Source organism: Tympanuchus pallidicinctus, unplaced genomic scaffold (assembly GCF_026119805.1).
Source record: "Tympanuchus pallidicinctus isolate F22 unplaced genomic scaffold, pur_lepc_1.0 scaffold16, whole genome shotgun sequence".
NCBI lineage: Eukaryota > Metazoa > Chordata > Aves > Galliformes > Phasianidae > Tympanuchus > Tympanuchus pallidicinctus.
In genome coordinates, this window is record NW_026294679.1 from 12,736,237 (window position 1) to 12,944,090 (window position 207,854).

Consider the following 207,854-nt stretch of genomic DNA (forward strand, 5'->3'; position numbering starts at 1 on the left):
TCCCCAAGGCAACCAGCACCTTGGCAATCCTCTCCTGTTCTACAAGATCCCAAATGCCATCTGACATCAGCCTGCACAACCTCTCCCTCCTGGTACCACTCTCCTCACCGCACACCAGCCGCTCCCCCAGCCCAGCTCGGCAGGAGAGCTTGTTAAAAATGATCTACGGGCTCTTATCTGTCCCAGGGAGCAAGCAGGACCAAGGCCCGGCAGATAAATCAGATCCGATGCAGTCCAAGCACCCAGCTGCTGCCGCTGCACAAGTAGCTGGGAGGTTTGGGCAGAAGAAAGGAGCTCAGCCCCAGGACCTGGTGTAGGACGGCAGGCGAGATGGAGAAATGGAGCGGGGAGCGCCGCTCGCCTCTCTGGAAGCAGACACGGTTTCCTGCCTGGAAGGGTCCGCAGAGCCCGCGCACCCGAGGACACCTACGAGGTCCCGCACACCCCTGCCGCGTTTCGCGGGGCTCCATCCCGCACGAAGCAGCCACAGCTCCATTCACCCCGTTCCGCCCTCCCGCGCCGCCGGCACGGAGCTGCCCGGATCCCATCCCCGCTGCAGGGCACGGCCGCCGCGCTGCCCGCCTGCCACCTAGCGGCCCCTAAGAAGCGACCCGGAGCCCTTCCCCGCCTCCTGGGCCCCGCTCACCGACGCAGATCCCCCCCCCCCCCCCCCACTTTCCCCGTGCCTCGATTTCGCTGCAGGGATCGGCAACATCTCCGAGCACGGGAGGAACGTGCCAGCCACCACACCAAACCCGCACCTTTATTTCAGTGTGTAAAAACCGTCCTACAAAGCAGAGTGACCCAGAACCTCCCCCAAATCACAGCAGACATCAGCTCCCAGCACACCATCCTGGAAGGGAGGATGCTGCCTCCTGCTGCTGCCTCTACATCCAGCTGCTACTGGGGAAGGGACACGCTGGGCACCGCAGAGCCAGCAGGGCTGTGCACACTGCAGAGGTCCAGGGCAGCAAAAAGGCACAGGGTGAGGACCGCCATCCCGGACACCCAGAAAGGGACTGAGGGACATGATCACCTCCCATGGATGTGGGAAAGGAGACCCCCCTCCCCCCCCCAGTGCTGGGAGCAGCCCCTGCCCACCACCCCCAAAAGGTACAACAGTAAATTAAAAAAATGCAGCAAAAGTTGAGGTCCTGGTGAGAGGTGTCTGAGGTAACAGCTGTCTGTAAGAAGTTCCAGCGAGCACCTGGAGGAAGAAGCAGACTGAGACCAGCACCCCACAGCACCCCACTCAGCACCAGCACCCAATGGCAGGGCAGCACCCACCACCCCAGAGCTGCCCAGCACCTCACCTTGCTGGGATACAAGTCACTGCTTCCTTCTCTCCTTCTTGGCAGGCATGATGGGTGCTATCTCCTCCTCAGACATGTCACCATCCTCATCCTCCCCCTCGAAGGAAGCATCATCCCTGTGCACTGAGACACACAGACAGGCGGGTCATTGACCAGGAGAGGGCTCTGGGGAACCAGCACTGAGCACAGGTGCTGGAAGCACCAGGTGTGGCTCCCATGGGCTCCCTGGCTGGCACACACACTGGAGCATGCCTCTTCCTCCTCCCAAGCCATTCCAAAGACGTGAACCCTTACAGATCTGGTGCCAGCCGGTGAGATGCACGGGCCCAGAGCCTGCTGCCAGGCGGAACGTCACTGGAGGCTGCAGCTTGAAGTTGTCCAGGCTCAGCTGCAAAGAGATGGAGCCGAGTTAGCAGTGGAAGGACACAGGGCTCCCCACACACCCAGACCGGCACTTGGCCCAGCTGACCACATCCCTCCCACCTCACCTCCACCCACTGTACCTTGTTTTTCCAGCCCCCTGGATCAGCCCCCACCATATGATTATTATTCACAGAAATCACACAGCTCTGTGCCACGCACGTTCTTTTGCACAAGTACAGAGCTGTGTCCCCACCACCAAATGCCAGCTGAAGCTCTCACCAAGGGCTGACACGACAACTTCAGGTTTGCCACCGGCACAGTGATCTCCTGGTTCTTGTGGTTTCGCCCAACAACCTCCACCACGTTGCACTCATCCTTGGCGCCATCTGTGAGGCACACCTGGGGAGAACAGGAATTTCTGATGAGCACAAGCTGGCTGTCAGCTCCTGGGGGAGAGCACAGAGACCCTCCTTAGCATAGAGCCCTCCCAGGTGGGACAGCTGTTCCTGCAGCTGCTTCAAGAGATGGCACCTGGGCTGCATTTTCTGCTGACCAGACCCTTGCTGGCAGCTCCTGTGACAGAAGGCAGTCCCCAGTGAGAGCCAAATACCTGAGCTTGGAGAGCAATTGGCCGGGGACCCAGCTGATGGGGGATCCCAACAAGGTCAAGTACAAGGAAAAATATTCTCCTCTGCCCTACAGCTGGGGTGTTCTAGAGGCTGCCTCCCGATACCACTTGCTCCAGCAGCTCCATACAATGACTGACAGCAGCAGGCCCCATCTGAGCAGCCAGGGCTGACAGCTCAGCCCAGGGCACCCCATGGTGCAGCTGAGCCAGGGGGGGGAAGAGCGAGCCTGCAAGGGGAGGGTTGAAGCTGTAGGTCTCCACGGGAGAGGGCAAGCATAGTTTGTTTTCCTCTATCTTACCACAGACAGGGCCAAAACATGGTCAGAGTCATCATCTTCATCCACCTGAAACGTGTAGGACTTGGTGCTGGCCGTCAGCTCGCAGCCTGCAAGCAAAAGCAAAAAAAAGCTGGAGTTACACAGCCCTGAAATGCCACAGGGTCCTCAGGGCAGACAAGCCCGCAGCATCCCTGAGACACACAGCTTCCCTGCTGACTCCAAGACCGCATCCCCAAGAGCTGCAGGCCCAGCCCAACGCTCTATAGGGACAGACCTCAGCGTCCCCAAACCGTGCTGCCACAAAACAGCGCCACAGGGCTGGAGGCCCTGAGAACAGGAGTGGGGAGGATGGAGGAGGCAGGGCTGGGCAATGGGGGCTGGCAGCAGTCCTCCAAACAGTCCTGAGATGTTTTGCATTGCGTGTCTCTGAGCTGTTATGAGAGCAAAATTATTCAATGGACCGTGGCAAAAAGGCAAGGCAGAGAGCCCAGGGCGTGTTTGCTTACTGCGGGATGATTCACCCGTGTGAAGCAGACGGGAAAAGCATGGACCTGAGCCCCGCGCGCCACACACGGGTTTCTCAATGGAGGTGGAGGCATCAGCCTCAGCGAATACAGCTCGGGGCAAGGCCCCGGCCCAAAGCCCGGTCCGCATTCGGCTCAGCAGGACAAGGAATGAAAGCCAGGTGCCTGGAAAGCCGCGGGGCTGCTCCGCTTTGCAGGACCACGCCGTGATTGGCGGCTTTAGGCTGGGGACGGCCCCGAGCACGTGTGCGCCGGGAGAGCGGCCCGGCCACGTGTGGGACTCGGCCGGCTCTCGGGGAGGGGGAGGGAATGGGAGGAGGCAGGTTAGGGCCGCCCGGCCCCGGCACAGGAAGAGCAGCCGGGATGAGCCGGCAGCGCACGTGGGAATGCCGGCACATCTCCCCCCGAGCCCCTCGGCTGCCGTACACGTGTTTCCGTGCCCCGGCCGCGCACGCGGTTCACACCAGCGTCCCTGCAGCCACCCTGCCAGTGCCATTGTGTCACTCGCGTGTTCACGCCCCCCCCCCCCCCCGTCCGTCTGCTGCCCACAGGCCCCCTTACGCGCCCCTACCGCACCCTGTGCCGACCCCTCCGTTCCCCCAAGCCTCCCCAACCCCCAGCCCATCTGGAACCTTTCCCCACGCACTCCCCACGTCTTACCCGCACCTCCTGCCCCCAACACATTTCCCATACGTTCTCCCTCCTCCGGCCCCATTTTAAGGCCCCCCGCTGCCGCTCACCGAAAAGGACGCTGCCGGGGCCGTGCGGCTCCATGAGTCCGTAGCGCGGGGCGGGCGGTTCCGTGCCGAGAGGAGCCGCGCAGAGCCGTGCCGGGCCGCCCCGCACCGCCCCCGGCTCCGCCCGCCCCAGCGGGGCTGCGCCACTCAGCGGCCGCCGGTAGCTGAGGACGGGCCCGGGGCAGCTCTGCTGCACGGCGGGGGGGAGGTTGGGGGAGCGAAGCCGCGGCCCGAAGGTTATGGGGCTCTGGTGGAAGGGCTCGGCCCGCGGAGCAGCTGTGCAGAGAGGGGAAGACTTGGTGAAATGGCATATTTATGGCGTTTTATTCCCACGCAATAACAGGCGAAGGGATGTTAACCCCGGTGGGAGCCTAATGGATTTTCCTGGCAACTCGCGGCTTCCGGCTGAAGGTTTTTCTGGGGGGGTGGGCAGAAAATCCGAAGTTGCGAGGGTGGTGAGCAGCCCCAAAAGGCACCTTGGGAACGGAAACGCTGACGGCGGGGTAACAGAGACTGAGGTGCAGCGGGAGGGACCAACCCATCTCTACTCCTTTGGGTGCAGGCACGAGAGCAGCTCGATCTCTGGCCATACACGTTTGAACACAGCAGATGGGAAGGCAATATGCTGCTCCAGCATGCAGCACGGGGCTCGAGTAGATCTCCGAGCAGGAGAGGAAGTGATGCGGTGCACCTCTCGGGGAAGAAGAAGCTGCATTGAAACAGCTCACTTCAGTAGTGAGCTCACTCCGCAGCCCTGGCCTGAAGCTGGCTCTGCTCCCACTGCAGAGAAGCCACCAGCCCGCCTGCCACGTGTGCTGCTCGATTCAACGAAAACACACTGAAGAGGGCTGGGGAGCTGCCCCAGGTCCCAGAAAACAAGCGCTCACCCGCTGCCGTTGCACAAGCACACACACCCAGGCTGCCTGTGGACTCACGTGCTCCTGCAGCAGCTGCTCCCTGAGCCACGCGGCTGCCTGCACAGTGCAGGGACAGGCACTGCCTGCAGCACGACCCCAGGGCAGGGAAGGCAAGGACGTTCCTGCACTGCGTTTCCCTACGGGAACAACTCCCAGCGCAACAGCACGATCTGAACCACTGCCCAGGCCAAGGAGACCTGCAAGGGATGCAGTTTTCCTTTCCCCCAGCTCACCTGCTGTGCCCAGAACGCATCGAGGAGCAAGGCAAGCACGACTCCCTATGAGAGATGCATCATTCTTCCAGTCAGAATCCTACACGCTGAGATATACACAAAGGAACATTATCCCCACCCCCCAGAATAAAAAGTCCCAGGACCGAAGCCTTAAGGACTCAGCCCCCCCTTAAGCTGCGTTACACAACCACGCGATTGCCTCAGCCAGTAGGAGCGCAGCCAGACAAATCCCTGCAGGCTGAGGTCCGGCAGGCAGAGCAGCTTTGGGGACAGCACCTCCCACATGCAAACAAGATGCACAAGTGGGGCCCGATCCCGTGCATTTCCCGCAGTGCCAACTGAACACCTGCGAGCCCCAGGCCCTGGTAGCAAAAGCCTGACCTGCTCCGGACTGCAGGGCCGCAGGCAGCACAAGAGAGCAATCCAGTGCATCCTGTTTTCTTTGACAGCTGATCCTGAGGGCTTCCAGCACACGTGGCGTGGCACAATACTCACTGCTGACCCACTTCTGGTTCACAAACCTCATACACGAAACACACATTTCTTATTTACATTCACTTCTCAATTTTTATTCTATTTCTTGCATGGTCTTCAAATACAGTTTTACAGGTCTTTTTTTTTTTTCCCCTTTCCTGCTACAGATACTGTTGATCTAAAAACAGATTAACGAAAGTGGCATTCCAACCTTAATGAAAACTCTTAACCATGAAAGATATGTGAACATATCACTTTACAATCCTAGAATGATGGCATTGGCCTGACATTCCCATAGGCTTATACAATTAACTTTTATAATAATAACAAAGTCATAGGAAGAGAAAATGTGGCAGCTCCTTAAAAGCCAGAAATAAGGCCACAAGCATCCTATGCTGTAATGCTATGAATCCAGATAAAATAAGTTGACTCCGGTATCCATGAAGAAACAAAACAAAAAAACCTCTCCCATCTGACAAACCAAGGTATCAGCTACTCAACATGCATTCAAAGCTGTATAAAAACTAGTGGCATTCAGCTCTGACTTACATGAAATCCCACAGAGCCACCCCGTACCTCTCTCTAAAACTGAAATGAACTTATTTAGACTTAAATATTTTCGCTAACGCATTGAAACAATGGTTCACATTCTGCAAAGGAAAACAAATAATCCTGCACGTGACTGCAGCAGAAGGCTGAGCACAGCATCTCCTTACAGGCTGCAGGCAACATCACTGCAGTCTTAATGCCGTTCATTATAGGCTGTGGAACTTCAGTGCAGCCAGAAGCTCGTGCAAGGAACCGAGCTTCCTTTGTGCACCGCCGAAATAACCCAGGGAATCGAAGAAGGAAGATTAAGACTGCAGGTGACAGAAACATGGTACTGCAACGTTGGCCAACCCCTCCCCTGTGCCACCAGGACTTCTGTGACGTACCAGTGTCACAAATGATGCGACTGGCTCGCTACCACATCCCACAACGTGCTGGTTCCATCTCGCAGCCAAGGCGTCACACCTGGGCACGAGCGCTGAGCTCTTGGGACATTTAAAAATAGGTAACCATTGAAATGAAGAGTAAAAATGTGCTCACTGTGGCATTTCTTATAGAAAAGTTATTTGATACAAATGTGCAGGACTTGAAGACCCTGATTTAATCAAACTAGAACGAAAGGGCTTTGAAACATGGTGACTGTCCCAAGGATAAATCCCCGCTGTGGGCCAGCTCTTTCCCTCTGTCTTCCACCCAGTTCTGTATTAACGCCACCAACAGTCTCAGCTTCAGCAGCCCACCCTGTGAATTGCTGCTTCTGTCCCAGGAGGATGATGGCACAGCCTTGCGCTGTGGGAGCTCGGCAGGAAACCAACAGGCATCTGAAGGAAGGATCCTTGGGATCAGCACTCCTTACCCAATGTGCTCAGTTTCTATAGCCCTGGACATGAGGCACAGTTTAAAAAAAAAAAAAAAAAAGTCAGTGCTGTGGACAGATTTGCTCTCCATCGTGGTTTTATGTTATTCAAAAGTGCCTTCTTGGACCTATATCCTTTCAGTTTTTAAAAGAAAAAGTTACAAAAACTGGTAAACAAAAAGTTAGTCAGCATACAGCTAAGTTTATATACACCGAAATTTACAGGTTTGTCATTAAGTGACTTCTGCCACAGACCACTGCACATTTGTCCCTAACAGCACAAAGCTCCAACCAATGGTCGTTAGAAGTGACAATGGGTCATCGCTTAATCAACAAGCATAAAGATAGTCAAAAATAGAACTATAACTACTTATCTTTACATCTGCTGATTGACATAAGTAATCCCTCCCACTCCTGCAACTCCCAGTTGCACATCCTGCTCTACGACACCGAAACAAAACCGCGTCCTCACAGATTCTTCCTTACAGCAGCCGCTTTTCTGCTGATGCTCAAACACACAACTGCTGTCAACCACAACGCTGACTGAGGACAATTCCTCCAGGCAGCTACATTGTCCATGCAAGATTCCTTGGCACTTCACACGAGACCAGGAGAGGACAGAGATTCTCTTGCTAAAACGGTGTGTTCAGCAGCATTATCCTCCTCCAGCAAATCAGTCTGAATGTGTGATGGGCGATTTTCGCATAGTCCCCTCTCCCAGGCTGGCTTATTGCTGGCTGTGTTCAGCTAGACCATATGAAGATCCCCACCACTACCCGCCCGGATGTTAAGGGACTGCAGCACTGGAACAGTTTGCTGTTGAGCACTTCAAAGGCTTCTTCCAAGGATAACAACATCCTTTGGAAATCCTTCCATTTTAGCAATTTCGAAACAGCCCAGCTTGCTGTAGAATTCCAGAATTCTTTTATCATCTGGCCTCACTTCACAAAAGGCCCCACGGGAGCCTGGAGAGGAAAAAGAGGGACAAAAACAGTGAGAGAAATACTGTAAGAGGGCAGTCGAGTACGAGAGTCCCCATCTATTTCAGCATCTCATCAAATCACCGATTCAATTCTACAAGCAGCACGGTACCCAAAAGAGACCAGATTTATGGCAACACAGCCAACCATTCCCTAAAGGAGCCACACATTGCAGAGATCTCGTCAGCATGAACAAACCACGTCCCTCTGAAGACCTCTTATTTCACAAAAAAGCATCCTGAAACCCTGAATGTTGGCTCAGAAAAAAAGGCACTACAGGAAGGTACCAAACTGTGCAAAGACCTGCGAACCTCAGACGTGCAGTAAGGCAGATGGCCAGGTACTTCCCATACTGAGGGTTTGGTAACTGCTCACCAGTGCACACTTCCACATGTAACAAAAAGCAGCACTGTCACTGCCAGCAGGGAACATACAGCATCGACACGCTGTTCACGATGGACAGGAAAGCACACATTTTTTGTGAACTGCTCCCTCAGCTCCTCCTGGTTTCTAACTTCAGGGTAACAGCTGAAGCTAAAAGCTACCTTTAATGAAGACAGCAGCAAACGTTAATTATAAAAGACTTCCGGATGGCTGTTTACCTCAATCTAACACCAACTATGGCAGACCCAAGACGTAATTAGGACACAAAGCATTCTGAGTGCAGTAAGCTTACCATTAGCCTTTAGAGAAGAGAGCAGGCAGGCCATCATGCTTTTGGCCACGCTTGGATCCGTCACTTTTTTGTGGATATCAATCTTTATCAATGATGGGAAGTTGGCAAGGAATGATTCTGGCAATACTTCTTGTTCTTCATGGAAGCTTAGCATTATTTTCTGAAAAGAACATGAGAACCAGATATTCGGTCACTGTTAGCCTTTCATTTTCATTCATTTCCAAGGGAAGTTGCTTTGCTCACAGAACACACCTCTCAAAACTTTTCAACTGCACCTGACTGCCATGGGTGGCTGTAGCTGTAAGCTTCCTATCCTCCCTATCCTTCAGCTCACAGCAGCCTGAGAAACCCGTACTGCTTATGCAGCTATCCAGACCATTTGCCCCAAAGCCAAATCTGAAGTACCCTCATCATACAGCTGCTGGCTGCAGAACTTTGAAGCCATTACAGAGCACCACCGGCTCACGTAAACAAGCTGCCTAACTTTGTGTAACTGAAGGCTGCCACTGTAACAACCAGAACTGGGGCTTCCTCACACAAGGAACCTTAGCATATCAGGGTTTTTTCAGGTCAAGCTTAGACACCTTACTGTCAAATCTATAATCTGCTATCTCCCACACTCCTGCAGTGACAGACCAAGTCTCAGTCTGCTACTTCAGACTGGTTGAACCACTTCAGATACAGAACCAGGCCTGGCCCTCTGGACTTCATCACAGCTATACATGCACAGTCCCACAGCACACATTCAGAGCCAGCCATGTGGTAGCGAGTACCAAGGAAACGTTACAACACAGCACTCAAAAGGCTGGATCTTTCCTCTGTGAAACAAAACATCCCATTGGGTTTGGGTCTCAAGAAGCAGTTAAGTAAACTAAGAAACAACTGAATCGTAAGAGATGTCAGCAATTTGAATCAAATGCTCTAGAAAGTTTGGAACAGGAGCTTTTCAGACTAAAGTGGAGACAGATTAGTAAGAGATAAGAGGTCTGTAAAGGAACTCTTTATTCTTTGGGAAAAAAAAAAAAAACAAACTTTTCCCTACTGATGTTTAATGGCAACAGCTTCTAAACAACTTACTGATGTTCTCTCCTTTATGGTGTCAAAAGGCTAAATTGAGAAAAACCCACAGCATCCATCTCAATAGCAAGTACAAAAAACCTTCTCTGCTCTCCAGGGATCATCCTTCAATACCCATAGGCTTCAGAAGCAGACTTTCTCTGAAGTATTGTACTAGAAGCAGGAATCCTGGGTTAACATACCAACAGCTAAAAACATTCATAGACCTCTGAATGACAAAGCCAGTTTAATAGCATAAGGTACCTCCTGCTTTCTCTTCCCCTGAAGTTTGGCTTTAAACATCTGGAAATCAAAGCTTCTCCTTTTTGGACCTACTAGAGCTTTGCTCTGCTTTGTTACCAGTGTCTTCATACACATGGGAGCTCTCCTATGCAGTTAAGAGCAAAAACTGCACAAATCTAGAAAAACAAAGTCAAAAGACCTACAGACTGCAGACTTAACTTGAGCTCCACTTCAATAACAGAAGTGAGCTGTAAGGTCACATTCCCTAGCTGCACCCAATGCAGAACACACACATTTGGAAAGAACAACGTTTGCTGCAAGGCTGTTTTTTTAAACCCCTTCTATGCAAACAACACAACTGGCCAGAGGCCACAGACTGAATTACCATCAGGAACTGGTGAGCAGGACACCATTCTGCACCACTTACACTCATCACATCACACAAATGGCTCAAAGATTTTAAGTGGAAAAGCAACCCAGCTCTTGATGTGGTTTTCCATACTACAACTGGTGCATCTGTCAGACCTGAACCTCCTGTGCACAAGGACACCAACGTCTCATTTTGCAGAACAGAAACAGTGCTTCACTTTCATCAAAATGTAGTTCTCTTTAAATTAATGTTTGCTCTTGGTTTGAAAGCTCCTGCCACTTAGCAGTTCCAAAAACCTGTGTACTTACTGCATCAATTACTACTAAGTACACCTGGAAGGTGCCTCATAACACAGCTGCATCTGACACACAGAGAGCACTTTCAGTATCAGCACCTAAGATGTCAGATACTATGTTCAAAGATAACAGAAAGGTATGAAAAATAAATTACAAAAGCTTTAAATCCAAAGAAATACAAAGGACTGCCTTTGAGAGAAAGGAGAACGCAGCTCAGCGTTAAGTCCCAGCCTCACAGGTTGTACCAACCTCTGCCTCAGACAGCTCCTTGTCGCTGTTTGGTTTAGTATATTTCTCTTGCATGAAAGGGATCCAAGACATTTTGCATTTCTTAATGAAAGGAGTCACATCAACTGTTCCCAAAGCGTAGCCACATATGCCATCCTCATCTTCCAAGACAAAGCAGTAATCCAGGCTGAGGGTGAGCAGACCTCCTACTAACCTGCAGAAGGAAGCAACCACATTCAGCCAAAAGCAGGTCCTATTGAACAGGCACGCTCTGTGTGTTCTGCATGAAGCTGAGGTCACCCAGAGAAGTGACAGAGCTCTCCAGCAGTGCAAATAAATTCTTACAATGCATCAATTAACAGACTGATCAGCTGTCAAAACTCAGTGATGAGCACCAATAGTTCAGGATCCTCACAGTTTAATTCTGTACAGCCTCGGGTCTGATTCAGCACACAAACCTTCTTCACCTGCTGCTCTCAATATTCCTGCTGCCATTACCTTCCTGTTCATTGTTTTAACAGCAGTTACACATCCTTTCTTAACTACCTTCCTGCTTCTCACAGAGAAGCTTCTTTACAAAGTTCTACCTAAAATACACACCCAAGACACAGCAAAATAGTTCCTCACCCTACAGCTCAAGATTTAATACTTTTTTTTTTTTTAAACTTTCATCTTACTTATTGTCATTGCTTTACAATGTTGATGCAGGTAGACTACAATATGCATTTCACAACTAATAAATAAAAATCACTGCAGTTGCCTGGCATGCTAGTCCCCAGAAAGTCTTTCAATTACCTGAAGAATCATACTAGGTTTAAAAAAAAAACCCACCAGAATGTCACCACAGATACCCATGATGTACTTTCACAACTGAAGTGGTGCTATGATGCATGAGTTTCTTAATATAGACATTTCAGCTCAATCTTTTTTTCTAACAGCTCACCACACGTGACCAGAGCATTAACTGAGACACAGGTGTTAACAGTATCTTTTAGAAGTCAGTTTCAATTTCTTAATGATCACAGATGGCTTTTTTGCTTATTTAAGTCAGAAGTTGTGCATCCTGCACACACACTTAAAAAAACCCTCAAATTAAATACAGTGTCACAACATCATCCTTCATAACCACTTCTGTCAGTTCACTCATTTCTAAGACATACTTGTCTCCAATTAAGTCTGGCAGACTGTGGAAAGGTTGATCAGCTCCATCAGCGTACATTTCTCTGCAGATCTTATACACAGACGCCTAGGAAGAGGAGAGATCTCAAGTCATGAAACTCAGAAGTGAACTCCTTTGTTTTAGAGAGATTTCATTAACAGCTCCACTGCTCCACCGTAAGCTAGTACTGACAGGACTTCACTTACACCAAACAGGAGCACACATCTCTAAGAAAGGATCAGTTCTCTCCCTCTCCTCCCCCCCTCAACTACTACTATCTCACAGTTGCCTGTCCAAAATACTGGTTACGTTCAATGGAAGGAAAAGAAAAATTAAAGGTCAACTTTCTGCATGTTTCTACAACTGGAGATTAATCCTGAAGGCTAATTACTAAACTTTCACTGGAAAGAAAGCCACACAGACTATTTCTAAGAAGTCAGCTTTAGACCTGCATCACAGCATTGAAAGGGGCTCCTCTTCCACACTAGGAATTCCCAGAATAAATTACTGGGTGAGCAGGCACACACACCCACCTCTACAGTCACAGCGCTGCCTGTGCTCCCACTGCACGAATTCCACTATCAGCAGGGAATCATTTTAACCCACTGCTGAGAAACATGGAAGGCATCACACACACAAAAAAAAGGGGGATGGAAGACTGCAGTCATGCTGTGGGTGTAACTGTACTGCAGCACAGCGGGCTGTTAAATCATAGGCAAATCACTTATCCTCCATTCTCATGTAACCTGCATTTGTTTTTTGCAAGATACTGGGTTTCGTTAGGATGGAGGGACTCCAAAGGAACCAGTGTTGCCACAAAAGGAAAAACATCAACAAGGACAACAAAAGGCAGCAGCAGTTACCTCATCCTTGGGGAAGTAGGGCCTTATGGTGTACACCTTGGAAGTGGGCGTTAATGGAGGCGGTTGAAAAAAGAGGTCATTTGCCCCATCAATAGGCAGCAAACGCTGTGAAAACAAAATACTTGATGTGAGCGCACGTACAAGGTGCCAAGACTCTCGGGCGTGCACTGCAGACTGCCAAATTTACATTTGCTACTTGCAGGCACCCCAGAAGAAGGTGGGGTTGGTAGGCTTTACAAATGCAAAGACCTTACTCGAATAGAAAATATCCAATTGGTGTTTTGGAATATGCAATCGAAAAAGCACATTAAAAGCCTGCTTATCCTATCTACTTTAAAATGCTTTTACCAATCGTATCTACACTGTCTCTATAAGAACACAGAATGTCAGGAGGAAAGGTTTGGTCTGAAGAGGGTTAACTGGCCAGAGGAGACGCTTTATCCCAAAAGCAAAGCGCTGACTCTATTTGCTGCGCGCAGAGCACCTGTGAGGGGGGAAAAGTACAGCACCTGAAAAATCCATGAACAAATTCGAGTTGGTGCAAGCAGACTCGAGAACAGGTTTTAGAGTATTGGCCAATTGAATCTTCCCAAGAAAACACACTGCTGCTTTATTTAGCGACACGCACTGGGGTCGCTCCCTCTCTTTGCTCATGGAATTCCCATTGGTGGACAAGCATGCGCGCGTGGCGCGACTGCGGGCGCAGATAAAAATGCTGTGCGACCTGCAAAGAAACAAGGTGAAATGTACAACTAAAGCCGCTGCGCTTCGCGGGCGCGTGGGACAGGCAGCATCTCCTTGAGAAACTACTGTAGAAATGGGAGGAAAATTATTTTAAACCAAGCTGTAAGGCTAATGGGCTTTGGACCAGAAAGCCTTCGGCAGACCAATCCTTCCAGACCTCTGATGTGCAACAAAAGGTTTCTCATAAAACAAAGAAAACGTCATTCAGTTGTGAAGTCATATTGATACCTGGAACTCTCCTGCTAGACCACCTCTAAAGGCCCAGGGTTCTTGGTCTCCACTTAAGAACTGTGCTGAAGATTGACTACGACACCCTGTTGAGATCAGATCCAAGCGGAGAACGTTACGAGAAGGGGGATTTCCTGGGTGTCTTACATGTCCAAAAAGCTAACACACACTTGTGGAAAAAGCTCTCTAACTGAGCTATAATCCAGGGCTTTGGTAGAGGCTGCAATAATATATGATTGATAAAGATTTTGTATGATTGATAAAGATTTTGTGCTCGTGCACCAACTGCGGTATTTCAAGTTTACAGTCTCAAGTAACAGGTCAGTTTAAGAACACGTGAGGTGACTGAGACAGCACACCTCATTCCAGAACAGACACAAGAATGCTGCCATTCAGAATTACAGAAGCCTGATAGGCTTTCTGCACATTCTTCTGTTTGTCCACTTGTGGCAGAAGCATCTGGTTCATCTACAAAAGGAGGACATCTTGGATGCTGCTGGACTCAATAGCCACTACTGCAAACATAAGCAGTTGAAGAACGAAAATTCCATTATCACAGCCTCTTGAAAAAAACTGGACCTTTCTGAAGTCACATTTTATTAATTAACATTTCTACTCTTGTCAGAAAACTAGGACTGGCAGTATGTGCAAACAGTTTGGAACAGTTAAGATAGCCAGGAGAGCTGTACAAAACAGCATTCTTGCAAGAGACTAAGTAGATTTATATAATCCAGGCCATACCTTCACAGTGCCACTGGTACGTGAGTTAATTCTAACTCACACTAACTAGTACACCCTGTCTGTCACAGGTAATACTAGCTCTGCTTCTGCAGCATCTCAGTTTTTCCTCTTCAAGCATATCAGAGGCAACAGGGTTCCTACTGATCAGTCACAGGAGACCCATCAATGTTCTTAGCTTTAGGGTTAAAAAAAAAAAAAGCTTCCATTTGACTTTTTACATTGTTCCACTAGCAAGACAACACGGCCTTCAATAACCAACATAACAGCTGGCAGGAGGAAAATGAAAGTGCCGGATCTGGAATGGAGATCACCTGCCTAGTTTTCTGACAAGATGAGCAGCGCAAATATTCTTTTCCTTTTGTAGACAGCAGTCTAACTCCTGTTCAAGTAACAGTCCCAGATCAGTACAGACAAGTGTGTTGTGCTAGTCAGAGAGTCCCAAAGTGTGCCAAGTTTGACATTGATTGGAATTTGGGAACACGTGTTCAGTGTAAACTACCCTAAGCACCGTCAGTATCAGAAATGATCCAAGCATCAGAATTTGGATGTGGCCAGCTCCCACACGTTAGCATTCTCACAAAAATATACTCTTCACATGGAAATTTAGTCAATAACTTGGAAGACGGGTTGTCTCTCCTTTGAGACTACAACTTAACTAGCACTTCCAATTATTACAGTACAGAGCTGTGTGAACGAAGAGCTGTATGAACAAAAAACATAGTTAATGCCTTCATCGCTGCGCAAATGTGACTTCAGTTCATGCCTATCACACATCTAATCTATCTGAGCTGCCTCACAGACAAAACCTGTCCATTTTAATTAATTAATGACGACGCGCTGTGAACATCTGGCGCTGTCCATCCAATAGCAGTAGAAACTTGTGCTGAAGATTCTCCCATCTGTACACAATGGGGAAGAAGACAATAAAAGTCATTAGTAATCCATAGTACTGTACAGCCACAGTAATTTAAGGGACTGAATGCTAGCTGGACTTGGGAGGAGAGGTGAAAATGAACATTCAGCGGACCATTGAGCACACCATCATGAGAACTAGTGTGTTTGGATTTGGCCATACCTGGCTTTACATATGTTTACACTTGGGATAAAACATAAGCTGAGGACAAAAATATCTCCTCTCACGGAAGCATTATTAGTTTAAGACTACTCAACTGTAAACACCCAACTTCTACAGTGAATTTTTCAACTCTCTAATGCCAGTCATGATACCGGAAAAAACAAAGCTGAAGTCAGAGTCATCTATAAACATCTCATTTCTGAAAGCAATTCTGAAGTATCTGATGCATGTAAAGACTTGAAACCAAACTTAGAGGGACCTAGGAAAACTAGAAACAATTTCATCTGAAGTAAGGGAATGCAACAAGTAGCTAATAAAGTTGTAATGCAAGCTGGGCCCTCGATGTTCTGAGGTCACAAGAAACTGTGTTCTCTTTAGAGAATGGGTCTAGAGTTTTAAACAGACCAAGTTATCAGAAAGAGAGAATTCTTTCTAGTTAAACGTCAACGTACAGCAAGGATAGTAAAGCTGGGGGAGTGGTGTAACACTTGTCTTAAAACCACACACACTACAGCTTTTCTGCAGCATTAGGCAGAGATGTTCATACAGTACGATTCTGCCAAGCTCTCCTCTGTACTTGACATAAGGCAGTCCTAAAAGCTCATCTTCGTTATTCACATACACATAAGGATCACTTATTTAACAAGCACATCCACAGGAAGCTTTTCAGTAAGGCCTGACTTGATGTGTTCACAAGTCTGTGTCTCAACCCAAAACTGTCAGTATTTAAAACTACAATTTAACAATCCAAACACTTGCATTTGACCAAGGTTGTGCAATGGTTAACCACTGTGAGGACTGTAGGATTGTGACAGCTACAAAACGTGTGACAAGAGACCATCGGCTTTGCTGCCTGCTGTGTACGTCAAGCAAGTCCACAGCATATTCCTTACAGCTGGACTGAAACCTGAAAGTGAAATGAGGTCACTGGAATTACCCAGGCCATGCTGGTGCTATCTGCCAACTTTGGATCCCTCAAAAATCTTTCAGGAAAAAAAAAAAAAAGAAAAAGCAAAACCACAACAACAAGCATTTCCAGACCAGCTTACATCTCAGATTAGATCAGTCTAGAAAGCTCCACAATTTCCACCCACTGTCAGAAAATAATCAAAAAACAACAACAAAAAAGCAATTTGGAAGGTGTTTCAAGAAAATAATTTTGCACCAGAATAGCCTTATGCTAAAGCTCGCATGCGCACAGGGCTGGGAGGATCAGCTTCCTCTTGGCCAGGCCCATTTAAAGGTCACTGCTGGAATTGTTCTGTTGAAGACAGCAACAGTGTTATCAAAACACAGCAAGCAGCAGGTGGCTGATGTGGTCACATTTCATAGTGTCATTTCCAATCATGTACCAGGGTACCCAAGGAGTTATGGGGCGCAGTCCAGTGTGCATTCAGTCAAGAATAAGTTAAAGTCAACACTTACGTGTCAGATGAGATTCAAGTTTCATTAGCCCAAGAAGAAAAAAAATCAAGGTCTCCAATCTTAAACATCCAGTAGACTTCACTTTAATCCCAAAGCAAATTCACAGCAGGCATTGATTCAATAGTGAGATAAGAAAACCTTTAAAACCGGGTCAAAACAGACCCTGTGTCCAAGAAAACATACTTGCATAATGTTTTGTTTTCCCCGTGGGCTAATTCAAAACACAAAAGAAGATACTCTCTCTGGGATTATAATGGCTCCCAATGCACCTACCTAACCATTGCACAAAAGATTTCACCATTGACATAATACTCTTGATATCCCAGACGTAGGAGTACATATCATAAAGGATTGTTCTGTTGGCACAATTGGAGAGGCGAGTGAACATTCCCATCACCAAGCTGCACATCTCTTCAAACTTAGCTGCTCGGTTACGCCACTCTTCTATCTACGGATGGAGGGAAAAGATCCACAAGATCAAATACTGCCTTCTAGGGAGGACAAGCACTCTAAATAGGAAGGATGACCACGCAATTCCATGCTTTGAACCACTACATCACACGTGACTCACAAGCCTTCACTGTTCTTAGAAGCGAAGCCAGTACAGGAAGCACTGTTCAAATATGCAGACACTACAGAGCTTAAAACAGTAAATTCCACTGGATGAGCAAAAGTTATTGTCATCTGTGGTTATGTTTCATGCTACCTACCCTTCAGCTTCTAGAAAATGCAACACCTATCTCTACTTCAGAAAACAGTCAACGTTGCTCAGGATTTTGATTTAAAAGGAGAGAAACGAGCTTAAGTTACACTCACTTTTTCAGCATCCTTTCCTTTGCAGTTAACACTGACAACACTGCTATTTGCTCTAAGCCACTGGAATTCTCTCAGCATCTGTGCGCCTTTGGGCCCGTGTTCATATGGGAGATAAAACAAGTCAGCAAGAAGCTGCAAGTCCTCTAAAGTCACTGGTTCTACTGCGTAGAGCGGTTTTTCATTTGGCCCAGGCACAAACTGTTCTTTGTTAATTTGTTCATCAGTCTGCATAGGGGCAATATCACTACCAGAGTCCTCCTGCATAGACATCTCCGGGGACTTAGATTCAGCTATGCTCTCCTTATCGGTATCCATTGGCTTCAACTCCTCTGTCATCTTCGCCTCAGTGATATCTGTCAGTATCTGGTTAGCATTCTTGTCCGCATCATCTTGTTTTTCTACCACCATGTCCATCGGCTCCTCATCAGACTGCTTCTTCTCTTCCTCCTTTACCAAGGCTGGTGGCTCGCTGCTCAGTGCTGCGCCTTGACTCATGATGGGTTCCTGGTAGACTGTGGTGACCACAGTTGCTGCATTTAAAGACGACGGTGCCACCAGAGGCCCTACGTCCCCTACAGCAGTTTTAGCTCCGCTGTGGGCCACTTGCCTACCTGAGCATAAGAAGAAACAAGTTTAAAGTTGTCAGTACCAGCCAACAAACATTCAAAAGCAGCAACTTCTACAAATCATGGACGATTCTGTTGTCATGGCAGCCAGTTATGCAGCTTCCTTCTGGCACTTTGCCTGCTCATGTCTGTCACTGTAATTCTAACTACAGAATTCATATTTTGGCAAGTCTCCCCTTCAGATAACCACCAAGCAAAGATAGGGAGTTCATAAGATGAGTTCACATGCACTGCCAGCGATATTTCTGATTATAATATCAGTACAAAAATCTTTTCAAGTTAACGTTTTCCCTTTGCATCAACTGACTTTTATTCCTATTCAGTGTAGATTAAAATAAAAGAACAGATGCTCAAATACTTCAACCGCAAAAACATGATTGGGGAAAACTGAGATATTCAAGATCCAAATGGAAAAGGTTTTAGGCAATTTGTTCTAGCCAGCCCTGCTTGACAGAGGACTTGGTTGAGGTGATCTTACGAGGTCCCTTCCAACCCAAACGATTCTGTGAAAGCAGAGGAAAGTGACACTACCACTCCTCATCCAATGCTTCTGCCACAGCTGAGTTTTAGAGAGATCTGAAATGTTACAGTAGTTCAAAAGGAGAACTGCAAAGAGCAGAGCTAGGAGTCAGGAGAAGAGATTCTTCTACTCCACCAACAGCTATAAGGCCACTCTGACTACCCAAAACCCATGTTTGAGAGAAACAGATTTTACCTCGAATCTCAAGCTCCCAGTGCTACAAGAGGAAAGGTGTACAATGCTGGAAGGAACCCAACTGGTTTCTGTAGACAGAAACTCAGAAAAACAAAACCAGCTGAAAACAACTGGAAAAACATGGACTGTTCAAGGGCAGTATCATTTTTCGCAGTAATCTAACACCCCCTCACAAAAAATTCTTCCTACTCTCTCAGGTCCCACAGAAATCTAGTAATAACTGCTGGGACTGACAAGATTCAGACGCTTTCCTGTCTTAGATCAGAAATGCCAGAGGATCATCCTGCTTCAAGGGTGCTCCTGCTGATCAGCTGGGTCACTAAAGGCACACTGCAGAATATCAAGCACTCTTTTTTCTTTACTAGGGTTTCCCCAAGAAGTAAGGCAGCGAGTACTTCCACAGACTGCCGAGATCCGTAAAATAGTTTGAATCTAAGTGCAAGTGCTGAACATGTAATCACATTTTCCTACCAACCCCAAAGTGATACCAAACCAAGCTCACTGCTGTATTGTTGAGGTACTCCGAACTCCTGAAGCCATTCAGTTAAGGCCAACTTCAGGGCCATTTGTGGGCTGTAGAGAACATCTGTTTCAATGTCTTCATCGCTGCCCTCATTTTCCAGTTTAATCTGGATAGAAACGGTACTGTCTTCAGTATCAGCTACAGAGAGAAGTTCATAAAAAAAAACTCACATAAGTTTCAACTAAAATAGAAAGAGATGATGTTAGACAAGGCACTCAAGATCTCTCAGTCTTACTTCACAAAGAAGGACAAAGAATTGAAACCTAATTGGACAAAGCAGAAAGCTATGGTCACTATCAACTGTCAGCACACAAACGGTACGCAGAAGTTACGTGTAACGACACTCAGAGCTGATCTGATCTGCTTCTACCCCAGTGTAATCAAACCCACGGACACTTGCGTCAAATACAAACCACACAACTGCTTTTATTGATTTCCTGAGATGTATCTGCAGCACGTGCCATTAGACTTGAGATGCATCTGTGATTGCGTAAAAAGTACTTTCAGTAAATAATCTGGATGCTTGTTATTTTTCAGGTGTCCTTTACTTCCAGGACAGAAAATGCTAGGCTATCTTAAAAATAAACTGCAAGGAAAGTCTAGAATAATTAAAACAAAACAGTGTAAATTACACAGTTCAACACATGCCCCAGCAAACAGGTACTCATACTTACTCATCACCACATCTTTTCTCACTCCATTCATGTTAGACTTGTACCAGGTTGCAAGTGTGTGAATAGCAACATAATTGGCTTCAAATTCACAGTTTGGATTGGTCAGAACTCCCTTTAGTCGAGGGATGAGCTCAGTTGACCGACCTTTGTAAGGTCCAAGAAAAAGCCTCTTTTGATCATAATCATTAGCATGAATGTTGTCCCAAATAACTGGTGCTCTCCTGATGATCTTAGAAACTTCTTCAATGGACTCTACTGGAATGTCTTTGGATACAACTTTCGGACCTAAGAGAGAAAGGAGACCATGAGAGTGCTCTGCGTACGCACGAGGATTCACATTCCTCACATCAAACAGTTGGACGTGTGTGTTTTTGTTTTGTTTTCTTATGAAATACTTCTGATAAATCACTTGGAACACCAGCACTGAATTAAAAAAAGAAAAAAAAAGCTACTTCACCTGTCCATAACACATCGATGCCAGGAAGCAGTTTTTCTCCTACAGTTCGTAAATATGGAGACTGAGCAACATTTGGGTAACAGAAAGTTCCACAGTATTCTGCAAAGGAAAAAAGAATGTTGCTTATTAGAAAGATGCAGAAATATGACAACATACTTCCACTGGAGAAGAGAATCCTGAAAGTTAACCTCTAAATCCCCAATAGTCTAAATTAGGAGGGCATTACATATGCTGCTTAGCAAAACATCAGACAGCAAGACTACAGCATTTATTTTAAATTGTTCAAATGTCAAAAATTTGGAAGAAAACAGAAGTCCAGGTTACTGTACACAATATTGAAGAGAACTAGAAAGCATTAGGCTAATTATAAAATGACCAAAAATCTTAAAAAAACACAGCATATGATTTGTTAAAAGAAGTCTGCAACAGAACCAGAACTATGGCAGCCAAGGAGATAAACACAGTAATTCACAATGGTAACATTGCTACCAAATGAAGGTTTCAATCTAACAACCCTCACCAAACACAGTGATACTGTCTCCATTACGATGAAATATTCTTACAAGTGATAGGTGATGCTTAGAATTAAAAAAAAACAAAACACAAAGCAATGATGGACCTTGAGAGTCATCTGATATTTCAGATTAAGAAAAAAAAAGGCAACTCAACAACGAATAAAAGTGAGTGATCTTACTAAAACCAGCTACCACTGGAAGAAGCGAGCATGGGAAGTGCAGTGTCTCTATTTTAAGAAACCTCTGGGAAACGAATAGCTAGCCCAGACTTTGGTACAAGTCAAACAGAAGTCCTCATTTAATCCAACTTTTAGTTCTTGAACCATTCCATCAAGATGCTGCTTTGCTCAGCAATAAACTTCTGATGCGTAGGTTTGGCAAAACCTCTACATACAAATTCCTTGAAGCTTTCTTTATTCTTCAAATGACTCCCAAAATACTGCCTACAGTGACAGTGAGATATTAAACCAACTTCTCAAACAATAGCATAATGGGTCCTATTGTTTAAGGCTGAACTAAAGGATTCATCTTGTTTTACCTGTAGGACAGAAAAGGAATGTGTCTGGTTCTCCTAGATATTGGTAAATCTCATTTGTTATGGATACTTGAGCATGAGCAAAGGAACTAAACACTTCTTTGTCTGCTGCACACATGTTGTGGTCAATATCATCAAACAGCAGGGCAAAAGATCTGCAGCCAAACTGGGAAACCTGAAACAAGAAACAAGAGTGAAACTTTTTTTTTTTTTTAAATTAAAATAAATTCTGTAATTTTCAAGATTTAAAATATCTTTACAGCAGGATAAAACATTTAAAAGAATTAGGAAAAAGTACTTCAGGAATTACTCTTCAGCTTATAAACCTGTAAGAAGGAAAAGCTATGAGAACAGAAGGGAGAAAGTTGGTAAGACAAGACAGGCCTGTTAGCTATCACTGTAAAACAAAGAGCATTTGTCTCTGATCCACCACCCTGCCTTCCTCAAAGCTGCTTCTGAAGACCTTCAATCTGTTCCAGTTCCTACAAGGTTGATTTCACTGGTCAGACAGCTGGGAAGGAGTTAACTAACATGTAGCAGCATTTGGACAGGGGAGAGCAGTTAATTACGGGAACAAAACAGAGGGATACACGTCAGACCTACCACCAAAAGACTTATTGTGGATAAGGGCTCTTGTGTTGGAAACACATCTTAACTTCAAGGTTCTAAAATATCCTCAGGACAACATTCCAAGAACAGCCTTCAAAATCTGACAGCAGATTTTATTTTATTTTTTTTAAAATCTAATGATCAGTGGTCACTTCTGCGAGGCAACCTGAACACATCCATTCAAACTGTCCACTGAGGCAGCCCAGTAAAATAACATGGTACTGAAGTTTCTCAAGTTAAGTAGGACTACAGCTGCAGGAAGCTCAGATCACATTTACCTGGTCCAGCTTGCGCTTCAGTGTGGATACTTCTTTGGGATTTGAGAAAGTGATGTCAAGCCCAGGTGAGATTGCATAGATGAACTCTATTTCATGTTCACGTGCAGCCGATATCAGAGTCATTAGCTGCTCTGGAAATCAAATTCAAATATTTCAGAAGGATTCAACAAGAAACAGCTTCCAAACTATATGTCAGTAACGAACTCCAGGTGCCTGTGCTACCATAACAATAAAATATTAAATCAAGGGATTTGCTCAAATTCTGGAAAAAAAAAAAAGGGTTCTTTTTAAATATCACAGGGCAGAAGTAGTTGCTTTGAGAAACAAACTTCAAATTTAATCTTACATACAATGAAGAAAATTAGTTCTAGAACATCTAATGGTATTTGTTGTTATTTGAAGTTCCCTTGCAGTACCTTCTAAATTATACTTCTGCCGTGATTCAGTGACATCCAACAGGGATTATTTAATTTCAAGTAGGTATCACTTTTCCCCTCACTCAAGGAAAACAATAATCCCAAAAGCCAGTAAGACACTGCAGAATCTGCAGAAGCCAGAGGTGGATAAAAAGCCTTGCATCACCTTTTACACAGACCTTTCATGCCCTGACTAGCCATAAGCTGCTTTTCTAACCTGTGCTCACATAAAAAGCCATACATTTTTTTCTCCTCCTTTTATTTACTTATTTTTTTTAATGAAGCAAATCATTCTGCTCCACCATATGGCTCAGGGGATCAAGAGCCAGAGGAAGGAGCACTTCTAAACAACCTTTCCCAGAGACGGGAGGGGGCAGAAGTAATTTTCATAAGACAAAGCCTTAAAAGCAATTTTAGAAATTATCCACAGAATTATAGTTAAAAGAAGCAAATCCATGCTTGTACCAAAGCTCCCTTAAACAGGGCTGCAGGGTATTAAGAACAGGTCTCAACGCATATTTGAAACTGGCTGCTGTGATTACACACACAAGTGTACAGAGCAATGACCGATTCACTGAAACAAATCAGAGTGGCCTGGTTGAAAAGGACCACAATGTCTGGTTTCAACCCCCTGCCATGCACAGGGTCACCAACCACCAGCCCAGGCTGCCCAGAGCCACATCAGCGTGGCCTTGAATGCCTGCAGGGATGGGGCATCCACAGCCTCCTTGGGCAACCTGTTCCAGTGCCTCAGCACACCCTCTGTGTGAAAAACTTCTTCCTAAGATCTCCTAAATCTCCTCCTCGGAAGCAGAGCAGAAATAGAAGTGATTACCTGCTTCTTCCACAGAGTACATTTCCCGCCAGAACATCCTGTGCTTGTAGTCGTCCTTTGGAGCATACAGGTATGTATTCAGTCCCCACTTCTGAAGCCTATGAGCACAGGATGAAAGCCTTAATTGCAAGAGCAAGCTACAGATCCAGAAATTCTATGTTTTATTTGGCTCGTGTTTTTTTTCTACACCCCTTCATTGAAGATTGTGTTATACTATCAAGTACACACTTGATATGGGACAAATTTGGTTTAAGAGAGACAGGACTGTGCATATGCATCTCCAGAATACAGACAGTATGCAAAACGTTGCTCTAGGTTAAGCCTGAAAAGAATTTCTGTTCTAAGTGGAAGATCATGATTACATTACACTGGAATGTGCTGCAGAGAGAGGAAGCATGACTTGCCTTCTAAAAAGTTCTTTCCTCTGCTCCATAACCCAAGGTCTTCCATAAAAGCCTACAGGAAACAAGACCAAAGTTATCCAGTTAGATGTTAAATAGTGCCCGTTCCATGAAACAAAGTATTACAACCAACCCTTCTCTCATTTTCTTCCTCTACCAATAAACTGATTCTACTACATTCATCATGAAGTTTCCCAAAGCAGAATGGAGAAAAAAAACCAGCTAGACAGCATTACAAAAATGTAATAAACCAATCAGATCTACATTTAAAATGCAATTATAGCTTCGTTAATTTTTGATGATCCAAAGCCTGATAAAATTTGGCCATGAAAGCAATTCATTTTCAGAACCCAAACTGAATTCCTGAGCACATGCCCTTCACAAGCCAAGTCAGCACTATGGTAAGGGCAGACTGAAGAGTCGTAACCTAACTGGACTATTGCTTCAGACACCTGGAAAACACCTTCAGCTGTAACACGAATACTGGAAATGCCTGATACTATTTAGCAGCATTAAAACGCTTAACTCCAGATACAGATTAGAAACCTAAATACATACACATAGTATACAAATACACACTGAGGAGAACAATAGGTAAGTATGAAATCTTGAGCATTTTGTTGAATCAATCACCCCAATTAACGGGTTTCATGTCACAATTAACTCAGTTGATCTCCCACACGACAAGTGCCTACCTCTCCAAAAGCCAAGATAGTCTTTGAATAATCATATAAAAACACTAAGAGATTTTACAACGGTGTATCTTCGAGGTCACTTACTTCTGCATGAATTCTAACACATTCTGAGTTCAATTCTACTCCCCCCATTCCAAAAACATAATGCTTAAATAAAAATAGAGTGCTTTTTGAAGTGAATTCACTTAGACCTCTGTGCAAACAGCTCAACCACTGGCACGTCGAAACAAACCTTCAGCCTGGCAGTCTGTGCAAGACATCAGTTCAAAATGTGAGCAACATCTCCATTTTCAGAGCTATTCACCGTTGTAAATCTGTTCTTAAAGAAGCCAGAGAATGCGCTCCTACAGCCTGTCAAAGCTAATGCAATTTCTACACGTTCACAACCATTTCATTCGCCCATTAAGAGATCAAAGATCATCTTAAGAAGTTTAAAGCAGGCTCAAGTTTTCAGAATTAGTCTCCCAGAGAAGTGACCTCAGACTAACTGGCACCACAACGTGGAAAAGCTGAGTAACTACTGCTTCTCACTGAACTGCGAGGTGACGAATTGAGGATGGTGTAACAGAGGAACAAATGAGAGAACAGCTGCAACGCCTCTGAGACTGCTTCACCCAGAAAAAACTCCTCATTTTCACTAGTGACTTCACGCTGACTAATGCCAGTCCGAGGAAGCTCAACAACTCACAAACAGAACAAGTAACTGTAGCACCCAGTCAATACCACCCACATCTCATAACTTGTTCAGAACATTTCTACTTCAACAATGTTGCTGCTTCAGACCTAGCAGCCTGGAGCAGAGCAGGGGGCTACTGCAAAAAAAAACAAAAAACAAAACACAACATGAAGAACAAGACGAGCAGTTTGAACAGAACACTGAAGAGAACATGCTAGTCAGAACTGATACAGTACTCTTCCATCTGTCAGCACATTTCTTATATTACTGATGTCATCAGCTGATGGCTATCCTTGGATCTCTATCTAACTAAAACTGACCCGGTTTTCTATTACTCCCTCAAGACTGCATGTCAGGTTCACACAAAGTCACGAGATCATGCCAAGTATTCATATCCCAGCTGCCACACTCACCACCACTAAAAGCCAGGCTGGCTGTCCTGGAGGATGAGCACCATCTCTGTGCATTCCAGAGCTTACATTTTATGACTCTCAAAACGGTGCACTCAGTGGACTGTAAGTTCCTCACATTCTTTGAGTGCATTCCCAGTATAATTGCCTGCTATTTTACTAATTTTTACCTCCTCTTCCTGCAAAACATCTGGACTCTGCTGTTCACCGCTTTAATTACATGGTATCTCTAGGCTGTGTTAGCTGCTGCACTATGTGTTTACCTTTGCTTCTGCAGTTAATCTGTTCTTCTCTTAACCTGATAAGCCTCACGTTACTACAGAGACCGGCATTTCCTTCTGCTCCCACTTGCCTCAGCCAACACAACTGCTGCTTTGTTTTTACACTCCCTCATTCCTAGTCTTCTGTACACACACAGGGCTACACAGATAACTCCCAGCTAACATTAGACTGCTTCACTGGGCAGGAGCCATTTTCTTGCTTCATTTTACTATGTAGTCATGAACACCTATATTTATAGCAGCTGCTGCTAAGTACATGCAAATGAGATCTACAATGTAATTAAAACACCCCAAAAAACGGCCACGGTGCACACACAGTGGTTTGACACACTCTGTGATGCTCAAGGTGCATTGTTCAGGAGTGTGAGAAATCACACAGTTACACTCTTTATTTCTGCCCACTACTACCTGTCTCCAAAGGACATTTCTCCACAGAGAATGGTTTAATAACCAGCCCATCTCTCTCCACATTGGCTATATTTAAGCCCCAGCAATACCACAAAGGAAAGGCACGAACCAGGCCTAGTGCACATCACACAGCAATGTACGCTGGAGCCAAATGCTCTATTTAAGATATGAACAAAAGACGTTCTGCAAGCAGTGCAGATATTGACTTTGATAAACTGCCCATTCAGCTTCTCATCTGTTAACGCTTTTGTTCTCCTCCTGGAGAGTCATTATAGATACCAAAATAACAGCAGTCTACAGGAATTTAAAGGTATTCCAAGCCAGCTAATTAAGTAGAGAAGAAAACATCTTTCTCGCTGGCTTTCAACCATCTACCTTAACCAAGACGGCAAAAACGCACGTCAGTTCGGTAGTTACTGACAAATGGAAAACGAGCCCTTCTCTTCTGAAGCTTCTGGAACAACTTAAACCTTTGAATAGAGCCTCTATAACAAACTGAGTGAAAGAAACATCCTATAGCGCTGTTAAAACGTTAAGCCATAACACCGCAGGGCAGAGGGAGCATCTGACATTAATCGCAGAACAGATGTCTCTGCGATCACCTACTCCTTACCCTAGAAACCCAACCCGAGCCGCGCGTACAGCCGGGCTAATCGCAGCGGAGCGCTCCCCTCCCTCCTCCCCCTTCCCACACGTACAGCACTCGAGCCGCCCGGCCTCCCGCAGGAATCCTCGGCCCGCCGCGTTAGCCAAGGCCCGCCAGCCAGCGGCTCCCGGCACGAGCCGCCCCGCCCGGCACCCGCGGCTGCCCCGCCCCCAGCCCGCACCGCCCGAGCCCCGCGACCCCCCCGGCACACGGCGCCGGGATCTCGGCCTCCCCTCCCCGCCAGCTCTCACCTTCCACCACGCCGCAGAGGAAGCGGCGGGAACCCAGCGCCGTCTCCGTCTCCGTGTCGGTTTCCTCGCCCCCCGGGACGGCTCCTGCGGCGGCGCCCGGCGGTTCCAGAGGAGCTCCGGACGCTCCGGCCGGGTTGGGGCTGCCCTGGGGCTCCTCCAAGGCCGCCTGCCCCTCCTTCTGCACCATCCTGCCGCCGGCCGCCAGGACCCCCGCTCTCCGGGCCGAGCCCCCGCTCCCCACCCCCCTTCTCCCCTTTGTCTCCGCCGCCCCGGGACGCCGCCGCCGCTTCCTGTTTACGGGGCCCTGCGCCTGCGCGCCGAACCGGCCCCGACCGGTCCTCACCGCTCCGCCCGCGGCTCGGAGAGGCGCGGAAACGCCGCCGCGGGGCCGAGGGAAGCCGGGAACCGGGCGGGAGATCGCGGCCGAACGCCTCTCCCCGTCGCGCCGCCGGGAGCGCGCGGCTCGAGCGGGAACGGCGGGCCGAAGAGAGCGAGCCGCCGCGGGGAACGGGCGGGCGGAGGGGAGAGCCCGCCTACGGCGCGTGCGCAAAAGGCGGAAAAGAGCGCGGCGCGCGTGCGCGAAGGGCGGGCGGGGGGGAGGGGCGAGGCCGCGGCGGCTCACGGCGCCTGCGCAGGCGGCCGGATCGTGCTTAATGCGCGTGCGCGAGAGGCCCCGGGGAAGGGGAGAGGCGGCAGCTCGGCAGCGCGCAGGCGCGCGGCGACAGAAGGCGCTTGCGCAGTCGGCTTTGTGTAGGGAAGCGGCGCGGATGGGGAAGGGGTGGGAATTAAGTGTTTACTTCTGCGCTGCGCGTGCGCGCCGCGGACGCCCCTTGGGTGTGCGCGTGCGCGTTTGCATTTGCGTTCGCTGCGGTGCCGGCGGTGCCGCTGTTGCGCGAGTTCCCCTGGGCGCTGACCTGATTTGCTGCGGCGCGCTGAGCCGGGCCGGCGGGGAGGCTCAGAGGTTTTGGGGTTCGGGGACTGCAGAGAAAGCCGTGGGCCGGCCTCCGTGCTCCCTGTTTCCCCAGCTCCCCCCTCCAAACGTCCGACAAAGGCAGAGGGGAATACCAGCAGTGTGCATAGCGATCGTGGTTAGATTTTATTGTCTTTTTCTTTTTTCCTCCCCACCCCTCCCCCCATTTTTTTTTTTTTAACCCATCTTATCGTTATAATACAAAATATACAGACTGGAGATGCCAAGCGGGTTGTGGTTTACCATGCCCTGGGGCGGGGGTCACGCCATGCGACTGCAGCGTGAGGGAGGGAGGGATGGGGGAATGGAGAGATGGAGGGCCTCTGCACCCAGCAGGACAGGAGGTGCTGGGGTTGGGGTTACCTGCCCTCCCACCCAGGAACAGGGCTGTGAGATGAACATTGTGGTGGACGGAGCTAAAAAACATCACGTCTGCGCAAGCCAAGCCTGGAGCAGTGGGGGCTGCTCCACAGCTGAGGCTCAGGGCCCTGTGAGGGGGTCCGAACGGCTCTGATACCAGGGCTCAGCCTGGTGTGGTGCACAGCCTTGCTCACCCATTCCCCGTTGACCCCAGCCGCTGCTGCCCCTCTGGACACAGTGTTGGGAGAAGCTGGGCCAGGCTGTGGACTAGGACCTGAAGCCGGTGGGGCTGAGCAGGAGTTTGATGTGGAGACAATAGCCCCCAAACAGTACTTGGAGGGATATGTGGGTGGGACAGGAGTGCACACCCAGCTCCAGGCAGCTGTTAGCGACGAACAGGGAGCCCGGCACCCTGAGTGAGCGAGGAGGGGGACAAGTGGTTCATGTCCCATGTAGGGGACGTGTCCCTAACATCAGGGCACAGGAGGAAGCTGAGGCGCTGATGCCTGCTGCGAGATTCTTAGTTCCTAGAAGTGTTGCTGGAGGGTCTAGGCTGGAGCCGGTGCTGGGGCTGCTGGGGGGGTCATGATGTGGGGGCACAGGGAAGGCCCTATGGCAGCCCAAGGCTGCGGCTTTCCCTCTAGGATCGGGTGCAAGAAGCCCACCTAGGCCGGATGCCCCATGCCAGCTGTGCCCACGCTTTGGTGGCACTTTTGTGTGGGGCCCCCAAGGAAAGCGGGGCTGGCCTTGGGGGAAGGATACATCCAGGTGCTGACCATGTCTCTGTGTGGCAGCTGGCAGCAGGAAGGGCTGGAAGGAGAAGTTGAGAGAGGAGTGGGGTCTGAGCCCGATGTCAGAAGAGCTCAACTGGAGACAGCTAAATGACGTTGTCGAAGAGCTGCATGGACCTCATGATGTTCTCATCCTGCAGGGAGGAGGAGGGTTTGGGCACAGAGCAGCTCTCTGGGCTGCTCCCCCAAAGCGGGTGTCACCCCATGGATCATGTCCAGCTGCTTTGACACACAGGACAGGAGCTCTGGGGCTTACATGGGCCGTGCTGGGATGCACTGTTCCCCACCCACACAGGGATGATGGCATGAACATGGCTCCTAGTGCAGAGCCCCAGCAATGCTGCACTGAGCCCTGTGGCCTTACCTTCTGGCAAGACTCCAGGAACTCCTCGATTGTCACCACACCATCTTTGTTTCGGTCCATTTTCTAGAGACAAGCACAGCATGGAGGGCAGTGCAGGGATGGGGACAGTCCAGCACCCCCAGCCCAGGTTCCATGGTGGCTGGATGCAAAGCAGAGCACCCACTGCCAAAACCTTTACAGAGAGCACTTCGGGCTTGAAAACCTCCCTGTCCCAGGCAAGCTGCTCACTGGAACCCTGCTTTGTCCCCAGCATAGGGTGTTTTCTGCATGCAGGGTCCCAACTGATGTGCCCAGCTCACCTGGAAGAAATTCTCCACATGCTCCCGGGGTGCTTCCTCCCGCATGGCCGGGTAGGTGTACTTGCCCATCATGTCGTAGATGGATTTCATGATGTCCAGCATTTCCTGGAGAGAAGGCAGTGTTGCAATGTGGAGAAGCTCTGCCTCCATCTGGTTGTCATTGCAAATGTTCATTATGCCCCCAAAGGACCCATTAAATTCTCAAGGAAATGCCCTGAGCCCTGCCCTCATCCCCACTGGGTGCAGAGCTGCTTCAGTCTGGACCCCTCTCTCACCTCTTTGGTAATGCAGCCGTCTTTGTTCAGGTCATAGAGATTGAAGGCCCAGTTCAGGCGGTCATCAATGGTACCTCGCAGGATGATGGACAGCCCAGACACAAAGTCCTGCAAAGCAGGTGGTCACCCTTTGGAATGACAGCCCCACAGAGATGCCACGAGTCTTTTCCCTCAACCAGAAACTACAGAACTCTTTCTGTTGTTGCTTTGTACTGTTTTTCCCACTAACAAAGTCCTTCAGTAGCTGCCCATGGCAGTCCCAGCCCACGGCACACAAACAGAGAGCCCCTGGCAAAGCCTGGCCCCCTCCTTGGCTCACCTCAAAGCTGACAGAGCCATCGTGGTCAGTGTCGAAGGCATTGAAAAGGAAGGTGGCATACGTGCTGGAGTCTGGAGGAGGCAAACAGTGAGAGAGAAGACAGCCCCACATGGGACACCAGGGATGGGGACCCACACTCACCTCCTTGTGGGAAGAACTGCGAGTAGATCTGCTTGAAGTTTTCTTCATTAACGATGCCACTTGGGCACTCCTGCCAGGGCAAATGGAAGCGTCACACCATCAGCATGGGGAATGGTGTGATGCTCAGGGCTCTCTGCCCCTAAATCCCAGGATTGGGGCACCCCCCAAAGCTTCAGGGGAAACCACATCCCCTCTGCTGCCATCTGTAGCCATTCAGAGCGTGACAACAGGACGCAAAAGTATCCCCAAGGGGTGCATGGCTGCAGAGAAGGAGTGAGGGCTACTCACGTTCTTGAAGCCCCGGTACAGGACCTGCAGCTCTTTGCGGGTGAACTTGGTCTGCTCCTGGAGCTGCTCCAGCCCCTCGGGGCGGTGGCAGACGGTGGAGAGCTCAAACTCATCCTCGACACTGTCTGCAAGGAAGTTGGGGGAGGAGAGGGCAGTTGAAGCCATGCTGTCCTGCCCAGCCCTGCAGTGCTAGGGGCAGGAGGTGTACTTCACACTGCACACTTCCACTCAGGACAGCAGGCTTCTGGGGTGTCCCGCTCAGCTGCAGCCAGGTGTATGCCAGGAGGGAACGCAGGCCTGCCTGCTCTTCCCTAGCATGATCATCTGCCCCATAGAGCCGAGACCCTGGATGCCTGAAGATCTGTGCTGCGCTGAGGCTTGTGTCTAGCAGATCTCCCCCCCCCTCTCTGCCCCCAACTCCAAACATCCCCTCCTGCCTTGTCTAGCTCCCGTCCTGTCTGCTGTGCCCCATCTTCAGCTATGGTTTCTTCCCATTCCTACAGTGACCAGAGCCCCCACTACAACCCTGAGAGGCCCTGGATCCCCAGACTCTGCCCCCTCATACTCACCTCTTCTCTTGGGGGGACTCAGCTTATGCCGTGGAACAGGGAACATTCCCATTCAGGGTCTCCCAAAGGGCCAAGCATGACCCAGGACAGGCTGGGGGGCTCTGTCTCTACTCATCCCTCTCCCTCCCCTTCACATCTCAGACACAAAGCTTCCAGCAGCATCCTCCAGCCAGGGTGTGGTTCTACTGCCCCCAGCCAGGTCCAGCCACACCATGCATCCCATCAGAGCCTCTCCAATGTGCTGGAGGGGGTAAAACAGACCGGGAGCAGGCGAGGAGGGAGGTGGGTGCAGAGCCCATTGGATCGGACCCTCAGGGGCAGGACTGATCCTGACCCCCCCCACGCTGCAGGGCAGGGGGGACGGCAGCCAGCAGCACTGCTGTGGACACACACACACAAAGGCAAGAAGAAGCACTTGCTTTCGCTGAGCGAGGGGATGGATTTGGGCCGGCAGCAGGGCAGCAGTTTGAGGAATCGCTGCTTCAGCGCTTTTTTAGTTTGGCCCGGCGGGTTGCCTGGAAGAAAGAAGGAGTCACCAAGCAGAAGAAGAGTTAACAGAGCAGCGGGCCCCGGATGCAGGGTGTCCGGCATGGGGTGAGTGGGACCAGTGCATGCAGATGGGGATGGAGCAGGGAGGCAACGCCCAGCCCAAATCTTTCAGCCTTTCTGCTCCATCCCAGGACAAACCCGGCCCAGTTGCTTCCCTCATTGAAAGGGAGTGATAGAAAGGTGGCCCTGACCCATGGCCAGCATGTCTGGACACCCATCAGAGCACAGCAGTGTGCGGTGGAGCCCGGCAGCCAAGGAGATGGCAGGGCTTTGCCCTTTAGCCCCAAAGCCAAATGCCTGCTCCATGGGGAACTCCCTCCAAGTGGGGCTGTACGGGATGAAGTCCAGGATGGGACTGCATCCCCCAGGGCACTACGTCCTACCCAGGGGCACGGGGCCGGGTTTAATCCTGCTGGCCCATAGAGCTGAACACGAAGCATGCCCCCAGCTCAGCCATGCAGCCCCTCTGCTGCATGCATCCCCACCCCAGTGCAGCCAAGCCCAGGGCCCTGGGTGGGGACAGCCAGGAAGGAATGGAGTGCAGGGCCTTTGCCTCTTCCAGGAGTCATCCCCTGCTTCAACCTGGTCGCTGCCATTGCTTCCAGGTCCCCCTGCTCTTCACCCCCTTCCCCAATCCTTAGACTTTATCCCACTGTTGGCCATGACCCATCTCTCCTAACCTAGTGCTGCTCCTTGGCCACATACCTGCTCCCCCCTTTCCCAGGGCCTCACAGACTGCCCCAAGCTGGCAAGCAGCACAGGGTGAGCAGCATAGGTGGGCAGGAGGAAGAGGAGGAGAGGAATGCCATGCTGGGCTCCAGCCCCCAAAGGCAGGCAGGCAATAGGACAAAAGGTGCAAAGTCCCTTTGAATACACACCAGTGGGTGGCTCTATTGCTTTCAGGTAGTGGAAAATAGTTCTAAGAGGTCGGTGGCCCCCAATGGGATGTCACACAAAGCCACTCAGAGAAGGCAAGTGTGTGCCTAGGGAGACGCATCCTCAGCAGGGATGCTGCAAGCATGGTTTTACCCAGCTATTTTACGGGGCTGCTATTTGCATCGGGACATGGCACCTTCCAGCCTGCCCAGATTCCTGCATCCAGCCCCATCCCCAACAGCATCACACTGTGGGACCAGCCCTAGGAGCAGGAGCAGTCCTGGGGACAGGGCAGGCAGTGACACAGCACTGGCGGTGAGACCACGGGAGGGATGGGGCAGGGGGAACCACCAAGCCAGAGAGATGCAACAGAGAAAAAAACGTGGTTGGACTCACAGGGGCAGCAGGTATAGGCACGTGCAGTAGGTCAGGTCGGGTGCAAGTTACACTTTAGTTTGTTATAAAGAAGGAAAAAGAAAAAAAAAAATAACACAGGCGTTTTCTTAAGGAGGAAACCGAATAGGGCGCGATTCTGGGGGACCCAGTTTGGGAGGGAGAGGGTTCAGCACATGCAGTTTAACAACAGGAGAGGGAGACTGGGGCTGGCGCTTTGCTGTCCTGGCTTTGGCACACCCAAGGGCTCTGCTGGGGATGGCACAGTGTCCCCTTGTCTCCAGCATCCACCCTGGATGTGATAGGGTCAAAAAACAGCTCAAGGGCATCCTCACGCACAAGCAGCCCCTGGGCACAGTTCCCTGCTCTCTGCCACCGATTGCCTCACTGTTATCTGCATGCCCTCCATCACACTCCTCATCCTGCCCAGTGGAATGAGACCTGCAACCTCTTCATCTCACAGCATCCTCAATGATGGCTATGATGGGTACAGTGGGAAATTCACAAACTCAAAGCACACTGAATAGAGTCTGCCAACAACCTTCACCCCAGGCGGAACTGCTGGTAGCACGGATCAAGATGGCAGCCAAAAGGAACAAGCAGCAACACTGTGCCTCTCTGCACTCCAACATCTCCAGGCACAAGCAACAGGTCCTGCATCCCCTGCCCCAGCTTATTTTGGGTCCAGACCCAGCTATTCTCCCCACCCTAATGCTCCCAGCCATCCCAACTTTCAGTAATGCAGCACCACAACACCCCACATCCCAATGACTCAAGTATCCCCCATTCCAGCATCCCTGATACCCCTACATCCCAATGCCTCTCCCCACTCTGGTATTGTAACAATCCCCAATAACTCACATGCCACCACCCAAATCCCTCACTTTCTGAGCTTCTTACATCCTGGTGCCCTCAGACACCCGCATACCCTCCCCATGCCCCAAAACACATTCTCCTCAGCACCCTGAGAGCACCCTGCAGCTCCTGCATACTGCACACACTGCCCTGACACAGGAAGCGGGGACCAACTTTTACACTACACCCCTACCCCGTTGTAAATCCACTTCATCGCATCCCCACCCCACTGCAACCCCATCACAGTTTTGGTTCCACCTCCTCCAGTCAGGTGGATAATGCCCAAGACATGGAGCAGCTTGAAGCTGAAGCAGAGCAGCAGGATAATGCCTACTGTTTTCAGCTCCTGCAGATCCCAGAGTGCAGCAGGGAATGACATCCCTCAGCTGCAATGCCTGACCCAGCAAGGCAGGAGAGAGGAGAGCGTGGGATGCAGCAGTTTGGGGTCCCCTCATTGGGCACATCAGTGACAGGAGGCAAGAGCCCAGCCAGAGGGAGTTGGGAGGGGAGCAGTGTGAGAAGTGATTAATGTGAAGCCAGAGGGAGAAGAGATTCAACAAGCTAATTATGTCTGGCTGGGCTGAGCGGGATATGACGCTATGCCAAGTCATAGGGGTGCACACCACGGTCCTCAGGGCTGCTCAGTGCTGGGAGTTAGAGGCAATGGGGTCAGGATGCAAGGCCAGGTCCTGCCCTCTGCCTCCTCCTCACCCCGCAGGGATGCTCACCCCACTGGGAGGTGCCTCCCAGCCCCACATCCCAGGCAGCACCCACCCACCACACCCTAGGAGCTCACCAAGATGATCCCTTCCACCCACCCCACAGATGGGACATGGCACTCACTATCCCATCACTCAGAGTCTGCAGCTCCATCTCATATTCATCCACTCTGTTACATGGGCGGCTCTCCTGGCTCTCTGTCTGCCTGCCCAGCCCTGCTCCCAGCCGGAGCCAATTTCTCCTCAATTAATTATTGATACTGCACTTCAGCAGCCAAAAACAACAGTTTTTTTCTTCTCCTGTCCCCTCCCGAGGACTTGGCCACGTCAGGCTCTTGGCAGGGGTTGGTGATGGGCACAGGTCAGGCGGTGGCACAGGGCACAGCGGGGTGACAGCACTTGGCAGTGATTAACTGGCTGGAAAATGACACCAGGTGTAGAGTCACCCCTGAGATGACACTGGCATGGCCACACGGATGGGACAGGGGGGACTGGCTGTGGCTTCAGCACCGTGTGTGGGGGAAGTGCAGCCGCCTTGGTTGCTCTGGAGTGCCGTCCATTAGCGGACCCAAACCATTAGTGTATGGTTTCAGGCTCTTTGCAGTCCATGGGCTGTCATTGCATGCAGCTGGTAAACAACAGGCAGGCAGGGCACTAGACACTTCCCCATCCTCAACACCACCTGGGGCCGTTCTCAATAGGCAAAGCATCCTATCTGCCACCTCCAGAGCCCAGGGGGTGACAAAGCCTCTGAGAGACACAGGCAGCACTCAGGGCATGGTACCAGGACCCAGCCTCTCCAGCCAGGCGTTTCCCTCTCCTCCACTCACCCCTGTGGGGATGGGAGCTGATGCAGGGCACCTGGTCCCACTCCTGTCTCTAGAGCTGGGGCAAATCCCTATGCTTCTCAGTGTCCCTAGCCAAGGGGACATGCAGGTCCCAGTGTGGTGACATGGATAGAGAGGGGCAGCCCATCCAAACTTCATGGTGGTGATACCATGAGATTAAGGACTACACGGACTACTACTGTTGTCCTTCTGAATGTGTGGGCACAGGACCTCCATCCCCACTGCTACAGACTCTCTTGCTGGGGACAAGAGCTGTGCCCCTGGGGACAGGGCTCAGCCAAGGGCTGGTTCTTGCCGTGCGCTGTGCCTCCCAGTAGGGTTGGCATCGACTGGCTCCCCTCTGCTTCCCCCTCCCCACTGCAGCTTGGAGCCAGCACACCACAGTGCCACTGATTTCGGTACAGGGCTTAGGGCAACAAAAGCAGGGGGACAGGGGTAGCCAGAGTCTGCATCAGCCCTAGGACGCACTGGAACTGTGGTCCAGGCAAAGTGCCCATCGCGTCCTGATGGTGTACCCACAGCATCCTTCGGGTGGGTGGGCTGCATGCTGCCATTCCCTGCCCCCAGAGCACCCCAGAGCCCCCAGCACACCCCAATCTCACACAGACACCCCATTATCCCTGTGCCACACTGGGGTCCCACCTTCTCCCCCACATCCCTGGCCACCAGAACTCTACATGGAGCAGGCAGGACACCCTATCCCCATGTTCACCCCTACCAGCTGCAGACACCACGTCCCAGAACCCTAAAAGCATCCGTGGGGGCAGCTCTGGGGCTCCCTACACAGCCGTGACCCTGGTGAGGTGGGAACCCACCAGATGGTGCCCTCCCACTCCAGTTACCTTCCAAGGACACGGGCTCGAAGAGGCCGAACTGCTCCAGTACCTTGACGAAGAGAACCAAGACCACCAGCACTGCAACCATCTCCAGGCCTTCCAGGTTCATGATGGGGGTGTCTCATGGCCCCCTAATCACCTTGAGCCTTCTCACCCCAACGCCACAGCTGCTGGGCTATGCAGCCCCAAGGACCCCTGATGTCCCCGAGGATGTCAGCTGTCCCTCTGCTATTTGGGGCCACGTGAGAGTGAGGGGTGAGCATGGGGCTGTCACAGGAGCCAGTAGCCAACAGCTCTGGCAAAGAAGGGCTGTGCCTGTGAGTAAGAGCAGAGCAAGGCCACGCGGGGGGGGGGGGGGGGGGAAGGGGGGGGGTGGCAGGGCATGGGGGAGGCAGGAGGCATGCACTCCCATTCCAATGACACCACTGCCATCGATTTGCTTAATGCAGTTGCTAAGGAAACAGGCCGCAGATTATTGAAAGGCACTTGGCTCCCAGGGGGGGACACGACAGGGACAGGACACTGGGCACTGGCAACACATCCTGGACTTGGATGACTCAGACTTGTCCTCTGCACCCCATATACATACCCACCCCACAGGGACCCACCTGGCTCAGAACACCAAGGGGTGCCTAAAGGTCCCCATAGCCCAGTGGGTACAGTCTGGGGTCATGACTGGGTGTCACCAGGGCCATGGAGCAGGTCCAGCTGCTGAACTGTGGGACCAGCATCCTTAAAGCACGGGGTGGTGGGGGTGTACCCCAAACAGGGAGCCCTGGGGACCCAGCCAAGGTCAGGCAGAAGCAGGCATGCGGGCACCTCCAGCAAGCAGCCTGCGCAGCCGCCAGGGCTATATTTGGCTCCATGCATTTTTTACAGCATCCCAGCCCTTGCTCCAAGGGTGTCCCGGTCCCACGTGGGGGGGACTGAGCGAGAGCACTACCAGCATCAGTGCAGGGAATGGGGCTGCCCCCATGCTGCAGGGCCAGGTGGGGTGGCAATGCTCAGGCTACAAAGCAGCCCCTGCCTAACTGTTGGGTCCCTGCTGATGGGCCAGGGCACAAAGCCCATGGGGGAAACACATCACTGGAGGAAGGCACATCACACTGTGTGGGACCTGCTGGAGGAAAGGGCTGGTGAAGGTGCTGATGGCTCCCAGCTGGGCCACCCCACACCAAACCCGCAGGCCCCATTCCCAGCTGCAGGTTACTCCCCAGCAGGTGGCCTAGTGCCTGCTGGCAGCACGGCAGGCCCAGCATCTTCTCCAGCCAAAAGATGCTAGCAAGGCATCAGGAGAGGCTCCGGGAGAGTGATGGAAGCCCTCCCTGGGGAAACATCCATTGGGCTGGAAGTTTGCAGGGCTGTTTCCTTTTCTTGGAAAGCAGCGAGTTTCTAGGCACTGAGGCTGGAAGCAATGGGGCTGGCCCTCAATCTTGCTCCTGCCCTGAGTGACTCCTTTGGGGACAAGGTGACACCAGCCTGTTACACACTGAAAGTAAGTTTCCCCCAAAGCCAACTGCTCTTGCTGAGCCTATCCTCTCCCCAGCCTGAATGCTCCCACAGCTGAGGGCTGTCCCTGTGCTACCAGACAATTTCAGCAACCTAATTCTGTCCAAAAACAGCCCAAGCACCCCCAGAGGGGCCCCTCCAGATAAAACATGTCCCAGCAAGAAGGGCTGGCTCTCTGCAATGCTCCTTCAGCTGCAGCTGCCCTGAGAATGGAAGGGATGCATGGGATGACCCAGAGTTAGACCTGCAGCCTGCAAGAGGAAGGTCCAGATCCCACACACATCACCAGAAGTGGGGCAGAGCCCACTGAGAAGCATCACTGCCAGCATATGACTGCATCACAGGAAGAGCCCACAGGCCCTGTACAGGCAGAGGTTGCACGGGTGGATGGAGAAACACATGCCCTGGGGTCTGCATGGCCCTGGACACAGTGATCATCGGAGCTGCTCCAAGGTGCTGGAGGGAGTAAAACAGCTCGGGAGGGACCAAAAAGCTGTCTCCACTGGGGCACCCCACCAGTTACTCCAGAGACAGAATAGGAAATGCTGGGAATGTTCTTGCTTCTGAAGCGGGCACTGCTGCGGCTGTCACCACTTTCCCGGCACAGCAGCACCAGGGGGGACAGAAGGGAGACCTGAGGTGAACGAGGTGCCCAGAGAGATGCCCTCAGGCACCCAGTGCCTAGGTCACCCCACCAAATGGCCTGCAGAGAGGGTGGCATCGCTCCGTCCCCCCACATCCCCAGCCCCATACCTTCAATGCCGCTGATGATTTTGAAGCAACGGGTGGTGAACCAATAGGAGATGAGGAGGAGGATGGCAATCAGGGAGGCATAGAGCAGGCTGTCGTTGTGCAGGGATGTCCTCTCCATGGCTCCATCCCCAAACCAACCCCACCGCTATCTGGGGCAGCCCTGCTCCAGCAGCCCCACCACAGAGCCGGCCACAGCGGGCAGGGAGGTGGGAGGCGGGCAGGTAATTGGGAGCGGCGTGTGAGAGCCAGGCTCCCAAACCAATTACCTTAATTGTGCTCAGGCAGCACATGGCAAACAGTTAAAAATAACCCTGCTGGCCCCGGGGGGATCCTGGAACCATCAGGCAGAACACAAAGCAGGGGGCTGAGCATGGGTATGGCTTGCTACACGTGTGGCATCACCTTCAGGCTGCTCTGAGTCTGCCAGCTCCCAGTGAGCCCAGCACCATAGGCCAAGGCAGGGCTCAGGTCCTGGGCAAGGGGACGTGGCCATCCAGAGCAGAGCAAGAAGCACAGGGTGAGGGGGTGCAGCAGGCTCTGGCTGTCCCCTAGGATACACCATGGGACCAGTTGGGAGCACAGCTGATGACATCTGCCCAGGGTGCTGCTGAGTGCCCTGGGGGCCCAGCCTGATGGATAGGAGCCTCTCTTTTTTTTTATTATTTTTTTTTTTTTGGTTCTCGGGGCCATCATCCATTAGGGAGTGTTAAATTTAGGTTACAGCCGATCCCTTATTACCTCGCTGCTAATCAGAGCGCGAGCAGATTATTAATAAGCACATTAAAATATTGGCGAAATGCTATTTTTGGGGAGGTGAAGTCACAGTTTTAATCTGGTTAATTGATTGAGTCATTTCTCTTTTCCTTCCATTGGTGACCTGTCCTTGGTGAGCTCCCCAGGGCACCCACCCCAGAGGGTGCCCACTCAGGGATCTCTGTGCCCAGGCACATGATGCTCCCCACATTCCTTAACTGTGCCGAGGGGCTCATTCCACAAAAAGGGGCCGATGGGGGCACAGAAGCTGCAGGACACAGCATCCATATGCCACATGGACCAAAGTGGTAGCTGGGGAGGAGAGAATGACACAAGGGGCAGAAGGCTGTGCCAACTCTGTATCCCAGCCCCAAGTCTTCAGGAGGCAGAGACACGCCCAGCTCTGTGTTTCCCATCACTTTGGCTGTTTCCCAGCACGGGATTCCAAATATCACAGCCACTCTGCATGGCCAAACAAACCTGGGGTTGCTTGGCATCATGTGGGTGGGACACCCACTATAGACCAGCCCAGCAGGGCAGCAGAATGAGGACCTGGAGGACATCCTTGCAGGCTGTGGGACTATGAGATCTGCTCCCTATCCTGCCCCACCACCTGCAGCTCTGCCCTTATACCCCAATCAGCTGACTCACCCCCACTCATCCTCCACCCTGTGGAGCTGATGGAGATATGGACATGCCCAGTGGTGCCCAAGAGTCCCAAGGGCGACAAAGGGCCCATGCCCTTTTGCCATGGTGGCCCGTGGGGCTGGGAAGTGTTGGGGAACGCTTCCCTCATCGTGAGTCATGGGGCCACGTGGACAAGGGGTGGCACAGTTGCAGGGAACACATTTCTTCCGTGTCCCCACAGCCATGCCACTGGCCCCAAGGCTGCACAGAAGGTACCCCCACATTCCCTGTGCCCCACATGAGGAGGCAACAGAGCCAATATGGTTTTCCAGGCAGGCTGGGTCCCCATGAAGGCGGCGCTTTGCCAGCTCGCAGTGAGTGCCAGCCCCACTGCAAGCAGTGACGTGGCTGTGCTGGCCCAGCAAGGCTTCCCCACAGTCCCAGCGTGGCACGTTCCTCCCCACGCTTCCTGGCTCCCCAGCATGGGTCTCAGTGCCATGCTGGGGATTTGCCACCACCCCATGGCCCCAGCACATGGTGACATCCCTGTGATGCACCTGCAGCAGTCAGGAGGTGGCCGCTGGCCCCCATCCAGGTGTGGGGTGGGAAGTGGGTCTCTGCCCTATGAGCATCTTCAGCCCTTCATACACAACCCTTCTTCCCGGGGCTGGATCTGTAAGCACTACTTAACATCCCTGCCCCAAATAACTCCGCAGACCACTTCACGGAGACCCCCCCACCCAGCACAGCCCCACAACCCCAGGGCAGCACCTACCTTGCGAGAGGGTCCCAGTGACAAACTGGTAGAAGAAGCGGATCACCCGGCCCAGCTGCCTCTTGCAGCGCTGCTGGCAGTGGCTCATGGCTCTGGCTCACAGCACCGGGGAGGGACCCAGGCACAAAGCCGGCACAAAGCCCCCAGCTCCCCTGTGCGTTGCCCAGGACAGGACAGAGCCTTCGTCTCCTGCAACGAGCCTGCGGGCATCGGCGGCAGAAAAAGCCCTATGGGGAGGGCAGTGCAGCACGGCAGCCTCCGGGCCCGGCTTGCAGGCAGGCAGGCAGGCAGACAGGCGGGAAGTTTGGCGCTGGGATGATCCCGGGAGGAGCGGCTGTGAGCCGAGCTGCCACCTCTCTCCAGGCTCAGGGGGACCGAAGCTCACCACTCGCTGCAGGTCACTCAGTGAGATGCCCAGGTGAGCCCCCCGTGCCGTGCCAACCCGCTGCCCGCTCCGTGCAGCGAAGCACAGAGTGCTGCCGAGGGGTGCCGGGGGTCAGGGAGCCCAGCGGTGCCAGCCAGCTCACCAGGACAGCTGGGTGGATGCAGAGCCCTGGGTTGCCCCTGGCTGCCGGTCCGCCCCTTGGCACCAGCTCGACCCGGCACTTCACGCCCCGGCTGGCTGGGAACCAGAGGCAGGTTGGTATGGCAACCCGCAGACTCCACAGGTCCCACTGACCAATGAGGCACTGCTGCATGCCAGAGCTGCCTCTCTCCAGGAGCAAGGAAGCTCCTTTCTGAAGGGAGCTGATGCGAAAAGCACTGTGCATCCTCCAGTCCTGCTATCCAGTGCTGGGAGCATCCTGCGTCTCCCAGCGTCAACCAGCCGGTGCTATGAGCATCCTGTATCCCCAGGTACCAGCTGTCTGACACCACGAGCATCCTGCATCTCCCAGCATCCATTACCCAGCACCATGAGCATCCTGCATCCCAAGTACCAGCTGATCAGTGCTGTGAGCATCCTGCATCCCCGGTACCAGCAGTCCGATACCATGAGCATCCTTCATCCCTGGGTACCATCCGTCCAGTGCTGTGAGCATCCTTCATCCCTGGGTACCGCCTCCATACAGGGGAGGAGATGAGGCTGGGTGTAAGGATGGGAAGAAGAGGAGCTGTGCTCCCGGACCGCCCGGACTCAGAGCTGCTCGCTCAGCTCATCCTGGCAGTGCGCCGCTGATGTGTCAGAGCCAGGAAAAGTCAGGCGTGTGGCGGCAGTGGGATTTCCCAGCTCCCAGAGCCAGAGATGCAGACTGGCAATCACCTCCCTTTCTGAGTCCCATTTTCCCAGCTGCAGTTCCTTCTTCACATCACATCTACCTCACACACCGGCAGGATCTCAGCTCTACATCCATCCAGGCTCTATTATCTCTTAAGCTTCATCTCTTATTAATGGGGAAGGAAGTGAAGAAAAAGGGACCTGATGGAAATGATGGCTCTGGCTCCCCTGGGGATGGGAAAGGATATGTGGGTGTGCTCCAGCCAGGCACAGTCAGACCGCCCAGTGCCCTCAAATGTCCACGCTGGGAGTCCCGGGAGAAGGAGTTGAGTTCCCCAGGTACTGATACTGGGTAACATCACCCCTGCTCCCCAAAATTAGGGCTACACCCTTTGAACCAAGCCCTCCTGCCTGTTAATGCCAGCGATGCCCCTGACAGGGGGGCAGCCCCAGCGGAGCCCCTTCCACATCATCCATCCGCACTGCTCAGTTCTCCTGGGTATCCCATCCCTGTGATACCGTGGCCAGCACAGCCATCAGCACGGGCCAGAAAGCAGCACTCAGAAACCGCCCGGCACCACAACGCCATCGGTGTGACGCCCCGGGGGGGCTCCAGGGAATGTCACACCATGCAGCGAGGAGACAGCTGCAGGGACTGAATGCAACACACCGATAGAACCTACCCCTATGGACCTGAGAGCTGCCAGCTCCCCTCCCACCACCACTGCACAGGGACAGATCGGGGGGTACCTGGGAGCCGCATTCCCGACACGGGCGCAAAGCGCAGCAACGGAGCTTGTGGGACGGCAGAGAGGCGACAAACAGCCACAGGAGGGTGCCAGAGCCTACACGACAGCAGCGAGATTGGCAGAGCCAACCCCACATCAGCACCCCACTGCTGAGAGTAAGTCTCCACCTGGCCCCAAAGCTGCCCCACCGCAGGGCTGGCCAGAGATGCCAGCACCACACCGCTGCGGCCCTGGCCAGGCAAGCAGCGTCCCGCAGAAAGAGAAACACAGCCAGAATATGGGGACTCTCATCCCCTCCTGACAGGTTTTTCTGCTGGACATTTATCACCGGGGTCCTGACACCGGGGACACCTGCACATTGCCGAGCCCTGCACAGTGCCAAGTGCCGAGCTGTGTCACCGTGCCACTGCTGCTGCCTGCCGCTAAGAGGAGCCCCCGTGCAGCTCAGCAGCGGCACAGCCACGGGGAGGTGAGCTGGGGACATGGCTCACTGAGAGGGCTGGTGGCACAGGGGACTGCGGGGGACACGTAGAGGTCTGTTGGAGCATGAACGTGGGCAAGGCAGTAGGTGCAAGGATGCGTGGGGATGGTGAAAGCCTCTGGTGGCCATCACGCTCCTCTGCCTGAAGGGTCGGGGGCAGCACTGGAGGTGAGGGGACAGCAAGGTTCACTCCAAAAAGGGGACGAGGGACAAGGAGGTGATGATCTGGGCCCTGCGAGCCCCTGATCCCCAACAGCATCACACTGCCATCAGTGTGCCCAGCTCTGCTGCCAGCCTGGGCACCCACAGCCTCCAGGGCCCAGAGAAATGCCAATAAGATGATGCTGGAGAAAATAAATAAGGCAGCTAATGAGGTAATTTGCATAGCTATTAGCAGGCAGGATTCGTGGCGGATCTGACATGGGATGCACTGTCACAGTGAAGCCCTGAGGGCTCTGTGGGTTCTCAGAGAGAAAAGAGCACAGCCCAACCACTGCGTGGGGCACCAATAGCACCCAGTGCCACCTGCCCGCCTTGGGCTGGGGGTGCCATGGGCCAGGAGGAAGGCTCACAGTGGGGCAGGCACCCCAGTGCCCACAGGACACAGGTGCAACGTGCCACATCCCCAGGTCCCTGGCAGCTGAGCTGCCTCCGCCCTGGCCTTCCAGCCTCCAGGTTACACCAAGGCACCAACTCCTCCCAGGCTGTGTTTTTAAGTCAGTTCTGCTAAATATTTCAGGGATTTACACAGAAAAGCTCTCTGTGCTCGGCAGCACGTCAGCCCCGTTGGCACCACACGGGTGTGAATAATGCATGGCACTGGAGAGGAAGGGATGGGGTGGGCACACTCTGGGGGGATGCACCCTGAGACCCTCCGAGAAGCACAGCTGTGTGTGAGCACGGCTCACAGGGGGCCATCTCCTCTCCCTAGATTACAGCAGTGGGGTCAGCAGCCTTTTGCTCCTCAGATGCTCACAAGCTGCATGCCGTGAGGAAGGGCCGCTGGGAAAGACATCAGCACTACCAGCAAGGCCACCAGGAGGGCCACCAGCAAGGCCACATGCTTGGCTGTTGTCTCAAGCCCCACGGAGGCCCCCAACACCTGCCTTTGTAAAGTGACATTTTGGGGACATGAAAGCTATTTTGGACTGTTTCAGGAGCTGTGCTACCATGTCTTTATCTGTTCCACTGGAGAAGGAGGCTGCTCTCCAGGGGCCCCTTGGAGACCCATTTCTGACCTGGGAGGGTGAGTCAGGAGCTCACCAACCCACAGAGCAGACCCCAATAGGAAAAGAATGCACATGCAGTTACTCAAAATAAATACAAAATAATCAGAAATAATTGAGAATAATCAAATATCACCCCTGCACCTGAGCTCATGGGAGGACTTTCGGATCTAATTAGCAGCAGACTTGTACCACCACTGTCTGGGCTCCAGGGATGGCTCATCAGGGTTCCCATGGAGTGGGAGGTGGGCAATAATTAACCAGGTTCACCCACAAACCCTGTGCTGTGCCACTGGAGGAGCACCGGTGAGCCCAAACGAGATGCCCCCAGGCTTTGATGTGCCTCCCAGCACTACCCAGCCCCTCACTAATAGCCCCTCACTTCCCCACAGTTATTTAATTAAGCAGTGATAAAAGAGAAGTGGTATTACCAGAGCACAGCAGCGGGCTGTAATTACGGCAGGGTGGGCTGGGAAAGCAAGCAGCACCGAGGGAAAGGAGCTGCAGCTCAAGGTCCCCACGCCCCCTGGGCAGCTCCCCTCGGGGTCTGCATGGGCTGCTCTTGGTATGAAGCACCATCACCCCCCTGTTCCATCCCTGTAGGGCTCAACATGGGGTACCACCACTTCCACTGATGGCACTTGCTGGGAAACCATGGGATGTTGCCATGTTCTGTGCAGCCCCCAGCCTCGGCCGCGTCCCTTCCCATCGCTAAATCCTGCCCAATGCTCTTAGGTTTCCCCTGTCTGATTGCAGCATCTTTACACCACTGCCCGGCCGAGTGTTGGGACAGGAGGATGGCGGTGCCAGGCAGTGGCTGTGGGAGCAGTGAGGGCCGGACCCCATAGCCCGTGCCTCAGCCCACACAGGGATGTTGTAGGCCCGCAACCCCACACAGCCCTTTCTGGAGCAGCAGACCTGAGGTTGTGAGAGTCCCTTCCATCACACCCTGCTGAGCTCCAAGAGATGGGGAGAACCTGTTGGGGATGGAGGGCATCGCTGCTGGAGCCCCTCCAGACCCCAGAGTGCCGGCGTCACCCCGAGAGCAGCGCTCACCTTCGTCCTCCGAGTTACACAACAAATGATTCCTCGCGCATTAATGACTTTGCGGCAAAGGGGGAAGTGACAGGAAGGATTCCCAGAGCCGGGAGTGAATCAGGGCCGGGGAGGTGCTCAGGTCACCTGTGCCGCTGAGCCAGGAGGGAGATGGAGGCTGGGGGGAAAGGAGACCTTGAGGGATACGTCGGCACCAGCAGGAGGAAGGCAGGGCTGGGGGATTACCGCCTCTAAACCCATCTGGGGGCTGTCTGTAAACAATGCCGTTTTTTAAAACCCAATCTAGGAAGAAGCAATTATCCAGACGGGCCGGGATTGCGGTCCCTCCCCTCGCTCATCCTCCCCATCCTGCTACAGAGGGGAGGGATTCCCACCCCGCCCCACGGCGGCCCCCCACAGCTGGGGTGCTGGGGCAGCAGCTCACCCACGGCGCCCCGCACAGCGGAGATCCGCCCCGCTGGGAGCTCATTCATCTGCACAGCGATTATTGCCCGGGGCCGGGATCCACGCCGGCGGCGGGAGAGCGATTTGCCGGCAGATGGATTTGTCATCTCCCGAGCACAGCAATTTGGCTTAAATGAAACCAAACCACTTCTCCTAATGAAAACACCACTAATGAGCCGAGCCAGCAAGGGAGGGGCAGCTCCGTTAGTGGGGCCTTGGGGCTCCTGGGCTCCTGGTGCTCGACCCGAGGGCAAAGGCTGTACCCCACACGGACCCGGCGCAGTCTCATCATCCCAAACCAGAGATGCGATGCCCCAGGAGCGAACTTCCCACACATGCATCCCCAGCCACGTGCAGCGGGATCTGTGCACCTTGGCCAAAGTTGTGCCCAGCCATCAATTATGCACTGGTGCCTGCAGAAATCCGACGGAGCAAACCGACTCCATGCCCAGCCATCCCACGCCGCCATTCTCACGGCCCCGACCTGCAAATCCCAGCCCGCAGCGCACCCCCTCCCCCACCCCGGCATCGCAGCCCCATCGCTTGGCCCTACAGAGCCGCAAACAAGCCAGGACAGCAAAGGGCCGAGGCGAGGAGCAAACAGAAGGAGGGAGGCAGCAGACAGACGAGGCAGTCAGGCAACACTCCCATCCATCGCCCCGCGAAGGTGCAGCATCCGCCGAGGGTGGGCGCGTTGGCACAGTGGGGCCCCCCGGGATCCCCTGTCCCCGTGAGAGCATTTCCACACCACTCCCCACCCCAAGGGGCGATTTCCCATGGGGGAGCTGGGACAGCCCGGCTTCCAGCCCCGCCTCACGGCCGGGCAGAGCGAGAGGAGCAGAGTGGGCATAAGGGGTGGCAGCAGCGGTGGGGGAAGCAGAGGGTGGGCAGAGGGCTGGGACCTCTGGACAGGGCGCTGGGGGGAGGGCTGTGAGCCTCAGGGTGTCTGCGTGCTGGCATGTGGCAGGCAGGGAGCTGTGCACAGCAGGGCTGTCACTGTCCCTATCCCTGTGACGCACCCCAGAGCACAGCATGCAGCTCTGTCCTGCAGCTGTGTGGCCCTACACACTCACTGCTATTGGGGATCTCATCTCGTGGGGTGCTGCAAGAAGAGCTGTGGGGTCCCCAACTCCCCACTGGGGGAAGCAGAAGGACCCCAAAGCTCTGCTGATGATCTCTATAGCAGTTGTTCACCCCCTGCTAACACTGCGGCTGCCTTTGGGGTGGAGCAAAGAATTCACTCGGGGCCCTGCAATGAAACGGGAGGGAGAAAGCAGGGGGAAAACACTGCCCTAAAAGCAAATCCTCACCCCCAAAGGCAAATCTCTCACCCTACAAACAGCAGCCAGAGAGTCTGACCCACTGCAGGCAGCCCTATATTGGCCCCATGCCTGCACCTGCTGGTCCCATTGGTGACGTGGGGCCAATGTCCCTGCTTCCCCAGGAACCCCTGTGCTGTGGGGCCCCGTACCTCCATTCCTGAGGGCAGAGCGGCACTCGGGTCCTGCTTCTCCCACGCTGAGGGCCATGTCCCTGGACATGGGCTGCACTCACACTAATCACCCGTGTCATTAGAGGGCCAGAGGAATCATGTAATTTATGGACGGCTTTTATTTCTCACTAGCGTCATCTCCCTGTCCCCAAAATGGACCCTTTTAATTTCCTGGTGGCATTTCTTCCCTCTGCCCGCTGCTGCCCACGTCACACCCGCAGCCACGTGCAGCCCCTTCTTCTCTCAGGGGCTGCTCGCAGCCTTCCTGTGCTCACAGATCGTGTCCTGGCCTCCCTCCTCCTGTTTTTGGCAGGGGAGGGATGGTGGAGACCAACCAAGGGACGATCACTGGGGACGTGCCATCGCCTGACATCAGACAACCTCAGGTCACATCTCACACTGTGGATGTCCCCAGGCCATGCTGCAGCAGGATGCTTATCCCCAAATGAGCTACGGAACGTGGGGTGAGGGTCCCCTCGATGGGTCAGGGGACACGAAGGCCACTCTGCCAGCAGGCTTTGCTACAGCCCTGCATTCCTGGGGGATCCAGCAGGCGGAGGCCATGCTGGGATGTGGGCCGGCTGCTGCAGGGGCTCCCAGAGACCCCGTCCCCGGGTCTGTGCTGCGTGCTGTGCTTGGATTCAAAGCCCGACCCTGAAAGGTCTCAGCCTGGGAGAACCTGGCATTTATTTTTAACCTTGCTTTGATTTAAATCCATATGGACGTGTTAAAGTTACCGGAGAAACCAAAAGTTGTGTGTGGGTTCCAAGTTCCTACACAGCTCAAAAATATCTCCCTGCAGCACGGTGGTGCAGGCAGCCGGCAGGGCATCCCTGCGTGGGGCTGCTTATGGGATGAGGGTCCTGTCCTGCCCAGACACCCCCTTGGAGCTCCTGAAATCCCTTCTGGAACACGTCTGTAGGAGCATCACGGGGCTGGGGGCTGCCTGGTGTCCCATTGCATGGAATCCGGAGTGGCTCAGCTTTATCACAGCCCTAGAAGGTGGGAGCCCCACTGCCCAGCTGCTGACATCCTGCGAGGGGATAGGATCTGGCCAGATCCACGGAGAACAAGTGAGGAAGGAGCAGAGCACGAGATGTGATGGGGGGAAAACGGATTGGGACTGGGAAGACCGGCAATTCCCTGCTGGGGGTGAGGATGGAGCGAGATGGCACCGGGTTGCAGATGGGATATATGTGGCTTCTCTGCACTATAGCCGTCCCAACGCTGGGGTAGGGCTGCTGCGTCCCAGGGGGCACTCAAGAGGGGAGGAGATCCGGAGCTTCGGGTGCCGCTGGGTGGCCCGGCTCCCGGGGGACCCCGCTGCCGGGGGGCTGCTGCGAAACCCCGCTGTCCTGAGCGGCGATGCGGGAGGCGGGCTGAGGGGCGGCCGGCAGGGACTCAAACGCCCCAGCGCCCGCTGGGAGTATGAGGGTTGTTTCCCCACTGGGCTGCCAACCTCCCCGGGGAGCGGTGCCCCCCTGGGGCCGGAGCTGCCGCTCCGCTCCGGCGCTCCGCGGGCGAAGCGGGGCGGCGGGGGCCGGGGCCGGGGCTGGAAGCGGGCCGGGGCCGGGGCCGGGGGGGCGGCGATCCCGAGCGGCTGCTGCACCTTCCGCGGGGGCGGCACTCACCAGTCAGCTGGTCGTAGGAGCCGTCCAGGTCGCGGGAGTCGGACAGGCTCTCCTTCCTGCCTTTGCTCCGCATCTTCTCCGCGGCGGGGGGGGGGGGGAACCGCGACGGGGCGCACGGGCTCCGCCGCCGGGCAGGGGGGGCCCGCGGCCGCCGCCTCCCCCCGCCCCGCGCGGCTGCGGGAAGGGGGCAGCGGTGCCGGAGCTCGGCTCGGCTCTTCTCGCAGGAGCGCGCCGCCGCTGCTACCGCCGCCGCCGCCGGGGCTGGGCACGGCCGCCCCCTCCCTCCCGTCCTTCCCCGCCTCCTCTCCCCGGAGCCGCCGGCCCGGCCCCGCCGTCGCGGGGAAACTGAGGCAGGGGAAGGGAGGGCTGCGGGAGGAGCCGCTGCGCTGAGGGTATTCGGGAGACCCCGGGGTAGGGGTCTGCACGGGGATGGGGATGGAGCGGCTGGGGAGCGCAGAGCCCTGCACGCCGCTGTGAGCACTCCCGGCCCCCTCCTTGGGACCTCCGGTAGGGAAGGTGGAGCACTGGGGGATGCACTGTCTGGTGGAGAAGCCGGACCGCAACTGGGCAGCGGGACTGTGCGCGGCCAACGCTCTGCAAGGGCACGGTGAGGGCGGCCCGAGCCCATCGGGATCTCCGTCATCCCCATCCCCGACACGGTCTGTCTCAAGATCGCTTCTCCTCCCCCTTCCCCCCCCCCCCCACCGCAACCCCACAGATGGAGAAAAGCAGCAGCACGGGGACAGGTGGCCCTCAGGGGCACAGGGAAGAGCGTCCCACAGCCACACGGCCGCACTCGGTTCTGCTGTCGGCCCCGGTTATCCGCTGCCATCCGTGTCCGAATCAGTTCTAGGGAGCTGAGAGAGCTGCAAAGATTCCACGGCACAGCGGTGCCCCGTGCCTCCACCGCGGCCTGGGTGCATCCAGCATGTGCCACCCCTCGGCTCCCGCTCCCTGCAGGAAGATGGAGGGCAGAGCATCCCGCCCCCCGCACCCATCGCAGCCCGTGGGGACCGCTCGGCAGAGAGGGAAAACGGAGCAGCGCGGATGGAGGGCCGAGCTCACGCGGCAGCGTGTTGTCAGCGTGCTTTGGTGTCAAGCCACGAAAGCAGCCGCCTTAGCGAGGCAGCGATGCTTAGCAACTGCCTGCATCTAAAAATAAGAGCCATTTAGCGAAGAAAACGCGGCGGAGAAACGCTCAGAGAGCTGCTGGGGAAACACGCTCCCTCCCTGCGGCCGCAGAGCTGGAGAGGAACCCCCGGGACGCCTCCAGCCCCCCCCACCTGCGGGTCCTGCACCGCTGCGCTCGGCCACCGCATCGCGTCCCCACCCCGCGCACCCGGCAGGCCCGGGGAGCGGCTGCACACTCGGGGTGCCACGAAGGGAGCGCTGCCAGCTGCGCCCCACGGGCTCCAGCTGCCCGGGATCAGCGCCGCGGGCACGGCCGGCCCAGCGGCGCTGCGCGGGGAAGCGGATCGACTTCTGCTCAGCCCCGGTCCTTCGGGAGGTGAACGCGGCTATTTTTATCCCCGCTCAGCGCTCCTGCAGCACAGCCAGAGATGCCGTGCCAGGCTGAGAAAGGCGGGGGGCTTGTTGGGGGGCAGAGGTGCCGTGGGGCAGCCCCATGGACGGCCCGCTGCCCCGCGGCGTAGAAATGGGGACAGCCCCCTCGCTGGGCACGTCTCCCGCGACCGGCCCCGGGAGCCAGCTGTACCCTTGCCTGCCCCATCCATCCCTGCTCAGTTCTGCAGGGCGCTAGGGGTGTTGTACCCCCGGTGCCACCCGTGTGCACTCACAGGGCTGAACATCAGCCGATGGCATCGAACCCGGCACGAGGTGCATTTCCCAGGTGGCCCATCAGTCACCTGTCAGCACCGCTTAGATAAAGGATAGCAGCACTGCCGCTCCGTGGGGACGGAGCACAGCTTTCTCTGGTGTGGAGGAGAGGGGATGAGTACAGGGCTGGGAGCAGCTGCTGGCAGCATCCGTTCCTGCAGACCCCACCAAAAATCCCAGGCTCAGCACCAAGCCCTCATCCTGAGTCGCTCCCACGTGCACGGCGCAAAAAGCCCGGCACAGCAGGACAGCAAACCCGGGCGGAAGGCCACGGGAGCTCTCACCCCGGTAGCCCGCTGGGATCAGCCCATCACACCGCTGTGGGGCACGGGGAGGGAAGAAGGCGTAGTTTAACACTTCATTAGGTAACCGCGAGGCATCGATCTGCCCTCCCAGCCTTCGCCTTGTCTAATTGTATATCTCCATCCCCATTAATTCTATCGGAAAAGCAGAGAGGAGGGCTTAGAGTCTGAGCCTATCTTTAGGAAAATTCAGAGATGTAATTGCCGAGTGCTCTAAATCACGAGGCTTTATCCACTGTTAGCAGTATTTTAAAGCCACGGTCATCAATAGCCCCTCTCAGCACGTGCCATTAATCCCACTTTGGAGATGGTGCCCAGCACTGCTGGCTCCAGAGCGCAGTGGGGCTGCAGGTCACGGCGAGGGCTGAAGGCTCTCCTGCCTCAGCAGCAGCAGGCAGAGCACAGCCCAGAGCTGCCAACAGCCTCCCCGTCCCATCATGGGACTCCAAGAGCTCCTGGATCCAGCGGCGGGCTGGTGGGACACAGCGAGCGAGCGAGCGGCAAACCCAGCTCATTTGATCTATTCAATTGGATTCAATTCCAGCCCCGTGATTCAATTAGCCCTGGAGGGACGGCACAGGAGGGCAGGGGCCGCCGAGCAGAGCCCAGCATGAGCTTCATCAGCCGCAGAGCCCGGCAAAGTCCTGCAGCACAGGTTGGCAGCAGGCGATGTAAGCCCGCCCTATGATTCCTACTCACTGCATGGTCCAGACGAAGGCCCGCTGCACACTGCCCCCGCCGGCTGCCTGAAGCTCCCCAACGTTACCGCTTCCCTTGCAGCTTCCTGAAAGGCCACTGAGCAGGACGAGGAGGGTCCCCCCCCCTTCCGAGAGCCACCTCTCCCTCAGCTTGGCTTGAAAAATGGGACCTGTACGAGCCATGAGGCTGATAGCAAAAATCACAGCAGCACTTGCAAATCAATTTTTAATAACTCTCTCCAAAGTTTAGCTCAAACTCCATTTTTCTCCTACAGAATTCGGTCATTATTTTGTAAATTATTTGTTTCCCTGCAGCGGCAGCCTAATTTAAAGGCAGGAATCTGATTTCTCCCCACACTCGCCAAGCCTCAGAAACAGCTCTTCCAGTAATAGACTGGGTTATGAATTAGGTGTAATAAAATACACTCAAGGGTGCGGATGGGACACAGGAAAGCCTGGGGTCACAACCAGCCTTGGGCAGGACGTTGGAGCTCCATGGCTTTCTGCTCAGCTCAGGTTGCCAACACAGCACGTGCTGGGCACAGGGCCACCCCCGGCTGTCCCCGTGGTGACAAACAGTGCACACACCACACAGGCAGGGCTCTGCTATTTATTGAGCTCTAGGTACGTATGTACACCAATTTACAGTGCTTGGGGTGGTGACACTATGACAAGGGGACGTGCATGGCAGTCTTCCCCAGCTCAGCCTCTGGTGGGGAAAACCTCAGGAGCTGCTCCCACCCACGGCCCAGGTTCATGGCAGCAAGGGGACAGCACGAGGGAGACAGCGATCATTCCCACCCCTTTGCCAGTGGAGAAATGAGCACCTTCCACATGCCCCAGCCTGCTCTCGAGCTGAGTGGCTTCCTGCAGCCCATTTGCTGGCCCAGCAGCATCCTGCTGACACGCACCCACACGGCACAGCAGCAGGTAAGGATCTGGCTCAGCTGACAGAAGCCAGCCAGCTCCGTGCTGCAGCAAGCAGCCTCTGCGGGGAGAAGCTGATGCTCCCAAGGAGGACACAGCACCTAGCAGGCTCTGCAGCCAAGGACGCAGCTTTAGGTTTCCCATCCTCGCGGCAGGTAAAGATGAAACATGAAAGTAATTGGTACGTGTTGACATGAATAAACATTGCCTAAAACTGGCAGAGAATAAGCACTCCAACCTGTGAGGCTAAGGGCAGGGCCAGGCACTTGTTTTTTCCTTCTCATTTTCTAGAAGAAAAAAAAAAAAGATCTGGGATGCAAACAACTTCTTTAGTTCAACCTACGGAGCCAGGTCCTAACATCACTGGTGGGAGCTGAAAATGCACAACAGGGAGAAGGTGTTTATGCTGCATATCCCTGAGTTGGCAGCCCGACACGGCACTCAGCACAGGTTCTGCCCTCCCTGGGCTCCTCCACACACTGAGCAGAAAGGTCTCCCTGTGCCCCTAAGCACCATCCTGGAGCTCTTCTCTTGGAACGTTTGCTGCAGGCTGCTTAGGGAAAACAGAAGGACAAGCTAGAAAGTGATTAACTACTTCTGCATCTGTGTTTTAACTGCAGTAGCTGCAAGCTACACACAAGGAAAAACTGGGGATTCGTCAGCTCAGGAAGCTCACCATGCACTTGCAAACAGAGGCAAGACAGACGTTCCTGTGAGGAAGAGGATTGTCACAATGCAGTCTCTGATGGGCAGCAAGGGGAGTGGGGAGGGACACGGCCCTCCTCTGCCCCATGAAGTGGAATATCTAAAAATTTCCCTCAAACCTATAAACAGCAGAGATGTGCCGGGCTGCTGGAAGCAGCAGTGACCCCAACCGGAGCTGGCCTCCAGTTACACAGCACTCACTTTGGTGGCCAATATCCCTCACGCTGGCTCAACCAGACCTCGGAGGCAAAATTTCTCCTTCTTCAGTAATTTGATGGTTTGGTTCAAGCAACACGGTCTGACGTGAAACCAGCAGCGACTGGAGCCTACTCTCGTGGGAACTGATCTTACATCCCCCCAGATTTCCCAGCAGGACGGCAGTGGATTTGACCTATGGTGCAGGAGGGACGGTTGATCCAGAGAGCTTTTAGGGCTTGGAGAACTTTCCCACAGAACAGACGAGCGACTTCCACCCAGCACTGCCTCACACAGCTGGAGTGAGTTTATTCTTTTGGTTGTGAGCTCTCCTCACCTCTGCTACGAAGGCTTCCAGTTCATCCTCCCTGAGGCTGCAGAGGGAATCTCCCATTGCTGCTTCACAGAAACAGCTGCCCACCCCCCTGGCACCGTACAGAATTGCTTCCTCCTCCTCCATAGGCCGACCACCTCTCCTCAGCCACAGTCCCATTGAAACACACGCCTTTGGGATCAAACACACAGCAGCAAGGCTCTCCCCTGGAAGAAGTGCAGTCCATTCTGCAGGTGGAAGGCTGCAGATGGGTGTCCCTGTCCAGCCAGGCCCATCTCTAGTCAGCCCTGTGCAGCGGCTGCGTCTCTGCTTCAAGAGATGGTGGAGAATTCCTTCAGCAGGAGCTCCTGGCTCAGCGTGTTGAAAGCAAGATTCTTCCTCACGTTGATGCTGATGGACCGAACCTGATGGAGGGAGAGCAAGATGTTTTAGCCAAAGGATGCTTTTTGGTTCTCGGGAGGCACAGCGGCTTCGACACAGCTCAGCATGAAACTGTGATAGCTCTAGAGGACTTGCTGCAGCCAGTTTTCTGCATATTCTGTGCTGAGTGCCCTGAACTTGATGCTGCACGGCCAGCTGTCTCCGAGGAGCATCTTCCCCCCTTAATGATGCCTGACTCGCAGCCACCCCCGCAGCCTGCAGGAAGAGGTGGGCAGCCCCGTGGCACAGCAGCTCCCATCCCTGAGTGCCTGCCCCACTCTGGGCTCCATCTCAGCTGCAGTCGGCAACGAGAAAACAGAGTCAAACATCATCTGTGTCAGCGCCTGTGCAGCAGCGACAGAAAGCAAAAGTGACACGAGCTCATCCAAACAACGGGATTACAGTTCCCAGAGACTCGGAGCCTGTGATAATAAGGCTGTTGCTGACCTGGTTAGTGCTCTGTGCTTTTTAAAAGCACTGAGGGATGAAATAAATAGAAGCAAAATAAGGGATCTGATACCGGGGGCTGAAGGAGGAGTTTACACTGGTGAGGCCCCTCCTGCAGCCCTGGGGGATGGGATGGGGGAAGAGGAAGGGCAGAAAGATGCTGCAAGTAGTGTAAGCCAGCATCCCTGTTCAGTCCAGGAGCATTTCTGTGGGTCCCAACAACGGAAGGAACAAGCAGAAACGAGCCCCTGGCTTCAGGAACTGCTGCTGGGGCCAGGCATCAGCCGTAGGAGGCACTGAATTCATACACATATACAGGTTTGTAAGGACGGTGAGGCAGCAGAGAAGCTGAACTGACAAATACTGAGAGCACAAGGCTTAGCAGAAATTGTAGCTGTGGGGCAGAGCAGAAGAAATTAAGCCTATTTAGTCTGCAAAGAGAAGGTTTAGGAGGAACAGAGCAAACACTCTCCAATATGTAAAATGAGGTCAGGAAGAGAACAGTGAGTAATAATACCTCCCCGGCTCCCCAGGGATGGGGCAAGAAATATTTAGCTTAATTTAAGACAAAAGATTTACATTGGAAAAGAGGAAATACTTTTAACCCTGCAGGTTGTGAAGCAAGGGAATGGATAGCTGAGGTTTTCACTTCAAGATAGATCCAGGTTTCAAGAACAGCTTACTCCAACGTAGGCCAAAAGTAGTGGAGACAGACCTGGATCTGCCTTAGCACAAATGTGGGAGAGGAGCAGGCGGGATAATGGCACACAAAAGGACCCTGACATCTCTGCAGATCTCTGCCCAGCATTTCTTCTGCTCCAACATAACAAGCAGTTCTGAGTCGACCGGCTCTAAAGGTAAGAATAGCTCAAATTAAAGCTAAATTGAATCATCTCCAGCACCAAGGCTCAGCACAGGGAGCTGGAGCTCATTCCTCTTTTGGGGTTGGAAGAGCAGCCAGCAGCCAGGTGTCCGCCTGCAGCAAGGAGGAACTTGAGGAGCTTCCTGCAGGCTGGCCGAGCTGCTCCAGCCACAAGGATACTCCCAGGAGCACTTCTGGAGCAGCAGCAGGCTGCTGGCGTGGGAGCTGCCAGATCTCTTCAGGAAGGCAGATACAAGCCCCAGAAAGTAAGCTCAGAGCTGTAACATTCGTTCTGCAAGGAAATAAAGCAGTGTGTGTCCTCTCCTGCTTCTGTACAGAGCACGCTGAAGAGCTTTTAGAATTGTTTGCTCTCTATTAGTAGCTTGGATCTCATTTAGCTCACAGACTTTGGAGAAATGGGAAATGCATGAAATGCATCACATGGAGAACAAAGAGCAGAGGGAAGGATGAAAGAATGGGAGGCATTGACCATGAGAGGAAAACATTATTCAGTTCTAGTTTGGGTCATTATAGCTGGATTTGTGCAACACTGCACTGTTACTCCTATCTTGTAGCAAGTTCCATCAATTAAACCTGTTTCCAATCAACAAGCAGCTCTTAAGAGATTTGTACAATGGGAGGAAGGTTTACGCTGACTGCTATATCTAATTAAAAGTCAAATTAGTGTAATTTCCCCTGCAGAAATCAATCCCTAATCAGACTATTTTGAGACTCCACTGAAACCCATCCAGCTGCAGACAGTGAGCCCTTTGGAAAGATGCTGGGTGTCTGTGTATTGCTGCAGCTGCAACATGAGGGTCCAGAAGCCTACATCCATACTGCTCACTCTATCAAAGCAGCACGGACCTCAAATGTCATCCCCAGTGTTTCAAAGAAAAAGAAGAAAAAAAAGTTAGAAAACCTCCTAACTTCCTTTTTCTGGGTCCCCAAAGGTGGCACAACAGGCCAGAAAACCCAGCTGATACAAACACTCTGCACATCACCTTCCACCACAATGTCACAAAGCCTTTGAAAACTTCTTTGAACAGGGAATGGGAGAAGAAAGCAGATTTTTCTTTGGGATTAGCAAGAAAGAGCAGCACAGAGGCAAAGCCAGAGCACTGCAGCAGTGCATTAGCAAAGCATGTCAAAGGAGTGAGAACAAGATTTCTAAGCATAAAGGAGCCAAGAGAATGGCCCGGGGAAGTTTCTGCTCACCCACTTAATGGGAGCAAAGGGAGATGAAAAGAAGGCTGGAGAGGAAAATGGCTCCTGCATGTCATTCCCCACCGAGCAGGGTTTGCTTTATCCCACAGTTAGAGATAGGGACAAGAAAGCCAGGCAGAACCTGGAAAGAGTTATTTGCAAAACAAACCTTGTTTAGGAAGACAGGATGATACCAGGGTGAGCTTGGAAACTGCACTGGAAACCAGCAGCTCCCCAGCAGCCCTGCTCTTTCAGTAGGAGGGCCCACAAAACAAATCCACTTCACCTTTCCCCCTCCACAAAATCCTGCAATCTCAACAGCTAAGCACAGAGCACCAGGTATGGGGAGGTTACCCAGCACCACACCAGCAACAACCATAGCTGAAGTAAAATGAAGCCAGCTCTCCAGTCTGAAGGGGATTTGGGGAGAACAGGGCAGGGCCTTTTCGATGAGCTGTGAGAACAATTAATAAAGCCATCCGTTTCTGTGCACCTGGAGGAAAAACAGCGTGGATGACAGGAGAGCCAGGTTTGCCGAAGACAAATCATAACCTATCACGTTGATTTCCTGCTGTGCTGAGGGAACAGCTTAATGGAAAGCAGGGGATTTTCTGTAGCTGTGAGTAAAAAACCTTTAATAGGGTCCCAATTCTCAGGGCATCGAGAGAAGTGTGGATTAAACTGTTTCACAACTGGGTCAATCAGCCTGTTTAGACAGTAATTATTCAGGCATCACTTGCTCTTGAGGAGAAGGTCCCAGGGGTGGCTGGTGGTAATTTTCAGAGGGGGGCCTGGATTACGTTAAACAGATTCTTAAATGATGCAGAATTTGGAGGAATCACGCATACACAAAAAAGGGGCTACAAGATAAAAAAAAAAAACAGCCAAACTGTTTTGTAGCTGTGATGATCTTAGAGCTAAGAATGCCATTTTAATCAATCAGCCAGAGCTCCTGCCAGGCCAAATGGAAAGCAGGGCACACAGGAAGCACGTGGCCGAGAGGCTGGGGAAGGAGAAGCTGGCTGAGGAGGGCAGGAACCCCTGGGACAGAGCAGATGACAGCAGAAACATGGATGTGTTCTATTACCAGGCTACAGAAGCCTGTTACAAGGAGGCTACCTCGCGTGCATTCTGGATATGGTATCAAACAGCAAGGCAGGAAAAAGAACAGGCACAAAGCAGCAAAGAAAAACATAAAAGTGGTCAGAAATGGCTTTTGCCCATATCCTAACTCGGTGGTTAGTACTGAAACGACCTAAAAAACATTAAAAGGTTAAACAGTATGCTGCATAAGGGATCAAAAGCAACTCAGGCGTGCCTGCTCTGGAGCACATTAGACAGAAGGAGGCGTAACAGTCCCAGACTCATGCAGGCTCGTGATGGAGTGGGCTGGCCTCAGTTACTCATCAATCAGCGGACAGAGCTGCAAGAGACAATCGCTGCTCAAACTGGTGGAAAGAGCTGCCAGCCAGAGAATGCTCCTCTCGCTCAAGTCGAAACGGTTTTAAAGCGAGGAAAAACCAGGCTTTCCTTCAGGGCTACTACAAAAACACCAGCTCTGTTGGATGGGAAATGCCCTGACCCAACAACCGAAACGCAGCTCCCTGCAGCAGGGCGAGCAAATTGGGCTGCTGAAGAACACCGGCCCAGATTATATGGACGCTGCTTTGTCTTCAGTGAATTGCTTTTTGTTATGCTTCCTACCATTTGCTCTCTAAGGAAGGGACTTTGCTAGAGAATGGAGAATGCCGTTGCTTTCTTTCCCTGGGAACCTGATTTTGGGAGCGATGGAGGAAGGTCTGTGCAGGCAGGTGTGTGACCAGCACCACAAGCTGCTCAGCCCCACAGTGTGCAGCCTCACTAACAACACCAAAAAGACTCGTGCTCTGTGCAATAAAATCAAGAAGTCAGCTCTTCCAACATACACACTCATCACCACAAAGCACGTTAGATCCCCACACAAAGAAGGAACAGAGACTATCTGATGGCCTCAACAGCCTGGTGGTTCCTCCTTAGCCATAGGCTGCAGGGAAGGGAGCTACAGGGTTTCAGATCAGCCAACACACAGCATGTGTGTGGATTCAACTCCTTGCCCCACCTTTGGGTGCAGCCCTCAACAAATTGGGCTGCTCAACTATACCCCAAATGCCTCCACTCAGATCCTAAGCAAAAGCTTCAGAACAGAGCCATTGATTCTGCAGCTTACCAGCTCTTTGAAGAAGGCAGCCTCCTTATGCTGCTCGGAGTAACGCTCGTACTGATCCAGGCCATCCTGCAGCTTCAGGGTCAGCGTGTCATAGTTGGAGCGTACCACTTCCAAAACCTGCCAAAGACAGTCAAATGCAGCAGAAGAATCAGTTGCAGGTGCCTTTGCACAGCCTTACAATAAGGCTGGGGTAGATCACATCTCTGGCACCTGTTTTTGCAACATAAATGGCTTTAACAGTCAATATTTGGTACATGACTAATAAAATGGAGGTGGGCACGAAAATATTCTTAATGCCAGTAAGGAAGTCCTCAAATCTACAGAGTTTCTGCTTTCACAAGAATAGTGGATGAGCCTCTAACTATGGCAGCAGCAGTTCCCAAATGCAATTACATCACAGGAGATGTAAATGTGATCTCACTAAGTGAAGCAGCTAATCACCACGTGCACACACCCAAACGTAACACAGTAGGCACTATGCAAACACAGGCTTGCCTGACCCCCAGCTCCTCACGATGCTGGTTTGTCAGCACACCACTTGCTTGCTAATTACAATTCACAATCTGCTTAAATGTTGGCTTCTACAGTGGCTCAGTTCAGCCTCCGTACTGAGCACTGCACTTCTCTGCCGATGGGAGCAAACTTGATAGACACCAAGGTAAAACCAAGTCTGTAATGAATTCTGGCATTAGAAACAAGTGGAGCTGCACATCCAGGTTTTCCTGCCCAGGAGATACCTTTTTGTTGCCTACAGTCGCTGCAGCCAAATCACTCTGCTTATGCTGCTGCCTTGCTCTGCTCCCAGCACTGCAAATTCATAGCTATACGTCTCTGCCCTAATGAACTATCTGCTCTCCTATCTCGGGGACAGCAAGAGGCACTCCCACAATACTTTTTAGCTTCAAAGCACTGCTTGGACAAATCCATTCCTCAAAGCACTTGTGAGACGGCAAGTGGCAATAATCTTCCTACCAGGAACCATATAGCTCAGCACTCCTGGGTAAAACGTATGCTTGAAACAGTTCTCTTAAACACAGGAATTTCCTTCCTAGGCTGTTACCACTTGGTCTCAGAGCTTAACAGAAGCACAGATATCAACAATATCAGCATCTGAAGTTTGCATTACAGAAGCTTACATGCAGCCATGAGCATGACATAGGGTGCAAAGTGGAAAAGAAGAGCACCCTGCCCTATGCAGGCTAAGTGCAAGGTTCCCACTATGGCAGAACTCAAAGGACATCACCCAAATGAGGGCTGGCCATAAAAAAGGGACTCAGAAGTGGCTGCTTGGTGAGATGGCCCCATGGCACTCTTTTCACAGCTCGACTGCCCTCCAGCGCTGCAGAGACAAGTCAGAGAAGCGAATACTGAGGTTATGTTATAATTTGTGAGGTTATTTCAGAACAGCCTGTCAGTGTCCTGCTGCTGCAGGAGCATGCAGTCACCTCTCCAGGAAGACTCATTTCCTAATTCTGTTTGTCAGCTCCACTGGCAAAGGAAGAACTCTTTGCAGTAACAGCCAACTCCAAATTCACTCTGGCCCTCTTACTGCTGTGTGCAGAAGTTGGGAGAAAAAATACAGAGCCAAGAGCAATGATGGAAGACAGAACACTAGGTACAGGAATGATTTAGTTTAGGGTACAACTATCCACTAGGGACAGAGATCAGAAGTGTAATGCACCTGCTGAGCAAGGGAGCATCCAGCAGCTGGCATGAATCAGAGGGCTGTCCTCCTGTCACTCGGAGGAAGCCAAACTGACCAAGATTAGTAAGACACGGGGGAGCAGCCCTGTCTGACAGGTGAGGAGTAGTTCACCGGAGGCAGCAGTGAGCCTTGTAAACAGCACCCCATAAATCAGCCATCCTGTGCCACCTCTGAAAGGCAGCTCACCACTCTGTGCTGCTCCAGCAGGACAGGGAAGGAGCGAGAGACCCCAAGCCCTGCCGTGTTACTCATTCCTTATCACGATCTCCGCAGTGAACTTGAGATCAGCTTATCCCTTTAGCTGTGAACAGTCATTGGTTTCCATGTCTTATCTTTTTTTAATTATGAAATAGAACTTAAAAAGAAAGGGTAAGTTAAAAATAAACAGCTTTTCTTCACTGCCTGATAATTTCCCTTCCTTGCTGCCGCGGAGAAAAAATGCTACGTGGGATCTGAGATAAACCCACTCACAGATCATTTCACTTATACTCTGTAATGGATAGGAACTGTTACTGAGATTAGGACCTGCCATCCTCGAGACAATTCCATCTGCTCTTTAAGATGCAGCTGCTAGACAGAAGAGAGGTTAAAGACTGCAGCAGAAGGTATTAAGAACTTCTAACATGAAGGTTTGAAAGGCATCAGCATTCTGTACAGATGACAAACACTCACATCCTCCATGTGACAACATCCTGAGCTGGTATCCTTTGCCTTTTTTACACTTGCTTTGACTTCTGCTCAGGAAAGCGACTGCAAGGGTGTCCTTGTGAGTTAAATGCACAATACCTTCATCTGTGCTTTTCTCCAGTACAAAAGACCTAGGAGAATTTAACTTCAAGAGTGACGCATTTCTCTTTCAACATCCTGCCCAACCCATTTTCCCTAGAAGTCTCCATGGAAGAGCAGAAAACATCAGAACTGAGATCACAGTCATAGAATCATCAAGGTTGGAAAAGACCCCTAAGATCCTCCAGTCAACCCATCCTCACCATGCCCATAACCACATCCACAGGAAAGATGCTAAAAGAGACGTTAAGGTTTCCTATTCCATTAAAAGCCTGATGTGCATTTTATACTGGAGTCCTTCAATTGGTTTCTTTCCTCCAGATTTAGTACAAACCTTTCCCCCGCGCTAAGCTGCACGCACAACTCGCTGTCCCCAAGCATTTCTCTATAGTGAATCCAACTGAACAGCAACATTCCTCACTGTAATGAAAAGGCTGCTGTCACCTGGGCTACAAAGAGGCCATTGCCTCTCCATACAAAGTGCTAGATAATTGACACAAATTTTACAATAGTATCTTCTAATTACTATGGAAAATGATTTCTTTTTTTCCAAATGGCACTTCTCACAGAGCAACTTAAAAGTTGCTGATGCAGGATGGAGTCTATGCTAGAATTAATCCCCAGAAGTGCCAAAGATAAAGCAGATAACGAAATAATTAGAAGTTAAATAAAAACAAGCACACAGCTGCCACATTTCCAAACAGACTCTGCCCAGACCCCTGCTGCACTCAACTCCTTCTCCCCTTCTGCCTGAGCCAAGCTCAGAGAGGATCCACTCAGGCTGTCAGCACTACCCAGCTGTGCAGGAAGCAGCTCCCATTCACCCACCCTGGGACAGGCAGCAGCATGAAGCCTTCTCTGCCCAGCACCACCTTACCTTTGCAGCTCTTCTGGAGCTAAATGCAGTGCTGGTGCTCCAACATCACCCTTCACCCCCAAACTAATCAAGCCATGAGTCTTAATCCCATGTTCCTGAATGCTAAGAGGAAGAGGATGTTGCTATGACAGTCACAATTCAGATTCCTGTGTACAGCACACATCCACAGATGCAAAGTAGGCCTGATGAACACAGCGGGAAAGGAAGATCTGGGCGTGAGATGCAAGCTGTCACACCACGCATGTACAAAATACACAACACCTTGCCATTCCTACTCCCATGCCCCACATCCCCTGCACCAAGCACCTGCTGCCTGCCCTGCACGCACACGAAGGACCTCCAGCCCTCTCCTGCTGCTGGCTGAGAGCGAGCCTGGGGCTGCACAGAGGTGGAACACAGCCCCCAGCAGTGCACGCAGCCCTCACTCTCAGAGGAGAGAGCAACAGCCTTGTCTAACCCGAGGGCAGGAAAAATCCCTGGAAAGAGTAAAAAAAGATCACTAACCCAAACGATTAAGTGACAGCAATTACAGGCAAATGTCTCCTCTGAAGCATGAGAGAGGGCTGCACCAATGCAGGACTAAGACACGAGATCTGCTCAGATTGCTGGAGAGGGAAAGGTCTACAGAGTGTACTCAGCTGCCCAAAAGGACACTCGGTGTCGAGGAGCCTGGAGTTACACCTCTGTGTGTCAGATTTGATCCTTCATTGCTGATGATCACTCCTGGCCATTGCTGGTAGTTGTGCTGTGTGCTGCACCACACTGGGCCCAGCCAAACACAACTCCCCACGGCCCAGAACCTTCCTGAGAGCTGCTTTCATCCATTTGAACTTGCAGTACTGAAATCCAGGCCTTGCCACTTCCCTACACAAGACAAAAGGTTTTGATAGTAGGTAAGAGATTATTTTTATTTTACCCAGCAACATCAAGGAAGGACACTTCACATCCCCTTTTGCTCATATCTCAGCACTCAGCCATTCATGTTGGGCTCAGACTTTCTGCAGCTCAGACGTTTGTTCGATGATCATACAAAGATCTGTGATCTTTAAAGGCACAAACCTAAAAAGTTGACAGTTTCCATCCATGAAGCGGGAGCGTTCGGTGGCATTCTTTCCTCCTCTGCCCACCAGGTGCTTCTTTGAAGGATAAATAATTGATGCACTGACTCAGAAACAACTGCTGTTCTCCCAGTGCTGCTAGCAGAAATTGCATCCTGCTTTTGGACAAGAGTTATCTGCTCCACAAAGGTTTCCAAATCACCATCTACCAGAAGCCAGAAGGCATTCAACTTTACTGGGATATTTTTTGAAAGCTGTGTCATTTCCAGACTGATTGGGTCACTACTAAATAGTGTCAGATAAAATCTATGGAGGATCTGACTTCACGAAGACCCAAATCCGAACCATCATCCAGCACCACCAGGAAGTCTCCACGCCAAGCTCCTGTGGGACAGATCAAGACGAAACCCAGGAGGCAATTGTGTCATTCAAGGGAAGAAAATGGGTATGGTGCATTTCTGCCATGAGAACGACCATCCATGCACTGCACAACGCTGGCGTTTCCAAATTCCAGGCAGAGGAAAAGAGCAAAATATCACGACACCAACCAACTATCTTTAAAATCATCTGTTAATAAACCCCCTCCAAAGTAGACCTTCATACCTAGAGGGAGATCTGCCAGGAAATGGAGGAAGGGGAGCCCACGAACTTCCCTGCTGTTAGAAGCTTAGTGAGGAAGGCAGGCAGCAGACGGGACGATGGCAGGAGCATAAAACCCCGAGATAGATCGATCTGCTATTCTGGAGTTACAGCCCATTCTGAAGTTGTGAACCCTTCTCTCCAGCTGGTGGCATTTATGAAAACACTCCTCACTGCTACATATGTGAGAGCACTTGCAATTCTGCCAAGGTTCCAAATGCACTGCAGATAGCTATGGACTGGACCGTTAATTTTTTTATTTCCCCACTGAGCTCACAATTAACTTAAGTGCTGAAAAGTGACAGGCTGTTCCAAGAGAAGCTTTTATCCACCAGCTGCATTCTAGCACAGCAGTAAATCAACTGCTGTCACCAAAACAAGAAGAGCATCCTTGTGCTCACTGTGCACACTACCTGTTCACAGTTCAGCCTACCTGGCCAGCCAGCATTCTGCAAATGAATGCTGTGATTTGTGTACGTTCACTCGTGCTATCTTCTTTTAGAGGAAGATTTTGTTTCCCTGAACATAGAGAGAAAACAGTCAGCAGCAGCTTTCCAACATACCAGTTAACTGACCAGTTAAGGTCAGTAACCCTGCTGCCAAAAACAAGATAGAAGTTTAAAACTAAAGATGTAAGCTGTGGGCTCCTGCTGCAACTGACCTGAGAAGCCAGGACACAAACAGCTGTTACAGAAATCAAAGACAGCTACAGGAACCTAAAAAACAGCAGCTGAAGATTTTAAGAAAAGGTCAGAAATCAAACCTTTCTAGGCATGGCAGGCAGAAAGCATCCTGGCAAATTCTGAAATGGAAATACACAACTCTGGGTTCAAATTGTCTTGATGAGGTGATAACAGCACGCCTGGTGTGCACCAGGAGAAAAGAGGAAGATAAGGAAGTTTGTTTCTAGTAAAGAAATTAAGATGTCCCCTAAGTCAACCATCTTCTGGGAAAAGCTGTGCAAAAAAACCACCCTTACCATTCAATTTAACCTGAAAGACAGAAGCAAGTGGACTTGGGTTGAAAGCTGACTACAAATGGTAAATGGACAAGTTCATTTTGAGATGGGGAAAACCACAACTTTTAAAAGCAAGTAAGAAATGTGGACAACCAAGACATGAGATGAGCACATATTTACCTCAACCCACAAGTTCTATTTTGTTTCCAGTTCTCTCCCTCATCCCATGCAGGGGGCAGTGAGCAAACAGCTGTGTGGTGCTGTGCTGGGTTGTAGCACTATGGTATTTGGACTATTTTGCAGTTCTACACCATCTTTTCTGAAATACGGGAGCTTGAATCAATGTTCAACATTTAGAACATGGGTTATCAAAGCCTTACAAAGTGGCAACACAGTACTGCTTTATTTTGATTATTTTTCTCTAATACTTTCTAATCCCCTGCTTGCCTTCCTGATGACTGTGGAGCCTTCAGCCAATGCTGTCAGACTTAGAGGAATGATTCCCAGAGTCCTTCCCTGCATGGCAGCATCCAGCAGACTTTCCTACAGCTTCAAGAGTCTAAGAGCCTTATAACCTCAATCTGAAAAAATTCCCACTAAAGATATGGCCCAAAAGAAACAGAACTGTAGTCAGTTGTTAGCTACAAATAGCAGCTTTGCCCCTAGGGACAAAAACTGCTGTAGCAGGATGCTAGGGAAGCTAGCTAATAGGGAAAGGTGGCAGTGCTCTGAAGTTGGTGTGACTCAATCCATATGAAAGTTTTAACTATGGATGTCTTTGCAGGTCTGGAATTGGAACAGACAGCTGTAAAACTGCAGGATGATCCACATAAACAGAAAATCCTGTCGTTGCCAAACGTGCTCTAAGTCTGCAGTTCCACAACTGGTTTAAGTTGATCTAAGTGCAATATAGAGCCCATAATTCTTCCTTCAAACTCATTTCCAAATTAAGGCATCCTAATACACAACTTAAAAGTGGATTTGGGACAGAAGCACTGAAGGAGCTGAACAACGGGGTGCACTGATGATACCAGGAGTAGCTGAGAAGGGCTGAGGAAGAACAGACCACGTGGCTGCTCCCTAGGAACTGAGATTGCAACTGTGCAAGTTTTTAAGAATTATGAGAGCAGTGAGATTCCCACAAAGGAGACAGGATCAAATCAGTCCCAACTGACTCCTCGTCCCTGGATCCTACTCTAATCTCCACTGTGCAGCTAGGAAAAAAAGAAAGAACATCTCTGATGACAACAGAAATAAGAGAACCAAATCATTTCTGATATGACACGCTGAAAGAGAAAAGCTTGTTGACGTTTTAATTTGCTAAGTTATCCCTTTTTGTGCTGTTGGAATGTGCAATCCATCTCAAACTCCATCTGGGCAATGACCAGAGCTGAAAGAGAATGAGATTGTTTATGCACTCATGGCCACCAGAAAAAAGGTCTTTCGCCTGTAGAAAAAATATAATTAAAAAAAATCACAGAGCTGCTTAAAGTTGATTACTAAGTTAATTTGGAAAGAGCATTTGAAAGGCTAGTGAGAAAAGAGGCCGCTATTCAAGAGGATCACTTGCAAGGGCAGCCTTGTGAGATGCTGAACTTAGAGGGCTGAGACACTTGATTGAAATGGAGATGTGGAGGACAGCTATCAGCAAACTGAATTTGAGGGGGAGCAGAGATTTGGGCATGGACCACGCACAGAAAGCAGGTCAGATTTTTCAAAAAAGAAACATCTGCTGCCTGTCACTGTCCTTCTCAGGGAAAGAAACCTGCGTGCGTTCTTTGAAACAACACAAAGGCACTTAAAGTTGCTGACTCCCTGTTATTTCTAGTCATTTCTCCTTATACCTAACAGAAGCGACCAAGGGCAATAGCTATGTCTCTAGAAGGATTCCTGCCATGGTAAAGTGGCATCTTGCAATCCAAAGATACTTGGAGGACCAGAAGGGCTCTCGTGCCAGGGAACATCGCATTTATCCCTGCAATGTTTGTTCTTACAATCATCCAACCCATCAGTGCTCCAGCACCAGCTCTGTCACAATTCAGGTGCTCCCAGCAGCCACCCCAAGACATCAAACAGGACAAATGCCTTCAGAAGGTGTGGCTGAGCAGAGGCTGAAATGAGGCATCTCACCTCCATGAGTGACCGTGCTACCTCTGCAGGGGTTTGGCTGCTGGGTGGACAGAAAGAACACACGACAAAGGGAACGTTAATTGCTAGTAAGCCAGATAAGATGACTGTGCTGGCTCAATGCCCACCTTTGATGCTGAAGGCAAAGGTGACTTGTGCTGGCACTGAAGCCGTTCTCTCCCAAGGATGAGGAGGACAAAGCATGTGCTTCTCCTGCAAAGCATCTCTGGCTGTAGAATCCTCAAGCTGAGCTGTTTAGCACAGAGTGGCAACCTGCAGAACTGCCTGTTCTCTGAATCAAAAAGCACGAAGACGGGATGTATTTGTACAGCACTACTGAAGGCTTAGCCAGGAGTGATGCTACTCTCACCTGGGGACAAGGGGTCGATCACCAAGGCTTCTCTCTCAGTTTCTCCTTCACCATATATCTGGATACGTATCTCCAGGATCAGTAATGGAAATACCAGCTCCACAGTAATTCCTGCAGCACTCGGAGGACATCATTGTTCTATGGCCTAAAAATCCCTTTGTGAGGATTTAGCGCTCCCAAGCGCCTCTTGGACATCAAACATTTTCAAAGCTATTAGCTCTGATGGGTTTTTGAATAAGGCTCAGGGAAGCCACTCACTCAGTATTTCTCATAAGGAAAAGGAGCTCTGACCTGGCAGGATAAAAATTGCTGAGGAGGAGGAGGAAGAAAGCCCACACAGCCCACGTTCTCTGCAAGCAAGGAAATGAGATTTGATTTACTCCGTGATTCTGAAAGGTGTGTTCAATTTCAGCTTGAATATCTACTGCATAATATTCAGCTTGGCTGAGCAACATCCCCATTAGAGGCTGTCCAAAGCAATACATGGCAACGCTCACAATGATCTTTGAAACTGAAGGTTCAAAGCCTCAGTGAATTATTTTTAAGCACTTTTTTGCATATGCAACCCACAAACCTGTGTCTTCCAATAAGTTGGAAGATGACACAAAAAATAAAAAGCAATTAGATACAGTGCATACACAGCTCCTTTCCGTTGCCAATTAATCAATTTCTTTTGCTCACTGGTTAATTTCCTCTTACTACATGGCAGAGAACAACCCTGGGACTGCTTTCCACGTTCCAAAAGGATTAGACGACAAGCAGAAGTCACTCGCTGAAAGGACTTAGGGGCTTCAGTTCAAGGATTAATAACTCAGCTGCTTTTTCTCCAGGTTTTAAAACTGCTAATTTGTACTGCATCAGCTCGTGGTTTTATTTGCACAACTATTTTTGTTTTAATGGGAATCTTAAATCCTGCTCCTCCCAAATTGCTGCCGCATTGCCCTCTTGATATTATTCTTGCATATGAAGTTTTGACTCTATTTAGAAAGGATTTCATGCTTGCTTTGCAAATTTCTTAAGAAATTGTACCTTATGCTAATACAAGTGTGAGTTTTCCTGCATAACCAGGCACGTCTGATGAGCAGCCCACTGAGGAGCTCAGCATCACCAGGGCAGCTCGTATGGAAGCTTTGGAGCAGACCCCTTTGTATCTCCATCTTGAATGTCAGAAAAGTTCTGCAAGAGCTGAGTCTGCATCTCTAAGGCGAGACAAAGCACATGGGTCTATTATCACCTTGGGTTAACAAAGAAGACAGTGGTGCCATGTTTATCCTGCTGAGAACCAAGGGACAGAAGCCAAAGGGGTGCACACCTCTGCATTTAATGGGCTCCTGACCTCACAGTTCTGAGCACCACTCACAACAGCAAGTTTCACTGAAATGTGCTATAATTTAACTCCAATGCTTCTGTCCCCTTGAGCTGTATGGGAAAAACAAACAAACAGAAGAAAGAAAACACGCAAGCAAGCTGTCCAGCTGAAAAATTCAGGTGCTAGAGAGTGCTGGATTTTGTTGTAAACGTACAGTGGTCTGACTCTGGCAGTACCCAGTTCCTCCCATATGCCTTTTAAGGACTGACTGGTGGCTGTGCCCAGAGCTTCTGTTTGGTGTATGTTTATAAATGGTAATAAGCGGAGCCGTTCACTTGGTTTACTGCTTCGAGACGACAACTGCCAGCTACAATCAGCTCAGTCTGAACAGGAGGGCAGGCCTGGCAGCAGCCACAGCACGCATCACAGCAGCCAGCGACGGCTGTGTGTTGGGAAAGCTGTCACTGCTCTTCCTTCTCATCTCTCAAAAACACGTCAAGGGCACTAATTAGCAGGGTAGTCGAGAGGTATGGTGAGGATAAGAAGAAAGAGGGTCTAGTGGTCTGCTAAGGCCCAATCCAAAGATGACTACTGAGATTTCAGGGGACCACTGAGCTCTCCCTGTCACGTAAGTCTCCAGAACTGTCTGACACTCAGAAAGAATTCAAAGATCACAAGAGCTGCAGAACTGAGAAAAACAGAAAGGAAAGAAAGCGACCTACTTTATATTCTACCATCTCATGTTCAAGAAGTGAGGACTGTAAAATGCTGGAAGAGGCACATGTAAAGGAATCCTGACAAATGTGTGTGCTGTCAGCACCATGACGGGTAGCAGTCCCACACGGAAGAAACAAGGGGAGAGGAAAATCCAGGCCAAACAGTGCAGCACAACAGTAATTCCATGCCCAGAGAGAAGAAAACAAAGCTGTGCAGAGTATGAGAAGACTGCAAGGTGAAACACCACTCACCACTACCCCAGGAGGCACTAAAGCCTCTGCCAGAGTGGCACTCAGCATCAGAACAGTCTGATCACCTCTTCCATGAGCCAGCAACAGAGGATGGGTGTGATCTCAAACATGTTGTAGACCATTTCTGCAGCATCTGTTGCCATCTATAACCAGAGAGGGGGCAGAAGAAGTTGCAGCAGGCCACGAGCAGCTCGGCACAGCTGTGTAAGAACACTGGAAATGAGGTGAGCACACCTCAGCCTGGGTTTGTTTTGTAAGCCGCAGCCCTCCTGAGAGCTGGAATGTAAGGCTTTCTGTGAGAGTACAGGCATGTGGTTTTCCTCCCATTTTTAAAGAGGAATGCCATCAAAATAAAAATCTTCCTACTCCCCAAACAGATTTGACTTGTGAAATTCTTGCATCGTTCACTTGTTAAACAAAGAGCAGGAATGAAACAACCAGTCGTTTTCCTTCAAGCATCTCAACTTGACCTTTTCCAAAAAAGCTCTCCCTGACATTTGTAAGCTGAGGCCACACTGAGTTATGAGTTTATGTACAAAGAGCACGGTACTTCAATCCAAGTCTCCCAAGAGAACCATTACCTACACCTTCAAACTATACTTCACTCAGGTGAAAGGCTTCTGGGTAAGGATGAAGGACCAGGCGATGCCTCTGGCCAGCAAAGCAGCTGAATCAAGATCACAGGCTGCCAGCTTGACTTCATGGAGCTCCTGATGAGCAACTGGGGCAGGGTCAGCAGCCCCTGTTATAACGACTGACTTCTTTACGTTTGCTACGACATGAAACTGCCCAGCCCCAGCATCACTGAGTCCTATTTCTAAAACATCAACTTACTAAATAGTGACAGACACACCTCAAGCAGTCCTGGAATATTATCCCTCTGGGCACTACTGAGAGTGGAAAGCTCAGCAAGAACTGGATGATGTGAAGCTGTCATTAGCTGAAGGAATTAAGTTCACATCATGTTAATATTCTCTCCTGCAAGAAGTGTGTCATAAGCTCAGGTGTCTGCAAAGAAGGCTGAGATGAAGCATCACGGCAGCTTTCTTTTTATTCCAAAAAGGGGAGTTTTAGCCCAGCGACAGCCCTGTTTTCTTTCCATGCCTACAAAGCAGCTTGTAGGTGGTACTGTAATTAAATAGGTCCATCACTTAAAATAGAAAAGCACATCGTTGTAAATGAGGAAAGAATTGAGAGTCTGTAGTGAGATGTTTCCATCAAATCCTTGGCTTTCAGAAGCACTAGCTATTGGTGCAAGAATTTCCAGAAAAGAAAGCCTGGAAATAAAAATCTAAAAAAGAGAAAGATTGGTGTCTTGGTTGTAGCCAGAAGAATGGTTTGGTTACCTTGAGTACTTTTACTTCCCAGATGCTGCTAAAGAAATACAACCAGTGGGGAGCTGATAGCACTGTCCAAAGGGACAGATTCTTGCAGTAGCATCACAATGGTATTACTTCTGGCCCTTCACTGTGTTAAACACACTCACAGGGCTCCAAGACAGCTCAGAACGTGGGCAGAAAGGCTCATTTTGGTCTGCAAAAGATTGCGGAGATGTTCCCAAGGCTAAAGCTCCCCCCAAAACAGCCAGCTAACCATACCACACCAGCAGCTTGACCTGCTCCCACTGCTAAATCACACTGAAAGAAATATGTCATGTCCTTTGCTGACATCAGATGTCGCTGCATGGAGCAGTCATCATCTCAGTGCCTTAAGCTCAGATTTTCCTTAGTGGGTTCTGCACACAGCTAGGCTTAGCAGCAAAGTTTCTAAGCAGCAGGCTAGAGAGTGGCAGGGGCTACAGGAAACAATGTTCTTGGATGTCATTCTGCAAGAAACTACCCTGCACTCCAAATGTTAAGGATGTAACAGCAGAATTTCCATGCTTCTCCTACTGCCAGAAGTCATTCTAACTAAGCCCTGCTTTCACGCAAGATAAAAGCTTCCTACATTACAACTAACACCGATGCAACTGTGACAACAGTTAACAATGCAAGTGCTAATTGCTGCTGAGTTGCATCAGCTTATTCCAGAAATCCGTGTTATTTTCAGACAATGGTCCATACCTGCTTTATCAGCTTCTTGCCTGAGAGGCTGGAAAATACTCTCCTTTTAGCAATTCTGCTGTCAAGCAATGGATGGAGACCTTGGACCACGGGTTGAAAAAGTGAAAGAAGAATTCCTATGAAAAACTGCCCCAGTGAATGCAAACACAAGGCTAAGAATTAATATCTTCCCACAGGCCTGCTCTCATGCCAGCAGAGAGGCAGATGCTGCTGCTGAAACAGCATGTGCTGCTAGCAATACTTAGCTCCCCAGGAGCTTATTTGTGCCTTAACTGAGCCATGGGGGAATCCAAGCGCCCTGTGACTAAGGCAGCGGAATTGATTTATAGCCTCCGGCAGATGCAGAACCATCTTTCCCATCTCCATCTCTAGGACATCCATCCTTACTCTCTTGTTGTCTTTGAATGACGTATCTCAGCTCCTTGAGCAATCCCACAGCTTGCCTCATATCTCCCATGAAGGCTGAAACAGTGACACACATCAGAGATGCCTCTTTCTCCTCTATTAAAAGATCTGCCTCTCAGCATCCTACTGCGGACAAGGAGTCTGAACTTGCCATCTTAGCATTCAAATGCCAAGTGTTAGAGAGCCAAGGGAACAAATCTTCCAGCTGAGCGAGCTCTGCTCAGGTGCAGCACCATTTGGCTCAGCAGCGTTTACTCTCCTGCTCTAGGAGGCACGGAGACTGCAAAGCTCTATTTGCTTTCCACTTAGAAATCATAGCAATGACCCAATTTGTCACTTTAGGGAAACAGCTGCAGCTCCAGCTAGATGATCCAGAGGAAGAAGGCAGAAAAACATCATCTGTTACAGCAGGATACTACCGGATAGAAGGGATGCTGGCAATCTCGGAAGGCAGGGCTTTATCCTAAAGAAGCCCCGGAGTGTGGCACGCAGTCACTGCAAAGCTTGTCTGCTTTTGGAAGAGGGCAATTTGAATCCAGCAAAGGGCAGAGGGTGCTGAGGCTGTAATTGGCACAGCAGGCTACAGCCTGCCTCCGTTAGGGCTCTCAAGCAGAGGTGATTGAGTGTAAGGAAGCTTAGGGTGGAGCCCGGGACTGGAGTAACAAAGTACAGTGCTACAAACCCAGCTTTGCCAAGAGCGATGAAACAGAAGTTTGCATGGTAACTTACGCATTATGCACCTGGCAACAGCCAGTGCCTATTGTTCCTGATTTCACAAGGGATTAAAAACTCTCCTCAATCTGAAGTTTTACAAAATGCAAATTGAATTGCACATTCTTGCAAGCCAGCCACTGACAGCTCCTCCTTTAATCGCAATGTGGAAAGTTGTAATTTAATCTTTATAAATGCAGACTGTTTTGATCATTCGTTTGCAATCCTCTGTGGAGCTCTCCCTGCCCCACACAGGCGCTCAGCAGTGACAGCAATCCCTAACGTCACCTTGCACCTTAGCACAGCATAACATGAATGCTGCCTGGCTCCCCCTAGGCTGCCCTTCCATGCAGGAAGAGATGGACTCAAGGTTTGCTCTAGGCAGCATAAGCAGCCAAGAAGCAATTCAGGCCATAGCCTGCAGCCCTATCCTCTAACTAAGTCAGGAAAAGGGGCTGTGGGTAAGTACCTGTAAGACCAACCTAGCAGACACGCAGGACTGCTTGAAGAGCTGCTCAGGAAGAAGAACAAGCCCCCAGCATGTAGCAGTCACCTGGCTACAGCAGCTTCCAGGCCCTTATCAGTCCAGGTGGTTCTAATGAAAGGCAGGCAAGGATGTGAAAACAGCCATGAGAATTGAAGGAGAGCCTTGCTTCAAAGTTCAATGAGGTTATTTATTTATTTTACCAGTCTGTACTCTGATGCAGTTCCTAATCTGCCCAAGAGGACAGCTCAAAAATCAAGGAAGCAAGACAAGCTGTAGTGTTGGCAGTGCACGGAGGACAGAAAGACAGCTCTGGGAGCAGCCGAGGTAAGGCAGGGTCATGCATGCTGGCACGTGCAGCCAGGATGCTGGAGCAGTCTATGTGAGCCTGCAGAAGAAAACTGGAGGGCTTGTCCCATTTCTTAGTTCAGATTCACGAGCCTGAGTTAGGAATACTTCAACAGCAGCTGTTTTCTTAAAAAATAAAGCCCTTCTTTAGTCCCTCTTACAACCCACCACGCACACCCCCCACTCGGGTGACACACATTTTACTGCATTCTGCATGTTAATAGAAGGCACTGCACAGCACAAAGTCACTGCTCCAAGGCTCACCTCCAGCTTCAAATCTTGTAGCAAAGCTATCAGTCCTTGAAGCCCCCTCAGAGCCACACACTGCACAAAACAATCTGAGGCATTAGCAAATCGCGCAGTTATTTCCCTGGTAATGCAAGGAGAAAAATACCTAAAGCAAATAGCCCTCATCAGCCAGGCAAGCTGGTGATTTGCCAACTCCAGAAGAGATCCTATACAGAACCCTTCAAAAATAGCTGGGATTCAAATTTCACCTGGTACAGCTCAGATCTTTCTATTTAAACAATAAAACCTGCTTCGAGCCACTAATCTTAAGTAGGTGTCTGTAAAAGACCATGAAGGCCAGCATCCCTGCCTGACTGGCAAAGATGTGAAGACCTTAAATGAAGGCTTTGTCTCGGTGACCCTTCCGCTGGAATTCACATGCCTGCTGCTGAGCACAACACAGCACTAGCAAGCTGCATACTTTCGACACCAAAGCTCACTGCATTTCAGAACTAAAGTAGCATTATGTCCAAATCATTCTGAAGTATTTATGGAGCCCTCACAACATGCTGTATTAACGTAAGAGATTAGGAGGAATTACTGTAGTAGTACTTTGCACTGACGGTACTCAGCATTTTAACAATATCAAGCACACACATGCCCAAAGGTTTTAACTCTTAACCCCACTGCCAGCAGCGCTAGGAAAGAACAAAGCATTTTGTATCAGGTAGTGCTTTTACTGCTAGTTACGGAAAACAGAGCAAGTTGAACAAACCGTGACGTCAATGGCTCTGAGTGAGAATACCTTGGGGCACCTAAAACCAATTGTGCTGTTCTGTGGCTTTCTGTGCAAGGCACTGACGCGGCCGAGGCTGCCTGAGCTGTGCTTTGGATCAGTGCCTTGCAGCCCCACCTGGGAACTAAAAGTCATGTGGAGTGGGGGGCATGGAAGGGGAAGAAGGCAGAGAGACCACCCAACACTGGAGCACGACCTCAAAAACAAAGCGCATCTTTCTTTGAGGTTGTCTAATCAAAGCAGACTGCAGCTACCTGAGTTATAAATGCATTACAGTACGGAATGACCCAACTGTTACACTCATTTGTCACAATTTCAAAACCAATGCAGTCGTTCTGTTCTTCCACTGCAATCTGTTCTGGCTCCCAGCACTTTCCATCTGCAGTTACTACACGAATATACACAGTACAGGTGTTCACAACAGCCTTTCACACTGAACTTGATGCTGCCTCCAACTCCGAGGTACTTCGTGCCCCTGCTGCAGCTGTAAAGAGAGAGGATCTTCAGACAGAAAAAGCACAGACAGGCTTCTAACTAGCAAGTATCAGCAGTCCCATATACCTGCACTCTCAAACGTAGGACCCTTATAGTGGAAATCACAGTGAGAACAAGTGCCAAGGAGAAAATGAGACCTCAGTGAGCAATTTCACTACCTCATTCTCCAGTTCATTGGCACAAGACCTGCTCGGCATGCAAGGCACCACAAAACATTCCTGCTCTGAGAAGACTTGACCAAAAGATAAAATAGCACTGGGTCTCTTTCACTTCAGTCTCTCTAGAATAACTGTTAGACATCCAGAAAAGGCAGATGTGAGACCCAAATTCAGGCCCTTCATGTTCCTTCATGTGTCCTCAGCCTGCTTGTCTGCACTTGTTCTTACAGAACAACTCTTTATTGTGTTGCTGTTTTCTCTCCACACTATCCTGCTTCTCTTCAACTACTCCTGTTGGAAAACGTTAGGACCTTTTCAAATCAGATGCAGCATGGAGAAAACTCTACCACCTTTCGCATGCTAAGTACAAGGCAGCCCAGTCATCTGGAGCGCACAGATAAGCCCATGAGTTCACTGCACAGAGGCTTACTCTGCCCTTTGACTTGAGAAGGGGCCTAAATGTCTTTGAAGACCTAGGAATAATCACTTACATGGAAGAGCTAAAACTACATAGGATAACATAGGATACATAACTGCCAGCCTTTTTGACTGTGCAGCATTCTAGCATCCTTCATCTCCTTAAAGGAGAAGCACGCAGGAATCAGAAGTGCTGAGGGAGAATGCCTCATGAACAAGAAATTAACACTGGAGTCAGGTTTAACAAATCAGCAAGCAAAAGGAAGAGGATGATGACTTTGCCTTGGTGATCAGACTCTGCACAGCGGCACCACTAGCAAGGCCGACATATTGTATAAATATATATATATACAATACAGCTTGAGGTGGCTCATCACCAAAAGCCTGCCATGGGCTCACTCCTTGGAATCTCTTACCAGTACTTCCAATGCAACTGCTGAATAAAGCACATACCAGTCAGTAAAGCAGTGCTATGAGATCTTGTCAATCTACTTGTCTACAGCACAGACCAGTGTGTTCAAATCATGATTCCTGGAGATCTACAGGACTGAAAACGTACAGCAGTAGGGGCTCATAAGCAATCTGTCCTTAGAATAGCCTCATGCCCCTCTTTTTCAAGGGTCTGTGAATCCCCACAGCATGTAATAACGTTAACATTAATGCTTACAAATAAAAAAGGAGAAAGCACTTAAATGACAGACTGAGAACAGTAATAAATGGACATTAGTGATTAATAAGGTAATAAAACCTTCAATAGGATTAGGAAAAGAACAAGATAGAACAAAACCTCTTTCAGCTGATTACTTAGCTACTCTTAAGGACATTAAAAACAAAATAAAATTAAGAAGTTAATCTAACACATGAACAGTGTGCCAGACACTGCACACAGAACAGCACAGCAAGCTTCGTACAGGTTCAAGCACAGATCTGCAATTTGTGAAGTTTCCAGTAAACTGGAAGCAACTCAGAAAATCCCTCTCAGACAGATGACATGCCTTCCTGATTAATAGGAGATTCTCAGATTCTACAAAGGAATAGGAGCAGCCATATGAAAATCTGCCAAAGGTTAGCTTCTGGGAGGGAAAACGTCATTAAAATAAGAGTATGGTTCTTGTAACCATAAAAACAAGTGTCTTCAGAGAAAGAAGTATCAATCTCCTGAAACTACACAAACAACACAGAAAGCCAGCATTCCCAAACACTGTACCTGCGTGTGGATACACAAGTTACCAATTACATTTTAAATGCCACCACTAGATGCTTCTGTGCTGTACACTTCAGAAAACAGGACTGGGGAGAAGGATCAATTCCGTGTAGAAAATATTTATGCAGAGAAGAGGGAAGGAGAATTAAGTGAATACAGAGGTACAGCTGGAAGGAAAAAAAGGGACTGCAGTAGCCAAAAGGGGAACTTGATGTCCCCACCCCATGCTGAACCAACACTAACACTTCCTGAAAACAACAAATTCAGTTGTCCCACAGCAAGCCAGACTCTGGCCTTGACCTCAAGCATCTACCACCACCTTCCACATTCTCAGCATACGGGATCACAGAATCACAGAATCACAAGGTTGGAAATGACCTGCAAGATCATCCAGTCCAACCACCCTCCCATTCCTATCAGTACCACAAGCTACTAAACCATCTCTCGTAGCTCCTCATCCAGGCGCCTCTTGAACACTGCCAGGGACGGCGACTCCACCACCTCCCTGGGCAGCCATTCCAGTACCTGACCACCCTTTGAGAGAAAAAGTTTCTCCTAATATCCAACCTAAACCTCCTCTGGTATAACTTCTTGCCATTTCCTGGGGTCCTACTATTTGCCTGGGAGAAGAGCCAGACCCTTTTGCACCACAACCTCCCTTCAGGAAGTTGTAGAGTGCAATGAGGTCTCCCCTGATCCTCCTCTTCTCCAGGCTGAACAATCCCAGCTCCCTCAGCCGCTCCTCATAAGGTTTGTGCTCCAGACCCCTCACCAGTTTCGTTGCCCTTCTCTGGACACGCTCCAGGGCCTCAATGTCTTTCTTGTAGTGAGGGGCCCAAAACTGAACACAGCACTCGAGGTGCAACCTCACCAGTGCTGAGTACAGGGGGATGATCACCTCCCTGCTCCTGCTGGCCACACCATTTCTGATGCAGGCCAGGATGCTGTTGGCCCTCTTGGCCACCTGGGCACACTGTCGGCTCATGTTCAGCCGAGCATCAACCAACACCCCCAGGTCACTTTCCTCTTCCCAGTCATCCAACCACTCATCCCCAAGCCTGTAACGCTGCATGGGGTTGTTGTGGCCAAAGTGCAGAACCCGACACTTGGCCTTGTTAAACCTCATCCCATTCATCTCAGCCCAGTGATCCAGCTTATCTAGATCCCTCTGCAGGGCCTCCCTGCCCTCAGGCAGATCGACACCACCTCCCAACTTGGTGTCATCTGCAAACTTACTCAGGGTACACTCAATCCCTTCATCTAAGTTGTCAATGAAGACATTAAACAGGATGGGCCCCAGTACCGACCCCTGGGAGACACCACTTGAAACAGGTCTCCAGCTGGACTCCACTCCATTGACCACCACCCCGTTGAGCACGGCCCTCCAGCCAGTTCCTTATCCAACGGAGGGTAAAACTGACCAAGTCATGGGCAGCCAGTTTCCGCAGAAGGATACTGTGTGAGACCCTAGGATGAAACTCATCTGGTCCCATGGACTTGTGACTGTCCAGATGGAGGAGGAGCTCTCTAACTGTCTCCACCTCGATCTCCGGGGAGATACGCTGCATGTCAGCCCAGATATCCAGATCAGGGCACAAAGTGCCCTGAAGATAGCTGGTCTGACTATTAAAGGCAGATGTAAAGAAGGCGTTGAGGACCTCAGCCTTCTCCTTGTCATCTGTGGTCACATTCTCTGCCGCATCAATTAAAGGACAGAGATTATCCTTGGGTTTTCTCTTGCCATTGATATATTTGTAAAAGGATTTCTTATTCTGCTTTACTGCAGTGGCCAATCTAAGTTCAAGATGGGCTTTTGCCTTCCGAACTTCCTCCCTGCATACCTTAGCAACTTCCTTGTAATCTCCCCTAGTAGCCTGTCCCTTCTTCCACAGGACATAGACTCTCTTTTTCTTCCTGAGTCTTGACAGTAATTCCCGGCTCATCCACACCAGTCTTCTCCCCCCACGGCTCGCAACGGGATGGCTACTGATGGAGGGGAACCCACACTCCAAAGCACAGAGCTGAGCTCACTGGCTCATAAGAAGTAGAGGTGAGTCCTCTGCAGCAAACTGTGGAGAGCTGACTAAACACCCTTGCTCAGACCACACAGCCCTGCTACACTGACATCTCCGTTATTCCTCTGCAGTTCACAGGGGCCTCTTACAGTTCTGATTTGTTTGATGTTCTCCCGACGCCGAGAGAGACTACGAAGGGAGAGAAAAGGAGAAATATGCCTTTCAATTTCCTAATCATCTTCCTCAAAATGCTCCATGCATCAGCGCTGATTTCATTATCTGCCTGCTGCTACAGATTTTATTTAAAGACTAACACAGGGAAGAAAGGATTTAACTTGACCTCCCTGAACTGCTGGAGGATGAAAACTATGCAGAGCTGACAGTGAAAAGCTCGTTTTCTTTCTCAGTCTAACCTAAACACTATGCAAAATTCCCTTCTATCCAAGCCTCTTTTAAATTGGGCTATCAAAGGCTTTTCTTTTTTTGGAGGCCTGGCCTGATCCAATCAGTAGATCATCAATGAATGAGCATTTCTAACACAAGCCCTCATAAAGCATAGCTGGGGGTACAGTGACTAAAAAGGGCAGAACAATACAGAAAATTGGAGTAAATTAAAACCAATGTTCTTCTAGCCAGCTATATTAAGAAGAGAATAAAAAGCAGAAGGGTCTATTCTTTTTTTCCCCACTGCATTAGCACAGCATTCAGTGCGAGACTTTGGAGTGTTACGTATTACAGATCAAATGGGACAATAAATGGAAAGGCTAGCAGGAAGCATGGGAGGATACCATCAAGTAAGGATGAAAAGTATTCTGGACAGGGAGCGAGGAATGAGAGAGGGAAAAAACGAGTTGTAGAGCAAGATGCAGTCAGGACCTTTAACAAACACAAGCACAGGACCCTACACACACTTCAGTGGAAGCAGCAATCCAAGGTGACTCAAATGAGGTCTGTTCTGGACTGCTTCTGCTCCAGGAGGTCCTGAGCTCCCAACACAGCTGTCTCTGGATGGTTCCCCCCAGTTTGATGGCAGCTCTTTTTATTTTGTCTACCACAAGCTCCTGAAGTCACTCACTTCTCCAAGAGTGATTAACATATAATCCAAATACTTTATTTTGGGAAATAGGCCATCTCTTCCCTTTGTGAGACCCTGCACAGCAGCCTGTTTTCAAGAAGCCACATTTACACGTTTATGCAATACAAGCAGGACATGAAGAGTAGAGAGCAGGCCAAATTAAGGAAGGGAAACCTAACTGTATCACTTTTTACTATTATTTAAACCTGTTTTTTTTCCTTCCAAAAATCCATCTAAAAGAACTGTTCATGACATGGAATTCAATTACCCTAGAAAATTTCCACCAACTGTTGCCTTAGTTATAAATGCCTGATATCACAGAAGATATCCAACAGCTCTCTAACATGCAAATTCACTGCCAAAAGCTTCCTGTCCCTTTTATAAACACCAGGATTCTCAGTCCCTAACCACACTTGCTGACAGTGCAGCTCATTTTTATCATTCTTACCCTTTCTTCTGTATTTACAGGACCAAGATGTCTGCATGCAATAGTAAATTAGGCTAAGGCCTTGTTTGTCCTTCTCTCATCCACATCCGAATAAGGAATAAGAAAGCCCCCCCTTTGCCCTCATACTGCTGCACATCATCAGCTGCAGTGAGCACAGGGCACTCCACAATACCTGTATTCCAGAGAGCAGAATGAAGAGATGCTCACACGCCTGGCTTACCTGATCCTCAGAGAGCTGAGATATGTGATTCACCGCAGCGTAAGACTCTATCTTCGGGTTGAAGTGATTGATGATGGCTCTGAAACAAAGAAGGGAAATTGTCACAGGTCTCTGGAGCAGCTCAGAGATGCAGCATAAACTCCCTGCCAGCCTGAGTCAGTGCACAAGGAGCCATAGCTCTTCCAAGAAGAGCTTCTCCCTCAATGCTCTATACCACTTGCATTGCTGCAGGCTGAGAGCCCTATGCTGATCGAGTCACGCTCACTGGAAAATGCAATCACAGGCACACGTGGGTCCATTTGTTCCACAAGGTTCAGGACTGCGTGTGTGGAAATGGCAGAGGAGTCGCTGCCCTGCTGGGAACAGGCTGCAAACTGTTCTGTTCCAGCACGAACAGCAACACTGGAGAGTGCTGCCCCATCCCGCTCCGGAACTGTACCACCTGATCCTGTCCAAAACCAGCGCTGCCTGACATTTTGCTTTATGCAACTTCACTGCCTGATAAGTTGAAGTTAGTGGCTTTTTGCAGTAGATGTCCATCCTGGTCTGAAAAACGGCAGTCAGCTCTTCCCTGTGGTCATCCATCACTGCAGCCACTCCTTTGACAACTGCAATGACTTCAGTTCTCAGTCTCAATTTACATCACTAGCAATAACATATGCCAACACTCCAAACACAGCAACAGGAACAGCACTCCTCTGCTTTGTGTCTCTGACCGCAACAACGTATCTCCCTCCCTTCCAGGTGGATCTACAGACAGGTGAAAAATTGGGAAAAAAAAAACCCAAAAAACTGCAGCTGGAATATTTCCTCTATTGTGCTTTCCAGGTGCAACTGAGCAGACAAATGGCCAGACAGTAAGGGCTCCCCATGCTGCTGTATGCAACTGGCCTGGCTCCCACTGGTGAGATCCACTGCCGAGGTCTGGGCTCAGGATGGGAGCAGTCCACACCAGTGCTGGCACAGATGTGTGCTGACAGTGCCTGGAAAACACTTGCCAGCCCAAATTACCACCACAGCAGCCGTCAGGGCTTTTGCTCTCACGTTCATCAGCACAAAAACTCACTGCAGCTCCCTTTGTTGCGCTCTAATGTGTTCCTCCTCCCCACTCCTCCCCCTGCCAGAAAGGCTTTCAGCCACTCTCCCAAGACTTCATCACTGCTAAGAGCTGGTGACTGAGTTCAGGAATAAGTGATGTTCTATGGATAATCAGAACTGGTGGAAAGAAAACCAGCTTGGAAGCATCCTTACCTCTTCAAGGGGATGAGAAGAGAGAGAAAAGAAAACAAAAACAAAAACAGAACCTGCAGATTCATTGCACCGTTCCTAGCCTGTGCAAGGGGCAGACATCTCCCTTGGCTACTCCTACCCATCAGTACATACTCAGCACAGGGGCTCTGCAGTCTCACACAACCCTGCAGCTACATCAGCAAAGCAAGCTCAGGAGGCTCCTGCCAGGCTGCTGCACACCCTCTCCCTCCAGAACAGAGGGAATACACAGGCAGAGATGTGCCCAGCCTCTTCCCATTGCAACCCAACAAGAGAACAGCTCCTGTGAGTCATGATCACACTCTCCATTACCCAGCCTCCTGAACACCAGGGCTTTCAAGCTGCATGTTTCATGCCTGGCTGGAGTCGTATTTACACTCCTACAGGACACACTACAAGCTATTGAAAAAAAAAATGGGAACGCACACTTGCAACAACTTAACTTCTGGCTTGACAGAAGGTTTGGCAGCTCAGCAGGGTTCAGTGCACTCATAGGGTTCCAACATTTACCAGGGAACAGATTTAGCATTCATTTGTATCCAAGTGCTGTGAAGCACTTCAGCATGGGCCGCCTGCTCACACATCCCTGCCTGGATCTGAGCTAGTGGAGCAGCACCTGCAAGCACAGCTGGGATTCACCCAGGGAGAGCCAGCCCAGCAACCAGCTGCTGCTGCAGTGAGGAACAACAACCATTGAAGAGGAGAAAGAATTCAAGCCTCCCTCCTCCTTTCCCTAGAGGCATATGGACAACTCTTCAGCAATTAGAAGCAGTTGAGCCATTTAATTTGGTTCAAAGAACTCTCTCAGTACCAAGAATTCCTTCCCGACCTGAGCTGTTTCCCTAAGCCCGCAGGCTGCCTGGGAAGGAGCAGCATGAAGGGTTTGTTTTGAGCACCAGCTCTGTGCAGCCAGGTTCTCACAGCTGAGCACACACCGTGGAGGCCAGGCTCTGTATGTGGCACAGCTCCTTCTCACACCTGTAATGAGAAATTCCACCTGCACCCAGCAGTAATGGAGCCCTTCTGCATCAACTGCTCCAGATACACCCCTGCTACTCCTCCATCTCCTGAAAGCTGTGCTGTCCCTGCAGTGTGCTTCTAGGTAACTGGCCTCCTGGGCTGCTGCAAACAGCTGGAATTTCACTTTGCACAGCTGCCACTCCAGGCACGTGCTCATGGAGACAACAGGGGAGCACAGCTTTCAGGCACAGTCTCCCCCTTATGGACAATAGAACAGCAGCTAAGCCATCATTAGTTTGCACACCAGAGCCAAATAGCTGAGCTTTAGCAGTGTTTTATTTTTACACTGTGATTGCCTTGATTGTTGGGCTATCAGCCAGTACATTCAGGGAGGGAAAAGGAGTGGTTAAAGCTCTTATAAAGGACTTCTGATAGGTTGTGCTCTCAGACTTTTCTATCAGTGATGGGGGAAAAAGAAAGGAAACCTTTGGTATTCAGAAAACACTACCATCTTCAGCACAGCAAGGAAATGGTCAAACGTCATTTGGGAGACAGAACACTGCAGTGCCCCACAGGCTCTGCTGGTGAACACACTTATTTGCACAGCCCAGCTCCCAGTGGGTCTGCCTGCCATTTGTCAGATAAACTGCAGAATGCTTTCGGGACACAGATCCACAGGGGGCAGAAAGCTCAGCAGCTCCAGAGGGATGCCACTCCAACAGCACTGCCTCCTCTGACAGTCACACTTCAGTTACCAGCAAGAGAAGAGACCATCACTGGATGAGGATGCAAGTTTAACAGGCAGAAGAGGGGAAAAGTGGCACAACAGCCCTGCCTGTGCTCTCAGCAAAACACATGCTCTCCTCACTCCATGCAGCTCTCAGGGAGCAAGCTACCTGAATGCCATGGAGCCAGAAGGCATGAAAAGAGGCACATGAACTTATATTTTTTTTCAGGACACTTGCATTTATTTATGCATATATTGCATGCTTACTCTCTGCATATATTTCTTAGGGAAGAAGGGAATCACTGCAGGAAAAAACCTGAAGCGTTCCATCCTGATTGAGGAACCCGGGCACCAAAGAAGCATATATTTGTATTAGCCGTATTAATCGTGTTATTAGACAGTGAAAGCGGGTCCCACTGAGACCTGTGCTGTACAAACAGTGGTAGGAAGCCTCTGCCCCAGGAGAGCTGATGGTCTCAAATACAAGAGAACAGAGAAAGCTCAGAAACTGGGGGAAAAAAAAAAATGCAGTGGCAAAGAAAACATAATGGTGCTGTATTTACTCTGGTCATTAAAGATCTTAGCTAGAAATAAACCGAGGATTAAAAAAGAAAAATCAAAACAAAGCACTGAATGAAGCAGAGAGTCAAGGAAAAGGAGACAGAGGCAGGATCAAAGAAAACCAGAGGTGAAGAGTGCAGCACACAGACGATCAGAGCAGTATCAGCTGATCACAGGGCAGCCTGTCTTCTGCAAACTGCAACGCTCTGACAGCCAAAGGTTTCTGTGTTGTCTGCCTGAGGTGACTACAGCTGGGCAGCCTTCAGCTGACTGCTGCTGGCCTTTTGTCTCAAAAATGGATGGGCTGGAAGGTGAGATGTGGGGAAATCACCACATAGGTCAGACTGCCCAGAGCCACTTGAAAAACAGAACAGTGCTGCCCTTTGGAAAAGCTGAGGGTGAAACATTAAGAGACGATTTCTGATGATGCAGTGTGCAGACACAATAGGGCTCCTGTGAAAACTGATGTGGCATGCATGGAAGAGATTTAACTGATTCTTCAGTTTGATTTGCCACTAGTTGTAAGAACATCTTCCAGCCCACGTGCACCCACAGCAGTAAGCTATGCACCCTGCCTGCCCTAACCTCGTGCTCTGGGTCCAGTGTGCAGGGAAAGCAAAGTCACCCTGCTCAGACAGGCAGCACTCCTGCTCATTCTCTCCGACCTCCAAAGTCTCCCCATCACGCTGTTGCAGATGTGCTAATACCCACTCCTGCTCGATGGCAGCTACATTTCCAGCGTCCTAGAAGACCACACCATCCTCTTGTCCTGAGAAGTGAAATTAAGCACTCAGAAGTAGTACTGAAAGTAGGCTAAGGGAAGAACGGAAGAGTTGCAAACCTCATTAAGGAGAACGGAATGCTGAGCTATCACTCACTGCAAGAAGCTGGTCTTTGCACCTGCTCTGCTGGCCCAGCATGAAGAGCCTGATATAAAGCATGTGTACCCAAACACTTCCTGTACAACCAGGACAGCACAAAAGCTCATTTCTTCCTACATCCTGCTAGGGTGGAACACAGAAGGTAATACCTGGCCGATATCCACCTCTTCACATCTTAGCTTCTCTCTTTACAAAATGGGAGTCAGAACAATTGCCTCTACAGTGTTTTCAAGCAACAAAATGAAGCAGGCTCGGTGTTGTACTGTGCAGTATGTTGCAAACCACTCAAGCATAAGGCAGCAAGTAAATTACACCCAGGGACCAAAATGAACAAACCGCCTATCTTCTTCCCTGTCACATTCCTGGTTGCTGAGACCTGTGCAAAAGCTCCCAGCCAGCAGCCTGCCTTCCTGCAGGAAGCTGTGTCTCAGCAAGCTTTTGTTTGGGGCAAGAATCCTGCTGGCATTGCTCTTTCATGCACACCCAGCACTGGAGGCTGTAAAACCCCATCTGTTCGGTGCCTGCAACAATTAGATTGAGTTACTCTGTATGTACAGCTCCACCTGGCAGGAGGTGAGAGGGTTTGGATTATTTTATCACATGTCCATGAGGCATTGCTGTAAAGCATACTTACCTGCCATACCTAAGCTATGAGTGCCAATTAAACCCAAGCAAACTCCCTGGAACGTTTCCCTAAATTCTTCCTTCTGCTGCGGTTTAACCTTAGTCTGTTAAATTTCTCCTGTTCCTACACTTTAATGAGTACTGACATTAGGCTGAAAGACCACAACTCACAGGAGGAGGCACCTTCCAGACACAATAAAAAAACTGCAGGGAAGAATGCAAGACAAAAGGGTATTTGAGTCCAAAGCACTTGCTTTACAGCTTACAGAAAGCATCTGAGTCAGCACTTCTGTAATTTCACAGAAGAAATGAGTCTGCTACACCTGCTCAGTTCTGCCACACCGAAACCTATTGATCGCGACGACAGGCGGCACGGCAGAGGGAGATTCGTGGTCTATTTATTTAATAAGGAGGGACAAAAGCTTTCAGCAATTGCCTGCGCTGTTTTACCAAGCTCCATTCAGCAAGAAGCAGAGGATGTGATTTGTGACCCCACACACAGCTCTGCAGTGTACCTTTCCACTGCTTGCTGGGTACTAGGCTGATATCTTCCTAGCAGGACGTGCTGATCTTCTCAGAGCTCACATCCATACATTTAAGCCAAGCAAGTCAAATACCTCCATCCCCACACTTAAACCACTTCAACTTTGGCTTCTTTTCTAAGGAAGTCTTCATGGGTGAACTGTGGCATCCCATCAATTCACATTTTCACACAGCCAAAGCAACACTGGAATCACTCTTGTGAGACTCTCCCAGGTGTATTCATTACTCAGTCATAGCCTGGATGCATTTCTGTTCCCTTATCACAATTAGTAGGCATCGAAATTCTAATTATACATAACCAACAGCACTGCTAGTTTAACTAACAGGAATGACAAAGTAGAAAATTTTGCCTGTGCATTGGGAACAGAAGTTATCTGTTGAAGCACAGAGTGCAAACTGGGTCTCTTCTCATTCATCTACTGGTCTGATGGACTGCTCTTCTACAATGAAGCTATGACTTGATAAGGAATAAATTTCTTGTCTCAATCTATAGTTTATAAGAGAAATCAAGAAAAAGTGTTTTAAAGTGGTTTATCAGACAGAGCCACCTCCTCTGTGAGGACCAGAAGTAAAGAACTTTTGGCAAACATTTATTCTCAGCAGCCCCTCTAAATGGGTCAGCATCTTCCCACTGTTTTATCATTCACGTTACAGACTTCCATCCAAGCCTCCTGAGGCACAAGGCACTACAAAACCTTAAACACAATCAAAAACTGCAACATTTTAAATTAGTTTTATGCCCATTAGTAACTTAATTAGTATTTTATCACAGGATGCTTAACTTTAAGGAAAGGAGAAGATCTGGCTTATGGGATGCCATGCTCAGTGCAGAATACCACGTGCAGTGCAGGCACCAGCTTCCAAACATATCTAAGTGTGAAATTTAAGTTTATAAATCACCCCACCAGGACCTTTTAAAGTTCTCTGAGAAAGGTGACAAGGATGGCTACCAGTCTGGTTAACATCAACACGTGCCATCAGCCCCACGTTATCTACAAACGTGGAAATGACTCTTACTCCCCTCATCTCATCTGATGGGAGCCTGCAGGTATTGCATGTGGCCCCGAGCATCCTAATTGAGCGCTATGGCAGCAAATCTCTTTAGATAACCAACTATAGCCTTATTCTCCTGGCTCCCCACAAATCCTCTGCCTGTGACAGAAGTCCCAGTGGGAAAGGAAGGCACTGTTTGTCTGAAGTGACTGAATGAAGAACAACATAATTGAGCTGTGAAGCAATGCGGATATCACATCACACTGAGAGAAAGAGAGGAAGGAACACTGCCTAAGCAAGAATCAACTGCAGTCAAACCTACTTCAGGAAGGAAATGAAGTTGAGTCCCACAATGATATTTAATTAACTTAATTACAGTAAGTGTCAGCTATAGCTGCACCTGCACAGCCATGTAATCATCTAAACAGAATTCACAACCTTAACTGCTCAGACACTACCTGCTACCACATAGAACAAAACCTGTTATTTACAGTCCAATCCTCCGAAAATACAAGATGCTGTAAAGCTCACAGTATTTCCTCATCAGACAGGTGCAAATGAGAATCACCTCTGCTGGGAAACGCTCGATGGAAGCCACCACAGAAATGTTTTTCTCCTTGTCTGTGCCAAACCCAGGACCAAGACCAAAAGATGACTGATGACAACCCCTGCCAGCCCCAGAGAGGATGCCACGTCCTCAGTAAGATGCCACATACATCAGCTGGGTAAGGTGGCTTTCAGTGCCAAGGTAAGCTATTCAGCCAAACACCGCTGCAGCTGAATGCACGATGTTCTTGTGATGCTATTTATTTCCTCTTTGAAAGCCTGGCACATCTGCAGTTGGTTAGGAATCTGTTTTCTTAAGGCAGGGTATCTGGTTTATGGACCAGTGGAGAGTTTCATCTCATCGCAGGTATGTAACTACAGTGCTGGACCTCAAGTGGACCTCAAGTGTTTAGTTCTCTTAACTAGAACTGCTGCCCTCCTTTCCCCAGCTCCCTCCAGCCAGACCTCAGCAGATCTCACAAATCTGAGTATTTACGAGGTGATGATGAGAAGCACGACTGATTGTGACTGAACAAGTTATCAGTTCAGTTATCATTACCTACTGACACCAGGCAGCTGTGGGTATTAAATCCGTTGTGACTGCAGAGAGTAATGCCAAACTCTGAGCTAACCAGCTCACCTATGTTCATAGTTCATTTTGCAACAGTGAGGACAAGAAGAGAAGCGGGGCTCAATTAATCACAGCCTAGCCAGTAAGCGACAACTTGTTAAGACACCAACCTACAGCAAGGGTTTTCAGAGCCATGGAATGTGCTCTAGGATTGTTTTGATTTTGGAGGTTTCTTTTTTATTTGTGGGTTTGGGTTTTTTGCACATCTTTATTCTGCCCCAAGCGTCAGTCAGATGTTGAGAACAACCATTCAGCTGAACTGGCAGCCAAAGGACAAAACTGTGCTTTGGGAGCACATTTTCCTGTGCTACATGAAGGATGAGAGAATTCTTTTCTTGTCAAATTCCCATCCTCACCCACACTCATACCTGACATAGATACCTATGCTTGCTGCTCCCTCAAAGCTTTGGGTTTGTAACTTACACCTACATTTACTTTTTCAGCTCTGTTCTTTTTATGGGTGCTACTGCAGGCGAGGCCAGTGGAGTGCATTTTGTGTTTACAAATGGGTTCTCCGATCTAAGAAGCAATGGAGCATCACGTGTTTCAGAGTTAATTGCTGATGTTTTCTCACCAAATAAGACAAAGCCCAAACTACAGCACTCTACTACTGATGTCTTTTTATGCTTTGAAAGTTTTATCATGTTCAAGGCTGGAAAAAAAGCCATGTTTTTTCATCAGTTACATGTGATATCAAAGAGGTGTCAGAGGATCTGCAAGCAGTCATGAGGCCTGGGCCTGCATTCACTGAGTATATGCAAAACTAGCAATGAGGGATTCATGCTGTGAAACTTCTGACACCCTAACCCAGGTCAGACACTGCTCTAAGCGATGAGCACTGCCGGGGGAAAGAGCAGTACCAGCTGAAGTAGTGCTAACAGGCCTGCTGCAGCATCAAACAGTCACGCTGCCCATTATTCATCTACCAAACTGTGCTTCCCCTTCACCCTGTTGCACTCGCTTAAGTCACCACTTTCCTGACCGTGTTTAGAAAGTATTCCTCACCATCAGCTTTCTATGTAAGTTAGCTTGCATGGCAAAATTTCCCTGTCTGTAGCAAGACTCCTTCTGGAATTAAGCCACGCAAGCCATTAGAGAACTCTGATCATTATTTGAAATACCAGGTCAGATGGTTACAGAACCCATTTGGTATCAAAGGGATTAATTGCTGCTTTAACAGCTAACATGCGCTAGCTGAGGGACGCAGTAAAAGTGATACGGGCTGTGGCATTCGATGCTAATGAGCAGTGGCACTGATCAGTTTAAGAGAGCCAGTGCCTGACACCATACTTACTGTATCAACATTTCCCAAAAAACAAAACAAGACCAAAACAAACAAACAAACAAACACAACAAACCACAAAAAGAAAACAACCACTAAGGAAACTGGAATGCTTTCTAAAGGGCAGATCTATATTTGGCTTTGCAGACAAGACACACTGCAACACTCAACAAGCAAGATGATTAAAATTAGAGCAGAGTTGAAGTTTTCTTATGAAGGATTTCAAAATTCAAAAATCTGGCTTTATTTCAAATTCCAAGTGACGCTCTGCGATCTTAAACCTCCATGAAAATTGCACATTTCTCTAATTCGATCAAACACTTCATCTGGACAAAACTCAAGATTTCAAGCCCAGCTTGAAATGCATACAAGAATTCAGGAGGAACAACTGTAACAAATCACATGTTCATACTTCCTTTTGGTAAAAAATGAGATATTTCAAAATAAAAACTGGCAAATATTGCCAAGTATTTTGATTGCAGACTGCCACTGGAAAACGATCCTATCCAAGCTCTTCCCAGATTGTCTTTACTATGAACACATCGAAGCTCTTGCCTGAGCAAAAGCAGCCCAGGAGAGCAGGAGTAAACACGGTGCTTAACCTGACCTGAACAGCAAACCTGAGTGTCAACAAACATTAATGACTTACTGCATCCAAAACACCTCTGCCATTATTCAACAGGCAGAATTAAGAGTCAGCGTGAAAAGAGCAAAGACTGAAACTGAAGCTCCTATAGATTCTCTGCTCTTATGTGTTGGGGCAGCTGCTATGAGCTCCAGAATCAGCTGTGCTTTTTCAGACCCTTCCCCAAACCAGCTCTTCCTGACCCAGTAATAGAGCCACATCAAGTATTGACAGCTTTCCTAGTTTCATTAAAAGGCTTTCAATGCATCATCAATCATACCACTGCATGGTAATGGATTTCAGTCATTTCATGGAAATGGAAGTTAGCTGTTCAAGGTCATGTTCTCTTCCAGCTTGAAGGAGGAGCTGTGGTTCTGCACAGCCATTCCATAGGGCACAGTCCTGCTCCTTTGAAGGGTTCCCCCTCGAGGTGACCCTAAGAGTCAGTTCATGTCCCACCTTCACATGCAAAGTGCTGCTATGTTCAAATTGCAGGTGCCAGACTCTGGAAGCAGGTAAGCAGACCTCTAACATCAAAGCGTGCCTTGATGTCTTGACCTAAAGACCTCAGCATCCCCAAAGCCAGCATATAAGAACACCAGCACCACAATATTACTTCCTTGAGCTGTTATGTATTTGATGTTAGTTACCAAAATAGAGACTGCTGAAATAAATAGCATATTTAATCTTTCTCTAAGTTTGAGGCCATCTCCCAGCATGGATTTTGTGCTCCCATCCGTCAGCTCCACAGCTAAGCATGGAGGCTGAGCAAAAGAAATTCAGGAAAAAGCTATTTTTTAAGCAAGGAATAGGACTGAAAAAAAACTCCACCTCTCTTGAAGGCACTCAAGCTTTTCTTTGCCATTGCAACTTACAATAAAACCATTGCAGTTCTGAAACACAACAGAGAAAATCCCTGCTTCTGTGTGGAAACTGAAGCACATATGGGTGAAGATATGAACGACAAATGTAACACTCTGAGCAGCAGTCCAAGCTCAGCAGCAATTTGCCCACTCTCTCTTGCAGCAGAATTCCTCGGCTCCGGCCCACATTCATGGCGCACAGTCATGACTGTGATCGCAGAAAGATGAAAAGCTTGCAGCCCATCACCATCACCTCGAATCTCTCCTCTGCTCCCTGCTCTCAAGAGCAGCAACAACTCAGAATAGGTCTCAGGGCAGTCCTGTTTAATTGCTGCACTGATAAATTTCAGTAGAATGTACAGAGGTAATTCTCTCAATGCAAAAAAACAAGCCTGAAGCACAGAGATCAGGAATTAATTTGCTGAGTTTCAAATGCAAAATGAGACCTTTGATCAAGCCTTTAGCCGATCCGTGTAACTACAAGTCACTAGATCAGCTTATCTGAACTCCCACATATCGCAGGCTGTTGTGTTTCACAGCACTACCCTCGCACTGCATATTCCCAAAGCAGCAGCCAGTTAGAGCATCTTTCATAAAGGCATCCTATTTGGATATGAAGAAAGAACCAAACAATTCAATAGCTTACCACAACGGTTAATTATCTGTCAAAAATCAGTACCTAATGTACAGCTGCCGTTTGGTTTGAGTGTCTAGCCTCCAGTTCTGTTTGGGCATTTTGTCCTCTCAAAGATGCTTGAGCACCCTGAACACAATATCCCAGCTTTAGCTTTAAGGAGCATAAGATGGTGAAATCTCAGTAGCATTTCTATGAACCTCTCTGACAACTGAGTCTTCTCTGTGCTTTTTCTGTTTGTTTTAAATACACTTTCTGAAAGTCACCAGATAAAACTGCAAAAACTAAGTGACTTCTAAAAGTCACTCTCCTGATTCTGCTAATGTTTCAGGAGTCAAATTAATCTCTTTAGCTGAACATTTCATGAGAAACCGAGAGTAAAGCTGTCAGTCAATGCTTCTTATATCACTACTTTGCAAGACACAGCCCATCTTTGACAGGCCAGCGTTGTCTGATACATTAAAAAGCAATTCAGACCACTCTGCCTCATCCCCTCCCTTGATTTAACCTTCTGCCAGCCTTCCACTATCTGTAAAATTTATCACAAATTTGTATGCCCTTCCTAATGACCAGAAAATACACCACATAGCACTACGCTCACACCCATCACCTAAGAAAGCCCATGCAAGATGCCTTTGCCTTCTGATGATGCTCCACCATAAGTGCTTTGTCACTTATTCTCAAGTGAATGTTAGCCTATGATTCCAAACTCCCCAAAAGTGCCTGCCAAAAGACAGCCTGGTTCATACAGTTTGTCTGCTGTAGCCAAGACAAAGCACCTCATGCTAATACAATTTGAAGAACTAGAGAGTTCCAAAATTGGCTTGTAGCTCTAGCCTGCAGTGTGCCATTTGATCATATCAGCAGGTTTGGCATTATCAAGTCCAGAACAGTGACAGGAAGACAAGTCTCAGCTCTGAAAATAGGATGCATCCACATTTCCTCAATTAACAATGCCCGTACCACACAAACACATTCTTCATTTTGCAGCTGTGGTAACTAATATTAAGTAACTGCCAGGGAAACATTGATCAGAATGAATTTATATGCACACAAATACATTCTCTCTCCTCTACAGGAACCACTGTCCATCAGTACAGAGGAGAACCCAAGTTCCCATGACCACAGGACATTTTGAAGTGAAATCATCCTCCTTCCACAGCCACAACACACTGGGTATTTCTAATAGCACAAGGAAAAAATCCTCACTCTAACACAAATACCCCATGCCTCTACCTATTTGCTTTCTTTACACATAGCAGCAAAATAGAGCAAAAATCCAATTAAATTTCCATAAACAGGTCATCTCTAAAACTGCCATATACTTTCCAGAAGACTGCCAAGAAGTTCAATTTGGACCTCGTCCAACCCAAAATACATTTTGGTGCCCTTAAGCCCGTGGAATCTCAAAGGAACAAATTATTCATCAACACCCCCTACTAAAATGTACTCTGCAATGTTGCTAGAACAAAATGGCAGTTTGCTATGAGTGAGCAAAATGATTTATTTAGTATATATATGTACAGGCCCAGACAAACTGCAGTCCTTCTGACAAAGGGGCATACAAATGTGGGGATTATGCAGACAAATCACAGGCGCAGAGCTGGATTTCACTATACTTACCCTGCATGTTTATATGTGATTTACAATGAGTTTCAGATCAAGTTTTATAATATTTTAACATTAAAAGATGGTGTTTTATAAAGTTGATTACCACTTTCAAATACTTATCTTCCCACCTCTGCGTGTTGACTAATACATTAAAATAGAATAAGACAATATACTTTCTGCTTTGCAGCTATGAGAAACTCCTAACCATGATTAAATCAGCTTAGTTCAACCCAGACCAAAATGATATCTGGGATGTTCCTACAGCACATTCTATCTAGTATGCATGCATTATTTATGGCATTTACACAAGGAGAATTGAAGGCTTTTATAAACTAAGACACAAATCAATACAAGCTCTTAGCAGATGGGGTCTTAGTAGGGTTCCACAGCAGCACCACTCCCTCCTGAGCAAACTCTTTCAACTGAATAGCTGACAGTGCAGAAGCAAAGGTTTGCTTAGAAAGATGTGAACCAGAGGCACCCTTGGCACCCAGCATGGCAACAAACATTGCACTTGCCTCCTTTATAGGCTAAACAGTGAGGGCTGCTTCCATGCCACAGGTCACCTAAACTGCTCCAAAAACATCGGACTGCAAGCAAGCCTATCGCTCTGCTTTATTTCACTCCCCAAGCCACGATGAAGCGGCAGCAACACAGATGGCTTTCTCTGTCAGAGGCACCATGGATTAGTGAGGAAATGGATGGGAGGTAAATTCAGCCTGGCACTTAGTCCAGCAGCGTACCACAAAGCAGGCACTTGCAGTCTCTGCTGTGTGATGCCTGCAGCAGGCAATGCAGAGAGGGGCAGAACTAGCCTGGCGAGACCAACACTGAGCAGAAAAATCAGCTGGAGCCACAGAGCCTTAGGTCCTCACCTCCACGCGGACGCAGCCAGTGCCCACAGCTGGGCCAACAAGGGCTAGCAGATGACAGTATGATGAGCTGCCTCACATCTGCCTCTTTCCAGATAATGCACTTTTAATCCACTGTGGCTGGTCTTCATAGATAAATGCTCTTCACAAAGTACAGATCATTATTTGAGGCACTCACAGCAGAGGTCTCACCCTGATCCATTTGTTTTCCTAACCCATCTAACTTGTGCGCTGAATGAGAACTGATGATTTTGGATTTCGTGAAATTGAGGTTTGTCTTCAGAGATTTCTATTTATAGAGCAGTGCAGGAGGATCTGCAGTATTCAAAAAGAAAAATGAATGAGTGATAAATTATCCATCATGTACTTCCTTTAAACAGCAACCTGCAACAGAAAAACTAGATTATGTCCCTGCTCAATTCATCACTCTGCAAAGGCTCGAGTGAAAACATTTGTCCCCTAACCAAAACAAAACACTAAGGGCCTTTATCTTCTTATTTTTAAAATCTAAAGGTCTCAACAACTCATCCTTTTTTAGCTGACAAACTACAGGATACCGAACTGGTGAAGACCTTTCTTCTCAGCAGCTGTATTTGAATCGCGTTTAGCAAGAAAGAAAAAAGGCAGAAAGTCCTGTTAGTCTTAATTAAAATCATGCCTTGCTAAGCTGGCATGGTTTTCACTTCCATGAGACTTATGAGTTCATGATTCTGACAGCTCCTCCTGAGCTCTTTCTGGAAGGAGGAAAAAAAAAAAAAAAAAAAGGAAAAAATGAGGATAATTATTGAAATTCTGAAGTAAAACCACAAGGGAAGAAAACTCTTCCAAGGTTCACCATTCCACTTGCCTCTCCACCAGCGCTCCAACACTGACACACTTCTCTGCCATTCCCAGAACACTGCCAATGGCTGCTGCACTGGAGACCAGCTCAAAGGGAAGCACAGTCATCCTAGGCACCCCTCCTCTAAATAAATTACCAAGGACAACCACATACAAGCAGCAGCAGAAAGCCACAGAAAGGTTTGGAGGCCCTCTTTTCCCTATGCGAAGCTGATGTGGGTCAAAATAACAGCAAATGACTCCTTGCCATAACAATGAACCCCACAGACATCTTGCATGGGATTTCAGCCTCCTCAACACCAAGGTAGCAACAGAACCTAACAAACCGTACGCATACCTCTGACAGGTGACTGCAAGCGAAGTGTTCATCCTGAAAGGAGTGGGACAGGGCTGCTGGCACACTGCCATGCCCTTGGTAAAGGCTGTGAAGTAAATAGCTGATGCCTGAGAAGTTGCTGACAGATAAAATTTACATAAACATTAAAATTTGCCACAGTGAGCCAGGTAGCAAAGGCCAGCTCACTTGCCTCAGTCTGAAAGAAACTGAAGGAACAGTGTAAAAACAAGACAAGAATGAAGTGCTGCTGCCTCAAAACAAACTCTGGCTTCCAGTCCCAAGCAGCTCAAGGTGATACCTGAGGCAGAGTGATATCTGTATGATCAGTAAAGAGTGATGGAATTTTTTTCCATTAGCTTATATAATCACTGCCTCAAATTCACACAACCTCTTAGCTATTTCCCAGCTTAACTAAGTCTTACATAAAACAGGATCTGCTTGGTTTTTAACTCACTTGATCTTCTGATGCACCCTCCTCTCGCAGCTGCTCTTCTCTATGATATTTACTGCCTCATAAAGTCTTTTATTCTCTGCCATCTCTCTTCCAGATTGAAGCACTGTCATGTACACAAACACTCTTCATAACACATTTGGTTCCATTCCTTCAGCCACTCTTCATCGTCCCTTCCTGAAACTTTCCTAGTTCTGCTACACCTTTTTTTGAATTTTCTCAGCTCTGAATATACAGCAAATAAAAAACCAGATTAATTGATACAAAAATTTGCCTCTGGGGAGCAATCTCCACTGAAGATAACACACTGCTTTCTTGGGAACAGCGTGCGTTGGGAAGCAGCAGCACATACGGAGTGGTATATGAAGTTGAGAGAAAACCAAAAATTGTAGCTGGTAAGAGAGAATCCCTCACTTTAGATCGAGAGACATGAATGACTTTAAAAACAGAAAAAAAAAAAAAAAACCCAAGGAAAAAAAGAGAAAACATCACAGTGGGAACACTTAGTTACATGCAAATGCCAAAAGCTTAGTGCTGTAAAAGTACAGAAGTTACTTTGTGCATGCATATGGGGGTAGTTGCATGTGTAGTCCAGGAACAGACTAATATCTCAGAGACCTGTGTAAGTCTACACAGAGAGCTCAAAATGGCTTTTTCTGAAGTTTCCTCAAATCATTTCCTGTTTGCCTCCATAGTTTTGTTTCAGATATTCTTCGTTTAGACATTTCAGATACCTTCATTCAGATATTCTTCATTTCTTCATGGTCTAGGGAGCCTGCTTTGCAGGGGGTTGGACGATATGATCATAGAGATCCCTTCCAACCCCTACATTTCTGTGATTTCTCGCCCTAGATTGCTGCACAGTGAAGCCGTGCAAGGTTAATACCATTCCCGTGTAGCACAGGAAAGAAAACAGAAAAATCCCAGCACGCATTTTCTTACAGCGTGATACCTCTGCAAAGGAATCTGAGGCTGGTTCTGAAAAAGGGGGTGAAGGATTCTAAAACAGTGGGCAAAAGGAAAACACCACTTTCCTGAGGCTAGGTGAAAGCATGCTGTGCTGAACAATTTAATAGTTAAATAGAAGTAGAAAATACCATTGTAATTAACATACAAAGAACCAGCATGGCTTAGCTAATCTCATCATGAAGAGATCGAGTAAAGTAGTGTGCGTTTTATGGAGCAATTTAATCTGGCAAGCAATTAATCGTAAGAGCACTAAGTCAAACGAATAGATTTCCCTTTAAGGAGATCACATTCATCATCTGTAATGCATTCTGAACTGCAGTTTGTTAACCGGCCCCTGAATTTTACAGAAGACATGCACTGCCTTCCTTTAGTGGAGAAGTGATCCCTGACTGACGGGAAGGAGTTGCATCAGTCTTTCCGAAGCAGCTGGCCTATTAGCACTAATAGGCTCTGAATTACCGACGCAGGAAGAAAATAACTTACAGAAAGATGCGACGAGTTTCTACAACCATTCTACTTTAGAAAAATCTACAATGCTATTTACTTGGCTGTTTGAACCGTGTTGTCATTCACTGTCCAGCCATTCAGTAATGTCCTGGGGCTGACACGGTTAGTAAGGCGGGTGGTGGGAGCCCTGCCCACTGAGAACCTCAGCATGCTTCTCCTACCTGGGTGCCCTGGCACATAGCCGGGATGCTCTGCCTCTCTGACCTCTCCTATCCTCAGTACAAGATTATCCTTTCCTGACTGATTCTAATTGGATCTGCTTAGATGGCATCACTCTAACCGAACACAAGACCACACCAGATACTCAGTGCTCTCACTGTTAGAAATCCTTTGACTTTCAACTTTTATTTATTCATGACACTCCATGTCCACGTGACAAACTTCATTCTAGCTTCAGAAGCTGCTCCACTTGCTTGTTTCCCACTACATTAGTAAGCATTCATTTTCATTTTGCTGGTCTGTGCAAAGCACACCTTAAGTGCCCTTTCGAAGGGAACGATGATGGCTCCTCTTGCTCGTGTCTGTGCCTGTACTCATCCAAGTTCAACTCAGAACATGATTTTGAAGATCTCTTCCCGGGAAAGGATCTCTTCTGCTCATTCTCCTGTCTCCCTGTGTAGCAGTATCACTGATCTCAAGCGAGCAGTTTGGATACTCAAGATAAGCCATCTTACAGACTGCTAAACTCTACCAAAAGACATATGGCAGCATTTCACATGATCTGAAAACCTCACAGCGTTCACTCAACTCAGCCATAACTAAAGAGTGTACGTGAAAAAGACTGCTAGAGGTTTGCAGCTTCTGCCCCACTGCCACCCCGAGTCCATTCAGAAGATGGATTTCCTCTTTCTGGAGTTGTGCTGCCAGCAGCAGACTAATGATGAGAAGAGACCTATGCCTGGCTGCCTTCAGCCCCCTTCCATCCTGCTAATTTCCTTCATGCCCAGCTCAGGTTGCAGGCATGAATGTAAAGTAGCTCCATGCCAAATCAAAGCTAAATAAAGAGTAGTGGAGATAAAGCACAGTGGAGAAAAAGATAAAAAAAGAAACCCATGAGTTGTTTTCTGATTGAGACTAGATCATTTGGCCTGAAACACAACTCAAAACTCATATTAAACTGATTATGAGTAAATATTGCTTTACCACATTGTCAGGAAGGTTTGGGGAAGGACTTATTAATACAAAATTATTCAAAATACAAATTTGGTTACTCTAGATTATTAAAAAAAAAAAGACACAGCAAAAGATGGCTACACTTACAAAAAAAAAAAAAAAAAAAGAGAGAACAAAAACCCCCAAAATACTTCCTTATGGCCAAGCCTTTAAACTCTTCTGGCCTGAAGACAAATGCATAGAATTGTTTCCTGATGCCTTCCTGCTATATAACATCATACTTATAATTAGACTGATACCACATTAAAATGACAGCAAGCACAGGCACAATTCATTTAACAATTAATCTACCCTAGCTATCATTTTCACTTGTCATTAACTGCCTCTCAAAATGCCCTCAATTTCATATAACCATAGGCTTTTCCTTTAAGCACACACACAGGGGAATATGCCATTATAGGCATTATTCAAAGAAGTGCTTTCTGTCCTCATCATCAACCACAGCATTAATCATACTGGAATAGTTTCTTCTCACAAATGACTGAGTTGCATAGTCAGACCTCACCAGCAGGGCCCAGTTGGCTGACAAGCTCACAGCCAGCAGACAACACTGGGCATCTGCAGCAACACACACTGCGAGTCCTCTGGCTTTTACCCCTTACAGAGAAAGAAAGATGCTGAGCACCCCAAGCTCCTCTTGATTTAAAGAACTGCTCTATTCAGCATTTTTAACTGCTGGATCCAGAGTAAATACATAGCACTGAGAAGCCAAACAAAATTAGCTTTCTTCCTTCTCTCACATCTGTCCAGGCAGGAAAGAGGCTGCTCTCTGCAGAACCACAGAATGGACAGGTTGGAAGGGACCTCTGGATGTTATCTGGTCCAACACCAGGCTGCTCATAGCTTCATCCACACAAGGTATGAATAACTCCAAAGATGGTGATTGCTTTGCTCAAACTCTTCCACTTACGGATCACTTATTTTGTGAAAAGTTGGGGAAGCACCTCCAAGACCACACTATTTTATTTTATGGTCAAACTTAAGATCTTGGAGCTGTCTGGCTTTTTGGCTCCAAATTCCAAAGCAAGGAGCATTGAAAAATTATAAGGAAAGCATTAAATATTTTCTTTTAAAAAGTAAAGGCAATTAGGCTTTGAGTATTTCTACAACCTGCTCAAAACACCCCATGAAGGGCACTGTGGAAGTTGCATGTATTCACACCTCCTCTGCCAGCAGCAAGAGTTCTACGTTAATTAGCACAACACAACCTTTGGGAAAAAGGATCCAGTTTAAAGTTTCTCATCCAAAGTCTTGGCAACATCACGAGTTTCTTTAGAATAAAAGGCATTTCTCCTGCCCTCAGAGCACATCCCAGCTACATCTTCTATAGAAGTGTTTTTTTTCACAGTGCCCAAGGACACCTGAAATTCAGTGTTCTAAAGTTTGAAAATTATCGCTCACTTGGGCACAAAAGGTTGCATTGCTTTCCACTCCATAATCCATAAGATGAGAAGAAAAATGTCACTGTAATTAATACAAAATGATGACCTAATTAATCATTAACGCAGCAAGACGACAAAGCTTTTGGGCTCCCAAAGTCTTCCAGCAAAGTCAGACAAAAGAACTGCCAGGGAGTTTTTCAGGTCGCTCCATATTTGACCATCCTCAAAATAAGGCACACACAAAACAAATTGTTTTTATGCCTTATCAAACCGAAATCCAACGTGACAAGGTCCCCTACAACACATCAGTGGCCTTCTGCTTGACACACACTGCCAAGTCTCAAGCCCAGCACTTCAACTGAAACTCTAGGCAGAGCCTACTCAACACAGCTTGCAATAATTGCTAGCAGCAATGAATGGCAGGTGAGCCCTCCTGTTCAGCCACGTGATCAGTACATACCAGCATTCCACGGATCACAGAACACAGTTGGACAAAGCACACCATGGCAGTTTTTGCCCCCAGAGTAACATCCTTCAACTAAAGCCTCATTAGTCTGAGATATCAAAATTCTGATGCCCGTCACAGGTGATTCTCATTGGACCATCATTATCTTCATCTGTTTGGCTTTGACAGCTGAGGAACTGTCAGGCACGTGGGCACTGTGACTGCCAAACCTTCCCAGCTAGTTGCCCCTGAGATAGACAATGGGAAGAGCTTCCCTCAAGTCCTGCCTCAAAGCTGAGGGAGACACGGCTCCCTCAGAAGCAGTGCCCCATCATTTTCTGAATTACATGTCCAGCTACAAGAGTTAGGGGAAAAAAAGTAATAAAAAATAGAAATAGCAATACCTTGCACTCCCCAACAGGGGCTTTCTCCCAATTATCCTGACTCCAGCCAGTGGAATTTAGACAACCTGAACCCTGGATGTTTCTTACAGTCTCTGACTGGATGTACACGAATCTGAGCCCAAAATACTTTTACATTTTGGAGGAAAGAAATCACAACTCAGTCAAGCTTTCCCTTTTTCCCCACTCCAGCTGGCATTGCACTTTTACCTTGCTATAGGCATAGCCCCAACAACACCAACTGGTATTTACTGATGGCTGCAAAGCTCCCGTGCTGCTAAGGTGACACAGTGCTCCCTGCCTTCAGTAGGAAGAGCTCCTAAATCAGCATTTTAACTTTGAATGCTAGGATGTATGTTTCTCTTAATGAACAAAGACTTCTAAATAAGGTGCCCTCCTCTCACAGTTCCCTGGGAATGGAGCTCCAGATTCTGGTGCAGTCCTCAAACAGACTGCAGCTCTGCAGTCATGCCAACAGCGTATTATCCTTGCATTTAGCTGAAGGTAGTTACAGCCTTTGCCTAACAAACAGGTGTACTGCATAAGCAGGTACTTTGTCAATTTAGTCCTAAAGGAAGAATTAAGAGAATAGGACGTTTACATTTCTAGAGGAAAAAAACCAACAAATTTGAGGCCCCCCACTAGTAGAAGATAACAAGAAATACATGTTACTGGATTTTTAAAAGCTTTTCTTCTAAACACACATCCCACAGCCCAGATTTGCAAAGGGAATAATAATTCTGGCTGCTGCTGTGAGCAACAGATTTCTTTTAAACAGAAAGAGTAAAGTAGCATTATTCTACATCATTTTCCGAGGGATAGAGGTGTTATTTAAGCTCACAATGATTTTACATTGTTTGGGTTATGAAGAAAGCTGCTTAATATTCTCTTTCCATTAAAGCAAATCTAGAAAGCTAGACTTGAGACCAGTGGAGATCAGCGTCCCTTATATTTACCCAAAGAATAAGAACAGCATGGGTGAAATTCTGACAAACTACAAGCAGCTGTTTCAAACTGTGCTTCAGTCATGCTCCAGTAGGGCCAATTTTGGGGGCCAAGAGAAGGTGGTTGCTAAAGCTTTTCTTTTCTTGCTTCTTGGCTGCAAGAGGGCTACCAACAAAGATGTCAAGCTGAAATCTGTCAGTTGGATTTGAACTCAGGCCAGCTACAATACCAGAGAAATAATAAAGGCTGTTTTTATAAGCAGAATGAAACAATACAACCATTTAAAGAGAGAAACCTGCAGATCCTTTCAGATTTTGTACTGCAGCAAAAAAAAAATAAAAAAAAATAATTATATACATACATAAAAATAAATATGCATAAATAAATAAATAAATAAATGTGTGTGTATATATATATATATATATGCTTACAAAAATGCATCCTAACTTCACAGCATATGCTTTAATGTATTATTGAGGGCGCACAAAATGTGCCTCTACTCAGCAAGGGAATTCAAGACCAAGGTATCTGCAAACAAATGAGGCAAGAAATAACTTCTGACCAACATTATGTCCACCTCCAAGATAAATCAGCAGCACTGCCAGTGCTAATGTGTGCTTCCCAGTATTTTTATGTTTCTTCAGTGAAACGTATTTGGTAAACAAAAGACAACAGAACTCTTGTGTGGTGCCACACTGCTTCACACCACAGTGCAAATTAACTCACCTTAATCAAACAGGAGATCACAACTGCACTGGTAAGTGCCTTTCACGTCTTCCCTCTCGTGACTGCTCTCACCAAGCTCCAGACCCCGAATTCACTAGCACAAAAGCTGCAAACGTATTTCCAAAGCTGAATATTCTTAATACTAAGCCATCAAGAAAAACCTGCTAGTAGTTTAACAAACTCCATCTTACAAGTTTGCACTCCACACACGTGAATCCAGCAAAGAGGATCTGCAGACAAATTTCCCCTATTCACAGGGCAGTTGCATTTGATACAAAGCAGATGAAATCTTGGAAGCAATACCTCAGTAACAGAGATAACATTTCCCAGTAAACTCAGCTAAGGAGCCTACAGAAAGATGAAAGTTTACAGGTGAGTAAACTTTGCAGAGAAATGCTCGCCTTAGGAGATCAGTACCAACTAAGATATTTGCTGAACTTCAGAAGAGTTAGAAGAGACTGCCACACAGCAGCTGTGTACAGGAGGGTTTCCTTTCTGCCCAAGAAACAGCCCTCCATTGCACAGACACAGCTATAGGCAGTCCTTGCACAGTAGCTGAAGTACAGAAGCAGACCTTTTGCATGTTCCCTCTCAGAAGGGTAAGCTATTGACTAACCCTGAAGAATGGTGATGAAAGCAGCCAACATGTAAGACTGAAAAAGCCAGGGAAGCAAGGCTGCACCCTGGGAACCATCTCCACTTGGTGTTTACCCCATGCTGCAGCATAGGTTTCAAGTGTGTTGAAGAAATCAATTGAAGCAATACAAACAGATCTGCTCAAATGTGCATCAGCTCTAGAAACCTTCAGGTACCACAAAGAGAAGAGTTAATCCTGCCGAAAATCCACTGGAGAAAAACGTGTATTAAGCCAAGAGAAAACAGACCTGACACTAAGAGTCACCTCTCAAACTGCAATGGAAGTTATTGGCAAAAAGGGGGAAGGTGACCTGGGATGCACCTGACTCACAGAGCCGTGCTGCCATGCTGTGGAATTGGTCCATACAATGTCACTCCGTGCACAGATTTGCTCTCTGGATTTGGACCAGTGGCAGAGACAACATTTAATTAAGCCACTGCATGAATGAGAAAGAACGAAGGAAAATTATAGCAGAATGAAATTGGCTAGAGCTCTGTCAGCAAAGCACACCGAGATGAATCAGCGAGTAAATAAAGAGCAATAGCTTAAAGCTAACACCACTGCCTTGACAAGAAATCAGTTATTGCAAAGCCAATGAAACATTCAAGTTACACAATTGGAGAAAAACCCTTAAAGTTAATGAAAATACTGGCAGCATGGGTAGAGTGCTAAGCAAAGATGAAACAATGCACCCTGGGACAGCAACGCTTCTTTTTTTGTTCTCCCATTAGTGCACTGCTGGTCACACTGGCCTTCCAACGAGGTCTTTGCCTTTGAAACAACTCCTGTTCTTTGTCAAGATGCCAGCTAATGCCATAACCTGTCCACATCAAAATCTGTTGCTCCCAGATCAAACTTCCAGAAACTGCAAGGTCAGGTGAAAAACAAGCAGCAGCTGAATCCTGAGCAACCAACACTCCTCCACAGCTGCCGTGCTATCCCAGGAACCACTCTGCTGTGCCAGCATCCCTGTGCAGGAAAAAAAAAAAAAGCATGCAAAGCAAACCTGGGAAACAACAAGAAGGAACATTGCTCCTTCAATTAGGAGTGATTACAAATCACTAAAAAATAAAAACCAAAAAACAAAAACATCTAAAATCAATCCAGAATCCTTATTTAGGATCATTTCTTCAGACCATCACTTGAAAAACGTGACAAATTAATTCTTCAATTAAGTGCAAGTATCTTGAAATTTCTCTTACAGAATTTTTAGTAAGAATTTGATCCTTAACCTCAGCAAGATTATATTTGGATTTAAAGTACCAATAAAATATGTTTATGAGTTTCTCTTTGGCTTTCACTGCCTTTTTTTCCTCACTTTCCTCCTTTGTTAACTGTCTTGTACCAGCCCCTGATCTGAGCTCAGCCCGACTGATTAGCAGCGACAGCATGTCAGAGGTCATTACCATTAAGCACACCTCAGTGAACAATTTAATGGAGCTGTTATTCCACCAGTGGCAGCTCCCACAGTGGCGTTTAAGCAAAGCTCCAGATGAGGCCAAGCTAACCTGGAGGAAGGAGCACCCTCTGCTGTCAGCACCGCAGGCTCCGAGCCCAGCAGTCCTGCCGTCTGCCTTCCAGGTGCTCAGGCAGCAGCACGGTGCCACCAGCAAATTCTGCTGAAGGGAAGAACAACTGAGCACCTCGAGCAAAGCTGGTGCTGTACCTCAGAGAAATGCACGGTTGTGAGAGAGAAAGAAGGGCAGGGAGAAGGGGGTACATCTTAAAACACACCCTCAGCAGACTGTAATCCATAGGCCTCTGCTGTGTACAGAAGCGCACTCCTGTTCACGCAGCCTCATAAGCGCTACGGCCACCCACTCTGTGGCTGGGTCAGCAGCACTTAGCTCTCTGTCTCCCCATAAATCCCTTGCCGCAAAGCAGGCCAATGCTGTAGGGATGATACCTGCCTGCTGCTGCTCAGTCTTTAATGGATCTCTGAATGGAGCTGCCTCCTCTATCAGGTTTTCAGTAAGTGCAGATCTACAGAGTGCAGGTAATTTAACAAGAGGTACAGCACTGCAGCAGGGATTCCAGGTAACTTACAACAAATGAGCACAGCCCAATTTGGCCTTCTTTCACACAACTATAATTGTAAATGCTCTTTCAGAGTTCTTCTGCAGCAAGCATAACCATTTCATATACATTCATGCAATGCTTTAAGTGCTCCTCAAAATCCCCAGCCTCTCCTTTATGACCCTGAAAGCAGTCATGGGAAAAGAGCCCCTCCTGTGCAAAGGGAACATCACACCGGGTGGCTCATGTGGAACAGAAGAAGCTGCAAGATGGGAAAGTGAATGAAAGCAGCCAAGCGAGGATTGCAGGGGATGCTACAACAGCACGTATAAAAAATGCTTGAGGAAAAAAAGAAATCTATTACCTACTCCATACTGCAAAGGTAATCTCTGGTTGTTAAAAGTTTTTGAGAGAGAAAAGAGAAAAATACAGCTGCTTTAAAAATGACAACAGGACCCAATTTCCAACAATGGGGAATTCAGTCTATTAACCACCAAGTCAATCTATTTATTCACTTTGAAAAAATTATGGATCAGGAGAAAGTCTATTAAAAGTATACGAGGCTTCAGCTGCCACCTTCCTCACTGAGTAAGCAGTCAGAAGGTGCCCCTTTGAACTTTGCATTAATAACATTCTCATTAAATGCAAACCTGCACAATATTATCTTAAAGAGGCTCATTAGCTTCAAAAAAATTACTCATATCAAAAGTTGCTTACTTCCTCAGAGGTGAGAAGGTGAGTTTCCAGAGCCCTAATTGCCAGAGCTTCTCATTTCAGCTCCCTCTGTGCTGCAGCCATATCTTGCAGTCCATCATATCTCAATTATTTATGTAAAGCAGAAACAGATAGAAGATTAAGCACAATTATGGTATAAGAGAGCAACACAGATCACTAATTCCAGTGTGGTATGCAAGATTTCAGCCAAACGAGGTTATTACTCTGTCTTCTTCACATTTCCATTTTCTTCAAGTTGCACAGCAATCATGAAGCACACCCAGAAAGACATGGAGATAACAGGAATACCGCCCGCCCCTCTCAATAAGCAGAACATCGATGATTGCTCTTCTTACTGGAGTGAGGACCAGAAAAATCAGGTAAGCGAACCAAAGCGTGACTTTGCACTGCGCTGGTGCAGCAAACAACAGGCAATCAGTGCTTATAAAAACCTTCCAGAGCAACGGAACGTGCTGAGGAGAAGAAATCCAATGTGAGAAGGATTCATCTAAAGTCAGCCTTTGTGGTGAAGGCATCAAGTAAGAAACTGTATGCTAATCCCACCCTAGGAGGAAACCAAAGGGGCATAACCAAGAGGCCATTCAGTGAGAAGCTACATCACGTTCAAACCTGCATGCCCTTAACGATGCATAAATAAATCTACGATAATATTGTCATGCATTAACATGCTCTGTTTCTCCAATAAATCCACGTGCCTGACAGCCTTGTAGGGTTCATTTTTCTCAAGCATCCTCACTCCCTGTTTCTCTTGGCTGATTTGGGCTTGCAGCATCTTGGTGTGCAACACGGAGCCCTAAATGTGTGTGTGTGCACAGGGCTCCAGTGTGTGCTCCTGGCCCAGCTGCAGCAGAAGCACACAGCCTGGGTACAAAGTCTGCCTAAGGACACTGCTGCAGCCAACAGGCCAGGACAAAATGTTTTTCCCAGCAGGGTGCAGAAAGCTTCAGACCTTGAAAGGCTTTAGGCATTCCTGGAGGAATTGTCTTCTCTTTTTCTGCTGCATGATCTGCAACTTTCAAACACCTGAATTCAGTCTTCAAGCGAAAAAGAAACATTGCATCATCACAAGCCCCTGATTTCATACATATTTTTCTTTTTTTTGTCCCCACACAAGTAGAGCACCTCTGAATTCCTTCATCTTCCAAGAACTGGCTGCTCTAAAATACACTCATTTAAAGAACCCTTTACATTTTTAATTATTTAACATGAGAAGTGAAAAATCAAGCAGTACTTTATTTTATTTTTTTTTCCTTAAGGGGTAGAGAGGCAGGAAAGGAGATAAGTCAAACAGGCTAACTTCTCTAAAGCCTAATTCCTCTCCAGGTCTCGAGTTATCTCTAATGAAGACCTTGCCTAATCTCCCTGACAAAATTAGTCACTTATGAAAGCATCAAAGGCAAGTGAAAGACCAGATGAAATTTTAATATCCATAAGTAGTGAGGCAGAGCAAAGGAGTCTACAAGAGAAAGATGTTAGAGGCTCCGCTGGTTCCAGGCAGCACCATGCACTGAGCATGTCTAAGGCAAGGTGGCCAGGGAGGGCTGCCACAACGCCAGTTTTTTGGGCTGTAACCCTCCTCAGTTACATGATGATCCTTACCAAACCAGCTGTGAAGCTGACAGTAAATGAGCAATCTTAAAATCTTAGCTGCACAAAGCAGAGGTGAGTGCAAACCTTCCACGATCACTTGCTGGGCTGTTTTTTGTTGTTCTTATCGTTTTATTTTTTAAATCTCTTCCCAGTTTAGACTTCTCTCCCCGTGTACGCAGAGAATTCCCATGGCAGATACTGTGTCACATTAAATGACATTACTTTGCCAACAGCTATCTGTTCTGCTGCTTCATTCAGGGTGCATTATCTGCCCACAAGCGCTCATTTACGTCTGGTTACAAAAAAATAAAAATAAAGACTGGAAAAAAATAAATCACCCGGAAACACATGTGATGTTATTAAGCTTACAGACTTACTAGGGGAACCTTTAAGGTGGTTTATAGATGCTGACTGACTTGAAAGACGCCCTCAGAGAGCCTGCACTACACAACCTCTCTTGGAGTGAGGAAAACGACAAGCATTAACAATACAGCAGTGCTAAGCTCCCTGGTGTTACACAGAAAGGCTGCACACCTCATGGAAAGATCATCTAGGAGATGAGAAGGCAGCGATGGGCAGATGCTTTCTGGTATAAATACTCATTTCTTTTCTGCTTTGTTTACAAGCCAGACACAAAAAGTACATTTTTTCTCTTTCCTCCATTTTCCAATCAATCAGATCTATGAGCCATTTGTCCCAGCACCCCACGCCCCAGCTTTATCACTACAAGTGGCTTCAGAAGATGCAAAATTAATGCTGCCACAGAGGAAAAGAGCACAAGAACACCTCAGATATTCCCTAGCCTTACAAGTAGAGCATAACTTCCACTTCTGAACGAAAAGGAGTTTTAAATAAATACAAGATGTCTCTGAGTGATCAGCTTTAAACATGCACAAAAATCCTGTAATTTTAAGAGAGGCTTAGAATCTGCTCATTACAGCTGCCTCATAGTCCCCTCTTCATACCTTCATGGAATTGCAATAGAATCACACAACAGAAATCCATTAGGACCACAATTGTCCTGACAGCGTAGCATTGTTCCCTACTGCATAACTTCTCCCAGGGATGCTGTGAGGATTAATTCATTATAGCTTGCGTTATGCTCTAAAGGCATTCAGTCTACAGAAGAGAATCATTAGGAAAAGGACAGTCAAAGTCTGGTGACCCTCTTTTATCCCAGTGGGCCCTGCTCAGAGCAGCAATTTTGCCCAACAAAGCAAACAAATTCAAAACCAGGTTCAATACAACAAATGTCATTATAAGAATGCAGTCACACAAGCCCAAAATCTCTAAAATGGTTATTAACTTCTACTCCTTACCTAATATTGACTAATGCATGGGTCACCTTGCTTGCAGGCTCTTTCCACTGACCAGCATTGGTAGAAATCCTGAGAACTGAAAGGAAAAGACAGTTAGCAATATTGGCCATTTTCTACTCCAAAACACCTAAAATCTGCTTTGGTGAGATGGCAACCTACAAATCGTATCAGAACAAAGGTCATCCTTGTGACCATCTGTACAGCAAAGCAGAAGTTTCCTTTAAAGCCTATTTAAGAAAATTAAGGAACACAGAAGAAGCGTACAGCACACCAGGACACCTGGGAGGCAGGAAGCAGGGGGAACAGAGACTCCACCTTCCTGATTTATTTCATCACCACATTAAAGTTGCTCTCACTCAGAAATAGGACAGCATCCCAAGCCTGTGATACCTTTTATTTCACACACTGCTATTCTCCAACTCCTACTTATGCAAGGTTCCACTTGAGCTACACCCTTTAATTTAAACCTAACCAAAGAGCAATGGGTTCTTTACTTCCATGCTTATCTTGAATCATAGAGAAAAATTACACACTAGCCTAGGGAAAAAAACTCTATAGGAATGAATGTGTTGCTCAGTTGCACAGATGGTCTCTGACAGACTTGGGAGCAGATCTGAAAACATTCTGCAGGAGGAAGAACTTCAAGGGAATCAATTTTTTTTTTACTGCCAGAACACCCAAAATATTTACTTAGGTCAGAGCCTGTAGTGTTTCTATGGTGGCAGTTACCTGCACATCTTTTGTTAAGCACCAAAACAGTAAAACAGTAGCAAGTGTGGATCATTTTTCTGTTTACCTGAATAGAAATGAATTCACTATGAATTTATATACAAAGTCTTCTAGGGTTAGAAGTGACAGAATAGCACTTCATTCAAATATGGGATCATCTAGAAACACCAATGCAAGAAGTGAATCTGAAAGCACAGTGGCTGCACACTCATGCATATTATTGCATAAGAGGAGCTCTCAGTCTCTGCACATCTGGATACAGTTCAGATTCACGAAGAGAAAAATAAATTTTATATATAAATAAAAGCATTTCCCAATGTACAAAATTTCAACTACTTTCACAAAAAAAAAAAAAAAAAAAAAAACAAACAACACCCTGAAGGATAGAGCTGATCTGTGCTAACAAATGTCCAAAGACTAAGGGATAGAAGGTTGGCTGTAGTCCCACTAAGAGGGTTAACAAAGCTAAGGGAAGCTGTTAGGCACCTGACTAAACAGTGGCTTTCACCAGCTTAGACAGTGCTGTCTTCTCACTTTCCTCTGCTACAATTTCATGCCATGTGCAGAAAAAAGAAAAAAAAACAACAACAAGATGTCAGCTCTAAATACTGATTTTGTCAAACAGAAGGTGCTGCACTTCAGTATCTGAAGTAATGCCTGAATGGAAACTCTGCATCCATCTCGGATGTTAATTCAAAGGAGTTCTGTGTGTCAGGATGGAAAGTAGCCACATGATATGTGAAATGTCCACACGGGTCAGCTGTGCCTCTACAGCCCCACTGTATTTGAGGGCATTATTCTTCCATTTCGCTTTCCTTCAGCTTCCACAGGGGACTGGTTTGAAAATGCCACTGGCTGGTGAAATCACCTCATCTTACTGGCTGCAATTTTGTGAGCAGGAAATCAGCTAGCAAAAAATCTTTTGTGCTCAAAGAACAGAAATGGCCGCCTGATCCCTTCTATAAAGGATGAAAATTGTAGGAAGTTTATACAAAAAGGCAGTTCATTTTGCTGGAAATTGCAGGGAGTATGTGGCCCCTTTTATTTTGGTGTGGACAACTGCCAAGCCAGAAGAATGCTGCAGCTAACTACCTCTGTGCCACTGCCCTTCGACTTCCCTTACATGCTTATAGTAACTCTTGTTGCTGGATGGGTGATCACAGTGAGAAAGGAGTAGAGACAGCATGGAAGAAAAATCCTTCTAGAACAAAGCAAGCAAAAGAACACAGCTTTTTCTTCACAGCTTCAAGCATGCAGGCACTACATCAGCCTTGCTGCAGCCACCTCTGGTTACAGGCTCCTCTGTACACACACTGCCTGGTTTTGTCTCCAGGAACTCCTTGCTATCCTTTGTTCCTCTTTTCCCTGCTGGATTTCACTTGGTGGCATTCCAGCATGTCTCTCTCCTTCTGAAGGATGGCAGCCTCTCCCTGTTAAGCTAGCAAGCACATTCCTCAGTCCAGTGATTTACTTGCAAGCAGGTTTATGAGGGCTGTATTTTTGGTTTATGTTGGCAATGACAGCAGTAGATGTGATTTGCCTAGCACAGCAAGCATCCTGTTAGAAGTTCCTCAAATTCTTTTCCAAATTCTTGCTTGCATTGTATACTCGTCTATGCTGGCTGTTTCTGCAGCATGTACTGACCTTCTTGAAGCTAACAGATGTGGCAGATGCATACTATAAATCAATCCAACCACACAAAAATGCATGAAACACCTAATGCCATATATAAATTTGTTGGTTCAATTGGCACTCTTGAATCACAGTAAGCAGATGCTACAAAGGTAATGGGGCTGCATCTATTTTTTTTTTTCTGGCTAAAAATATTTATCCCTCTAACAAATTTATCCTCTCATTTCTGAATTTACCAAACACACCAATAGATAAATTATATCCATTCAAGGAGAGAGGCATCAGCAGCAGGTGGACAGAAAACACCAGACAAACAACCCCCTCAATCACTCTCATTTCAACTCAGTAATATTCCCAACCATCCAGGAGGTACTCACCCATAGAATAAAGGTTGTCAAAATTCTGATGCATCCGAATGATTTCATAATACAGCTCATCATAGCTGCTGGGAGTGGGGAGGAAGGTGTCCCCGTAGGTGATGAACATGTTGAACAGGTTCACAACCTATACAAAGGAATGAAAAGAGGTTACAACAGGAATGTTTCCACAGAAGCTACACTGCTATAGGAATAAACAATGCAGGCTATCTTCAAAACCTTTAAAGAAACAGCTCTTGGTTCCATTAGCCAGCATTACATTAGTTTGCTGCTCTATTATCTTCCTTACAGTACAGAAGAAACACACAGGCAACTTTAACACTGTCATATTGATGGCCAGGAGAAGGGGTCTCTGGTGTCTTGTATACAAAGTGCAGGAAGAAAAAAAAGAAACATTAGCAGATCTGGAGAATTACACTCCTTCCTCACACAGGTTTGTTGATTTCAGTGACGAGAGCCCACAGTGACTCCAAGCACTGCCCTTTCTGGATACCTGGCAAAACCAACCAGTGATACTCCTCAGCTTTGTTGCCTTGTTCCAGTATCTCCTTCCCATGCTAGAAATCTCAAATTCTTTCCTAACATCCATTCAAAATTAAGTTATTTAAAAGAAGGGGATTTGCTTTGTCTGCACTCACCATAAGAGCAAGGGTGAAGATGTTGTGTTTGGCCAGCAACACGGTTTCATTAGACATGAGGAACTTCAACAAGTTGATCAAAGCTAGGAAGAAATATGTATTTTTTGAATAAAATTAAAAGCAAATCAATTCTCAGCAAGTCACTCAAATACAGATGCATTTTCATTATCCAGTACCAACTCACCTAAATGCAAGCTGCTCACTTTTCCTAAATTTAACAGCCTACACATGGAGTTGGTTGGGTATTTTCTTGCTAAAATTCTGGGCTGGGCAGGTAAGTGACAGCTATTTTAGTTGTCCCCACATTTATTTTCCTTCATTGACTTCCTAATCAAATTCGCTCAGGCTCAAGGTAAGTCACTTGTTAGCTCAGTCCACTTTTTGTTTTTTCTACCTGCCACATCTTCAAGTGAGCCTTAGAGCTGGAGAATCCGACCGTCTCCTTTCTGCTTCACACATCACCAACAAGATGTATGCAGTCAGCCTCAAACTGTCACTCCTGTTGACACACGCGATTTTAAAACGACAAAAAAATAACAAAAAGAACCCACAGCACTGCTTTTCTGTAGCTGCTGCAGCAGTACAAGGACGGATACAGCACTTTATTGTGTCAGCTATCTAGGGCTGTGCCGGGAAGCCTACAGATCTGGTTCGCACTTGTCTTGAGAAGGAAAACAAAGGCTCCTGCTGTAACCACCCAGTATCAGTTAGTGATAGCGGGAATTAACAAAAAGGTTGGCTAAAAAGAGCTTTAATCACACAGACTTCACAATGAGCAACTGTGCTCCATACACTGGAGTGAAATGGAAATTTCTTCATCTTGTTGCTTCCTGTTCTTTAAAATTTCAAAAAGGAAAGCTACTCTCTTCTCCACGATATCTGCTCAGCACTGAAAGATGATTGTTAATGTATTCTCTGCTCCGCAGTCAACAGGTTTCTAGACCTGAGGTACCTGAATTAGATGACCTGCAAAGTCAAGCTGGAACGCTAAGGAGACTTCTTCATCTTGATTACCTACGAATTGGGGCAGCATCTACTGATTTCCTACAGTTAAAAGAGATTTTGTTAACCTTTGCCTTTTCCAGTTTGTGGCAGCACTTCTATAAAACATTCTGCTGCTCATGGCTTGCAGCAGCCACGAAAGAACATCAAAACACAAAATACAAAAAGTTCAGCAGCCCCAGGAAGAGCTTGGGACATCTAGATATCTAGAGTCTATCTTCAGCCATCAAACAAACAGAATCAATAGGACTCACAGAATTCACTATGGTTTGTGAGACTCAAGAAAGACACAAGCGATAGAAAGCACATCCTGCAAAGTTTGGATGCTGAAAGAGAAAGCTGACAGGTCAGTGAGACACAGCAAGGAGCAGATTTGAGATACACCATTTGAGCTGGCAAAAGAAACTGACCACAGATTTATGAAGTTTAAACATCACTTCCAATTTCTAGTCAATATAGATTTGAAGATGGTAGTGACTACACCATCATTGTTCACCCAACTACTACACAATAGTGACTAGCCTGCAAGAAAACCAACCATAGCTTGGGGGAATCTGCTGCAGATAAGAGAGCAGAGCCCTCAACTCAGCCCAAAGGTAAAGGCTATGGAACAGTAGTTGGTGACAAGAATAGGTAACAAGAATACTGGTAACTTTTGAGCCCCAGCACAGACTGCACAATGCCATCATCACCCCATCATTGGACACCTGCGACCAAAGGCAGAGCCTGGATCCCACAGCAACCCGGAGCTGGAGCCGCTCCTGTCAGGTACTGTGCTGCAAAACAACCATTTGAAAACACGGAAGAAGCAGGTAAAGACAGGCTCTCTGCTGGAGCGGAGATCCAGCTCAAAACGGGTTTCCAAGGTAACCAAAGCCTCCACAGCAAAAAGTGCAGCCTCCCGCAGTCGGTGCTTTGGGCTGCAGACAGCTGCCCTGCCTCTCTGGCACAGCACCTTGCGGGCCATTTCTCTCTTTAGTACCTATAAGCATGATTTTACCTCTTTCCCAGCCATATGACTCCATGCAACCACCTCTCCTGGCCCTGCGGGGCCATGCTTACAGCTGGGGTGCCTGGAAGCAGAGCAGCACAACTCTGGATTTTCCATAACAAGCAGCACAAAGCTTTGGATTTTTGTGCTATGCCTCTCATGCTTTCTCCAGAATGCTGCAGAAAGGCCTCTGGCAGCAGGTGGCCACACAGCAGGAAGGGAAACCACTGTACATCGAATGCAGGGAACATGAAAGCTGCTCATGGTGAGGAGACACTACTTCTAAAAGAAAGCGTAACCATCACTGTCTGGAGCAGAATGCACTGAGAAACAGGGAACACATCTGCTGCAATAACTTTGTTCACATTTTCTCTTCCTGCTTCAGTTTGAAAGACGAGATATCACTGCTGCTTGAAATCAATCCTGGCACCTGAATTGCACCACATCGTAGCCCACTCACTGCTCCTTCCCTAAGGACAAGGCAGGGACTCTGTATGTGGAGAAGAACTCAATGCTAGGCTGAGCACTGATCAGATCCTCTAGGTCCACAGTCACTGTGGGCACTGCACAGGTAAATACCCAACAGTTTGGGACCCTCACATTCCTAGAGAAGTTGTAGGGCTCTTAATGACATCGGTGCTCAAAGAACAACCAGTCTTCTGTGTCTGCACATTCTGCACCAGTGTCTCTCTGTTCAAGCTGCTCAAAGAAAGGAACAAGAACGCTGTGAACAGGAGTCCTTAAATCCATGACTACCTCTACAGTCTCTGTAATGTGCTTGTTAAGGCAGACCCTGCACTGAAAACAAGGACAGCTGCACCCTGGAGTTTTCAGGATTAACAACCCTCAGATCCTGCTTCAGATGCCCAGAGCCCTTCAGAGACAATTACACACACCAAATAAACCCTTAGAGCAAAGGTCCAACTGGCCAAACTTCCCTCCATCCCTCAGCTCCAGCAGAGCACCAGCAGTGCTGCTCCTGAGCAAGCTGAAGCCAAACCAGATGTGTCACTTCTCCCCCGCCGCAATAAGCTGCGTGTCCAATCTGCAGGCTGCCCTCTCACGCTAGCCAGGAAATTATCCATGTTTGTTCCCAATGGAGCAGCAGTTCAGTTTCTCAGCTGTGCAGACAGACAGAACTGCAGCCCTTGCCTCAGCTCAGCCACATTATCCAAATTTGTGTTCTAGGATTTAAACAGTGATGGATTTGAGCACGAGATCTATTTCAACATGAACCGGAGAACAGATTTATATATTTATTTTGCAATGCTCTGAAGTATCTTTATCTAAAGAAACCTGCCTTTAGCATCCCCTGCCAGGACACAATACACTAATTCTCAAAATCCCTAATTTTACATTGTAACAGTGCCACCGGAACTTCTTCAGCAACAAAAGCTGCAGCAGGCTGTAGCTACACCAACCTAGCAGCAGCTAGTATTTGCATGCAAACTTGTGACCTCTTCTGAGGACACTGGCTATGCTTCCCAGATCAGTCAGCAGAGAACAGAACCTTGAACACCTACATACACAGCCTCAAAAGGAAGTAGCTAGGCACACAGAGTGGACACTTAAATTGGGCATGAAGCCATATGATTGGCTGAACAACACAGCGGTGTAACTCACCCACATCGTGTTTTAAGCAATTTTCCCTCCCAAGGATTATTATAGCCAAAGGATGAAAAATGAGATCACCAGCTTTTACAGATACCCTCCCAGCTTTTTAAACTGAAACGACTGCAGTGTAAAAGGTTCTTAGCTCCTCTGCCAGGCAGCTGAGTACTGACATTTTTCCTTATCAGCTCTTGCGGCCAGTCTGTCTGCTGGGCAGCGAGTGCTCAGTCATTTGCTGCCCTTCTGCAAGCCAATCCTCTGTAAGGAGGCTCCAGGGCAAATGGCTTCTCTTCTTCCCTACTAGGAAGAAGGCAATTCTAGTTCTGGACAGGTGCACTTCAGTCTCTCCTTCCCCTATTCCTCCTCCCACAGCAGACTAACCTGTTTTGCCCCGTAAGCCCCATTTCAAACAGAAACAAATTCAGCTTTGGCATACCATAGGATTACCACAACGTTTTTGTTCTCCTCAGTGTCTCTGCAGATCATGTGTAACGCAACAGGAGCACGGGGACAGGCTAAGCAGAGAAAAGAGGAAGAAGTAGCATCGTCCCCTGAGAAAGTCAGAATGTAGCACAGACTGCCAGGAGCAGCAGAAGGCTCTGATGTGCCACCGCACAACAGAGCAGAACAGAATAGTGCTGAGAAACACATCAATGAGATCTTAGATGGGTTGAGCACAGTACTGAAGCCTCTATTGCTGTGCTCCCAGGTCAAAAACCTTCTAATGGTGCACATAACGGCCCTCAACAAAGGAACAAAGGAAGAAAAAGAAGCTGTGAGAGCCCCCCACAAGCTGCAGTGCAACATCAATTAATAGGTATCCTGTAACTCCACTAATATCCTCTAATTTCCTACCTTCAAAATCTTGGGGCACAGTAGGAAGAGCAGTGATTTTCCCATTCTCTCTGGAACTTACCATCGTATTATCAGCATATCTGATGTCCTGCTTTTAGCATTTCCACTCAGGTTCCCCTTAGGGTGATCCACATCCACATGGCACTGCAGGGGAGCTAATAATGACAACTGGCCAGAGGTTCCCTGCTACAGATCTGCCCCTTTGCATCTAAGTGGCTTGAAATCATTGAGCCATCACAAGCCCCAGCTGCTCCAGGGCAGAGCAAAGGCTTAGTGTTCTGCCCCAAACAGTAGCCAACACCAAACGCCTGCTGAAGAGAAGGAAGCCAATCAATGCTTTCTCAGCATATTTTTTCAGATTCCAAAAATCAGCTCGACTCCCTTCATTCACATCTTTGGGCAACTACAGCATAAAGTATGGAAACAGACTCGCACAGCATGACAATACCACAATCGTGAATGGATCCAGTCTCCTATTCTAGACTGGAAATCATTAGAGCTAAGCCTGGATAATCACACGTTCAAAATTGTTTTCTCTGTGCTGTTACAAGGAACAAAAGAGACCACAGGACAGAGTAATCACCTGTAATAAATGCCATATCTGATGAGAAATTCAGAAGGAAAAGCCTCAAATTTGAAATATAGAGATGACCTGAGCATTAAAAGGGAGGAGATCTGGCCACATTCAGCATGAGCAAACAATCAGTGAACAGTGATCAAAACAAACTCAGCAGGAGATGAATATCTACAGACAGGGTTTGACAGAAAAGAACTAGAGGTAGTTTCCAAATAGAGCAGTAGGAAGAGGAAATGTGTCCAAGAAACAGCGACATCATTATTACAAACTAATGCAGCAGAATCCCTGCAGGCACAAACTACCCCAGCATCCCTGGACAAGTTAACCAATTACTCAGGGACAGCAGTTGCAGCTCCCTGTCAATCAGGCAAAGCACTAGGAACAAGATCGTTTCCTGATGCTGCTCCCAGGAGAGCAGGGGAAGAGATACCTGCTCCATCAGCACTGCTATGTAACATGCTTCAGCTCCTCTCCTTTGCTCTGATAATGAGGGAGCAACCTGCTCTGGGTTGAAACAATTTGCCTGGCTGGCTGGCTCCTCTCCCTGCTGCCACGACAGGCACTGCCAAATTCATGCGCCCAGCTGCCAAAGCTCTGTGGCAGTCAGCAGCCTGCTACTGGCATGTCCCCATCCTCCCATCACCAGCATCTCTACAGCTGTTCCTCTTCTTCCTCTAACTGTCAAGGTACAGCAGAAGAGCAGCCTTAACGAGAAACAGCAGCATGCCAGAGGGTTGAAGCACATGCTGGCATAACCTAACAGCTCCCAGGATCAGGTGAGCAGGCCAATTCATTTCCAATCCTTTACTTTATATAGTTCCCATCCCTGGTACATGCTGTTCCCATCTAACTGTAGCCAATGGTGTAAAAATCTCAAGCTTAATGGAAATGCTGATTGCCGATGCCAGAAACAAGTTTTCTAGATTCATCTAAACTTTACCTTCACCTATTGTTACTGAGGTGAACAATATGCCTTCTTCTTAAAAAGGTAATTTGTTCTTTTTTTTTTTTTAAAGTAAGATATAATTAAAAATACACTCACAACTTTCATTCCTCCTTAGAGGAGAGGGAAGCCTGTGCTTAACTCTATCCTGACCGATAGCGTAGGTTCACCCTTCATTCAAAAGCAGTCTTGAGAGGGAAGATTGTACACCTTCCCGAAGGACCAAAAACCAGAGCCAATTCAGAAAGGATAAGCATGAGGAAAAAGCAGAAACGTGAGTATGGACATGGAAAGACAGCAAGATAAGTGGCCCAGGAGGGCTGCTTCTTGAAAACAAGAAGTTAGGAGGGTAAACAGGCTCAGAATAGTGCATTCTGAGCACTGCAGCTCCTCAGAGCAGAAGAAATGGCTGCAAACAGCTCTGGCTGTTCTATCATCAATACCATGATAATCTCATGGGAAACTATCCTCTCTCTTACTAGGTCACCATGATCTGCAAGCTCTGAGGGATTCACAAGCAAATTCTTCAGTGTTAGCAACATGTAAAAAATAAAAATAGTTTTTTAAAAAAGAGTATTTTACAGCACAGAACAACACACACTGATGAGATCTGTCAAGTATGACTTAAAGGTGTTAGATGAAGAATTCCCATCCTGATCCCCCCCAGGCAATCAGTGATAGCTACGTATCTGTGGCCATCAGCAACTGAAATCAAAACTCATCACTGATTATGTTGAAGTGTATTAAAACAAAGCAATGGCCATTACAGTTAAGTAATAGTAAACTAAGAAATAAGCAAGCAAAAGGAGATGCTTCCTAGAAATATCCAACACAGGAAATTTTCAATATTCTCTTTAAAAGAAAGCCACTCCACTTTTGCATTTCTCACACTATCTGCTTTAGGGGATTTACACTACTGTTTTTCATCAAACACATCTATGCTCTTACCACAGAAGAGTTTTAGTTTGGGCTGAAAAAGGTGATGTGGAAAGGTTAGTAAGAAAGTGGCCAACCAGCAGGGAGTGACAGCACTTATAGTCTTTCTTACGAACTTCATGCATCAGCTGCTTGTAAGCTTTGTAAGGGTGGGACTCGTGTCTCCTTCGGGGCAATGCAGAGAGCTACCAGAAGTAAAAATTAAAGTAATCATTTAATAAGCCAATTAATATCAACATAGCCAAAGGCAAGACTTCTTTTATAAAACAACCTTTCAACTTCCATCCTTTCCTAATTTCATTGAAGCAGCAAACAGGACTAATAGTTGCACCCCTGTACCAGGGTTGAGCCAACACCGTACTACATGTCCAAGCAAGCGTGAGAAAGGGCAACTCCACTGCCTCATCCACAGCACATAACAGTTACTGCCTTAGTTAGTCTGAGCAGTTCTGTTCTTCCACTGCTCCCGTGTTACTGTGTCATCTTTTCAGAAACCTTCCTAGAATCAACAAGCACAAGTGCCTGTGAACCTGTCCTACTATAGTTGGTATTACGAATTTTCTTTTAATTTCAGAGATAAGAAAGTAAAAAGAAGCATGCCAGTTACCTTTCTAAGGTAAGAGTGAAGTGAGCTGCAACAAGCAAGAACAGGGCACTGTATATAAAGGAAGTTAATCACAATTCTATTACTGATTTACTGACTCATTAAGAAACATGCTAAGTCCAAAAACCTCCACTTAACCACTCCATTCATCTGAATGCTAAAGGACATCACTCAGCAACACTTCCAATCACATAAATACTAGTAAGATCAATTAATAGCAGAGAGGGAAATAACATTCCACTTCTATAACTATACAAGCTCATTTGTACAAACCACAAATTCATCAGCTCAGGTGCATAAAACTGCTGCCATATCCAGCATGTAGCAGCAGCCAGCAACTGCTGGTTTTACAGTCCCACAGCAAAGAATCTCAGCCTTTGGGACATTAACATAAGAGCTATGAAATCCTGCCCATGTCCTTTTTGGCAAAGACAGAAGTCACAAAATGACGTTTTGCCTGTTGCAGCCATGCTGCTAAGGAAATGTCCTCTCTTATTTTAAGCATGCAATAAGCATGCAAACTACGAAGCGCTGGAAAAAAAAGCTGCCCAGGATACACACCTTAGCTAGGACAGTAGCTTTCATTCTTCAAGTTCCCCCACATCAAAGCAAGGTCCCAAGAAGACATCCAAATAAGAGAATAAGAAAATTTAAAGTTAAAAATGATGAATAGTTCTCTCTTTAGATCATCAGGTTAGGTGATTTCTCATCTGAAGTTTCTATCCAGTGACACCTCCTAGCCTCCCCAGTCCTCCTGAGAAAACAATAGAGACCTTTCATTCCTCCTACTATAGCAGCTTCCCACTCTGACCCAGTTCTACCCATTCTCTCCAGCTTCCCATGCTCAGGGCCCTCGATCAGTTCACAGCTCTCATTCCTGTTGCAGCTGCTCAGCAGTTCTCCCTTACCCTGCCTGGACTTTCTTCTTGCCTCTTCCTCTCCGTTCCTGATGCTCCCACTGAACTACTGCTGTTTTCAGCAGTTCCATCTTTGGGAACTACAGGAAGAAGCCCATTCCTCCCACTTTGAGCCTCACTCCATGGGGTGGCACTCTCCTTAGAAACTCTGCATCATCTTATACTCCTGAGTGAGTTGAGGGATCCCAAACCTCCAGCAGAGAATACGCGCCTGGAGCTGCGTCACATGGAGGAGGTGCAGCTTCAAAAGGTTGCACTGGCTTCCCACAGCCAAAAGGCATGGAGAAATGACTTGGTAAAGCATGCACTAGGTAGTGTATGTTAATATACTAAGGTGACAGAACTCTAACATTTGTTCTACAGTTCTCTTCAGAGTTTACAAGCAGTAGAGTTAAGTCTGAAAGCGTTTTTGCTGGAAGGTATTTGAAAGGTGAAGTCTCACATAATAATTTTTCATTCCAAAACAGTACAGCTCACTTAGAACCATTTAACAAATAGGCCTTCTTTCACTCACTGTAATTTCCTGTTATGAACGCATTTTACACTCAACACACAAACTCCTGTTCCTTTTGCCCTATCCCTACAGTTACCTTTATCAGCTACTTTTGAATACGTTTTAATTATTTCTTTATTTTTTCCAAAGTCTTCAAGCCATTTTCTAACTGTCCAAACAGCCCTGTACCCTTTCATACTCTCACAGCAACTAGTGATCGGACATTTCACCAGTGAACTCAACTGTCTGGTACACCAGTACACGAATCCTGTCTCCACAAAAGTTGCAAGACAACAAGCTTTCCTTGCCAGGCAGCTGCTGCAGAATGACAGCAGGACTCGAGATGAAGGGCAGATGCAACATCATCTGATTTCCAGCGTGTTCAGCAGCACAGATCAGAGTGCTGAGGCAGACTTTATCAATAGCTGGAAAACCAGAAATGCCATTGTTAACAAACACTGTAGTAATAAGTATTTAGTATTTCTGTTGCTGAAATACATTCCACAGAAGAACATTTCACTTCTTTAGTATTCACCTCCTAAAAATTTGAGAATATTATCTCCACCTTATAAATAGAGAAACTGACAAAAAGTTCCAAGCAGTCCACACAAAGAATAAAAGCACATTTTGTTCAGCAGCACTGCAAAAGTTTACTCTGATAATCCCCAAATAAAAGTGGATAAATACCAACTGCTTGATGAAGGCATTTGAAGCATCTTCATTTTAACAGTACATTCAGCATCTGTCAAAAATAGCCAATCTATAAGATAAGAAACCATAGCCTGTACATCACAATGATTTGGGAACCGAATTTCAGTGCTTTCTATTACGTCAAAACTCATTTATAATCCAACTTTGTGTTTAATTGCCCTAATAACTAGCTATTTCAGCATTATTCACTATTATACATATATTCATGTGACATACTCTTGCCATTTTAAGTCTATATTAGAACTGGTTTTCAGTTTCTTTAAAAATGACTTCTACCTAAAGCACACCATAGCAACTGCAAGGAATTTACCTGTACCCTCTAAGCTCAGAGCAAATTGCTCAAGCGTTACTAATTTTGAGGTGGGAGAAGTTGAAGAAATGAGGTATTTTTATATAAAAAGCTTAAATGACTCATGAAAATTCTTTTGGCACAGCTTATATGTGCTTGACAACAAAAACATATATAGCACCTTCCATCACCCAAGTGCTGTACAAACTGGCTAGGAAAGAGTTCAACAACTAAAACTCAACTTCAACTCTATAACCAGCAAAATCAAACTCTCCCATGACTTAAGCAGAGCTCAAGAAAAACACTGGACATAACATGGTATTTCTGGAAGTAGGGAACAGGTTGTTACCAAGTGAAGTTTTCTCGTAAGCACTATGAAGTATCTTACACATGACATCCAGTGAATTAGTTGTTCCTTAAGTATCAGTTATTTGGCATAACAGCCCTGCATATTGCCCCCCATACCCACGTGGGAATAAGGAAACAGTCATATCCATGTACGTTTTCTGACCTTAGCCAAAATTTCATGCTAGTCACCAGAAAGAGTATACAGTCACAGCAGAAAAATCTGAAAAAGCTCAAAAGGAAGAGCCATGTACCAAACAGGGATGACTGAGTTGAAAATAATAAACTGCTAAAATGTTAAGTAGGAGCTAAGATCAGGAGTATTGCAGACATCACAAGCAGTTGGGTATGTGTCTTGAGCGAAGCCAAGCATGTGGCTCCACTGCTTTTCTCTGCACTCCTTGCCACATAAATCAAAAAAAGAAAGGCAGAAACTTTCTCCAAGTTCTGCTGGAATTCCATACTGAAGATAGAGCACCCATAAAGGAAGAGCATCTATCTAGCACATGACATGAGTGGCTTTCCTTAATCAGGGAATAGCTAACGTTAGAACCAGCAGTTGAGCAGAAGGCTCTATACATTGCTACTGCTTCCACCTACAAACTCTCAGTTCCTCCACACTCCAGACTACCACCTCATCCCAAAGTATTCCCTTTGTCTTTTTCTCCCACTCAGTTTTTACTTGAAACAACTCTCTTCACATGCCAAATTCCCATGTAAAATCCCTTGCCTTCTTTTCAAGACTTCCATACACCCATTCCCTTCTCCTCCTCTGTTCCATCCAGGTATGCAGGGAACTTCCATATTGCAGTCACTCACACTACACAACAAGGGCTATGCTCCACCTGTCACAAACTTGCCATTCAAGAAGATGAGCGTGGGCTTGAAGAACTGTAAAACATGTCTGAGATCTCAGGTGCTCCATCAGGCCTTACAGTGAGTGCACAGATGTTCCCTTTCAGCTGTTCATCCCGCAGTGACAACAAATCCATCAGTACAAAGCAAAAGCCTCAAGGTGAGTATGCTCACCTTGCATAGAAATGAATGCATAAGTCTCTGTACTCTGTTTTGGCACTGTCTGACAGATTGATCAAGACTAGAAAAATATCCATTCTTCCACATCAAAGGCAGCAATGTCCTGGGCAGTCAGTGATCAGCCTTGACAGATCTGAGTAGGGATAAGAGTTAATTATGAAATATCTCTCAAGACAGAGCAGGCAATTAGCATTTAGTCAGCCTCATGCAGCACTAGAAACACACACCTGTGGCAGGCAGGATGCGCCCTTGTACAGGGGCACATACCACTTAACACAACACAGAGAGGCTTTCCAGCCTCTCTGAACCACCTAGCAGCTGCTGAAGAATGTCAGTTCACTTCAACACCTTATAGGAAAGGAATTTGAAACACTGTAAGTTATTCTGTAGGAGAGGATCTCTCAAAACAACCAGAAACCTGCACTAAGTGTGGAGCTCTTCAGCTACACCAGCTGTGCAGACGTTCTTGGTCTTTCACAGAAACTTGACCAGCCAGAACTTCCCATATGACTGCTTTGCTTTCCAAGCATGTGCAGTACCTAACATTTCTGAGGCACTTCACATTTCCCAAGCACTATGCAAACACCTACAGCTAATTAGAGACCGTGAACAAGAACATCCCTGAATTTCAGTGTTTTGCGAGGATTTTTCTTTTTCTCCCTAAAATAGGGAAATTCAAGGATTGAAAGATGCCAAAAAATGTACTCTCTGAACTCTGGAACAGTACCTTCAAGGAGAAAGCCTTATTTTGGGATACCTACAATACCAGTGTGTATGAAAGAGCCAGTTCACTCTGGCCCAATAGGACTGGATCCAGTTTGTTGGTAACAGCTCAGCTCAGAAGATGCTGCGCACGCTGCTAGATGCAATTTCTATTCACAGCATCCATCTACATTGTACATGCTCTTCCCCTGAACTAGTACTATGCTTCAGCCATGCCTCTAGGGGCTCTGTTCTAAAGAAAGCTACAGAAAAGAAATCACTAATCCCTTAATTAGGAGCACCCACTTCACCTTCTACAGGAATAATTCAGGAAGCCTGAATAGGCCACATGTCACGTAAGGCAAAAATTTAATAACTGAACCTGATTCAGATTGTTGGTTTATTTCTCTGTACCTACACTCAGCTGCGCAAAGCTACCGAAGGGAAGTACTTAGTGTTAATTAAGAGCAGCTTCAGAAGCCACTCATCACCACCTTTTCAAAAGCCATCCTCGCTCAAACTTCTGATAGGAGCTGCATTACACCAGCAAGTCGCTGATCCTAAATCTCACACACAGCTCCAGGAAAACACAATTAGGCTCACGTTCCCTTCAATTTTCCTAAATCTCTTGTTTAAGCCACAGCAGCTTGGAGATTAACTGTACTTTCCTTGCTGAGCTACTTCAGTGCTCATAAGGTTAGAAGAGGAGCACACACCATAACCACTAAAGAGTCTGTTACATCTAAGGATCCATTCTGCCATCGTCTTCCACAGACTTCCCCCACAATGACTGCATCATAAAACAGTCCTACAACACAATGCCCACCAAATTAGAAGAATAAACTCAAACCTCTTTAGACTCTCTTAAGGGACACCAGTGGCATAAACCACACTGTTATCGATGCAAAGGTTAGAGTTGAACACCTCTCTTCCTTCCTACTGACATTTCCAGGTTGCTCTCATCAGCAGGAGTCACACATAATTCCATGTGCATCCACTTCCTACAGTGGAAAGGAAAAGTAGTGCCCACCACCATCTTACCTAAGAGCTTGCCTCCTTTCTACTCTCAAAGAACTGAGGAACACTACTGCATAAAACATTACTTCATCTCTCCAATCAGGTGAAGAGGGACTCAAGTAATGAAGAATAAAGACACTCAGATACCATGGTGATCATGGCCAGACAAGAAAGTAAATTAGCTACCATTATGATAATGACCTGGCTTTCTAGAAGAAGTAATTTGCATGTAGCAACTAAGCAGTAAAATAAAGATGATTTAACAGAATTGATGCTTGCTGCCTAACCTTACAGCCATAGAATAAGCAGCCATGGCCACCAAAAAGACAGGCTTTTTATATTTGACTGTCTCTGCAGATGCAGGTGCAAAGTACCTGACCAGAGCTCCCTCCAGGTGTAATGAAGCCTCACTCTGCATTTCTTCTGGTAACACAACAGCTTGTGCACAATCTGAATACACCGTCTGGAAAAGAAGAGGGCAAAGGATTACCTGCATTGTATTTCCCTGCAATTTCACATCAAACCTGGAAACATCGCAGAAATCAGCAGCAGCAGGGAAGTAGACAAACAAAAACCCCAACAAAGGAGGATGGGGCTCATGGGTTTGGGCTCCAGAAGGAAAGCAACATCCATAAGAATGAAGCAGATTAGACCAGAGGAAGAGGCCTGTACACCAGTCCAAGCTCAACATGCTTAGGCTGACTACAGATGCAAGATTGCCATTTGTATTTAAATAATACTTTCTTTGTTGACCTTACCTGAGGACCTCTCCAGGAATTATCCAACTTGCAGGCTTCCTATGTATGAGGTACTGCTACCAGATTTTGGAAAATCCAGCTCATGATGGAGCTTTTTTAGCTTCTTTGGCCCAGCTGACAAGGCTGAAGGAACTTACACAGTGAAACTAAAACTGCAAGACTTTCAGCTCACTTCAGGCTTAAGTATGAACTTAGGAATGAGCAAGCAACACACCTACAAGGTCTGAAATGTTTCAACATAAAGCTACATACTTGTGAAGTCTCCAAATCCTACAGGCTCCATAGAATAGAGTATATAAGCTCATAGGTACACAATCATACTCCAAAACCAAAAGAGAATTAAATATACAATATAGCAATTAAAATTGCTAGCACTTGCCACCAGAACAAGATAGAAAATATATTCAAATTTGAGTTTGTTAGACCAACCTATTTTAGTTACTGACATTTAGAAAAAGAGAAGGAAGAGTTCAAATGAGAAAATTTCCTCTTTTTTCCCTTAAATTCTTATTTCTCAAAAACATCTCACTAACACAAACATCTCTCTGAAAAGAGACTGCAGAGACACCGAACGTCAGACAAACAGAGAAATCAAATCAAAAGTTTTTGCATAGTAGTTGTTCACAATGAGGTGAAGAGTTCAAAACAAAGCTTTAAAAAGCCTCAATAATATACAAATGGTATTTGTTCATCTTTTCAGACTATTAGATCCCAAAATTATGATGATGGGTTAAGGACTAAAACTGCTAACCTCAGAGGAATAAAGGTAAAATCATTCATGATAGCTGAGCATCACATTAAATGCTGTATTAGAAATTGGATTCTTGTAAATTCAACCAAGAGAAGAAAGTAAAAACACTATGATAGCACAGACAGCTATCTTGAACAGCAACAGCTCCACAGAGACAGCTACTTCGGATGTTACTGGCTTTCCACTTATGTACCTGCCTGGCTTTAAGACTAGAGCTGGCCTCTTCAAAAGAACCATTGAAGGCAACAGACTGTCAGGAACTGGGCAAACGCTGAAACATTTAATAGTAATTACAACAGTGCTACTGCAAAATACTCTGCAGACGTATTTCAGCACTGATACCTACTGGCTGTACACAGTGGCACATAGATTTCTGGGTGAAAGCAAGCCATGGAAGAAGAAAAAGATGAGGAAGGGCATAGCAGCCCTAGCATTCCTGCCTAAAGGGCCAGAGCACCAGCTAAAGCTCTACAGATTCCCAAACCACAATACTTCAGTGTGGAAGTTGCATCCATTCTGGTAGGATGCCCTTGTTTATTCAGTTTTACACTAAGAATTCATAATATATGTGTCAGATAAAATAACACCTTTAGTCAAAGGAACCTGGATTTATCTTTTAAATATTAATATGTTCTTCATTGAGCAGCTTCATATTCACCTTTAAAGTGTAATGCAGACAAATATGACACTATTTGTGCATTCAGAACACCCACTTTCTCTGCAATAACAGTGTCTGGTATGGGATGGTTTCAGACAGAAATGTACTGTAAGGACTGCACAAATATGCCAAAAGGAATGGATACAGATGTCTACTGATGGTTGCTACAGCTCATTATACTCACTCTCAAAGGGTTTCTAGATGTGACCTCACCTTTGAGCCCAAACATTTCACAGCTTCCTTGTGAAATCTCTATGCACTATCTACAATTAACTCTGTTATTGTCATTACGAATACATTTCTCACAAATTGAGAACTTGTGTATTTGTGTAATTGAACTACAGTGTAATTGAACTGTATAACCCTTGCAAAGGCAATGCAGTTCTGAGGTTATCTGAACAAAATTGGAACATGCTGAGGAGCCACTTTCAGGGATAACAGCCCAACTACCTGTATCTCTTCCACAGTATACAGTGTTGCTCAAGTCTAAGGGAAATTCAGTACTCTAAGAACAGCCAGAACAAAGCCAATGATCTGCCTAAATCCTACTTCTGCCCTTCAGGCCAAATCAGAACAAAGCATTCTAAGAGCCAAATGGGACACAGCAAGTGCCCTGTCCTCCTCTCCTTTTCCCCCACTGTTAAGTTTTACCCTGACAAACTAGCAAGCTACTTCAGGCTTAAACCTCTTTTCCACTCTCCACATTGCCTGCCAGACTTCTCATCAATCATCCTTCTTTTTTTCTTTTTTTTCCCCCTCCCAAAACTGTCTTTTCAGTTTCTAGACCAAAACTCAGCTTCTGAGAAGCAGGGATTCTTGCAATGAATGCGCATTATGAAGCTTCTTTCAGATTGAAAAGCTCTTTGTATTTGATCAAGTAGATTAGGAAATCAGCCTGAAAGGTGGAAATTCATTTTGCTTTCAATTTTCCTGGCACACAGAGCATTTCAGAAGTAGAAAAAATTGCTGGAAGAGTTCATGAAAAGCCATCCTGCTCTCCACCACCCACAAAATGTTATTTCAGCCAGAAGACTGTTACATGACTAGAATTCCATCCAAATTCAACCTTCAAATGAAACCAGGAGACATCCTATAGACACTTACATGTAGAGATCCATAGGAAATTCTTTCATCATGTGTGTCACGATGAACTCCACCATCAAATCTGATGGAATAGAAAATGATAAAGTAAGTAATGAGCTAGCCACAGATAAACTCTAGTAGACAGTGAGGAAATCAAACTAATCCCTGTCACCCTTCCTACCAGCCAATAGTTCTACTTAGAAGAAACACATCTTATTTTTTCTTTTGATGAAGGAGAACTAGACATCCTCTGGAATTAAAAAGCACACTGAAAACTCAGGGCATGTTTTCCACCAGTACTAGTCAAATGAATAACACATCATGAGTCCTGATGCTTGGAATTGCTCCTGTATTTCAAGCCCTGTCACTGGAGGAAAAGTCCTTTGAGAAGTACATTTTAGAAAATAATTCTCATCAGAAATAACACAACAAAGAGGTTTACCGTCAGAGAAGATGTTACAGAGAATACCTATTTATCACCCAAATAAATTCTGAAGCAAGTACATCTAGGCTGCTCTTAACACAGACTGCAGTTCTGCCCAAGACTCCTTCAGCAAATAAACAAAAAATGTCTCTTGTTATCCCACTGTGAGTAAAGAACTCAAAAATGCAATTGAAAAAGAGAAGTTACTACAGTTCAGCCAATAAAACACTACTCAAAGATGTGTGTGTTCTCACTTCAGCATAAAACGCGTAAGCTGTGCCACTGGTGACAACTGGGAGACATAACCTCAAAGGGTGCTAATAGCCCAGAAATACGACTGAATAGTGACAAAAAATAAGTCCAGGGCAGAAGTACATGGTATCTGGGAAGTCTAGAATGATTCATACCCTATTTGTTCCACTGTGCCTTCAACAAACATGAAAATGCTTTTGAAAATGCTGGACTCCAAGACTGCTTCCATTTCATCAGGCTTAAAAGCCAGCCTCCATCTATCTCTGTATCCATTTATACTTTTGGCCTCCGTGGCAATGAGTCTCATAATTTCATCATTCACTGTGTGAAAAGCTTTCAGCTGTGCCTCCATCCACAAGCAAAAACAATCCTTGATACTGACAAACCCATGGTGGTTTTTTTTTCCCCTCAGAAAAGGCTACATGGCCAGCAAGACTTTCTCAACAAGCATTTGTCTTCTCCATAGGTTTGTTCTCATTTCATCATCTAGATGGTACTTGTGACCAGCTGTCACTACCATCACTTAAAACTCTGAATTTATTAATCATCTGCCCTCCCTACTGTTACATATTCAGGGCCAATAGGCTTCTGCAAAACTTACTGCAAATGTACACAGGATTTCTTGCTACACAGCAGCAATCTTGGACTGAACTTTTCTGTGAGGCAGCCAAGTAGAGAGATGGACCATCCATTGCTGGAAATCTCCTTACTTAATTGCTTTATTTTTAAGCCCATCCACCCCTTCTCTTAATCTACACATCTATTTCTGCTGCAGAACAAACAGATTCTTCAGGGCTCTCTACAGTACTCACCAAGCACTGCACACACCAGCGGGCGACAGGGCAAGTTCTTGTCTGCTGCTTTCTTCCTGTGCCTCATTGGCTTGAAACACACAAAGATGAAAAGAAGTCAGAATAAGCCTGAAGTGACATTCTGTGTATTACTGCATTTCTCATGCAAATGCCACTATCAGCACAGATTCCCTCTGTCTTTTTCTCCAACTGCTATCTCATTTATATTAGTTCTGAAGGCCACAGCTGAACTAAAATAATTTTGCTTGCTTTTCAGCACGCTGACCACCAGGTTTTTGTTATTCTAGGTGTGTAACTACAGGGCACTGTTGTATCACAGAACAAAAAACATCACATAGTAATTTCTTTCCCTTGGAAACCTATCGATTTGCTCCTGACTCAGAAGTCTGATCTGCATTCTTAATAGCACATGCAGTATCAAATGGCTTTGACTGCAGTAAACCAGAAAGGCTAACTGGGCAACAAATTTGCTGTTAAGTGGGGAAGAGTAGCACCCTCACACTATGCTTATTTCTATCTGGGATCAGTAACACTCCCAAACACTGCTCCAGTGTCAGATGAGGTGGCAATCACCAGCACCATAAAAACAGAGTGCATCAAGGCAGGAGAAACACTCAGTTACCCCTAACTACAAAGCTCCATGAGCTAGGTAAGGACACTTCCTCCACAGATACCTACAGGAAAAACATACACCGAAAACGTAGTGTCCTCTTTGAAGCTGAATCCTCCACCCTCAGGAGAAAGTATAATCCAAAATCAGAGAACTCAATGCAACTCCAACTGGCTATTAATATATCACATGAGGACTAATGCATGCTGAAGGTTAAGGCAGAACATTCTCCCTGTCACAGATTTCCTCAGAGATCTCATAGTACACAGCTCTTCTCCAGCTACATAGGTCTCTGAATTCACACCAGTACAACCAGCTCTTTATCCTTTGAAGGAGTGAGACATTCTGGGAGTGATTTTAAAATCGTGCTCCAACTGCTGCAATTCTGACAGCACTTCCACATGCCTTAGCAATCTAGGTTAGATATGTGACAGTTTTTCAGCATGCAGAGACTTGAATCCCATGTTCTCATCCCAAAGAGAAAAAGCAAAGCATCCACAGGAAAAACTCACCATCCTGTGCAGGTTTACTCGAAAATTCATGTTGTCATCATGGAGAAAAGCATTAGCATATTGATCCTATGAAAAAGAAGGAAGAAAAAAAAAAAAGAAAAAGAGTGATGAATAAAAAACTACCTGCCCACTAACTTCCACTTGCCTCTCAAACCACATGTTTCAGGTGCAGAGCTCCCAGTAAGTAGCTGTAACGCTGAAAACACCCTCAAAACCTCCTCTTATTCCCAGGCATGTTTTCAGTCCCACAAAGGCAAAATCTTCCTGATCTGAATTCCATGTCACAGTCTGCACTATTTGCTGTTTTCTTCAAGGTCTATTTTCTGTTTTATTTCTTTGCTCATCAGAACTGTAGACTGCACATGCTGCAGCATCAAGATTTTAACAAGTGCTATATAATGCACACAAGTCCCTGTACCTTTATCCACCATGGTTTCTATCAGTTTTTTGATGGAGCCATCATGCCAGAAGTTCCTGCACACATGTGCTAGCAAGTAGGTTGATCAGCTGTCCCACACCTCAGGCAAAACTCGTTTCAAGTCCAGCTACAAATCCAACTATTACTCCAGGCAATGCACAGTCAGGTTGGGTATTATGTACACTCTCTGATATCAAAGCTGAAGCATGCCCTGATACGTAGAAATAATATAAGAATTAAGCATTTCTTGTATTACCTATGTGCCCACCTGAAGAAGGCACTTGAGTGCCAAAATCAATTATAAATATCAGAAATGCATATGCTGCACCCTGAAGAAACACTACTTCAGAATTCTCAAGCTGTCCATCAATATTGTTGCTTTTTATTCTCTGCTAAGAATGAAAGGTCTTTACTTGCAAGCAAGTAAAATGCAAATGCCCAGCAGACTCCATCACCACTCAGGACAAGCCATTAGCCAGGCCATTATTATCTGTTTCCCAGAAGACTGGAGCACCTTCACCAGGACTGCTGACACTGCTGGTCTTCTCATCCTACTGCCAGCTTTCCTACCATTCTGTAACTGCAATACTCTTCCTGACTTATAAAACCCTTCTCTGACAGATAAGATACAGCACTGTCCATGATTATCACAAGCACCACACAGATGAAAGACACTCACATATTACTCATCTAAAAGCACTTAATAGCTAAGTGAGACAGGCTTAGGTTCACTATTTTCTCTCTTTGTCTCTGTGAGTTGGCTAAATCAAATAAAATGATCCAATTTTTAAGAATATTTTAACAGTACTGCATCAGGTTTATCAGCAAAACATTATGTGCCTGAGGGTCTCATAACTAACAGCTACTGCAGATCTTCAGCTCCCGGTGAACAGGAGGCAGGGGATGTGCATGCAGATAGGGCCCTGAAACACACCATCTGCTGAAGAGTCTCACAAGAAACCTACCTCTGCTATGCATGTCAGGATAATCAGGCACAGCTTGCCACTGTGTAGCCGGTGCTCATCTGCAAAGAAGCAAAAACAATTCCTGCATGAGCCATACAAGCTTGGCAATGCTGAAAAGTGAGAAAGCTCTTGCAATAGGAGAGTTCTAATACTTCTTCCTCCACAATAGCTAATAGTGTAGGTACTCTCCACTGGGCACTCACCCTCCAGCCTGGACACTAAACTCCATGAAGACTTCCCCGCTGGTTCTGTGAACAGCCAAGTTTCTGATTTGAATCTCCATCACTGCTGTAAATATCAATGAGGCTTCTTTCTCATTCAGTTTTACTTTCACAGATATTCCATATAATCACTCCCTGCCTGCCACAGTGGATGTGTACTTTTTATGTATATGTACTCTCTAAGGTAAGATGGGGAAACATCAGTTTTGCAGTAGGTTATGAAACAAGCCAAGTTTTGGTAGAGGCACAGCACAGCAGAACAGGCATGTCGAGAGTTCATGCCCTGAGCTTTAACCCCACTGCTGAGAGACATGACCTCATTTGCCCTATGTAAAGCCATGAATGAAATGAAGTCTGCAAAGACTAAGCACTTTAGGCCAGAGGAGTCCCACCTTGGTCATGTCCTGCAACCAGCAATTGAACTATGCTGATTTCGTCTTGCTATGCTGCGTAAAAGAAGAGGAATTTTGAAATGAGAGTGTTAAAAATGTCTCTTTATCTCAGCTTAAATGCTTAAGTGAAAAGTTTTCTACCCCAGCAAAGCAGGAAAAATGGCTTCAAAGAGCTGTGATACACTGGAGCCTTATTATTTTCCTATTGTAAGGCCCCACTGTATATTTCTGTAGGTGCTGCTAAGATTCTCTCTGGGGACCATGCTGTAAAGGCTCCTGTTCCACACTAAGTACTCTGCCTTCAGCCAACACGTTGTGAAGATCATGCCATTTTCAGCAGTTATGGGGCGACCACGCAGGCAGTTACTCGCACAGAAGCTCTGTACCTTCACAGCACTCTTCATTAAAGGAACAAAGCAGACCACTTCCCACAGGGAGATGTAGCAGTATGAACCCTATTTTACAGATGGGGAAAAAAAAATAACACAGAGCTTTTGTTTCTCCCAGTGCCGCTGCCTCTGACTGGCACAGGAGAGAAACAGAGAGGAGGATCTAGCAGAATGCTGTCTATTAAATTATGCTCTCTGGGATAGAACTGGAACAGCTGCCTAGTCCTGGAAGTAGAACAAACCAGTCTCCTCTTTGTGTTTCCACCTGTCTCAAGACAGAGAGAAAATAAGATTCTCCTTTTCCCCCCTTGCTACTATACTCTTGTCAAATGCTTTCTTCTACACAAGAAAAAAAAGTTAGGCAGAACCCAATATATCCTTACTGGAATTAATAGGCACACTTTGTATGATTAATCAGTAGAACTACTGATACAAAATGCCATCTGTCACAGAGGCAAGGACATTGTCTATCAGCCACACAACCTTCAGATGCTTTACATACTAGCACCAAGGCAGAGAAAGAAGCATTGTGCCCTGTCACATAACAGAATAAACTCATTCTTAGTTGGCTTGTTAAGTACAGAACTTCTATCAGATCTCATTCCATCTGAAACTAATCTAGTTTGGCAGTTCCTGAGGACCAATGCGTATTTCCCATACTACAGTGACTAGTAAGTGCAACAGTTAAATTTAAAAACATAAAATTGCTCCATACACTTGGATCAGCAAGAGGAGCCCTGAAATAAGCAAATGAGAATAATTAGAGAGCTGGTACACCTCCTCATGTGTACAATCTATAGAAAATGACTGAACAAAGATTGAGGTTGTTTAGTTTAAAGACAAAAGAAAGAGGAAACATGAAAGCAGACTTCAAATATTTAACGGCTGTCACAAAGAAGAAAGAAATTATCCATTCTCAATATCCGTCTCGGGGAAGATAAGCAGTAATTAATTTATATCACACTAAAGAACTTAGGATGCACATGAAGCTTTTTCACAATAAGGGTAGTTAAACATTTGAATAAATACTTTAAAAACGATGCTCCTCTATCAGCATCTTATTCAACCTGCTAGAAACAACTCTCAGAAAAAACAGAGGTAGACCTGATTCTGCCTTGGTTTTAAAGCACCTGCTGGATACTGCCACGAAGTACTTTTTAGTCCAAATTTCGATTATTCACCTTTTCCTCAACTAGCTTGCATACTGAACAAGAGCAAGACTGCCAGAAACAACTTCCTGCAAGTTTGTGCACGAGAAAACTCTCCTATACAGCACGTTTTACAAGCATTTGTCATGGTCAATAATCAACTCATCATAGCTCTACGGAAGTCTTCCTACTTTTCTTCAGCTATTATGTTTAACTTAAAGCAGTATAAGTTGGCAATGGGCTGAAATACAGCAAAAAAGATCACTTATGTTCAGGCTGTGGCCCTGCCCTACAATCGCTGAGCACAAGAGGATCCTCAGGTACCTGAGCGTGACCAAGCTTCAACTCCAGCAACACAAAATGAGCCCCATTCCAAAGTGATCAGAAGAAACAAAAGGCACAGCATGGGAATGTATCTCAACAAGCAAATGATTATCAGTACAGTGAAAATCACTGCTGCCACATTTATAATTAAAGATGTCTGTTTGACCTGCAAGTACCAAAGGACAAAGACAATATTTCCTTCCAATGCTGAGCTTTGCCTCATGTGTCAGACTAAACATTCTTTAAAATAGATATCCAGTGCACAATTTCCCCTCTCTGAGCAACGGTTTGAAATCGGATATGCTGACAACTCCTGCACAGGGAAAGGCTTGGTTGTTACGTACTGTTACTATTACTACATTCTTCCCATAGTTGATTTCTCTTCTGTTTGCATTCATTCTCTCCTACTCTTACATAACTGTTACCTCACAATAAGAAATCATTTCGTTTTCTCAGAAGGTGGAACCTTCAGTCATCCAAAAGGCCTGCATCCAGCTTCTATTTTTGGAGATGTGTTCCTATGCCCTCCCCATTTCAAGAAATACTGCTTGCTACATCAACAGAATTTATTTACCTTTTGTGTCCTGCATCACAATGGAGCTGTACTTCAAGAAGGTTATCAGCAAGTTGCTAGTTTGCACATCAGCATCCAAAGGTAGCTCTGCAGAGCTTATAACTGGAACAAAACAGATAAGACACACTTATCCTCCACAAACACAAAACAGAAGCATGCAGAGAACAAAGTCACAGACCCATAAGTCTGGGACAGAATCAACTTATCCATAGGGTCACCTGAGTTCTTCATCCTGCTATATGATCATCCAGCAAAGATTTTGTTTTGAAGATTGGTACCACCCCAGAAATCTTTTCTGCTGCCCTAAGGGTAGGATGGGATGCTCTGCAGTGCTATCCTTCTCTGTCCGGCTCAATCCACTTCAGGGGAGACAAACTTGCTATTTTAGCACTTATCAATTTTCCTAACCTAGGGAGCTCAAGACATTCTCACCAATACCTACTTAGGTCCCATATGTTATTCTACCTAAGAGAAAGAGGTTTGATTTAACAGTGTATTTTACAAGATTTATACCTCGTAACCCTGGAATGACGTAAATAAGGTTAGTTAGCCCTGGAACCAAAGGATATGCAGGCACAGGAAAATGCAGGGGATGAACCAAGAGTAAAATGCAGGATTCTTAGAACTGAGCACTGAGGGACCCACTGCACAGTAAATAAAGGTTCTCATGAAGCTCAGGATTGTGTAATCCTTGAATACAAAATCGTAGCCCTTGGAAACAACAGGCCAAACAGATCAATGTAACCTAGCTGTTCAAATCACATCAAAGAAATGATAATGGGGCTTTTAGCTTCTGAGGGCTGCACATCCCCAAGCTGTTTTAGTCCATTCAATCCCGAAACTGCAGCACAGCTAACAGGTTGCCAGCATGGCCAGTTTGTTGGCAAAGTCCAAGCAATGACACTGAAAACTCTTTAACACCCAGTGCTATGAATAGCTCAAGGAATCAACTAAAAAAACTGGAAAAAACATATTTATATCTCCAGCATGTCCTTCCAAAGCTGTTACAATGAACACAGTGAATGAATATTTAACAACAGTAAGCAAAGTGACATTTAGGTAAGTATGGTGACAGGCACACTTGATTTACATATTATGGATTAACACTTACAAGAAAAAGTCTCATTTAAAGAAAAGAGGAAATTGCTCTGAAGATCACATCACTGCCTAGCCTGGTTCATGGCACAGACACTGCATTTTTTACCCAAGCACTCCGAAACTTTAAAAGGCTTTAATTCACATTAAAGGCTAACAACCATAGAAATTTCAAACCAGAATATGAACCCATTTTTAATTCCAGTCAGCATTAAAAAATGCCTGAGAATCACAGATGAATTTCTACACGTTGTTGAAACTTGGAAATAATTCAACCAAGCTTTTATTCTTTCAAATGCATGAAAAAGAAGAAAGCAATCTTTTCATTCCGAAGTAAAAATGCCTCTTACTAACTCTCAGCCACAGGCAAGTTTTAAAGCTGAGTTGCAAGACATGAGAAAATGAGGAAAATTCTGACATGCCTTTAAAATAACAGCAGTACTGAAGAAGTACCACTGAAATATAACTAAGCTGAGGTCAACAAAAACCAAAAATAATAAGGATCACAGTGCAGAGATCATCAAGGTGACAGCTAATACAAATAAAGCATACTTCCCAGTGTAATTCCTGCACGCTAGGATCAACTCCAGTCCTTAAACTCAGTAGCCTTGCATGCAGAAGGAAGCCTCAAGCTCCTTAACATCACTGCCTCTGCTGAAAGCAGGATGGAGTTTTTGCTTTGCTTTTGTTTTTTAGTAAATAAATTAAAAAAAGAAAAAAAAGAAAAAAGAAAGGAATATGAGCAAGCTGTAGATGTGGTTAAGCATCAGTTCTTTCAGTTGTATAATACAGCGTGGGCATGGATACATTTGCAATGTACGTGTAGAACACAAGCCCACAAAATGCCCGTCCCTCTACATTTTACGCTGCACAAAACGTGTAGCACACAAGCACAGGGAGACCTGAGACACAGGGAGCTTTTAACTGAAGCTTTTGATATCCATGGTAACCAGACAGAACTCATCCACAAGGAGGATCGTCTTTAACCAGGATATCAAATGACCTGAATGGCTGATATAACTAAGTAACCCGGGCTGCTTGGTCCCTTAAACATTACCAAATTATTTTGGCTCTATTCAAAGTGACTCTATTCTTCCTCTGAATCCTTTCTTCAGATCTGTGCCATTAGAGTAGGTGGCCATTTGATTTCTTCTCTTAAACTGGACTGCAACTATCCATAATAAACAAGAAGGGTTTTATTCTCAATTATTTTGAAGTACATTTATTTGAGCACATAACATCTCATTTAGATCTCAGCACAAGCAGTCATTCACAAACCCTGAGAGATGAAAGACAACGAGAGGGAGGAATATCTCAACTCCTGGGTTGGACTCAAGTCCCAGTTAATTCAAAGCTGGGGACAAGTGCATTAATGGCAAACTGCGACCGTCTGTAAATCTGCTCCAATGGCAAATAACCCCAGGCAGAGAACCTGACACTAGAAATACTCAAAAGCAAAAGCCTATGTAGGATAACTAACAGTTTGGGTGTGCCTTCGTCCAGATACGGGGACAACACTGTTTCCAGAAGGAACACCAACACAACCTCACTAAGAAACACACAAGGCAAAATAGAAACTACGCTAAACATCTTTCAAACAATTTAAATCATGCCAAATAATATTTGTTGCTTGTGTTCCTGGGGCAGATCTCCCCGGGAAGAGAACACCAGGTTACATCTGCACCAGACAGACCTCATTAGTTGCTATCTTGAGGAAGAGCTTTGCCAGCTATTGTTAATTGTCCATCCCCAGGATATCATTACATTTCTTACCATCCGAAGAAGGTGGGGTGGTTCCAAGTGGAGTGACAGGCGTTGTTGGAATTGGACTTGTTGGCGTTGTCATCAGCCCCATTTCAGGATGGCTCTAACAGAAAACAAATCCCAAACATACACAGGTTAATAGCTTCCCTGTGGCTAAGTCACATGGATCACTGCTTGTACTGTTCCACACTCACACAACAGACACATCTTCAGTGAAATCTCAGGAAACTTCAAACTCTCCTCAGACGAGGAAAGCTGCACTTTACAACCTTGGATATCTACAATTGAACAGTAAATCAATTAATTTACTCAGCAAAACACACAAATAAATCACAAAGCAGTAGCTGTCCCTGACAGACAGACAACATGCCTTTCTCCAGCACAGAAGGGGAAAAGGCAAGCAGAAGCCTACACTGTTTACAGCTTCTCATCACGCCAAAGCCAACCCAAGGGTGTGCATTTGAAGTCTTCCTCTACAATCCTTTTATTTCCCTTCCTAAAAGCAAATTCTTCTACCTCGTTGCCCTCCACCTGCTCATATTCAAAGATGATGACAATTTATTTCTTTGTTTCTCCCTGTAAAGCTCAGACACCGGAGGAAAAGAGTGCGTAACATAAAGAACACTGCCATTATTGATCCTCTCTGCTTCCATCAGTCAGTTACTCAGTCCATTTCATCTTTGCTAATAGTTGCCTGCCTAATTACTGCTTTGACTTTACTCTTTGTAAGCTCCCAGATCCATCCAAAGATGGCAATCTGCCACGCTATTTTAAGTCTGCCTGCCAAGCAGAGCGTCCATTTCATAGGGCAAGTTTTACATAAATGTATCATCTGCCTTAATACATCATCACGATTTCAAAAAGGAAAGGGATATAGAACTACTGGTTTGACATTAGTTCTTTCTTCACAAGTGGACAGCCTTCACACTGCCCTTGAATATCTCATTTTATGAGCTACCATAAATACACGTATTTTATGGGAAGCACAGACATATACTACACCAGTTAAAGGCAATTGTAAATTACATGTACTAATTGAAAATTTAAGATCCAGCTTATCATTGAAAATCTTACATAAAACATGCTTGCTTTCATATGTTTTGCTATGGTGTTTACCTTCCCTTTCCCAAAAATTAACTGTCAGTTAAGAGATAATAGTGCCACCTAGCAGCAAAAACTGAGGACCAACAAGCTGGTAAACACAAGAGCAATTAACACTTCAGGCATCATCACAGCTATACCTCAGCTCTTCCTATGAGCTTTTATAGGAGCAGGGAGTCATTCACACAGTCCCTCTTTCAGCAGTGGATGCAAACGAGCTCATCACTCATCAGCTTCCAGAAGTTTCTCAAAAGTCAGTATGCCCTACCTTGACCTCTCTTAAAAGAGGGATTACTGGCATTTCACCCAAGAACAACATTAGAACCAAACTTCAGTCAGGTCCACTGAACAGTGGCTGCTTCAGCTACCACTTTCACAAATAACTAGCTTATTTTTTCCACTATTAATGCAAGAGCTTTTATGCCAGCTGCTCTTTTCCCATTCTCCTCTTATCCTTCTTCTCCCTCAGGGATATCCTGGCCACGTACAGGCCTGAATTGGTATTACACAACTAGAAGCAGAAGTCTCTCGGAGGCAGCTGGAATGAACAACCTGCAAAAAGCAAACAACTTGAGCGAATTAACCAGCCCCACAACAGAAGCTTTCTAAAGAGTTCATAGTTCTGCCTATCAGTCTTCTGCCATCAACACCACTGCCAGGAGCTCCCCAGAGGCCCACTCCCTCCTTTGTGCCACGTGTCTAGCTAGTAGTGTATTACACAGAGTGACAGAATCACAGGAGGTGGAAGACACTCGAAGAATCGAGTCCAAGCCCCTGTTACAGCAGGTTCCCTACAATTGGCCACACAGGCAGGCGCCCAGATGGGGCTTGAATATCTCTACAGAAGGAGACTCTACAGCTTCTCCAGGCAGTCTGTTCCAGTGTTCCATCAGCCTTACTTTAAAGTTCCTCTGCATGTATTGCTGCACTCTGATGAGCTGAAGTAGCTGGGGAAAGGCCTTAACTTTTTTTCCCCCTCACAGATTACTAGTAGTACTCGAAAAAAAACAAAATTACTATACTAAACTGTAATGCCTTCTCAGATTCATCAAGCCATTCCTACAGCCAGCCACAACACCATCATCAGATCAGACAGACTCAGTATTTCTCCCTCATGGTGACTGTCTTTGCAAATTCATATACCAATTAAAAAAAGCATCCAGAGGTCTGTGTTCAGAGGTACAGGGCAGCCCCCACTGCTTCTCAGAACACTGCTATAGCTCTGCATCCTCACCACGAAAAGCACAAGGAGAAGTGCTCTGTTGTGACAGCAGTCATTGATGACTTCCTCAGTGAAGGATACCTACACAAACAACAACTTGTGGTATGTGCACATCCAGACAGAAAAATTAATCCAGCTTGGAGCTGGACCAGCTTCTTCCCCTCATCTCTAATTTATCATGTGTATGAACTGCTCCAATAGCAGCACTCTTACTGCCACAGTCAACTCACTGCATCCTCCTGATGGCAGTATTACAAACTCTACACAGTCCTTCCATTCAGTGGGAAAAATGGCTCCTAGCACAAGCTGTGCCCTCAACACTTGAAGCATTTTCTGGCAAGGCAGGAAGCATCTCCTAGAAATAAATCCAGTCCCTGGTTTGTTTTTCATCTTTTGCGCCCATCTGCATCTGTGGAAGAACCCAGAGGGGGAAAACAAAACAAAAACGCAACCAAAACTTCTCTTTTCACCAATTCAATTACTGACTTCTTAATTTCAAAAGACATCTAATAGAAAGAAAAAGGCAAACATAGTACTGAAACTCACTTGTGCCAGAACTGTAATGAAGTTCCGGTTTAAGTGGACGGCTTCATAGAGGGCCAGAAGGATTGCTTCATTAGTTCTGTGGAAAGGACACCGACAAGAGCACAGTTAATTAAGGGCTAACTCCAGATGAGAATCCTGAGAGCAAGGCTTCTGAAAGAATATTTTTTTCCCAATCATTTTAAACTCTGCCCCAGCAATCCACTATTTTTCATTATTAGCAGTACTGAGCAGTGCACAAATACATCTATTTTTAGATTTCAACTACAGTCACTGCTTTTCTCCTGCAGAACAGCTTCCTTGTTACTCACTCTCAAGCAATGTTTTCGTCTTTAAAGCCCTTTCTTTTCAGGGTAGAGGTCTGCACAGACACAACACACCCTGGTATTTACCACTTGCCCCTTTTATTTGTTTTGTTCCATGATGAGGAAGATCACGTTGATCAGAGCAGTGAATTGTCACTCATTGTGCAAATAACATCTGTACACTTACTGCACTGATATCTTCTCATCAGCATCTGCTATGAACATGCTGCCCACCTATGGAGAGAAAAAGTATAGCAGAGGAGGAATTTTTGAAAGCTACTGAACAGCACAAGGGAAGACACAGATTTAACTAAGCTGGAATGCCCTGTGAGATATGTTCTTATCCACAGCACAAATGCAGCTTACATTACAAAACCAGTGAAATAGAAACTGGGAAAGTTCCACAAAGGACAGAACAGGGTGATCATACACATTGTTTGTTCTTCTCTTGCTGCCCAGTGCTTAATCTGTCAAGTCACAGAAAAAACTGTGTATTCTAAATCCCAACCTTGATTAGCCTGTGGTTCTATGAGAGGACAACAGATCACTTCCTGCCAGTGCGCCCCAAAGCATAGCAGTTCTACCCACATCACTCCTGACAGATAGCTGTCATCACTGAACTACCCTTATTTTTGAAAGCACTTTCTCATCCAGACAGCAATATGCTCCTCAGGATACAGTTACCTCAGCTGTATTTGGTTTAGATCATATCAGTGCATCCTTCCTACAGAAGAACATTCCAAGCTGAGTTTTTGGAAACTCTCACCCACCTGCTGAACTTCCAGGAAGTCCCTATTTTAAGAACAGAACAACACTGCATCCTTGCTTACCATATTAGTTAGGGCTGAGAAGAAACCACTCTGGTGCTCCTCTTCTTTGTCTTTGTATTGCCTGAACAAAGAAATCAGGATGAAGCTTCAAGCTTAGAAAAGTAACTACAGTTTTCTTCTTTAAATCCCCACATCACAACTTTATCTGATCAGGATGCAGGTGGGAGAAAGTTCCAACATACAAAACTCCTTTTTAAGAAGCCAGTAAAAGAGGAGGAGAGGATATGAAAATATCTGCAAACTGTTTAAAGTGAGGGTGCTGAAAGATACGACTCTGAACTGCTACACAGGATATATCCAGTCTGGTCTAACACTAGGGGCGTATCAAGTGACTTCACAAATTCTGTCTTGAACTAACCACACAGTAAACCACAGCCTGTAACTACAGGGTACTTTCCTTTCAATTATCAGCAGCTAGAGTAAACCACACTTTATCAACACAGCCAGGAGAGCCCATGAAGACCATTAGACCGGTTCACGGCCCAAACCCTGTTGGATCCTGTATTCATCTCCCAAAAGACAACAGGTTGAAAGGTGGTTCAAATGAACCGTTCTGCTGACAGCTGTCTGTTCCCACCTGCCTTACTTCCAGGGCACATTAGAAAGCACAAGGATGTTCCTGAGCAGTCTAGTAAACATGACAACATAAGCAAGCGTCAGACCATGCACACAGACGTGGTCCAGAAACATGACAGCAGCCACCACCCATGGCAGGAGGCCCTTGACTAGGACTGACTTTGGAACAAGAAGCCAACAAACAGGTTGGACATCTCAAATTTAAGCTCTTTGCTTCAGGTGACATTGAAATGGGCTAGCAGAGCTCACGTGGCCATTTGTTCTGTCTTTCATAAAGGAATCCAATTACACATTCTGCATCATGCAAAGAAAACAATTCTAAAATTCCACAAAGGGGAAAGAAAGATGAGCAAACAAACCACAGCGCAAGACAACATGTCAGAATAAAAGAAGGTGAGTGAATGTAAAACAAAAGATGTTTAATATATTTTTAATATATGTTTAATATGTTTAATATATTTACGTGATTTGTTCACTTGCATCATCTTGTGGGTATATCTGTAACAGTGTACATTCAAATGGAATTAAAACAACTTCCTGATACTTTTAGAATTCTTCTGCCCCCAAAAAAACTTAGGGTTACTCAGGTAAAACTGCTATGTGTTGCAATTTTCTGAAGATATTTTTTCTTAGGAAAACTTTGGATTGGATACTTTGTATTGTTACTTATTAAAGCGACTTTGGGAACGTGCCATCCCTCCTGCTGGCTTCCTGGCTCTTTTCTCAGAAGGAATTCCTGCTGCCCAGTGTTTGCAAGAGTAAACATTACCTCTGATCTGGCACGTGAACAGCCCTGGATAGATCTGCATGTAGAGCAGTTCTCAGTTAAACAAGAGAAGTCCCCAGCAAATGATCTATCTTTTGTCCTGGGCCATAAGATTTTACACAAAGTTCATAGAGGTAAAATCCATGACAGGAAAAATATACAATAGAAATCTTCCCCTTCAGCAAGATCTGTCCTGAAGCATATCAGCACAGCTGGTACAGATGTATTTATACTTGCAATGACAACAACTGAGCACAAGTACCTCAAAGCATGAAACTACTCCCTGCCTCTGCAGCCGCACCAGGACTGGTAAGGGACTGATAAGTTTACTCATAAAAGTATGTTGAAATGGAATGCAATTCACATGCATTTGAAAACAAGAGATGTTAATGTTTTACCTGTTGTACTCTGATAAAGCCTGGGCAATTACAAGTCCCATTCCCTGCAAAAAGAGTTTAAAAAAGTTTATATTACAAATTGTAATGCAGGAAAACTAACACTGAACACACATTAGCACCCCTGCCCCCAAAGATACCATAGTATGATGCTAAGAATTCCCCCTGCAGCTGCTTGAATTAATAAGATACACTTATACAACAAAAGCACAGCCTAAAAAAAAAAAAAAAAAAGGCACCAAAATTTAAAGTTTGTTATCTATTTATCTAAGTCCAGAAGAGAAAGTTTATTCTCCTTGGGCCACCAGGCACACCTTACTCAAGAAAACTCAGTGTGGCAACAACTCCAGAATGAAGTGTGTGTTAGGGAAAAGATACCCAAAGGTTCAAAACAAAGGCCATAAGCACTAATGACCTTGTCATTTCTTGTCAACAGCCTCCACCACTCCACAGTTACTGGTCCTCCTTCTCTGACAAGCTAATTAAATCAACTCAAAATAGTTGCTCTCATCCTTCAGTTGCACAGAGTTCACTTTTACTTCATGCCTAAAGAAAGTTTGCAAGTCCACATCTCTCCTAGCCGGCAGTGCACTGACATTTTGTATCAAGGCTTAAGTACAAAACTTAGGCAGCATCTACAATGTAAAGCATGACTGGTAACTCTTGATTTGGGAGCTACAGTAAACGAGTGGATGACTTGTAGAAATTGGGTAACACAGCACTGCAGAGCAGATGCTCTTTGGCAAAGGAACATACAGGCATTTAACAAATGTCTCATAGACCAACCTTAGGATGTTCTTCGCTACCTAGTCTTTTAACCACCCTCATCATTCAACTGATGAACAAACTGTTCAAATCCAGAGTCACCTGACATACAATAGTGCAGTTAGGGCAGAAACCCATCATACAGATGCTCTTTGCAGCAGCATTGCTCTCAGATCCTCTTGGCACCAGACATTATGACAGCATTTGTTAACCTCTCAGATGGAAAAGCATCCCCAGCAGCACCCAATAATTAAGTCAAATACTCACGTTGAGCGTGGCCTCATCATCTACGATAGAGAGCTTCACAATGTAAGGATTCACTGACTACTCAGCAGCAGGAGAGAAGAAAGAAAGCAAACTGGTTTTAAGTTCAGCATTCACAGGAAAAGAAACCATTGCAATTATCTTTCAAAGGTTACCTACCCACCTGGGAAGAATTTCCCTCCCACCTCACAAAGCAGAATGCACACAAAGCACCAGAAGTCACATTGCACGGTACGGCTGCTATGCCTTCTCCTTACCTGCTCAGCCAGACAGGCTGCTGATTTCATTGAGAAGAGATGGAGTCTCTGCTCCTTTGCTAGCTGGACTGTCATCACTGAAAGTGGAACAGCTGCCCTGACAGCCTGTTATCAGTGACACACACACGCAGCAGGCACAAGCAGTGAAGCTGGGACACAACATCCCTGTCCTGATATCTCTCTTCTGCAACACCTCACAAAGATTGCTTAAAGGAAGGAGGACTCAGGAAGGCATGACAACATTACAGACTCATCTGCTGCAGGGTTAGAGCACAACACTTAACAGCTTATACCACGGAGAGCCAGAAGTCTCTGGAGAATATAAATTCCTTGAACTAAGCTGAACAAAGCACACAGCCTCCATCTATAAAGATAAGGTGTAATAATTTAGGGAGCATTTTAGATTAGCAACGTACATTTGTTTTTCTTTGTGTCAGTGCAAAGGTAACAAGGTTGACTTGGAACTAGGACAGAGAAGAAAAGATTGTCTGTGCAGTAAGTCCAAAATGAATGGGATGAGCAAAGCACAAAACATGTACCAGATAGAGCCTTACAAGTCAAGCAGTTATCTGACTATTAGGCTCAAGGCTTAACAGAAGGTTAAAAATCAGGCTGATCAGAAAACAACACAGTCACAATTATTCTGTGCTTTGGGAGAATCAGATTTTCTCTTTGGTCCAGGGAAAAAACTGATCAGAAGACCTCAAAGCTCAGTCTGTCACAGCCTGCACTATCTGCTACCTCAGAAAATAACACAAAACTCACACAGAACCCATTTGTGCATGAAGCACACAAAGAGATTTCCTAGAGGCTGGAGGAGAGGCTCCTATCAAGTAACAGTATACACTTCTTTCTGTGCAACCACGATCTTCTGCCACTTAGAATACGTCAATAAACCAGAAGCAAAATTCAAAAATGCGTAGCTAAAATACATCTTAGTTTTGCTAATTTTGATCATTATGTTGTTCTCATTATATCATAAAGAAAAACTCAGGCCAAGCCTCTCCACCCCACAGCTCACAGAAGCTCGGTCAGAAGATCGGTCAACCTGTGATTCATGACCAATAAAAGCAACAAAGTTTTTCCAGACAACAGACAGCAGGGCTATGGTGAGTTAGGGGCAGTGGGGTTTTCCAGATTCCCAGATAAGCCAACTGGAAGATACTGCACTGACCAATACAGACAGGCTGCCCTGAGACCTCAACATACATTCCGTACCATCACAGAGTGGACAGTGAGCAGGATCCTTGCCATCCCCAGCCTGTGAACAGCTCCTCATGCTCCCACTGCCCTCAGCTCCCCAAGATGTGTGCTACATGTCATCTACCTAAGAGCCAGTCATTCCAAACAGCTACTTCCTGCTCATCTGTGATCAGCTTCAAGCACCCCTAAGCCCTTCCCCCCATATTCCCTGCCTGCTTCCAATCCTGTTATCTCAGTTTCCTTCGCTTTCTTCTCACCGGGAATTACTGCAAAATATTTGGAAGTCTAAATTACACCTGCCACTCAGCAATGCGTGCAAACACACAACAGCCTTGAAGAGGGGCTGATAAGCACCTTGAAAACTCTAGAGTGTGTCAATGAAGTGGTGACACGAACTTAGAAACTCTGCCTCCAGCTGCCTCCAGAAAGAAAACGATAACATGATCCTCATCTCTTCAGAGAACACACTGCCACCAAAGCGTAAATATTGTAATACTAAGGTCTTCTCTTCAGTGATAAGGTACAAACTCCTGGAATGCAGGAGAACTCAAGATGTCCTCTATGAGCTCACCACCACTAGGCGCCAATAAGCTCAAAGCAAAGAAGGTGGAAGCTGGAGGAGATGATTACCAAGTGATTTCTAAAAGATAAGCCAGTTAAAACCAGATCAGAACCATAATCCCCAAGCAAGGCATGTCATACAAATTGAGAGCTATGTGAAGAAGCACACAGATGTGGCAGAGGGAGCTAGATCTTCCCTGTAACTCTAATGCATCTCAAGCTCTGACACAAACCTACGGGAAGCAAATCTTTGGTAACAAAATAAAGCAGAAATATAAATTAAAAAAAAAAAAAAAATTCAAGCTACCCACATACAATCTCTAGTTAGATGCTTAACTTTTTTTCATGTCTGTAACACAAATGAAGCCAGAGTCCACTTGATTATCCCCTGCAGGATTTTCCCCCTGAACATTCATTAGGGATGATTCAGCAGCTTTGCCTCCAGCGCTGATGAGGCCATCTCCTCTGCAGGCAAGGCATCTTGCAGGGAACTGGAGCTTGAAAAATGACTCTTTTTGTTAAAGAGATACATTCAAAAATCATTCAAGTTCTGAAAGGGCTTTTATTTTAATAATTCCATGATTCTAGTATTTTTAAGTCTCTTCAGCAACTGCTGGAATCACAGAATTGCAGGGGCTGGAAAGGACCTCTAGAGATCACTGAGTCCAGCAAAGCAGGCCCCCTACAGCAGACGACTATATCAAGGCAACTAAACATGAAGGGCTGTCTGATACACTATAGCAGGCAGACAATACAGAAAGAAACAAAATGTTTTCACTCCTTTCTTTTCAGTTCTGTCTTTGGATGGACACAATACACAATTCTACTGGAAAAAAAATTAGCACCTAGATGTAATCTAGGAATCAGTCTATTGAAAAGTCACTGTTTGAGTTATGTTTTAAGTTGCTATTCTAGCAGACATCTCTTACAACACTGAGAGAAGGACACAGTGAATTACTCCTTGATGCAGTGTTTCCTCTGCTTGGCATCCTTTTGAGCAGCTAGCTTCACCATTTCCCAATGCACTCAACTATTTAATGCTCCTTTCATGCTTCTCTCACATAGCATCAAGGAAAAAAATTTTCTCTGAGATAGGGAATAGGATCATTAAGCCAAAAAATACGGCTGAAGAGTACACAGTTGTCACAAGTTTTGAGAATGATTAGGTTTCAGATCAGCGGCATCTCTTTAAAAGTCCCGTGTAAAGACACACAATTTTTACTCCTAGAACAGAAGTTACTGAGAAGTTACCAAGATCACAGCTATGCTGGTAATGAAGACGTGGACAGATTTTCCCCAGGCAATTGGAAGGGAAACTAGAAAATTATGACCGTGTTACTACAGGCATCGCTTACAGTGTGTGACACTTCTAAGAGGCAGTGTCAGGCAACTGCCATATAAAACCCTTCGCTGAGTTGGCTTCCACCTTACCAGACAAAATAGTGAAGCTGATTTTTCCCTCACCCCACATCTGCCTTAGCTTGGACTGGTTTGTTGTCTTTTTTGTTCCTTTTGTAAACATCAGCACAAACCATTTGCTTTGGTTGTACAGTTTGAAGTCATCTAGAACAACAATTTAGCAGCAGTGGACCCCAACGTTACATGCCTCAAAAAGTTACTTCAAAGAGCAGAGAACAGCTCTTATGTACTCACAGCACTCTGCCTTACTCAGGAGATAAACTATAGCACACAGGGAACTTCTCAGGGATGGGACGAGACAGATCTACCTCTTTTGACCTGAATGTGTAAATGAATACCCCGTAATTAATGAGGAAAGAAGTTACTTAGTATGGGTAGGTTGCAGTTGGACTTGATGTTCTTGAAGGTCTTTTCCAACCTGAGCAATTCCATGATTCTGTGATTCTATACTTTGCTCAGAGGACAAGTTAAGTAGGTAAGATCTTGGACAGATGTAGCAGTCCCAATTTCAATTCAGTTTTCCAGCTGCAGGTGCAAAAACTGCAGTGAGAGCCCTGCTCTTCCCACTCTGTCCTCATCAGTATTGTTACATCAGATTGTTCTCACGGCCCTGTGCTGAAACCAAACTGCACACTCCTGCTCCATGTTACCATGGCACAGGTTGAACAGTTTGTAGTTCTGGATTCAGACAACACCCACAGGAATGGGAAATTAATAGGAATTGCCTTGTCACACTGAGAGTACTCTGTGCTCTCACCTTTTCTCTAAGTCTAACCATAATTCAAAGTGAGCTCCATTACAAAATCACACAGGTTCCTCCTCCTCAATTTTTCAACCAAGGAGAGGATATTCCAGAACTTTTCCACATTTTCTACCCGCCAACCTACTCAGAGTAAAATATTGCTAATTGCAGGAGCGCAGGGGGTGTGGTAAGGAAGAAATAGAGACCAATCATGCAAGCATCACTCCTGCAAACAAAAGCAAACACCAACTAGGTGTTTTTTGACATCTGAAGTGTTTCTTTTCAAAGTGATAAGCAGAGCAAAAAAAGCAGGGTGGAATATGTCACAAAGTAGCACAACCAGTTGCTAAAAGTAAAGATGAGTAAAGCTTCTCAGAGAAGAATCAGGCAAAGGAGAAGAGTCAGATTTCTCCTGGAAATGCTACCGCTCTGATGTTTCAGTTCATTCTTTGGTCACATCTTCAGCATGTCTCCTGGGGATCTACATTCCCTCAGTCTGCTAGTCAGGTTCTGAATCACAAATTCAGTCTGAAGCCTAAGGTGACTGACAACCAATTTTACTTTGGAGATAATATATAAGCAGTGTCACACGTGAAGAGGCAAGCACGCAAGTTGTGCACAACACAAACTCTTACAACCTTCCCTAGAATACTTTCAAAAAGGAAATGAGCACCTCCTCGGTGGTTTCTCATGCATGCACAAAACAAACTGTATCTTAAATACACTTGATCATACACACACACATCAGAGGCAGATACAATTAGCATAATAGGACTGCCTCACAAAGTTTCTACAACTTTGATAAAAGCTACCATCTCTATTGCTAAAAAATGTACTCTAGGCCTTTTTAATAACCCAGAGGCCAGGACAAAATAACTGAGAGAAGAGAGATTTCTGTTACCCAGTACAACACTTACCTCATACTTTCTGTAGTTGACCAGCAAAGCAAGCAGGACAACAGCATCATAGCCATGCTCCCTGCGACTAAGTGGGCTGGACAGAATCTGAAATAAAGACTTTCATTATTCTTTTCAGGCCTGCTTCAGGAAGCTTGCAGCAACTCTGAGAACACACATAGCTGTAAAATACATACAAGAGCAAATTATATCCTAAAGAGGATATTTATGACTTAGGGAGTGTCAGTGCTTCTGAGAAACATTGCACAGAGGGAAGCTTACTTGTCACAGGCAGAATGTATGCAGGCTTTCTGGGCAAAAAGCAAATACATTTCTCAACACCACTGGACATTTCAGTGCAACTATGACATCCTGTGTTTTCCCAAATCTAGCTTCAGTTGTAAAAAGTATAATTTATCAGAGAGCAGAAAAAAACTCCATACATCCAGACTGCCTTTTGAATCGTTTCCCAAGTAAAAGAAGCTTCTGCAAAATTAGCCCATAAATCCATTCAGCTTCCAAGGATAAATGACTCAAGTGAAAATGCCTTAAATGCTCAGCAGTGACTAAGAACAGCAGACTGAAGTAAGGAGCCATAGATTCTAATTATTTATTTCATTTACTCTCAATAATTATTTATTTTTTACCTATTCACCATGCTATGAACAGAAGCAGCACGCACTGCCAAGTTACTTATGCTGCACTGAAAAGGCTGAAAAGCAAACGTAAGACTGAAAAAAAAATAAATTCATGGAAGAAGAGCTCCTGCAGTAGATGGAAAAAACCCCTTACCTGTAATATAGCTTCAAATATGCTGTTAATCATCACGTACTCCAGGATGGTGTTCTGGCTTATGTTATCTGTCACCTAAGTACAAACACAAGTTAAAATCTCAAAGCCTCCCATGATGCTCTAGCTGCCTCTGGCAGACAGCAGGGACAGCAGCATTATACTGCCAGACTGACACATTTATTCAGAATCTCTCACTTAGTCAGCAAGTCAAGGGTGTGCTGAGCACTACAGCCAGACACGAGGGGAAATCTGCCCTGTCTTCTACTGCTGTCATTTCTGGCAAAAAAAAACAACCCATGGACTGAGCACCCCATTTCCTCTGCAGATTGATGCAAGACAGCTGCATGATAGCACTATCAGCAACTGAAAAAGTCTGCTGTGCTGGAGGCAGAGGGTGAAAAAGCAGAGCCTTTATTTACCGTCACCAAGCAGAGGAGTAGCTTCAGACACAAGCTTTTCAGGCTTTCAGAACCTTCTGCACAGAGCAGTGAGTCCAAGCTCTCCATCAGATTCTAAAAAAAAGAACAGTCGTGCAAATTTGAATTAATATTTAAAACTATTTAAAATATTTCTTATAAATCTGAGACTTAAGAATAGCACCACAAAGCTGTGTTATTCCAAAAGTCAGCAACTGAACCACGTCCTGGTTTAAGCTGGGACGTAACTACTGTATGCACACACAGCTGTACACCACAGACTATATTAACACCACTGCCTCTCATTTCTGCTTTATGTTAACTACCTTTTTATGCCCACAAGCACAACATCATGATCATTCTCCAAGTCCTGCCTAGATGCACAAGGGGCTTTTGTATATACACCCGTCTACAAAACACTGCCCCTGCAACACAGCTCCTGTGCAAAGCGTTTCTCTGCATAGGCAAGGCCTCACCTTCATACAAAGCTCTGCCTTATCAAATCCCACAAGCATGTTGATGATGTCAAACCCAGAAGTAGATTTGTTCTTCTGATGGACACCCCGAATCAATGCACACAAAGTCTGCAAACAAAATATTCAGAGGATAAGATGTAAGGCAACACCTACAACTCCATAACATAACTTGCCCTAGAGCCCTCTCAGAGGGCTAGCAAAACAGCACATTTATACAAATAGATCAGCCTAGAAACAGCTGTGTTTGCTATATATCCTCCACCTCTGCTGTTTCTAAGGAATATACGTTGGATTCTGAGAACTCAGGAAAGAAAACAATTAGAGAAGAATGTATTTGTCCACATCTTTCCTGTCCGATGCCCTTTACAGACTTCCCAAATCTGAAATTTATATTCTGCGCTTCTATAACTGAGAGCAGCTGGGATGAATGCATTCACTAAACTGCCAAGAATCAGCTTGGGAACTAATAACAGTAAACGTTGAGACTGAAGAGGATAGTCTCCCATGCAGGGCAAGCGCTGGTAAAGAACAGCAGCTTCTTGTTCTGGGTGATGATTCTCCACAGCTTCCAACTACAAGTGTCCAGCACGGCCAGTTTCCCCTATAAATTTGACATCAAATTCTCCATTGTTTTATTTTAATTTTGACCCATAAGGAAATTAATAAGGAGGGCAAAATGAAGGAAAAAGGAGAAGACAGACAAAGCTACACAAAGTACTCCTGAGCCCCCAGATGATAGCTGGTAGAGAACAAGCCCCTCCCGCCCACTCCATTGCCACCTATTTATTCTGCAGCACCAGATCCTCTTGAATTTTGAAACAAGCTCTTGTTCCTCAAACACCAGAGAGACTATGAGCATGTGTAACCTCCACAAACCAGACGTAGCAACTGCTTTGTAGACACCATTTCTCCTCACAACTGAAGTAGTGTGAACAAGATGCTTGATACCAGAGGCAAACATATTGCCTCATCAGAAGCAGAGGAGAGTACTTCCCATCTCTCAGCTGTGGTACCTGTAGTGCATTGACCACTCTGATTGGGTGCTCCTCACCCAGTGCCTGGATGCAGTGCTGAAACAAGCAATTGATGTTATCTTTTATCTTCATCAACTCTTCCCCATCCAGAGCCTCCAGCTTGCCTTCCAGATATTCCAGGTTGACCTGTCAGGTTAAGGAGCAGATCATGCACATTACACAACTGCTGACACCTTAGGAAAGCAAGTCTTTGCACTGACAGTCTGATAGCTCATAGGCAGAACAGCAGCAGCAAATCAGAGGATGTTCAGTTCCTGTTACCTTCATGAGAAACAGCTCCTCCCAAAACCTAGGGTTGCTTTTACTGGGGTCCTCTGTCTGAAAGAGAAAGGAACAGCCAATGAGAGCAAACAATAACAAATCATTCAGGCAGAATTTGAACAAAATCACTACCACAAGTAGGTCAGAGCCATTGGATGACCAAATGGTCTAACAGTACAGTGTACTGTCTACAGAGATTCTCAGAAACAGAATAGCAAACAGAAGCAGCTCTCATTTGAGATGTTTCTGTGTATTTTCTGGATTATTTCTGAGAAACACCTGAGAAGCCATGATGTCACACAGATAACAAGTGGTCCTGGCAGACATCAGGACAAATTGACATTAAGGAAGAGAGCAGATTACAGAGTTCTGCATGACAGCAGGAGAACTTGAAGTGCGTGCCTATGCTGTACAATTCTTACCATGGGAAAAGAATCCAGCAGGCAGAGCCCTCAGCACAAACTACATAAAATTTACCAGAAGTGCCCTGGTCCTTACCGTGAAAATCTCATCATACATCAGCACAACCTTCTCCTTCAGTGGCTTCTTGGAGGCTGAAGATTTCCGGAGCAGCCCACCTTTCTTCTCTGTTTGGGCCATGTTGGACTCCCTGAAGAGATCAAGAGACCAAGGGGAAAAGAAAAAAAAGAAAAAAGTTAAAGAACCTTGAACTTTCTTCAAGGAATACCGAGCCTGCTTCTGCCATGAAAGACGCCTTCACTACACTAATAAACTCTCACAAGCTGGAAGCAGAAGCTTTAATAAATATCCTTGATAAGAAATCAGACCAGAAGTCCCATTCAGTCCTAAAACCTCTTTCAAAGAAAGGTGCTGAAGTTCATCCACAGGCAGATACAGAATAAGCAGCTCATCACAGAACCACAGAATGGCAGATGTTGGATGGAACATTTGGGATCATCAAGTCCAACCATTCTGCTTCAAGCAGCGTCCCCTAGAGCACATTGCCCTGAATCACATCCAGAAAACATTCCTTGGTCACTTTCACAGCAAAAGGTTTTCTAGTAATGCAAACAAGGTTTCCTATAATTAAGTAGTGCCCAATGCTTCCTGTTATACCAGTGGAAAAAAGAAAAAAAGTATCATTCCTATAAAACAAGCTACTCAATAAAGCAGTAGCCACAGCTGTAGCCCTGAGCCTTTTGCAACTGTCAAGCTATTTCAGGGGCTGACAGTCAGAATGCATGGCTTGCCATGTCCCCTCAGCCCCACATCTGATGCAACCAAAGCACATCACCACCCTGGCCTCACAATTCCTCTGCAAGCTCAGAATCTTCTGGCAAGCATTGCAGACTGAGCAGCATTCTAACCTTCTCTATCACAGCAGCACATCACAGATACTCAGCAGAAAGGGAACGCCGTGCCCTGTCATATCTCCAAGCTCCAAACCCTCCTAACCAATACCTCCAGAGATAACTACACACACGGAAGCAGCACACCTCAGGCAAAAGCCCAACTGGACTCATGCTCCAAAAGAAAAAACAAACTGCAGGCAGGCCGTGGTGGCAGCTGCACTCAGCCACGCTGAATTACGCACAGCGAGGTCAGAGCACTGCAGGCTGCCTCTGGGACCCCACGGCTTTCTGAGTCGGCAGCCATAGAGACAGGTTTGGATTCAGTCTCCACCCGACTGCCTGAACACATTCCACAACTGTGGCACACTCAGATCCATCCTTTTCCCAAAGAGCAACTTCTAGCAACTACCCAACACCCATTCCAGATCTGTTCTGCATTCTTGCCATTGCAGACAGCTTTGGATCATCTCCGACTACAGCTCCAACTAGGGCTCCCAGGCTCCCAAAGTCTGCTACAGGTTACTCAGATATCCATCCCTTGTGCCATAAACCTCAGTTCCAAATGGCAGGAAATCTTTGGGGCTGGAGAAAATGCTGCTGCCCTTCTCCAGGTGTGAGGGCAGGAGGTCTGTCACAACGGGAAAGCAGTGGGCAGGACAGAGAAGGGTAGATCTCGCACCTGAAAAACTGAGATTCAGGTAGAGGTGGGGCAAGGTGCTGCTTCTTCCAGCTAGGATGGGAATATGGACAGCTGGCTGGTTGAGAGCCAGTTTGTTTGTACACGGCAGGTGAGAACAGAAACAGCCCTGGAAACACTGATAGAACACGTAGGACCTGGCGCTCTGTAACCTATGCAGACAGACACCACTGCTGTCGTGTACTAGGCCTACATGGCCAATTAAGGTGGAGAAAAGGTTGCAAACCAACAAACGAGAAAGAAAACATTACTCAATCATCTTGACAGCTTCTCTTCTACAGTCTGCACTATTTTTGAACTGTCATGGGAAACGAGACATTACCCTAATTAGAACCATAACTGGAAACAGAGAGAAACCTATTAAAAACCAAATCAAGAGCAAAGTCACTTTTAGCCCAGCAATATAAACCATACCCAAGACCGAACAAAACAATTTCCCGACTGGAATTGTGAGGTTCTGAATCTCAAGCAGCCGCCATGCCCAGCACACCAACACATCCATCAGCGTGCTTCTAATTGAATCTCAGCTAACGAATCCCAGTGTCCAAACTAATAAACTAACTCACGGCGCTTCGAGGCCAGCACTCTCACACCAAACACATCTGTGCATGGAGGGGATCAACGCGCTGCCCAGCCCCTGGATGTCCAGCACTACATTTTAGCACTTTTCCCACACTCTCCAGAAAGATGGAGAGGCCAAAATCCTGCAAGGCACAAATTGCTCGATGCTCAGCGAGCACCAGAGGGATGGCGTGAGCAAGTGAACATTCTCATCTCTGTCAAAACGAGACTTGGGCTCACATTCTCTCAAGCAGGGCTGCACGCAGTACAGACAAAGATGACTGCTAGAGGTAAGGATTAAATAATGCTCTTGCTTATGATTCGCTGCTCTGCAAATGAGCACATGGAAGAACAAAGGGGGAAAAGCAAAAGCCGCCTTTCATGCCAGTGCTCTATTAGGCTTTGCTTGTTTCATGACCTATGATGATCAGGCTGTACAAATGGTTTTTTCTTTTCGCTTCATGCAATTATGTTTTCTAGATGTCAAGGACAGAAACAGGAAACTACATTTTGCTAACGGGGACCTTCTGGGCAACTGCAGAAAGCAGCAGTCAGACGCACAAAACGCTCCTAAGTTGCAGAGGTGCCAAATTAACAGGACATTGTGACAGCTTTTCAAAGCACCAAATATAATTAATAATTATCCTTTAAAACACTCCACGTTTCAAAAGCACGGGTGCCAACTCCCCATCTCAGGTTCACGCGGCTCATTCAGTCTGTCAATAGGTCAGTGCCATTAACATGCACTGCTAAGTGAATCCTGCCGTGGTCACTGACAGCACAGAGCCGTCCCCAGGGCAGAGAGAAGCACCCGCCACAGATTCCTACAGCCTGCTATGCTGCTGTGCTGCAGAGCATCCAAGATGTTCATCAGGAGCTAACAGAAAGCTTAGCAGAGCAGGAATCCTGGTAGCTCAAAGATGAAAGGCAGGCAGACAGAAGTTGAGGCAGATCTGCCTTATCTCTCATCAGCCCCAGGATCAGCTGATCCAGCCAGGAACAAAGGCATGAACACATCCAGCCATCCACCTCCCAACCACCCCATTCCACAACTCATACCAGAGATCCACATCAAACACGTGACATTCAGATGAAGGTGTCCTCGTCAGCATTCAGTCAGACCATCCACAGGAAAATTTTAAAAAGAAAAACCTGACATTTTGAGCCTGAGGTTTAGTCAGACTTCAATGTTTTCAAGGTTACATAATTCGCATACAACTAAAGACGAATGCTTTCTTCAGTCTAGAAGGACCAAAAATACACTGTTTCACTATCTGGCTAAATAAAAAACAAACGGATAACACCAAGTGGGATTTTCATGTATGCCTTTAATTGTCAAACCATTTATTCTGTACCTGAAAAAGGTAGTACAAATGATGCGATCACATCAGTTTGCTAATCTCAAACCAATGTTAATCAATACTAATGAAAGCTCTGAGTAAGACCCGAGACACTGCCCCTTTCTGAATCCAATCCCTTGGCTCGCTGCTGCTGCTGCTACTAAGATTAGTCTCCCTCGTTTAGAAGATCTCCAGCTGGGTAATCAGCCCGACCCCAGCTGCACACACCTGGGACCAGCAGGATCATGCTGTGCCTCCTGAGGCACTTAGCAAGCACACCACTTCAATCTAAAGGAGAGTTTTTCAAAAATGGCATAGACCACAGATAAACCTCTGCCTAAAAGTGACCTATTGCTTGTAAAGAGTACAGATTGTAGTCCAGTCCTTGTACTCGCCAGCGAAATTCCAGCACTGAACACACACGATGAACCTGCAGGGCCAGTACTGGACCCAGGCAACAGGGCAGTTAAGATCACAGGTCCCAGCACTCGTCTGTCAGAGGAAGCTGCAATCTGCACATGAGCTTACAAATCCAAATGCAGGGCAGTGCCCTGACCCAGTTCAAGCCCCAGCACTAACCCCCCACCAGGAACCACAGAACAGCAGTCTGGGCAGAACACTAATGAAAACAGAGAGGGGAAGGACGTGGTGGGCTGCATTTTGTCCAGGCTTAAGCAACCACCACAATCAAATTTCTGTTATGAGCCCTTTAGCAGCTTACAGTCTGCCAACTCTCATGTTGACAATTACAACCGATGCTAACAGGTCCATGCTACTTTAGACCTTCGTCATTCCTTACAGCTGTATCTGCATATCGTCCATTGGAATGAAAACAGCTCAGGCCATATTTCTTGTTACAACAGCACAGCACCCAGCACACCCACCAGGGAACTGCTATCATTCACAGCACAGAAGCCTTGGATCAATCTGGCATGATTCCCAACTACCTTCATGTAACACAGAACAAGAAATATATTCTGAGGTTACGACAACTAAAACCCACACATTTCCTACTTCTTTATTTTGGCAGTACCAAGCAGCACAGTCTCAGTGCATGTGTTTCCACTAGCCAGCCTCTCCACCTTGCTCAGAGCAATAGCAGTGTGTGCTTCTACATAGCACAACCCATACAGCTACAACACTACTGACCTATCTTCCTTGCCCTGAAAAACAGAAAAAGTGATTTCTAACACAGATACAGCTACAAGCTTGCACTGCACCTGCCTTAGCAATGATATAAAGGAATTGCAGGCAAGTTACATTTTTGACGTTACACTCATAATGGCCTTTCATTTCTATCTGTCCAGTTGAAATAACACCAACTTCACGCCATCACATAGCTGAGCTTCTTCCTGTCAAGCCCATCCAGACAAGCCCACATGCTCACACCTCCATCTGTTCAGACCATTTTTCCAAATTAACTTTATCATTTCATCACACTTTCTCTCCACGTTTCTGGCTTAGCTCTGTGCTGTGAAAAAGCCTCTTTCAGTTTTCACTTTTCAAGCCTCTCAGGATCCATTCCACCCAATTCACCATGAAATACTCAGTGCCGCCTCCACACCCACAGCTAAAAGCTCGCTCCACCTGAAGACATTTCCAGATGCCTTCCTTCTGAAAGAAAATACCGTGCCCCAGCGCTCCCCCACCCTTTCCCCAGAGTTTCAGCCGTCAGCGCAGTTCCAAGGCCCAGGCTGAACAGCACAGCAGCACAGCAGCACAGCCTCGGCTCCCGCTGCTGAGGAAGCTGCTACGTTCCAAGACGCCGCAGAGCAGAGGGACGCAAGGAAAGGAACGCAGAACTGCAGAAAGGCACGAGTTGGAGACGCACACCGCGAGCAGCACAAGCGCTCGATACAGACACGCTACAACCACAGGACGACCGACCTCCCTTTTCCTCACCTCCCGACACTCCCCTTCAAAGCGCCGCCCCTCCTACAGGAGCCGACGCGGCCGAGCAGCACGCCGCCCGCCGTGCCTGCCGCGCCCGCGCCGCCCGGAGCAGGACGCACTGTTAGGGCAGCCCACGACAAACGGCGCCGTGCCGGAGCGCGGGACCGAGCCCTCTTCGGGCCTCTCGCCGGGCTGCACCCGGACTCCCCGGAGAGGCCCGAAGAGGGCCGGGCCCCTCCGCCCTCGGTCCCGGCGGCCCGAGGTGTCCCCGCCGCTCATCAGACGTCGGACGGCCGTGGCGGTGTGACGCGTCCCGTCCCGTCCCGTCCCGTCCCACCCGCGGGCTACAGACACCGCGACCCCCCCCCCGCCCGCCGCTTACCTGCGGTCCCGCCGCTCCGCTCTGCAACGCGCGTGCGCCGCTCACAGTGCCGCGCATGCGCCCCGAGGGGCCCGGCGCCGCGCGGTCCTGGCGCCGCCCGCACGGCCGCTGTCAGCGCCGTTCCGCCGCGCTCCCGGCCCCGCTCTCCGCGGCGGCGATGGGGGCGGCCGGGCGGGGCTGGCGTCGGGCCGAGGGGCCGGCGGTCCCACCGCGCTCCTCCCGCGGAGCCCGGAGGTCGCGGTCGCGCAGCCTCCGCTGAAGCGGCGACGGAAGTCGGCGAGGGGCGGCCCGGCCCGGCTCGGAGCCCCGACGGGGAGCGGCTCCGCCCGGAAGCCGCCGCCTCGTGATTGCGCAGAGCCCAGCCGAGCGGCCGGCCGGGCAGGTAGGGCCCGCGCGCGGGGCCTCGAGGGGAGAGGCGGAGGCCCGGGGCTGAGCGGAAGGTGACGGGAGGGCCGGGAGCCGTGCCGGCTGAACCTCAGCCCGCTGTCGCTGCGCAGGGCGCGCCCCCGAGATGAAGCCGTCCGGGACGCTGCGGCAGCTCTCCGACTTCAGCGACCTGAGCCGGGGCCGGAGGCTGCAGGAGCTGCTGTGCCACGGCGAGGAGCCCCGACGCGTCCGGCCCAGCCCCGACGGGAGGCACCTCGTGGTGCTGCAGGAGAACCGGCCGCCCCCCCTGCCCCAGGTGGTGGCCTTCCAGCTGCGGGGCGGCGGCGGGGCCGAGCTGGAGAGGAGCTGGCGGCCCCCGCAGCCCGCCCTGGCGGGACTGGTCTTCCCGCAGAGCCCCGCGGCGCCGGGCCGCTGGGCGCTGGGCATCGTGTGGGAGCACGGCCGCGCCGAGCTCTGGCGCTTCGGCTCGGCGGAGGGTTGGCAGCTGCTGCAGACGCTGGAGCTGTGCCAGGGTGCCCGGGCGCGTGTCGTGTCCGTGTGCAGCCAGGCGGCCAGCCTGGTGTGGTGCGAGGAGAGGCCACCCCTGGACACCCGCTCGGACGTCAGCAAATGTGCCTTCAGGTTCTGCGTCTGTGCCCGCGCCCTGGAGCTGGGGGAGCAAGGCGTGCGGCTGGGCCCTGTGAGGATAGTCCTGCACAACTGCCCCGAGTACCGGGTCCTGGCCTCTCCTTGGCACGTCTTCCTGGTGCCCGCTTCTGGCAGCTTTGCCACCGCCTCCAAGTTCCTCCTCATCTGGCATCCCGAGCAGGCAAAGCTCACCATCGCAGCCCCCTCCGCAGGCTTTGTCCACAGCAAGGTGCTGCACTCCAGCAGCGAGTCGGACTTCAGGAAGCTCCTGCTTGGCTCCGTGGGTCTCCTCTCAGCTTTGGCACCTCTGGACATTCACACCTGTGCCGTGTCCAGTTGTGGGGCTCTGTTGCTGGTGAGCAGGAAGGGTGCTGTGAACGTGCTAGAGGCAGATGGGACGCAGAGGCATGTTTTTGACCTGGAAGCGGAGCCTCTGGCCCGAGGTGATGCCGTTGAGCTGAAGACCTACGGTAGCATCTTGGCCTGCGTGCTGGCTGGAGTTCTGTACCTTGTCAACCAGAACAGTGGGAGGGTCATAGAAAAGAAAATCCTGAGCATGAAAGAGGTGCATTTCCTGGAGTCCCCGGAAGAGGAAGATAGCATTCAATTTCTCGCTCCAACTGGCATCTACAGCTTTAGTTTCTCCAACCCCGAGGACAGTGGCAGGCCTGAGCCGTGCCTGGTGGAGATGGTATTCGAGGAGGCCTGCAGGTACTACCAGAGAAGGAGTCTCAGCAGCTCCAAGCTGACGGTGGAGAAGTTGAAGAAAGGTGGAGTCTTCCAGGCACCCGTGGCCCTCACTGCCATCCTGCAGCACAGCCTTCACCAAAAGCAGAAGCCAGCCCGAGGCCTCCAAGACACTTATGCCAAGCTGCTGAGCACAATCAGCCTGGAGCTGCAGAGCTACCTCAGCCTGGAGCTCCTCAAAACCTGTGTGGTGAGTGCCTCGGAGAGCAAGGTGGAAAGTTACTGTGAGGAACTGGTGGAGCAGGAGGTCAGCCGTGTTCTGCACTCTGACATGGACAAGGACAACTTGGCCTACCTGAACTCAGTCTTTACCTCCTTCCCCAGGGCTGCCTGGAAAGCCACCAGGAGCTGCCTGCAGCTACAGCAGAACGGGGATGGCCTCTTGGTGGCCCGGGCCACCCCAGAGGTTTGGAAGAAGATCCTAGGAGGACCACAGCAGGAGGAGGTGGGGCAGAATGGGGTGGTCCCGCTCTTTGAGCTCATCTGTGCTTCCTTCCTGAGGTTCAAACCCAAGTGGCTGCCCAGCTTTGTGGAGCTGACCCAGCAGTACGTGAGCATCTCCTGGCCATACAGCGGCAAGGAGGGCCCAGAAGGCCGCGTGCCACTGTACAAGAGAGCCCTGGGAGTGCTGGCCAGGAAGAGCAAGCACAGTGAGGTGGATGATGAGTTGGAGCTCGAACTGCTGCTCTGCAGCAAGAGACCCAAGGCTGTGCTGCAAGCTCTGCACCTTCTCATCCGCCTGAAGCAGTGGCAGCGGGTGGTGGAGGTGGCAGAGAAGTTCTCCAAGCTCAGTCCTTTGCTTAATAAGGAGATATTCACCACGCTGCTAGCAGAGTTCGCCCAGCACCGGGAGCTGGACCCTTACCTGGACACACTGTGGCTGCTATGCCCTGCTGAGCTCAGCACTTCAGACATCCTCACCGTGGTCCTGCAGCACCTCCCTTGCTCCCAGCAGGACCCGGTGCCCTTCTCAAGTGAGGGGAACCAGCTGACTGTGGGCCTGCTCAAGCCGCTGCTGCAGCGGGTCATGCAGCGTCCCTGCGTCCAGGATGAGATGTACTCAGATGCCTTGCAGAGCCCCACCTTCCCCCCTCCCACCCCACCCCGAGAACACAAGAACCCTCCAAAAGCAGCGGGCAGCGATGCTCCTCAGCCGGCCGGGGCAAGGACTTCTGCCTCAGCACTGGTGCGGGGTGACACTGTGTGAAGGGGAAAGCACAATGGGATCCCAGTCCTTGGGTGTGAGGGAAGGGGAAAACCACATCCACTCCAGGAAGCCATGCCCTGCTTGGCAGCAGGGAAGCCTGCTCCATTTTGAAGCCTCGAGTCCGTGGGGGCTGGAGTTGGGTGTCTCACCTGAAGCCAGGGCAGGCTTTCTGGTTGTTTCTTGCAAGTGCAATTGTTTGTGCCTCTGTAGAGGAGCAAATGCGAGGTGCATCTGTAGATGAAAGCACTGGCTGCATCACAGGACTGCAGAGCTGCTCTCTGCCCAAAACACTTTGATTTTGGTTTGCTTGACTCTTCGCAACTTCACTTCTAGTTTTCCAGTCCTCTGGGAGCAGTGCTCTGGAGCAAGCACAGCCTTTTCCCCGTTCTGTGCTCAGCAAGTGGGGTGATGCCTCCAGACTCTGCCTGTTTGTTGCAGTGGGGTCATTGAGTCGCTGCCCTGAGCTCGGCAAGATGCCAGAACGGTGCAGCTCTGTGACACTGGGAGCCCCAGCATGCACTGGCAGCTGCAGCACTCTGTCTCGCTGCAATTCCTCTGGGAGCAGCCCTGCATCTGTGTCCAATTGCAGCTACTTAGCTGAGGAGAGCAGCCTAATTCCCTTATCTCTCCATCCCAGCCGCTACCCAAATTCTCTTTCGAGCTGAGAAGCTGGCAGCAGCCCGGGCAAGCTTGGGGCTGGCCCTGCCTCTCCCTTTCCTTTGTGGAAGCTTAGATTATGCCGCAGGACGCCAGGGCCCTCCATCCCCATCTCTCCTACCTTCGCCCTTTGCACACAAAGGGGCTTTGTCAGGGTTGTCTGGCTCACATTGTGCCTCTGTTTGCAAAGTCAGTGTAATGTGAGAGCAGCCGTGCGGGAAGATGCAGGTTCCAACCTGTGCTCAGTGCTCAGAGAGCCCCTGGCCGTGGTGCAAAGGGACCCCCGGCCGTGGAGCCACCTGGTGCTGTGCCAGGCTGGGAGCGGGTGGGGAAAGTCGGCTGTGTTATTCCTGCTGAGAGCGGGCTCAAGTGGAGAAGGCAGTCTCATTTTAAAAATAAAGATTCCTAAAGCAGTGCTGGGGCAGTGGTGAATGCTGTGAGGGTACAAGCAAGGGAGGAGGGCGGTTTGCCTTCACTCCTGCCTGAGTGGGTAGGCTAGCTGAGCTTGGCTCCCAGTGGGACCACAGCCTGAAGGCCACGCGTTGCTGGGAGCAAGGAGGGCCATCTGTGCTGCACAGCCTGTGGCTTGTGGTGCCGTGAGCACCCCTGGAGGCCCCTGGGTGGGTGTCAGGGGAGCTGTGGCTGGCCACCACGCTGGGGTTAGGAAAAGGAGGGATTTTTTCTAAAACTGTGGCCCGTCCCTTTGTTCCCGGCTGGAAAATCAGTAGCAGGGTGGCTTCCTCCTGCAGTGGCAGAGCCACCCTTGGAGGGACCCTGCTGCATCCAAACACAGCGATGTGCCAGTTCCTCCCTCAGATGGGGGCTGAGCTGTGGAAAGTCCCTGCGGTGGAAAAAAAGAAAGAACACAACCCTGGCAATGGGGAAGAGGAACCTCTGCAACGGTTCCCTGGAGGCGGGCTGGTTACCAGGCAGCCCTGCCTCGGGCTGGGCCTTGCGCTGCAGCCATGGGGTGCTGCCTTCTCCCAGCTGCTGCTCACAGGAGCCAGGTGAAAACATAGCATACAAGGCCCCGGTGGCACCGCTGTGAGCGGCTCTAGCTTCTTCCCTGAGCAGCTGCCACACCATCTGATGCTGCCCTGGGCTCCAGGGCTGGGCAGAAGGAAGGAGGAGGGAGGGAACAAACCACGGCTGCTCACAGAGCTGCAGCCCCAGGGAATGGGATGCTGCCGTGTGTTGGCAAAGGTTGCGCAGGGCAACAGGTAGGTATGGGGTTCCACTTATGGTCGGGACACGTGCTGGGAGAGATAGCAGGAGGTAAGGCTGGCACAGGTTCAGGTAGCTCCTGAATGAAAAAGGCGCCTCTCTAAGGTCAGAAGCAAAAGGGTAAAGCAGATGTACGTAGCAGAGCGTAAGCTGGCCTGCTCCACTTCATCGCTCCCTCTGATAAGGCTTGGACTTTGCATTGAAGGAAATGAGTCAGGCTGTGTGTGTCCGTCTCCCAGCCCAGCCTTTGGAATGGTCCCAGAGCTTCAGCCAAGGAGCAGCACAGCAGCCAGCACAGGCTCAGCCCATAACAACATGCAGCTCCTGAGGAGCTCCAGGGGATAGGAAGGGGTGGGCACCAGCACATGGGGGCCTCCACCCAGTCCCCTTCCAGGAGGAAACCTTCAGACTGGGGAGCACCAGAATCACCAAGGATCAGGGCACTGACCTGCAGCACTCAGGGATGGTCCTGAACCATGCTGGGACAGCACCTAGCCCTGCTGACAGTGGTCCTCAGGAGGCAGCCCCTGTTTGGTCCCATGACTGGCTCAGGCTCCAGGCTGAGCTCCTGCCTGGTGTAGGGAACAAGCTTTGGCAGGGGGATTGGACTCGATGATCTCTGGAGGTCCCTTCCAACCCCTACCATTCTGTGATTCCTGCAGTTGGCAGGGCAGGGCTCACTTTCAATCAAGAGCCCTCTAAGCACAGCCCCAGCTTGCACCAGCAGCAGGGAAACAAGTGCCCCAGAGCCCCTCTTTGCACACCTGACCACAATGGAAGGGTTGGGGAGAAAAGTGTATAGAACTACCCCATACCTACAACACAAAATCACCTCGTTTATTGTTTTACATCCAAAATCACAGCACTGGAGAGTCAGGCTCCCTGCACAAATAAATACTCACATTGGTTATGGAGCAGGTAAGCAAGTTCCCCTCAGCCAGCAGCATCTGCCTGTGCACACAAGGGGGAGGAGGGGTCCTGGCCCAGCCCCACACCACAGCATGGCTGCAATGAACCGTGGGGAGATGCTGTGCTACTCCTCCCCTTCCCTGCCACCTTCCCCAGGTGATGAGGGGTAGCAAAGCCCCACGTGGGGCAGTGCAAAGGGCACACACCCTTCTCCTGCAGGCTGTCTCCCAGCTGTAGCACCTCACCACTTATTGGGAAGTGGGGAGGGGGCTCCCAGCCTGTTCCCAGTGCTAAGGGAGAAGATGCAGCAGACAGAGCTGTCATGTTCAGCGTCCTTAGTGCCTGTGCCGTGTTGTGATGGAGGCTAATGACTTGTAGCTGGCTGGGGGATTTTGTTCAGGTTGAATGCAGGCCCTCTGCAAAATCAAGGGTGTTTGCATCACGCCAACCACAGAAGACAGCAGGGGACAGCCAAGAATACCATGGGAAGGCAGAATGCTGTCCCTCTGTGGCCCAGCACCCCAAAAAGAGGAGGGGGGAATGTGGTAAAGGGACCCCAAAACAGTAGTACTGCACAGGTCCCACCTTGCTGCCTGCACCCCCCTCAGCTTGTGCTTTCCAGGTTCCTCTCCTTGTCCCCACGCCCCAGGATTTACCCCAAGTAGGGACCCAGCACTGCTACTTACATCTCCACAGCTTCTTTCCTAGGGGGAAGGAAAAAGAAGGGATCACGTCAGTGGGTCAGAAGGACCTCTTGAGAGCCCAGCCCAGCATCACACTGCAGGATGGGGCTGTTCCGGGGCACACAAGGAAGGTGTGGGTGCTGCAGGCTGTGACAGTCCCTCCATTCCAGCCTCCTCATCTGGGCACAGCATAGGGGCTCCTGCAGCCCATGGAGTTTTGACATTCCTGAGCATCACTTCTCCAGCAGCACACAGCTCCTTCGGCCGCACTGCAGTTCCACCAACGGGTGGTTTGCAGAGCAGACCCCAGACCAGCACTGTGGCAGGGCAGATCCTCACCTGTAGTCGTCGTTGATGTCCATGCGGCGGTAGAACTTGGCGAGACGCACGGCCAGGATGATGCTGGGCAGCAGGAACACAGTGCACCAGCCCAGGCTGAACCAGAAGGTGTTCTGGGAGCAAGGAACAGTCATCAGCCACTCCATCAGCATCATTTTCCATCCCATATTCATGTTATCCCTCTCACCATAGAGTCCAAGATGTGGTCACAGGCGATGGCCTCCACATTATCCAGGCTCTGGGCTATGGGCTTGCAGCGTGCCACATCCATCCTCAGCTGGGGATACAGCTGGGACAGGTCATGCTGGGGTTCCCCGAAACCTGCTATCCATCCCCGTGCCTGGCTGGGTCAGGCTCACTCACACTGCTCTTGGCCCAGGCAATGTAGGTCTCAAAGAAGTCCAGCAGCTCCTCTAGAAAGGCCCACGTCTCCTGTGGGGGGGGCAGGCAGAGAATGGGGATGCTGTACCCCCCAGCCCACACCGTGCCCCACATCCCCTCCATGCCAGGATCAGAGTCAAAATGCCACCTCGATCCAGCAGCAAAGGGTCTGCATTATGCCCCCAGGCCCCTTGCCAGAAATGGGGGCACGTGGAAGCACAGGGGACCCCTGGGAACTATGTGGTATCCCTGTGAGGTGGGGTCTCAGTGAGGCCAACCCAGTCATATCCCCCCATGTGCCCCTCAGCAGGGCAAAGTGAGCTCACATTCTTGATTATGTTCCCCATCTCCCTTCTCAGGAACTCCTCTGTGGCACTGGCTTTGTCCAACGTGGAGTTTGTCTGTGCCTGAGACAAAAGGAGCTGTCAGCAGCACGATGGGGAGAGCAGGGTCTCTGCATCTCCCCAACCCCATGCAGCTGCGGTCCCTGAGACGCAGCATCTCTGAGCCAGAGAATGGGGCAGCCCTATGCCCCATTAACAGCCCCAGTGTGCCCCAAGCTGTGGCTTAGCCCCATAACAGGGAGTGTAGGAGCTGGGTTGCCCCATGTCTGCCTCACCTCAAGCTGGGCAGCCTGGCTCTGCACCAGCTGGATGTTCTCCTTCAGGGTTTTCTGCGGGTGGTGGAGAGAGAAGCAGGGATGTGTACCCATGGCTCACTCGATGCCCCAGCAGGGCGCCTTCCCCTTCCCAGTATCGCTCACCAGCGGCCCTGAGAAGTTGTGGTTCAGCTCCCTGTCCAGCTCCCGCAGCTCAGCAGCATCTGCCTTCAGGTCCCTCTGCACATCTGCACTCTGCAGGAGAGGCTCTCAGCAGTGCCCACCAGATAACAGAGGGACCCCACTGCCAGCCCTTGCCTGCTCTGGGGCATAAGGGGCTCCTAGGCCAGGGGACACCCCTCAGCCCTGGGGACAGGATCTCACCGCGTTGCCCACCAACTGCTCCAGCTCTGTGGCCAGCTCCTGCAGGCTGCCCGCCGTGACGCCCTGATCCAGCTGGGAAAGGCACAGTGCTGAGGTGGGGTGGGGGTGAGGACAACAGCAGAGCTGCACCCCGTCCCCATGGGGCAGGATGGAGCTGGGACCCCGTAGCAGAGGGGACAGCACCCGGACCCCCCATCCCGACCACAGCCCCACACCTGCTGCAGGGTGTGGGTGAAGCTGGGGGGCTGTGCATCGTGGCAGGCATTCAGCAGCAGCTCCCGCTGGCTCTCGTTCAGCACAGAGATGGGGGTCAGGGTGATGTTCAGCTTCTGGAAAGCCGCTGAGATCTTCCCTGTGTACTGCAGGGTGAGGGGAGCCGTGAGGAGGGGCGGGACACAGTGCCAGCCCCATGTCCCCACCTGTGTTGTGTCCCTCCTTGGCGCTCACCTGGCTGATGTCCAGGAGCTCATCCAGGGACACCCTCTGGTCCAGGCGCAGTGTCTGCCATAGGGCAGCATCCTGCTGGCATTCTCTGAGGGGTGGGCACAGGGCTGCGATCGAGCCGGGTGCTCCCCCAGGGCATGTCCTCACCCAGGGAACACCTCGCTCCTTCCCTGCACACAACCCCAGGACAAGCTCCCACCCTGGGGGACCCACCCTGGGGACGCTGCCCATAGCTGTGCCCACCTGTAGATCTGTGAGAAGGTGATGGTGCCACTCTCGTCACCCAGCACCTCCGAAAGGTTAAAGCTGGGGATGAGACCAGGGGTATCCACAAGCTGGGTTCCAGGGAAATAATGGAGCAACCAGTCATGGTGCAGAGTGGGACACCAGGGAGAGCCCCCAAAGCTGTCCCAGCCCTGGGTGAAGGCAGAGGAGGGGGGAGCCCACCTGGAAGAGCTGCTGGCTGCTCCAGGACTCACAGACCAGCATGTAGATGTTCCCCCCCAGGAAGAAAGTGAGCAGCACCAGCAGCATCAGCAGCCAAGAGAAGATGAAGCTGAAGCCCACCCCTCTGCAGAGCAGAGCTCCATCAGCACGGGGAGTGCGCAGCCTGCACACCCCACGCACAGCCCTGCCCGAGAGCCTCACTCACGCCATGAAGAAGTTCCCTCCGGTGTTGGAGAGGCAGCCGCGCTGGGTGGGCAGCGTGCTCTCCTTGTGCCCCAACGGCCCCAGCAGCAGCCCGCAGGTGTTGCACAGGACTACCAGCAGCACCATGCAGCACAGCAGGGCACACACGCTCCACCTGGGGCAGGATGATGGCAACGGTTTGGGCTGAGAGCCCAAGAAGAGGGAAATGCCTGAGGTAGGTGGAGCAGCCCCCCTACCTGATGCTATCCAGGTCAGTGATAGTCTTCTGGTTGTCCCCCAGCACGGCATTGGTTTGGTTCACCAGGTTCCCAGCTGTCTCTTCCACATTCTGCAGCGGCAGCTCGTCCTGCATGCTGCGAATCTCCTGCCTGATGTAGCCCAGCTGCTCCTGGGTCCCTACAGGGCATGGGGACAGGGATGGGTCGCTGATGGAGCTACCACCCACACCCTGCTCTTCCGGGAGAACCCAAGGAGAGGATGGGATGCTTGGTCCCCATGGTCAAGCATCAGCATGGTGGCCCTACTTACATGTCACCACGTTCTGGGACTGCTCTTGCACCTTTCTGGGGGCCTGCTCCAGCACGCTGATCACCTGCACAGGGACAGCATCCAGCTCCCGACCCCCTCCCAGCCACTCATAGACAGCACAGGACTTATGTACTCCACCAGCCTCAGGCACCCACCCCGCTCTTCCCTCCATGCAGCCCTTCACACTCCCCCAACGCACCCCCTCACCTCCAAATCCCCCTCTATGCCACTGTCCAGCACATCCCACAGCGCCTCCAGCTGCCGCTCCACACCGGGCACCTGCAGGCACAGCTCAGGGTGAGGGGGCCGCAGGCTGGGCAGGGAGGTGGGGGACACCCATGGCCCCCCAGAACTCACCGTGCTATAGTTGGCCACGAAGGCCACGCCATTGGATGAGGTGGTGCTGCAGGGCTGCCCGCAGCGCTTCAGGGTGCTGTCGATGCGTGCCCGCAGCGTGCCCAGCTGCCCGTCGTAGGTGCCCTGCAGTTCCTCCAGGCGCCAGCGGGTGCTGTTGATGGTGCCGAAGGTGGACGCCAGTGTTTCCATTGCTGGAGAGGCAGCGAGAGACATCCAGGAATACACCCCAAAGTGCCAGCGTTCCAGCCAGACCAGGGATGGACAGGCACACCCCTCCCCAGAGGCCTTTCCCAAAACACCACATGTGCCTCCAGCCCAGCCCTCAGCCCTCGTATCCCCATGGTGTCCCCCACACATCCTCAGAATCACTGGGACATCACCTCCCAAAAGGCTCTGTAGGGATCCCAGCGCCTCGTCTGTGCAGTTCCTGATGCTGGAGGTGATCCTGCCGCCGAGGAGGGGCCCAATGTCTGTGGAGATGGGGGGAGGTCAATGCAGGACCCCCCTTGGGCTGCACTGAGCAGCCCATGCCTTGCAGGGGAGCTGCTGAAAGAACTGCTCTCACACCAAACCTCATCCCACAGCGATGTGCTGGAGTCTGGGCAATAGGGCCATGCCAGCCCAGCATCCCTAGCCACCCCAATCCCCAGATCCCCCCCACAACAGCAGGAAGGTGCCCCCGTCACCGTGCATGCTCACTCTGCAGGCTGTCATTGGTGCTGCCCAACGGGACGCTGCTGCTGTCGATGATGAAGCTGACTTGCTGCAGGGGCAGAGAATCACAGAATGGCCTGGGTTGGAAAGGACCTCAAGGATCATGAATCTCCAACCCCCTTGCCACCAACCCCCCCATTTAGTACCAGACCAGGCTGCCCAGAGCCCTATTCAATCTAGCCTTGAACACCTCCAGGAACGGGGCATCCTCTCTGGGCAGCCTGTTCCAGCACCTCACCACTCTCTCTGTGAAGAACTTCCCCCTGACATCCAACCTAAATCTTCCCTCCCTCAACTTAAAACCATTCCCCCTTGTCCTGCAGTTATCAACCCTTTCAAAGAGTTGATTCCTCTCCCCTCTGTAGGCTCCCTTTAGGTACTGAAAGGCTGCAATGAGGTCACTCCGCAGCCTTCTTTTCTCCAGGCTGAACAAGCCCAGCTCCCTCAGCCTGTCTTTGTAGGGGAGGTGCTCCAGCCCACTGATCATCTTCGTGGCTCTCCTCTGGACCCTCTCCAACAGCTCTCTGTCTTTCTTGTACAGCGTGGGGTGGGGACTCTTTGGGGACCCCTCCCACCCCCAGCCCCGGGGCTGCCCTCCCCTCTTGCCCCACTCGGGATGCGGGCGTGCCTGGGGGATGGAGAGCAGGTAGGAGCAGAGGTCGTGCACGGTGCTGTTGATGTTGGGGAAGGCGCTGCTCACGGATTGCGAGAAGCGGATGTTGCTGATGAAGGCGCACACATCGCCGGCCCTGTAGGATGAAGGCAGCGGGGTCAGCAGGAGGAGCACCGACGTTCTCTCCCGGACCCTCCAAAGGCAGGTGCAGGACGCACTGCTGAGCACCCCGATGGGGGACCCGGCAGGACGTGCAGCGGACGCGCCCCGCGCCCAACCCCGCCCCTCCCGCTACGGGGAGACCGAGGCACGCGGAGCCCCGCTGCGAGGCTGCCGGGAAGGGCTCTGGCGCACGGTCCCGCTCCCCACCGCCACCGCTTCCTCTCCTTTGTCCCTCCGCGCCGGAGCCGCTCCCGCAGAGAAGGCAGCTTCCAGGCGAGGCCTTCCCGGCCGCCGCGGCACTCACAGCAGGAGCGCCGACACCAGCAGCACAGCGCTGTACAGCGCCCGGCGTCGGCTGCGCATCCGCCCGCTCTGCTTCTGGGACATGCGGCCCCCGCAGCGCCCGCAGCAGCGGCAGCAGCAGAAGCAGCATCCCGCCAGCGGCACCGCGACGGCGAAGAGCAGCCCGATGGCGATGCACACCAGGAAGCCCAGCTCGTAACGCAGCAGCTGTGAGAGGGAGAAAGGAGGCGCGAGGCTGCCGGCCCGGGTCTGCGCAAACCCGCGGGGTGGGATCTGGCTCTGCACCCCGGCTTCACGCTCACCTCCTCCTTCTGCTCATCGGTCACCACCCTGCCCTGCGTCTGTGTCAGATCCGCTATCAGCTCTGGGAGACGGGGAGCAGAAGTGGTCGTGAGCAGGCACCCTCCCTAACCGCAGCCCTAACTTCAACCTTGGCCCTAATTCAACCTTGGCCCTAATTCAACCCCGGCCCTAATTCAACCCTAACCTGGCTTTGGGACTCCTAGCACCACCCAGTGCCGCGGCTCTGGGCAGCACGTGCCTGGCACCTTTTCCCTTCCGGCCGTCTCCCCCCAGCCGTTTGGCACCCAGGGAAATCATCACCAGTCCCAAACTCTCTGTTTTGGAGGCTCTGGGGGGACACTCTAACATCACCCTGGCAGCATGCACGTGACACCTGGGATGGGGATAAAGCATTCTGCATGGATGGGGGCAAAGTCCCCCTCTGCGATGCTTGCTTCACTTCCAGGTCTTGCCCTACCTTCTCCTATGGACCTATTATGGGCTGCCTCTGTGCCGTGTGACACATTGTGAGACCCTCCTGACCCCACCACAGAAGACTCGGGCAGTCCTGGAACCCCCAGCACGCACCCAAGGGGAGGCTGTGGGGCTGCACCAGGTGCAGGAAGCCGTGCGCCATGCGGAGCAGCCCCGGCATGCTGCTGCTCGGCTCCTCGAGGCCGGGGCCGTACACGGGCTGCGAGATGTTCCCCAGCTCCATGGTGGCACCTGAGCAGAGAGGGGACAAGGACAGCTAAACCTCACACCCTGCCACCCATCCCCGAGTGGGAAACGTGGGGGAAAAATCCCATACCCCACAGCCTGGGGTTGGGATACGGGAGGGGTGGGGGCAGCGGGCTGTGCCCAGGGGGAAGCGAAGGATGTCGGGGAGACAGGCGGGGACAAAGCACTTACCTGCGGTGCCCCGCCGCACAGCTAACGCCCGGCTCTGCGGCTCCTTTCAGTTTGAGCCCAGGGACTGAAAAGCTCTGCGCTGGCAAATGCACCGCCCCACCCTGTCCCGGCCACCGCCTGGCTCCCGGCCACCAGCAGCAGCAGTGCGTCCCAAGCGCGATCCCAATGGACTCCCGGAGCTCCCCCCCCCCGCTGCCCATCCCATCCCGACGCCCCATATCTGCCCCTCCCAGAACTCTCATCACCTTCCCGGCCCCACAAACCGCATGAGCTGATGCAGTTGCCTTGCTCTGGGACAGGTGCCGGGAGCTGTACCCGAGCTGTACCCTGTGCCCTTTTCCCCCTGCCCCACGGCAGCTCTTGGTGCCCTGGGTGAGAGGCAGCTGGGTGGCTTCTCTCCTGCCCCCCCAACCCCTGCCCCCTGTAGCACAGCATGGGCCCTGGGAGAGGAAAGGATGCAATACACCAAGGGAAAGAAAAACAGGGAAAAACTGCATAAACTTGGCTCGTGCAGCGTAGGGCTGTCACGGGACTCCCCCGAGGTTTTAAGGCGGATTTTTTTCCGGCTGCTTTACCTTTACCCCAGGGTGTGGAGGCATTCGCAGCTCAGCCTCTTCCTGCTGCGGACATCCTGTGCAGGAACAGCCCTAAGCTGCTTTCTGGTGCTCCTGGCTGGGGGGGGGGAAATGGCTGAAGCACCCCCCCACTGCAGCTGCCCAGGAGTCGAAACCTGGAGGGTTTGGGGATGCACCTTAGCACCAGCACCGGCACCCCCAGGCCCTGGGCTCAGAAATAAGCGCTCAGGACAGCCTCAAACCGAAAAGTCATTTTATTGGTACCATACATGACTCATAAATGGCACAAACTATGGAGGACGGGGGAGAAAGGGGGGGCAAAAGAAAAAAAAAGAAAAAGGCATTTCAGTGTGCCCGGGGAGAGGGTGGGCAGCGAGGGGGCACATCACCACTCTGTGGGAACCCCAGCACCCATCGTACCTTACTGCAAAGCAGAAACCCCCCCGGTGCCGTGGGAGCCTCCTCTGGGGTCCCAAGCTTGGGGGCAGAGATCTGCAGGACTGAGACCTCAGCCCCCAGGAAGTGGAGGTCAGCATGGGACACCCCACTGGGTGCTGGGACTTGGGATCAGGTCAGGGCTGAGCCAAGGGTCCCAGGCACCGTCTCCCAGTCCCTCCGCAGGGCTGGGGGGACACAGGGTCCCTCCCATCACAGCCACCCCCAACCTGGGTGAGACGTGGACTGCACCCAGAACCTCTGTGTTCATGGGGCAGCCCCTGACGGCTCCCACCCAGCCCTGTGGGGCTCACAGGCTGTTGCTCCCCCCAGCACGGTGCTGGGAGGGTGCTGGCAGAGAGAGCAGAGTGCAGACCCCCCCAAAACATTCCCTTGCACACTCACTCTCCCCACTCACACACACACACACACTCTTGCACCCAGCATAGCCCCATCCACCCTGTGGGGCAGCACCTGCTGCACTCCCAAGCTGGGGACATACCAGGGGGGCACACATGCAGCCAGACCCCCAGCTCACCCCACAGTACCCTACTGAGGATGCGGGGGAGGCAGTAAACACACACACACCCTCCCCCTCGCCTTCAATCTTCACCTTGGAAGAAGCCTTGGAAGGAAAATATTTTTTTTCCTTTTTTTTTTTTTTTTTTAAACCAAAAAAGAAAAAAAATCCCAAAAAAATTATTATTATTCTCATTGTTTCCCCTAACATCAATGGAGGCACCTGCTCTAGTGATAACACATTGAAAGAACAGTATCGTACACACTGTCTACAGCGCGGAAATGTACAAGCACGAGGTACACGAACCGGGGGGGGGGGAGGGAAGGAGCAGGGACAACAGCACACAAGATTTACATGGAGGAGGGAGGTGGGGGCTGCCCCCCACCCCCTGGAGGGATTAGAAAGGAAGTCTGCAAAGTCTCTCCTTGGTTTGAAGCTCTCCGAACTGGATATAAAACGAGACTCCCAAGAGAAGAAGCCTGTACAAAAGTCAGGACAGGATGAGAGCGCTCAGGGCAGGGAGGGGGGCACTGGCCAGGGAAGGGGGGGGAGGGGAGAGGGCAAGAGGGGGTTTGTCCCATATTTTTTTTTTTAAACTTACAATTTTAATAATATTATTAAAAAAAAAAAAAAAAAAAAACAGACAAAAGTAGGAGGTACTGGGAGCCGGAGGTCACCAAGGGACTCCGGGTGGAGACGTGGGGGCTGCTGGCCTTGGACCCCCCACACCCCTCAGCTCCCTCCCTGCTGGGCGTTTTCTATGTACACAGTCCCCAGCAGGGCCCTGCTGGGGGGGTGGGGGGGAGCGAGGGGATGGGGGCCAAGAAGGGGGCAGGAGAGTGGGGAATGCCCGGTGACCGACCCCCAAGACCACAGCAGCTGGGGCTTTGTCCTCGGCCAGCCCCACCAGCCCCAGGCTGGGCTGGAGGCGCGCGCACACAGCAAACACCGCCGTCAGACCCAGGAGGGGAGAGGAGGAGGAAGGCTGGGCCTCACCGCAGGGCTCTGCAGCCCCGCCGCACCCCGTTCAGCAGGCAGGGGCTGGGCACGGCGGGAGGGGACACGAGAGGCTCTCCAGGGATGAAGAAGCAGGGAGGAGGAAGAGGGAGAAGGGGGAATAACGAAGCTACGGCCCCGACATCTGCCCCTGCCCTGGGTCTGGGGGCAGCGGGCGCGGGGGGAGCGGGGAGGCGGCGGCAGGCGCTGCCCCCGGCCGTGGGTCCCGCCGTGGCACGGCGCCGATCCGCCCCAGTACCTCGCCGCTTCCCAGTCACTCTCCGTTGCAAATGTACAGGTAGATCGGTTGGGACTGAGTCCGCGGGGGGGGCGCGGGGCCGTTACTGCGACGCCTGCGACGTGGGGTTCTCTGACTTGCTCTCCTGGCTGGAGGGCGGTTTGCTGTTCCAGGGGCTGTTGGCCCCCAGCGCGGGCGAGTTGTTGAAGCTGTCCTCGTCGTCGATGCCGTTGGCGGCGTCAAACTGCGTATTCTCCAGCCGAGTGATGAGCCGCTCGTCCTCGTCCCCGAACTCCCCCCCCATCAGCGTGGGCTCGCCTACCACCATCACATCCTGAAAGGGGAGACGGTCCCGAAACATAATCGAGGTGGGGGGAGCCCCGGCCGCCAAACCCCCCCCTCCCGGCACCGCAGCCCCTTCCTCAGCTTCAGGGTTGCCTCCTCGCCTCCGTCCCTGGGCTGCTACTCACGCTCTGCAAGGGCTGAGGCAGAACAGGGGGAGGGAAGGGAGACCTGAGGCTGCCCCCTGCTTTTCCCCGTCACCATGGAGGGCCGGGGCCTCGGACAAGCAGCCCTGGGGATGTCCCTTAGCCACTTCCAGGGGCTGGGAGCCCACCCCTCCATCCCGGGGAAGGAAAAGAGAATGGAAACGGGATGCTTACAGGTACCTGACTGGACAGAGCGAAGGTGCTGGCGGGGCTCTTCTTCTTGCTGTTGCTGTTGTTGGTGTTTCCACCGCCGGAGCTCATCGTGCTGCCCCCTGACATCTTCCTTTTCCGGCGCTTGCTGGGCTGCTGCCGTGCCGGCTCCGCTGGGCCGGGAGGAAGAAGCAGTCGGTCAGCCGCAGCTGAGTGCCCCCCAACCCTTCTGCCAGCACCACCTCCTCCCACCCGCACCACGCAGCCCAGCAGGCAGCGGCACTCACCGGGCGGCGCGACCATCCGCTGCCACTTCTGGAACAGGCAGGTCTTGAGGCAGTCCCGGGGACTGAGGCTGTAGGTCTTGTGCCGTGACATGAGCTCCTGCATTGGTTCTAGGATTACACAGAGCTGGGGGAGCAGACGGGCACGAGGTTAGACGTTGCCAAAGCCAAGAGCCCCTCTGCCGTGCCGCGGCAACCCAAGCCTCATGCAGAGCCCACGGGCTCCACACGCTTGCTGCCCCACTGTTGTGCATTATCCTCCCCCCTCTTCCAGACCCCCGACGCACAGCCCGCTCTGCTCCTGGCACACGTACTCGGAGGTAGTTGAGTGTGGAGTTTGAGAGCCCACAGCGTGTGATGTTCTTGGATAACTGGTCCAGCATCTGGGGGTCCTGTGCCTACAGGTGAGAGGGACAGCGCTCAGCTGGGGATTGTCCCCTGTGCCCCATCCTGTAATTAACGGGGCGTGGGGGAGCCCCGTCTGTGCGGCAGGGGGAGGAGATCAGCAGCCCTGCCCCACACTTTGAGGAGCGGTACTCACATGCATGGCAAGGATGCTGCGGGGGATGAGCTCTCGATGCTGGCGGATGCTGAAATGCCACGTCTTTATCCTCATCATGTCATCAAACATGAACTCCAGGTAGAGCCGCCCCTCCACGCACACCTGGGCAGGACACAGAGTCAGGCACGCACTGCCACCCTGCTCCCCCAGCCCAGACCCCTGAGAACCCACTGCTCCTGCACACCAGGACACCCATCCCTTAGCTTGGGACTGCCTGGCACGAGTCTCAGCACAAAGCAAACCCAGGAGCCTTCAGAGACAGGGGACCTGTGCCCAAGGGATGCTGCAAGGGCAGGCTATCTTTACAGTGCTCCATCAGCACAGCTCCATCTGCTCAGCACACAGCCACAAAAATCAGTGCCCATCCCTCACTTCATGTCACCACTACCACTGCGAGCATCTGCCAGACTGAGACATGTGGGGGCTGGAGGTACCTGGGTGAACATGGGCTTGCCATGCTGAGTGACCATGGTGCACTGGTCGCAGTCCAGAGAGACAAAGTTGTTGTGGAAGGACTCCTTGGGGTGCTTGAGCACGTAGTAGAGCTCTGTGGCCCCTCCTTCAAAGATGCTGCGGAAGTAACGGGGTATCAGAGTCCGGCCAATTGCTGGAGTGGGAAAAGGAAGAAAATAACATCAGTAAAAACGACTCATCCAGGTGTGCATGTGAATAAGGTCCCCATGGCTGTAGGCAACTGGGCTCCAATCCCTCGCTCATGCCCACCCATGCAGCCCCATCGTAAAGCAATGCCTCTGGGAAGGAGTACTCGAGCACAAGCTCTGGGAACCCCAGGGGCTAGCCCTAGCCACACCACTCTGCTGCCACTTACTGTATCTCTTTGGTCCATCCTCCAAGCAGAAAGTGATTGTTAGCATGGCATCGTCCTCAAAGAACTCTGTGGTGAAGGCATCCCACCACAGATTGTCACATTCCTGGGGACAGCAGAGATGCTGGGTTAGGGGACAAAAGACAGGCAGCCCTACGCTCAGCCCTTGGAGGACTGCATTCAGATAAGCACCCGGAGAAGAGGCTGCCCCCTGTCATCAGCCACTCCTCCCACTCGCTTCCCAGCTTGGCCCCCAGCTCCCCACCTCTGTCCAGTTCTGCAGCCGCTTGTTGAGCTCAAATATCCTGTAGTCAGTCTGATTGCCATACGGCGTGTGCCTCCTGCCAGGGAGCAGAGAACACGTGGTCAGAACAGGGAGCAGCTGCAGTGTGGGGCATAGGGATGGGGACAAAGGTATGGGGACATACGGCCTCCGCAGGCCACCCATGTGCCATACTCATCCTCCCCAGGCACTGACCCCAAACCAGACTGGGGCAGGCTCTCTGCTCCTTCCCTGCCAGCCCCTCACACTTACCCAATGCCAGGCTCCAGGTACGTAGGTGGGTACATGGGAGTAGGTCTGTGGGAGAGAAGCAACACAGCGGGGTCAGCAATGGCCAAGATCCTTATCCCTGGGCTCCAAAGTCTCCATCCCCCCTTCCCTTCTACCAGCAGCAAGCAGTCAGGATGCTGGTGTCTGACAGCCCCACAGGGTGACCTGCACCCCAGAACTGAGCTGCTTCCCAGCCCCAGGGGCCCATCCTGCTCCCCCCAGGACTGGTGCCAGGAACAGAGAATGTGGCAGGGGCTGGAACTGTCCCCAGAAGATCGACCTGGCAATGGGCTTGGTCCCACAATGCTGGAGAACTGGGGCTCCCTTGATCCCAAATGTAACCCTTTCTCCATCCATCAATACTAGCTCCCATCCCATCTCTTGCCTTGTGCTAATTGAGTTAGCACAACATGTGCTGCAGTCTCAATACAGCTCTGGGGATCCAAGAGACCAGAAAACCCCAAGCCTCACCGATCCCTCCCCAGCCCCCAGCTCACCCCACATCTCGATCCAGCATGGTGCCCGGATGGAATGGGGGGAAGGCGTTGCCGTTCGGGGGCTCCTTTGGCGAGTACAGCTTGAATGACTTAGAGGAACAGCCTGCAGAGAGAGGGAGAACACAGGTCAGTCACAGGCACCAACAGCAGCAGTACAGAGGCACCTCATCCCTGCTGCCAGGAAGAAGAAGAGGAGATGGAGGGATGAGGGACCAGCACTGCCAGGGTGCCACGACCTGTACTGGAGCAGCCAAGCCCCCAACAGCACAGTCCCATCCCCGATGCCGGTCAGACGCACTGGTGCACACAGTTTGTCAGTTCTCAGGCAGATCTCGGTGCCCCGGGGGTGGTGCAGCTGGCGTGCCAGGGAGCGGTTGTGCCCGACCCCCCCACCCCCAGCCCTTCCGCGCAGCTCCTAATCCCACCGACCTGACCCGAGAATCACACGGGATCTTTTCGCTGACCTTTCTATCGCCATGGAGACGGGTGAATAATCACCCGGCCGGCGGGTCCCCAGGCAGCCACCATCTGCCACTCAGGCAGGCCAGCGGTCACCAGGTTCGAGATGGAAGGCGATGCCGCAAACCGGTCCCACCGCTCCCTGCTGCCCCTCTCGCCCCATAAAGTAACCTGGGGGCGGCAGGGGGCTCCCACGCTGCCGTCCCCCAGGCTCCCCGCAGCAGCCCGGCACACCCACAGCTGACAGGACGCGGCACGCAGGGCCAGGCGAAGCCGAGACACGCGGTGGGAGCAGCCGCTCCCCGCAGCCGGGCGGGCTGCCAGGCAGCACTGGCTCTACAGGCTCAGCTGGCCTCACCGCTATGGGGGATCCCCGGCGGTGCTGCGGCAAAGTGGGCGCGGGGTGCACTGCTGCCTGTGGGGAGATCCACTGCCATGGGAGGGAGCGGGCACAAGAAAGGAGAACAACATGAGGATTAAAGAAAGCACTGCCCCCAGCGCTGGGAGTTGAGACAGCCAGCTTTGGACCGGTATGGGACGCCCCACAAGGGGACACCAGTCACACGGCACGTCTGGAGGAGACAGTGCACCTCATCACGCAGGAGCGCACTGCTCCTCACACCCTCCCACTGCAGCGGGGGGAGCAGGGCAGGGCTGCCCGCCTCTATGGCACAGACACAAGTTTTGCACCAAGGTCAGCACCGGTGCTGGGGAATTCCTGCTTTCATCCTGGTCAAGTTGTGCTCTATGGAAATCAGAATTCAGCTGAAGCTGAGCTGGAAATGCAGCACTTTCCTCACTGCCATTAAATAACACAGAGTCGAAGCATACTTGATGCACAAGAAACTTTCCCAAGGTGTTTGAGATGCATCAATTCACCCCACAGAGAGTGTATCGGTCACCACATCCTCAGGAGAAAGGAAAATCAAACCTGAACGGCAGCTCTCATCTTCCAATGCTTTGTTTTTACACCCCTGAAGGCTCTGTGTCCCTCAGCCCAGCATGGATTTGAGCTGACAACGAATTCCCTCTGTGTGCACAGAATGATCTCACAGGGTGGTGGGACCCTTCCCCAGCTCTGCTTGGGGTAGGACACGGGGACAGCCACAGTTCCCACCTGGGGCTCCCCAGTCAGATGTCATATTGATGCGTCCTGGGAGCCAGGCATCAGCGTGCCCCAGTGAGGCTGCCTTCATCCTCCTTTCTCTCATCCGGAGCGCAACCAGCTGCAGGCACAACACCCTGGACAGCCTCCCCAAGTGACGCACAGCGACAGCTCCGCATGGATGTCACCACGCTCCTTGGCCCCAGTGGAGGGACACGCATCCCAGCACCACCGGCAGCCCGGTGCCCACTGTCACACACAGCACTGCTTTGCATCTGCGGGACTGCAACTCAGGAGGATGGCACCTGGCCACAGAAGTGATGTGAGCTGCAGCCTGATGGAACGGCACTACAGGAGATGGGTAGGTAAGGGAGCAGAAGTGACGGCCCACCAGCATCCCTGCTGCCTGCCAGCCCCGGGAAGGGAGGGCAGGGAAAAGCTGGTGCAGCCCCGCAGCCAAGGATGGCTGTCAGCCCCACGTGGCGCATGGAGATCCGGCATCCCGGGATGCACCGCTCCGCTCTGCTCCGCTCGCTGCTGGCCATGGTGAGGAGCAACGAGCGCTGCACGCTGGGACGCGTAGTCTCCAGGGAATGGGCTGCAAAACGGGGTTGGACCACGTGCCCTCACCCCCCTCTCCCCCCCAGTCCATAGGGGCTTACCCGCATCACAGCAGTTAGCACAGTGCCACCAGCCCAGGTCTCAGGTTAAAGCAAACAGAAACAGCCCACGCCATGACCTCAGAGAAAAAGCTTTTGGTTGCTGCACTTGCACAGCTTCGCATGTGCTGTCACCAGGGTCAGGGCTCGGGATAACTGCAGCGCTCGGGATCTCTCTGGCCTGATGCTGGGCTGCTCACCGTCCTCAGCACACAGCTTCGGGGCCAGGGGCAGTGTGGGGCAGTTTGTTATGGGCAGCAGCATCCAGGTGTGCCCAGCACCCAGGGCCAGGTGATGCCTCCCAGGGCTGCTGCCTGCTCTTGGATCTGCCAACAGCATCAGTGCAAAGCACAGTGGGGACAGAGGAGCCCAAGTCCCCTAAGAGCCAACATACCCAGCACAGTCTGAGCTCCAGCACGAAGGGCCAAAGCCAAGGAGCAGTGGGTTTGGCCACGCACCTCTGCCTGGTGCTGCAGAGCTCCCAAACCAGAAATGAAGCACTGTAGAACCACCTCTACCTGTGCTGCGCAGCCCAAGGCAAGCCTTCTCACCCTGGCATCCCCAGCTGCAATACCGGTCTGCCTCAAACAACAGCACACCTTGCTGCCACCGGTGTCACAACCCACGTGTGTGAGCTTGCAGTGCCATCAGCACGCACAGCCACTGTGCTCTGGGTCACTGGAGGACAGCAGCTTTCCTAATGAGTGCTGCTGCTGCTCCGTGGCTGGACCCCTTGGAGCTTGTGCCAGGGTGCTCAGAGCCCTGCCAGGGTGTCTGCCTGGCATGGAGCAGAAGGGTCTGCAGGAAAAGCTGGGACAGAGCACCAGGGGAGAGCTGCAGCCGGGGTGCTAGGATTTGGGGATTTCTACGGCATCATGAGGGCAAAGACCAAACTCCTTCCTCTGTTAGTGACAACCACAAGGACAACACTCCAAAGCCCGAGCCTTTAGGGAACGAAGACCTGCCCGAATTCACCACGACTCACAGCAAAAAGTGGGAGCTGACACCCCGGCAGCTTTGGAGGAGCTGCTACAAAACCACGGGGACAAAGCCCTGGGGAACACAGCAAGTCACCCCAGCAATCAGCATCAGAGGATTCTGCTCTTGCAGCAGGTGCCCTGCCAGTACTGCCAGAAGCCCATTCTGAAACCCCAGGAACAGGAACAACCATCAGTGCCACATCCTGGCCGTGCAGCCCAGCCCTGAGGCAGCACCAAGGGTTTTTCTCTGCTGGACTCACCGCCCTGCAGTTTGTACCCAGGCTCTGATAAGTCAATGTGGGGCTGGGAGCTCAGGGTGTGCAGCCCAGTGCAGTATTAGGAGTGCTTATCATCATCTCCAGGACCGCTGGAGGTCAGCGCGTGGCTGAGGTCAGGGCAGCCTGTCACAGGGTGGTTGGGGCCATAGAGGAACCCCCCAGACACAAGCCCACAATGAGCAGCCAGGCAGGGAGCGCTGTTGCCCACTCCCCAAAAGCATCCCCCAGCCCCAAGGGCTTTGTCTATCAGCCACTCACACGCCTGTACCCCCCGCACCCCCGAGCTCTTGCAGGGAGATGCACGGCCTCAATGCTTTGCACCCCTCCCGTGCTTCGCTCCCTTCTGTCAGACCCCCGGAGCCACAGGAGGGGATGAAGTTGCAGCAGGAGGTGACAGCGGGTGCGGGGACACCGGGAGGGCGCGGGGCAGCCGTCGGGGGGCACGGCCGAGGGCTGGAGCAGGGGGGAGAACAAAGGGAGCTGCGGGGCACGGCGGGGGGCTGGGGGGTGAGAGGGGGAGCGAAGAGGAGGAGATAGGGGCGATAGGAAAGGGAGCTGTAGGAGGAAGGCAGAGCCGGGCAGACCGGCGGTAAGGGGGCCGGGCCGGGCCGAGCGGGGCCGGCGCCTCCGCTCACAACTTTGCGGGCGGGACCCGGCCCTCCCTTCCGCCACCGGGGCCGAACCGAGCGAGAGAGAGAGAGAGAGAGAAGGGGGAGGAAGGGAAGGGAGGTGAAAGGGGGACGGGAAACTTCCCGGTGGCGGCAGGCCGGGCCGAACCGAGCCGGGCCGAACCGAGCGACTCACAGCGGGCGGCGGCGGCGCTGGGGCGGGGGTCGGAGCGCGGCGTTGGCGACGGCGCTGGGGCGGGCGGCGGGGCGGCGGGCCGCCATGGGGGCGGCGGCGGGGCGGGGCGGGGCGGGGCGCGGGGCGCTTCCTTTGTCTGCGCCGCGCCGACCCACAATGGCTGCGGCGGCGGCGCGCCCGCTGCCGGCCGTCCGTCCGTCCGTCTGTCCGCCCGCCCGCCCGGGGCACCGCGCCGCCCGCACAAAAGGGCCGCGGGGCTGGACGGGACGGGACGGGACGGGCCCGCCGGCACCGAGGGGAAAAGTTCGGTGCCGTGCAGCCCCGCGCCGGGCTGCCGGAACCTCCCGAGTGCCTCCGTACGGCCCTCCGTGCAGCTGCACCTATCTACGTAGCGACACACACCTCTCTATACAGCCCTCTGTCACGCGTATGTACATCTGTGTGCACCTACACCTACATATACAAACCTCCACGCAGCCCCATGGGCCCCCACAGCCGTTCCTACGTATACACCTCTCCGTGCTCCTTTGTGTAGCTACACCGATCTATACACCCCTGTACACCTACACGTGTCCCTATATACACACCTGCATGCACCCCTCTGTACTCCTACACCTGCCTCCAGCCACCCCCCTGTGCACATAGCACACCTTAACAGCCAAATATACACCTACACTTCCACACAATGCTGCACACACTTATATAGACACATCTGTATGCACCAATATACACTGCACAGATGCTTATCTATACAATCATCTGTATGCCCGTATCTATATACACACCTACACACACTTGTCTGTGCATCCTGCACGTACACACAGCTGTACATCCCATATCTCTACATGTACACCTCTATACAGCCATCCATACTCCCGCACAGGGAGGAGCATCCATTCAACACACACCAAAATGCTTTACAACCCGCATAGCACAGAATCACAGAACACCTCACGTCGGAAGGCACACCAGGACCTCCGAGTCCAACCCCTGGCTCTTCACAAATGCCCAAACCCTGCACCTGAGAGCACTGCCCACACAGAGCAAGGCATGGGCTTGCTTTCTGCTCGAAGGCCACCACGCAACAACACCTTTGACTGCCATCTCATCACCTCCATGCCAGGAGGAGCAACCGCTGGCATCAAACAGGAGTTTTGCTGTTTGCTGCTCCAGTCCCCCCCAGCAGAGCAGAGCAGAGCAGGGCAGGCATCCCACAGCACAGGGACCTGTCGGTCCCAATCCCAGCACAGTTCCTGGGGCTCTGAGCACAGCCCAGCGTTGAGCTTTGACACCAGCTGGAAAGTATTTCTTTCCCTGGGAAAGCTGCAATAAAAGTATACTTTTCTCTAGTTTGCTTTGATTTTTTTTTTCTTTGAAGTTTTTCTGGATTTCTCTTGCTTGAACTACTTTCCCTTTTCCCTCAGTTTCAGGCCCCCATGCAGCCAGCTCAGCACCAGGCCCGCAGCAGGCGCACACATCCATGCAGCTCGCCCCATGCACACTTGCACACGTGCTCACGGACCAGCACACACATGCAGGCACGCTGGCACAGCCTGGACACGTCTGCACACACACCTCGGGCAAGCACGCCCTCCTACAGCCCTTCCCTGCCCTGAAGCTGCAGGGTGACGTAGGCCCAGGCCTCAGGGATGCACGATGCATGCACAGCTACCAGAGCAAAACCCCACATGAAGGGCACTCTGCCCCCACTGCAGCTGTGTCTGTAAGGATCAGAGAGCAGCACCCATGGGTGCACGGCCCTACAGCCAACACCCCCCAAGCAGTACTGGGACAGAGCAGCCCACCGGGACCGTTCACGTGTCCCTGCTCGGCTCTGACGACAGTGCTGGCCCGGTCCACGTGGCTGCAGCAGCCCCAGCTGTTTATGGTTATAGCCGAGTTAATAATTAAAGAGATGCTGGATGGAGAGCAGAAGGGCTGGGATGCAGCTGGGGAGCGCAGTGCGTGTGGCGGTGATGGCGGGGGAGCCCCTTCCCTGCAACGTGCTCCCACCCGCAGAGCGAGCGGCTGATGGGAATAGCACAGTGAGGACACACAGGGGTGCTCCCCACCATAAATCTTACCCCCTTCATGTGGAAATCTGCTCTTGTCCCTGCCTCTCCAGGGGGGAATTCTCTCGGCTGGATCATGGGGGTGCCTGGGGTAGGTGGGCCCCTCTTCTTCTCTGGAGAAGGCTTGGCTCCATCATCGCTCCCCCGGAGAGCCTGGGGGAGGCTGGGAGCTCAGCAATGAGTCATGCTGGGCAGGCGGCAGATCCTGGGGGCTCCCAGGATTAACCCTTCCAAAACAAAACCATTTCCAGACACCGAGGAAAGCCCAGATAGCGAGACGCACAGGAGGAGCTGGTGAGCAGGGCAAGGCAGGGAGCTACAGGCTCAGACTAAGCATCTTGTAAGGAGCGGAGGGAAAGACCTGGATACGTGATCACATCCTGCAAAACAACCCAGGTGATGGAAAGCCATCTCCATCCCTGCAGCACACCTTGCCCACAGCAAAGGACATGGCCAGGAGCTCAGCCTTGCCCCAATGCTGGGCTTGCACCCTCGTGGACTTTGTGGCCACCCACAGCAGCCAGCCCTGGCCCCTCTGGCAGCAGCCTGGGGAGAGCCTGCCAGCTCCACAGGGTTTATGACTCCAGACGCTCCAGGTGGATTCTCTCATGTTACAAGAATGGTTCGTTTTACAGCCAGTTTCCTGGCCTGGGGCTGGTCCCCACAGCCTGGCCGGGTTGGATCTTGTGCAGAACGGTGATGGAGTGGATAAGCTGAGATGGGGGCACACAGCAGTGCCAAGGGGCAGTGGAAATCCTTGCCAAAGGAGCCGCTCCTCATCCATATGAACTGCTGAAAAGATGAAATCAGCCACCTTCCAAACCCACATTCTTCAAAGATAAGCAAGGGGGCTAGGTCCCTCCACACCCCCATCCATAGGAATGGGGGTCAGTGGGGAGGATGCTGAAAACCCCCCAGGATTGATGGGCATCTCACAGCACCATAGATGCACGTGGTGTGTTACCAGCAGGTAACTCTACCAGCAAAGCCCACCCCTTCCCCTCACCCCCTGTGCAGCACTGCTGAGCTCTCCGAAGCAGCTCTCCGAATATAGCAGCATCAAATAGCTCTATCAATAATGCATCGCTTCTGCTTCCTCTCGCTGCTGTGTTTTTGTTGCTAACATGTGTGTCCTTCCTGTTAACAGCTGCCTCTGCTCTGCCAGCTAGGCCAAACAGGGACACGGCCACCGCTGGATGGGGATGGCAGCTCCCACTCCCTGCAGCTCTGGGTCAGGCACCAGCCAGCCCCATTCCAGGCACGGCACAGGGCAGCTTGCTGCCGCTCCAAGCCTCCTGCAGCGTGCAAACCAACGGCATGCACAGCACTGCCGCACACACGGTGCTGCTGCACACTGTGCTCTCCAGGGCACTTGGCACAGAAGCAGGAGGACACATCCCCCTCCTCCTGACGTGCCTTTGTGCAGGCACAGCTCTCCTTGGCACCGTTTCACCCCAAATACCCAACAGACGGCTCCGGCAGTGGCTCAGCCCCATGGTGTCCATGCTACCATTCCCTGGGTACTCAAGCTACTATGCTCCTGCACACGGCTGCCCCAGGGCTGAGCCACGGACCAGTCAGTGCATGCCAGCCTGTGCGCCCAGGCTTGCCCCATGCCTGGCGGAGCGGCGTGCTGTGAGCTGCTCCCGCCGGCGGGGAGGCAGGAGCTGGGGCAGGCAGGAGCTGGGGCAGGCAGGAGCTGGGGCAGGCACCGGCAGCGCTCTGCAGGAGCCCCTGGGCTGCGCGCAATGCTAGCAGGCATCTCCCCAAAGGAGGATGCGTGCCATGGGGTCCTGAGCTGGGGGATTGAGCACCAGGCTCCGGGAAGGGGGCTCACACCCCGCTGTCCCCCAAGCAGCCGGCATCCCCGCACGGCTCCACCTGGACTTCACTGCAGAAACCTGGCTCTGCTCCCAGTGCAAGCCCCGCGGCGCCGAGGAGGGGCCCAGGGCTGGCGGCTGCTGCAGAAAGCAGGGGCCCCTGCTCACCCACTGCACATGGGGCTCCTGCACCAGAGACCCCCGGGACCCACAGTGGAGCAAAGTATTATCTCTACCCCACAAGCAGGGTGGGGCTAGAGCAGAGCAGGGGCTGGCATCTGTGGCATGGGAGATTACGCGCTGGTCTAACGTTTGTGTTTGTCCTGGAAGCAACCTGCTTAGGAGGGATGGGGACAAATGGCAGCAGAGAACCAGATGTGAGGGCTCCTGCGGGATGTTGTCTCTGGTGCCTGCTGGCATGGTGGGATGGGGCACAGTGATTGATGTGATACCTGTGCCCACAGCAGGTGTCCTGGCACACAGTGGTGTCCACGCCTGCATGCTTAGGTGTGCATAGCCCATGTGCACAATCATATTCCCACATCACAGTGAGCACGCTGTTCCTTCCCCTAAAAAATCATCAGCAGTACCTTTGTCCATTCCAGAGCCCCATCCCAGGTCTGGGGGGTACCAGCCACCCTCCCTGCTCCAGGTGGGGTCAGCAGCAGGCTCACCACCCCACCAGTTCCACAACGCCCTCCCCCTCCAGCAACAGCAGGAAACCACAGCTCAGCCCTGCAAGCTGCCTGATAACAGCCGCCTGGCCCCAGCCTGCCTCCCCAGGGGCCGGCCAGGGGGCACCCAGCACAGCTCCCAACACCCACCACTACTCCCTGCTCCTCACTCCAGCAGCAAGATATTGCAGTTTCAGAGAGAGAGAGAGCAAAAGGATGTGCCCAAATCACGTGCAAAGGAGGCCCCCAGCACTGTGCACATGCATGCATCCTCGTGTGCAAGCAACACGGATGTGGCTAAGGGAATCCCACAGCAAAGGCAAGAAGGTGGCATGAAGTTGAGACAGGAAAGTGAGCTGGAGGTGCAGGGGACAGGCAGGGGATGCTGGTTCCACTGCCATCCTGCCACAGCTCAGTGCTCCTGCCCTGTGCGGGGCACTCAGGCCCAGCACTGCAGCACCTCACGTGCTCGGGAGCCAGGCACTGCCCCGGGGGCCCATCCTGCTGTCAGCACCCCCTCACCCCCCTAGGGCAGCCCCCAACATATCGGCTTTCAGAGCAGCTCTGTGCTGGCACAGGAGGTGCAGACAATACCATTTCTGGAATAAACTCGGAGCGCAGCCGACAGGCACCCAGCACCAGGCCGGCTGGTTAACCCATCATAGCTTTCCCCAGCAAACCAGAGCTGGCAGCAGGGTGAGCTCACACGGGTGCAGAGGAGCCGTGCCGCATGTCTGCAGAGAGCCCTAGGCCCCAATTTACCATCCTAATAAGCAGATCCTGAGGTGAGCATGGGGCAGCTGCTAACTCCCCCTGCTCTCTCCTGCACCAAGAGGGTGGCACGGCGCACGCAGCATCCATCAGGTGGATGGGGTAGCTGGCATCTCCCATCACAGTACCACCAGCAAGGTGAAAACAAAACACACACAGACACTGCCCCACAGCTCTATCAGCTTGTGGCAGGGCAGGGAGTGCAGCGACGGCACGCCTCTCCCTTGCAGTTATTACCACTTGGCACACAGCGCCAGAACACAGGGGCTGCACTGATGGCCTTGGCTATGGGGTCCCACCAAGGGTAGTTTCTTCCCTTGCTCAGTAGTATTTGCATGCAGTGACATGGCTCGTGGAGCTGGGAGCAGAGCCCTGGGGGCTTTCAAAGGGCAGCAGGAGGGACAGGTCGCATTTGCGGTCCAGATTTCAAAGCATCTGGAGCCTTTGCTGCAGGGCAGAAGGGCTCAGCCTCGTGCAGGATGAGACCTGAGGAATTATGCAGGAATTAGGGTGAGGGGCCAGGGGCAGCAGGACTCCCATCACCTTGGGTGCCCTGGGGGTGCTGTGGTTCCCACACTGGAGCTGCAGCACATGGGCTCTGGCTGTCAGCGCTCAGCCTGCACTCTGCCATCCCTTCCCCAAGCATCTGTCACAGGAGGCTCGCAGCATGGCTCAGCTTGGTAGGAGGGAGGAACCGTCAGACAGGGACACTGCTGTCCTCCCCATCCCCACAACCCACCCCAGGACATGCTGCACCAGACACACCCCTCCAGGCCTGCCAAGCCCAGCACCCCAGGGCTCAAAGCAACATAGGCCAGGAGGGAAACCTCTGCAGGGCTCCGTGCAAGCCGGCACAGCAATGGGCAGCATGGCTCAGGGCTCTACTGCCAGCCCAGGGCTCTGTTTCCAGCTCGGCAAACCCGCTGCCCGCTACCTTGGGCAAGCTGCTTCCCCACTGCGAGAGCCAGGCCTGCAGGGAAGGGAGCTAGGAGCCCTGCATGGGGCACAGCAGGGCCGTGTGGGAGGAGGGAGCAGGCCTCACTCCTCACTCCCTTCCCCGGGGGCCCCACGGCACCAGCACCGTTACTATGGCAGACAACATCACCATCATTTCTTCTCGTTATTTGTTGCTGTTGCTTGTTTTTCAAAAGCCCACTGCACTGAGCTCCAGGTGCCAAGAGGGCACGGTGGGCTGAGCGTGGGCCCAGCATGGCAGCACGGTGCCAGGCTCAGGCACTGCACTCTGCCAGCCCAAAATGCAGTGTGTTTACAGCCTGGCACCGCCTGCGAGGCCGCAGCTCTGAGGCACACCTCGGCCCGGCACCATCCTCAGGGCACCTTCAGAGGCCCCAGCCTCCATCCTCAGGTCTGGGTCGCAGCACGGGAGCACGATGCCCCGCAGACACGGGCAGCCCCCAGCCCTGCAGTTTGAAGGGGCACAGCCGAAGGATGCTTCGGGAGCAAAACCCCTGCCACGAGCATCTCCTAGGCAGGAAACTCCTCCAAGTTAACGCAGCCCCGAAGAGCAGCTTGGGCAGAGCGGCTCATTAAATGTTTCTGGTTGGCAGCAGGCCAGCGGCAGAGCTTGTTTTTTTTTTCTATATTCCGATAAACAGTCCAGAGAGGGGAGGGGGGAGGGGGCGGCAGGGAGCTCTCTGGATGTGCCACCAGCCTCGGGCGGGCAGGGAGGGGACACACGCGTGCACGCACACACGGCATCCACACCACGCAAACGCAGAGGGCACGGTGACAACCAGGCCACCCCCGGGGATGCTGCAGGCCCCCCGTCGCCCACCAACATGGCGGTGACATTCCCGGTGGCACGGGGCCAGCTCCCAGGGGACGCGCCAGCGCCGTGGCCCCACGCCGAGGGGCCCGGCGTTTACCCCGCGGCCCGGCCCCGGTGGGAGCGAGGGGACCCGGGGGAGGCGGGCCGAGCCCCCCGGGTGCGCGGTGCCTGCGGGGCCGGTCGGTGCTTTAACTGTTTGGCCTGGCTGGGAGGAGGTTCACGTGACTTTCTGCTTGAGGAAGCAGCGCTCTGGCAGCTTCCAGTGGGAGATGGAGGAGGCGGTGGGGGAAGGGGCCGCCCGCCTGCATGGAAGCACGGCGGGGAGGGAGGGCAGCGGCGGGGAGGGGGAGCGGGGCGCCCCTTCTGTCCTCCCCCGGCGCGGGGGGGATGCGGGGACGCACCGGGGGGGACGCGCGAGGGCCGCGCTCACATCTTCTGCCCGGCGGCCCCCGAGACCGAGAGGCGCTCCGCGGGACGCGGGGTCCGGCCGAGGGGACGGGGCTCTGCCAACCCGGGCGGCACCGTGCTCACAGCAGGGCCATCAGCCAAAGAATGAGCGTCCCCGTCGCGCGTGTTCCTCCCCCCCCCCAACACTCCCCGTTCCCCGTCAACGTCCTCCCGGGGACCCGGCGCCAGGCTCCGGGGCCGTCACCACGCTCGGTTCCCGCACAGGCGTCCCCCGGCCCGCAGCCCCCCCCGGCCCGCTGCCCGCCGAGCGTCCCCGCAGCACGCTCAGACCTCACCGCCTCGGCACACCCCCTTCTCAGGCCCCCAGGTCCCACCCCTCGCTCGGGGCGCACGGAGCGGGAATTCCCCTCGCCCAAGGGGGGCGCCCCACGGATCTGGCCTGCTCCCCACCGCGGGGTCAGCCCTCGCCGTGCCACCCGCGTGCCCGGCCCGCACTCCGCAGCGCCCCGCCCGCAGGGCGCCAGCGCCGCGTCTCGGGGGTCCCGCGGCCGGCCCTCGTGCTGCGGGATCCCGACCCCAAAGCTGCGGGGTCCCAGCCCCGTACGCAGTACTCAGCATCCGCACCACAGGGATCCCGGCCCCGCGGCCAAATGCGAGGTCTCAAACCTTCCGGCAGACCGCAGCATGCGAGCCGTAGGGCCCCCAGCCCCGCGGCCGGCCCCTAACCCAGGGGGTCCCGGCACCGCCGCTGCGGGAAGCCGAACCCGTAAACAGACCTCAGCGTCCGCGCCGCGGAACCCGGCCCCACAGCCGGTCCCCGCGCCGTGAGGTCTCACCCCAAAGCAGAGCTCAGCCCCACACCCGCCCCGCATCACAGAGTTCCCAGACCCGGCGCCGTTCCACGGGGCCGCGACCACAGAGCCCACGGCACACGGACTCTGCACCGGCGTCGTTCCACGGGGCCGCGACCCCAGGCCCCACACCTCGCAGCCCCCACGGCCGAACCCACCGCGGCCGCCCAGCCCCGCGCAGCCCCCCGCCCCGCCCGCACTCACCAGGGCATGCACAGCCCACTGACATCTTCACATGCCTGGCCCGGCCGGGGGTCGCTGCGCGCTGCCCGGGCCGCGGGGGTCTCGCATGGACGGCGCGCCGCGAGCTCCGGCGCGGCGAGAGGTGTGCGGCCCCGCGCAGCCCCGGGCAGGGCCGCGGCCGGGGGCGGGCGCGCCAGGGACCGGAGGGGGTGCGGACGGGGCGGGGGCCGCGGCGGCGGAGCGGGAGCGGGGGCGGCTGCGCCGGCGGCGGCGAGCGGGCGGGAGGGCGCGCGGTGGCGCATGCGCGGGGATCTCCCCCCACCTCCTCCTCCTCCTCCTCCTCCGCGGAGGCGCGCGTGCGTGCGTGCGCGCCCCTTCCCGCCGCCGTGCTCGCGCACGCACGGGATCGCGCGCCCCTTTCCTCCCTCAGTCGGCCCCAGAGGGTGTCGCCATGTCGGGGCCGCGGCGCCCCGTGCGTAACCGCAGGGGCTGCTCCCGCCCGCGGCGCCCGGCCGTGCACGACACCATCCGCGGGGCGCGGCGGAGACGCAAGGCCCCTCCCTGCCCTGCCGTCTTTCCTGATGCCGCCCGGCACCGCGCTGCCCGCGGGCTCTGAGCCCCCGTCCCTGCTGGAAGAGCCGGTGCCCCCACCTGCTGGGATCCACGTTCCTCTCCGCTGAGTTTCGGCGTGACGTGGCTCTGATCCCCCTTTGCGAGCTGCTCCCGTTAAGCCCCGGGAAAGCTCCCACACGCTGGGCCGTAGCGGGGGAGGGAGGCCGTGGTGCGGGGGGACCGCGTGTGTGGAGCTGCGGTCCGACACGTGTGCTGTGCGGGGTCGGCCCTGCGGGGCCCTGGCGCGTCCCAGGATGGGGGCTGAGGTCACTGTGGGAGAGGAGGGCTCCCACGCAGGGCCGCGGCCTCAGAGCAGAGCTGAGCAACCTGACTGGCTGTGCCTGCATTTCTGCAGGACGTGAGAAGCTTGGGAGGTGCTGCAGGCCTGCAGGAGGAGTTGGAGGAGGGGAGCTGCTCCCTCGCCACCGGCCTGCTCGATGCTGGGGGAGCATCAAACTCCAGCACCGGGCGGGGGTGACGCGGGGAGAGTTGCCGCAGACAAAGGTCCTTGTGGCAGGGGGAAGGAAGGAGGCTCTGTGTCAGACCAGGCCCCACCGAGGGGCCAGGCGCACGGGGATGAGTAAAGCATCTCGGTCCTGTGATCCCACGATGAAACGCAGCCCGGACAGTTCTCTCCCCCCATGGGGCAGATGGAGAGTCCAGGATGTTATCCTTCACGACAGCCACATCCCGCGGCACAGCTCCCCGGAGCACATCCGTGCTGTGCGTTGGCTCCCATTACTCAGTCCACCACTCCACCCCTGGAGTTGAAGGAGAGCCTCAGGAAGCGACAGCATTCAGAGGGACTTTGGCCTTATTTAACTTGAGGCACCAGGACAGAGCCGAACGCTCCAGTCTGACACTTGTGTGCATTCCCTATACCAGCTGCATGCCGTCCGCAGCCACGTAACATCGTGCGTTGTTCCGCAGCCACCTCCCCTGCGCCGGGCAGGCTTACAGCTGGGGACAGGGCACAGAGCAGAGCTCCCGCAGGTCTTTGGGGTGGATGTGACACCGGAGGCACTTCACGGACCCCACTCTCAGCGGGGCACGGCACTCTTTCGTGCACATCTTTGCACCGTAGGGCGGAGAGGGGCCACGGGAGGCGCCTTCCGTAGCAGCGCCCGGCACAAGCCGGTGTCGAGCAGTACGATAGCGGGGGTATAACGTGGGACACTCGGACGCTGCGAGGCCAGGCCCCGCTCCGAGGAGGAGCGACTCCCGCCCAGCCCCGGCCCGGTTCCCCGCGCCCACGTGGGCAGCAGAGCCGGCACCGCGGGAAAACGCGCTCCCGCCCCGCCTCTATTGGGCGCTTCCCGCCAGTGACGCCCGTGCCGCCCCGCCCCCCGCGCACCACGGGTGGGGCCGCTCCCTCAGCCCTCGCCCTCTACAAAGATGGCGGCGAAGTCACTGCGCTCCTCAGTACTCAAGATGGCCGCCTCACGTCGCTACAGCCGCCATCCGCCAGGCGTTCCCCTCGGTGCGGCGCTGTGCCGGCGGCGAAGGGGTGCGCTCCCGGCGTGCCCTGCGCGGGGCGGGACGGCTCGGCGCGGTGGCTGCCGGAAGCTGTAGTGCGGGGCCGCCGGCGGTCACGTGTCGCGCCCGGCAGTGGCCGCGTTGGGAGCGGAGGCGCCAAGATGGCGGCGCTGCGGGGCGGAGCGGTGCTCCCCGCCGCCGGGGTCGGGGCCGGGGTCTGCGGCGCTTCGACCGGAGCCGCCTCGCGGGGACCGGCAGGCGGCGGCGCCTCTCGCCAGCCACCCCTGCGCGCCGGCAGCCCCCTGCAGGTAGGCGGCGGGCGGCGGCGGCAGCGGCCGCGCCGTGACACGTGGAGGCCGGGGCGGCTCCCGCGGCTGCAGCACCACGTGTGCCGGTTGCGGGCCCGCGGCGCGGGGCTGTGGCCGTCCCGCAGGGGCTGCCCCGGGGCGGGGGCTGTAGGGAGGGTCGTCCGGAGGGTCCCCGCGGCTCCCGGTGCCGGCGGTGTGCGGGCAGCGGGCGGGTGCTGCCGTCGGCGCGGGCTCTGCGCGTTGTCAGCGGCCTGGGGAAACAGCGGGGGGACGGGAGGACGGGGCCGGCGGGTGTGTGGGGATCACCCGGGGGGGTCGGGCATCGGGGGGCTGCGCGTCCCTGCCCTTCCCAGCTCGGTGCGGTGCCGCAGACCGCCCCTCGCGTCACTGTCTCCTGTCCCTCGGCTGTGCCTGCGATGCGGACTCCTGTCGAGATCCCTCGTCGCGCTCTCGTACCCCCGCCCTTCGCACCGTAATGCCCGTTTGGGACGGCGCTGCCTCTGTGCGCGGCGCTCCCTGACAGTCGCTGGAAGGGGCCGTGCCCTCCGCCGGAGCTCCCCGCCCTGCCCGGGGCGCAGCCGGGGCACGCGTGTCCCTGCACAGCTCTGCGGGGCGAGCAGCTCGTGTGCACGTGCCCGTGGTGCCTGTGACTTTGGTACGTGGGAGAGCCCAGCTGTGCACTTGGCCCTCCCTTTGGGGCTGCGGGCGTCCTATGCCTTCCCCACTGATGGTACTCGATGCGCGCCCAGGTGCAGTGTGGTCAGGGCCCGTACCCATCCTTTTAACATCCCCGTGACTTTAAAACCAACCATGGGACACAGCAGGGGCTCTGCTGGGAGCAGGCCGGGCGGGTTTGTGCCCCCGCCCCGACGCGAGGGTAGGAGGAGGTGCCCGGCCCCAGGTGGATCAAAGAGAGTCCCCGGGGAACACGGGTGACTCAGGACTGTGGGACTCCTGGCGAGGCACTGAGTCAAAGGAGTTGGGGAGCGCTGGGACGTGGCCTTCTCATGGGCTGGAAAGGGCCCTGGGAGTGGGAGGGTTTGATTTCTCTTTCACACAGTAGAAAGGACCCTGGGAATGTCACCAGTGGGCTGCGTAATGCTGACCTGTAGGTGTGTGGCTGGGGTTTGGCTGTGTTTTGGGGGAGGAAGGCTGCCTGGCAGCTCCCTGCCAGCTCTCCCAGGTCTCTGTCCTTGGGGCATTTATTGTCCCCAGCTGCGTTATCTCTGCCAAAGCCCATCTGTAAGCAGGAACCCAAACACCGTCTCGTGCCGGCAACACACCAGTGCTGTGCCTCTGCTGCTGCTGAGGGCTGTGGTGCAGCCTTACTGCAATGTGCCAGGGGTCTGGGAAGAACAGAGGACCCAGGGTGCTGGGGATGAGCAGTGAGGAGCATTTTTGATGCTGGATCATGAGCACTGTGTGCTCAGAGCAGTGATGGTTCCAGCCCTGGCAGTGACAGCCGGATGCATCCCTGTTGCTGAGCCCTGCACATTTTGTAATGTTTTGGGCTTATCTGAAGCGCCGACAGCCAAAACCAAAGGAGCATGTGATGGTCTGTGGGCGCAGGAGGGAAGTGTGCATCTCCCCTGCCCACTGAGCACAAGCAGAGTGCTATCAGACAAATATGGAATGTGTTGGGCTTCATTTACTGTTCTTCACCAGTCCCAAAACTGTTGGGTGAGAGCTTCCAGTCCAGTGCTTGTGATGGCGGAAAGTGGTCCAGGATTGGTGGCACAGCACCTTGCGGGGCTTTGTGCATTGGGGTGGGGTGGGGTGAACTGTCCCAGAAAGTGAGGGATTACGGTCTCTGTGGTGCGCTCTGAGCTTCTTGCTCATTTGAAGGTGTGTGATGATGGTTTGTGGAGTGCTGATCCATTTTACCCCACTTCCTGTAGTGTTTCTCCTTTGAGGATGATGACCTGAACTTGTCGCTGGATACAGAAACCATTCCAGAGGCTGAGGAGATCCTGGGGACAATGCAGAACTACCTTGACTCCTCTGTCATCTCCATCATTGAGGACCTCTCCTTAAGCGAGGTGGGTCCTTGTGCATGGTGGTGGCCTTGGGCCGCTGTGGGGCCCTGCTGCCCCATAGCTGTGCCTTAGTGCCCTCTGAGCTACCTCCCGCTCTTCCTGCAGGGCAAGGCCTGCCTGGATGCACAGAATGAGCTGTCCCTGCTCACTGCCATCACGGAGATGCTGGACAGCACAGATGATGAGACCCTGTCCCCCTTCGACACCATTGTGGACACAGAGCTGCTGACCTCGCTTCGGGAGCGGGAGAACCCCTCGGTGAGTGGTGGGGCCTCTTCTTCAACTTCAAATGCCTTTCTGAGCCTTCAGGTGTGATGTTTGGCAGGGTGGGGGATTCACAGGAGGCTCAGGAGCTCCGTGCCAATCTGCACAACCAGCCTGGGGTGAGGTGACAACATTGTTGGGAGCTCTGTACCTTCCATGCATCATCCTCTATCCATCTTTCCACCAGTTCCAGAAGTTTCTCAGCCTATCCCGGCCAGTTCTTGAATGCAAGAGCCCTGCCTTGGAGCAGCCCAAGGGTCTCTGGTCCCTCAGCGGTGGTGGCAGCGTAACTGAAGCTGGGAAGGTGAGCAGGGAGAGCTGGAGGAGTGGTTCTGGGATGGCGATGCCCCCAGTGCAGCTGGGAGAGAGCGTCACTAAGTGGTGGGAGCTGACGTGAGCTCTGGTTTCCCTTTCCAGACCGACATGGACTTGGCCTGGGACCGCATTGCTCACGGCCTGGAGGACCCACCACCACCAAAGAAGCAAACCTGCAGCACCCCGCGGGTGGAGAGGAAGCAGGGGCGGCCCCGTGCCCATGAGCAGCTCCCCCTGCAGCGTAGTGACGGGGAGGAGGAAGATGAGGAGGCTGCCTCCAGCCCAGAGCTGGACTGCAGCATGGAGGCTGCAGAGTTCTCCACGAATGTGCCCGAGGTGGTGGCAGAGGAGCATGAAGACCCCTGTGTCATCAACACGGGTGATGTGTCGCTGAGCGAGCTGGTAAAGTCCATGCATCCCTACTGCCTGCCCACCTTCACTGTGTGTGTGGACCCCGAGAGCGAGCCCGTGGCCAAGGAGCTTCTGAGCGGTCCCGTTGTGCTGGAGATCGTACCCAGGGAAGGTGAGAACATGGAGATCCCCGTGGTGCTGCAGCCCCTGGCCCCCGGCTTCCCTGACTTGGAGCCCCAGCTACTGGGCACAGAGAGCAACGCAGAGTCAATTCCAGTGCACAGAGAGGAGCTGCCAGGAGATCCAGCACCTGAAACTAGAATGGAGGAGGAAGAGAAACCACCTGGGAAGGAGCCCTCATGTGCAGCACTGGACAGCAAGACCCCTGTGGAGACTGCAGTGAGCAGCAAGCGTGAGATCTGTGAGAAGGGACGTGGCCGTGAGAGAGCAAGGAAGAGTCGGAAAAAGAAAGTGGAGGAAGGTCCAAGTGAGGAGGGCCGACCTGGCAGAGACTGCATGGCACACCGGCTGCGCTCAGGCAGGTCACGGCGGGCAGCACGGCCCTCGCTGCAGGTCTCTGACTTCCTGGCACGGCAACTGGAGCAAGCACGGAAGGAGGGGCAGATGGAGCTGCATGCTGATCGGGCACCACAGCCACGTGGCCGCCCCCGGGGCACAGCAGGGGCCTCCCTGCCCACAAAGGAGCCCCCAGAGCTGCCAAAAGAGTTGGAGCCAGAAATGACAGACACAGTGCTGGAGAAGGGTGAGACTGCAGTGCCTGTGGAGAAAACCACGGAGGAGCCACTAGCAGGGAAGCAACCCAGTCTGGTGGAGCAGGAGGACAAAGGGGCTGAACAGCCAGTTGTTGGGATGCCGAAGCAGGATGTAGGCATGGAGCCGACCCAGAGTGTGCCCACAGCAGAGCCGAGTGAGACCCTGCCCAAGGAGGCCAAACCCAAGGCCCTGAGCCTGAGGGAGTATCGCATGCGCATGCAGCACCGCCAGTCCAGCATGGGCAGTGGGAAGGAGGGCAAGAAGCAAGCAGTCAGCAAGTGGCCCAGCGTCCCTGAGCCTCCCACTGAGCTGGCAGACATTCCCTGCCTGGTGGCACCTGCACGCCCACCCAGCGAAACAGCTAGGGCTCAGAAGAGCCTGGAGAAATCAGCCAGTTCCCCTGCTGGGCCGCCTCCTGCCAGCAAAGCACCTGCAGCTCTGGTTCCAGCGCCAGCTCCAGCACCTGCCTCAGCCCCACCACCTTCAGTGACACCAGTACCTTTTGTTGCACCTACTGTGCCCCCAGCTGCTGGGACAGCTCCCCCTGGGATGCCACCACCAGCCACTACTGGTGCTTATGCCGTGTATCCACCTGTGCCTTCCTGGCCCTGCTTTGGTCCGCAGCCCCTGGGCTGCCATGCTCTGCCCCCACCACCTGGCGCTGGACCCCCTGGCACTTTCCACATGGTGCCCAGCCTCCCACCCCCACCCATGGCTTGGCCCCCACCGACCCTGCCCCCCCCCCCACCTTTCATCCCCGGTGGCCCCTACGGCCCCGTGGGCTGGGCCCCCCCATCCTACTGGCCAGGCATCCCCATTCCACCACCTCCAGTGCCTCCTATGGCATACGGTGATCCTGCACTGCAGGGTGCAGCAGTTTCTTCAGTCCCAGCTAGTGGCCGCCCCAGCACGGCCCTCTTGCATGGGCAGTCTCCCCCCGCCTCAGAGCCGCCAGCTATCCCTGTGCAGCCATCTCCAGGCAATGAGATGGGGACTGCAGGCAGCCAGGCCAGACCAGGGGTCAGCAGGGTATCAAATGCTAGGAGGCAGGCACGTTTGGTGGGGGAGAATTCCATCCCCAAGGGGCCCTCGGCTCTGCCCCCCACCCAGCCACTAGTAACTCCATCAGGTGCTGCTGCCCAGCCCAGCGTGGTCCCTCCTGCAGCCCCAGCTCCAACTGAGGCTGCTCCCACCCAACCCTTGGAGGAGCCCCCACCTGCAGCACCTGTCCAGCTCTCAAAGGCTGCCCCAGCTGTCATTCCTGCAGAGGTGTCAGCTGCTGCTGTCCCTGCTGGTGGGTCCCCTGGCACCTGCCTTACAGAGGAGCCTGTGGAGCCAGCCGAGACCCCACTGGAGCCACCCAGTCACAAGCCCGTCACCCAGGCTCTAGCACCGCCACCAAAACCATGCCGGGAGAGCAGCAAGCCGCCTGCTGCACGGCCCTGGAGGCACCAACCACTCATCAGCCCTGCACAGCCCAGTGACAGCAACCAGGACATTGTGCAGGCCTTCATCAGTGAGATTGGTGAGTGGGGGTCTGCAGGGGCTGCTTCCAGCTGCTGATCTGCAGTGGGGTGGGTGGCAAAGCTATGTCTGTGGGCTTGGCCAGTGTGTTTGGCAGTCTTGTAAATCCTCATTGCCTATAGCCTGGGCTTACTGGTGCCTAAACTGGACTGCAGAACTGTGCGCTCCCGTCCCTGCTGTGGGAGGCACTGAAGCTGCTGTAGCTTGAAGTGTGCCCAGGGGAAGAGGGTGGAGGCAAAACTGACCTGTGCTCTCTCGTGGTCCAGGGATCGAAGCTGCTGACTTGTCCAGCCTGCTGGAGCAGTTTGAGAAATCTGAAGGTGAGGATGCAGCATGTTGTCCCCTGTAGGGTCTTCCATGTCCTTGTGCTGCATGTGCTCCTAAAATGATAGTACCTTGTGTGGTTGCCTTGCCCAGGGGCTTCTCTGCCTTTGTTTCCTTTCTGTCCTGAGTCAGTTGTTTTGACATCTCTGGGGCAGCTGAGGAGATGATGGTGGGAAGAAAAAGTGGGGGAAGAAAAGACAAAAGCTCTACAAAGGGCGGGGATGCCTTGAAACCTCTTCCTCATGTTCACAGTCTGTCTGCTGCCTTCCAGCTCTGCTCTCACCCACCCATTCTCTTTTCAGCCAAGAAGGAGGAGGCTCCTGTGCAGCCCCCTGAGGAAAGGCGGCCAGCGAGGAGTGCTGGGTGAGTACAGGGTTCTCCGTGTGCCTCAGCATGGAGCCCTGGGGCAGCCCTGGGCTGTTCAGTCCTGACAGACCGATGTAGGACTGGGATCTGCAAGGTCTGTCTTTGCAGCTCTTGGATATCGTGTGCCCCCTATTAAGGCAGCTTGGGTGGGTGCAAGTGTCCCTGAGAGCAGAATTTGGAGGCAGCTGCTTCTTACAGAGCTCCTTTCCCCTTCTCAGGTCGGAGCCCCAGCCAGAGAGGAAGCCCCCGGACAGCCTACAGGCCTCGGAGCTGGCCAACGTGGCAGGTGATGCCCAGGAGCAGGGAGGGGAGCACCTGGAGCCTTATCACGGGCTTTTGTGGGGCTGGGAGCTGCCTGGAGGGGAACCCAGGGCTTGAGGGGAGATGGGAGCTTGGGTGAGGTCTCCAGCCAGGTGGACTGCAATGAGGGTGCTCCCCTCTTTTCTTCATCAGGATCCCCGTCCTAACATCTCTGTGCTACTCTTGCAGGGCTCACCCCCCCGGCGACCCCTCCCCACCAGCTCTGGAAGCCGCTGCCCACTGTCTCACTGCTGGCCAAGACCAAGTCACCTGCGTCGGCACCTCAGGAAGGGAGTCAGAGGACCACCAAGCTCACAAAAGCTAAACCCCTGCCCCAGAGCAAGCTCCAGGGGAGGAGCCCAGCACCTGGCAGCGCAGCCCCCAGCCACGTCTGCTCAGGTGACCATGACTACTGCATCCCACGCACAACACGCCTGGAGAACAGCAGCATTGCTGGCACACAGCACCCCGCCACTGAGAGCGGCTCCCGCTGGAATGTCAAGCACCACCGGGACATCACCATCAAGCCCATCTCCTCCTTAACCAAACGGACGCTGGACCAGCCCAAGCCGGCCCCTGCCACTTCAGTGGGTCCCAGCCAGGAGTCCCCAGGGGCTGCCTGCCCAACCCCCCTGGATTATCGGACTAGCGTCCCCAGCAAGGCCGTCACCGGGGGTGACAGCCCCGCCACCTCAGTGCTCCTCTCCCCGGCTGCGTCTCCCTGCCGGGACCAGGAGGTGTGGACCCCTAGCACCCAGCCTGGCCGTGTCGCTGCCAAGAAGTCCCTGCGCTGCTACCGGAGACCGCAGGACTCGCCCAGCCCTTCTGCGGGCAGCTGGAGGGCCGGCCGCAGCCGGGCCAGCCGCTCCTTCAGTTCCAGCTCGGATGGAGCCAGCGAGTCTTCGTCATCATCCTCATCCTCCCGGTCCCGGTCGCGGTCACTGTCCCCACCGCCCAAGCGGTGGCGAGGGTAAGTGGCAGAGTGGGGTCGGCTTGCTCTTTGGGTGTTGCCTGGTGGCTGATATTTTGCGAAGGTGTTTCCCTGTGGTCCCTCTGAAGGGGTGAGCAGCTAAGCAGTCAGAGGTCTGGCTGAGTCCCCCTCTGGACGAGGCCTCCTTGCCCCTCCTGGAGCCCCACCATGTGCTAGCACACACGTGAGCCCTTGGTTATGCCTTGGCTTTTGGGTGCTTTCTCTGGGATGAATGCAGGTGTTTGTACTGGTATAGCCCTAAATGTAGGAATGAGAAAAGCTGCAGGCACAGCGGGGAGCTGCTGGGGGTGAGCAGGGGAGCAACCCATCTGAGTTTGTTGTTCTGCTGCTTCCCCGCACTCCTTATTGATGCATCTGTGGGGTAACTTTCTTTGGAGCCTTTGTGCATCTGCGTGTTGCAAGAATGTGTCCCTGCCACTCAACCCAGCTGGGCTGGGACTCCCTCTGTCCTCTTTTCTTGAACGCTGTACTGTCCAGTGTCCCCATGGGTGATGTCAGCCTGACCTGCTGTCCCCCAAAAGCTATGTGCCAGTCCCTGGGCTTGGGTCTTAGGTTTGTCAATGCCAGGGGCCAGCTGTGGGCAGTGTGTGCGCCTTGCTGTTGAGTGGAGGCTGCGCAGTTTGGCCCTGGAGGGTTTGGGGTGCTGCACCTTTGCTTGGAGGCCAGGGGCTATGGGCAGTGAAGCCCATATGGGGTGAATGCCATGGCCCATGGTGTGTATGGTTGGAGGCACTCAGCTCCTGACCGGAGTGGCTGCTGGGTGCTATGCAGGTGCAGTGGCTCCGTTAGCGTTGTGTGCCATGTAGAGTTCAGTGCAGCAGCTCCACATTCTCTGGATCCTTACCTGGCTGCAGCCATGCTGAATGGTTCCCATATACCCATGTCTTGCTCTTCGGAGGTTGTGTGATGAGATCCTACTCCGTTTAGGCTGTGGGGTTTGGAGCAGCACCTTTATAGTGCCTTTGTTCCCCATGGCAAACATGGGCAGATGTTTCCATAGCCAGGCTCACCCTGTGGATACTGATATGTCCTGTCCATGTGCCATGCTGGGTGTTTTGGCAGAATGGAGCTCTTTTGCATCCCCAGAGCCTCATGCTGGACACAGGTGCTGAGTTTTCTCCTTTTCCCTCCAGGTACCGCTCGAGATGTTCTCACAGCTCGTCTTCCCGCTCCAGCTGCGGGTCATGTGGCAGGTCCCGAGACAGGTCCTCCTCTTCCTCCTCCTCATCCTCCTACTCCTCCCGGTCCCCGTCCCGCAGGCAGTCCCGCTCCCGTTCGCCCTCTCCCTGCAGGAGGAGTAACAGAAGGAGAAGGTGAGTGGTCCCTTTCACAGAACACCTACTCCTTAGGTGTCTCCCTCGTGTCTTGCTCCTGAGATAACTCTCTTCCAACACCTTCCTCAACCCTACAGCTCACAAGTTTGTTTTCTGCTCTACAGATACAGTTACGATGCACAGGACCACTACCAAAGGCAGAGGATCCTCCAGAAGGAACGTGCAATAGTGAGTGGATTTGGGGATATAGTTTAGTGGCTACGGTGGTGGTGGGTCAACGATTGTACTAGATGGTCTTAGAGGTCTTTTCCAGCATTGATGATTCTGTGAACGCTGGATGTGTTGTGGGTCTGGGAAGCTGGATTTGGGGCTCCTTAGATCATCGTCTCACAGAAGGGTGCCCCTGCCCGCAGGAGGAGCGGCGAGTTGTGTTCATTGGCAAGATCCCCAGCAGGATGACACGGTCGGAGCTGCGGCACCGCTTCTCAGTGTTTGGGGACATCGAGGAGTGCACCCTACACTTCCGCTCTGAGGGGTAAGAGCTCTCCTTGGTCTTTCCCAGCTCCTCTAGAGGATGGTGTGACTGTGCCCATGCTCATCTCCTTCTTGCTTCCAGGGATAACTACGGCTTTGTCACCTATCGCTATGCTGAGGAGGCCTTTGCTGCCATTGAGAGCGGGCACAAGCTGCGACGTCCGGATGAGCAGCCCTTTGATCTGTGCTTTGGTGGCCGCCGGCAGTTCTGCAGGAGGAACTATGCTGACCTGGGTGAGTTGCACCCTGGATCCCTTCCTTCCCACGTGCATTCAGTGGGTGGTTGGATCCCCCTTCCCCCCCTGCATTCTCTCCCAGCCCAGCACCGATTTTAGATGTGGCTCAGGGCAGGCTCTCCCCATATCTTTCAGACTCCAACCGAGAGGATTTCGATCCAGCCCCTGTGAAGAGCAAGTTCGACTCGCTGGACTTCGACACGCTGCTGCGGCAGGCACAGCGCAGCCTGCGGAGGTAGCAGCAAGCACGGCGGAGCGCCCGCCCCTGCTTTTATACTCAAATACAAAAGACAAAAAAAGTGTGGAGAGAAAGATGAGGTTTTTAAGAAAAAGAAAAAGGAAAAAAATTTGTTTTATAACCAGTATTTAAGGAGGACGGGCAGTTTCCCATCAATTGGAAGGGCCTAGGTGAGTGGCAGCCTCGGGCTTGCCGAGCCATGTAATAAATGTGGATGCCCAAACCCAGCTCTGCCTTGTCTCCTCCTTGGTGTGGCCCCTTGAGTGCTCAAGGTGGGCAGGAGGCTCCTTGGGTCTGGCCCTGGGACAGGGAAGGGTATAGATACCTTTTAACACCGTGCACTCCTTGGGTTTGGGATGTCTGGGAAGTGGGGCAGGATGGGGGCCGAGGCACTCCAGTCCCTGTGTTAGCCCCTAAATGGCCTAACGGGGTGAACAAGTTCTGTGTCTCGGTCTCTGGCTATCTGTAGGTTTTGGGGCCACGTGCACCTCCCGTGGTGGCCACGCAGGGGCAGTACAAGATCCCCATCCACAGCTGCTCCGATGGGATATGGGGGCTGCAGCCCTCCACTGTGGCAGCAGCACAGGGGACCACGTGTGCAAGGGTGGTAGTGTGTCCCTTTCCAGACTGCTGCTTGGTTGTGCTCCCGTTCACTGGAAGAGGGGTTTGACACCTTGTCCCTTGAAGTAGAGGCTGCGACTGAAGAGAGGCTGCAGCCACCTGCACCCTACAGGGGATGGGGCTGATGGGCAGAGCACAAGATCACAAGATCCACCACTGCGTGCATGGGCCTCTGGGAAGTGCAGTGATTTTGGAGAGGCAAAGCCTTGCTTCTGTCTGCATCCTGGGTGGCATGAGCCCTGACTTAGCTCTGGGCAGGCGTCCTCCTGGTACCCCAAGTATGTGAAGTGAGGCTCTGACGTGGTCTCCCACCCTGCCTGGCCCCGGACTTTGTCCAGGAAAGAAATTGAGGAGGTGGCTGCATGCAATGGGATGTCAATGGGAATGCAGCGCTACAGAGCCCTTGGTTGGGCCTTTGCACCCTGCTGAGTGAGGTGCTCTGTGGACACAACTAGATGTGTGTAGCAGAGCCTTATGTGCTAGTGGCCAGGAGGGAATTGGCCCCCATGGTTGCCGGGCATTCAGGCAGCCCCATGAGCACAGCATCACCGTGCATGTACATCTCTGGGCTGCATGTGGTCCCCTCTCCTTGCTCCTGTGGCTGAGGGAAAGCAGTGGGTGTGAAAGCGTTTGTGTTGCCAAAAGAATTAACACCCTGCTGTTGCGCCCTATAAATCTTTCAAGTGCTGGAGGCTGGCTTTATCCTCCTGTGTTGCAGTTTAATGGTTTCCGTTCGCAGTAACCTGGCCTTGTGTTCTGGGGTTATTGATTTAAAGTCTGTTGTGGAGGCTGTGAGAGCTGCAGAAAGGTGTTTTCCTGTCGCCCAGCTGGTGGCAAAGGCTCCTCAGACAAGGTTATTTGGGGCCTTGGGGGGGGGAGGGGTGTGTTGCCCAGGACCAAGTACCCACATCACCATGGGGGTGGGCAAGCTTGATAGGACCTGACTTGTGATGCTCAGCCTGAAAACACAGACACCAACCACACTGTGCAGAGCCCCTCATGGTCTCAATGGTTTCCTCCTCTAGGATCCCAGCCCTTGGGGTTCAGGCCGACTCCACTCCTCCAAGCTCAGAGGTCCCCTTGAGAACTGGGAGGGATGCTCATCCTGTTCTAAGGCTCCAGCATCTCTGCTGTCCTACACCACTCGCCCCAAATCTCCCCCTGGCCCTGGTGGACAGCCAGGAGTTGTGTGTGCTTTAAATCTGTGCAGCTGAGAGGTTCATTTCCATGCTCCCTCCTACAGCTGCTTTGCAGACACCTCGTGTCCTTTTGCTCACATTGGGATATTCTTCCAGGGCCATCCCATAAGCAATTGTGTGTAAGGATGCAATGGATGTGTTGTAGGTGCCTCTAAATTGAATGTCTGCTCCAGCCAGTAACCAGGTATTGCTAATGCTTCTTGAGTCCTCCTATAGAAAAGTCTGCAGCTGTAATGTCCCAGGAAGCAAGTGGCCATCAGATCTACTGTCTGGTGGTAGCAAGGAATTTGTGAGAAAAATGGCATAGGATGTAGGAAATAGTCCCAGATTTGGAGAAGTATCAAAAAAAGAAGAAAAAAGGAAAACTCACAGAAAATGTAACTGCTGGTGTTTTTTTTTGTTTTGTTTTGTTTTTTTTGTGCTAAGCCTTATGTGAGCAGACCTCTGGGAAGGTAATGCTGGGAGCACTGGGGCATGAGGTCCAGCACTGGTCTCTAGTGCTTCAGAAGAAGGAAGGAATACCTCAGCACTCTTATAAGCTAGTTAAGAAGGAAATGATTATTTATCTTCACATAGACCAGCAGAAGCCTGGAGGCCTGGGGCTGAAGCAGCACCTCCTTCAGGACACCTGGCCAGCCAGGAGCTGCAGCACGGTCTGTGTGCCTGTCAGCTGGGGCTGGTCTGTCTCAGTATCCATGCAGCTCACAGCCTTTGTGTGCAGTGGAGCTCATCCTTTCTGGATGCGGAGCTGCAAGGATATTCTGGAAGAAGTCTCCTAAAGCCTCACGCAGTGACGGTGATGTTTCTGTCTCTGCTAAAAATAACTTGTCTGATGCATCTGAGCATCACGCCATTCCTTTTTCACAGGAGAACCACACTGCTGTTTTGCATTTATCCTGCAGTATTTCCATTTCCTCAGTTTCCAGCAAACGTCCTCCCTCATTGATATTTTGCTGAGTTTTGCTCCCCGTGTCCCCACTGAGTGACGGTAAAACGTATTGCTGGGCTCTGACCATGGCTGGTTCCCCTCCCCAGCATGCTCTGTGTGTTGCTGGATGCCCACTCCTCTCTGCAGGGCTCCCAGGGCAACATTACTGCTTGCTAAAACCACAGCTGAAATAACGTTATGTTTCACTTTGTGGTAAATCGATAAGGAAATTCGCCTTCTCTTTTGTTGGATACCTGAGCCCTGCCATTCTGCTGCTGTTTATTGCCTGGCATTCACTGGGAAATTAAAGGCTCCTATAATTGCACAATTTCTGCTCTGTATTCTTCTTGTAGCCTTAGAGACAGCACAGCGTATGCTCACGGCCGTGCCTGGTATGCAGCCGGCCCCAGAACAGCCAGCCAGGGCCCTTCTGCTGCCCTTTCTCTGGACACAACCATGCTATGGTGTCTCTAGTTTAACCTGAGAAGATGCTGCTTAGGTGACAACGGAGCCATAGGCTGCTGGGACAAAGGGCTTAGCGCCTCCCGG

General features: G+C 50.4%; 8 protein-coding genes across 19 annotated transcripts; 2 read left to right on the forward strand and 6 right to left on the reverse strand.

Moving 5' to 3' along the window:
* Positions 1-749: 749 nt before the first annotated feature.
* NPM3 (nucleophosmin/nucleoplasmin 3) lies at positions 750-3,984 on the reverse strand. The gene is made up of 6 exons (XM_052677169.1): positions 3,847-3,984; positions 2,604-2,689; positions 1,956-2,075; positions 1,608-1,701; positions 1,314-1,436; positions 750-1,207 (listed from the first exon to the last, which is right to left on the reverse strand). The coding sequence occupies exons 1-5, from the start codon at positions 3,878-3,880 to the stop codon at positions 1,330-1,332; spliced, it is 441 nt and encodes a 146-aa protein (XP_052533129.1). The 5' UTR covers positions 3,881-3,984; the 3' UTR covers positions 750-1,207; positions 1,314-1,329.
* A 1,549-nt stretch (positions 3,985-5,533) lies between these two features.
* OGA (O-GlcNAcase) lies at positions 5,534-27,946 on the reverse strand. 2 transcript variants are annotated; one of them, XM_052677167.1, is made up of 16 exons: positions 27,724-27,946; positions 24,360-24,411; positions 23,956-24,053; positions 22,705-22,835; positions 21,821-21,992; positions 20,768-20,866; positions 20,311-20,595; positions 19,616-19,774; positions 17,773-18,383; positions 17,230-17,404; positions 13,716-13,801; positions 12,744-12,848; positions 11,882-11,967; positions 10,743-10,935; positions 8,529-8,688; positions 5,534-7,837 (listed from the first exon to the last, which is right to left on the reverse strand). In XM_052677167.1, the coding sequence occupies exons 1-16, from the start codon at positions 27,908-27,910 to the stop codon at positions 7,701-7,703; spliced, it is 2,736 nt and encodes a 911-aa protein (XP_052533127.1). In that variant the 5' UTR covers positions 27,911-27,946; the 3' UTR covers positions 5,534-7,700. The 2 variants fall into 2 exon arrangements, with proteins under 2 accessions (XP_052533127.1, XP_052533128.1); XM_052677168.1 differs by lacking the exons at positions 13,716-13,801; positions 17,230-17,404.
* Positions 27,947-28,491: 545 nt separating this feature from the next.
* Positions 28,492-49,997, reverse strand: KCNIP2 (potassium voltage-gated channel interacting protein 2). 5 transcript variants are annotated; one of them, XM_052677485.1, is made up of 9 exons: positions 49,888-49,997; positions 32,515-32,614; positions 31,531-31,651; positions 31,243-31,312; positions 31,102-31,172; positions 30,783-30,890; positions 30,508-30,612; positions 30,209-30,271; positions 28,492-29,978 (listed from the first exon to the last, which is right to left on the reverse strand). In XM_052677485.1, exons 1-9 carry the CDS (start codon positions 49,958-49,960, stop codon positions 29,931-29,933), a joined length of 759 nt encoding a protein of 252 aa, XP_052533445.1. In that variant the 5' UTR covers positions 49,961-49,997; the 3' UTR covers positions 28,492-29,930. The 5 variants fall into 5 exon arrangements, with proteins under 5 accessions (XP_052533445.1, XP_052533444.1, XP_052533448.1 ...); XM_052677484.1 differs by having other exon boundaries at positions 28,493-29,978; positions 31,531-31,655; positions 32,519-32,614; XM_052677488.1 differs by lacking the exons at positions 32,515-32,614; positions 49,888-49,997 and adding an exon at positions 41,593-41,798 and having other exon boundaries at positions 28,493-29,978; positions 31,531-31,655.
* Positions 49,998-53,319: 3,322 nt separating this feature from the next.
* ARMH3 (armadillo like helical domain containing 3) lies at positions 53,320-160,663 on the reverse strand. The gene is made up of 26 exons (XM_052676738.1): positions 160,549-160,663; positions 154,861-154,972; positions 154,363-154,419; positions 154,081-154,227; positions 153,068-153,175; positions 152,595-152,687; positions 152,176-152,250; positions 151,405-151,491; positions 146,309-146,365; positions 145,280-145,323; positions 143,540-143,600; positions 142,897-142,943; positions 142,408-142,483; positions 139,548-139,641; positions 136,680-136,781; positions 133,632-133,690; positions 132,249-132,314; positions 131,127-131,196; positions 129,660-129,720; positions 126,763-126,851; positions 113,361-113,443; positions 112,723-112,849; positions 109,985-110,060; positions 81,890-81,968; positions 60,026-60,142; positions 53,320-55,288 (listed from the first exon to the last, which is right to left on the reverse strand). Exons 2-26 carry the CDS (start codon positions 154,960-154,962, stop codon positions 55,196-55,198), a joined length of 2,070 nt encoding a protein of 689 aa, XP_052532698.1. The 5' UTR covers positions 154,963-154,972; positions 160,549-160,663; the 3' UTR covers positions 53,320-55,195.
* An 88-nt stretch (positions 160,664-160,751) lies between these two features.
* HPS6 (HPS6 biogenesis of lysosomal organelles complex 2 subunit 3) lies at positions 160,752-164,586 on the forward strand. Its single transcript, XM_052677345.1, has 2 exons — positions 160,752-160,930; positions 161,046-164,586. Exon 2 carries the CDS (start codon positions 161,060-161,062, stop codon positions 163,514-163,516), a length of 2,457 nt encoding a protein of 818 aa, XP_052533305.1. The 5' UTR covers positions 160,752-160,930; positions 161,046-161,059; the 3' UTR covers positions 163,517-164,586.
* A 1,627-nt stretch (positions 164,587-166,213) lies between these two features.
* LOC128077800 (prominin-1-A-like) lies at positions 166,214-173,498 on the reverse strand. 5 transcript variants are annotated; one of them, XR_008205191.1, is made up of 24 exons: positions 173,334-173,496; positions 172,766-172,827; positions 172,465-172,670; positions 172,014-172,134; positions 171,371-171,434; positions 170,672-171,141; positions 170,522-170,593; positions 170,315-170,378; positions 170,023-170,182; positions 169,788-169,940; positions 169,583-169,706; positions 169,379-169,470; positions 169,139-169,223; positions 168,907-169,050; positions 168,692-168,763; positions 168,473-168,562; positions 168,329-168,382; positions 168,036-168,116; positions 167,692-167,760; positions 167,516-167,605; positions 167,329-167,441; positions 166,993-167,010; positions 166,513-166,722; positions 166,214-166,402 (listed from the first exon to the last, which is right to left on the reverse strand). XR_008205191.1 is itself a non-coding variant. In XM_052677343.1 (24 exons), the coding sequence occupies exons 1-24, from the start codon at positions 173,461-173,463 to the stop codon at positions 166,671-166,673; spliced, it is 2,397 nt and encodes a 798-aa protein (XP_052533303.1). In that variant the 5' UTR covers positions 173,464-173,493; the 3' UTR covers positions 166,214-166,670. The 5 variants fall into 5 exon arrangements, 3 of the variants coding, with proteins under 3 accessions (XP_052533303.1, XP_052533302.1, XP_052533304.1); XM_052677343.1 differs by having other exon boundaries at positions 166,214-166,722; positions 170,672-170,862; positions 171,052-171,141; positions 173,334-173,493; XR_008205192.1 differs by having other exon boundaries at positions 166,214-166,722; positions 166,993-167,189; positions 173,334-173,498.
* A 970-nt stretch (positions 173,499-174,468) lies between these two features.
* Positions 174,469-193,308, reverse strand: LDB1 (LIM domain binding 1). Of its 3 annotated transcripts, none has more exons than XM_052677331.1 (11): positions 193,286-193,308; positions 179,782-179,884; positions 179,267-179,311; positions 178,997-179,072; positions 178,735-178,837; positions 178,340-178,512; positions 177,885-178,007; positions 177,658-177,741; positions 177,347-177,470; positions 177,084-177,232; positions 174,469-176,755 (listed from the first exon to the last, which is right to left on the reverse strand). In XM_052677331.1, the coding sequence occupies exons 2-11, from the start codon at positions 179,799-179,801 to the stop codon at positions 176,525-176,527; spliced, it is 1,128 nt and encodes a 375-aa protein (XP_052533291.1). In that variant the 5' UTR covers positions 179,802-179,884; positions 193,286-193,308; the 3' UTR covers positions 174,469-176,524. The 3 variants fall into 3 exon arrangements, with proteins under 3 accessions (XP_052533291.1, XP_052533293.1, XP_052533292.1); XM_052677333.1 differs by lacking the exon at positions 193,286-193,308 and adding an exon at positions 192,656-192,802 and having other exon boundaries at positions 177,090-177,232; XM_052677332.1 differs by lacking the exon at positions 193,286-193,308 and adding an exon at positions 192,656-192,801.
* A 1,318-nt stretch (positions 193,309-194,626) lies between these two features.
* Positions 194,627-204,784, forward strand: PPRC1 (PPARG related coactivator 1). The gene is given in 15 exon segments (XM_052677380.1): positions 194,627-194,734; positions 194,737-195,030; positions 196,929-197,069; positions 197,172-197,324; positions 197,518-197,634; positions 197,748-200,295; positions 200,561-200,614; positions 200,921-200,981; positions 201,203-201,270; positions 201,474-202,254; positions 203,409-203,588; positions 203,714-203,777; positions 203,963-204,084; positions 204,166-204,317; positions 204,455-204,784. Coding segments are annotated over 15 exon segments (4,932 nt in total). The 5' UTR covers positions 194,627-194,641; the 3' UTR covers positions 204,559-204,784.
* The last annotated feature ends 3,070 nt before the right edge of the window (positions 204,785-207,854 follow it).

Excerpts from the sequence above, each read along its gene's own strand:
- LDB1 (XM_052677332.1), bottom strand. The coding sequence starts at position 192,680 with ATGTCAGTGGGCTGTGCATGCCCTG. Across the intron at positions 178,838-178,996 it reads GGCTGCAGAACTGGACAGAG|GAATGTGACAATCTGTGGTG; the intron begins GTGGGGAGCTGG and ends TGCTGTCCCCAG. Across the intron at positions 177,233-177,346 it reads GCGGATGGTCGCGCCGCCCG|CGGAGCCGGCACGGCAGCAG; the intron begins GTGAGTGCCGCT and ends CTCCCGGCCCAG.
- HPS6 (XM_052677345.1), top strand. The coding sequence starts at position 161,060 with ATGAAGCCGTCCGGGACGCTGCGGCAGCTCTCCGACTTCAGCGACCTG.
- NPM3 (XM_052677169.1), bottom strand. The coding sequence starts at position 3,880 with ATGGAGCCGCACGGCCCCGGCAGCGTCCTTTTCG. Across the intron at positions 2,690-3,846 it reads CCCCGGCAGCGTCCTTTTCG|GCTGCGAGCTGACGGCCAGC; the intron begins GTGAGCGGCAGC and ends TTTTGCTTGCAG. Across the intron at positions 1,702-1,955 it reads AGTTGTCGTGTCAGCCCTTG|CTGAGCCTGGACAACTTCAA; the intron begins GTGAGAGCTTCA and ends ATCTCTTTGCAG.
- OGA (XM_052677167.1), bottom strand. The coding sequence starts at position 27,910 with ATGGTGCAGAAGGAGGGGCAGGCGGCCTTGGAGGAGCCCCAGGGCAGC. Across the intron at positions 13,802-17,229 it reads ATCTTTTGTGCAATGGTTAG|GGTGTCGTAGTCAATCTTCA; the intron begins GTAGGTGCATTG and ends TGATCTCAACAG. Across the intron at positions 8,689-10,742 it reads AGGAGCTGTCTGAGGCAGAG|AAAATAATGCTAAGCTTCCA; the intron begins GTTGGTACAACC and ends TGTTCTTTTCAG.
- LOC128077800 (XM_052677342.1), bottom strand. The coding sequence starts at position 173,463 with ATGGAGCTGGGGAACATCTCGCAGCCCGTGTACGGCCCCGGCCTCGAG. Across the intron at positions 172,671-172,765 it reads CCGATGAGCAGAAGGAGGAG|CTGCTGCGTTACGAGCTGGG; the intron begins GTGAGCGTGAAG and ends TCCCTCTCACAG. Across the intron at positions 169,471-169,582 it reads GCAGCCAGCAGCTCTTCCAG|CTTGTGGATACCCCTGGTCT; the intron begins GTGGGCTCCCCC and ends CCTGGAACCCAG.
- ARMH3 (XM_052676738.1), bottom strand. The coding sequence starts at position 154,962 with ATGGCCCAAACAGAGAAGAAAGGTGGGCTGCTCCGGAAATCTTCAGCC. Across the intron at positions 113,444-126,762 it reads CTGGAGGGAGCTCTGGTCAG|CTTTGATCAACTTGTTGAAG; the intron begins GTACTTTGCACC and ends ATTTCTTCCTAG. Across the intron at positions 81,969-109,984 it reads CATGCATTAGTCAATATTAG|AGCCATCATCAATCACTTCA; the intron begins GTAAGGAGTAGA and ends TCTTTGTTTCAG.
- KCNIP2 (XM_052677485.1), bottom strand. The coding sequence starts at position 49,960 with ATGCGGAGCAAAGGCAGGAAGGAGAGCCTGTCCGACTCCCGCGACCTG. Across the intron at positions 32,615-49,887 it reads CTCCTACGACCAGCTGACTG|GCAACCCGCCGGGCCAAACT; the intron begins GTGAGTGCCGCC and ends TCTTTCTTCCAG. Across the intron at positions 31,173-31,242 it reads GCAGTTCTTCCCACAAGGAG|ACTCCAGCACGTATGCCACC; the intron begins GTGAGTGTGGGT and ends TGCCTCCTCCAG.